We start from the raw sequence: 243,690 nt of genomic DNA, 5'->3' as shown, positions 1-243,690 counted from the left end.
TTCAGATTTGCTAGACCAAACAATGATTAAACAGGCCTCATGAGCACTGGAGCCATGTTTTTAATCTTACAAAGTCAAATATTCCAATTTTCATCAGCTAATCGCTTTTTTTTTCTTTCTTTTTTTTGCCCGGATAGCTCACAATGCTTTTAATCACTACGCTGTTTCATTTAGGATAGTGAATTAATTTATTTTTCAAAACAAGCTCTGGTAAAACTATTCAATGCGTGTAGGACACGTTGTGCCGACATCTGTTCACAGTGATTAGTTGTTCTTTAAAAAAATATAAATGCCTTTAAATCCCTATTGCAATAATCTGATCTGTATATCTCACTCAGTAAGCGGTTTGATGCTGCCTCAGTTGTGTGTGGAAATAATGTTGTTATCCATCTGCCCAAGGTTCAGTTTTGTCTGTTGTAAGATGAGCAGTTTTGACTGGGGAGATGACGTCCAGGTTCCAACTACATTTGCTGGAGTTATTGCAAGGTGCTACCGCCAGCAGTTACCGTCAGTATGAAAAAGTTATTTCGGGCTATTGTAATTTATGAACAAATTATTCGTCTTGTGCATTTGTTAACGTGGCAATATTTGCCACAGCAGCTTTATGCCTGTCTATCAGGAAAATTTAATGATCCCTAAACCCTGCGTCGTGATTAAAGTCCCTCATAAACTGAAACTTTCATTGGTCTCCTCTGCCACTCCTGGATTCATGTGCAGGTGTTTCATTTCCAGTTATCCCAGCAACTGCAGCACAATCTGGCAGCTACGGTTAAGATTCTCTTGGTGGCAGCGACATTCTCCAAAATGGAAACAGTTTTCCACATTAACCCAAGATGAGTCTTTGAGGGTGGAGGAAGTTGTCAGTGTCTTCCTAAAATACCACAAAGCTGTATTTAATTTTATTGAAGCCTAAATCAAAACTTTACCACAGAATTTTATAACATGGGCACTTGAAAGTGGCTTCCTGGAGGTTCAAGTATAAGCCTGTTATAGCCAAAGCAGACAGCATTTAAAGGACACTTTAATATCATCTAAACTGGGGGAGCTGCATCCTGTAAGTCTTCTTTCTCAGACTCTATCGTTTCATTCTTTTGCAACTATTTCTAAAGAAAATATGAAAGAAAAAATTGTCCACAAAGTGTGTAATATTACCCCCCGTTGGAACTATTTTTATATGTTGTTTACAAGAAACCATGGCTGTGTCCAATGGTAAAATTCAATTTTGTTCTTCACAGAAGAAAATTCACATAACAACACAGGGAGTCTCTCCTTAGATCAGCCTGAAGGTAGTTTATTTTAAGCATTTGGGGGAAAAACACGGCTAATGTTGCTCCTTTTCTGGTGAGGCTCTCAAAAGTTTCAAATCAATTTAGAGCTGTAGCTGGAGTCGAGAGAAGCCCAAACAGACGTACATCTCATTAGTGTGCCAGTCAAGTTTATTGTGATGCTTCTCACGCTCAGATCATTACTGCCGTGATTTGATTTCCCCCTCCTTTTTTTTTTTTAACTTAATCTGCCGGTGTTACAAAAGCCCCTGCATAATTAAAAAAGAAATAACACGCAATAGTTGATATCTATTTATGATTACGTCACCTGAAGCCACTTTATGTTTCAAATAATTTGACTGTAACTAAGACTTTTCATGAGATAGCCGTGCAGTAAAGGATGCCATTTGCTGTGGGACCTGATCGATCTTATCTCTGTGTGTCAGGGATAATTATGAATTCTAAATAATTAATGTAGTAATTGACATTTTTTACCAACTCTCTGACTGTGGAGACACTTACATCAATCCTCCTGCAGTGTGATGGCTAAACAATTTACTAAACTCTGTTATGATGTACAAAAACCCCAAACATTCATTGGCACAAATTATGAATCACTTTCTCTGGCAAGTAAGTATTGCATTACATTTGAGAAAAGTAACGAGTAATGTGTAATAATTACAAAGAAGAAGAAGAAGAAGAAGAAGACACAGATTGCACTGAGACAGAGAAAGGGTTTCCTGCAGAACCCACTGCAAAAGCAAACATGTCCCTACTCAATTTTAATTAGTTTGCCTTAATTAATCATGTACAGTAGTTTATAGAAGGACTTTTGCTTACATTGAGTTATCTGTTTTATCTGCCTTTGTGTTGATGTGTGCATATTTGTTATTGCTATTATGTGCTTAATTTTTCTGAAGGCAGAATAAGTGTGCAATGCAAGTATCTAATGGGACCTTTAATGTTTAACCTCAGTTCCTTAAATTAGCAGTGCTGTGATCAATGACTCCTGGTCAATGTTTGTGTTCAGGGATATTAAAATGTTAATTAAATCTGTGTTCCTGTAAGTGTGTAGTGTTTGGGGCACAAGAATGTGACAAAAATGTATCTGAGTCGCACAAAATCTCAATATTGTGTACGAATGTCTACTAATTTAGACCACTCACATTTTCTTAGCATATTTATCATAAAATGCTCTAAAATAAGAATGCAAGTGTGTAACTTGCGTGTATACGATGACATTTCCATGTGATTTTTCACATGTAATAACAAGTTAGTATATATAGTACTATGCACTTCCTAAGTTGTCATTCATTATTGTGATTGAATGAGATTGCATAATTTTAAATACCTGTAGTTAAGCGTACAGTTTTTTAACTGTTTTTGTTGGCGATTTCTTTTATAGTCTAAAACTGTGTGTTACGTATGTTTACGTATGTTTTTTCACTGTTGAAAAAGATGTGGTGAAGAGACACTCTTTGCCAAGTTGCTGAAGCAAAATGAGAAGAAAATGTTTCAACAAAATGAGTTATTAAGCCAATCAACCAGATTTCCCTGGTTGTCTTGCTGCTGAGAGTTTGACAATGAAGACCAAACAGAAACACAGCAGAAAGACAAGAGATGGCTGATTCAACAGCGAGACAATAAAGCAGCAACGGTGTGGAGTGATGTTTGGGATAATATTCTGTTTGAGGCTTCCTGTGTTACACGGTCAATGGGATGACACTTCCATTTTGGAGCGTACAAAGGCACCAGGGGAGCCAAAAAGATTCTCAACTGTGAGAGAGATGAAACCACAAAGACAGAATGCTGACACAGCATTTATGTTGATCATGGCAACATCATCAACCATTTGGATTTACAATTTCAAGACGCAAATCATTCATTACTATCAAATCTGGGGCCCATTTCAAAATAAAGGTGCATTAGGGAAGATAAAGTGCTTCTTGGATGTAATTCAACTTATCAACAGGCACTAGAAATGATCCAATAGCACGGCACCTTCAGGCTGCATATGGTGCCAATTTGTCTGCTTAATTTATCCCTGTCGGGTTCTTGAAGGCAATTTGTAGAAAGCGGCTGCAAAGCACTTTCTGAGAGGTATGTGTTGCTCTGTGGATATTTTGTACTCTGGTGATCGCTCCTGTTGTTGTGATGGCTGCGATGGGTGCATAAGTGCCAGATGAGTCTTATGAAAACATGTCTCACCATAGGTTGGGCAGCACTGGCATGCTGTCTGCAGTCACACTGAATTTTCTTTCTTACTCTGTCGCTTCAGAAAACAGGGAATACATTCAGACAGCCACCGTTACCGTTGCTGCTTTCATTGTTTTTTTGTTTTCTTTCTTAAATTACAAACAAGCAAACTGTTATTGGTTGTGGGTTTTATTACCCAGGGACTTTGAGGGGCTTTTGGACTTTGTGATTCTTGGTATAGCTTTGGGTAAATATTGATGTGTCTTTTTTCCCATGTGTATTAATTCTCTCCTTGGTCCTTGTTTTTTTTAAAAATATTATATTTAGTGTTTCCTACCTTTGTGTAAAGTTTCCACCAGTGATGGTCCCCACGTTTAGTTATTTCGTTTTATTTTGGTAAGCTGCATCTAGTGTGTTTGATGTTTAGTTTAATTCCTGTGTTCATTTTTGATTTTTTGCGTGATTAGGTTCAGCTGTCTTCCCCCACTGTTTCCCATATCCTTGTGTGTTTATTGTCTTTGTTTCCCCTCACCCATTATCAAGTCGTCCCACTAGCATTGCTGTATCCATTGGTTTCCCCCGTGCTTCCCATGCTTTATAGATTTGTTGTTACTTGTTTCTCTACCACCTGTACTTGTTCTTTTATTAATAAATCAACACTTAGCTTTACATATAAATAACTAGGCTTCCGTTTGTGCTTCAGACCTGGGGTTGTGTGTTTTGTGTTCAGGTCTCCATATCCCGGATATGTAAAATAAAGATCATTTTTAAAGTAAAAGACCACTTTGAGCCATGTTTTCTTGGCCCTGAAGAATCCAAAAGAACCGGAATTAATAACTGTCATCTACTGCATCCTGTATTTAGGTCATCAATCTTCCACCACACCTCGCACAGCATAAACTGGTACAAATTATTTTCTTTTTTTTCTTGGGGGCAGCAGACACAACCTGTGAGCACAAAACTGACATATGAAGTCTATGCAGCAAATAGTTGCTCATTTATGCAAACAGAAGATAAATATCAAGATCTGCAGTAATTTGTGATCATGTTTGTCTTTTTTTTTTGGTGGACATCAGTTTCACCAACAAAATGCTGTAATAGTGAGCCTATACCATCAAGTATGAGGCGAGTGAACATGCTGCCCAAATAGCTGATGGTAGCTGCACACAAAGTTGTCTTCCTCTAATTGGCTCCCCCAGCACATGCACATGTCGACTGCAATGCTAAAGCTAATTCACAAACAGTGTATATAAAACACGGATTTCGTTTCCAGGTCTAAAAGGTGAATTCAACACTAAAATGGATCTTTTTAATCTATATGTATATACAGTATGCATGTATTGCTATTAGCCTTTGAAAATCACCTTTGCCAGAGTACATCTGGTGAAGCTCCTCTGTTGAAAAGCGTAGCACTGTTTCCTTGACACGTGGCCTTGCCTCTTTCAAAAAAAAAGCCTGTGAAGATTTTACCATCAATATCGACTAACCTTGACTGCACAGTTACATTTACATTTTACTGTAATATGCCTTTCATCATCATGACTTTAGCCATTGGCCTTTGTGATTCTGTAATTTTACTGTATACAAATGCTAATTCCACTAACATTCAATACAATCATGCTCGAATGAATGAATTTATCTTATAAAGATAAATTGAACACCAACTTTTTCTACTGAAATACTGAAGTGTTGTGCTTGTAGTGCTGTGATTGAACGTTATTTTGTTTTGAGCACAGATAAAACACCTTGGAGAGGGAAAAAAAGAAAACAAAAACCAACATTTTATATCTTACACAACAGTATTACATGAGTTGTGAGAGGAAAATAATGAAACATAACTAATAGTACTTACACCCAATTCAGTTTTATCTTCATAGCACCAGCCAGAAAAATAGTCACCTCAAGGCACGTTATATTCTAAGGTAAAGATTTACAACATTAGAGTGAAAACTTCAATAAGAAAGGAGAATTCAATTTTAGCAGGAGGAGACCTCTGGCAGAGCCAGCCTCAGGCTCTCTCACAGTAGAGAACAGATGAGAAAACAACAAACACGGCATAACTAAAGGACAAATTGCAATACTGGCGTTAAAGACAGAGAGAGTGGAGAAGAGCTTAATTCCTTTATGGGATGTCCCTGAGCAGCTTGAGCAGCCTATAGTAGCATAACTACGATGAGATAACCCTGATCCACTATTAACTTTATCAAAAAAGGGAAAATTAAAGTCTAATCTTAAAGTTCAGATTCCAAGCTGGGACTGGTCCCAGTTTGGGGGGTCCAAAGACTCAGTGGGGTTAGCTGGTGATTCTAAATTGCCCGTTGGTGTGAATGTTTGTCTGTCTCTCTGTTAGCCCTGTGACTGCTGCGATAGGTTTCAGCCCAAACTAACTTTTGATTTTCCTCAATGAGTAGAGTTGACAGATTTAAATATATCACAATGAATGTATTATCCATTTGTACAAATGCAAACAAAAACCCTTTCAAAGTAAGATGCTAGCAGAGCTGTAATGGCAATGCCATAGAAGAAGCAAAGCAGGAGATAGTCCTGGGGGTGTATGGCCCAGGCTGAAGTGCAATTTTGGTTTGAAGACAGCTGCAGTCATTTCAGGACAATTTATTTTTCTGAATACTATGATACCACATGTATTTCCTGTGCAGCTTTTAAATAATTTCCTCACTTCTGGCATCAGATGGCTGCTATGTGCTTTTGACCAAGCTAGCATGGGGACCCTTTAGCTGCACATTCACAGATTTTGGTGGGATTATAAGATAAGATAAGATAAGATAAGATAAGATAAGATAAGATAAGATAAGATAAGAAGTACAAGAAAGTACAAGTTTATGAGCAGTAAAAGTTAAGAAATAGAATAGGATAAGATAAAATAGAATAACATACTATACAACAAGAATAAAATACTTTATACAATAGAATAAAGTACTATACTAAATAGAATAAAATATGTACAAAATAGAATAAAAATGCTCTGTTATAGTAGAAAAAATGGTATGCACTTGGTAATATTGCACATCAGGTAGACAGTTACATTTGTGTATGGGATGTGTGTGGGTGCTCCCCAGCAGAGATTCTGCCACCCCAGCAGACCGTAAAAGATGGCTGAGGCCATCACAGAGTCATAGAAGGTCTTCACTCCAAAAGACCTGAGTCTCCGCAGCAGCCTGCTCTGCCCTTTTCTGTAGAGAGCATCTGAATTGTGAGTCCAGTCCAGTTTATTGTTCAGATGAACACCAAGGTACCTGTAGCTATTAGGTACCTGTATTAATGGGTGTATAGATGGATTGCTATTACACAGTCAACGGAACATACTCACAGGATACAACATCACAACTTGTGGTCATCGTCAAACTTATATATACACTATAATATAAAAGAACTATTGGCTGCATAAATATAAAGACATTTGTATATCTACCCAAAAAAGCTGATTGTATAGCGTCACTACAAAGCATACATGCCAACCCTCCCGATTTTTCCGGGAGAATCCCGAATTTCAGTGCCCCTCCCGAAAATCTCCCAGAGCCACCATTCTCCCGAATTTCTCCAGATTTTTCACCCGGACAACAAAATTGAAAAACCATATCCCAGATTGATCCAGCCAATTCCAGTTTCGAACCATGGCTACTACTACTGCAGCTACTTAGTTTTAATATTACACTTGTTACTCTTTCTTGGTCGCAAAATAAACTTTTAACATATTTTCAGGCGAGAATGTAGCTGTGTAAACTTCGAATATCTGAGCCGACGAGAACAGCAAACTCCTGACACATCGTTTTCAAACCTTCAAATCTTTCGCTACTCAGGTTAAACATGATATATAAGTCACTTAGATGACGTAAAGATGTTATTGTTTGGCGTCTTTCAGTGTTTTTTCAGTGTTTTGTTCGTGAGTAAATCGGTTTGGCTGAGATTAAAGTTATTAGATTAGATTAGATTAAATAAAACTTTATTAATCCCTCGGGAGGGTTTCCACACAGCTGAATAAACGTCAAACAGAAACCTGATTAAACAGAAGTGTGGGATGGTCGAAAACTTACGCCAGCGTCCGGTTATAACGAGAGAGCTAGTGACATAATTCTGAAGGCTAGACCGTCCCATTTCACAGTTGCTTCACAGTTGCCCGAAAGCCGGGTGGACCGGAAGTATATGTATACCCCCCCCTTTTTTTTGAATGTCTCCCCCTAAGTATGCTACAAAGGCTAAACATTCCAAGTGCTCACAATCACCATTTCCTTCTTTTGTAAGCTGTTAACATTTAATTCAAACGTTGCCTGAGGAAAACCTCAAAAGCCACCAATGTTAACATTGCTGCTGTTTAGACCATGTCTCCAATGAATAGTGGCTTTAACAGATCAGGTAAGATTCAATAATGTCTATAAAAACACAAACACCCTCCTTTTGCTCTTTGCTTAGGGAGATCTCTGCTCTTCAACCCGGCTGATCTGATCTTTTATAGTGATATTTAAACATTTTTAACCTAAACTACAAATTTGCTTTAAATTGTGACATCTTTAGAAATTTGGAGGTACTCATCACAAATGCTGTCAGAGTTGTTCATTCTGCTCATGCAGACATGTAGGTGTCGAGCTATGGCTTAATTTGAATACACTCCCACACTCTGTTGCTTTGTGCCATTTATCTCCCCATTCCCATTTTAACAGATCACTAAGGATACCACATTCAACCTGAAAGGCTCATTTAATTCATTCAGCCAAACATTTACAGGTGGGCTGAAGCAAACCAAAATCAGATGAACTTGCAAAATCAACCTTTAATTGCCTAAGAGGATTTTATAATCAACTTTATAATCATTCACTGCACATAAAACATGGGCTAAGAATAAATACTGGATTTCATGATATTATTTATGTATTTCTGCAAGTTTGGGTTTGTGCGTGGCATGCATGTAGCCATTCTTAGTTGATCCTCAATGCTATGTAACTGTTCATGGTCATCCTGGTTGCTTGAATAAGGCTTATAACTGTAAACAAGCAAAAGCAGAACATAACTGTCCTTTTTTTAAGGTACTGTTAGGGAGCGACTGAGTGAACGAATGCCGCCTATTCTGACCGAGAACTCATTTCCAGAGGATGGGGTAAATGTTGCTCCATTTTACCTTCTCATTAAATAGAGACTGCATGCATGTGTTTGATCTGTGGAAGAACAAGGGCGGAAGAAGAGAGGTAAAGGGGGTTGGGAGGCAGTTCCGAGATCATCCCACCAGTAAGAAGCACTTAGTTGAAAGAGCAGCAAATGAGGTCGCTTGTCTGCAACCACATCATCACCGATGGGATTTAAACAAGCATCAGCTGTGCACACATGTGCACAGACGCACACATACTGTAATTGCTCAGGCATGCTAATGGCACCACTATGGATATCTATTATATTCTTCCTGTCACTGAACATTGAGTTACTAACTTGTTTGTGATCTCTGGGTGGAAACACATGCAGAAACTTGAGCTGATGCCCTCTTAGTGTGGAGTAACAGAAAGTGTTGCTAAAACATGAACCTGGCTACAATGAAAGATGTGCATTTCAGGGTACAATGTCAGCAATAAATTACTAGCTTCTTGGGGTAAAAGACAGAATTTCTTTTGCCCCAGTTAATCCTGAGATGCTGCTTGTGGCCAATACTGTAGGTTGCACATTAATTTAAATCAGAAGAAAATCACAGAGTGCATAAAAGTTCCAAACTTACTCATGTTTTTAATATGTTTCTCACATTTTGGATGACAATCTAATATAAAACCAAGAGAAAAAGCAAACTGACACATTTGCCACATCTCCCATTGAACTTGTTCGCCGGTTTGTGGGTCCAAATCAGAGGAACCTCAGAGCTGTGAGAATACAGTTTAACCAAACCCAAATCTTAAAACACAATTTTTTTTAATCAGCCTTTTCTTAAAATTTCACGGGTGACTTGAATGACTCATAGACAGGAAAGTTGGGTTACTACCACTGGGTGTTGTGTCTTTAGATGTGCTCTTTCCAGGTAACACCTGTGTTTCCTTGTTCACACGTGCTCTTCATGGCTGCTTTTACTTCCTGTCTGTGTCTGTTTCCTACACTTGTCCCTCCCTGCCCTCATTGGTTGCATCTGTGTCGTATTTGCTCCATGTGCGTCATGTGTGCCTTTCGTTGGTTTTCAGTCTGTCTGTTTACCTACCCTATCTGATCTCCAGCTGTGTCATGTCTTATTTGCAGTCCACTTCGCCTCGTCTTAGTTCACAACACAGTCGTATGCAGTCAAGTCCTCTTCCTGAATATTTGCATGCAAAACATTTCAGTTTTGTCCCTTTCTAGCGTCACTTTCAGTCCATGCCAATAACATATTCATTCGTCCATTTCTATTCAGCAGAAGGCATCACATAAATCTTTTTGAATGAATTTTCAAGCACATCAAAGGTGCAAAGAAGCATGTATGTTATTTTTAGAACCTGAAATGAAAAGCAGAGAGATTCGATTGACTTCTGTAGATGAGATCATGCATATTTCACATCTGCTGGCAAATCAGATCTCTAGACTTTGAGCTCCTGGTGTCTTTCAGTTGTCCGCCAATGCTAGTAAACTGGATAAAGCAGAGCCCAGAGGGACAGGCAGATTGATGACAGAAGGGGCCCTGAATAACACAGGGGTTTCAAGAAATGCTTTCTGAGGTTCAGGGAACCGCATACAGTATTTTTATGTATGTTCTTTCTTTGGAGATCATGATTATGACTTGCCCTCTATAGTGTTCTTACTAACTGATCATAAGCCTCAGCATCTGGCATCACAAAAATAAGTGGATTATCGTTGGGATTTTGTTTGTTTGTTTTGGGTTTTTGCTTGTTTATTTGTTTTAATTGGGTGGATTGCTGGGAGTTCATATCAGGCATCACCAGCAAGTGCATTTTATTCAGTGAAGTGGGATGCAGTTGCATCCTTGGTCCCAGGAGGGTCCCCTGCTCTGTCATTTCCTCTAGCACTACCACGAGGTTTACAATTATGTAATTCAATGAAATGAAAATGCGACAAAATATTTTTGTTATTAAATTTAGCACACACGTTTTCCTATAAAAATAAATTGTGGTCACTATCTTGGTATTTTACAATCTTTCACTGACTGTGAGTGGGTTGAACACGTCCACTGCTTACATAACAGGTAAACTCATGATAAAAATTTTACTCATTTTAATCATGAAATGTCAACAGTCTAACATTCCAAACCTAGGTGGTGAATATCATCATCCTAAGCACCTGCCCTATAGCTTAATTTGGGATTTTGCTTGATTGTCCTGTTCCTCTCCAGGTTTTTTAAATTTTATATCTTTAGATACAATCATGTAAAAAGAGCGTTTTCAACTTAGCACATATTTCCTCCATAGGAATCAAGAAGGTAAGTAGTAGCCAGGGACTGATATTCAAATGCACATGACATGAACATGGTAGCACATGTTAGGTTTGAAAGGTTGCTTCCATAGAAATGACAAGACTTCTGGAACAATATCCTTTGGAAGACGAGACCAAGGTGGAGATGTTTGGATGCTGCATACCATCTGACAAGCATGGTGGTGGAGGGGTGATTATCTGGGTTTGTTTTGCGAACACAGGACCTATGCACCTTGTGGTCATTGAGCCGACCACAAACTTCTCTGTTTACCAAATATCCTACAGTCAAATGTAAGGCCATCTCAGTGACAGATAAAGGTCGAACAATAATCTCAGTCAACAGAATGGCTGAAAAAGGAAAGAGCTTTCCGCCACACAAATCCCCCACAATGATGTGAACTGATAAAGTCATGCAGAAATTAATTTAGTCATGTTTTTACTGCTAATGTTGGCTCTACAAGCTACTAAATCATGGGATGTACTTATTTTTCCCAGGACTGGAAAGGCCTGTGATTGAAAATGATTTCAGGACTTTGCAAAACAGTGCCTACTTTTATTGAGTTTAAATGATTGCAGAAAGTTCTTTGTACTCATAGCTGCTGTGCAGTCTCTTAAATAAAGCATTACCCACGTGGCATATGGAAACAATGTATCTATTACTGGAACACCAAGTCATGAAAGTGCAGTCACTTTATATCTTACTGTTAGAATGTTGAGCAGCTTGACCTGAAATCTTGAATAGATGCTTAAAATTTGAGTGTTGAATAAGCAGCTTCAGTTTTCATAACCTCAGATGTTTATATTCTAGTTTGTGTTCTATTTTCTTCTTTGCTGTGTCATCTTACTGTTGATGCTGCTGTGTCCCAGTTTTTTTCTTTCTTGTGGAAACCACATCAGTTTCTGCTTGTCCTCTCAGTGAAAACAGTGAACCACACAGAAGCCAATGACACAGGACACAAAGCAAGCTCAGTTCGATTTATTCACATATTACCTGCTGCATGTCCGAGTGGCACTACGGTGATGGACACAGCAGATATGGAGCAAAAGTGGGACGAGAGTGGCAAAGAGATGGAAGCAAAAGTGCAAAATGGTGTGGGTATTTTAGTGAAAATGTTCTACAGTATGTGATGTTGCTGTGAGTATAGGTACTTTTATAAAGGATGAGTGTGAAGTCCATGAAAAAAATCAAATGTATGCATCTTTTATTTCATTAAAAATATTGTAGTTTATTGCTAGTTTGCCCCTTAATTGCAGGGTCAGTGATTAGAAGTGTCCTGCTTCCAAAGGATGGAGGTGCAGAAGGAATATTGCTTCCAATAAGGAATGAGTGTGGCCTGAAATAATGTGCACGTGACACCCAAACAGTAGAACAACAGTAGACTTCTTAACTCTGCAAGTTAGCAAAACTCTTAAGAAGTATCAGACACAGATACAAATAAGACTCTGTCCCTTTAAATCTGCCTTCAAGAATTAACCAGCACACGTTTAAACAAATATTTAATTGGATTGTTCTAACACTGTGTTCCCTCTCACGCCCCCTTCCCTTGAGAGATGCTGACATCCCAATGTCTCTTTTGAATGCTCCACAGCTGCTTTTGAAGGGTCTCCAGGAGAGGGGGGCACTGACATTTGGGAAGTGGCCGAGGGTGGAATGAAATCTGGGCCTCTGCAGTGACCTTGTGTCATACTGGTTGCTTATTTAACAAAGCCAGCTAAACTAGCATCCCTATTATTACATTTTTTCATGAATATCTGTATGCTTTATATTATGGCATATATAAATACACATTTTACATGTTTAAATTAGTCTTTCTTCCTTGCCCATACAGTTAATGGGCAAGGAAGAAAGACTCTTGTGAGACTCTTGTGAGACACACAGTGTTTGCTTGTGCTTTTTTTGCTCGTCTGCTTCAATATTTGACATGTTGTGTATTCAATTCAATTCAATTCAATTTTATTTATATAGCGCCAAATCACAACAAAAGTCGCCTCAAGGCGCTTCATAGATACAGAGAAAAACCCAACAATCATATGACCCCCTATGAGCAAGCACTTTGGCGACAGTGGGAAGGAAAAACTCCCTTTTAACAGAAAGAAACCTCCGGCAGAACCAGGCTCAGGGAGGGGCGGCCATCTGCTGCGACCGGTTGGGGTGAGAGAAGGAAGACAGGATAAAAGACATGCTGTGGAAGAGAGACAGAGGTTAATAACAGATATGATTCAATGCAGAGAGGTCTATTAATACATAGTGAGTGAGAAAGGTGACTGGAAAGGAAAAACTCAATGCATCTTGGGAATCCCCCGGCAGCCTACGTCTATTGCAGCATAACTAAGGGAGGATTCAGGGTCACCTGGTCCAGCCCTAACTATATGCTTTAGCAAAAAGGAAAGTTTTAAGCCTAATCTTAAAAGTAGAGATAGTTTCTGTCTCCCGAATCCAAACTGGAAGCTGGTTCCACAGAAGAGGGGCCTGAAAACTGAAGGCTCTGCCTCCCATTCTACTTTTAAATACTCTAGGAACAACAAGTAGGCCTGCAGAGCGAGAGCGAAGTGCTCTAATAGGGTGATATGGTACTACAAGGTCATTAAGATAAGATGGGGCCTGATTATTTAAGACCTTGTATGTGAGGAGCAGGATTTTGAATTCAATTCTGGATTTAACAGGAAGCCAATGAAGGGAAGCCAAAACAGGAGAAATATGCTCTCTCCTTCTAGTCCCTGTCAAGATTTGTATTTAGAGATGCTTATTCGCATTCCTTTATTCTAACAAATTTGAGTTATTATTGCTTTCCTACCAGCTTGAAGCAGTCTGGCATTGCCTTCTAACCTCCCACAATCACCGGATCTTTTCCCTTTTCCGATCATTCTCTCTAAACTCCAGAGATGCTGGTGTGGGAAAATCCTAGTAGATCAGCAGTTTTTGAAATACCCAGAACAAGCCTTCTGGCACCAAACTTAATTAAATCACCTTTCTTCCCCATTCTGATGCTCGTTTTGAACTTCAGCAGATGGTCTTGATCATGTCTACATGCTTAAATGGAATGAGTTTCAACCATTTGATTAGCTGATTAGATATTTGCATGAAAGTGCAGTGAACCTGTGTATCTAAGTGGCTGGTGAATGTATGTATTTATTATGAGGCTTCATTAGAGCCTCTATGTCTAATGAAGGAAAAAGGCAAACACACAAGCCTGAGTGAACAAATAAGTGATAGTGCAGGTAGACAGTATCTAGTGTAAGCCTATTTGATTTAGAATATATATTGCACCTATGTGAAGGACACCAGATTTTCTCAAGAATTGTACAGGAGGCATCATTTCAAATGTTTACCCTTGCCCAGCCAATGCCCCTCTGCTTGTTGCTAAGAATTCAAAATAACAACATGAGTTTTGGGAGTTAAATTATTAAATATTGCAACAATGTTATCACTGCATCAGGACACCTATCCTCAGATGAACTTTTCAGGGTCCAAGGTTTTAAAGGAAAGTGACTGCAGTCATTGTCATGGGAACTGTCATAAAGTGCTTGTGCCCTGTTCTGAGCTGAAAGCATGTCTAATTGTTGCTCTCACTGTTTGAGCTGAAACCCAGCAGCTTCAAAACATCATTCAATATTGATCTTTGGTGCATAAAAAGCTATATTGTACTTTCTCCAGCATCTCTTATTCATAAGAATATGATATGTGGGCTGACTTGATGACACTTAAAGTCTCATTGGATTGCACAGGTTTGTTAAACAAGCAGTCAAAGTTCAGAGTTGCAAGTTATGAGGCTTCAGGTTTTATGAGGTTATTATATTTTTAAGTTAAGTCAGTTTAAATATGTAGTTTTTGTGCCTTTTATCTTAATTAATAATAATAATAATAATAATTTTTACACATTTTTCTGGAATATTAGAAATAACGGATTGTATGACTGTGGTCTTCTTATTAGACAGAGAAAACCAACTCTGCTGAAGTCATAGTAATGTCATTCTAGGACATGTCAGGTTTGCCTGCTATCATTGTGAAAGTGTGGCGTTTTATAGAAACTGGTTTTCAATGCAGGTGCAGAAAAAGGAGCCATTATGGGAAATGTATAATTTCATGTGTTGGAACTTAAAAACAAATGACGCAGACTGCCCTACCTCAGCTTTTATTTTGGCCATGTTTTTAATGTCAGGTATAAGCATTTCAGTAGATGATAGACAGCAGATGCAGAGTAGGGTTATAGCCATTATGAAGCTGTTAATCTGAATATAAACCAACAATGTTAACAGACACTGAATAAGTCGGACTACATTTTTAGTCCACTCCTACAGAAGAACTGCCGTCCTCATGCCTGTATCTCCATCTAGTGGAATTAAATTGCAAGTACATCAGACACAAGAACTCTAAATACCACAAACCGACTGCAGAATAATTACCCTGTCACTGAAGTTCATCTGCTGGATTACTTGTATCTTCTTATCAAATAAGCCTGGCTGGATATAGACTAGGGCCCCAAACTCTGTGCAGTTATAACAGTCAGCTACAAGCCAAAATGACTTGTTTAAATCAGTTTGGCTATTATATCATCTATGAGTGTAGCTGATATACTACCACCCAAAAATGTAATTATATTAGAACTATGAGCTACTCAGCACTCATTCCTGTACTAATTACGAACTTTGGGGTGAGGAAAGAACCAGAAATCTTGATTACTGTGAAAAAGACTATTATTTATGCTAAGAATAAATAATAAATAAATGAAGATACATATTCTCACTGAACCTGGATTCCTCTTTGTGTCACATTTTTCAATCCATGCATACAGTCATATGAAAAAGCAAGTACACCCCGAAAACAAATCATCTTGTCGTAAAACGGTGCTAAAATTAGGCAAATACAACTTTTTTGAGCAACAACATGACATATTACACAGTCATGTTATTTCTCGAACAAAAACTGAGCCAAAAATGTAGATGCAGTGTGTGAAAGCAATGATTTTCAACCTTTTAGAACCATTTTTAGTAGCAATAACTTAATTGTTTTCTGTACGACTATCAAACGCTCACATTGTTGTGGAGGAATTCAGGCCCAGTCTTCTTTACAACATTGCGTCAGTTCATTGAGGTTTGTGAGGATCCATTTACCTTTATCTTGAGGTCCCACCACAGCACAAGTCCAGAGTTGCTGCTGTGCTTAGGATCGTTGTCCTTTCGCATCACACAATTTCAGCCCAGCCTTAGCTGATGGACCTCGCATCTGACTCCAGATTACATTACGATCACTGAAAGGTAAAGTGAGTAACACTGGTCATCTGTTCATCTGGTAGTCAGAACTGTTAGTCCGGCGGATATGTTAGCGAGCAAGTGAAAAGTGGGAAAAATGGACACAATTCAGTGATTTAAGCAAGTTTGACAAGGACCAAACTGTGATGACCAGTCACCAGGACTCCGGGCAGTGTTTTACTGGGAAACACTGAGTCCTGCCATCCATGTGGATGTTACTTTGGCACATACCACCAGTGCGTATAACCAAAGTATTTTTGTGCACATCCTTTCCTGGAAAAGGTATTCGTTGATGGCTGTGGGCTCTTTATAATGCGCCTTGCCACAAAGCAAAAGTGTATCAGGAAGAGGAGAACTACAACTTTGAGGTGTTGACAACATATTCTCCAGGCCAGTCAGTCCAATAGAGCATCTGTGGGATGTGCTGGAAAAAAACAAGTCAGATTCATAATGGCCCCAGCTCGCAACTAACACAACTTTGTTGGAAATATCTTGGTGCCAGATACCACAGCACACCTTCAGGGGTCTAAAGAAGTCCAGGGCTCCACAGGCTGGAAATGTTTTGGCAGCAAAAGAGGAATTAGCACAATATTAAGCAGATGGTAATAATGTTATGCCTCATGGATGCAATAACTACTGTTATTATTGCTATTTATTTATATAACTTTTAACATTATTTAACATTAAACAGCGGTATGATAACTAATATCCACTTACCAGTAGTATTGTTAAAATATGTCATTTTCTTATCATGAATTAAAAGAATAATAAATTGGTGTTTTGCAATGTTTCACTACTGATCAGCAAGTTTGTTCTCATCCTTAAGACATTTAAATACAGCAAATATAGTCTGACTAAGTTAGATCAATTTTGTAGTATTGTAGTCATCACTTAGCACTTTATACAAGACCTAATATTAGTTATCAAGGAACTATTTATTAGCGGTGGTTATTATAAAGTTGTATGTGTTTCTTTTTTATTTGAAGGACAATATTTCTTCTTCACTTGTCACCTTGCTGTCATTGTTGGTTCTTACACAACATGCTGAAGGAAGAGCTTCATTAGTGCAATGACACCATGACTCTCACATTTACCATTTTTTTATTGTAAAGGTGGTTTCTTACAAAAGAGTCACATGGTACAGACATAAAGAAACAAAAGAAAGAGCCCTGTAAATAAAAGAAAGTGACTTCAGAGAAAACACCTACAGAAAACACACCTTTGTGTTGACATTCTTATAAAAAAAATGCAACAAAATCTGCTAAGTAATGCAAAAAAAAAATAAAATACCCAAAAGATTTTACAGATCAGTTTTATCTTCTCAAAGCGCAGTAAAAACAATACATGGGAAAATGTGTTGTAACCAAGGTCCCAGTAACAGTCTGCTGTACATTGATCTATCCTACAGGTTTGAATACTGTAGAAACCTCTATATCATCTACAGTACATATGCCTTTTACTGCCAGCAGATGTGTAAGATGTCTAAGACACTTCTAAGGCTCCGTCTGAACAAAGCAGATATAGTCATTTCGCTAGTGTTTTACGACCGCAACTACAGCTGATAAAGCGTGATGTCCAAATAAAACATAATCATCTCTGAACATGCTAAAATAAACTCTTCTGACAGAATGAGAGCTATCGCAGGCTTGATGCTACATCAGCTGAAATGACAGATAAACAGCAGTACAGTATATAAAGACTCATTTTAACAGTATAAAACATCTCCACTGAAATGGTCTGTTCATAAGGAAAGTGGTTTTTAGTAATTACATAGCAGTGTCATTTATATGCGTTGGTTAGATAGTGAATGTACGTATATCCTCAGATTTTTAGAGACTTCTGTGTTACCATCTATGTCTTGCAAAAAAAAGAAGAAGAAGATTTTCACAGTTAGTTTGCAGTCAATTATTCAATCCTTGGGATTTTTTTCTCACCAGAACCGAAGCTCATTTTTAAAGCAGTGGGTAATACATCCTCAAAATGTTTCTGTTTCCATTATCTGACGTTAAGTTTATTTCATACAACAATAACACTGGAGTAGCACACTAACATTTTGAGAAACAGGCTTCTTTTACACTGATCCAATTGTGTTGGATGTATAAATTCATCCTCTGATGTTTGTGAGAACCAACTTAGTTTGTTTAGCCTGAAGTCTGAAAGCAAGGGGAAGAGTTATCCTGGCTCTGCAATGCAATTGCTGTTTCACTGTCACCCTTACAGTGACTGCACATGTCCAAAAAATAGCCCTTCACAGAGCCCCGTGGAAAATGGTGTGCACTAAACATTTTACATAATGAGTGATGTGTCATTGAACTAGACACACTAGAAGATGGATTTTGTGCTTTTTGAACAGAGCCACTCAGTGCGTTTTCTCATTGTCTTTTATGTAGTTTTCATTTTCCCTCAGCCAGCCAGGTAGAAGTTGCATCCTTTTACCACACAAACTAAGAGTAATAATTAAACATGGCATTAGTCCAGACAGATCACAACTTCACACTCGGTCACAATCCCGGCTGATTCATCCATCCAGCTTCTCCACTGTCACTACAAGCTGCTTTGCAACTGCCCTCCACCCTGCTCCTCCTGTTACCATGTGTCTGACCTTATAGTACAGATGTACATAATATTCTTTTGAGTATAATAGCTCTCACTGAACTAATATTTTTCCTGTGCAACAAATCTTAATATAACAGTAGCACTGGATGAAACACTAAATCAAAGTAAAGTAGTATCACAGTATTAATGGCATTTAATGGTCAGATTAAAGTTGTCTGGTAGTGTTATAGGAGGCATCTTAATAGGGACAAAGCAGGTTAACATATTTCCAATACAGAGCGTGTAATCCACTTAGCTAATGCTAATTTTGAATTCTCCCCAGTAGAGCCTTTACATAAACAGTACATTAAAAGTATCCAGCTTTCACTAAAAAGCTCAGCTCCTGATTTTTTAGTAGCTAAATCAATGTTTTGGAGGTGCTGCAGAGGACAGGGAGATATTGGTGACAATACACAGAAAATACTTTCCTACTAAGAGTAAACAAATCCTAACTAAAAAGTTAAAGTTTGTTGCAAAATGTGTATTAGGTTACTTTAGCGTCAGGTTTCCTTCTTCTTTTTTTTTGCAGGACACAGGCTTTCTCTCTAATACTTCCACTATGCTCTAAAAGGAAAATAAATCAACCCAGTTAACTAAATGTCCACAAAATCGTCACTAAAACAGCATGTCATTATGTCTTATTCTTCTTATTCCTTCCCTTTCTTAAATCCTTACTTAAATCCTCAGATTTTTCCAATAATAACCCATAATAATCCTGTACGTCTCCTCCCAGCTATATAAAAAAAAAAATCTATCTCTGTCACCACTGTTTTTAATGAATTCTGATTTTCATGTTTAATCCACTGCACACCTCCCTGCCTCTCTGTAGCTTAGCAGTGCCCCCTAGCATTCCCGAGTGTTACAGGCACGGATCTCCTTCCTGTCCTTACAGCCTTTGGACTTTGTTCTTTTCTTTGCCACCCTGAAACGCTCCTGGATCCCTCCCCCGCACGGTTTGGTACACTCTGTCCAGCTAGACCACGGCTGCATCCTGCAACCTGATGGAATAAAACAGACTCTTAGTTAATAGAAAAAATTACAAGGAAAAGCAAAATATCCTGAAATTGCATGAACTTAAACATTTGTTCATTATTTCTCTTATACAGAGGCTTCGATCTCGGAAGGAGAGACAAATCCCTTCGGTTGCGTCAGGAAGGGCATCTCGTGTTTTTTAAGAGCAAAAAGAATGATCGGCCAAATCAAAACATGTGGAGCTATCTACTTTAGCAGTCTCTTGTGAATAAGGGAGCAGCTGAAAGTAGCTTCACTGAACATCTCTGCTCTGTGTGTTCTCATGCTTGTCTGCACTCTTGCTCGACCCTTTGCATCGACTATCTTCTGTTGCGGACATGGATACTAAAGACTTAATGTCTGTGCATCACATTTGTTAATGTGGTATATTTCCACATTCTATATTTCTATCAGGAAACAACTTTAGTTTAAACAGGTCACAAAATCAAACTCAGGCGATGTCATCGCGAGCCAATGTAGCCTCATGGATCTGTTGATACGGTTACTCACATCTAACTAGCTAGGTCCCACATGGAGCCATGCCACTAAAAACAAACGGCTGCAGATGGACATATCAGGGTTTGTCTAGTATCTCAGTCCTGACTTAAATTGCTTTGCTGGAATAAAACCACTAACCATCTAAAACATCGGCTCGTTAAAATGTCTAAATGCTACATGAAGCAGTTTTAACAGACTACCATGACCAACCTGGCACCTCTTCCTCCTTAATCGGTTTTCGCCGACACTTCCGGAGCTTGCACTTCTTCCTCTGGATGGTCTCAGGACAATAGCTGCCTCCAAACTGTGGCTCCACTTTGATCATACGGGTCCGAATGGTGTGTCCTTTACCACAGGTCTTGTTGCACTCTGACCACTCTGACCACTCTGAGACCATGCAGTCGACAGCTAGATAGATGGAAGGAAAAAAGGAAGAGAGGGGGAAAAGGTAAACATGGAGGGAAAGACAGGAATAAAGGCACAAAATTTAAAAAGAGCTACTCCAGGATTGGTGAGCTCACTTGACCTTATTATCCTCTCCCTGGCGTTTACTTAGTGTGCTTTTGTCTTGACTTTTTCTATTTCTATATCCATTTCTTTCTTGGTTTTTGCTTGGATCCTGATTCAATGCTGTCACCAGCATGACACCATGAGTGCTGATGAACATTTACAGTTACAGCCCAGAATGCTGTAGAATTATTTATCAGTTGGTCTGGAACAAAGAGTGTTGCACACCATGCTAACTAAGACTTAACCTTTCTGTCTGTCTGGATGTACATGCAACTAGTGTATTCACATTATACAGATCAACTCCCAATGAGCACGGCAGCTGCTCACTTTTATACCAAAATTATAAAGTTTATGCAGATAAAAGATTTCTAAAAGCCAGCAGTGCATGCTATATCGTGATTGGAAATGACCAATCCAATATGGTGTTCAGTCATGTTTATGTCACACTATAGTGCTACTAGTCACATGTGGCATGTGGTCAATTTAGGTGAATGGGCTGAATTCATTTCATGCAAAGTTGCTACATCTTCAACACGACGAAACAGTTTATGGTTAATTTCTAACCCTGTACGTGACTAATTTATCATACAAAAAAACTTTGCTGTGCTCAAAGGCAAGTGATTACTATTGTCAATTCTCTGCCAGTCCCCTGCTCTGCAAGTTTCAGCTCTTAAGCAATGACATATGACTCCACATAGTCCCCAAGTCTGAGAAAAAGTGATGGGGGCATGTTAAATAATTACTGAAATACACTGTGGGCAAGGAGAATAAATCTTACTCTTTGGCTATGAAGATGGGAATGACTCTGCGCTGTGTGTGATTTATGTCTAGTAAGTGTGGCAGCGCCACTGTTATAGTCCTGGAGGAAATCACTGACACCCTGATTAACTAGCCCCTTCTATAGTCAAACAAGAAAAGAAAAGAAAAAAACACCTTTTAACACCTTTCTTAGTAATATCATTAAAGCCTGACCAAAATGTGACTTTTGAGGTCGATACCTCAGGGGGTAGGTTTTGTTTGAGCATTAGGAGGGGCACAGATGAAGTCCAGGGTCCTATCTGAGGAAATATGGAGGATGAGACTCTTATTTCCTGCATTCTTAGGGATCTTTGTAGAAAGGACACCATTATTACATATCAGCTGAAGTTGTAGTTGAAATGAAAACACACAAAAAAAATCAGGAATCAGTTCACAGTTTATCGTATTGGGATCTCTTTTGCCTTAACTCCTTCTGGCATAGATTCGGTGAGCTCATCAGAACATCCAGTCTTCTATTGTCCATTTTGGTGAGTCTGTGCAAAATAGCCTCAGTTTGTTAATATTAGCTGATAGGAGTGGCATTCGATGTGGTCTTTTGTAGCCTATTTGCTTGAAAGTTCAATGTGCTGCGAGTTTAGAGATGCTCTTCTGCATCCCATGGTTGTAACAAGTGGCTATTTTGAATTACTGTTGCTTAAAGCAACAAGGCATTTTCTCACAGAGAAATGCTGCTCATCGGATATTTGGATCTCTTTTTCTCACTATTATTTGCAAACCGTAGAGATAGTTATGTGGGAAAAACCTGGTAGATCAGCATTTTCTGAAATATAAAGTCACTTAAAGCAATGTTAGTCACCGTTTTAATGGTCAGTTTGAATTTCAGCAGGTTATCTTGACCACCTCCAAATTTCCAAATGCATTGATCTGGTGTGATCAGATATTAGCATTAATAGGTAACTAGTTACTATGTTAATATACTCTGGCTTTCTGTATTACTTTCAAATATTTAGTCTCCACTTTTCTCATGTAATCCTGTTCAGTTACAAACAGGGATCGTTTAATCTTCAGCGCTCTTTTGTGTTTGGCTGGTTTTAGATGTGATAGTGTGAGCTGTAACCCTAAGAAGAACAACAACAACAAAAGAGCACTTACGACACTCAGGCAGCATGCACTTCTCTGTCTGCTCCAGCTCTTCAGTGCATGCTGCAGGATCAGACTTCAGAATCCTCTGCCGTGTTCGGATCCCCCGTCCACATGTGACACTACACTCACTCCACTCCGACCAAGGCGACAGCATGCAGGGGATGGTATCTGGTTTAAGTGATACACACACGTAATTATAGTAGCTAACCATAATAACACTCCCCTGACGTTGCTCATTCATTACAGTCAGCTAAAATAAAATGCAAATGAAGTGTTAATATACCAACAAATGCTCATGCAAAAAAACAACATATGACAAAACAGCAACTGTTGACTCACGGCATTCTGGCATCATGCATTTCTCCACTTCAGCTACCTCGGTCTTACACATGGATCCATCTATAGGGGGCATCTTTACCATACGCTCCCTTCTTCTCATGCCAATCCCGCAGGTGACGCTGCAGGGGTCCCACTCCCCCCACTCAGTCACCACGCAGCTGCTGGGTGCTGTTGGAAGGACAGAATACAAAAACCATCTCCATCTATCAGTTTCAGCTTAAAATTGAACATTTACGGCAAAAATGTATCGTTAGCTCACTTTCAGTTAATATATGTTAGTATTTTAAGCACAGTGAAATAACTACTGTGCAAATTTGACCGACCGATCAATAATAGAGGACAAGTAGGAGAAAAAAACACTCCTTTTGCCTTAAAAAAAACCTAAAAAAAGCCATCACTGCGATGTAAATACGATGGTTTCTACTCTGTATTTTTATAAAGAGCTTATAGATCTGCCTCTCCTTCAGTTTCCACTTAATTCTGACCATTAATAAGAAAAACTCCTTGCTCCTTTAATATGCAAATGTACTCAAGAGATAAAACAGGCTACTCTCCAAATTTACAAATACAGAGCACATGTTTTATACAAGACAGATAACCTTCACCATCATTCACTTAGTGAATACCAGGAACAAAGCTAGAAGTCTGACGACCTTGAATAGCCATATCTGCTCAGCGTGTCTCTCATGAATTCAATAAAAACCTTACAAACAAAGATGATCACAAATAGTGCAATATCGACTCCTATCAAACTACAAAGAAGCAACAGACACTACGCCAATGAAGCCACTGGCATGGGCAGTGTAACAAGACTCAGGCACAAAAGGCATCCAAGTGGGTCAATTAGCTCATAACCTCTGTTGCTATTACTGTTTATCAAGTTACACACTCTTCAGCCACACTACGGGGGGAATTATAAAAACTTCCTCCGTCTGTTGATCTCAGAGATCTGAGCCAGTCAGACTCCTTCTAGACTACAAAACACATCATTTTTACTTTTTACTACTTCTAAAACCTGTTTTTATGTAAAAATGTAAGTGACTTTACTTATGTTATTATAGTTGTAACCCAAAGTGAGAGTTGGAGAACATTTCTTGGTGTATAAAGTAGGTGTAATGCAACCACTGACATCCCCCAGGTGATCTGGAGGTGTTGGTGAGGAGAGGGAGTCTGGCATCTCTGCTTAGAACGCTGCCCCATGACCTAGTCCTGGATTTGCAGTAGATAATGGATGGATAGATGGACAGATGGATGTTTGCAGAAAGTGCACTGCATTAAGAGAAGTCCAGTCCCCCCCACTCTGTTTCAAAATGGATATCAGAAATGGCTGCCTGAATGCCCTCAGAGAAAAATCACATATATCCTGCCCAACAGATACGATCTGGCAACCTTATATCGGCTCTATAGGAACAACTTCCTTATCAGCTACACACATTTTCTGGCACCAGTGCATGTTAATGCTAACATCCAGATAAAATGGCTGAAGTAACTTCGCTGCTTCTTTCATGTTTTTATTAGGAGCATAAATACATGTGTTCTAAACTATGTTACGGCCATGAAATACACCTTGTTCACCAATTAAATGTGCATTATTTATTTCATTTATGCCATTATTTTTTCCACTTTGTTCTTTTATGCTTCTTTGACAAAGTTTTTTCTTTTTTTGGTTGGACTATTTTGCATATTAAACACGGTGAAATTAGATGCTCTAATTTAAAGACGACAGGCTACATTAAACTCTATGCGAAAAAGAAATGTAGCAGCTGGCTCAAATTAAAGGCATTGTTAATTTGGTTGGTTGGGTCAATCTGTTCATACGGGAGAAAAAATAGACTCACAGCATTCATCGTTGACAACACACTTCTCAGTCTCCTCAGTGTTGAGCTGGCAGAGCGAGCCGTCCTCGGGATACTGTTTGACGTATCGCTCTCGAGACCTCATCCCCATCCCGCAGGACACGCTGCAAGCTGACCAGCTGATCCACTCTGACATCATGCATGTCGAGGGCTCTGTCCAGCAGGAAGAGAAAGCAGACAACCACCAACTTGTTTGTAAACACCTGCATTTGTACTTGAGCAAAATTCAATGTTGTAATTTGTGCGCAGTGTATGCAGTATAAAAGTAACACTCTGGAAGTCTGCTTCCACAAGACGTCATAAAACATACACTGTCGCCAAAATACTTTTCCTTGTGAACATTCCTTGTTTCAAAAGAGACATGGAGAGGTTAAAGGTCAGATTCTTGGAAATCAGTTTTTTAAATTTTAAAGAGAGTCCTTATTTAAATCTGCTAACTTACAAGTGGCAGCCATGAAAACAAAAAGCCACCATTCTGCCCTGTGTCTGTATGTCAGTGAGGTAGGTGATATCAGCCGCTCCAAAGCGCAGCTGGTTACTGGAATGAGATCAACGGAGCCTAAAAGCTAAATTATCTGTATATTAACACTAAAACAATAATAAGCAGCTCACCTAACCCACCTCTGGGAAAATGGAAAAACCTATTGATTGAAAACTTACAAACATACATGGAAATAATGTATATAAGGCAAAACCAGAGTTTGTATAATTTTAATAAGTTTAGTCAGTATCTGATATGAGTGCCTTTATTCTTTGTCACAGCCTGAATTCTCTTAGACAAGCTTTTGTGTAATTTCCTTGTAAGTTCAGGAATAGCTCTCCGGGCTTCTTAAGGGACCTTCCAAAGCTATTAATTGTGTATTTATTCATTATCAAATAAAAGAAAAACTTAAAAACACAGGTAGAACCAAAAGTGGCCTGAATAGTTTTACTCTGTTTCAAAAGCCCAAACATGTTATCAGATTCAGTTTTTGTTTTTATTGGATTTATGAAAGTGAATCCAAAGCCAGTGTTGAATTTCAGCTCTTTACTTATTAAATGTACCACAAACATGAGATTGATGTAATGCTGTGTAATATAATAATAATAATAATAATAATAATAACACCAGACACCAAATAATCATACAGTAAGTAACCCACTGCAGAGCAGTCACATGTGGCAAAAGATCTTAATTTACACCTTTTATGTTCAGACTAGTATATATGGATTCTTGCAGCTCCCTATAGATTTTCAGTGGCAGAAAATTGCCCTAAAGTGGCTCTTTTGAAGGTTACCAACCAATGCTGACTCTACAGTGGCCTTAGGATTACTGGACAATATCCTCATACCCTTTTTTGCAGCTCTATCAGACAGTAGATGGTGGGTTGACAATCCTCTTCTACGTTTAGAATCAGTGGAGGGTGCCTGACATCATGCCGCACTGAGCGGACTATTGAGATTAGTCTGAATAAGGAACACCCTGCATGAATACGCATTAGTGAGCCAATAGGATGAGCGGGATCATCAATAAGACATGAATCTTAGTGACATGCACATATAACTGAACACAAACACAATGGACAAAAACAAACAAATGGACAACATACACACAATAATAACATGGACTGAACCACCACTCACAAGCACTTTATATAGCCTCTGTAGACATTATCCACATACTTCACTTACCTTAACTCCACTACAGTAAATGCTGTATGGACAATCATTCTGTACAATACGATAATTATAATTCTACAACTGTTTATAACTTGCATAGTTCATATTTCTGTATAGTTTTCATAATTATATCCTCTTCATAGCCTGTACATACCTTGTACACTCACTACAGCCTGCACATACTTATACTTATAGCATATTCATAACCTACCTTCATACCATGTACATTGTAACATACCCATAATAGACCCATATTTTGTACCCTCATACATATAACAGACCCATTTCTGTAATATATCTATATTATGGCTAAAGAACTTTCTGGATGGATGCAAACTGCATTCCGTTGCCTGTACTTGTGACATGTGCAATGACAATAAAGTTGAATTCTATTCTATTCTATTCTATTCTATTCTATTCTATTCTATTCTATTCTATAACTTCAGAACCTTCCAGATTCAGAGCACAAATGAATAAGTATTAAAAACAAAATTGTTGATTTTACAGAATATTACAGACACAGCTTTTATATGTTGCATATTACTATTTTTTTTATAAGTCTAACTTTTAATATACTTACCTTATTTATATGGAAGTGCTGTTTTTAGCTCCTAAATTTTAAGCAAATCACTGCCTTTCATTTTTTCAGAAGATGCTTTTGAAATGTCAGCTTCTTTAGATGTTTTACATTTTATCCTAGAAGATTTAAACCATTGCGGAAAAAAGACTCAAAAATTCCCAACATTTCCATGCAAAGAAAAGTAATTTCAGCAGGAAACGTGTTTTATTGTCCCACCTGTGCCTTCTGCAGAAGCAGCCTTTCTGCTGCTAAAACCCAGTATTGGAATGGGACCTTCAGATCTTCAGTCTAGCACTCTCCCAAGTGAGCTATTTCAGCTTCACTATCTCAGTCAAGAGGTCCTCATCAAAAAGAATCCATACAGGAGCACTTGAGTTACAGGATTCTCTCTCTACACACCAAACCAGAATCCCCCCACAGCTGCTTAGGTTTCAGACTGTTCAGTCATCTCAGAGTTGAAAGTGCCACTTTTAAAAAAGCCTTCCTCGGACACTGCCTTAACTCTCTTTTAATAAGGCGAGTTGCCTGAGGGACAGTCTTATTCACAGCAGGGGCCTTCAGGGAGCGGAAGTCAATATGTATGACCTCGCTGTGTATCAGCTGAAAAGTGAACTGCAGCTTCTCGAACTTAACAAGGTTCCACTCTGGTATATTTTATCACTATCAGCCAGAATGGTACTTCGGGATCTCCCTGTTCTTCACTTACAGAGAGACGCTGTATGAGCCATCTTGTTCCAACACCTCTTCTGAGAATAGCGACTAAGACAGTGAATCAAAAGTGACAAAAGGGAGTCAGATACAAAGAGATCGTTTTGTAAGAATTTTTTTAAAAGAAGGAACGAATGAACTTCAAGCAACTTAGCATGGGTTTTTCTTTTTTTCTTCTTTTTGGAAATGTATAAGCCTCCTACCAAACTGAGAATAGTGTTACTTATCAGAGGTGGCCTAATAAAGAAGAGCTAAGTGAATCATTAATAAAAGATACAGGTATTTGAAGCTTGGATGAGGCCTCTAGAGAGACAAAATATTTCCTAGGAATATTAATCACCCTTGGAGGCGGCCTCTATCCAGCCCCAGCATGAACCCTGCAATTATCCATCTCCCACTGCACACTAACGGAGCACTAAATGAAAACAAAGGAGAGGCGCTCAGGAACAAAAAGCTATCCATGTTGCTGGCTGGTAATCAATAAGAGGAGTAGTGAGGGGTGGAAGTGTGTGCATGTGTGTGTTAGAGGCTTGTTGAGCCTTGAACAGCTGGAGCTTCACTAGTTTGAGGCCTTGTAGACATCCTGGGAGAAAAAGAAGAAGAGCGAGGAGGTGGGTGGGGAGCAGACAGGCGCTGACTTTACTGCCTCTCAGTATTTGTTCCAAACTGACAACTTCACCGAAAAACAGGCAAAAGCAAACTTCCAAAGTTTTCTGCTCGTTTGTGTGCTTGCTGTCATTTTTTTTAAGCAAAGGTCCATCAACTCTGACTGAAATCAGACAAAAAAGTTTCTCATTTGGCAAGAAGAAAGAGAAACTGAGAGGAGGAAAGTAATTTGATAACCTAGATTAGCGTGAACTGTCAGCTTAGTAAATATATTTGTGTGTGTGGGCCCTCACTTTGTGTCAGACTGATAATTGGCTTCCTGGACATACACAATCCTCCACTTGCTCTTATTAGCTTTAACATAAGATTGAAAGCACGGTGCTTTGATTTCTTTTAGAGATAAACACAATCAAATCCTGATTTAAGTATCCTGGATGCAGCAGGCCATCTGGCACCAAGACCTGATCCACATAATCTTTTATGTTTGAGTGAAGTAATTAGGGTATCCAATTACCAGTGTTTCTCTGTGTGATTAGGGATTTCCTGTATTTTGTCACATATTCCCTTGATGAAACTATATAAACATATCTTCAGATATGCGTGGCCTTTTTCTCAAATGGAGCTTTCATAGTAGCTAGCTGGAGATTCACTTTTTAATGACAAAGGTGCCACCTGTTTCCTTCCATAAGCGCACAGTAATCCCTCATAACAATAACCTAAACTGTCACAATGGAATTTAGGTAGAAAATAATTTCACCGGGCTGTGAAATATAACCAAGGGAACAAAATTCAATTGGTTTAAGCCACAATGAACCACCCAGAGTCACTGAGTGCGTTTTGTTTTTGGAATAAGATAAATAGCGAAGCTTTAATCTGCTTATTTCGAGGGCTCACTGATTGCCCCTCTTGTTGATCCGATTTTAATGTCTCAAAGTGTAAAAGGATTAGAACACAGGAAATGCAAACTTTTTTTAATGTAATATTACAAAATTGTATTTTGATTCATTTAGTACAATTTGTGACTGTTACATTCCACATGTCACTGCACTGTTAATTCTGTAATTATTGTTTGTGTATTATTATATTTTTAGCTTCGTCGCTATTAAGTTTAGGTTTAGGTCCACTTGAAACAAGCTGAACATTCCAGTGATGAGACTGAGAGCCAAAGGAGTCAATGTCGTAGCTGTGAAATGATGACTCGGCTTAATGGCAAGGAGAAAAAGCAATGAGCCCAGGTGGTGTAGTGTCCAGGTTTCCTGTAGTGAGGTCTCTGCCCTCTCTTCAGGGGAACACAAATGCATTTCACCTGTGTTTTTTAGGTCAGGACACCTTTACAGAATACAAAAACTTCCTGCTAAAGCTAAACTTTGAATAGTGTGATGAGCTTTTTTAACAGACTGGATTTGAAATTGTGAAGAGAAGAGACTCATTAGTTTGTTGACGCATTTTTAAAAATGGTTGTTGTCATGTTAGTTATACATTCAGTCACTTACATTACAATTTCTATTCCATGGGACATGAGATTTATTTTTCCGAACCAGCCACCAGAGACCAACTTATCTATTTGGCACTACCATTTTAAGGGGGCACTGATGTGTAGCCAACCCAACATACCGGTTTTGCTAAGGTTTTATGATGTGGAGCAGAGTGAGGTAAAAAAAAAGTTCAGCACTCCCCAGCTTTCGTCTGGGTGCAGAAGACAAGTGAGTGTTGGCTGCTTTGATTATTGTTGTCGTAGAGCACAGGTTGAAAATGCTTAACAATTTCACATCAATGAACACAACTCTGGTTATACAACCTGTGTAAAATGTCAAGAAAACACCTGCTAACTGTTTAACCACAGTTAGCAACAGTTCATTCTTTTCTGATACAGGATTCTAGCTTTTCAACAGCACTGAGTCTTCTTTGTTGTAGTTTTCGTTCTTGCTGAAATACACACAGACATCCATGTAAATGATGTCTGGATATATCCTCTAAAACCTGTATATACCTTTCAGCACTGATTGGCAGCTTGACCATCTGCAAAGGCACAATGTGGATGTGCATAAAGCAAAGAAGAAACTGCCTCTCTGAGATGCTCTTTTTACACCCAGTCATGTTACTGACCTGTTGCCAGTTAAGCTAATGAGTTGGTTTTCAGTACCACTTACATTTTCATTTACATTGTTTCCATATCCCAACTTTGGAGACATGTTGCAGTCATAAAATTCAAAATAAACCAATATATTTTATGACATAAGTAAATGTCTCAGTTTAAATATTTGTTCTTTTGTGAGTACAGTTTGGACTTTAATCGTTGAATTCTTTATAGTTACTTTTTACACAGTGTCCTAACATTTTTGGAATTTTAGTGATTAATCAGAATTCAAAAATTACACTTTAGTATCTTTAATAAATTTTAATAATTTTAACAACTGAATGAAATTTCAAAATTGTGGTTAACCTGAAATCTCTATTCAAACTTTTGGACCCAAGAAAGTTGCAAACTAAATACCATTTGGCCTTATAAATACACTATCAGCATTATTAGTGCCATTTTACATGCTGGGGATCTTAACACCTGACAAATTTATATTTATTTATTATTACAGATCGTAATTTATGTTGAGAAATTGGTTAAAAGATGCTTAAAGGATTTGTGAATGTGTTCACTGCAGTAGTACATTTAGTTGAAGATCAGATTGAAACTGAGATTTGAGCCGATTTATGTCACTCAAGGAATTAACAGCAACTTTTAATTTATTTTACACTAGGGGGCAGCAGGAAGACACAAACAATGCTGATTTGGCTTGCGGCAAACTTACTGGTCATAATAACGTACCTTTTTGAAATGAAACAAGGGTCGAGAATATAACTATAAACACAAAAATAAACAGACATTATATAACAGAAATGTTTTTTCATTTTTTAAAAACTTTTGTTTCTCTTGTACTGGCTTAAAGGACCAATAACAAGATCATACTGGAAGCCAGAAGTCCAAAACTCTAAAAGCACATTTTTAAGAGGGAGTTCATTTAGTTGTGTTGCACAGATACTTAAACAGTCCTCCAGTTGTTCTTATTAGCTTTAACAGAACAATTTAAGCTTGTTTTGACGCGTGCTGCATGTGTTTGGAAAGAATATAGACATTTAATTATTCTGCCGCCACAGCATGTGGGCAGACGTGTCCATAACAGATGGATGATGTTTAATTAAAATGTCTAATTTACTGTATAAGAAGGTATTTAATTAAAAGTAATGGTGTCACAATTTAAAGACATTAAAGAAATCTAAATTAGTGCCACTCAAGAGTTGCTCTTAACTTTTACAGTAGGAGAAAACAAATAAATGAAATAAATGTCTATTTTCCACACTGTGGAGGACATCTTTTTTTTACTTCTGAATTTGTATTTTAGATAATTTTTATAATGTTATTTGTAGAATTTTGTTTTCAGGGCTCTTTAGAAGGTAAAAACCTTGTCTTTTGGCCGTCCTCAGAAGGAATTCAAAAGCAGTTACTTTGAATCTAATAAGGAAGATGAAAAATGATGTGCATTTTATTTTGTCAGGGTTATTAGAGGTCCTTCTACACAACTGTATAAATATTATTTAAATGGACTGATTCTTATATAGCGCTTTTTTACTCTCCCGGAGTGCACAAAGCGCTGTATACAACATGCCTCATTCACCCAATCACACAAGTACTGTCTCTAAACTGAGTGCTTTTCTAACAACATTCGCACACATTCACACTCTGATGGATGCATCGGAGAGCAACTTGGGGTTAGTATCTTGCCCAAGGATACTTGACATGCAGACTGGAGGAGCCAGGGATCGAACCACCAACCTTCCCATCAGTATTTGACCTGCTCCTGAGCTACAGTCACCCGATATTTACTGAAATAAATCTGGCTGAGAAATCTTAATCTCTTCTAAAGCCTCCATTATTAATGCAGACAAAACTTAAATGAATTAAATTGCACTCACTGCAATCTACTGTTGGGGTCTAGAAGAACTTCACGTTCGACCTCTACCAGAATATATACGGAGGGGAAATAATTATTTGATCCCACTTACAAAGAAATAAATAGTCTCCAAATTTTAATATTTCATTTGAATGGAGAGAGACAGAATATCAACCAAAAATCAAGAACAAACATATAAAAGTTATAAATTGATTTGCATGTCATAACGTGAAATGTGTGTTTGATCCCCTACAACACAGCCAAGATTCAGAGTCTCAATTTAGAGTCTCAATCCACTGCGTGTGCATAAAGCACACCTCTCCACAGAAGGTTTCTTCCATTCCAGCCTCTCCACTATCATGAGCAAGACCAAAGAGCTGTTGAAAGATGTCAGGGACTAGATTGTAGAGGCCGGGCTGGGCGACAAGACCATCAGCAAGAAGCTTTCGGAGAAGGTGACAACTGTTGATGTGATTATTCAGAAATGGGAGAAACTGGAAATGACTATCAATCACCCTCAAATCAAGAAGGAACATGATCCCAAGAACACCATCCCCACAGTCAAGCACAGAGGTGGAAACATTATGCTTTGGACAAGTTCATCACATTGAGGGGCCAATGGATGGCGCTATGTGCTGCTAAATTCTGAATGAGAACCTCCTTCCGTCAGCCTGAACCCTGAAGATGGGTTTTCCAGCATGACATTTAACCAAAACATATCGCTAAGGCAACAAAAGAGTGGTTAAAGAAGCAGCACATTAAGGTGATGGAATGTCCTAGCCAGGTTCCAGGCCTCAATCCTCAATCCTATGGACAACCTGTAGAGAGAGCTGAAGCAACATAAAAGATTTAGAGACCTTCTATAAAGAGGAGTGGGCCAGAACCCCTCCTGATTTCTTGCCACCATGTACTAGTTATGCTTTGCTTGGGGATCTTATTTCACTTAATGACATGCAAATCAATTTAAAACTTTTACATAATCCATTCTGGGCCATAGAATGAAACTACCATACGAATTAGAGACTGTTCGCTTCTTTGTAAGTCAGCAAACTTACAAATTAAAACAGGAGTTTAAATAAATATTTCCCCCCAATATATGCAGCCATGTGAAAAAAACAGAAATCCGAGAAGTGCTGTGAAAATCTAAGCAAACCCTGACACTCTGTTTTCGTTGCAGTATTAAGTAGCAGCCAGGTGCTGCTAATCAAATGCGCCTGATTAACTGATCATCAGCAAGTGTGATGATCTCTATAAAAGCTTTTGCAGTTTGCTGGTGTGAAGAATTTAAGGGTGTGTTGACGCAATGCTACAATCTTCCCAGGTATTCATGTCCTTGCAAATTCACTCCAAGGTCGGAGCGGTGCTCAGAGAAACCACAAGACAACTTGAGCACTACATCTCAAACTTAAATATTCTCAGCTGTTTCTTTCGATTGTGGTTTTATGTGTTGCCTTTAGGGATTCTTTTTAACCTACTTTACTTTGTTAGATTCGGTTCAAGTGACAGTAATCAGTCTTAGGTGCAGCTAGTGAAACTAAGAAAAGAAAATGTGGTTAGTCACATTTAATTCATGAGTTAACAAATTACTTTTATCACACAGAGCCAGGTAGGCTTGAATAATGTTCTTCCCTTAATAAATGAAACTGCCATTTAAAAACTGCAGAGTGTATTTGCATGAGTTATCTGTCAAATAATACCTGTGTGTGTCTGTGTGTGTGTGTGTGTGTGTGTTTACCCTCTCTGCTGCATCCTGGGCCCATGCAGGGCTGGAAATCTTGAGTGTGGGGACACAGCACGCTGAGATCCAGCTGGGCCTTCAGCATCCTTTGTCTCATCCGGCGACCTTTGTCACATGTAGAGCTGCTACAAGCTGACCAGGGAGACCATCCTGAGTAGATGCACGTCTCAGGTGTGTCATCTACAAGAGAAAGATCGGAATGACTGGGAGAAGAATAATTTCATTTTTTTCAGCAAATAAATTTGCTTTTGCAAAACGTAATTTTCCTTTTCACTCCAGCAAAGTTGCTGAAGTCATTTGTCACATGCAGTGGGAGGGGTGAGGGATGAGGGACTGCACTGACATTGATTGTATAAAAACTGCATCCAAAGGTGATTACCACAGGTAGTCGACCACAAGAGGCCACAAAGTGACATCTGAGGGGGAGAGAAAGGAGCTGAAGGGAGAAGCTGGAGAGGAGTGTGATTTGTGAATGTCCTGTCCAATTATCAGTGATAGCAGAGCTATAAGAAGTAGCAGGGGTACTGGCTTCAATTAATAATGCTCCCTCAGGGCTTCAGAAAGGCAGAGAAAATGAGACGAGAGGCGAGAGAGAATATACTGCCAGGCCACAGAGACAAACGTGAGTGGGTCCAATTCTCTGGGATAAAGTGTAATGACAGGAGAATGAGGGAAGAAAGGAACTGCCAACACTAAGCGGAAGGTAAGAGGAGCGTTGAGCTGATGTGTAAGCGAAAGCGTCAAAGCTTCAGGTGGACCTGGGGGATCAGCCCAAATAGATACTCGTCTCTGTAGTGTCATCTCATGCAGAGATAAGGGAGAAAGCGAGGACAGGTAGCGGAACAGAGGGGAAAGAAGCAAATGGCTCATGACTGACTGACGAAGACATTCATTAGGTGGCAGGAGATCCTTGTTAAGAATTCTGCTGTGTGGGCAAAAACCTTCCCTCTTCTCAAAGCCACTTCTAGTAGAAATAGGCTAAAACATCTACGCGCAGCATAAACAATGTCATGCGACAACCCATATGGGCTAAAAACCATTAAAAAACACAGGATTTAAAAAACAGGTTACAGCAGGCAGTAACCTCTGGATCTGAAAAACTGCTTCAGTGTCTACAAACATGTGTCAGTCCTTACAGACTGCCATTTAAAACAGTGCTGAAAACATATTTACAGCCTCCTTTCTGTAATTTCCTCCTTAATAACTGTACACTGGGTGGAAAAAAGGAAACACCCTCCGTGCACCCACTTACATCCATCTAGACCTCACTTTGATTGACGGGCATCTTAAATTTGAAAGTGGAAGTCATTTTTTATACGACTTTATCAGTCTCTCACATCGTTGAGGAGAAATTTTGGCCCACTCTTCTTTACAAAGTTGAGTCAGTCCATTGATGTTTGCAGAGGTGGACTGGGGACAACCTCTCAGTTCTGGTCCCCACCCCTTACTGTAGTGGTCCGGTCAAGATTGACCAGGTTTTTTTTGGGGTTTTTTTGGTTTTTTTTTTGCCTGTCCCGTTTGGCTCTTTTGCCATCAGAATTATTGTCTAAAGGTGAAGAAAGATGCCCAACGGATTTACTTTACCAAATTGACCATCCCAGCCTTGCCGTAATGGTCCATTTGATTCACCTTTTATTGTTTATTTTATTTTCACTTGCTGAATACGGGACAGACTTGACTGGGGGAAAGAAGGGGAGAAAGAAAGAGGGAAAGAAAAACAGCTGAGAAGAGGGACGGGGGAGAAGGGCAAAAAACAAAAACCAACAGAATAAGCAGAAAAAAAAATATACATATATCGATCACCTGGATCACCTGTTGAGAAAGAAAAAAGAAAACAAGCAGAAGAAAACGAGAGTAATAGAATAAACAACATCACAATGATATATGGGAATATGACAGTAAATACTAAATATTAAACATTATTGTGCAGCACGTAAGATCAACAGCACACAGTGTGCTTTGAGGTAGGAGCCAAAAAGGGTGTAGTTTGTGTGTGTGAGGACCGTGTGTACACCTGTGAGCATGGACGCGCTTGTTTTTTTAAAAGGTTCCTTCATGTAATGATCTGCTAGAGGGTGTGGGGAGCCACTGCCCCGTCCTCCAGGGCATGAAGCAGGTATGGAGGAGATCAAAACTCCAGACATCCAGAGGCCCCCAGAACACAAGAGACCAAGGAAGACCAACAGAGGGGCAGCCGCGCCACTGTCCCAGAAAGAGCTGAGGAGAGCCCCAGATGAGGGGTCATTCAGCAGCCGTGGAGCAATAGCCAGGGGGGGTTGCAGTGACGTGCCCGTGAGCTCCGCCGGCAGCCAGCTGTGCCTGAGTGACCGAGCCCCAGGCCGAGAGGCCGGGGGCACCCCACCTCCGAAGTGGCCCGAGCGAGCCCCAGGCTCCAGGCCCCGATAAGCAGCCGCCAAGGAGTGAGCCGGTGTGTACCAGGACGCCCATCCCCGGACAGTTTGTTTTAATAGCTCTTAAATTAGCATAACAAACATTTTTCACCACCAAATTCAGTTCAGTGGGTCTTTCATTTGGTCGTTCAGTTCCCATTCATTTCCTATGGCGGTCACTTTTGATGCAACAAGGTTGATTAAAACACTCAAAATTCAACAAAAGGGGTGATCATCACTTTTACATGTTCAAGTGCAAAGTGTGCAGGATGTCATAAGGCAATCAGACGTAAAACACAATATTTATGAGTGTTTTAATTTGTAAATCTGTCAGATTTGACCCAAACATGACAGGTACCACAGGCATCTGTGTACCATCACAGCACTTCAATTTAGGTCTGGACTTCGATTGGGTAATTGAATTCTTTTCTTTATCAGCTATTGTGTTGTAAATTTGCTGCTGTGTCTGGGATCATTGTCTTGTTTGGAACAAGCTGTTGGACAGATGGCCTCATATTTGACTCTGGAATACTTTGGCGTCCAGAGGAATTTATGTTCAATGACTGCAAGCTGCCCAGGTCGTGTGGTTACAAAAGAAGCTCAAATCATCACCCCTCCACCACCGTGCTGACAGTTGATACTAGACATTTCTGCTGAAATGCTGTGTTTGGGTTGCTCCAAACGTGGTGCTGTGCATTCTGGCCAAATAGCTCTACTTTGGTCTCATCTGTCCAAAGGACATTGTTATAAAAGGCTTGTGGTTTGTCCAGATGCTGATGTTTCTTTTTCCTACTATCATGAACTTTAAGATTTAACATCCAGACTGAGTCCTGTAGAGTCTGAATTAAAACAAAAACCTGTGCTTTTATAGAGGAAGGCAAACCTCGTGATTAGGTTGATTTAAATAGCAACACCTTGCTTCTACTTATCATCTTAATTCTCCTTCTTAACAATTTGTAGAAGACGCAACAGAGTCCTGTGAAAACTTTTTCACATAACTTTACTGTCTTTTCTATAAAGTTTAACGGTTAAATAAAAATAGAACTACTGTCATAACCGTCATAATGAACGTCTTATGACTTTATGCCAAACAGTTAACTCTCACTAACAGCTTTCATGTGTAGAGCCTCAGCCATCAGTGTCCAGACTGAAAGCATCTCTGCTGCATCACAGAATATCAGGTATGTTTGATAAGGGCAGGGCTTGCTCCAGACGCAACTGTGGGGGTCTGGAGCAGTGGGGCGCCCACCTGCACACAGCAGGGTGGAGACAAAGCCCTGGCAGATGTGTGTTATGACTGTGTGACCTTCCATATGAGTCTCAGATGATACCAGTTGTGTCTGTAATGAGCTGTGCGTGCGTCCTTGATAATCTGAAGACACTGAATCCCTATTGTGGCTGCTCATTTTGCCAGGAACAAGGTTTAATAGTTAAAGTAAAAGTTTTGCGAACAAAGAGGCAAGTTCAAAGCACAGGAATGCAATATCTTATAATCATGGGGTTTGAATAATTAGTTAAACACTGAGGCTCTCCGGTAATCTACTATGTCTTGTTTGGGGTCTTTCCCTGAACAACTTTAATTAGGAAAGAATGTATGTGGTTGTGTGTTTACCTGTCTCCTTCTCCTCTTGTCCGATATCTGCTACTATGTCATCTATGGTGTCGGGGACCACATTACACTGCTCCCCCTGTGCACACGAGGAAAGATGTGACCACACACTTAAACACTATCAAAAGCATGTTGACAAAGCGTGACTTTGAGACTTTATTTCTGAAGTTAAAAATAGTAGTTTAACATAGGATGAATAACACTAATTTAAGGCAGACCGCTTATTCATTTACCTTTTTTTCTGCTATGTATGTATGTACTATATGAATTTTAAATAATAAATTACACTTGGCTCTCTATGATCTCAGTGAGATCTCACACTCACAGCTGCCCACCTACTCCTGAAATCTTTTGTTTATGAGGGCCAGCCAATCAGGAAAAAGGTTGGCCTAAAGGGAGGGAAAAGGAGCTAAAACAAGGTCCAGCAAAGGTCCCTGTAATTAAGGATAGTTTTTAATTGTCATGCATAGATACTTCAGTATCTTCACTGCAGTGAAGTATCTTTGCATGGCAATGCAAAGATGCTTTTTGATACTTCAAAAAGCAGTGGAAAAACTGCATGGGTCACATGAGGTGAGACTAGTACCTGTGCTGGTGAGCTAATTTGCAAGCAAGTTTGTCATCTGCTGACCTTCACTGGCTTTGCTAACCATTATTACAACACAATTCAAACAAATCCCACAATTAAGATAAAAAGGTCACTGATGGCTGTGTGTGTGTGTGACTGGCATTTTTATTAGTCAGATTCAAAACTTTTTCTATGTTAACTTTAAAGTTTAACCATCTACAGCAAAGGCATCGACCACAGTAGAATTTCACATAATTTCCTATGAATTAAACTGTGTGCCTTTATTTGTGGTTGGGATTCAAACTTCCCTTATTTCAACATGAAATAAGTTAGGCATGAAAGTACACATAAAATAGATAAGAGCCCAAGTCAAAATCGCTATTGGCCAAATTTTTATATTAAACATCAGTGTAAGAATCGGTCCCTTTAACGTCTCACCACAGTAAAAAGCTGCAATGTATAGTTGTGTTTATTTGAAGCCCTAAACACATTCACACAGATGAAATTTTTACCTTTCGAGCAATGCGTTCCACCACTACCCTGGCCACAGGGGTGATTGCTCCGCCCTCTGGGTCATAGAACGGGCTCTGGAGGTGGTCCAAACTGGTCAGAGGTCGGATCTTCTCCTGAGGAACGGTGGGCTTGTTTGGTGACTAAAAGAGGTAGAAGAAAGGGTGTCGATGAGCTTATAAGGTGTTTAACATGAACTATAAAAAAATAATAAAGCATTTATATTATAAGTGACTCAAATGACTGTTAGTGGAAGATAAAATACATGTACACGCTGACAAACCTAATGATATTAATTTCTATTATGTTTTAGATGTTTTATTGGTTTAAACATTATATAGATTGCTGCATCCCTCTTTTATGCTTTTAGTAATCTCTCTGGGCAAAAATATTCCACCATAGCAAAACTAGACAGATGCTATCGCCCAGCTAAAGGCAGACCTGCTATACTGAAATCCAAATCAAAGGGCTCTTACTTTTCACTTTTATCTCCCTAGGTAGATGTCACAGAGTTTCAACGTGAATCTAAAGGTGAATCAGCTCTGACGGCTCTTTAACAATCAGGGGAAAGCGGACGTGTCCAAATAATATGCAATGGCTAAAGATCGGGTCGTGAACTGAAAGAGAGCTATTCACACTCTCCCATATTAGGATTGAGCAAAGCACTTGGTCTAAGAAGAGATGGTGTCCTAGAGGAAAACATCTGCTCTCCTATATTGTGCATCCAAAATGCCTGAAAGAAGAGAGTCCCAGTCCTCCACTGAGGAATGGTTAGAGTAATTAAAGTTAAACAGCAAATATTTAGGGCATAGCAATTATTTGTGGGACAAGAATACTAATCCAATAGCGGCCTATTGTGAATGCATGTCTGTGAAACAGGCTTTTAAAATGGGAACAACAGAATTCTTCTTGAGTGAAGCAAACAATACAGAAGTGGCTTATTCATAGTAGAATAATTAAAAAAATGAATAGCAAAACAATAGCTTTTTGATTTTGATTTTCCATTCTGTTCCAAAATGGAGAGGTGGGGAAGTAAAAAAGGCGTGAAAGATCTTATCGAGTCACAGATTTTCCCATAAACCACCTGGTCTACAGCTTCATTTCTGTTTGATCTCACCATGCATCATTTATATCCATTCAAACAGACCCTTAATAGGAGATACTTTGTTTCCAGGTATGTGTGTGTCATAGCATGTGTTGCCATGTTCAGTGAGGAGATAAAAACATGTGACAATAATGAATTATTCTCTGTGTTCTCTCAAGTTAACACCGTCCTGTTTTGATGTATTTTAATATATTCAGCACCACTAAATAAGCCATTAGAGGAGGTACAAAGTTACACTCTCATCTCCACTCCAATAGTGTTAATGATTCTCTTCATAACTCTAGCATGGTGACACTTTGGTGCTGTGTTGGAGCTATGCAGAGCTTTGCAGGTGCACATCTACATGTTAGAGTTGTTTATTGCCACCACAGAAGATGTTAAAATTAACAGGAAATGATTTAAGCTTTACTTTTAATTCAAAAGTTTTCACAAGTATGTATAGGAATTAGAGCCATAAAAAAAATCTCCACTTTGATATAGTTATACATATATTGTATCCAGTACGGGTCCATACTGGCTTGGATGTCGCCCAGATTAACAAGGTCCGCGTCAGGTGTTGAGGAATCAGGACACCCTGATGAGAAGTGCGCTTCTGGAACAAGATGGCATAGGTGGGTAAGAGATGAAAATAGGGTGCTGTTGGAATTTTACTACACAAGTAATCCGAGAGGAAGGGGTTACATGAATAGCATGAGTGACCTATGGAATCTTAGATACCCAGGATCCAGATTGACGGCGAAACAACTAGTAGCTCAGTGTTCCAACATTAGGACGAAGGATCTGCTCTCACAGCTGGAGATTGATGAGGTACAACACAAATGCTACAGCAGGGGGGAGCCAGGACCATGGGTCAGGGGGCAGACCACAGCAACCTCCTTGAACAGGGACCAGTAACCATCACAGTGGCAGACATCCAAGAAAGGCAGGAAGAGTTGGAGAGCACCAGGCCCTGACATGGTTCAGCCAAAAACCTGCCTCAGTACCACATGGCAGCTCCTGTCAGGCATCATAGTGGCTAAAGGTTGTCAACAAAAGAATTGTGGTTACTGTAACTTATGCATGTTATGTATCTGCTTAACGCAAGAGGGGGTGTGATACCCTGACATATGAAACACTTTAAGTATGCTTTCTAGTGGGGATTTATGCTGAGGATTGTGATGGTGTATTTCTTCCCACACGTGTGTTTAATAAAATCATTGTTTTGACGCACTTGGACCACTGGTCGTTTGTCTCACACCTCAATCACGAATCGGGACAATGATCAGGCACATGGCTACAAAACATGAGCAGGGCACAGAAAGGAATTGGCAAGAATACCAGAGGAGCAAAACACCAGCTACTGGTAGACAGAACAGTCACCCAAGGCTGCAACACCAGACTGACCAATCTGTGCACTGCCTGGATTGATTACAAGAAGGCCTATGACTCAATGCCCCACACCTGGATCCTGGAATGCCTAGAACTGTACCAGATCAACAGGACCCTAAGAGCCTTCATCAGGAACTCAATGGGGATGTGGCGTACAACATTAGAGGCCAACTTCAAGCCCGTAGCACAAGTCAGCATCAAGTCCGGGATCTACCAAGGAGATGCTCAGCCCCCACTGCTGTTCTGCATAGGCCTGAACCCCTATGAGATCATTAACAAGACTGGCTACGGATACTGACTGTGGAATGATGCAATCGTAGGCCACCTCCTCTACATGGATGACATCAAGCTGTATGCCAGGAGTGAACGAGACATCGATTCAGTGAAGGTAACAGTCGTCCCAGTGGTAATCGGAGCGCTAGGTGAGCGACTGCCAAGCTAGGCAAGTGGCTCTACCAGATCTCAAGAACAACATCCGAGATATCTGTCCAGAAGAGCGCAGTCGTAGGAACAGCAAAGACACTGCGCAGGACCCTCAAGCTCCCAGGCCTGTGGTAGAGGACCCGAGCTTAAAGGATAGACTGCCTGCAGGAGCGAGAGGGGATTTTTGTTTTAAATATAATGTATCAAGTTCAAGCTTGGCAATGTTGGCTTGTTAAATGACCATGTACAAAAGACTCTGTTGCCTTGGTTACTGGTTGAATTCATATTATCCTCGCATTTGCTAAGCTGAATAGCTTTCTTCCATCTGCTTAACGTCATTTCCCTGCTTACTTTCTCCTACATGTCCACTGGATTATCTAACTAAGACCAAAATGTAAAAAAAACATTTTCTTCTTACATTTTGGTTGAAAAAATTGTATTTGTGGAAGAAACAAAAAACAATAAAAACAGCTTCACTAATGTCTGCAAACGCAAAAACTGCAAAATCATTTTTGTATAGTTTATGAGCAAGTGTCTGGAAGACTACGTTCCTCCATATGTCTGCATGTGGGTGGCAGGAATTCAATGTCTGATGTACAGGATGATGCATTCATTATCTCGTAGTAAAACTTTTACAACAATACATTGTTTTTACCCAGGTAAGAAGACATTATCTGCTTGGAATGTGTGCCATTTAAGGACGAAAGAAACAGCAAGGTCTAGGCAATGCATAGTTACATATATTACTTGTGTTATAGCCCACATTTTATACAAAGGCTGACTCATACACAGAATAAAAGAACATGGTTACAAAAATAGCTCACTACTGCTCAAAGTTACATTTTTTTAAATGAGTAAACTGTATACTTTGTGTAGTCTAAATTATACTTCCTTTTGAAAATGAGTAAATTGACGACACTTTAATTAATGTCCCTAATTTTATAACTTCGAATACACGTGCATATACAGAAAAAAACCTTAAATTATATGAATGTGAGTGTCAGTGTCAGTTAGAGCGCTTAGGTAGAGACTATGTGATAAAAGACTAAGAAGAAACACTTCCATGTTTACAAAGTAACAGACGTGAGTTGAAAGAGGACTGGTTTTATGTAAGTGAGGTTTTTGAAAGGTATTTACCACCTCCACTCTGCAGGGTAAGCTCCTTGCTTATTCATGAGCTTGTAAACTATAAATAAATCCCTTTAGTCTCCAAACGGTGGGTGAATATGGATGAGCACCTTTCATTCCAAAAATGAAGAAAACTAAAGAAGTCTCTCAGAGTAACAGACAGGTGAAAGTCAAGAGTGCTGTGATGTGATGAGGCAATTTGCTATAAATTCTGTTTAATGCCAGCACAGCCGCACAGCACTAAACCTTCTAATAACAGGAAATAAACAGTTTTATCTTTTAGAATTCACTTGTAGATATTATACTGCGTATTCCATCTGATCTGGTATTAAAAATATATGTAAATATTTGGTCTGGTCAGAACATCATGGAGTATTACACCATGTCTAGAGTTATGCCACAAGCTTGTCTGCTGGACGTGCAGTGTGCTAAGAGTGGAGCCTATATGTTGGACCCCATGTTGATTAAAGAAAAGTTAAAGATTGATCTGCCACATTTGCCCTCCTGCACGAGCTGATGTTGAGCATTTGATGCTACATAAAAAGGCATATTTCTTAAAGCTAATTGTCCCATAATTCCTTAATGATTCCTGTGGCAGTTTTGTTAAACTGTGACAAATCTCTGTGACAAATCGCCTCTTCTGCCTGTCGCACTTTACAGGTGTCTTCTAGTGGCAAAAACGTTTGAAATAAATAGAAAGGTTCTCCGAGAGTGTTTTCAACCAAGGCCAATGCCTTATTTCACAATTTTAGTGAAAATGATCCAGATACTCAGAAAATTTTCATGGGATGAAATCACCTCAATCGGGGGTGGATGTCGCTCAGGAGGTAGAGCAAATCACTTGCTTATCGTAACGTTGGCGGGTCGATCAAATATCCCTGGGAAACATACTATTCCCAAGTTGAATGTTTGCAAATGTGAGATACACTTACATAGAAAAAAGTGCTTGTCTGAATGGGAGAATGAGGCAAGTTGTATAAAGAGCTTTGAGTTTGCATTTGCATCAACAGTTATTAACTTTAGCCTGGCACTTTTTATGTGATCTTGCTAACCAACAGCAAAGATCACACTTGTAGAATCAGGATACACCACCTCATATGTGACGCCACTGTCAGTGCCTGCATCCCACGGGATGAGGTCTGTCTCCAGTCTCTGGACCCAGCCACACTCCTTGGTACAGAGGTCCTCTCCTGACAGCCCCACATTCCAGTCTGGGCTGGGCCCGAGCATGGTGAGGAAGGACATCAGGTGACGCGTCCGGTCTACGGAAAACTCTGCTGAGGGAGCTGCTCGCCTAGGAATGGTGGTGGAGAAAGAAATCACAGATGGTAAATAATTCAAAGCATATCCTAAGTATTACTGTAATGGCAGAGCATAATAATCTCATCATTATATCCAACATTCAGCTGTTGCAGTTTCAGTGAAAAACAGCCAGTTTTGATGTCACGACCTCTGATCTATGCTGCACTGCTAATTGCTCGATAATTGAGGCTCTAAAATATCCAATTAGCGACTGAAAATTGCTCATCATTACATATTCGCTTTGCAAGTCCAAACGGTAGTGAAAGCACTAAGCTACTCTGAATACAATAAAGTAAGCAATTTGAACTTTCTTTTAAAAAGACAAAACAAATCTTCTTAATTATCAAGTATTAGCAGAGACATATGTGCAAACACAAATATTTCAGAATCACCTGACAAGTCTGCAAACAAAATACAACAAAATGAGCCAATGCTTCAGACGCCCAGTGAGTGTGTGGAGGTATAGCTGTGCAAGCATGTGTGCGAATGTTCTCATTAGTAAATATAATAGTGGCACAATATATCGCAAATGACAGACAACGCTAGGAGGGGTAATTAAACAGATGTTTAGTGAAAGATACAGTACATTAGTGTGTGTATGTGTGTGCGTGTGTTCATGCTCATGCAGTGCTGAGGGCTACAACTGTGATAAGTTTCTAATTGCTCTTGAACTAATTCCAAAGAGAGCACAGGATGCCAGAGTGTGCAACTATTCAAGTGAGCCTGGCTTTTGAGAGGCGCATAAAGAAAACCGTCATAAAACAATTACGAGTACGTTTATTAAAATGTATGCATTACATTACAATAGTATCTGAATTTTAATTATAATACAAAGTTCACTGAGTGTGTCAGAAATGAAACTTTTAGCCAACGATTAGATACTTATCCTGCAAATTAAGAATTTAATACTGCTCATCAGGAAGATTAGCTTTAGTTTTTTTGCCATTTGTGGAGAGGTCACGATGTCTTGAAATTGCCACCTGGTAATCAGTAACAAAGACAGAAATATGAATCTCGTTCCGCTTTGTCTTTTGAAGACAAAGAAGTAAATCAATAAAAACTAATTCTTTGCCGCGTTGCTTCAAACCAGACAGATTATTTTATGCTTTACAAAACAGACACTTTAAAATAATTTTGGCCTGAAGGAACAATCTTTTCAATTGGACAGATTGATTTAGGGCCTAGAAAGTAACATATTTTTATAAATTTACAAAACCAGGCATTTCAACTACAGGAGATGCAAACGGTCCTGCAAAACAACGGTGCACCTACCAACAACAGTGGCCCGAGTTGGCCAAGGCTAGGATACATAAACATGGGGACAAAATTTTACATTCAGGAAAAAAAACATGCAAATGGCACTATTATGTCTGGTTAAATGTTCCCTAGTAAATACTGCATGTATAATGTATGAGGAAGTGAGATTAATGGGCTAGTGAGATTTGACTCCTAATGGAGACTCCCTTTAAACTTGGCTAACTCAACATGATAAATAACGGTAAACACATAACCCAGTCCCAATTTTGGTTTAATATCAGCTCCAAGCACCACATTTTCACTGCTTTCTTTCCTGGGAACATATTGTAAGATAAGTATACATTTCCTGGTGAAGGAATACACATGCTACCTGGTAAGCCACACATTAGTATTAACACAAATGGAACCTTGCAACAGGGCAAACTGTATGAGTCACAAACAGATGGTATAAAGGATGGACGTAGCTTCTGGTTCAAAGGTGAAGCCAACATGGAAGTGGCTAAAACCTGACAGCCTTTTATTGGCCACCAGGTGGCGATACCTGTGGCTGCAAAAAGACTTTCAGTTCTCTAGAGCAGCGGTCCCCAATCCCCGGGCCACGGACCGGTACCGGTCATTTGGTACCGGGCCGCGAGAGTGAGACTCGGGTGTGAAATGTATGGTTTTCAGGGTTTTTATCGGTTTTTAGCGTTATTTTGTTATCGTTTTTTTTCGTTAACTCAGTTTTCCTGGGTCTTTTTATGTGTGTTATGAATAAATCTTCTTTTTTTCGGTACCGGTACTAGTTTTATTTTGTTGTATTTATCCGTGACACCTTAAAGGCCGGTCTGTGAAAATATTGTCGGGCACAAACACGTCCGTGGCGGTCCCAATCGGTTTAATGTCAGACAACATTTTCACGGACCGGCCTTTAAGGTGTCGCAGATAAATACAACAAAATAAAATGATACGAGCAAGGCAAAAACTGTGGTATTTTGTAAATATAATAATAAACGCAAATTCACTGTGTAATTGTGTAACTTTATTAGCAGCGTCCTCCTGAAATCCGCCAACAACGTTGAGAGTAACATCCTCCTCTCTGCCCCTTAATCCTCTCTGGTCGCTATGGTAACGCGTAAATATTTCTTTCAAAATAAGACGCACAACTACAACACGGGAAAAGACCCAGGGAAACCGAGTTAATGATAAAAACCCTGAAAACCATAAATTTCCCACCCAAGCCTCAACTCTCGCGGCCCGGGGGTTGGGGACCGCTGCTCTACAAGTCTGTGGGCTCAACCCCTCATTTTGGATCATACTAAATAACGCATCAAGTATATTCTGTAAATGTTAGACATTCTAATTTTGAAAAAGGATGATTAATCAGGAATTGCGTTCAGTTTCACAATCAGATCCAAGCCTCGGTCAACACATCCGGTTTCAAAGCAACAAGACACTGTGAAACGCTCATCTCAAGGCTTCAAAATCAGACTTCACAAACCAGAGTCTGACATCACAGTAGCTACATCCATCTTTTATACAGCCTGTCGCATCACATTGTCACAGTAATTTACATTCATTTAGCTGGTCATGCATAAAATGTCCAAATGTGTGATTTGTTTTGTTTTTGCTTGGTCCAAAGTTGCTACTTTCATTCTACACTGCTATTAACTAAAGGTAGGCCATCTATCAGCAAGAAAAATAAATCAATAAATACAATTAATTTCACTTTGATCGAGTCAAGAACTAAATTGATTTCCACTGTTTTGAATTGAATGAATCAAATTGCCTATAATCAATGTTCAAGTTTCGATTTTTCCACTCGAACGTTCAGCTTTCACACAAACAGTAAAATAAATATGTTCACTTGTAAACTCAAAAGATTAAGAATTTTCTGCAACACTGTTCTCTTATTTGCAACCAGTGTTGCTTATTGTTTTTAAATTGTTTGACCTTCTTTATATCTCCTATTGAATTATAAAGTCTGTGTCTGAATCGCTCCATCTGTCTGTTTTGTAGAGAAGAAGAGTCAAACGTCATATTAACCCAGATTAACAAAAAAGGTTTAAAAGTCAATAACTATGTTCAGGATACCCATTGTCTCTGACTGGGGTTCTTTTTTTTTATCATTTTGTCAGCTAATACAATGTTAAGGTAAATAATAAATAATACACAAATAATTAGGTAATAATAAAGTAAAACAAAAACTTTAATCAAGAATTTAATTTTATGGCTGATGTTTCACAGCTTCAATTTAAATTTTGAATATTTCCAACCACGTCTTTCCAAGATGCACCTCACCCTTGAGCAAAACTGACACTGTAGATATACTTACAGGTTGAGAGGCTGCCACGCAGGCCACTGAGCCTTCGCTTTAATGACGGTCAGTACTTCATCTCCCTGCAGAGTGAAAGATAGAGAGACATTTACAAGAAGTCATTTGTCACTAAATGGATGACTGTAAAGGGACAAAAAAGAAACATTGAAAGAGAAAAGGACAAAATTGACATGACTGAGGGTGAGTACTCTCATCCAAGGACAGCAAAGCGTATTCCACTTTTCAAAGGCTTAAGAGCCTGGACAAAGTGTGTCTTATCAGGACAAAATGACTCGATGCTGTCTTATAATAGCTGTCTGTCATTCTAGCACAGAGCCACACTTTATACTCTGCGCAGCACCCACCACTCTCTATAGTCTCTCGGTAGCATTATGGCCACTTTATGGACCGCGCAACACATTATCTGTCATAATGCATCTCATCCAATTATTCAGCCAAAAGCAGGAAGACAAATGATGAATTTAGTGTGGCGCAGCACTTGATTAGAACTGAATTGGAAAGTCGAAATGTGCCCTTTCTGCTTTAATAAGAGTCTTTATTGTGTTTTCTCCACCTCCATCTTTTGTCTCTTTCTCCTTAAAAGACAAACACACACAGACACACCGACACACACACACACACACAACTGAATCAGTTTGGGATATGCCAAAACAAAAAAAATTCCCTTTTTCTGGTTGACTGAAGGTTCTACAGTCGCCTTGAAAGCCTCCTCTCTTCCTCTCTTCCCTGGGGCAGTGAGGAGAAAACAAGAGTGTGTGTGTTACTGCGTGCACGTGTGTGCGCGTGTGTGCGTGTGTGTGCATGTGTGTGTATCTTGGTTGGTTGGGTGTGCGGGTGTTTGCATGTGTATGTACATGGAGGAAAACTGGTGTAGAAGCAAGTGTCCATCTTCTCTTGAGAGTCGCCCGGGGCTCTGTGACTTCTTTGGCTTCAGACCCCACCAACCTCCTCTCCCTCACACACACACAAATACATGCACGCGCAGATATTTATATGACTACAAAGAGCCGGAGGAGCGGAAATGCAGTGCCATCTCCAAAAGCTGCCACGATGGACTCAAAAGAGACAGACTCATAAATAGAAGGACACATGAGCCATGAACGGATAACCACACAGGAAGGGTGTCATCCACAGAGACAGCAATAATATATGCGTTTTTTTCATATTTTCACTTGAAGCAAATCTGATTTTTCTGTTTCTTTCACGAATCCACAGTAGCTCCACAAAGTTCAATTAAAGGCAAAAGCTTAGGAGAAAAACTATTTTGTCATGATGACAAAAAAAGGATCTTGATTGTATAATAGACAACAGAATACTTTGATTTTATCATCCATCAGCATATTAATACACAAGCTCTCCTCGTTTATGTGGCGCTTTCTTCCAAAGTCATATAAGATAGGAAATGATCCATGCTACAGCAGCTTGGTGTGTCACTGAATACATTTTTTTCCCTGTGGCTTTAATGAGACACAGAGCAATGACTCATTTCACTTTTCAGTGTCATTTTAGTTTAACTTTAGCTACTGCTCTCACACTGACAGAGGATGGTTTAGGAAAATCCAACAAATCCTCATCACAGAGTCTAAAACAAAACCGCAGTGTCCCCATCAACTGGTAGCACAGAGATATGCAAAAAGGCTTCCATTAGAGCCTTGATACGATGGCAATGGCAAAACTGGACACAGATAACTCTTTTTTTAACAGCCTGATAAAGTCTGGATTTGGAAGCCGACTGGGTGGCAATAGAGAAAGCCACAGCGTTTGGGTGCTTTGAGTATTGCCCTTTAATTTGTGTTCCCTCTGTTTAGCTGTGTTTGGGTTTACACACCACAAGCCAAGGAGTACTTTACAAGGATCCACATTTGATGAGTTCAGGGTGACCAAGCCGTCTCACTATTGCCAAAAAAACATGGTGTGTTCGGGTGCCAAGTACAGAGAACTGGAAAAACATTAACACATTTAATTACCAACATTTAGGGCCATTTAGTTTTGGATGATTAGGGACAAGTTATAGACAAAAGTTAGTGTCAGTTTGCAAGCAGACCAACGTTTACAGAAGATTTGAAGGGAGAGAACAACTAAAACTTATTCTTACTGATAAAATGACAGTTTATTTGAGTTGCTGACTGGTTACCAATCAGTTTGTAGAAGATTATTATATCTCTTTTATTGTACAAGTTAATAAATACTGTGTAGAATATTTATAAATATGTAAGGTTATTTTAAAGGTAAACCAGACATTTATAAGACTTTTTACTAGTTATTTATCCATGCATACAAAAAGTCGTTGGTTAAGTTTTTCAAAAGATTAGGTTTTTGGTTCAAACATGATGTGTGTGGAGTGAGACTGGTCACACTTTTGCACCTCGTGTGCATCTCTGAGACATCAGCAGCTTGGACTAAATGGAAATGACACAGGGCTCGCTGACCTGGCAAGAGGGATTCTCGTGATCTTGTGAATCGCATAAAGAATCCAGCTGCCTCAGATGGTAATGGGTCAAAATTGTCCAGCAAAGAAGGAAAGAAAAATGCATGTGGCTCATTTTGAAAAGCAGTTTCAGCATCTTTTCATATAGTTTTGCAGACTTCTTATGCCCAACAAGTTGTCAAAATTCAGTATTTGATCAGGTAATTTCAACATTACATGTAATATAATGGTTCAGTCCAGGCTTTAGGAGACAACAAAGTCGTCTGTGGAAAGGTTGAGGTATTCAACACTGGTGCTGTTTTAATATTTAAGTCCAACTGAATCCCTCAAATAAAAGAAATTACATAGGTTTTCACACCAAGGAGAAAGTGGGTGAAAGATTCTGTACATTATGTACTTTTTTCCTGTTCAAATGACAGATAATAGGCTACTAGTTCCTAATATGAATAAACTAAACATGACTAAACATTTGTCTATGTTTCATCTTTCTTGTTTAAACATGAGAAACTCAGTAATTACACAATTTATATTTTCAAGAAACACATTCTCAGGATAAACATGATGAAGGCAATTTTCTCTGTCGTTCTTTCACCATCTGCCATTACCAGACACTCTGAATGTTTTGGTTCAATTTAGGCTAAAAGAAACAGCACCCTGTTGTTGTGAAACACTCCTGCACATTTTATGGCAGACCTCAGCCAATATCACATAATGCAAAATGCTTTGTGGAGGCTCATAGGAGATGCAAATCTTCCTGTAATGGTCTTGTTTGTTTATGGCAATTATCGTAATGGCACAAAATGACTGTGATTTAGTAATGTTTAAATGCACATTACATTTTCACGAATGTTTTCGAGGAGAAGAGAAACAGGAGAACAGAAGGACAAGGACACGGATTTAGAGACGCTTGTTGGGTAAGGACAGAAAACAGGAGGGAAAGATTCTGGAGGAAGAAGAAGAAAAACGACAAGCAATCGTGAAGTGAGACAAGGAGGATGAAAGGAGAGAGATTTTAAAAAGAGCAAGGCAGGAAATGAGAAGACTGAATTTAATGGTGGAAGAAAATGACAATCTGAGAGGCTTCAGACAGGATAGAGCTTAAAAAGAGATGCACACATACATTTAGTTTGATTAAAATGACCTTACCTTCATCACACTTCCCTAGCATAATAACTACTCCCTCCATGCTTGTTTTGTTCTATATTACATTTCCTCAGGTTTAGGAAGCCTTTTCAAAACAATAGCATAAGCTATTTGGGGGCAGGTTAAAGTAAAGACTGCTTTGTTTTATTTGAAATTTGTCACTAACCTAAATTTTTGGTAATCTTGACTGTGCCATCATCATAAAAGATGGATTTTGCTATTGTAAAACAGCATCTCAGGGAGTAGTTTATTGAGGACTTGAGACACAATGAATCAATTCTCTGCACAGTTAAACTAGGCTGATCGCCATCTGATTCTAGGTACATACCTATGTCATGTACAGATATGAGACTGGAATTTAGTTGTCATCTAATTTTTGGAAGGAGAAAATTCAAAAGCAGGCAGCAGGAACAAACAGGAATTAGGATAAGTGAGAAACAAGGAGCAAGGTGGCTGGTGATGAACCAAACAGCCAAAAGATTAGGCTGCTGACAGGTGAAGTGACAAACACTGATTATCTTGTTGCAATGGCATCTGTCAAGGGGTGAATTACATTAGACAGCAAGCGAAAAGTCAGTTCTTGAAGCTGATGTGACAGAAGCCCAAAAAAATGGACAAACATGAGGATCTGGGCAACTCTGACAAGGACCAAATTATGATGGAACACCCCCATATCTCAACATGTCAGCATGTAGCTGCTTTGGCTAAATGAGAGGGACCTCCGCAATAGAAGGAAGGTGGTTTTATGGTGATGATTGACTGGTGTACTACAGACCCAGTGGAAACTGTACTCCAACACACTGTATTCAAGTTTAGTTAAATTAAATATATTGACATGTTCACTGTAAGAAATCAATGTTTTTCTCTTTAATATTTAACTTGTCCGCCTTGGACGCCTACTTTGGGTAACCCTTGTTTCTGTTTTCTGAATTGAATGGTTCAGTCATATTTCTGGCCTGATTCCTGAACAAAATAACCGGGTGTTAGTGAGGTTGACTTCTGCTTATACAGCTTACAAGGGCTTCTCTTGGAATGAGGGGGTCATTAAATGGTCATCAAACCACGTCTTTATTAATATATACCGAGGTGTCAAAGCTCACCATTAAGACTACAGGGGAGGAGGTCAAAACGTATCTTTATGGGGAGAAAAGTTAAGAAAGATTCAATTTTAATCAAAGTTTAGTATCCTATTTTACTAACCCACTAATCCTAAAGTAAAGCGCAGGCTAATGAGTTATAATAGGTCTTACATATCAACTACAATACTGGAAATCGATTAATCCAGTCTCAGCTGGATTTCATGCATTTGAACCAACAATTCATCAGACATCTCAAAACTGTCAACCTCATGACATACCTAAGTCATCACTGGTGATAACCCCAATTCTCACCTTAGGCTACCAGAATATTTCATTTTTGTTTTTATTAAATTCTTCTTTCAAGTCTTAGCACTGCGGAACAAAGAAAATAATAATTCTAACTGAAATCCATCAAAAACTATTTTACTATTTTTTCTCTCCCCCCCAAAAAAAGAGTTTGGGTAAAAACAAATAGCGTTAGGATAGGGTAAGAGTTTGGTTTATTACCTACGATGACCTCAGAGTGTTCATGGCAATAGTTTTAAAAAATGTCACTGGTGTAAAAGTACAGGTCGGTTCTATCTCTGTGTGTCAGGGCTGAAGACAAAACCGCTTGCTGGTTTGTCTAGACTCTAACTTAATCTAACTTTAAGTTAAATTAAATTAAAGCTATCCAGAAACTAACTATTGTTACACTTTGGCTGATGAAAGCCCCCTCCTACAGTCTTTTCATTAGTAATGCAGGCAACAGAAAGGTAGAAGAGACGCCTTTGGGAAGTAAACAGTTAGCAGGTGAATGAATCTTCTCTGCCACAGCCTTTTGTAAATGAATTAGAGTCTTGCTCTGTTAAGCTGCTAGGGTGGCTAATTTTACCACTTAAAATGAGAGTTGAATGGGCTACTGTACTGAAGTGCCAGGGTAACGCAGTATTAGACGTCCACACAGACATACAGGTTGGCTAAAAACAAACATGCAGAGAACTATAATAGTTTTATTACAATACCTTTCTTCTTTTCGCCTAATCAACATCACAAGATTTTTTAATGTCTTCCACATAGATGCACATTTACTCATGTGTGCAAAGTGTTGAACTGAGAACACACTGTTGGGTGAGCGCTGCTCTGTCAGAGACTCGATGTCATTCGTGTTCTGTCAGACTCTACAGCAGCAGGTGTCACAGCAGTGAAGAAAAAGCTGAGGCCCAGGACACATATTACAGCAAAATTACAAAGATTAGTGAGTGACACTGCTGGCAAACTCTTGGGCACACGGAGGCAAAAGCTTGAGGAAAATAGTGCTGTGACTCACTGCTGTCCATGCGGCATCTGAGCTGTGACAGCAAATATAACGTCTATATCTGGACAATCAGACTGATGGATGGGAAAATGGTGACAGGGTAAAAGCAGGAGACAGCGACGGAGATCTAGAGTGATGCCGACAAAATGGATAAATATAAAAGCAGAGATGGAAGCGCACCCGACGAGCCAGTGTGTTGCATATTTTTACCAAATTAAAAACTGAATGATGAAGGCAGACGTCGAGAACTAATGTTTCCCATTAGGGCAAAAAAAGCTTTTAAAGTCAGTTCAGCCATCAATAAATAAAACAGGAAATAGCCAGGGGTTGAAATGTTTTTGCAGTATAATAATTAATAAAATCATCCCACGATTGTCCAGAATGGTTTCTGCAGCTTGCATCACAATAGCTTAATGGCCAAGGAGGTTCATAAATGTTCAAAGACTTGTTGACATAGCAGAACTTCAACCTTCAGCCTATACGCTGATGAAGGCTGTAAGGCCTTAATCAGTTATGCCAGTCATGTGTGAAGATTTGATCACTTACTAAAAAGCTGATGCACAGGGAGAGATGCCTCAATCTTTGCTCATCCAGTGTCGGGTGTGTTTATGACCTTTTAACCTTTTCTCAGAAAGGAGTTTCAAGTTTTGATTTTAAGCATTGGTCTGCCAATACTGTGTCTCAATGCATCGTTTTTACATTACATTTTACAGCCACATATAATCATCAGCATCAAAAGAAGACACAAACTTTTATAAGACTTTTTCAGTCTTTAACAAAGACTTAAATTCAGCCAGATTTTATAAATCAATACATATTGAACCAGCAAGCAATTTTGTTGTACTCCTATACTGTTGTACCAAAATGCAAATGCAACCTTTTTGTCTTTTTAATTTATTTTGGATTATGAAATGACTACGATCAGTGCATTCACTTCAGGTATACACACTACTCTCAGATAGCAAAAAGTCATTTTAATATTGCAGTGAAAAAGTGTTTGTCCTGTTTTTTGGCATATTTGTCACATTGTTCAGAAAGTAAGTAAATAAAAAATGCAGTTTTTAAAAAGACAATTTAATTTATTAAGAGAAAATGTTATACAATACAAGTATAGGAAAGAAATGAATCCAACCAGGAATTTCATCTCATTCTCCAACGTGAGAGAAGAAATGAGACGTATGTCAGACAAGTCTTCTGGGCTCGGAAGGAGTGGGAGGAGTCAATAAGATGGGTAGTGTTTGCTGAAGAAATGTCTCTGAGAAGGTTAGGGTGAAGTTAAAGCATGTATGTAAAGCATCTTAAACTATTCTCAGGTTAGGGTTGTATCTGCTTTCTGCAAGAAAACAGTTGCAGTACCGTAGCTATTATCTGGAGTCACGTTCCTGTCTACCTGTCCAAAGCTCCACCAAAACTAGTTGGGATTGCAAAATGCTCCACTACGTATATATGTAATGATCAGCTGCCTTTTACAGCTAAAAACAATGCTTGAACCAAAATACATTCCCAATCAACTCACAGACAGTTGGGCAGGAACTTGGGGTCATATTTTGATTATATTTTATTGATATTTAGTGTAATTTTCTCACAGACAGAGTAATCCTTCAGCACTGATTTCCAAGACAACAAAAAGCTACAAAAGTCCACATTCTGGGGCACGTGGGGCAGAAACAAAAGTCCATGTCCTTTAGGGGATTACTTTTTTTTTTTTTTTACACTTCGTTAGTCCTTTCCGAGTCTTGGCTACACAAATTTGCCTCTTTGGATACTGTGATTATGGGTCCATTGACAGTGACAACACCAGCTGAGTAAACTGGTGGAGAGCAGCTGTGCTTGAATTTTCATATTTGTGGTGCAATAAAAAGGTAGAACGTTCATCTTTTTCTTTTTGTCGTCTGCTTGTTTTCAGCCCAGCATCTGCTCTCATTTTGTTGTCAATATATGTTTATTTTTGTATTGTTCAGACAACATACAACTGGTACATCTACCAGGTGTTCAACTGAAATCAGGTCATGTAAATATTTGGATTATAATGCAGATTGAACCAGTTGGGTCTGAAAAAAAAACAGCCAGTGATATTAGTTGGTAATTTAAAAATGCCAAATCAATCCTACAAAAACAAAAACTAAACTAAAAAAAATTACCAAAGGTGAAGAAACAAAAATACAGAAGGATCCTAGACTTAAATAACACAATAACCAAACTGTTTTGAGTAGGATTTTTAAGACTGGAATCAATAAAGATACTCGGTGATTTAAAAATCCAATATAATTTTTATATTTTTTTTTCTTTAGACACATGAATTAGTCCAGGATATTGGCAAATGGCTAATATTGAGCGATATAGCCACCCTCCCCATATATAGGCTCTAGTTGCCATGGCGATATTACACATTGTTTGAGTGATAACGTAGTAACGTAAAACAATGATCCTTGGCGATATGTGTCCTGTCACTTATCAACCATCTTTGAAACACCTCCAGCGAGTTATCTGCAAGACAATCTCTCAACTGGGAGGGAATTATATATTCTGTTACACTATCCAATGGGACACAACTTCTTTTACAGGATCACCAGTCAAGCCTGGTAAAAATAACGTCAAAAGTCACAAAATAGCAGTTCTAAAGGTTTTATTCCCAGCACAACAACACGACTGGTTAACATCCTTCCTACTTTTAATAGTTTAATAACTTTTTAGGGACAGGTGGGACAACCCTCATCTCAGCAAATCAGTTAGTAGTTCAGTACGTAAGTGGCAATTATTGGGAAATGCGTTGATGGAGGAAGAGGGCGTACTCTAGAAAGAGTAGCTTGTAGCAGTTTATTTAAAATAAATACATAAATAAAAATAAGTTGCCTAATAAGAGCTCATTCATTTTAACCTGCACAAACTTAACTTAGAGTTATTCCCTGTGAACATCATCACTTTTAATTATCCGATCAAACGTTATCACTAAAACATCCATTTCCAAGGTGTAAAGTAAACTTTGATGCTCCTACATTTAAGCTGCCCAGCACCCAAAAATGGATCCAGTCAAGCGTAGTATTAAATATCCATCTTTTTTAACTTGATCAAAACACGAATTAGCAGAGGGGATTAACGTGCACGAGGGGAGCATTGCATTGTAACTAGAGCTGCAACGTTTCATTGAGCAATTCAAAGAATTCGATAATAAACAATTCTGGACACAAATTCTTTGCTGCGATGCTTCATTTAACACATGGCTCTGTACCGCGCTGATGTATTAAACGATGTAAACGTGAGCATTTCACCCACATTCACGACTAAAATCAGAGCTGCAGAAGTACAAACACTTCAGTACTGGACTTAAGTAGAATTTATTTTAGGTATCTGTACTTTACTTGAGTTTCATTGTACTTGAGATTATTTATATATTTTTGTATTTAAGAAAATGTTTTCTTAAAAACATTTATTTGAATGTAGCATGTAAAACCAATCAAAGGATTGAGTTATTTGCAGTTATTAAACTTTAAAACACTGTAATTTTTGTGTCTTTTCTCTTTTGAATATTTATTATTGCTCATTAATAACACAGTAATTATTAAGAATAAGAATTTCTTATGCGATTACTCGATTAATCGATGGGATAACCGATAGATTACTCAAGTATTATAATAATATATAGCAGCAGTCCTAAGTGTAACACTTACAGATTTTCGAGTACATTTTGTTTGTCAGCTAGATTGAAACATACTCGTGTGCACAGGACAGAGGCAGACACACAGGCAGCCTGCAGCATTCCTTCCCAAATCCCCTCAGTGATCTCAATTCTGCCCACTTATCACTCAGCTCACTTTGGAATGAAGTTTTGTCTGCAGGGACTCTGCGACAAGAGGCTCTGTATTGTCTTTCCAAACTTGGTCTAATAAAGGAAAATGAGCCTGGGGACTCTGGGAAAAGGTGTCTAATAAAAAATCAACACTGCACTAATGCAATTACAATTGCATAGGGGCAGTGGAACTGTAACTCAGTCGGATAAAATTCCCAGCTTAGGTCAAAGTGTGGGAACACACACACACACACACACACACACACACACACACACACACACACACACACACACACACACACACAACACACATCCTCTTCTCACATGCACATGCTGCACAAAACCGCACTCAGGAAACCCATTTTGGTTTTAGGTAAAGGTGAGTGCACGATGAAACAATCTAACCTTTTAGAAACAGCAATTCTCATCATCTTACAGGATATATCTTCAGTCATTTCTCAGATATTATCTTGCATACACACACAGTATCTCAGCTCGGGAGGTTATTTATCAACCATCTGCGACATCGATATAAAGCCATGGGGCATTTCACATCATCTGTCCAATTACATTGTAATTTACTTGTCCCTCAAGCTAGGTGCTGTAATTGTACTATACAATATAGCAACCAGTGTTCCCCTACAGCAAAACCAAGAACAGATTTCAAACAAACAAAGCCAATATCTCCTTTCCCCTGAAGACTCACTAGTTCCAAATCAATCATATAATGTGTTTTTTTTCCCAAGACAACTGATGGACTGTGACAGTGAAATGTTTTGTGCTTTAAATGTTTCTCATTTTAATTTTGCTTCTGGAAAGTTTGTTCATTTCCGTGTACATGTAAAACCCATCATAACTCATATTATAGGAATTTGTGTTAAATTTTAATACTTCACATAAAACACACATATTGGATGTCAGCGTTCAAAATCAAAGTAATGGAGCAATAGAAACCACATTAGAAGTGAGACTTTACGACTGTGTTTCTAATTGTAATGATGCTACTGGCAAATGTTGTAATGTCAGCACATTAAAACACACTGTTTTATTTGATGCTGCCAATTAAAATCCTGGTGTTAGTACAGAGAAAGAATTCCCCATGGTTTAGGATTTATAGGCGTTAGATCTGCTGTGACAGCAAAAACCACACCCACTGTTTTTAAAGCCACAAAATCTAAAATCTGAGGCAATAACCGATAACACTGAGTATCCACAAGAAAGGTTGAAGAAGAAGAGCAAGGGGAAGGGGGTGGTCAACCAGGCAAATTACAGCTTTGGCACAGCGTCCTAGCTGGTTTAGTGAAGCCTGGAAAAAAATCTCAGGGGACAGAGATTTGTCACATTGGAGAGGAAAAGTTAAAGTTGTTAGTTCCATCCTTGTTACTTGTTTTAATTTAAAAACACTAGTAGCTTACTTTGGGCATGTTTGGATCTCAGGAATAGCCTTCTCTGAGATGAATACAAAACTTCCTGTTAACTCAGAACAAAGATCATCTTTTGAAAACCCAACATCCTGTCAGAAGCTAGAACAGACTCAAGAACTCTTCCAGATACATCAGCATATAGGGTTGGCACAACAAACAGCAAAACAGCAACTATCTCAGTTCCCTCCACTTTGGTTTCCTTGTTTCGATCTCACAGCTCCACAGTTAATAACCATTTTGCAAATTATAACATCACCTCATGAGATCAGTGGGTCCCACATTGTAATCAAAGAGACGGCCCTGAAAGAGTTTTTTCCACTTACAGTCACAAGGTTTACCCAGAGAACCATATTAGAGACACGCTAGCTGCTTTTAGACCAAACATGTCTGGGTGCTACTTGGAGGAAAGTACTCAACTTGAGAAGTCACCTGGGAACTAAATATCTTTTAAGCCTTTTTCTGTTTGCAGACCCTCTACTAACAGGAACAGTGAAATTGTGCATTAGCTGACACCAGCTGCTGGTAAAGCAAAGTCACCTAAGATTGTCCCTTACTTTCTAATCCTTGTGTGGGTTCTCTCCGAATACTCCGGGTTCCTCAAAAAATATCCATACTCATGCATTAAATAGGTTAACTGATAGTTCTAAGTTAGCCCTCTCTGTCAGCCCTGTAATAGACTGGCGACCTGTTCAGGCTGTATGTCGCATTCGTACTATAAGAGCTGACATAGCAACTTATTTCAAAACTGGAAGGCAAGTACCACAGTAAAGAGTTGAAAGCACAGCTGAGTGAAGTAAAATGGCTCTGTATAATTTATCCATTTGCCATGCAAACTACTTAGAAACCAATTTTTTTATTTGTAAATTTGTGACAGTTTTAAGTATACTTTAGTTGCAGTGATGTGTGACCAGATCTAGAATTCACTCAGTGCAAATCACCTCTGGTTGGGCAGTGGTGAACCCTGACAGGGGCCCTAAGTCAGTGAGCATCTCCTTTATCTCTCTCAGAAAAGCATGACTTCCCATGTCTGTCTTCACGGCAGCCATAATGTGTAGTTTTACAGGCCTGTGTGCTCCATTACTATATCCTTCAAGTACTGATGTCAACCCAAGGGACTTTTTAAAAATAGAATTTTTCTAGAATAGGCAAATATTTAAAAACAATAATTGTTATGCTTTCCAGACCAAGTTCTTACTGGTCAGACAATCAAGTCCAGTCTCCATTATTCACCAGTACTGCCTTTGGAGCACTCTGGAGCATTTGTATTAGAAATACTTGAAAATTAACATGGTTTGTTATGAGGTACTGTCCTACAAATGAGTTTAAGCTCCAGATTCTATGAATGAAATTAAGGTATCTTGTTAGCTGGTGCAGTTTATGGATGTAGCTTGTTAATTTTAATCTGTTCTGACTTTTTTTTAATTACATAAAAGTGGCAAAAGCTACAGCACAGAGGCTTCAAAATGCTCGTCCACAAACCAGCATGAGACTCTAGCTGTGTCAGTCTTTTGTGCTGTCCAAGATGTCTTTTTACAATCTACTGAGGCTAAAAAGGCCGGCAGGTAGAGTCACTTCACACACTTTGGCAGACTAATTGATTGTTTTAGGAGCAGGTAGGATTGCAGCCAGGATTTTGTTGACTGCAGCCAAAGTGATTTCACATGGGCCTGCCCTCTCCAAACCATTAAGGGCACAGGAAAAAAGGCAATATTTTTTTAAAAAAATATTTGAAACTGTAGCTTTTCGTGACATTTAAACTGTGGTTGCTTCCTACTGGTGTAGCTTGGTATTTTAGAACAAAACCGGCATCACAACAGTGTGATGTTTCAGTGTTTCAGTGCCAAAAATGTTTTTATTTGTGTGTCTATGTTTGTTTGTGTGTTGGTGTGCACATTTCCTGTAACCCGGAGGCCTGGTAATCCATCAAACCCGTGTCAGGTGTAATATGTGACACGTTCACCTGAGGAAACATTGTCACATTAGTCAGTGTGGATCAGTGTTGAGTTTTGTCTTGGAAAATCTCTCTGTCGCAAACAACCAAACAGCTACAATTAATAACAGCTGAAGAGCGAGGTTTTTTACGCCGTGCGTGATTTACAGAGCTCCGTGATAAAGCATATGCACAAGCTTTTATATTTACATGAGCAAAATGCGAGCGAAAGCACACCCACAGATCATCCCACTTTAAAGTGCTAACACACCTAACGTGCCGTTTGTTTATGTGTTTGCCGTGCCATTAACTGTGAGGTAGTTTGGGAAAATGGATGACTACTGAATCAGAAAGGAATTTGTTTTTCATCACCGGATCCACGGAAAAAGAGGAAAACATCAAAACATGTTATGACAGATTAAGAGAAAAATACTTTGAAGCTCAGATGAGAAATTAGATGTTGTCATTACAATAAAAATAACTTGACTGACATGAAAGCACGTTTGAAAGTGAGTTCTTGCAGTAGCAGAAATGGGGGTGCTTTGGCACAAAGCCTTTTGAATTTGCATTTGAAGTGGATCTGGAAATTACGTTTTAAAGACTTCTATCCATACAAGGCTGCGAGCACTCATCCAAGACACCTCAAAGGCTTTTAGACTAGGCACTCAGGTTTAAATTTGAAACATCATTATCATCAAGATCTACTGGAGATGAGAAGAGAAGAGGAGGGGTAGCCAAGAAGAGGTAGAAAATTTCGTCTTATTAACCTGAGTAATTTAGTACCTTGTCTTGTGTAATGGGAGTCTCGTACCATTAGGGGGCTTCTCCTCTTCTCCTGCACACTGTCTGTCCATTTCCCTATTCCTCTTGGTCCCTGTGATGACTGCCAATTCTTGCCATATTGTTGCAATCACTCATTTCAAGTAAACCTCAACTGATTGGCTCTTTTGTTTCTGCATTTTGGGGAAAGAAAGGTTCTGACATTTTCCCAAGGTTACAAATGTTGCTTTTAGCATAGTGGGCTACAGATAATTGATCAAAACTGCAATCTTGAACCTTTCCTTAGCTGTAATTTAGGAAGAAGGCAAAGGTCATTATGTGCTCAGCTGAGAACTGGTTCTTTGCTTCTGGCAGCTAAGGTGATTATTTTGAAAGCGCCTCTGGCAGTTTCATTTTGTGCTGTATTATGGTAGACTGAAAGGAAAAAAAAGCCCTGACTGACCTGAAAGAAACCTTTTTATATAAAAGAAGGAAGATAACATGCTGCTATTCTTTTAACGCCTAGTTTTTGCTTAAGCGTTCAGGATTTAATATTTGTTCTCATGCATCGTTGCCTTGCTACGATTGGCTGGAGGGTGGGCAATATTTTCCAGTTACACCACAGCCCTGACGTAGGACTGGGAACCTTACTAAGGTTAACGTTAACATATTTTTTCGGACAAAGCCAGATGAGACAGGCCGGCGTTTTTAAACGCATTTGTTCCATTCGTTCTTTGGAGCCTGAATTGGGTTTTTGTAAACACCAGAGAAAAAAAGGAAAACCTGTTTGGTCTTCACAGTAAGTTGTTTGTGCCGGTGAGGGCAGATTTTAAGGTCTGCTAGTAGAAATGCACCAGCTACAATTTTCTTTCCAATTTCCTCCCAAGTCTGATCTAATTATCTAAATCTGATGATGATGATAACTCTGATTTTCAGCATCATCAAACATTTTCAAACGTTTTCTTTAACCCTTTCATGCATGAATTGTGACAGCCGCAATCAGGATTTTTTAAAGTATTTTTATTCATCTTTAGGCATGAAAAATTTTAAACATGTACTTTTCAAAGAGTTTTTTACATGTCCACTTAGGTGGACAACTGGCTGACCAGTGGGTGGCAGGGTATGGAGTGAGACATCAATGTCCAATATAGTGGTTTATGTGCAAGTATACCATCAACACTGACACAAACACAAGAAAACAGCCTTTGAATAGCTGTCCACTGTAGTGACCACCATGTGTAAAAGGGTTAATGTAAATTTCAATCCACGTACAGAATAAAACACTGACCATTTAAATAATTTTTATCCTTTTTCCAATTTTTTCCTACCAAACAATCTACAGGTTACAGGGGCAGGGCATCTTTCCACAAATAAAATCTGTATATCCAACTTTGATGATTTCTTCAGTGTGCTTCATGCCATGCAGATCGGGCAGAACATTTCACTACTTTTACTGAAATCAAACAAAAAAGCTTAATCTTTAGAGCTGAGAGTTACTTAGAGTCACAAAGCTGCGAAAACAAAGGAAACGTCAGACAGCCGGCTGCTGCATTGGCATTATGAGAAAGCTAGACACAATTAAATTTTTTGCAGTGGAAAAAAAAAATCTCTTTGCCCAAATCAAGCTGCCAAGTTTGTACTGATTTGCATATTTGCACAGCTCATTCTACCAAGTGGAACGATGCAAGTTGTTCCGGTTTGATTTTGTTATATTGCTCAACAGACGCATGGCTAATTTGATCAGCAGGCAATAAGATACACCTGAGGCTACACAGAAACTGACAGACACCAGTGACTTACTGATTGGTTGGTGCATCTATACGTAGAAGTTAAACTAATGTTTACTAAGGGACATCATTTGAGGCAATTTACACTTCACACAGCTCCCTCTAGAGCCACTAAAGACATTATACAACTGCTTTTACGTAGAAAGTAATCTCTCCCTGACAGTCAAAGTAGTGCTGGCAGGCTACCAAACTATTATCACATAAATCTGTGTCTGAGTGGTTAGTTCTCTGTCAAAAGTTACCTCTGAAAAATCTTTTACTTTGAACTGTAATGATAATGAAAAGCTGTGTGTGAAGATAATCAGACCTGCAGACTTCTTCTGAGGCTATCACTGAGTCTGTTTGGATGAAGTAGCTGGAAATCTTTTACCACAATCAAACCAATCTGCTGCGATCTGTCTGTTATATCTAATCAGGGACTGATTTACACTCCAGATACAAGGTCACTGCTGCTGGCCTGACTGTGGTATCAGCAGTAAAAGTCATGTGAACCAGAACTACAAAGTGTGATTTAAAAGAAACTGAATTTGTGTTACAGAGTACAATCAAAGCATCAATGTGACTGAAAAAAATACATTTTGAACACTTGTTAAGCAGAAAGACATGAGTGAGGAAGTAGAGGGGAGTAAGTTCACTAAGGTGCAAAAAGAAAAGCGCAAGGAAGAAAAACAAAGCACAAGTAAGAACAGACGATGGAGAGAAAGCCCACGCAGCGCGATGAGAGCGAAGGAAGTGAGGTCAGGGTGGGGAGTAAGAAAAGTAGAGTTTTGTGAAGAGGAGAGCAAAGAAAAGGAAGACGGGGGAGGTCAGAGAGGGAGTGAAAGTCCAGTAATTGCTTTGACCTTGAGCTGAGCTGAGGTGTAACTCAGTCAAAGCGAGTGATGAATTCCATGCCCTCGGCCCTGTCGCAGGGATAAAGCCACCGCTCGCAGGGATTTTTGTTTATGACCACTTGGAAAAAAATATGGAGGGAGGACAGAAGAGTCGGTGAAAGAGAGCCTTGCTGGGCAGCTTTCACAGCCGCAGAGGGAAACCGGTAAATGGAAACGGTGGGCTGGAGGGGTTGCTTAAAGGCCAGAGAAACAAGACGGAGTGCAGTAGAAATAATTGTAACACGTTTGGGGAAGATCTATTTTGGCTGTGTGACCTGTCAGACGAATGTTTATGACCACTGACAGACCGAGCTCTGGAGAAGGACTTGGAGAAAGTGGCACTCGCAGAGCTTCTCTTCACTTTCTTTCCGGGATTATAGCAGCTCCAGCACACATTAGCAGGTTTTTCCTGCTCATTAAACTTTCATAAGTCTTATAGCAGCTACAGGAAAATGTCATATTCTGAACGCCTTATACCATGTCACCCACTGTATGAAGAATGACCTTTTATACGACTTGCTTTTCATAGTGTTTCGAGCACATAAATGATGTCACATTGTTCTAGCGGTAAAAAGTCCTTGAAGTTCGAGACAATTTCATTCCTTCATTTTTTTCTAATAAACAAATACGCAAGAGTTTGATGATGACCAACACCAAAATGTGGACACATATTTTACTTGATACGAAAAACCCTTTAAAAAAAATGTGAAATATAGCGCATGTTTATTTTCTCAAACTCTGTACCTAAAAAATTAATTAAACAGAAAATGCTGATTCTTTGCTAATTTTGCTACCAGCAGATGTTAATACTGAAAAAGTATAACCCCATCACCCACCCGATTCTAATCACAGACAACTCACTCTATTATAGGTTGAACCCTCAATAGGAAATCCTCAACCGATGCCGTACCTGTTACATGAAAGGCTGCAAAGTTGGTCAGCTGGGAGGCGTCAGCACTGTTAGCAGAATGTGCTGATGGTGCAGACGCAACCATAACTGGGAGTTTGGGCAATTTCCCACCACACCTGCACCATCTTCCTCCCTGTTATTATGTGTCAAGACAGCACAGTGTTGCTAAAGTTAGTGAGCTAGGCTAACATGCTTCAATATTATACCAAATAAAAGATTTTGTTAATTAGAACTTAGAACTTGTTCAGCAAAGGATAGGACTACTTAGATTCCTAGGAGGCACATCTTTTGCATGGGGTGGAACACCAAACCTGCCATTAACACAGGTGTGCGACATACTTGACTAACTGGAAAAAATAAGCAAACTTTAGAGATACAGGTTACAGTTTGGTTAAATGCACATTTTTGACCTGCAAATTCACAACAACAAAAATATTTGAATGTCTCCGCAGGATTACTGCCCATTTCCGAGCACCTCTGTCAAAAGCTTTTTGGGAATATGGTTACGTTGTATATATTTTAAAATACTTAATTTATAACCAAACTTACTAGGGCTTCATTACTCTGGCCCCTTAACCCTATCAGATTAAATTAGGTCCCAAGTTACCCTAAATAAATAGTGGGGCCATATTTTTCTCTGAAATGAGGGCTACAAGTTTCTATAAAAGTAATTACTCCGTAAACTACATGTTAGTCTGATTATTTATAAGCACTCTTATGCATATTACGAACACTCTTGCAGATTGCCAAGCACTCTGCACTTTCTACACTGACCCCCACTGAAAACATTTCCACCTACGCATTCCTAAAAACAGCCACTAAAAATCCCTGATTAACTTGATGGAAATGACACTGCTCTCTAAAGATGCGACTGCTGCTACAACTTGTACTTGAGTTCCCGGGTCCTCCGTACTACCTGTCTCCCTGAGGAACCCATGGTAATTATCTTGTCATGGGGCTAGATTGGTGTGTTGAACACAACTGATTACACCGAGGCTGATTGGCGCAAAATATAAATGGCTCGAGCGTCACTAATGAAGAGGGATGTGAACTGGTGTCAAGCTGCTGTCACGCAGTAAATGCCAACCCGCATGACACAGCCACTGAGGTTGAGATGATGGCCCTGATTACACCTTATCATCCAATATCCGACTGATAACTGTTAAACAACGGTGGAATGACAGGAATAACATGGAAGAGAGAAATCTGTGGAAGAAATGGAGACAGAAAATGGGAGAGCACAGACAGTCGACAGCATAGAGGATGACATAATGTCTGCGTGTGACAAGGTATGAAAAGTGAACAAATTATTTAAGCCAACAAAAGTGAAATGATGACTATTTTTTAAGTTAAATTTCTCAAGATATAGGGGAAAAGTACTGTGAGGACAGATTTAGTGTATACTTTACACAAATGACTTTGGGCCAATCCATGACTGATGTGTGTTTTTCTATCGTTGTCATATTGAAAAATTAAGCTGTTGCCAATTAGATGCTTTCCAGATGGTACTGCATGATGGATCAATATATAAGAGCACATTTTTGCATTCATAGTTCCATTAAATCTGACAAAATCCCCAAACACAGTTCCAAACCACAGCAGAACTTTCACTGTTTTACAGTGTAGACACTTACTGTTGAACCTCTCTCCTCCTGACCCGACCTCCTCTGTACACACTGACAATGACTTGTGTTTCCCTTCGTTAGGAATGGCTTCTTGTATGCTACCCTTCCACTGAGACCACTCTCATGAAGCTTCAGCAAACAGTAGATGGATAAACTGAAGGGTCACATGCATTCTCAGGTCCTGTGTCAGGTCTTTGCTAGATTTTTTTCCCCTTTAGGACATGCCTTTCAGATACTGCTGCGGATATTTTTTGGCATCAACTTCTTTCGTCCAACAGCTTCGTTAAAATATTTACGGGAAAAAATTGTGTGTTGGCAACAACCTGCTAGTAAAAAAGTGCCTAAAGATATAATTTAAAATGGGTTTCGTTGCCAAGCTGCCCGTTATGTGTAGACGCAACATTGGTTCATCACTTGTGTTAGGTGTCTTTTTTATGCTTGAATAAGTAGCTTAAATAATACTAATCTGAAAATGATTAAAAAAAAAAAAAAAAGCAGCCAATGCCCAAAGAAAAACTTTAAAAGACCTCCAGCAGGAGACTACCAGAAGAGCTGGATATGCTTGGAAGCCAATAATAAAGTCTCAAGTGGCCTTTCAAGGACTACATGGCACCTGTGGACAGCAGGTGTTAATACTCATATAACTACTGGCATACACAGAATGTTAAATTGTTATCACAGGGAGAAAGAACAAGTAATCGCAGGCTAATTTCATTTACTCTGTTTTGAACCTGTGATATATATAGGTAATATTTAACCATTTAGCAATCGCAACAGCGCTGTCTACAACTTCTGTAAAGAAACCAAGTCATATGTTTAGGCCGAATACAAGAGCAACAAGCAAGGCTCTAAGGCAATGTTCTTCTGAGCAGCCCAAACACTCTAGCAGCAATCAAAGCCAATCACAATCTCAATTTTATCTGAAAACCAACAAAAGAATAAGAAAGAACAAGTTAAGGTAAGAAGTTTTTAGGTTGATAAAAACAGGGCAGGAAGGAAGAGGAAATGGTCAGGGGTAAAGATACAAAACAAAAGATAAGGAAGGAAAAGAGAGACAGTAAAATATCCAGAATAAAAAAGGAGTGAAAAGTATAATATGTAAGCAAAAAGTAAGGAAAGCAGAAGCTGATTTGAGAAGAAAGTGAGGAGAATAAGTGAAATGCATCAAAGAAAGAAGGTGACAAACTGTTTACCATATGTCATTCTGCTGATGTGTTGGGGATTAAAGCTTCGGTCCACATGAAAGAAGCAGCCTCATTATAAAACTCCCAACATATTGCTACCTGGTAGGCGTGTGAAGCTAACAAGCTACTGTACATCTCCCTATTTGTTGTTAGTCATCTGTGCATTCCTGTTACCAACTAGCTACAAGACAACTGATCATCTCACCTCTGTCTCTCTCATGCATGCAAAAAGCCACACGCCCAAACACACGTCTCCTGATCAAAACTTAATCTCTCTTCTCCAACCTAATCAGATACAATGGAAAAAAAATAATTAGGATGAAAATCTATGGTGGGACGCATGTTAATACGTTAAAAAAAAATCTGCTCATTATTTCAAGACTGGAAGACAGACTCGGATCTCGCCCCGGGGCACGCAGCTTGGGAGATAATTGGAGATTCATGATGTGATTGTGATTATTGATGATAGAGGAGAGGGGATGGTTGGCCACTGTTAATCTTGACCCGCCTCCAACAGAGACGCTGCTGACATAAACAACAGGTGTGGACTTGCATCTTAGTGTCCATTCACGGCTTTTAATGAATACAAATTCCCAATTAGGAGAGGACACACACGCACATGCACGAACACACAAACGCTGCAGATGCAAACAGAAAAGTGGCAGCTGTAAAAACGCAACGCCGCTCCCTGTGGAGTAGAAACAAAGGATTAACAAAGGGGAAGTGAAGGTATGTAATCATTTGTCCTCAGCCTCAAAAAGGTCGACGCTGACTTTGGATAGAAAGCTTAAAATTGAAGATGTGGCTACGAGTGAGTGCAGAGATTGAGGCGACCTTGGACGTGGTAGTTAGTAAAAAAAGATGTTCACCACAATGCGATTAAATTGAACAGAATAATCAAGAAAATGACACATTTTGGTGAACTTGTTAATCAGTGTTTATTGTCATTTTCTTACTTTTTGGATAAAAAGTTGCCAAAGTGGGCAGCTGCAATAAAGGGAGGCTGCAATAAACGCAAAGGTGGGGAATAAAGCGAAACATTTAATGCTGTAATGAGCTCATGTAGCACTACCTGCACGCATGAGGTGGGACATCGTATGTGCAGGAAGATAGAAGAGGGACATGGTGGCATTGTTTCTTATTTCCAGCATGTCCATCCCAGCAGGATAGCACACAATCACCCTTAACTTCATTTACATACAGCAATGACTCAACATGTAGACATGCGGTCAGCTAAACATCATTAAAATTGCCTGGTTCTTTACTTCTTTATAGCTTTTTTTCCCCACGTGATTTAAACAGAAGCGCAGCCCATTAAGGTACATTACCACTTACAGCTTGCCTAAAAAATAAATATAACTAAAAATCACAGGTGCAGACCCAGCTGGTTTGTAACAGACCGGTGCTAAGTGCAGATTGTTCTCACTGTATCATATGGAGAAAAAAAGAAACCAGTAAATATCGTTTGCTCCACTGGCCAAAAATAGTCCAGGTCTGATATCAAAAACTGCAGTTTGTTATGAGGCAGATGGCCAGAGGAAATGTTTCCACATGCAGTGGTGGTGTAGTCAGACACTCTCTTACAAACCAGGAGATACTGAACATATTACCACAACGACAAAAAACATAATACAAGAAAAACCCCAAACGTCTTTCTTTCATACACACAGATATTAGTGACGTTTATTTTTTATACTTATAAAATCGTATTTATGCAAATAATGTATATCTACTTACAAATGATAAAAACCTGCGGTGTTCGCTTTTAAAACATGTACACATCACAATATTTAAAATATGTAGCGTTAAGTGTTGACAGTGAAAGGCGGAGTGTGATTATACCTGGCACGTTTTCTTGCTTCCTCCTCTTCCCACGTTGCACTCGTTGTTTTTCTAAGTTCTAATTAACAAAAGGATATTGTGCACAACTTACGAGGCAGAGAGCCCAAGAAGGACATTCAGCTAATCTTCTTGAAGAGCAACTTTAATTTGAATTTCTTTCTGAAGACCAAAACAAATCTGCTTATTACTGCAAGAAAAAGCAACAATTTCCTGACATTGGTTATTATAGATTTTTATTTTTAGCTTCTCTTGAACAATTAATTAATTATAAAAAATGCTACTGCTTAGTGTTGTGTTTATGAACTCGATGATTAAATTATTGTTTGGTTCACGTCTATAATAAGAGCTGCTTTATCGTTGCAATTCTATTCCAGCTACAATTTTAATCAAATTTTCACATTCACAGTTAATTTACTTGACCTAACTGCTGAATGACATTTAATATTTTCTCTGTCCCTGTGTTATAATTGTAGTGTGTTTTTACAGCTCAATCTTCAGTCGAGCTGAATGTTGCAGATCTTAGTTTAAAGACATTTTCAGACTGAGTGCAAACTTCTGGCTGGGAGCAACTTCATACAAAATTAATGAGAAGATGTTAACTCACCCTGTGTAGCAGCAAATGAGGCAGCATTTATGCGTGTTAAAAATATTTAAACTAAAGCACAAAACCTAGGCTCGAAGTAGGACTTAATGATGAGCAGACACAGCTCTCACTTTGGCCATACTAAAAGGACATAATGGTTGTCTGCTGTTGTGAGACACTGCGGACAAAATGGTTTAAGTCCAATAATCAGATGCTTGGGGTCGGGTGGGTTGGGGAGTGCTGGGGTTTTACTTAGGGGGCTGGAGGGAAAACAGCTGCTCCACAGAATCAGCATTGCTCTTCCTGCGTCTGGTTCAACAGTCAGCCAGAGACTTCATTCCTGCACCCTGGGAGGCAATCTTCTGATAGCTTGATGAAACCGCAGATAAAATTCACTTCACAAAAAGTTTGAAACCACCTCGAGGCTGTGCTCAACCCCTAGAAGAAAGTCAGTCACTCACCCTCCACGGCTTGTAAAACGTATTGCTACTAGGACAGGGTAGCAATTAAAGTAGACTCAGACCTTTTTGCATCTGGTTTATGACAGCTGGAGGACAAGAGGACACATCAAGTAGAAACTGCAGGCAAATTAAAAACTACTGCAGCAAGGGATGTGGATTACTCCCATTATTAGAAGGTTTAAAAAAAAGTACTCAAAGTGAACGGTGACATCATTGAGGCTGATTTTTTTTTAAAGGGACTAGCCAATCAAATTAATCTACTTGTGTTAAGCAATTTGTTGTATTAAAGTCTGCAATCTACCAACAAGCAGCCAGTGCTACTTTGATAAGGTCAAGAAAACAATTAACAGGTTATGTGCATGTCAAAATGAAAGCCCAAACACAGAACACTGACGGCAGGGACACGGATCAAAAGGCAAGTTTTTCATAATTCACAAAAATGTCCAGAAATCCAGAAAAACAAAGTTTGGAGGGGACGAAGTACAAACGTATCAGGACTATAAATCCATATGGGAACAAGAGAACCAATGAGAATGGGGCATACAGTCAGAACGGAAGGACAAAAGGCAAAAGCAGGAAGGAAAAACACAATTTGCTTGTTAGGTGTCAACAAAGCGATCCTTTGCTTTTTGTCTTTTTGATAAGATTCAAGTCCCCAACATTTGTGCATTTGTCACTATAGGCCCAAACCTTTTTTAATGCTTCTAAGATTTCAGTCACATCAAAAAATTCAAACCATGCAACATAATCTTCATACTCCAGTTGTACATGGGGTCCTCTCAGACATTTACTGGAGAACTTAAGGGAGGTTTTATGTTTTGTTTTTTTTTTTGTTTTTGCACTATAATGTGATGTGTTCAGTGTGAACAGTTTTGCACTCTTAGAACTGCAATAAAAGACACAACATTAAAACACAGCTCTGCTTTTGGTTTTGTGGATTTATCATCATTTGAATGACAAATTTTGGAACACTCAATGCCCTTTGTTCTCCTCTCGCTCTCATTTTCAGCCTTTTCCGTTCCAGTGAGGCTTAGGTAAAATCCCTTTACCACCCTCCCTTTTCTTCTGAAAAAGGGAAAAGAAACCCTGACAGAGAAAAAAAATGACCAAACAAAATAAAACAAAGTAAGACATGCCAAGGACAAGACAGGCCCTGCGGTGCCAGCCAGCCTAACAAACTGTCTCGCCACAGCCTCAATCTCCCCCATTGATTTGCTGACAGAGGATCTTTAGCCCTGAGTAAAAACAATCCATCGGGGACACCGGTTTCTGTCAGTGCTGTGCATTTTGAAATACCTTATTAAACATGTATGACCAGGCACACGTTATTACAACCACAATTCTATTAATCTAATTCATCATTTATACATCACTGGATTATCCATTCGGCTGTGCTGTCACATTATCTTTACAGACTGAATTTCAAAGTGGCCTTTAAAAAGATCACTCATTTATAGGGATCACATACTGTATATTTAAAAAAAGAACACTGTGACATATCACATTTGATAGGAGGTAATTCAACAGACAGTTGAAGTGTTGCAAAAAACATTAAAGAATTAAAATGTGGGAAAACTGCAGAATAAAGGGCCCTTTAGAGCCAGCAGTCATCTCCACAGTAAAGAGGATATGTTACAGCAGAGACCTGTGAACACGAAAATTCCCCAAGTGCATCTGAGCATTGAGCTTAAATGAAGTCCCACTGCAAAGTCAAGCATTAAAGCCTTTCAACGTAAGATGAAAGACAGACAGAGGCATGAGATGTGCTATGAGCATCGTCGTCATCCTGCCTAACACTAGAATGTAATTGTAAACCTTCTTTGATGACTGCTGCTAATAACTATGCTATAAAATCCCATTTGGATTACATAGTTTGTCTAAACTTTATTTGTCTCAGGGAGTCTCTGGATTCTGCATTAAAGACTTTTGAAAGCCTGACTAACAGCTTTCATGTCGGAATCTCCATATGGCAGGAAGTGGAAAGTGAATTTTAATGCCTCAAATCGGGGTGCTGATGTCCATAAAATGGACATTTATGTTCACTGGGCTAGCTGATGTGTCCCACTTTATATCAAAAGGGGATGAAGGTGAGAAATATCTCATGTCAGAGAGTCCAGCTGTCTCTGGAGTTGTGCCCAGTGCTGTTAGTGAAAGTCTGCATTTGCCTTTTCAAGTTTGAATTGGTCTCTTCCTCTGGGGGGGTAGAACGATCTATACCTGACACCAGAATTCAATTTAGGCACAGAGCATGTTTCAGTCCAAGAGCTTAAAACTGCACTAGTAACTATGAGGGCGTACTTAGGCACAGCTGTAGCTTGAGCTAAATGCTAAAATCAGTATGCAAACACATTGATGTTTTCGCGTATTCAAAAACACATAATTACACCCCACCTACACAGATAAAACACGGCCAGTTTAAATCACAGTATTGTTGATAGCCCACGTGTTAAATATAACTGCAGCACATTTTGCTTGAGTAGCTGTAATTGAATTTTTTAAATTCTCTCAAGTTCGTACAAACATTTGTTTACTACACAGAACATTGTATCTAAATACTGGGAAGGATATAACAGAGCTTATGATTCAATTTCTTTTGTTACAATTTACACCCAACAGTGTTGCTGTGAACTCAGCAAGTTTCAACTGAGGTGCTATAACGTGCACACGCTGGGTGGAGGACAGTAAGCTGAATAAATGTGTTAGAGTTTTGATAAATGTCTGAAAGTGCTGCAACTACAGTAGAGCTAAATGAACTAAGATGTATTACTCACTGTGCAGCTCTGAAACTTTAAAAAACTTAAACACGGATGGTGCAGTTGGGTCTAACTTCAAAGATGTTGTAGGTGTACAAACTGTATTTTTACCATTGAGATAGACGAGTGACAGAAAAAAAGTAACGTTTGTGCTGAATGTAGACAATTTCAAGACAGGTGAGGGACTGCGTACAGCAAAGAGGGGCCCGTGTATACTTATAAATGAATAAAGTGTTGTCATTTCAAAACAACACACCAGCAGAGATGTGATGTAATGGGCAGGGAACAGTCTATAGACATAACTGAAAAGAGACAGGCAGCTACATTAAAAAGTATTCCTAATATTCCAACCTGAAAGTGATGAAGCTGTGATGGAGACACATTTTTCAAAGCAGACCGAATGGTACATCAGATTGCCTCAATCAGACAGGAAAGTATTTTAAAAAATGCTAATTATTTATTTGCATTTGTCTTTGATCGGCTTTTTAATGTTACAGTCCAGGTCAATGACTCAAATTAGTAGAAGTGAGGCCTAGTGGACATCTGGCAGGTTTGATAAGCACACAAGTTAATCGAATTGGCAGCGCGTGTAATTTTAAGCCTGAAAGGTCACACGCTACAGTCGTTGTGAAGGGGGAAATTAGCTCAAACTGACCAAAACTGTATTTTTGTCCTGGACTCTAGAAAGTCTTTTCTGCAGGGTTAACTTGAGCATTTTTATATTGCTGGAAATCTGCATCACAGGAAATCTCACAGTCTAAGAATGCTAGCCTGTCATTTTTCATATATCCTCCATGGTGAACTTGATGCGTCGGTCCACCATAGTGAGCCCGTATGTGTCAGGAGTATCGAAACAGCTGAGACACGTTTTCTCTAAACACTGCGTATCTGTGGCTTTCAAACCCCAAAACATGCTGCCCCAAAAATCAGCCCACCCCAAGGATCAGGTCCCCCAACACAAACAGAGTAAGATAGTGTACGCTGTTAAGTGCCAGGAGGATTGCCAGGATTTATACATCGGGGAAACCAAACAACCTCTGGCAAAGTAGATGACACAACATAGAAGAGCCACCTCGTCAGGCCAGTACGCTGCAGTCTATTTACACCCGCAGGCCAGTGGACACTCTTTCAATGACGAGGATGTACACATCCTGGACAGAGAGGACCGCTGGTTTGAGCAGAGAGTCAAGGAGACGACGTGAAAAGGGAAAAAACATCTGTGAACTGAGGATGGGGCCAATGGGTACATCTTTCACCACCTTACAATGCTGTGATTGCAGCCATTCCCCAACTCTCTGTGAATGGGACTCATGACCATTGATCAGTGATGACAATTTGCATATTAATGCATATTAATGATCACAGAACTGACCTTTCAGTCATTGTACAAATGTACTGTCTATAAGGTCAGGGAAACCTGCAACCAGCTGAGACTGAAGAAGTCACTTGGATGAGTGATGAAATGCTTCTCCCACTGAAAACGCTACGTCCAGATGAACAAAATCAACTTTTTGGGATTGCAGTCAATACCCATTTTCACTCCGATTTTTACACCTTGGCTCGTGCGATTAGGTAGAGGATCAATAGGGGGCCCATGACCCTCTTGGGGACACTCACATAGTGCTTAAAATCTGGGACTCTCCACCAGTTGCTCTTAGAACTGAAGAAGTTTCTCAGGTGAGAGGTGAAAGTCCAGATGCTTTTCTTTCCAAGCTCCTTAGACTACGATGACCTGGATGACAGAGAACCTTCAGACAGTCAATAGGTGTTGCTTTGCAGCCTCATGTTGCCATCAGTGGAAGTGCAGGTTTTGGCACTTTCATGTTGGCCTTATTGGTCAGTGTTTAGGGATTGCTGCTTAACATTTAAAGGTTGGTGTACAGTTATAATTATAGTTCTTTTAAAATGTAGTTTTTGTTACTGTTACCTGCCTTAACGTAATCTGTCAGAAAAAAGTCGGCACTGTCTGTTTAGCAAGCGTATAATATGTGCCGCACAAGGAAATCAAGTCTCTGCCAAACTAAAATATTGGATTTAAAATGAATCAGCTGATGCAAAAAGGAGGCTTTTAATAAACGACTTCCTCCAAACGTATGAACATTTTTATAATAAAAACAAATTGTCAGATTGTGCTTTCTGAGAGAAACACACTGAAAAAAGAAACACTGTTCTCATCCTCCCATTCACTTCACATGCCACGCCACCTTGAAGAAGCCAGCTCCTCACTATGAAGACAAGGATCTGTGTTTAATATTAACAAGATTATTCCACAGTCAGTATAAGGAGGAAACAAAAAGACGAGAGATGCCAGATGCAGTCATTAATTGGTATTACACACTGATGCATGAGTGAGATTGACATGAAATAATTTTTAAAACTAGGGAGGATGTGTCTTGCCTGTCACCGTCCTCCACTTCATTCGTCCAGTTGTCTCCCTCCTGCAACTCTCAGCCAATTAGAGCCAGTTGAGAGACGTTGTCTGTCTGTCAGCCACCAAAAGCTTTTCAAAAATCCCCCAGGACTGACTCTGTGAACACGATGTGTGCATCTGTGTGTGCGTCCTATTGTTATCAGCTGCTCTCTAACTTAACAAACCTAACGCAAGATCCATAATATTACTCCCACGAGTTCACAAATCAAGATACATGCAGAGGAAAAGTCACACACACACAGACACACATACAGCCAACACTGGGTTGAGCTGTCTCTCATTTTTCCAGCCTCCTCCTGCTCTCACAGACAAATGAAGTCCAAAGATAGTGCAGCTGACAATAGACTTGTAGTCAAGACCGCCTAATCCGAGACCAAGACAAGACCAAGACCAGAGGGTATCGAGACCAAGACAAGACCAAGACCAAGTTGAGACGAGACCAAGACCGAGACCGAGTCGAGACGAGACCAAGACCGAGACCGAGACAAAAAAAGTCTTTAAACTGCAGCCAGATGCTGCTTCGTTTACGGGTGTCAGGCATATTTATGTGTTTTTGCTTTCGCACAGCCCTCCTCACCGCTGTCTACTGTCTCACTCACTTACTGAGAGGACAAACACACGCTCCACTTGACTGTCGCGTCTCTCACCCTCTCTGTTTTTCACATAATGATATTATCCTATATCCTCGCATGTGATTGGCCACAATATGGAGTGATTGGAGCATAACTGAGCCACTTTGTGAGAGCTGAGCAGCGAAAGGAAATTAAGTGAGGGTAGAAATGATTGAAAGATTATTATGGTCTGTTTTGAGTTTTGTTCAAAAAAGAATGACTTCATATATATATATATATATATATATATATATATATATATATATACACACACATATATATATACATACACTGCTATATACATATAACTAGTTTTTTAATTAAGCAGCAAGGCAGAACAAAGTCGGGCCTGTATCAAGACACAGGGACTAAACCCCAATTCAACCAGACCCAGAACTGATCCGGAATCAAAACAGGACTACAACAGTAAACAAGACAGAACCAGAATCAGAACTAGATGTTAGTAGCACTAAAAATCATCATAGACCTGCACTACACTTATTTTTTAATTCTACCAAAGTACACTATTTAGATTGAGAAATGTTTATATAATTATTTAGCCTTGTTGTGCAAACAAGCCTGCATAACTTAATAAATATAGAATTTGAAAAGTAACAAATGGTATCTAAAAAGAAACACTAGGTACATACATGTTCTGATGAGTTTTGGCAAACAACCATTTGACTAACATGTGTGTCTCACCTGCTCTTGTTCCATCTCTGTTCTGTCCTCATTCTCTCTCTCTGTTCCTCTCTCTCCCTCTCTCTCTCTCTGTTCCTCTCTCTCCCTCTGTTCCTCTCTCTCCCTCTCTCTCTCTCTCCCTCTCTCTCTCTGCTCCTCTCTCTCCCTCTCTGTTCCTCTCTCCCTCTTTGTGCTGACAATCAAGCCAAACACCAACATCATCAAATATACAGTTGAAACCAGATATTTACAAACTCTTCAGATAAAAACACAAACACTTTTTTAATTGTAACATCAAATCAGACTAAATGTTTATTTTTTTAGATTGATAAATATAAAAACATATTTGTTAACTTTATTCTGAGCCACACTTATGGAGCTCCACAATTCTTTTCCAGGTGTTTTGGTTGATGTCTCTTGATTTTCCCATGTCACAGAAACAGACTCTGTGTTTTGCCTTATATGCATCCACAGGTGTGCCACCAATTTACTCACATGGACTCTACTAACCTATCAGAAGCTTCTTCAGCTCAGAATGGAATCGTCTGGAGTTTTCTTATTACAGTTTTTCTCAAATGTTAAAACACAAAAGCCAATCCTGTAACCCAAATGACCAGTAGTCTAAACACATTTACTAAATGTAGCCACCATATTCCAGTACCATAAACACATGTCACATGAAGACACAATTCACAAAACACAACCCTCTGTACTCATAAATCTAAACACATTTTTCCTTGCTAAAACACATGTTGCAAAACAACTCTGCTCATATTCTCAAATGAAAGCCCATGTGATGCAAAGTGCTTGCCACAGTCACCAATCTTTGAACACAGGGAACACACCTGGCGTCAGTCACTACACACAACGACTCAAAATTGAAGACACCTGTTGCTAATGATGTGACCCCACCTATAAAAGCATAGTTTGGTGAAGATGCCAAACAATCACAATGGATGAAGGCATTCGAGCGTGCGGAAGGAGAAGAGCTGCAGGCCAAAGAGGAAGAGGGGTTGAGATCAGAGGAGGAAGAGGTGAAGGCCTAAGAAGAAGAGGAGTTCGGAGTAGAGGAGGAAGAGAAGGAGGCCAACAAGAGAGAGGAGAAGGTCCAGGTGGGAGAAGAAGACAACCTCGCACCATCATAACAGATGATATGCGAGCAACAGTAATTGATCATGTCATTGGCCATGGCATGACAATGGCTGAAGCGGGACGAAGAGTACATCCAAACCTGAGTAGGTTCACCGTGGCCACCATTATCAAGGCATTTAGACAACACAACAGGTATAGTACGCTATTGCTTTCTTTGTCACACTACAGTTTTACAGGCCTGTGAAAGTGGTCTGTTACTTTACATGTAGTTTTACATATAAATCAGTCAATTGACAACACATGTTTCTTTCTTTAGAGCTGAAAGGATGCCACATAGAGGTGGGAGGGTTGCCATATTCACAGCGGCACAGGAAACCCTCATTGCAGATATGGTCCGTGAGAACAACTGCATTAGACTCCGAGAGATCAGAGACAAAGTCATTGCAGATAATGTAAACTTTGAGAACATTGATGCTGTCAGCGTGTCCACAATAGACCGAGTTCTCCGGCGCCAACAGATGAGGATGAAACAGGTCTACAGGGTTCCCTTTGAGCGCAACTCTGCGCGACACATAGAACAACGTTACGAGTATGTGCAAGTACGTATACATCCATGTCCACAGTACAGTTAGTGGACATACTGTGTTGCTTAGTGGCCTACATTACTTCTGGACAATACTGTGCTACCTGATTGACCGTTCTGAACACCTGTACGCTTTTCCATGTTCACAGAGGATAATGCAGTTGGACGCGATGGCCAGACCCCATGAGTACCTCTTCCTGGATGAGGCTGGCTTCAACCTCCAGAAATGAAGGCGAAGAGGCCGTAACATCATTGGCCAAAGAGCCATCACTGAGGTTCCTGGCCAACGGGGGGGTAATATTACTCTTTGTGCAGCTATGGGTACGGAGGGGCTTGTCCACCAGCATGCTGTCCTTGGGTCTTACAACACCCAACGTCTCCTCACCTTCCTAGAGGAGCTAAAAGAAATCCTCCTGGACCGTCAACAACACCATCCTAGGCTAGCACATCACATGTATGTGATCATTTGGGACAACGTCCGCTTCCACAAAACACACCAAATCAGAGAGTGGTTCACCACCAACAGTGACCACTTTTTAAACGTCTGTCTGCCACCCTACTCCCCTTTCCTGAACCCTATAGAGGAGTTCTTCTCATCATGGAGCTGGAAGGTGTATGACAGACAGCCATACACAAGAGAGAACCTCGTACGGGCAATGGAGCTGGCCTGTGCTGACATCCCAGTGGAGGCCTTCCAGGGATGGATTCGCCATTCCAGGGCGTTTTTCCCGCGGTGCCTAGCAAGGGACAATATAGCCTGTGATGTGGATGAGGTGATGTGGCCCAATGCAGCTCGGCGACATGATGCCGCACAGTGACTGTGTGTAATACTGTAAAAAGACCGTGTAGACAATAAAAAAGACTTCACACCCTGATCATGTTTCCGAGAGTACTGTTGTGTGCGATAGATTCTGTTTTTGCATTGAGTTGTGTTACAGTAGTGTACGTACATGCAGGATGTTTTTATAGATTTATAGTCTTCATGTGAAACTCACAAATCTAAATGCCTAATCCTCTGCAGGATTCTATGACGATCCGTTACTGTACAGTTTATAAAAATATGCATTGGCAGTTATGAACCAAAGAACCTTCTCACAAATTGAGCATTGTGTTTTCAATTGTTTTGCTGTAGTGTGTAATGCTGTGTATAGTGTTTACAGTTTTGACAGCTTCGAGCTGCTCTCTTGGTGTGGGAGTTTGAGTTTTGCAGTGGGAAGGTGTGGTTGTGTTTATGTAGCTTTAGAGAAGGGTGTTGTTTGGACATTGGGGGACCTGGTGGTAACGTTTGTGACATGTGTTTTAGCATTTGAGAAAAACTGTAATTAACAATAAACTTAGTGTATATGTGCTCCTAAATTTGATGAAAGTGATTAAAATAGACAGCTCCCTCTTTTTATTCTGACATTTAACTAATTCAAAAGATATTTCAACATTTATTTATCTAAAACAAAAGTTTACTCTAAATTGATGTCTAACAGTAAAAAAAAGTTTTTATGTTTTCTCCCTAAAGCAGCGGTCCCCAACCTTTTTTGCGCCACGGACCAGTTTATGCCTGGTTTATTTTCACGGACCGGCCTTTAAGGTGTCGTGGATAAATACAACAAAATAAAACTAGTACCGGTACCGCAAAAAAGAAGATTTATTCATAACACACGTGAAAAGACCCAGGAAAACCGAGTTAACGATCAAAACGATAACAAAATAACGCTGAAAACCGATAAAAACCCTGAAAACCATACATTTCACACCTGAGCCTCAACTCTTGCGGCCCAGTACCAAACGACTCACGGACCGGTACCGGTCCGAGGCCCGGGGGTTGGGGACCGCTGCCCTAAAGTGTATGTAAATATCTGGTTTCAACTGTGAATATACTGCTGTGTATTGAAATTCCTCTTGTTTTGCATAGATATACTGAACAACATCCAAAGCATAATATATAAAATAACATCTACCTGCGTTTTTTCTTTGAAAGAAGCTCCTTATGTCCATTGTTGTGTTCATCAGTACACAATTGAAACCGATTTAGTGAGTTTGTTTAGCCGTGGAGGGTAACAACTGAAAATATGAAATGTAAGCTAAGACTCTCTAAAAAAATCAGCATTCCTGTTCGGCTTTTTATTTATCCATTTGTTGATTCACTCGAAGAGCAAGTAACGCAACCAAGTGATCAGTTTGATATCAATCTTTTGTGATACACCGTCATATTTACATTATTAGTTCAGTACGAATGATTTGCTTTGGTACCTGGTCAAACTTAAGCTCTCCTCGGTCTGCAGCAAACTCGCAGGCAGCAGCTTCTCCCCCCTCGCTCACATGGGTGCTGTGCTCAGTCGCCTAGTGCCTGAGCTCGGATCATACCAAAATTAGGGGGAATTTACGACGGTGCGCTCTGTGCTTCGTGTGTTGTTTTTACCACGTAAAAGTGGTCTCGAGACATCCAACTCTAGCTGACAACACCCTTCACAGTAACCTGCTGTCAAATCACCCCAACACCCAGTAAAGAGCACATACAGCACAAACATACATGAGGTGATAAAGTGCGTGAAATAAAATGTCTAAACTATAAAAAATACACAAGCTAAGCATTGTTTTCTCTAGAGCAGCAGTACTGGGGATAAAAGGGGAATATATTCTAGTTGTATTTTACTGAGGATGATATGTATCTGACTAAAGAAAGAAGCTGCCTGGAGGCAGAGAAAATGTGTGAATTATCAGTGTGGTGTACAGCAGCAGCGCGAATTTGTCCAAGACACCAAGAGATATCAAGGTGAGAGTCCTACTACAATGAAAAACAATCTTGTAATAAAAACTGAATTATCCAACGTCTCCATCAAGAAACGCTGCACCTGGAAGGCTTGACCAGCTGCCTATCACCCGTTTCCCTGAAAGGACCACACAATGTGAAACAGATGCCGTGTATTCACAACAACTACTTACCCTCACATGTGAGTGTTTGCGTGGTACCCTCACAGGTGAGAGCTTTCACTTCCCCACTGAGGCCTTTTGAGCAGAGCCAAAAGACAGTTCTCTCAATGGAGTTTAGAGGCTGTGACGAGTTGACAAAACATTTTGTCAACGCGTCACGGTTTGTGAACATGCAGAGAAAGTACATCACTTAGCATTACTTCCTCGCCTCTAAATGTGACAGATGTCAGCAACGAGAAAGGAATGGAAGGAGAGCTTTGGAGCACTCTCCGAGCGCCTTGCGTTGTCTCTCTTTATTCAGCGGTGCGCTCCTGACTTCTATGGGAAGCAATAAAGATGTAGGGAGTGGTTTTGTGTGTGAGTGCATGCGTGCCTGCCTATCTGTCCTTCTGTCTAGTGGCACGTCTGTAGCAATTTCCTGTGAAGTGTTTTGCAGAGAGAGAGGAAAGTGAAGGATGGAGTTCTTGGTCCTCTTCTCCCTCTCTGTCTATTCATCTTCATCTTACCCTCCACCCTCTTTCTCTGACATTCTCTCTGAAATAAGGACCTTCAAAGCAGGGAGAGATAATGCAAACACTATGAGATTACAGAGAAAGGAAAAAGCAAGAAAAAAAAGGAACTGACATTAGGATGAGAATGTCAAGAAACTGGAAAACCGATATGACATTGGATGGGAATTGTATTTGTATTGCACATTTTATCGCACGTAAATGCTGTGTGCTTTACATAAAAGGAATGTAGCATATGCCTTTGATTGATTGATCATGCTCATAAGAGCATGAGAAAAAGGAAAACATTTCTGGGTGTTTGGGAGGGGATGCCAGTCAGTTAGGCAGTGAGGTGTTTGAAGAAAATGAACGGGCGAAAAGGAAGCAAAAACCCCAAGAAGAAACAGTAACATTATAAAAAAAGACAAGCTGAGAATATAGAATAAAAATAGGAAGCCACAAAGCCTTTTTGAGTTTATTCAATTAAAAGATGACATTCAAGGTCATGGCCTGTTCCAGGAACACTGAGATTACCCTTTGTAAATAAATACGCTACATGAAAAAAAAAAAAACAGATAATTAATGAACTTCTTTAGTTCCTCTAGAAATTCATTTGCTACACTGCTCATTATGTGACATCTTTTTCAGTTTGACGTTATGTATTGAATTCTACCACAGAGCCGGCAGCAACGTTGGTGAGAGGCAGCAGAAAGATAGCGGCAACAATTCTACTGCAGAAAAGGGCAACATTTCCTCTACAACATTCAAGCCTGTACAGCTCTGCTTCTCTTACCTGTTGAAAGTGAAGCTTTGGTTGTTACTATTATATTACACTGTTTGGCTGCTGGGTCATTTTCCTCTAGCTCTGCACTACCATTGTGGACTGGCTATAGAGCAGGTTAGCATATTACCTTCACTTTTATGGACGGATAGTTGTCCGTGGTCTGGAAATAGTTTGGACTTTACTGTCATGTTATAATGCATCTCCAACACATAAAATCTGTAGACTGCTAAACAGAGTTCCTAAACAGAGAAGCCCTCTCCCTCTCCCAGCCACCTCCTCCAGCTTGTCCGGGGCAACACCAAGGCGTTCCCAGGCCAGCCGAGAGATATAATCTCTCCAGCGTGTCCTGGGTCTTCCCCGGGGCCTCCTCCCGGTGGGACATGCCCGGAACACCTCACCCAGGAGGCGCCTAGGAGGCATACTTGTCAGATGCCCGAACCACTTCAACTGGTTCCTTTCGATGTGGAGGAGCAGCGGCTTTACTCTGAGCCCCTCCCAGATGGCTGAACTTCTCACCCTATCTCTAAGTGAGAGGCCAGCCACCCTTCGGAGAAAGCTCATTTCTTCTGCTTGTATCATGGGGGCCCATCCTCCTGCAGGCCACCCGCAGGAGGGGCCTTAGGGGTTGAGTGCATTGTGTGCCGGGCGGCGGCCAGGAGTGGAGGCCTGGTCACTGGTCACCAAGACTGGCAATTGGGACATGGAAAAGAAACTAACACATAAAAATGGCTTAAAACATGTTAATTTCCCAAAAATAAAAAATAAAAATTATTTAAATTATTTATTAGAACGGAGTCTATGACCCAATTATCAACAACAGCTTTTCCTCTTAAATTTCTTGAAAAATGGTCGTCAGTCTCTTGACAGATTTGGGCTCCCATGGTTGCTTTGTGAACAACATCTAATGGCCTTTGTTACCCTTTGTACAAACAACTTTTCTTAACTTAACTTTTCTTTCTTATTTTTTATTCTTATAAGCCTGCTAATTTTGATCAGCTAAGTTTTTTCTCACTCGATACACAACAGTAGTACTTGTGAGGTCGGGCTTTTAACATCAGAGCTGGAAAAGCTGAAATAGCAAAGGAAGAAAGTAACCTTTTACAGCGAGTCAGCATTCCCTTTCCCCCACTCCATCCCAACTTTTCACCCTCTCTGATACTGGTTTTGCCAGAGGTCTCTTCCTGTTAAAAGGGAGTTCTTCCTCGCAACAGAAAGACTTTTAACCTACAATATAAAGCACCATGAGATCACTGTTTTTGTAAACTGATACTAAAAACATTTAAATTGTATTTAAACTGAACTTTCAAAAAAAGTATAAAATTTCCAGACATGTTTTAAGGATGGATGAAAAAATTAAATAATTAAATTTTGAACGAAGTGGACGAAAAAGAAACTGCAAAGAGAAACAAAAAGCGAGACAGAAGATAAAAATATAAGATAAGTAACTTAAGGAACTAAAGTTTGTCCACTTTTAAGAGGGAATGGGAAAAAAAAAGAAAATAGATATTAATAAAGGTAATTCCTAAGGAAATGAAATAATGAAAATAGGCTCAGACTAGCAGCAGAAAGCCACAAACCTCTTGCCATGACCATCCTCTGTGGCACAGAGGTCACTGTGACACATTTCAAACTTTTTGTGAAAGTGAGATTTTAAAAGCGTCACTTTGGGCAGAGAAAATGTCAGAAGCAGATTTCCCCAGGGAGGTCTGATAGGTAGTAGCTCAGGGCAGTAAATGGTCAGATCTATGGCTCAGGGCAACGTTTGGAGCGAAAACCTGTGTCTGTGACCCCCTCTGTCCACCTCTCTTTATACCCCTGCCTCCTTTGTGTCCCTGTTTTAAAAGGAAAAAAAACATTGATTCTGACTGCTGCCTACAGTGCTAAAAGCTGAACAACTTTTTAAAGAAGATACAAAAAAATGGTTCCCACGACAACAGCTGTAGTCATAACACGCAGTGCCCTGAAGCGCTTGCTGAGCAATGCATGCGGAAAGAAGAAGATTGCGATTCACAAATCCTTTCAGAGGTAAGCTGGAGTGTACAAGTAAAATCACCATTAAGGCAAAGAACGAAATTAAGGTAATTAAAATGTGACCAACACTTATTCATTTTAAAGCTGATACAAATTTCTTGTTGGCCAGCAGCTCTTGACATTTCTCTGTCTGATCTTGACGTGATCACAGCTGGTTGAGAGTACGTGGCATTTCAGTGGAAGTAATAATCTGGTAGCTGCAGTTTTTTGTGTCCTCTATCGTGAGCTGTGGCATTAACAAGGATGAGAACGTAATCCATGGCCAGCAGCACTTCACATTTTACAACCTCCATTCATGTGATGGTTATAAACTCTCTGCCTCATGTGACATTTGAAACCAATCAATAATTAAATGCTCCGTGTAATTTTGTTTCTTGAGTTGCAGAGTGGTGACATTAAAACATACTTTTGGGTCCCAAAGGGACAAAAATCTTTCATACTTGTCTGCTCTTAACCTGCTGACATGAGTGATTTTCACTTTAGTTCACTAAAGTAAAAAACCAGACACTTAGCATTATTATCGCAGTGGTGGCACCAAAGGTTATTTAGGAATCATTTGTGGATGATCAAGAATTTGTAGCTAATTTTAATAAGCTGCCCCATACAACTTGCCAATAAGAGGATTCCACGTCTTTAAACAGGATTTAAACAGCCAAACCGTAAGCGAAACGTCAACATTAAAAACACACACTGATCAGATTAAAACTACCTGACATGGGATTACACTGTGCAGTGATTATCACTGTTGCCTGACAGTAAGGAGGTCCAAACCCAGTGGCTCAGTGGGGCCTGTGTGGAGTCTGTATATTTTCCTGGAGCCTGCACTGTGTTTGCCCATAATAAGGGTGAATCCCGCCTCTAGCCTCCGAGCTCAAGCCCTCCAGAAACCCCAAAATGGATATGCATTATCTCATTACAATGCCATGTTCTGCTGGGAAAACTTGGGCCCTTTGTCTGGATGTCACTTTCAAATGCATCACCCACCTAAAGTTTGCTGCAGACCTCATTCCTCAACTAATGTCTCTGTAGCCAGCATAAGCAGAGCATGTTGTCATTACAGTGGCAATTCCCCTTAGCAGTGAGATCTCCCATTAGGATAACATACCCCATCACAGTGGAAACTTGCTGGTTAATTTATGAATGAGAAAAATCAACAAAAAACACAAGGTGCTAATCTAGTCTCCAGATCTCAATCCCATCGAGCTTTAAACAAGCCCAAGCCCTCACAAAGCCCAGAGATTCCATGTTCCTATCATCACTCCAAAGCAAACACTGCATCTGTGCTTTACGGCTAAAAGGATACAACAGCTGACGGTAGCACAGCACCCCTGAATTTCAGGGATTTCACATTTTGCCAGGTGAATTGCATTTTGATAATCTTGATAACCATCTATCAACATATGAACATATGATTCTTTTATACTTCAACGTTTCTTATTTCGTGTTGTAGTCTAAGAAGCATTTTGTAAATCACCTTTGAGTATGTTGCATCCACATAAACAGTCTGTGTGAAGTGCAAAAGAGGGAATGGATGGACTTTTTAGCTTTAAAAAATGTTTCTGCATTCACTAACAGTGAGAGAGTGCCAGCAACGCGTGTGCTTGCCACACCAAAAGCCCTGAAATATTGTCCAGCGTCCCCAGAAGCAAAGTCAGCAGGTGACAGATAATGGGTTCCCAGATTGCATCGTTTGTAATGAAGGCAGCAGGTTTTGTGAAAGTGTTCTAATTCAATGCATTAATCACAACAAACATTTGCAACACAAGTAGTCAGACCAGGTAAAATGTAGTTATACACACATCTGTATTAAACACATTGTGCTGTGGAACTACCTTATGGTGATTTGCATGTTTTACCAATTAAATTCCTTCAACTTGCATTAAATATATCCTAATATTGCTAATTAGGGCTGCCACAAACGATTATTTTGATAGTCGACTAGTCACCGATTATTTTTGTGATTAGTCGACTAATCAAATCCATTGGACATAAAACATACAGTTTATTGCACCAGCACGCATCTGCTCTCATATAACTATCCTTAGCTTACAGCTTTAAGTGTTTAAGGTATGTGCTAACTAAAAATAAAGACAAAATGATAGTTTATTAAATTTTAATGAAATTTGCAGATTGTTTCGGTGAAGTTTAATAAACTCCTTGCTATCTAAAATATAACGGGACACCGGAGTATATTCTCGAGCATCTTACACTTCTGATCAGTTGTCTGCTTGACATTTATTCAGCTGTGTAAAAACTTTAACTTTAATCTCAGCCAAACCGATTTACTCAGGAACAAATAAAATACTAAAAAAAGCCAAACAATAACATTTTGAAGTTATCTAAGTGACTTATATATCATGTTTAACCTGAGTAGCGAAAGACGGCGGTGGGTTTGAAAACGATTAGCCAGGTGTCCGGTGTTCTCACCGGCTCTAGTGAGCCTTGCCCCCAGCTAGCTATCGAGCTAGTGGGTAACAGACGTCTCCGAAAACGTCGGAGCGCTTTTGAAAATATGTGGTGTCTTGATAAACTGAGCAGATATTTATAGTTAGTTATATTCTCGCCTGAAAATATGTTAAACGTTTATTTTGTGACCCAGAAAGAATAATAAGAGTAATATTAAAACTAACTAGCTGCCGCCATTGTTGACAACTGTGCTGGGCCGCGCTATGAATTCTGGGACACAGCTTCTTCTTCTTCGGGGTTTAACGGCAGCTGGCATACTTGTACATGCAGTGCTGCCATCTTCTGTTTCAGTCCGTTATTACACCCTTAAATCCTATTACTTATTCCTGCGTCTTTTGGGATCTTACAAAGCTTCAAACGAAGCGTCGACTATTAAAATCGTCGACTGATTTTAATAGTCGACGTAATCGTGACTAGTCGACTAATCGTGGCAGCCCTATTGCTAATGACACTGATTAAACAAACAATGGAATGGCAGTTTTAAAAAATTAGAATAAAATCCTTTAAACTCTACCTGAGTGTAGTCGTAGGATTACAGGTACTATAAAAGGTCTGCAGCTTATTAACTTCAGTAAACTGCCAACAGCACTTGAGGATACTGGCATGTTTAAATCTGCAATATAATGCTCTATGTGCACTGTGATATGAGCAGATCTGTGCCTGAAGCTTTACAAAGATTATCTCAAATTTTCCACAGGCTCATGCATGTTGGGCTGCGCCCGTTGGGCATTTGTGCAAACGGGAGTGGATGCCAGGTGCAGGAGGAGGACGGACGGCAAGATCGGCAAGTTCAGCTTGACCAAGCAGGAGAGGACTGTTGCAAGTCGTGTCTTTAATGAACGCAGAGGCCTTGTGGAAAAATGTCACAACTGTTCACTCTTTTGTAATGCGACACACGCGGCTCTGTCAACATCATATTTAGCATCTAAATATTTATGTACAGAAAACCCTGTGTTTAACTTTCAATAGGTTATTAAATCTCATGTCATTACTTTCTAATAGAGTATATGACGTCTTCTGCTGCAGCACCTTCCTGACAGAGATGTTCTGGCTTGTAGGTACATCATCACAGTGAGAGCTCTGAGGTCTCATCTCCCCTCCCCGGCCTGTCTGTGTCTCTGTCTGCCAGTCTGCTTGTCTTGTGCCGGGCTTAGGCGTTTGTTAGATGGGGAGCATTGGCTGGCGCTGCGATGGAGAGGTTGGTCTTAAGGCTTTGTCCACACATCACCACAGCTGATTGCTCCTCTGGATGGTTGGGATTCTCAGCTAAGACAGGGATTACTGACCCATGTCGGCTTCCCACCTTTACAGCAGCCACTTCGATGTTCACCCAGTCTGAACCTTAATGCCCCAGCGAATTGAAAGAAAAATGTGTATGTGTGTATCTGTGTTTTACTTTTCTTGTGCCTGAAACCTTGGAAAGTTAACTAATATATATTTTTGAAACAGATACCCAACTATACATAACCCAGCTTAATATAACAAAGCACAGGGCCCTGTGTGGTATTGGTATTTTGGTACCAAGCACATTTTTTGAAATTGCAGCTTCAAGCAGGATAATGTGCCATGTCGCAAAGCTCAAATCATCTCAGACTGGTTCTTTGGACAATGAGGTCACTGTATTCAAATGGCTCCCACAGTCACCAGATCTCTATTCAATAGAGCTCCTCATGGATGTGGTGATATGGAAGATTTACAGAAAATTTGCAGCAACTGTGTGATGGTGTCATGTCAATAAAGGCCAGGATTGTTGAGGGGCCAAGGATGCTGTATCTGGAACACAGCTCGTGCAACAAACACAAAATCATCAGTTTACTGTCCATAGCAATTTACTCTCTACCGTTCACCTTTAGGATATTACTAGGATATGAAATCATTCTTTCAAACTGAAAAGAAGGAAAAATGTCATTCATACTTATCTGCAGTTTAACATGTATAGTAAACGCCAGTATCACAAAATTTCGTTCCAAGCTGAGTAAAGCAGATGGTCTTTCTTTTCATCAACATCTCTAGCAGTGTAAAAATGGGCTGACTTGGCTTATGATCAAAAACTAGCGAATCGACAACCTCAAGCAAAGTACAACAACAAAAGAGCAACATGAAAGAGGTGCCATTCTCCCTCTTACACGTCAGTGTAACATCAAAACACATTTCAAGCTGCTATTTTGAGGCAGTCAGTAGGTGCATTTAAAACAACAGAAAAATTCATCTTAGTCAGTGCACATATAAATGAGAGTGTTAGAAGTTTTCCAAAAAAAAAAAAACTGTACCAGATCCTGATGATTTGCTGATAATTTGCTGTTTATAGCACTTCAGATTTAGGTTTGTGATGCTGACAAAACCAAAAACCAAAACCAGAAACAGACACTTGGCATTCAGCACATATTGTGGACTTTTCCTTTGGAATCAATTTTAAATACTGTGCAATACATAAATATCCGTTTCACTGCCACTTATTGAAGTAGTGTAGCCGCTCTGTCTCAGCTATCCAAGCTCACACTGGATGAGGAGCAGGATACGACTGACAGGCTGCCAGTCCAAAACAGTGCAAAAGTAGCTTTCCAACAGAATGATGATATGGACCATGGGCAGTCAACAAAGTGTAACACACTGCAACTTCAACCACTGCATGCTTGAAAGACCAGCTAACAAAAGCAAGTCATCATTTGGGGAAGGCAAAATAGAGAAAATGTTGATAATGTGTTCCTGAATTCACTGAATCATATAACACAAGTATGGAAACACTTTTAAATCCAAGTGGAAATGTCAGCTTTGTGTTAACACTGTAAATAAAGGCACCTTACATTTAGCATCTGTTCCTCCAAATAACTCTACAGATCTTTTAAACTCTTTAGAAATGAGAGACAAAGGTACAGAAACCAAATGACACAAAATTTCCATAAATTTATACCATATTATTAAATTTACTAGTATACATTACTAGTACAATTATAATATATTGGAAATCCTTTTATTCTTACTGTATATGACTATTTTCATTTTTTGTATTTTTGACCTACTGGGTTGATACTGTATTTACATATTTTTAACTTATATATGTTATAGGTTTAGTGTATCTTAACGGATATGAATATAAAAATATTAGATAAATAAAAATAAGCCAGCCTAGCATATTGAAAGACTGCACACTAGAAACACTGCAGGTCTACAGTACATTTTCACATGAACAGGACACACCGATAAAAAAAAAACAAAACCTTTTGAATCATGGGCGTATTAGAAAAAGTTTTTAAGACTTGGTACAAAGTCCAGCAACTCGATAGCTGACATTCCAGTGTACAATCGGGCTGTTTCATCCAACAGCTCAATAGCTAACATTCCAGTCTACAGTACACAATCAAGCCATCTCATTCTACCATGAGACAGGCTGAAGTTTTCATTGTCTCAGGGTGGTTATTAGCCCCAGAGACAGACAGAGCCAGCCAAGAGAGGAGTTAGGGCTGTCTGTCAGCTTATAATGTCTCCACACAACAGCCCAAACCTAAACTGACAGGCACACACCACACTGACAGCCCACCAGCACCACGCTATTGTTCCCTCGCAAATGGCCAGGACGCACCTATCAGTGCCCACAGAAACAGCGTGAGGCAGAAAGAAAACACACAGAGACATCCATATACTTTAGGTCAAAGCAGTTCACATGAGCAACATTAATGTAACATTTTAATCAGAAGACAGTGCATTTTAGTCTTCTATCACAGTAATCACAGTTTTATAACACACTAACATACTGAACGTTAATGTTAATGTGGTGGCAAAACTGAAACACTGTGTAAACTAAAATGACTGCCAGCTCATTTGAGAGATGGACAAGAGAGCTTATACTATTTATATTGAATATTTCTGTGTAAAATAAATGCACATTATAAAGTGTTAGTGGTATACAGCAAAATAGGCTCTTTTAATGCAGTCAAACGTTTTTGCCATGTGCAATCACTGACATCATTTTATTTTTCCCCAGTCTACCTGTTATGACATCTGTTTATTATAACCTTATTTTGTTTCCACAGTACATCGTGTGATTCTGTGCTTTAGACCTGAAAATTCAGTTTGACATTCCCTTAAAGTTTGGAAATATCCTATAATCAGGTCTTACAAATCAGCTCTTTGCTCCTTCTATATTTCTGGAAAGCAAACAGGGAGACAGGAATTAATAAAAGAAACGGCTGAAATAAACTAGAACTATATCATTGTATTATTTAAAAATTGTATTTATTAATTCGTTTTTTGCAAAGGGAAGCCTTCACAAAATTCCTAAACAGTCACACCTGCATTGCAGGCAAAGGGAAGAAAGGGCATTGTGTTTATAGTAGTGGTGCTGGACAGAGAACGACGGGCTCCAGCTATTCTCCTTAGAGCAGGATTGCTTATGTAACTTTAATGCACTTTAGTTATAATTACATGAAGTTATATTCTTAACTTTAATCCTATTTTCTCATCCTCTGTTACTGCATAATGATTATTGGCAAATGACGCTGCAACTGAGGCTATATTCCCCAACCAAAATAAAAAATAAAAAACAGAATGAACGAGATTTTTAGGCCCTTTCACCAGAGTCAGAATCAAATGTATCAGATTTCCACCACATGCAATCCACTTTAAATCTTTACATTCAGCAGCAGTTAGCTACCTGTGTAGCCAACACAACAGTTACTTGTACCAGGAGCTTAAATGAAATTTTATGGTAAGAAGAATTAATCTGGACTGGGGCTGCAGCGCTTGCAGGACCCTGCAAGGGAGCCTTTGGGCTTTGTTACCATTAGTGCCTTACAATGACCCAACCTGCTGCTGCACTCGTTTATCCAGGAGTGGTCGATGGACCGCTGCGGGGGATGCAGCGAGATGATGTAATTTTATTGACGTTATAAGATAAAAAGAACTCATCTTTTACTTTTCTCTTGCGCTTGAAAGCCTGTGACCAATAATACCCTTAATGTCCCAGCATGTAAGGCAGAAGGACTCATCAGACACTTTTGCATTTGCTTTTTAACCCTACATACAGAGAAGAACCCAACAATCACATGACCCCCTATCAGCATGCACTTTGGCAACAGTGGGAAGGAAAAACTCCCTTTTAACAGGAAGAAACCTCCAGCCATCTCTTGAGTAATTAAAGAGTCTAACTTCCAAATAACTACATTTTATTCACAAATTTTTTGCTTAATTTTGCTGCTGTAGCCACAGAGCCCCTGATTTCTGAGAAATTCAGTGATTTAAAAAGTCTTTTTTCTAAACACTACCCTTTTTCTACATTTCAGCTATACTTTACTAAATCAAAGCTAAATACTTGTTTTGACACAACAGAGCAGAAACACTGTGGACTGCAGAGACACAAGCACGAGTCATCAGAACGGAAACTAAAAAATCTAAAAACAAAAGTCTGAATATGATCTGGTCTGTATATGATGGGGTAAAGATTTTGTCTTTTATAGGCTGGTTTTCAGAACCTTTTATTCACAAATTCATCCATATAAGAGTTTACATGATGAATGGAAAAATTGAGGATAAAAATAAGGTCTTGTGCTGATTATAAATGTCTGAAAAATGCAGTTCTCAGTCACGTATTGCAGCAAGTAAACTCCAAGTGAATGAATGAATATCATTTATAGACGGCAGGTTGAATTCTAATTCACGATGAAGCTATGCAATTTGCAGTTGAATCCTTCCACGCCACCTTATAGTTGCTGGGACTAATCCCAAGATGTAAAAATCACTGTTCCTTTAAGAATTGCAGTACATAAATGTATGAAAAAATGCCTTTTGGTAGTCCAGCATATAGCTATAGGAAACTATATATTATATTGACAGACATCCAAGCATTTGGGTTACACACACACACACACACACACACGCTCAAGCAAACCTGTCAGCTGTGTCCTGTTATGCACTCTTCTCTATCTGCGCTATGTTTCAGTTTTACCACACACACACGCACACACGAAGAAGAAGAGCTGAGACAACAGCTCGTCCTCCCAGTGTGCTATCCAGTGAATGCCTTCCAAAAATATCCGATCCCCTAAAGGCATAGTTCAGTCAAACGAAGTTTGCTGATGGTTTCCAAAGGAATCTGATTTCATGCAGTGGCTAGCATTAAAAGCTGTCAATATGCATCTGGTTTAATAAGCAGAAAGATCATAGATAATAATGCCGAGACATGATGTGGAGATGGGAGTGTCACTGTGGTGCTGCACGTTCATCAGCTGCAGCTTTGAAAATGTGTGTTTGCTCGGCGTGCGTGTTGGTGTGTGTGAGCAATATTTCAGCTTGTTCTTCGAGCAACCTGTCATTAATCTCACAGTACGTTTTAATAGCCCTCGAACCTGAACGCCTCAAATGATGATTATACCATATACATATATACACTGTTATGGTTTTTATTTATACTTTTGATGTGTCGTGCCACTAGAACTTTTAATCCAACATGATGGGAAAGGATCATATGAAAAGATATGAAAATAACACTGACACTTCAAAAACCGAGTGGGTGAGAACCCACAGAGAATCTGTATGATGGTAATCCTACCTTCTGTCGAATCTCTTCTTCCATCTTGATGGGGGAGCCAAACTCAGCCACCTGACGGACTCCCTCACTGGCATAGCCTCCGTACTCCCACAGCACGTAACTTCTGGAGTGGGATGCACCAATCAGAGCTGACCAGTGGTTGGCGCGTCCTACAACACAGGAAGTCAGGAACACTCGTAACTCACTGAAGCTTATGACAACATGTTTATGATTTTTTTAAAAGAAAACTTTTGTTTCAGTTCTTTCATTCACTCATCCTGACTCTGTGCTCATGTTTAACATCTTTAATTTATTTCTACTAGCAGTTTCAGTTACCAGAAGTTACCACAATTGGTTAAGTTACAGTTGTACACGCGTTATGTGTTAGACTGTATACAGAGACTTAGTGAAATCTTGTCATTTACCATGAGGAAACCTTTATAAACCAAATAGTATATAGACATATGTCATCTAAACCTTCATAGAACACAGACTTGTTTGTTGTGTCTATACCAGCGTACTTACACTTGCCAAGTTGTGAGTGTATAAGACAAGCATATCCTAAAGCTGAGTTTGGAATGCTATACACTTCATATCCTCAATGGCTGCCATCTGGGCTACACATCAACCACATTTCAGACATCAAGATGAAGACAGTGCTAATTCTACCTACCTAGCTAAAAAGGGATTTTTATCAAGCAGAACATGTAAACTGGATTCAAACCCAGCACCTTCCACCTATTTATTCACTTATTTATTTACTGTGAGCTGTAGTGAACTTAAAAAAATGTCAATAGCCACAAATTATCAAACAGTTTTTTTTTACTGTTTCTGTCATCACGCTGCCATCTTACAATACTTTTATACATTTTTCATGCAGACCTACAGAGCATTTCCAGGTACCAGAGTGCACTGTGTACATGTATGCATCAGTCAGAAGAAGTTGAGAAGCTGAACTCACTTGGATAATCTTTAGGATGTACTTTCTCTGACCAGTTTCCATAAAAGGTGAGTCTGTACTTGGCGGTTCCACATGCACAGCACTCAATGGCAGGAGCTTGCGTAGCTTCACCCTCTACGAGGAGACAGAATGCGACGATGACAGCACAAACAAAATGACACTCGGGTGTAAAAATTTAAGGTTAATCGGGACGCAGGGCCCTGATTAATCCTAAAAAACACATTTCTGGAGTAAACAAACAGACACACCGACGTGCAAGGTTTGATATAAATGCACACCTGCATAAATTACCTGGCGACTGACAATTTGGAATCACCGAGAATGACACAAAATTACATCCCCGGAATAAACCGTAATTAAAATGACACATTAGCTTTAACTCAGACTTATAACTATTCATATTTTGCCCAGGACCAATGTTTTGCAAAGGTAGGTCAAGGGGATTTCTTGAATATTTATGAATCACCAAATTATTAAAAAAAGAAAGCCTCACTTGACATCTAAGATATAGCAGGATGACTCACAACACCTAACTTACGTCAGCAAATTGAAACAGGGCGGCTTGATTGGCTTGCATAATAGCCTGGAAAATTAGATTTCGGAGAGGTAAGGAGGATTTTATGAAAGTAAAATTCCCCTGAGATTAAGTTTGAGAAACCACTCGTCCAGGCTCTCTTTTTTTATTGTACAATAAATGTGTGCATCAGAGCTGAGAGAGTCCTGACGCCTTATTGTCTCGCAAGAGCGCAGTGTTTATCAGGCTGGCTGTGAGCTTTAGGAAGCTAGAGTGCCATTTTTCTCTGCAATGAAATCACAGGTAGCATGAAAGCAACGGCTGGGCTCTGCAGTGAAACAGAAAGCAATATTTAAATTCCCATGACATCCAGGATTTGTTGTCCTTACAATTTTCCCCAGCTGGCTTTGTTGGTTTGAGATTTTTTTAAATATGGTATGAAATAAAGGGAGGTAATGTGCTCCAAAGACGGAGGGGGGGTAAACTACACGTAGAGCACAGGACACTAGCAACATGATACGCAATCAAGGATGAAAAGAAAGACTGGATGGGCAGCTGTTATTACCTTTCTCGCACAGTTGAACGGTGAGAGAGCCTTCATCCTGGAAATAGATGACTCTCTTCTGGACAATACTCGCCCTGGAGACACAGAGAGACATGTAGTGAGAAAGGCAAAGAAGCAGAAGAAAAGTGAAAGAAAACGGAGAGAAAGTTTGATTGTAGGAGGAGTGCAATAAGAGTAGTAGATGGTTAATAGGTGACCGCAGTGTTTTTTCCACTACGTGATCCATTTAATCTTCAGCGGAAGGGGGAGGGTAATGGGCTCCACATCTTTTTAGAGGAGCAACGTCCTATTCTCCAAACCCCATGATACAGTCATCCTGCTGCAATATGAAATGTATCACAGCAATCATGCCCATGGACATGAAGAAGAGAGAGCAGGGATTACAGTCAGAGAAGGAATATAGATCTTTCCATGGATTTTAGATGAAGCCTGGTTCTAAGTTATGAGCTAATACTGGCTGAAAATGAAACTCCCCCAGTGAAAATAGGCTGTTTTACCGGTACTATTTACATTTCTCTTCAGGAGAAAGGAACTGCATCACTCACACTGCACAGATAAAACTCTGTGTGCTCTGGCACTGCTATTGAATCTCTGAGGAAAAGGACAGGAAAATAGGATGAAGAAATTGTTGGAAGAACACTAAGGCATGATGGTCTTACAACACTTTTGCAATAGATTTGCAACAGTTATATAGAGTTCGAAATCATTCCTATGCTCTTATATATTTAGTACAGCTTTTCATAGATGAAAAATTGACTATCACGAACACCAAGCTGATGCCATTACATTTGCAAACTAAGAGTTAAGACACGGTTTATCCTTGACAAACTTGTTCTTCCCAATAAAACTTGCTAAACTTACTTTTCCAATGTCTTGGTCTCTGGAAGGGCATCTATCTCACACTGGGTGTGTTTTCACACAGCTAAACTATTGGTCTGTGAAATGGTCCAGTGCAGCATAAAAGGACATCTTCATAGGCAGGAACAGGTCAGAACAGATCAACACATGGTTATGGTTAAAGAAGCTCTCACACAACCTGCAAGTGACATTTTAAAGAAACTGTTCTGACCAAGGTGATCATTAACTGGAATAATTCACAAGACAGTTTTAAAGAGCATAACTTGCCAGAAAAAGCCAAAAAAAGATATCAAAAAGTTAAGAAGCATAACTGCTTTATGTAGTTTATTATGAGAGGATAAGAAGGTTAATTATCTCTCTCCAGACAAACAGATAATTGAATAAACAATGTTTATGTATTATATAAATTTTATATATAATTAAATAAATCACTATAGTTTTGCTCATCAATGGCTTTACATACATATAATAAATGTACTCGAAGGAACCAGTTGCCAAAAAGAATGAGACACATCATTTAAGACACACTATTCTTGACTTGAGAGGCAAATAAATTAAAAAAATAGATATAATTAGGCATATTGTTGACAACAGGTCATTGTTAACAAGTACAGAGTAATGAATATCAATGTCAAATTTCAAATTGGATTTAAATATTTGACTGCAGTAACTCTGATTTTCTTCCTCTGCCAGAAAACCAGAAAATCTTTCTGGTCAAATTTTGAAGGACAGGAAAAAGAATGAAAACTGCCTTGATGATCTTGAGTCCTGTGACTTTGCAGTGCTTTTTCAGTAATTCATGTTTGTATTGCTTGCACATAAAAGAAATCACTGGATTAGTTATAAGTTATAAGCTTCGTATTTTTTCTCTGACTAAAAAACCCCAGAACGACCACATTTTAATGGAAATTGTGGAGGCTTTTAAATTATAAAAATGTAATTACTTGCATTAAGTTTGTGGGTCTTTTCTTTAATGTCTGATTTTAGTGTCTTGGTTTTAATATCTGCTCGTTAGGTAGGTATCAATTTGGGGATTTGGATTTTTTCCCTCTAAGCTTTCCACTCGATATCCATAACGTTAACAACGTCATTTAAATTTCTCACTAAATGCAGCCATTTTTCATACCTCTTTCATACATTAAAAAAAAGGTCTAGCAGAAAACGAATGGACGGTATGTTACTGCTTTGCATTAACCTCTTCCTAACCAGGATTAGTTTTGTACTCTCCAGCGAGGCTTCAACAGAGACGCAGAGAAGTGGTGCAGAATTTGAGAAAAACAAAAAAAGTTTTTGTTTTGTGTGTGTTCAAATCCCCCCACAGCCCCACAAATATGATTTTCAAAGGCCAAACATCACACACACGTCAAGAACCTCATAAAAGCAACACATGTTGATTGCATAGATTGTCCTGAGAAAATGAACCAACTTGATTGTGCATTATGGGACTGAAATTATACAAGCTTCCCCCTACACACGGAGGTAATCAAGCTTCAGTCATGAAGCCTAAGGTTCTGCAGATATTATGCAATTACACAGCATACACCCATTATTATCCTAAATAATGTCTCACAGTAGCAGGAATTTCACAGCGACTCCACCTCATATTGTAGAGAGACATAAACGGAAAGAAAGTGAGCTGAACAACAGTGACGGTGGAGACAGAGGAGGGACGGGCGATATTAAGTAGGAGTTATCGGTTATATTGCTCCTATAAATCTTACACAGACTGAATGGTGCAATATACCCTACAACACGGGTTGACTGCCTGGGCATGAAATTGAAAAACAAAAGTGAAATATGCTGACTATTATTTAGGCGCCCTTGACAGATTTAAAGTAAATGTGTTAATAATTTGACTGGCATTAATTATCAGTTGGTTAAATGTATAAACAACAATATATCTGATAATATGAAAAGATACATTTTAACTTGCCTCACTTTATAATATCCTCCCTCTACTAGACGTACATCTTCAGTGCAATCAAGTCTGCATGTGTATTCAATTTAGTTGCAAAATTTTATCAATTTCAGGCCAGTGCAAGCTCAGAAAAGAGCACTAGAGATGTGTGGGTGGAAACAAGTTGTAACACTGTTGCTGCTTTTCCCGCTGGTCCTAAAAAGGTCAAAGATTACCAAATACAACATTCCAGCAGTGTACAAATAGGGGCTATATGCTAGAAAACACACTATAGGCACCGGATGAGAACTGTTGCAACGTATCTGCTGGACAATTTATGCAAAACGCTAAAACTACTGTCGGTAGCTGAATGATGACATTTTTTCAACGTCAGCTGTTTAGTTAACACGTGTAGTTCTGCTGTTCTTTGCGTACCACAATTATTAACACGCCTTACATGCAGGTGGCACAATAGTGTCAGCCTTTGTCATACGTTTTATGTGAATAAAACATTTTTATTTTTTTTTTAATGGGAGTGACCTTTTAAGTCTGGACTCCTATGTTACGGCCTTTCTAATGATCAACAGTCTCTTTCTCCCTTTATGTTGCTGAAGGTTTTTCCCTTTTCTTATCTTCCATGTTGGGTCTTTGTTCATTCTTGGCTCCCTTTCAGGCTACTTCCAGTTTTATTTTGAAGTTTAGGGCATCCACCTCTTCTTTATTACCTTTCTCTTCCTAGTGCGTTTTTTGTCCGTTCCCTGCAGCCCCATAGGCTGTCTACTGAACTACCTCTTATTTTTGCATTCCCCATTGAGTTTAGTTCAGGCTTCCTATTTGTAATTTCTCTTGTTTTTCTTTGGTTTTGTTTTGTTCTCAGGTTTTTACGTCACCTCTGTGCAGGTTGTGTTTAACACCTTTTGAAATTAGGGGCAGTCTGCCTTCTTCCTTCCGTGTGGCTCATTGAAAGATGATTCTAACACCATACTGGCAGTTGTGAATACTGCAGAAGTGAGCATTTCTGTTAGTGAGAAAGTTTTACTTATGGGTTACACATCCGCTGACCTTTAAGCAAAAAAATGAAGAAAAAAAAATCACTGATGCACACAGTCTGCATTTTTGCTACAGTTTCCAGCCTTCTATACTCCTGTCTGGCATTTCCTTTTCCTTCATCTCTCTTCTCTTCAGGTTTCTTATTAATCATACTTCTAATGTCTGCTCACTCTTCTTCTGGGAGGCTTTCGTTGGTGCTCCCCGCTGAATCTTTGGTATGCTGTTTCGATTCATGTGGGGAGAGCCCCAGGTGGCAAAACCAATACATACAACTGTGCAACTGTTCATACAAAAATATCAATTTCACTGCATGACAAATGCTCAATAGAACAATAACAAACAACACAGAAGTAAGGAGAGGAAACTCAACTTAGATGAAAAGATCAAGAATCAATTATCCTGTTCAGTTCTACTCTGAGCATTTATTCAACTATAAGCAAAAACTGTGTATGTGGAGGAAACAATCCAATAAAATGTAAGGCATAAGTTACATAATGATGCAAATAGGAAGCTGTTAATTGATGGACAAGGATGAGAGTGAATCCATAAAAATATGAATTAACCATTCAGTGCTTGTTCTCTTTTATTAAACGTTTGACGAAATATCGTTTTGTAGAAGAGTAATTATGTTACAGTTTGCAGATAAGCGATTATGAATTGCATTGGGTGCACCAGGAATCAATTTTTAATTGTATAAGGCTGCATTTGTTGGTTTGTTTAAAGTGGAAGTGAAAGAAAAAAACATGTCTGTAAATTGAGTTCAACTTAGTAATTTAAAGGGTAAGAAAAACGCTGGAGGGCATGTCAAAGTGGGTAAGTTCATTTCATACACTTAACTCCACAACTCTAATGCCATCATTATGTTTTATGGGGACCTCTGGCCAATTTAAATGCTCATTGTATTAATGAGAAATTAAGTGTTGTTTTTGAGCTGTGTGTTACACGAAGCACATTACAGCGAGGATCGTAACTGAAGACGATCCTTGACTGCACTATGGTGGATCTGGTGAACTCAGGGAATAACCAAAAGGAAATATATAAACCATTTTTTACTATAAATTTCTGAATGGGAATTATTTGCAGTCCATCTAATTGCTGTAGCAAGTTGTTAATACGGGGAGTTATTGTGATGTCAGGATTCACCACTGCCTGCCTGTGGTGCTAGCTAAACACAGGGGGGTCCAAAACCCCATGTGAGGTCAAACAGTCCAGCAGGAATCAGGGACAAGTGTGAAGGTTGAATAAACCCACCAACATGTTTGGGCCTCACAGCAGTCAAAGCAAGAATCAATCTAGAAATAATCAATTTCTTTTTCTATGAATGTATTTGTTTTAGTATTCTGAGAACCCCAACGTTAACAAGAACTGTGTTTTTAAAGGCTGGCCATACTTTAAATAGTCTAGTTTTATAATCAGTGAAAAAGCATTTTCTCTCGTTTCTCAGAGAATCAGGACACAAGAGTTTAAACTCTGCTGTCAAACAGATTCAGTGCAGTCAGTCTCGTGCCATCACTGAGCAAGCAGATGAATTGTGGCCTCATCCCCTTCCTGGAGTCCTTCCACTAACGGCTTAGGAATACTGATGGAAAGATCAGGCAGGAGGTCAATGTGAGGTGACAATGTGATGAACAGATGGCTGAAGGGCAGAATTGGAGAGAGGAGGGAGATGTTTAAGTGTAAACCTGATCAACAAAGTGATCAACCCCCCATCTTCCCCCATGCACACTCACTTTCTCTCATTGCTATCCATCTCTCTGTCTAGCTCAGCTCTCGGGGGAAACGTTTCCCAACACTAAAAGATTTTTCAGGAGTTTGTAAAGATTAAAGAACAGATTCAGGCTGAGCTCATCAGAGCTACAGAAGGACCTTAGTGACCTGGTGTGGAAAACAGACAAACACACACATACACAAACACATATCCTATATCCACAGTTATTAGTATACAGGCTCCTCACTCTATAGAAAGCTAAAAGTCCTAACAAGGCAGAAATATGAAAACCTTTCTCCTCAGAGCTCTCTTCATAACATGCAGCAGTTGAGTCTGGATGATGCTTTGAAGATGCGGAAAAGGAGGGGAAATGTGGGTGGCTCACCATTATTAAAGTAATCTGATATGATTTGACAGTTTCCCTACAAAAAAAAAAATGCAATCAAGTCATGTTTACTACAGTCTCAAGATATAAACAAAACCCTGTAAAGCCAAGAGTTTTCATCTACTGAGGTTTGAAGATCATTTCGAAACGACGAGTGCTCTAGTGCAGTGAGTTTTCTTTTGATAGTTGATGATAGTTTATGTGGATAGATTAGGAGCTTTGCTTTTTGGTTCAAAAGATGGAAATATTACCACCAAAAGAAGAAAACGAAAACCTTAAAAGTTACAGAAACTACGGCTTGCGGCTCAAATAACTACATGTCATACATGAAAAGTTGTAGTGACAGCTTTTTGCTGTGTCGGCGGGGGAAATCACTAAAGCTCATCTCAAAAATCATTGCAACATAAAAATTTCAGGGCTGAGAAACAGTTAAAAAAAATAACCAAATCAACTTCAAAAGAAACTCAAACTATAATTAAAAATTCAAATTCTATGTAAACTTGGAGCAGTAAGCTTTTTTTGATTTGGGTGTGATGGGCTGTGGGTTCCTTGGACTGTCTCAGAGAGAGCGATGTCTTATTGTCAACAACATCACTGGCTGAAACACAGAACTGAGTAATTCCAGAGATGTGTGAATTAGACCATCAGAAGAGTTGCCGTGGTGACAGGATGTGATGCCTGTGGGTTTGTTGAAAACTCTGGCAATTGGAAGTTTTCTGGCACATCTCCTTTGTGAAAACAACAGTTGTTCAAGTTTCCAAATCAATGATATTTTGATTTTTGATTCGTGTTTTGCTCTAAGTTGGTGTTGGGAAAATCTTATTTTTATGACATCATGATTATCAGGACTGAGCATGTGGCTCATGTCATCAGCAAATGGTCAAAGTTGATCGGTACAAGCTACGTATATACATATAGCCCTGACTCACTCAGCAATATCATGGTTTTAATTCTTTGAGTAAATAGAATCTGATATTTTATATTTGCCAATTATTCGACCATGAAAGAAATGAAAGCTAGAGGAATAAGCCTGTTATCAAAATATAAGTAAAAGGCAGATCATTCAGTTGCTATAATCTCTTTTTTCCACTGAATTATCAGAAAACAGATAAGGCATGCAGCAAATCAATGCTCGTTTCTCTTCCACTGCATTTCAGACATTAAAGTGATGCATTTTTGCTTTTGAAATATTCTCTTATATTCAAGCTCAAAGTTGGCTATATAACAAAGTTGTTGGGAAAAAATGTTTCAAATTGATAAGGTTATTTTGGTTGTAGTGTTTAATGGATTTCAAATGTGTTTTTCATTCTTGAATGTAGTTTCCTCCTGTACTTATGAGCAAAAATGCATTATGAGCACAAAAAAGATGTGGGCTACACCGTTACCTTATTTTTTCCAGCATTTTTATATATAAAGCAGAGTCAAGAGCCAAGTCATAGCTTTTCTCAGATTTGACCAATTTATATATTGAGCCTGCACACAAAGTTAGAGAGACAAGTTTTAGATGGTTTTGGACGTGTGCAAAGGAGGGATAGTGAATATAGGCCTCCTAATAACAGCAGGATAAGAGGAAGACCAAAAAGAAGATCCATGAACTGAAGGAGGACATGCAGAGCGTTGGTGTGACAGAGGAGGATGCTACAGATAGGGTGAGATGGAGGCAGATGATCCACTGAGATGACCCCTAAAGGAAGCAGCTGAAAGTAGAAGATATTGATTGAATATGCTTTATTTTTAAAGGGCACGTATTATTCTCCTTCCTAGCGCCATATTTTCATTCGTGAACTCTATTTTTCGATGAATCACAGTTCAAAATAAATGATAATCTCAACAAATAAACTTTATTTTCTTATGTTAGACCTCAGCACAGCTCTTCAGTTCATTTTCTGTCTAAAAAAAGTATTTTAGTTTCCTTCCCCAGCTCCCTTCATGCCACATTGAAGGCTTGAAGGGAGGTTTCCCCTTCTAAACAACAGGTTTGAACAACAGATGGGTAAGGGTTCTGTCCCTGAGATGAGCACGTGAGGGATGTCCACTCTCACTGACATTATATAAGGTCCAGAGTAGTAAAACCTTACTAACTAGTGACGCTACTGTTCTCATTTATTGCCAATGGATCTTGATTTTTGACATTTCAGAAGATGTCACATGTTCAAAGAAGCAACTTGCTGTTAAACATAGTGGAACTTTAATAGTAGCTGCTAGGACATATTTTTTAATCGGTAGTGACCAAAATAAACTTAAACTACCCAAACTATAGGGATAAGCCGTTATACTTACATTCAAAGATTGTATATAGCGGATAGGGTATGCACTCATTTATATATTAATGTAAGGTACATATAAATATTACTTATTTATATTTAACAAAACATCCCTAAATTTAGGGAAATGATAAAAGGGATACCTTTTGGATTTGAATGTATGAAAGGGTCACGGCCTCTGTAACTGACCACTGACCATAAAGAGAAGTGAGACATTTTAAAGCACACATTGAGTGCAGATCATAGTATGAGCAAGCCTGTAGAAGCTGCTATGTAAAGCTTTTGTCCACCCATACATTTCTAACTATAGCTGCTTTCACACTTGCACAGCCACCCCATACTTTTCTTACATTTCCCAGCAGAGCTTCTCTGCGCTCTCTAACAAGGCAGCACCCTCGCCTAGACCAACAAGAGCATTTTCCATTTGTCAGAATGCATCTAATGGGAAGATGTCTACATGTAGGAAAGGGCAACTTTGGACGATGTCACAGCATAGTTCAGGATGTCCTCGGATTTTGAAATTCTGCACAGCTGTTCTCATATTGTCATCACAGATAAACATGAGTTAGTCCAACACTAAAAAAACAAAAACGCAGCGTTTCCACCAGAGCTAATTCTGCTCAGTGATAAAACAAACTTACTCAACAAACGTTGGCAAAATTAATATTCAAACATTTCCTCTTTTCAGGCGTTCAGACACTGACGATGGTAGACACAGTTTTGTGCTTTATATAACACTAAGTATATAGTGTATACAAATAGTTTATTTATAAAAGTGCTATACTTGTAGTATTAGAGCCAAAGCATTAAAAATAAATACAGTGAAGCTAAATATGCAGTAGAAAATAACGCATACAGTGCCTGTGAGGGTTTTTTTTACAGCTTGTTTCCCTCAGCCGGAGGCTACACATTGTTTCCAGACAGACAAAAAAGCCAGATGAATGACGACAACTTGACCAGTTGAGGGGGAGGAGGGCAGGCCTGACGGTACACTACCTGCCTCCAGGAGAGAAGTTACAGACAGTTGTTGTTAGTTCCAGTGCCAGCGAGAGCTGAGACGAGCAGGTATAGCACATGATAGAGAGCGCTATTTAAAAGCTGCAGACATGTCCTGCTTGCCAAGAAACCGATGAGCGTGTTTAACAGCCGGCTTCTTTCAGGTGTTCTCAGCTCACACATTCCTTCACTGTGTGAACTTTAGAAAATCGCTTCTTCCAAGTTTCACAAGCAGCAGCGATGTCAGGTATGGACATAGCAGTCGTGATAACATGAATATTTTCATCATTGCCTAATCAGTACAGTTTTTACTTATCATTTATTATGTAAACTCTCAAAATTTATTATTATATTATTGACTGAGTTTGCTATTACTATCCACGCCACTGTGGCTACTATTGTTTTTATCACGTGAGTCTGTGTGTGTAGTGTGTAATTCAATTCAATTCAATTCAATTCAATTTTATTTATATAGCGCCAAATCACAACAAAAGTTGCCTCAAGGCGCTTCATAGATACAGAGAAAAACCCAACAATCATATGACCCCCTATGAGCAAGCACTTTGGCGACAGTGGGAAGGAAAAACTCCCTTTTAACAGGAAGAAACCTCCGGCAGAACCAGGCTCAGGGAGGGGCGGCCATCTGCTGCGACCGGTTGGGGTGAGAGAAGGAAGACAGGATAAAAGACATGCTGTGGAAGAGAGACAGAGGTTAATAACAGATATGATTCAATGCAGAGAGGTCTATTAATACATAGTGAGTGAGAAAGGTGACTGGAAAGGAAAAACTCAATGCATCTTGGGAATCCCCCGGCAGCCTACGTCTATTGCAGCATAACTAAGGGAGGATTCAGGGTCACCTGGTCCAGCCCTAACTATATGCTTTAGCAAAAAGGAAAGTTTTAAGCCTAATCTTAAAAGTAGAGATAGTTTCTGTCTCCCGAATCCAAACTGGAAGCTGGTTCCACAGAAGAGGGGCCTGAAAACTGAAGGCTCTGCCTCCCATTCTACTTTTAAATACTCTAGGAACAACAAGTAGGCCTGCAGAGCGAGAGCGAAGTGCTCTAATAGGGTGATATGGTACTACAAGGTCATTAAGATAAGATGGGGCCTGATTATTTAAGACCTTGTATGTGAGGAGCAGGATTTTGAATTCAATTCTGGATTTAACAGGAAGCCAATGAAGGGAAGCCAAAACAGGAGAAATATGCTCTCTCCTTCTAGTCCCTGTCAGTACTCTTGCTGCAGCATTTTGGATTAGCTGAAGGCTTTTCAGTGAGTTTTTTGGACATCCTAATAATAATGAATTACAGTAGTCCAGCCTGGAAGTAATAAATGCATGAACTAGTTTTTCAGCGTCACTCTGAGACAGGATATTTCTAATTTTAGAGATGTTGCGCAAATGGAAGAAAGCAGTCTTACATATTTGTTTAATATGTGCGTTGAAGGACATGTCCTGGTCAAAAATGACTCCAAGGTTCCTCACAGCGTTACTGGAGGCCAAGGTAATGCCATCCAGAGTATGAATCTGGTTAGATACCATATTTCTAAGATTTTCAGGGCCGAGTACAATAACCTCAGTTTTATCTGAATTAAGAAGCAGAAAGTTAGCGGCCATCCAGGTCTTTATGTCTTTAAGACATTCCTGCAGTTTAACTCATTGGTGTGTGTTATCTGGCTTCATGGACAGATAGAGCTGGGTGTCATCTGCATAGCAGTGAAAATGTATGCTATGTCTTCTAATGATGCTGCCTAAGGGAAGCATGTATAATGTAAACAGAATTGGTCCTAGCACTGAACCCTGTGGAACTCCATAATTAACCTCAGTGTGTGAAGAGGACTCTCCATTTACATGCACAAATTGGAGTCTATTAGATAGATATGATACAAACCACTGCAGTGCAGTACCTGTAATACCTACAGCATGTTCTAATCGCTCTAATAGGATATTATGGTCGACAGTATCGAACGCTGCACTGAGGTCTAGCAGGACAAGCACAGAGATGAGTCCACTGTCAGAGGCCATAAGAAGATCATTTGTAACCTTCACTAAAGCTGTTTCTGTGCTGTGATGAGCTCTGAAACCTGACTGAAACTCTTCAAATAAACCATTCCTCTGCAGATGATCTGTTAGCTGTTTGACAACTACTCTTTCAAGGATTTTTGATATGAAAGGAAGGTTGGAGATTGGCCTATAATTAGCTAAGACTGCTGGGTCTAGAGATGGCTTTTTGAGTAAAGGTTTAACCACAGCCAGCTTGAAGCCCTGTGGTACATAGCCGACCATTAGAGATAGGTTGATCATATTTAAGATCGAAGAATTAATCAATGGCAGGACTTCTTTGAGCAGTTTTGTAGGAATGGGGTCTAAAAGACACGTTGATGGTTTGGAGGAAGTAATTATTGAAGTTAACTCAGAAAGATCAATTGGAGAAAAAGAGTCTAACTTAACATCAATGGTACTAAGAGTAGCTGTAGATAATATTACATCTGTGGGATGATTACTGGTAATTTTTTCTCTAATGATAAAAATTTTATTTGTGAAGAAGTTCATGAAGTCATTACTAGTTAACGTTAAAGGGATGGTTGGCTCAACAGAGCTCTGACTCTTTGTCAGCCTGGCTACAGTGCTGAAGAGAAACCTGGGGTTGTTCTTATTTTCTTCAATCAGTGATGAATAGTAAGATGTTCTGGCTTTGCGGAGGGCTTTCTTATAAAGCAGCAAACTATTTCTCCAGGCTAAATGATGATCCTCTAAATTTGTGACACGCCATTTCCTCTCCAGATTACGAGTCATCTGCTTTAGGGTACGTGTTTGAGAATTATACCACGGAGTCAGGTACTTCTGATTAGAGACCTTAGTTTTCACTGGAGCTACAGTATCCAGAGTCGTACGTAGTGAGGAGGTGAAATTATTAACAAGATAATCAACCTCTGTTGGGGTAGCGTTCAGATAGCTGCTCTGCTCTGTGTTGGTACAGGGCATTGAAGATGATAACAGTGGGTGGATTATATTCTTAAACTTAGTTACAGCGCTTTCAGAAAGACATCTACTTTGATAAAATCTACTCTCCACCGCTGTGTAATCAATTATTGTAAATATAAATGTTATCAGGAAATGATCAGACAGGAGAGGGTTTTCAGGAAACACTGTTAAATGTTCAGTTTCTATGCCATATGTTAAAACAAGATCTAGAGTGTGATTAAAGTGGTGGGTGGGTTCTTTTACATTTTGAGAGAAGCCAATTGAGTCTAATAACAGACTAAATGCCATGTTGAGGCTGTCATTTTTAGCATCTACATGGATGTTAAAATCACCCACAATAATTATTTTATTTGAGCTCAGAACTAAATTAGATATAAAGTCTGAGAAATCAGACAGAAACTCTGTGTAAGGCCCAGGTGGACGATAGATGATAACAAGTAAGACTGGTTTCTGAGTTTCACAGCTGGGGTGGACAATGTTAAGCATCAGGCTTTCAAATGAATTAAAAGTCTGTCTTGGTCTTTCATTAATTAATAGGCTGGTGTGAAAAATTGCTGCCACACCGCCCCCTCGGCCTGTGCTTCGAGGTTTCTGGTAGTTAGAATGACTCGGGGGTGTTGATTCATTTAAACTAACATAATCATCCTGCTGCAACCAGGTTTCTGTAAGGCAGAGTAAATCAATTTGTTGATCAATTATTAAGTCATGTACTAACAGAGACTTGGAGGAGAGAGACCTAATATTTAATAATCCACATTTCACTGTTTTACTCTTTGGTTCAGATGTGGATACTGTACTGTTCTTTCTTTTTGATTGTTTATGTTTAAGTTGTTTGTTGCTGGTTTTTAGTTTGTTTTTTGTCTTTTTGGAAGCTGACACAGTCTCTATGGAGATGGGTTTTTGGGGGGGTAGCAGGAGGAGAGAAGCTGCAGAGAGGCGTGTAAGACTGCAACTCTGCTTCCTGGTCCCAACTCTGGATAGTCATATTTTGGGGGGTTTAATAAATTTGTCCATATTTCTAGAAATGAGAGCTGCTCCATCCAAAGTGGGATGGATGCCGTCTCTCCTAACAAGACCAGGTGTCCTCCAGAAGGTTTGCCAATTATCTATGAAGCCCACATCGTTTCTGGGACACCACTCAGACAGCCAGCAATTTAAGGAGAACATGCGGCTAAACATGTCACTCCTGGTCTGATTGGGGAGGGGACCAGAGAAAACTACAGAGTCCGACATTGTTTTAGCAAAGTTGCACATCGATTCAATATTGATTTTAGTGACCTCCGATTGGCGTAACCGGGTGTCATTACTGCCGACGTGAATTATGATTTTACTGAATTTACGTTTACCCTTAGCCAGCAGTTTTAAATTTCCTTCAATGTCGCCTGTTCTGGCCCCTGGAAGACAATTGACTATGGTTGCCGGTGTCTCTAGCTTCACATGTCTGAGAACAGAATCACCAATTACCAGAGTTTGACCCCCGGCGGGTGTGTCACCGAGTGGGGAAAAACGGGTAACGGGTAAAACCAGTAAGGGGGCCCACTGACCCCGACACTTTGAGCCCCTGTTTTGTGATGGCACGACGTGCATCTGAGGTGTTTAGTCAACAGTGCAATAATATCATTTTAAATTTCCATCACTTATAATAAAACAAAACTAGATGCTGGAATCAGAAAAGTTATTAATTGTTTAGTTTAGTTATTAATTGATTATTCAAACTGTAATTCATCAATGTTGATTATTATAGGACTGTAGTTACCATAGAAACCGCTAAGATCTGGCAGTTGTTTCAAGGAAGCAAACCTACAGTTCAATCAGGTTAGCTACAGTAATCACACTCATAACCTCAGACATACTCCCTTACATGCACTACAGCTCGAAACTCTGATGGAGTTTTATAATTGACAGTTTGAGTAACAGACACGATTTTTATTCTCTTGGGAGTTTCTTTAAAATTAATCTGAAAGTCTGACAGACTTTAGAAAACAAAATAAAACAAATAAATAATATGTTGTTCAAAAAAATTAGAGGAACACTTTTTAGTCTGAGTATAGCGACAAATCAATTAAATTTCTGGGAATTTGATCGGCTCATTTAGGTAGCAGAGGCTGTTTTTAATCCGTTTCAGCTGTTTTTGTGTTAAATTAAAAACAGGTGCACAAGAGGGGCAACAACGAGACAACCTGCAAAACGGGAGTGGTTTTACAGGTGGAGGACACTGACATTTTTTCCCCTCCTCATCTTTTCTGGAAGGAGGCCGCAGGGAAGACCCAGGACACACTGGAGATCTTTCTAAACCTGTCAGTTTACTGGGTGTTCACTTTCCCAGCAACAAAGCACGCAAAATACAGAAGTAAATGTAATAACAATTAAGTACACTACAATAAGAACAAAAAAGGCTTCCCAAAAAGTGTTAAACCTAAAGTAACATAATGAGACAGAGCTAAAAAAAAAAAAAGAAGCTCACAGAGAAAGCCTTTTCTTTCTTGGTCTGTTTGCAGTTAAGACCAAAACAGACAAACAGAACTTGCTTTTGTAACAAACGATTAACATCTCCAAAGCACTGACCCCTGTGTGTTAGTTTCTTCCTTGCAATGCAAGTTTTTCTTCTAGCAACCTGTGCGCTGCTGCTCATGTTCGGTGTATAAAACACAAAGCAACTATTCTTATAAAGTTTGAAAGCAGCTCTTGCTTTTCACCACTATATTTTTTTTAATAAGAAGAAATAAATATATAAACCTGCAGCTGATTTTGCAATTTAAAAAAACAAAAAAACAAAACAAGCCCCTCTTTTTAAATGCTACAGCTGTCACTAACAGCTTTATCACCCCCCTTGCAAAAAATTATAATTGCAATGATTCCAAAATAGCAGGTGCTGAAGTTGGCATCGAATGAAATACACAATCCCAGAGGCTTTCTCCAGCACTGAAACGACCAGTGGACTCATAAGAAGCTGTATTTGAAAGTGCCTGGAATGAGCCGAGAGACATGTGTTTGACGTTGTGGACTGACAGCATATTTTTTTCTCCAAGCAAGTGAATGCTGATTGGGATGAAACAGATCGCAAGATAAAGAGAGGCGGAGAGAAGAAGAGCATTCCCACAGTGGGATGAAAATGTGTAGCTCTGCTGTGAAGATTGCTAGAAGAAGTGAAGTTGTGCGGGGTTTTTTTGCCACTCTCAGAATTGGCCAGGGTAAAGCTACATGATTTAAGACAGCTGCCTGTGTTGTCCACTAAAGCGGTGTTTTATAGCGCAAACCTACTGCAAAGTATCTCCTTCCTGGCTGATGTGAATCTGCTCCTCGACACTGTGAAAAGCATCACGGGAAAAACAGAATAGATCCGAACAAAGATAACATGACAGGCACGTACAACAGCAGAGAGCAGACCGTTAAGAAAGAAGGCGAAGTGAGACGAGGAAGGCGAAGATGTTAAATGAAGTAATACTAAATCTCTATCTCGCAGCTGACAGACAAAAGTGACAGAAAAACGAGGTGAATTTGCATAGCAGATGTTCCACTACATAGGGCTAGATTTATTGAACCGGCAGACACTGGGATGGCTATGTGCCATCTGTCATACAGCAAAAGCAGATAAATTAAAAGTAACAGCTGTGAGTATACGGTGGCGGTGAGGGCAAGTTATAGCAACTCGCTCAGTGGAGGAAGAGATGCATGTCAGGGAGGTTATTCCCTTTGGGAAGTCGGATTGAAGAGATGGAAACAAGCGAGAGAGAGAGAGAGAAAGCTAAGAAAAAGAAGGCATACCTGTGGAGAGAAGAGGAGAGAGGCAGACGCCTTCAGAGGTGTGCTCCCTCTGAGTTATCTCAGTTTATCATTTGTATTCTTAAGTTGTCAAAGAGTGGCTCACAGCTACATATTGCCATAAGTCACTGTAGCTGTCTGAGCTCACACATCATTTGTTTTTTCCTCGCACATGGCTTGAATTATACGTCACACTCCATCATGTATTAACGGGAAGAGCTATTTGTTTTCTGAGAATATTAAATTTGTAGAAGCATAAAGTGTAGCCATTGTGCATAACAATCATCCCCTTCTTTCACTAAAATCAGCTTTGTATGTTCCCGCTGTTTCTCTCCCATAATTTTCATTAAATTCTAGAAAAACAACTAGCCTTTAAAAAAATGGTCTAATAATAATAAATGCCTTTGATTAGTTTGAATCTCAGACAGAAACATTTTTTTTCCTTTTGTTTCTATAAATGTTTAAAGTATTTTCATGTATTTTTACGTAAAGCCTTAGTTTCACCTTTACATTTTGCTAATGCATTTGTAAAAATGGACATAAAAACAACATTTTACTGACTGATTGCGAACAATAAAAACATTACCCAAAGGCAACGGTCAACCCAGACGGCCAACACTCTCTGCTACACCTCAAAAACTGCTCAGGAATGACTCTAGGAACACAATGAAAAAACCAAAGTTCTTATTGTCGAGCATCAGCTGTGACTAAACTGGATCAGCCCTAAAAGCCCCAAGACTGAAAGAGCCAGACCACACTTCATCCTCTAAATGTTGTGGCTCATCTGCATATTACAGCCCAACCAATATATGCATATGTCGGGTATGCATATATCGATACATGTCCTTCCTATCATTAGAATTCACATACAGTGCATTTTCCCGCCTTTTTTTATTTATTTAAGGAAACACTGTGTAAAAAAAAGAGCTCTTATTTTATGGAGGCTTTAAAATGACTAATAAAAGGCACAACACTGAACAGTTATTGTTCTTCCAGTGCGTGTCTAGACAAAATAATACCTCCTGATACCGTGCACCTTCTTTAGAGTTTCACAGCATTTCTCCTCAGAGTCGCTGGCGCCATTTCACACATGCACATAAAGCTAAGGTCACACACACTCCTGAAATTACACAGAGGTTTAGAGCCCCACCTGCTTCAAACCACAAATTGCCCCCAGTAATCACCATCCATCTCTCCTTTGTAGAGCTGGTCCCTTTACAGAAGCTAATGCGTGCACCAACTAAAGAAACACCTGGCATCAGCTTACTTAATGTGCTGCCTATAACCGATTACGAGTATCTGTAAAAGCAACAATGACCACACCAGTGAACTATATTCACTAACAGGAGAGATTCTGCTTTGCGGTTGTTTTGTGAAGGAAAAGAAAAAGTAAAAAGGGAGTAAAGTGCTCCTGATGTTGTAGAATTATTTAAGATGACACATGGATGTTAATCTGACCTATTTTATCATTCCAAAGTATTCTTATATTCCTTTCTATTAGATACCCTTGATTTCCAGCAGCATGAAAACCAACTTGCTCAAACTTGCTTGAGTAAAGTTATCTGTCACTTTGACCTTTATGGTTTTGTCACCATGTACAAAAGAAAAAGAAAAAAAACCCACACACAGACAAAACACTCCTATCAGCTAGCAGTGACTGATTTAAAATCTGCCATCATGGCTTTTAAATCCAGACACCTGTGCCTATCACAGTTCAAATAATCTTTCACTATGTGTTATCTTTAAGGTTTGATTTTCCATAAACATGTACTATTCAAGCTTTAACTGGCGTTAGCAATCTGAACTTTTAAACCTGTTTTGACGCAAGAAGCAGCTGTTTTTTTTTCTTTTAACTTTACTAAACGTCTCTGTGATGAATAATCGTAAAAGCAAAAACTTACTTAAGTATAACACAGCCAGTCCCACTGGGTGGTGCTGTCCATAAGACCTGTATCCTGGTGCGTCTGCGAGGCGTGCTCTCTGTCACCGCGGGCGGACAGTTGGTCATGAACTGTGTCTCGTCTTCATCAATGATCTAGAAAGAAAAGGATGAGCATTCAGTATTAAATGGCTTTGCTTCTGAAAAGGTCACTTTGAACTTTATGGCATCAAATAATGTTGGTGTTCCTAAAAATTCCCTGGAAAAAGAGAACTTAGATCAATCCAGGCAAGGGAATTCAAAAACAATGTTACAAGCAAGCCTCACAATGCAATACTGCACCTCTATGCTCTGCCAAGTAGCATAGACAATATATCAAACACAGTACACACAATAGCTTATTAGACAATGTGATTACTTATATTATTTTAGAAGAGCGTGCATTAAAAACCAGAGGCAGGTAGAGTAGCAGCACAGAACAGAGTAGGCATCAGTGACAACAGATTACACTCTTCAAGTTTATTGAAACTGACGAACAATTACACAAAACATAAAATATTCTGTAGGTTTTCAGAATAAAAGAAATGTAGCAGAAATTGATGTTTCAACAAAATGTGAAATAGAAGCAAAACACTTTTGCGTGCTGTCCTTGTATTTAATGACTTTCTGCAGCACATAAGGAGTGATGGTGTGTGCTGGCTTTCCTATTATTATAATAAACTATACAGAGTTAACTATTTGCAACTTTACACAAATTTGGTTTTGGAAACTCTTTCGTAAGCTGGTTAAAAATATTATATAATTCCCAACAGCTTGTGTCAGAACAAATGACCAAACATCCTCCAGCTTCTCTCTCCTGAGGGGCACCAGGCAGGGATGCCCACTCTCCCCTTCACTGTTTGCAATTTTTATTGAGCCACTAGCAGCAGCAATTAGACAGGCTACAACAATTAAGGGCATAAAATGTAAGAATGTAGAACATAAAATCAGCCTTTATCCAGATGATGTGTTACTTTTTCTCCAAAACTCACAAACCAATCTCTCTGGGGTAATTGCATTGATAAACTCTTTCTCAAGAGTCTCAGATTATTCAATTAACTGGTCAAAATCTACAGTTCTTCCGATTAATTGCTCCTTCCATAATTCTTCATCTACCCGACTGCAATCTGGAAATATTAAATATTTAGGTATCTCTCCTAAGCTTGCAGAATTAACTAAATTAAACCACATCCCACTTTTAAAGACAGTAGAAGGCGATCTGGCTAGATGGAAATCTCTACCCATATGACTCATGGGAAGGGCTAGAAAAATGATGGTCTTACCAAAAATAAACTATTTATTTTCAATGATCCCATGTAAGCCATCACAAGATTGGTTCAGATCTCCAGACTCGTATATTTCTGAATTCCTTTGGCGTATCAGCTTAAAAACATTACAAAGGACCAAGGATAAAGGAGGACTAGATCTGCCAAACTTTAATCACTACTTTTTAGCCAACAGGCTTCAGTTCATCTCTAGATGGTTAAAACACACCTTCTTAGATGAACCCTGGATAGATGTTGAACAGGCACTATGTAATAATCTAGAGATTTCAGACCTACCATTTATCAGCTCAAACATCAAACGACATGAATGCTTTAAAAGCATCAACATCAGCTCTTCTCTGACAGCATGGTGGGAGTTTCTAAAAATAACAGTCTTCATTAATCCCATGCAAACGTACACCTATCGGGAACAATCCAGACATATTACAAAACAATAAAATGATCAACTTGCCAGATTGTAGTTATAAAGGAATTAAATACAGTGGAACCCCAACTTACGAAATAAATTCGTTCCAGAGAGTCTTTCGTAAGTCAAAATTTTTGTAAGTCGAAGCACCTTTTTCCATCGCCTTTTCAGTGAGGCGATGCTGGCTGAAGACTGGCTGAGTTCTTGGTGGAGGAGGACCTTGCTCATATTTATCAATAATTTCTCTCTTTCTTTCCATCGAGAGCACTTTAAGCTTCTTCTTTTCACTCGAATCACTTGCAGAAAGTTTTTTCGGCCCCATTATGAATGAACGATAGGCTAATTGCAAACGAAAAGCACACGCAACAACAATACGTCTTTCACGTGGAACAGCGAAACGCAAGTACAAAAGCCAAGGGGTTATCACATGATTCGGAAGGCATTGTGGGCATTAAGGCTCAGCCAGTGGATTTCGTTACGCGGGCATTTTGCCGTACCACGGGCAGAAATATTGCCGTTAAGTGCCTTCGTAACTTGAATTTTTCGTTAAATGGGTCTTCGTAAGCCGGGGTTCCACTGTACTTGGAACATATATTGGAAGGAACAGACTTTATTTCGTTTGACAGACTAGTTATACAATATGGGATCAACAAGAAAAGATTTTTGTAATATCAACAAATTAAATCCATAGTAAAAAACAAATGTAATCCCAGTGAAGCTGAATTACAAACACCACTAAGTGTGGTAAAAAAATTTTAATCCAAAAACTCCCAAATTATTGTCTAAAATATACAGAACACTTTCTAAAATAGATGAATCAATATCCCTTCCTATTGCAAAATGGGAAGTGGATTTATCGATCAGCTTAGACCAAAACCTTTGGTCTCAGATATGCTTAAAAACCTTTCAATGGATCAGAAATCCCAGTTTGCAATTAATACAATACAAAATATTACATAGAGTGCACTATCCTGGTCATAGGATGTTCAAGATGGGCTATACGCCTTCCAACAACTGCTCACACTGCACAGCAAATACACCGGACAATTACATCCACGCTCTTTGGTTCTGTCCACCAGTTCAGAAGTTTTGGCGCGAGATATGTGAAGACTTATCAAAGTGTCTGAAATGTAACATTCCAGCCTCCCCTTTAGTATGCTTGCTGGGCAACTTGGATGAGGTCACTGCAGAAATAAACACAGCCCACATTGGTTTTACAGCCCTATGCATTGCCAAGAAAATGGTCCTCATTAACTGGAAAAATAAAAATAATCTTAATTCGAACCAATATAAAAACCATCTAATAGATCACATTAGTCTTGATACAGCCTCTGCCATCACATTTGATCAATCCCTATGGGCTCCTTTGATCGGCTTCATCGCCTAGTGTGGGTGGGGGGTCATGGTTTGGTCCTGCCTTCGCTATTGTGGTTGATATGGGGGTAAGGACGGACTTAGGGCATCTGGGGATTCCCTAGGACATTTTCCCTGGAGGGCCTAACGCGGGGGTTGTGGCCATAACCTGGTTAGGGGCTCTGGTGGCTGTTAGATGGTGTTTTCCTTATGGCTCCGTACAGCGGAGATGGGGGAGGGTCTGTGCTGGCGGACGTTGGTTACTGGCCTGGTAGCCTGGCTGCCCCTGGGAGGGTCCAGGACGGGCGTGGAGGCTTGGGGGTCTGGGGGTGCTCCGCCCCCTGGCTGGGGCTCTGGCTGGGCCTTGGAGCCTTGGGTCTGGAGGCGGTCTGCTTTCCTCCACCACAGAGAGAAGGGTTACATCTCCTGGGTCCGGGTACCCCCATCCCCAGAGGGGCAAACCGTACCCGGACCTGGGATATAGAGTATGTTTGGGGAGTGTGAATGTGTGTACAGTGTCTATTTATGTCTGTCTCCACGTCGGGTGAGTGCCAAGTATTTGTTTGTGTATATACGGGTGGAAATGCACGTTTGTGTCTGCATGCGCCTGTTCGTCTGTGTCTATATGTCAGGTTGGGTCTTAGACTCCAACTCTCTGGGAACATCTCACGCTCTCCGAGGTATGGCCTCTGGGCCTGAGGCCCGGTCCTCTCTGGCACAGCTGGCTGCCGGCAGAGCCCACGGGCACGTCACTGCAACCCCCTCTGGCCTCTGCTCTGTGGCTGCTGGGTGACCTCTCGTTTGGGGCTCTCCTCAGCTCTTCCCAGGAGGGTGGCACGGTTGCCCCCCTGGTAGTCCTCCTTGGGTCCTCGTATTCTGGGGCCTCTGGATGTCTGGGGCCTGGATCTCCTCCATACCTGCTTCATGGCCTAGGGGACGGGGCTATGGCTCCCCACACTCCCTAGCAGATCGTTACATGGAGAAACCTTTTGAATACAAGCGTGCTGATCCACACAGGTGTACACACGGGTGTTCACAGACACAAACTACACCTTTCTTGGCTGCTACCTCAAAGCACATTGTGCGCTGTCAATATTGCGTACTGCACAATAACATGTAATATTTAGTATCTACTGTTATCTACTGTTAGCTAGTTTATTGTGATGGCTTTGTATTTATTATGTTGCTCTTTTTGTTTGTTTTCTCGTCTGTTCTTTCTTATCTCCATACAGGTGATCCAGGTGTTTTGCTTGTTTTTCTTTTTTTTTCTTCCCCACTTTCTCACCATCTCTTCTCCCCTCTATTTTTCTTTCTCTCCCTCTCTTTCTTTCATTCTTTCTCCCTGTCCTATCCCCCAGTCATGTCTGTCCCGTCTGTAACAACCGAAAATAAAATAAAATAAATACATAATTATAATAAAGGTCAATCAAATGGACCAATATGGCAAGGCCATGACGATCCAATTGTTAAATCCGCTTGGCATCTTTCTTGGCCTTCAGGCAACAATTCTGATGGCTAAAGAGCCATCAGAATTGGCTTTACAATTTTACAGAATTTTACAAACGGGACAGGCAAAAAAAAAAAAAATCCAATACTTACAGGACAGTCAGAACACAAGAATACGCTTATAGTATAAGTTGATGCACAGAATGAGAGGTCTCATCTTCATCACACGGCAAGAAAAATGAAATGTTTCATGTATTATATGATGGTGAAAACAGAGTGTAAATTTAGTTTTAATATGATTTGTTTTATCATTTATGCTTAATCTTAAGACAATATCAGAAGCAGTTTTGATGACATTGACAATTGCTGCTTTTTGCTACTTGGAATCACAGAAATGACACCAGTTTGGGCTGAAAGAAAAGTTGTGGGAAAGCGGACAATTTGAGAGTCCCTGAGAGAGGCTTTGGATAATAACAAACTTGTGTATTCATGACATGTCTAGCACAGTCCCTTCGGTACTTGGACCTTGTCAGACATTTTAATAGACTAAACACACACAAAAAACAAAAGCACACATCCACACATGACCTCTGACCTAGTAGCTAGCATTCTACAGCTGCTTCGCCTCAACAATAACAATGACCTAACACCCAGTCCCAAAGTCCTGAGGACAAAAAGAGGGAGACAAGAGTCACAGACTCTCTTCTTCATTGGGTTGAGAGAAAGGCAGAGTTTTTTGACAGAGGAATCTAAACATATATTAAGAATAACGAGGTGGATTCAAAACAGAACATGTACAAGGATGGCGCAAAGATGCAGTCTAGACATGAGGAAAACTCTGCTTAATTTCTGTAACAGTGCTGGTGAACATTTAACATTGAGAGAAAGAGCACAGCAGTGCTACAGAGTGTGTGATCCTCCTTATGTTATATCAGATTGTTTTGCCTATCGGACAGCACTCCAGTCTGTTTACAATAGAAGCACAATTCACTTTCCACAATGTTTAGTTATTGATGGGAATTTTTGTTCATTCGTTCAGAAGCTGCATAGACTTCCGAACAGAGGTCAGGATTCTGTGCAGGCCAGTAGAGTTCTTCTAGACTAAACTCACTCATCCATGTCTCTATGGACCTTGTTTTGTGCACTGGTGCGCCGTCATGTTGGAACAGGAAGGGTCCATCCCCAAACTGTTCACACAAAGTTGGGAGGAGGCAATTTTCCAAACTGTCTAAGTATGCTGAAGCGAGTTCTTAAGAGTTCCTTTCACTTGAACTAGGAGGCTGCTACTTCGTGGCTGAGTTGCTGTCTTTCCACTTTCTTATAATACCACTAACAGTTGAATGTGGAATATTTAGTAGTGAGGAAATTTCATAACTGGGTTATAAAAGGTATCATCCTATCTGCCGGAATTCACTGAGCTCCTGAGAGCGACCAATTCTTTTACAAATGTTTGTGGAAGCAGTCTGCATGCCTAATCACTTCCACTGGGACACCAGAATTCAATCATTTGGGTGGGTAAGTCAATACTTTTGGCATATAGTGTACATTATAGGTTAAAACATATCCCATGCATATTTAAGACAGTTACGTCTTAACCCGACCCAAAACAAGTCAAGATAGATATTTCAGATTGTCAAAGTGAACACAGCGAAGACCCAGTCCAAATTTAGCTAAGGAAAAAGCACCTGGGTCAAGAAAGTTAATTTCCATGTCAAGACACATAATTTTCAGGCCAAGGTCAAATGTAACTCATAATGGCAGTTCTCGTCTGCTCTCTGTCTGAAGAGTGAGTGAACTTGCTAACTCTGCAGAGTAACGTGAAGACTGCCTTCAGATACTTAATTTGCATGTAAATGCACATGCTCTAATTATAAGGGAAACTTGTCCCTGCTTGCCTTCTACTTTAGTGGTGTAAGTGCAACAAGATGCTAAAATCATAGTTGGACAAAGGATGGCTGTGGTGCTACCCGAGATCTATGTCAGAAAGACAAGAATACAGTTTTCTCATTTCTAAATGTGAATCTTCAAGTTGACTTTAAAGGTTGATCCACAGAAATGATATCATTCACTGTTTCTCAAGTTGGAAACTGTAGCACTTTAACCTCATTTTATCCAGGCTGAAATACAACTTTCAGAGCATTTAATATCCAGCAAGACTACCTTGCGAACTTTTCAAAACACTCATTCCACCATTGATCTATTCAGCGTTTACACTGCATAATGAGCCTTTTATTATGGCCTAAAGAACAGATCAAAAATTAATGCATCACAGCAGTGCTTATTTTCAGAACAGTGCTGTCATGTTGACCCAGCACTTTACTCAGCATCACGGTCATGTCTTGTTTTGTTTTTTTGTATTTAATACTTAAAAAAAAATTTTTTAATTCTAACCAGACACTTTGTTAAGTCGATGCTTTTAACTGTTTGTAAAACATATATATAATCAGCCAATCACATGGCAGCAACTCTGTACATTAAAGGGGAAGAAAGGTGATTTAAGTGACTTTGAACATTGTTGGTCTCAGACAGACTGCTCTGAGTATTTGAGTATTTCAGAAACTACTGACATACTGAGATTTTTACATGCTACCATTTCTAGAGTTTACAGAGAACAGTCTGAAAAGGAGAAAATGCCCAGTGACTGCAGGTCTTTAGGCTAAAATACTTTGATGATGTTAGAGGTCAGGAGAATGGTCAAACTGCTTTACGCTGATAGGAAGGCAACAGTAAGACAAATAAACCCTGGTTACAGATGAGTTATGCAGAAGACCATCTCTGCATGCACAACACATCAAATCTTGAAGCAGACGAACTACAGCGTTGGATGCCACGCCTGTCGGGTAAAAACAAGATACTGAGGCTACAGTTTGAAAAAGTTGACCAGATTTGGACAACAAAAAATTGGAAACATTTTGCCTGGTCTGATGTTCTGCTGCCGCATTTGGATTGTAAGGTCAAAAATTGACATAAATAACATAAAACCGTGGCTCCATCCTGCCCTGTATTAACAGTTCTGGCTGGAGGTGATGCTCAGTTGGTAACCCTAGTACCAGACGAGCATTGTTTAAAGATGACAGTGTACCTGAGTATTGTTGTTGACCATGTGCATCCTTTTATGATCACAGTGTGCCCATCACCTGATGGCTACGTGCAGCATGATAAAATGTAACATATGTAACAAAGTCCAAACCTGATGAAGAACAGCTGGGACTGGTGGAACAGCAGATTCACATCATGATAATGGAGTTGAAAAACATGCACCAACTGTAAGATACGATACTGTCAATATGAAGTGCTATGCTAAAAAAGGGCAAGTCCCAAGTCTGGAAAAGGACACAGTTAAGAGAGATAAATGAAATGCCACTTCAAGATAATCTAATGTTAGAAGTCAAGAAGGTTAAGGTCACAAGTAAAGACTCCAGTCTGAAACACTGGCTTTAAAGTCACTGCACGAAAAACAGTCTGAAGACAGGCGAGTCTTAAATTAAGACAAGTATGCAAATCTGCAACTGCACTAATCACAGTGAGGCTTTACGTCCAGAAAATAAAATCCCCAATACGGACAGCCTTGTAGAAGAACAACTACTTACACAGTGGTGATATTTCTGTCATGACTATTCTGTAAACAGTAAAGCTACTAACAAGTCAGACACATTGAATGTTCAACCCATATTGTTCAATCACCCAAAATGTGCAAGCAATGGAAAGACAGAACAAAAAACCCTGAAAGGACGAGTGAAGGCGTGTGAGAAGACTCGCAAAGCAGCGTTTATTTTCACTGCACACCCCGGTGTCTGCGAATGTCCACGCCACGGTTTGTCTGTCTCAATCTCGCTCTCTCAATCTCTTGCTCCATGTTGAGACAGTAAACACAGATGCTTCAGAGTCCCTGCACAAGCAAACGCAGAACTGTGCTTACACACACACACAAAACAAAGAGACAGAGAGCTCAAGACAGACAATGCAAACCCACGATCCCCAGAGAAATGTGACAATAAGAGTGATATTAGTGTGCAATGCTGTGCGTGTTGGGTTTTTTTTTTTTTGGTTTCGGTTAGTGTGTGCACAGACTTTGCAAGTTAGTAATTAAATGCAAAGCAGTTACAAAGGAGTGAATACAGTTAAAACCTTTGGGACTTGAGTGCAAAGATAAAACTTTTCAGAGGAAAAACATAAGCAGACAGAAAGATAGATTGAAATGTCACGTCAACACTTGAAGACGAGCTTATTTCAGAAAGTAACAAAGTTCTCTTGTCTTGATGAAGACCTCGGAGGCACCGACATTTTGCCTTGAGCTTTCCATCAATCAAAGCTGTGCCATTACTGCAGAACACCGCTGAGATCTTGGGGCTATCACCAATATTGCATCATATTACATTTTTTGTCTGAGCCACCCAACCAAGGGAGAAGTGTCACAAATCCAAACAGCTACTCTGTAAAAGAAAAAAAAAATCAGACATATGTGTGTGTGTGTGTGTGTGTGTGTGTGTGTGTGTGTGTGGCTCTATTTCCTAGCAAATGGAGCCAATTCTGTGGCTTTTGGCATTCAATTACACAAAATAACGCTGAAAAAGAGGGAGTGCATTGTTCATTGGGTCTATTTCTTATAAAAAAGAGCCCCAAAGCTCTTTTTAAAATCTCCTTCTTTTACAGTGATATCCACATTTATAGAGCACTAATGGTTTGCGGGGGTCATTTCAGAGAAACTCTTAAAACCGTTTTGCTGTCACAGTGATCAGACCAAAGAGTCTTCATCTCTTGTTTGTGTTCATGCACACTAGAAATGGTCTGCCAGGTTTTTTATGAAGTCTCAAATGATTTGCTTCCTGCCCTTCTTTCAGTTTGTTGCGTTCTCTTTTCTCACATTATTGACATGTGGCGATAAAAGCACTGAAAACATCCGACAAGTCTGTCACCTTGACAAAACAGCATATTTAGGGGGCACACTTAATGACTGACCCACAGTAAAACGACTTTGTATGACAGAAAACTGTTTTTAACCTGTTTCTCAAACCTCATTATATAGTCACTGACTTTTCGATCTCTACAAATAGACATTTGCATATCAATGTGCAGAATCTGTAGGCAGCAGGCAAAATCCCGGTTCTGCAAGCTTTCTGGGTACTCTCTATATGAAATCATGGGCCATAATGCAACCACAAAAACCCTTGACTTTAATATCACAGTATATTTTGAAGAATGTATTTGCATTGTTACAGTCAGGCTGTAAACAATGACCGGCACACAAACAGGAAGTCTTGGCCTGGATGCTTTGATGATGTTAGATATCAAATATCTGAATATGTGATGGTTACACAGGAAGACTCATTGCTTCTGGTGACAGCACCCAGTGACAAGTCATCAGATGATAACCAATGGGTTACCAGATTGCTGGCTTCGCTTCCATGGTAACCAGCTGTTTCATTCTGTGTATGCGTGAATCTGGAGAAGTTAAAACCAACAAAAATAACTAAATAAATACATTTAAAAACAGAACATTAGACTTTTTCAGTAAGTTACCTCTATCTATCAGTCAGTAAGCAGCTGACCTTGGTTTTAGTCAAAAAAAATCTCTGGTACAATGAACTTTAAGCATATACAAACAGTTCAAATGGGAGGAACATAAAAGGTGAATAACTGTATGAAAGGTTACTGGTTTATTCCAAATGGCAGAAAGCCTCGCCTAGAGTCCATGGTAGCAATTTAACTTGAATAATACCTTATCCAGTCATTTTTTAAACAGATAAACATGTTTAATATGCATATTCATTGAGTCCCTTTGTGCATGTATGTATGTGCCTGTCTTCTAGCCTCTTTTGGCCCACAGAGTTTGTTTAGGCTATTGCCAGCACGAAACAGCATGAATAAACTATACAGGCTCCTGCACAGACCCAAACTGAGTCACAGAGAGTGGAGATCACTGCAGTCACCCTCAATCACTTTTTCCTTCCAAACACTAAAAATGAAGTGGTGATATTTTCCGTGACAGCAAACAGTGGCAATTAGTTTTTCCTTTTGCAAGTAATTTTGCCTGAGCTATTATTCCAGTAATGTAGATTAAACCACAATTTCACACAATACTGTGTCATTAGGAATTTGTCAAGTGGGAGGAAATCTTTGGATCCTAATTTGGTCTTCATTTTTGGAGCTTCGTTGTGCTATTTTTTGCACGCAACTTCCCAGAGATCGACCGTCAGTCAAACAGTGTAATTAGTATAATGTCAGAGGGCGAAACTTTACTTCAAAAGAAGAAGAAGAGTTTAATTGCAGGACCCGGTAACTCCTGGTGTTCCATCAAACAAGCTATTCACTGGTTGTTTTGCAGTGGTGTTGCTGCATTAGTGTTTTCTATTATTGGTTTTGGGGTCCAATATGTTTTTCTGGTTTATCAGCAAATAAAATTTCAAAAACAACCAATGTATCAATAAGGAAATATTACCAGTTTGGTAATCACTTATAACAAAAATCTAAGCATGAGCACATAATATTTTGATTTAGGTAATAAAAATAAAAAATAGCGCTTTGGGTGTGCATATGTTAGAGGACAGTGATGTATGTTTTTTCTCTTTTAGGCTACTTTTCTCTTGTATTGTATCCTGAACATTGAAATATCCGTCACGAAGCTTCTAATATGAAGTGTTTTTAATGTTTGAACCTGTTTGAATAACATCGTTCACTGAATGTAATTTGGGAGTTTATAGAAACATTAGTGGATCTCCTGTTTGTTGCCCATAGCTGGCTGTGAATCAGATTATTGCCTTTGATTTTAATACATACCTGCAGCATTACACAGCATCCATAAACAAAGAGTGATATGTGCATTTGCAATAAAATCTTTTACGCCGGATGGATCAGAATCTGAAGGTAAATAATCCTGTGTTCTCTACGTTTTAAACATGTCAGCTGTTAAACAGACTCCAGATTTATTTGTCGGGAACGTTTGTAATAAAGCAGACACACTCTGGATGAATCCTATGTTCCATGTGAGCTGTCAGTATTCATCTTGAGAATAGCCGCAGGACCCAAACAGTCCCGTCAACGGCTGACTGTTAGCACTGTTGCCTCTCAGTAATGGCTCATTGGTCGTGGGTCCAAATCTAGGCTGGGTCCTTTCTGTATGTTCAGCTTCCTCCCAAAGACATGCATGAGGGTTTGGTTAGCTGGTGAGTCTAAATGGTTGTCTGCCAATATGAGCCCTGCAATATATAGCCCCTTTGCAGGGTATACCCCGCCTTCCTCTTAGTGCTTAAAATCTGATACTTTGTTACTTTTAATTTTACAAAATAATAATATGTGCCTGTGTTTTCAGTAGATTAGTTGCCCCCTCATCAGGGCTGCTTGTTGGCGACACATCAGATTTGTGCATTTCTTGATCGATGACATTAGTCATTGAAAAAAACTGACCCGTCTTGAAATTTTCAATTACCTGTTGTGCATTGTAAGTCTGACTCCTGGCAATGCCATCTCTAGCTGTTCTTATAAGAGTGATGGTTGTGAGGAACCAAGTATGAGATCAGTTCTTCTTTTTTTTGAAGATTAACCTACTGGGAACCAGTTTTTTTGTTGTTTAAGTTTAATCAGCGATGGAGCTGTAATTACTTATGCCTAGGGATGGGTATCGAAAACCGGTTCTTGTTGAGAACCGGTTCCCACTGCTTCAATTCCTTGGAATTGTTTGCCATTTTTGCAAACGATTCCCTTATCGATTCCAGTCGCCCCGAATGACATCACCACGTTGCGGAGCGTCATTTACCTGGCAGGAAACATGGCGGCTCAAAACTTTGGTTATACTTTACGAGAACGGATGACAACAGGGCAACTTGCAATACTTGCTAAGTAGATATTTCATTTAAGGGAGGAAACACTACGAATATGCAAAAGCATTTGCTCACAAAACACGCGATAACCTTAAATGAATGTCGTGTTTTTAATTCGCTCCGGCCAGGCCAGGATAGACGAATGTCACAGAGCAGTGACAAGTTTGTGGTAAAAGGCTTGCACCCATTTGCCACAGCAGATGCCCCCGATTTCCGGTAAGTGAATGTGTTTAATCGTAGGCAGGGACATTACTGGATATTCTTGTGTAATTTCTACAGAATAATTTATGTTATACTTTGTTATTGCTACAGAAGAATATTTATTTTATTATTTTACATTTACAATTTTTTTTCCTGGGGACCCTGTGACACCCCATTTGAGAGCCGTAGGCTGTGGATCTCTTAAGATCTCACTGTTGGGTTTGTAAGGCCATGTTACTCCTAAATTTCTATCTTGTTCAAAGAGAAGATATAGAACAAAGTTCTAAGCTAATCGACCTTAGTGTTCTCCTTTTTTAAAAAGAATCGATAAGAGAATCGATAAAGAATCGAATCGTTAAACAGAATTGAAAATGGAATCGGAATCGTGAAAATCTTATCAATACCCATCCCTACTTATGCCAAATAAATATTTCCTGCAGACAGATATTTAAAATTCACATTCATTGCAGCAGAATAAAGTTATCAGACACCAAAGTGCAGCAAATGCTCTTGCTCAGTATTTGGGTATTGCTTGAATAACCATAATGTTAGATTAATTGCGATGCAGATTTGCATAACGATCATTTATTTATATGGTTTGGATGGCTATAAAATGCCCTAAAATGATATGTCACCTACTTCTGAGAATTCGTTTTGTCAGACACTCGAAGAGCTAGAACTGAATCCCCAAAGAATCAAAGAGGCCTGTACTCATTGTCTTGATGCATAATGTATTTAATAAGTCTTAATCAGAGCAGCGCGCATTATTTATGCAAACCTCAAGCATCTGAAGCAACCAGCTTGCCAGGCATAATAAATAGAAGTTGTGTAAACTCTTGGAAGTTCCTTGAAGTCAATAAGCACACAGTTGTCCTTGTAATCTTCTGCCCATCAGAAAACAGAGACGGGGGGGGGGGGGGCGCTAGCGAGCCAGCAATGGAGTAGGACGTGTTTCTGAAGGCTCCCGCTAACCGAGTTTCAGAAATAGTTTTTTTTCCAACCTACAAAGTCTCATTTTATGTCACAGGGGAAGCTAACAGTTTTATATACTATATTAAAGCTTCATTCGAGACAAAATGGCATCTAACCTAAGGAAATACAAGTACACTGGAGGAACAGCGGCTAGGCCCGGCGCATCCTCGGGCGAGAATACCAATGGTGGCCCAAGGGCGGCGCCCGGCTCAGCGACCACTGAGGAACAGGCTCAGCAGAGCGATGGGCGCTTTGTGGACACTGATGCCCTGAAATTGGAGCTTCTTCAATCCATCAAAGACTCAGGAATGCACTGAAAGAAGATTTTGATAACATTAGGGCTGACGTGCAAGAAGTGAGAAATGAGATTGCTAACAATACGGCGGCAGCGCGCGCTGAAATGGATGGAGTTAAGGCCACGGTGAAAGAAGTAGAGGACGGGCTGTCAATGTGGAGAGATGAGGTGGTCACCTTGCAATCTACAGTGAAGACTTTGAGGAAGGAGCTATCTGACCTGAAAGATAAATGTGATGACATGGAAGGCAGGATGCGGAGATCTAATATCCGTATCATAGGGGTCCCGGAGGGCCCGGATTCGAGCTCCACCACGGCCGTATCCACGCTACTACGTGAAGCGCTGGGTATGGATAAAGATGTTATTGTCGACCGCTCACACAGGAGTCTGGCCCCGAGAAGGCCGGGTGGTAACCCGCGGGCCATCGTAGCCAAGCTTCATTACTACCAGGATTGTGTGGAAATTCTACGCCGTGCCAGGACCCAAGCTCCGCTGAGGTTCAATGGACAACCAATTGCAATATTCCCGGATTTTACGACCTCGGTGGCCCGAGCTCGGGCTGCTTTTACAGAAGTCCGGAAACTTCTCCGTGAGCAGGAAGGTATCCGTTTTGGGATCAGGTTCCCAGCGCGACTTTGTATCACGCACAACGGGGAGGAGAAAGAATTTCTGGATGCGGCGAAGGCAATGGAATATGTTAAAGAACATATTATCAACGTTTGAGGAGGCTGCGCCTGATGCTCTATGTGGGAGGGCCTAAGATCAGTGCTACGGTTGGTTGTCTCAGTTATGGATGAGTGTACATGACTCTGCTTATTGTAGCGTTCGCACTGTGATGAAAAGTTCAAAGAGACACTTCTTGTTCAGACATTTAAACTTATTTCATAAACACATTTTGGTTCATTTTATTTCATGACAATACCATTGGGTTTAGAAAAGTTCTATACTTTGTTTGGATGTCGATATATATATGTATGTATGTGTATATGTATATGTATATATATATATATGTATTTTTTTTTCTTTTTTTATTTATTGTCTTTTTTTTGTAGGATATGTTATGTCAAGCGGCCAGCGGGAGCCTAAGGGTCTGGCTTATAGTAACCCAAACAAGCACTAGGCTATATGTGTGGATCTGTTTGCAGGGGGTTTGGCAGTCACCATGTTCGATCTGGTGTAATTGCTCATTGTGTTCTTGGTTTGGGCTTCAGCCAGATATGTTTATTTTACTTATCACTGTGTTTTTTGTTTTGTTTTTTCCTTTTTTTTCTTCTTCCCCTCTCTTTCCTCTTTTCCCATGCGTGTCGTGCATCTGGAGCTTTCATATTTTACTATTTGAGCAGGGATGAGTACAGCGCGATCATTTAGTGATCGGGTGGTAAATTTTGTAAGCTGTAATGTAAAATCACTCAACCATCCGGTCAAGCGGAAAAAGGTTATTACTCATTTACAACGACTTAGAACGGATATAGCATTTCTCCAGGAAACGCATCTGCGTACCTCTGATCATCTTCGAATCAAGTCTGGATGGGTAGGCCAGATATATCACTCTAAATTTAATTCTAAAGCTCGGGGGACAGCAATATTGATAAGCAAAACTTTACCATTTATAGCCACAACTGTAGATGAAGACCCTGCAGGCCCTTTTGTTGTAGTTGTAGGACATTTATATAGTTTCCCCTTGATTTTAGCGAATGTCTATGCCCCTAACTGGGACGATCATAGTTTTTTCACTAACGTCTTTGCACGGCTTCCCAACATGGCAACACATAATATTATTCTTGGTGGGGACCTAAATTGCTCATTATCTGCTATGGACCGCAGCTCGCACAAAAGCACGCCTGTTTCAAAATCAGCACGTGTTATACTGCGTTTGCTTCATAACTACGGGTTAGCTGATGTATGGAGATTTCGTAACCCAAATTCAAGTCAATATTCTTTTTTTTCTAATGTCCATAAGACATATTCTCGTATAGATTATTTCTTTCTGGACAAAAAACTCCTCCCTTTAGTAACAGACTGTGATTACAAGGCCATGGTGATTTCAGATCATTCACCTGTTGTTCTTTCAATGCGTATTCCCAATGCCTACTCTAATTATCGGCCATGGAGGTTCAATCCAGTATTGTTAGCAGACGAAGAGTTTGTTAATTATATTAGGTCTCAAATAGATTTCTTTCTTGCTATCAATCAAACTCCAGAGATGTCACCATCAACTGTTTGGGAATCCCTAAAAGCATATCTGAGAGGCCAGATAATCTCATTTTGTGCGAACAAAAAGAAGAGGGATACTGAGCGACTCTCTCAATTAGCTGACGAAATTACTAAACTAGACGCTGTATATAGCCATTCCCCTGATCCGGTATTATATAAACGTAGGCTGAAATTACAAACTGAATATAATCTTATATCTACAAAACAGGCTGAGTATCTAATTTCGAAGTTGCGTAGCTACTCGTATGAACATGGAGAAAAAACAGGCAAGCTGCTAGCTCATCAGCTACGACAAAGAACAGCTAATCAAGCTATCCCTGAGATCCGGAATGACCAGGGAATAAGATGCACGGATAACCAAGGTATAAATAATAGTTTTTTTAAATACTATCAGACTTTATACAGCTCCCCCCCAGCTAAGGATGACCTGGCACTAGAAATTTTCTTTGAGAAACTAGATATCCCTTCCTTAGGAGACGATGCGGCCACCAGTTTGGAGGAGCCCATTTCTAATGCTGAAATTGAAATGGCCATACGGAGTATGCCATCTGGAAAATCACCTGGCCCCGACGGGTATCCTTCTGATTTTTTTAAGAAGTTTTCTAACCAATTGAATCCATTGTTAAAATCGACTTTTGAAGAATCTTTCCTCTCACAATCCTTGCCTCCAACAATGCGTCAAGCAGTGATCTCCCTAATTCTAAAAAAGGATAAGGATCATTTAGATTGTGGCTCATACCGTCCAATATCTTTGCTGAACACGGACACCAAAATCCTTGCTAAAGTGTTGGCCCGCCGTTTGGAGAAACATCTGCCCTCCATTATCTCACCCGATCAGACAGGCTTTATCAAAAACAGGTACTCGTTTTTTAATATTAGACGTTTATTAAATATAATCTATAGCCATGTCAAAGGTAATGTATTGGAAACTGTTATTTCGCTTGATGCTGAGAAAGCGTTTGATCGGGTGAGATGGGACTTTCTTTTCCATACGCTTGAAAAATTTGGCCTCGGGAGTAATTTTGTATCCTGGATAAAAGTATTGTACTGTGACCCTGTAGCGGCCATTCGGACCAACAATAGTCTGTCCCCCTTTTTTCAGCTTCAGCGTGGCACACGACAGGGGTGCCCTTTGTCACCTCTCCTTTTTGCCATCGCAATTGAACCGCTAGCCATTGCTCTGAGACACTGTGTTGAGGTTGAGGGAATACGTCGTGGGGATATCGAGCATAAAGTCTCTCTTTATGCCGACGACATGCTCTTGTTTATTTCCAACCCTTCAAATAGCCTCCCTAAACTTTTAGATGTACTTAAGGAATTCGGGACAATTTCCGGATATAAGGTGAATTTCGGGAAAAGCGAGGCAATGCCTTTAGGTACAATAACCGGGGAACTTTCATCTATTTTAGCACCTTTCAAACTCAGCTATAACAAGTTCAAATACTTGGGCATTTGGATTACGCAGAACCATAGAGACTTGTATAAAACTAATTATCTTCCTTTATTGTCTAAGCTAAAGGAAGATTTTGGAAAGTGGGAGTCCTTGCCTCTTTCGCTGGTTGGTAGATTAAATATCATTAAGATGACTATATTTCCTAAATTTCTATATCTTTTTCAGTGTCTTCCAATTTTTTTAACTAAGTCATTTTTTAATAATCTAAATAGTCAAATCTCCTCCTTCATTTGGAACAAAAAACCACCTAGGCTGAAACAGAGTGTATTACAAAGACCGCGGAGCGCAGGAGGCTTAGCACTCCCAAATTTTTTGTTTTATTACTGGGCAGCTAATATAAGGGCATTATTGTACTGGATAAAAAACCATGATAATTTATCATCATCATGGGTAACACTGGAGCAGCTGTCGGTGAGTCAATACTCCCTGATGTCTTTGCTGTGTGCCAGATTACCTCTGGCGGGACCGATCTCCAGCTTCACCACGAATCCTCTTGTTGTCCACTCACTAAAATTATGGTATCAGCTCAGCAGGCACTTTAAACAGACTGAACTCTCTCTTAATGCACCACCGCATAGACATTGCATGTTCTCCCCATCCTTAACGGACAAGGCATTTAACATATGGACAAAGCTTGGAATAACATCAATGACTGCTCTTTTCACGGACAATATCTTTTCCTCATTTGAACAGCTGGTGAACAAGTTCAAGATCCCTCAGTCACACTTTTTCAGGTATCTACAACTCAGGAATTTTGTTGCTTCTAATACTGACTGCTTTCCGTCCTGTCCACCTCCATCCCTTTTGGATGATATTTTTGATTTTAAACCAAATGCCAAGCGGGCTATAAGTGATGTTTATGAGCTGTTAAGTAATTTTAGGCTGTCCACATTGCAATCACTTAGGGAACGATGGGGAAGTGATCTTGGCCAACGGATTGCAGATGAGACTTGGCATAAGATAATCAATAGAATTTCTTCGTCATCTATTTGCCTTAAACATGTGGTGATTCAGTTCAAAGTGGTTCACCGTCTCCATTGGTCTAAAACTAGACTGAATAAAATCAAGGATGGGTTTGACCCCACATGTGACCGGTGCAAACGAGAGCCTGCTTCCCTATTTCACATGTTCTGGGCATGTCCAAAACTGGGTAGCTTTTGGAAAAGCATATTTGAAACCATGTCCAACATATTTGGTTTTCCAATTGCACTCTGCCCGTTTATAGCTATTTTGGGGGTGACGCCTTGTGATGCCAGTCTTTCCAAATCACACTCTGATCTTCTGGCCTTCTGCACTCTTTTGGCCCGTAGAATGATATTATTGAAATGGAAAGAGCCACTTCCACCTGTATATGGGCAATGGGTTAAGGATGTCATGTACTATACTCAGCTGGAAAAGATCCGCTACACTGTAAAAGGTTTGGTTCGGAGGTTTTATGACACATGGCAATCTTTTCTTACTTAATATGTACTTAAGTCCGGATACTATTGCTTAATGTGCGTGTGAGTGGGTTTTTTTTTGTTTTGTTTTGTTTTTTTTGTTGTTGTTGTTTTGGTTTTTTGGGGTTTTTTTCCCTTGCTGTTGTTCATTTATTTTATTATTTACTTTGTATCTGTAATTTTATTTTATTTTATCTCTTCTTTCCTCTCTGGCTGGGTTTTAGTTACACTGTTCTGGATGGGTGGGTGGGTGGGGGGGCACGACTGTTTGTTAATATTGCCGTAATTGTTGTTGGAAGCAATTCTTTGTTCAATAAAAAGACCTTGATCAAAAAAAAAGAAAACAGAGACGGGCTGTTAGAGGCGGTGCTTGGGCTTTGGGTGCTAACAGAAGCAATAATTACTGCAGGATTACTTTAGAGGGTGATTACACTACATATCAGGTCACCATCATTCCAACCCTGCACACATCCTTCACACCCTTTTCTTTATAGCTCTCCAAGTTCTACTTGGCTTGTGTAATTGCCTCTGTCTCAAGCCTATGGCTTTAAACGGATTGAGTTTGTTTATCCCCAGCTAAACTCAGAACCCCGGATAATCTGTGCAAGAAAAAAAGAAGAAGATAATATCTCCCGTCTGCTCAACGCTTCGCTTATCCAAACAAGCTCCGTTTGTCTCCCTGAGCAATAACACGTTGCTGGCCTAGATAAATATGACCCACGTCCCACAGTAACACAAGGAGGGCTGGGAAAAACACACACGCAGTCCCACTCTTATACCCGTATGCCCATTCAGCGCATGTATAAGCACAAAGGCACACATTTCAGAGCAGACAATGAGCGCCGGGTGAGTGCGATACCGAGTCTCCCTCACAGATGCACACTGGCAGCACATGTTCTCCAAGGTCTGACACATTAAGGCAGAAGTCTTTTAATGGTAGTAATGGGGACAAAGAGAAGTTTATTGCTTAAGCAAAAAAACTATGAGCAGCAGCTCTTAGTTGTGGTGTTTTAGTGAAGCAGCAGGCGGGCACATTCCAGGACAGCTGCCAGAGACAACAGAGCACCGGAGAGCAAGGAGAGAGAACAGCCGTACAGGGAAACACAACTGTGTTCATTTGGCTTCTCTTTCTATGCGCAATAACAATCATGACTTTGCAGAACTAGCAGCATAATTAACTTGAGGAAAATAAAATTTCAGGCATTGTTGTGCATAACTCATTTCAAGTATTATTATGTAAACCTCAATGATAAAGAGAAGCCTGGCTTGATGGATTTAGGTCATTTAGATAAAAAGCCAGACTCACTGTCATGCTGCATCTTCTCTTATCGACCCACTATTATAAAATGGGACACAAAGGACAGCGTATTTAATGAATGAAGTCATCGTAATAACTTGTTTCTGTTACCAAGTGAATCCAAAGTAAAGTTTGCATTTGGATAATCAAGTGAACTATGCTACGTGTCTGTTTTTCTACCCCCACATCAACTTTTCAGAACTTTTCCAAACCAAGCAGTCTTGACGAGGTTTTGACAAGAGCTTATCTCATTGGTCCTTAATCATTTCCCACATTTTTGGGAAAAGTGGAAATCACAACTGTCAATTAAAGAACAAAGAGAATCTGATGGATTCTACCAATATGTATCAAACAGATTGCAAAGGCAGATTGTCAACTTTAATTCAGTTCAAGCTCAGCCCACACTGTTCCAGTTTCTGCTCTCTGCCTACTCCCTGGTCTCAGCCTCACTCCAGACTCTGCTGGGACTCTGAGGTTGAGACAGGGAGGTGCAAGGAGCAAAAATCACACAGAAGTTTGAACTGTTTAAACCAAAAAGCTAGTTAGCTGAACTGCATGACTGCCCAGCTGACTTTCGGTGAATTGGATGTCACCGAATGTCCTTCATCTGAATTCAGACAAAACCAAGGTCCTATTGGGAGCGAACAAACAATGTGGGGTGTTTCTGGAATCTTTGTTTTCCTACAAGCTGGTTTGTGAGCTAGAAAGAAAAATCCACATTTATAAAGTTTACTTTTTCTGCCTTAAGATGTTTTCACAACACTTTCATCCTCAAGAACTCAATTTTTCAGACCAGCACACAGCTAGTTTCAACAGTTGGTGTTTTTCTCTTTCGTGTTCAATGTTTTTAATGGATGACTTTTTTTGGGGTGTGTGTTGTTGTTTATCCTCTGGCTGCTGTTTGTCATTTATCATTTGCAAAGAATGTTCATTAAAAATGTTCTTGTTAGATAAGTTGGAGAACAAACCTAGAGGCATCTCTGCTGCAGGAGGCAAAGACAGGCATGTGAGACTTCACACTATATAGAATTACCAGAGCAAAAGCAGCCCAGTAAATGAACCAATGAACCAGTAAACAAATATATTAAGTATCAGTTCAATCTCTCCCTCTCTTTTAGTCTCTGCGGGGCAGAACAAATGACTGTGAATGAACAATTCACCTGAAGAATGTTGGAAAAAAATGATATTTCAGCAAAGCCTGGACATTTTTATGCATTTCTTTAAAAAGATGCTTTAAAAGAAAATGAATGTCACAACATGGATTTATTTAAAAGTACATTTAAAGTTCATCTATAAAAAATATACAAAGAGGATTTTTCCCTGTATTAAATTTGTCATGTCCAAGACAAATGGAATAATGTTCAGAATCACCTGTGTTTGGGACCCACCACAGTGTGCAGTGTGCAACCAAGAACCCAGGTTGCATGTGGGGGATGAACTGATAAATGAAATTTTTATGTCTAGGTTTAATTATTTGTATTTTTTAGCACCTTGAAGTGCATCTGCAGTATAAGAAATAAAGGTGTGTTTTTTCTTCTCTTGAATCCTTTTGTCAGGGCCAGGTCCACTGATGGGGTGCAGAAACACCGCAGGTGAGGCTTGGACAAACAGGTGGAAAATATAAAGTGAAGGTAAGGTGAAGGATTTTTTTTTCTTAGAAAATAAACAGGCAAGGATTTCCTGACCGTTATTCAAGTAAAGTTCAACTTGAAACCGTCTTTTGTTGTTGTTTGATGTGAACTTTTTTGGGTGTTGAAGTGAGGCAAGCTGGAAAAAGTGAGTGTCTTTAAATGAAGAACGGCAAATACGGCTCGTTTTGGACAAAGAGTGAACTAAGGGGCTGCACCAAGATGCTAACCCCAACTCGTCGTGGCAGATGGCCCCGCCCCTCCCTGAGCCTGGTTCTGCCAAAGGTTTCTTCCCACTGTCGCCAAAGTGCTTGCTCATAGGGGGTCATATGATTGCTTTACAATATAAAGCGCCTTGAGGCGACTGTTGTTGTGATTTGACACTGTATAAATAAAATTGTATTTAATTTAATTATATCCCAATTCATAAGAATTATTTTGGATTGTGATTCATGCAAAGCTACTGAGATAGCAGACAGCATTAAGATTATTATAACAATCCTAAACACTGTATTTAGCTGAAGCATTATGTAGCCCTTAGTGATGTTTAGGAAGTTTAAAGACTGCCTCGCATACATCCATGTTTATTAGCACATTTGGTCGCCTGTGTCGCTGATTTGCTTATTCATTGCAATGACAAATGTTAATGTACAATAAAGCTGTCAGTAAATACTAGAAATTCAATCACAGAAACATAATTTTCCAAAAAAATGCATTTGAATGTGAAAGTTAAATACATTTTTAAAAAGAGCACAACCAACAGACCTCTGTTTTCCAAGTTCAACAGAATGAGAAGCTGGGATTCCACCAGAGAAGCTGTTAGACCCACCTCTGTAGGGGGGTTAACAACCGATAGCCCACCATAAGGCATACTGTGTGTGTCAAAACCAGAACAGCCCCCTCATAGGCATAGGTCAAGCTTTTGCTGACTCAGTTTTCATATACACCGCTGCCAGAGCAGAGAAAGCGGTGACTGATTCAGCGTGCCATAATTGGTAGTGGATGAATATCAGCAGAACAAGTTAAGGTAAACTGTGTCATAGCACTTGCCTGAAACTTACTGTTTTAATTTTACTTGTGAAAGTCTTTAGTTCTACTAACTTTCGAGGCTCTTTCAGCCTGTTAGGCTGCATAAATAACAGTTAAAGGCTGTAGTAATCTAATTACATACATGAGCTAGTTTGTCAGCTTGTGCCTAAAAAACAGAAAACTCTCTGATGATTAGGCCTGATGGGCAGATGGAGGCGGTGGTGGTGGAGTGGTCAGGAGTCACAATATTCTAATGGTTTGATTTTGTAGTGTGAAACCAGCAGCAGGAATAAGCATCGCACCACCCACATACTTGTTTTCATTTCAGTCACCGTCTGATACCAGCTCAAAAAAAAAGCCACTTTTAAAAACATTGCTCTCCTTGTGGTCAAACTCTCCTCGGGGTGTCTTTAATTAGTGTGTTTTGAAGTAAATAAGACAAATGCTGAAAAAAAGAGAGAGAAGTCGTTCCGCATAGTGTTACGGATTTAAGATAACTGCGTGGGAAAGTTCATATATGATTGGCTGTCCAGATTCCAACTTTCACTCTTTCTACTGGGATCATCGGGTTTCCACTAAGCTGTTTAACCAAACCCATGGAGGTCCAGCAAACACAGATGTTCCTAGCATGACTGAAATGGAAGCTTGTGGTTTATGGCAAAGAGACTGATAAATAACTGACACTCACTGGCTAAAATAAGTGGTTAAACCTTCTCAGTCCTCTCTTTAAACCCATGGTTACATGAAAGCGGCCTCTCGCTCATGTTTGGTAAGAGTCTGGTTAGGATCAGCGTGTGGAAACACAGCTACAGATGTGTGTTCCTGTTTACACTGAGCAGGAGGTAATTGAGGAAGTCTGGCCCTCTCTTCAGGAGCTCTCTGCCGCTCAGTGGGAGTTGTGTTACTACTGAACCAAACATTTCACATCTCGCTCTCTTAACTCTCCTTGTTTATCTCTTTCCTCTCCGTCCCTATATGCCTCTTTCTCTCCTCCTCTGCCTTCCCCTTCTTCTGCTGAAAGAAATATCTGCTATTTAGTGGGGAATGATGCCATGTCTGCCTCACCCTGAAAGAGCTGCACCAAAGCGGTTGCAAGAATTTCTTTCTTTTTCCACCACAACAGCTTTCTAGCTTCATCCAGGGAAGCTGTGTTGCATCTGTCAGCAATACCTCCTTTAACCTCCGTACCAGAAGACAGCAGGGAGCAGCTAAGTCGACTCCCATGTGCATTAAAGCATACAAATGAGTTCATCTTTTGGGAACTTTCCCAAGGAGCAAAGAGCACATTCGGTATGCAGCGATCCCACCTCCTTCCTCCTTCTCTCCACACCTGCTTAGCCTTACCTGGAACTGGCCGGTGTAGTCGTCATCTGTGGTGCCCTCTCTGCCCTCTTTCAGTGCGATGAGAGTGAAGCCTCTGAAATAAGCAGGGCTGGTTGCCAGGAGGACCACTGTAAAAGATGTGTGCATTGAAACTCAACAATAACACAAAAGAGGCATTTACATTGTTACATCAGGGTCTTGCTGTTACAGAGGGTCACCCAGGGAAACATGTGAAAGCAGCACTCCTTTGGGTATTGGACTGATGTGGAAGAGTGAGGGATATAAATACTAGTTTAGCATCTCACAGCAGAATAAAAAAAGACTATAAAACTATAAATCTTTTTGGAGTTTTGTGTGGGGAACAGGCCAGGAACAGGAGCCAGATAATGAAATGTGGGTGAAATTTTATTTGGCTCAGCCTTACCTTGACTTTCATACTATTTGTCTTAAATTTGTTGCTGGCGCTGAGGAGAAGTGTCAATATTATCAGCTTTATCTGTTTGGTTTTTTTAGTCAACTTATTTCCTACTTAAGCACCATGAAGGCTGGGGGATATTTCTTCTTTGGTGGTGTCCTTCATAGGACCCTGATAGCTGATTAAAATTTAGACATGGATTGCTGAAATGTGGTGTCACAGCCAAAAACATTGCATGATCAGGGGTATGATCACAGCAGGGAGATTTTAAAACAAGGTGACCTTTTTTTTTTTTTTTACAATCCATGTTTTAAATGCCTGCAGCAAAACTGCAGCACATCCGGTCACATCCAACACCCTTCCACTGGGAAAAAAAAAGAAGCTTTGGACTTAAAACATGTGAGTGAATTGTGAATTGTGATTACAATTGATTAGTGATTCTTCTAAACTTATCAACAATCTCTGTGCCACAGGCCAAAGAGGCCTTTTTTGAAACGTGCTCATATTCATCTGATAGGAGGAGTTTAAATTTGTAGGGGTCAGCTTAATTGGAGCCAGATCTGTGTGAGTCTTCCTGTGGATACTTGTATGTTAGTATGTGTTTGCGTCCATTTCCTGGCAACGAGAGAAGAGGAAGTGAATATAGGTCAGACATTATAACTCTAAGTATCCTTATCAAACCAGTACTCTCCCAGAAGGGGCCAGAGGAAGCAGACTGGGTTTGGAAAATTGCGTCCTTCAGGCTACAATTTTCTAATAAAATGTGATTGCTGTGGTTATTACCTTGATGCCAGCGAGAACATGTGATTACACATAGTTGTAGTTTTGGAAGTAAAACACAGCAGAAATTGCGAAGTACACGTGCCTCTGTTTCAACTTGACAAACAATCCACTTGCTAAATTTTCTGAGGTTTGCGCGCTAATTGCGCAAAGTGTCAAAACAAGCCAACTCTACCTCTGTAAGTGCTGCCAGGCCGGTAGGTATCCGGGTCTCCCTCCACTCTGAGCCTGAACTCATGGTGCCCATCCCTCCGGGTCCCCTGGGTCTGCGCCCGGAGGATCCGCCCGCAGTACCCGTCCGACCTCCCTCCGAAGGGCTCCTCCACGAACGCGATGGCGTTGCACACAAAACTCGAGACGAAATAGTACTGCAAAAGCAGCAGATGCAGATACATCCCCATCTCGGAACTGCAGCCCGGAGATGGAGCGTACGCTGGCAGTTCAATCAAAACAATACACAACCCAGTAGGGGAAAGGCGAAACAGCGGACAGAAGAACAGTTCCTGCCCCCTCCCCCGGGAACTCCCACTGGACTACGGCAGCGTCACAGTCAGTGGTAAAGGTGAAGAGAAGGAGACGAGTCCATCCTGAAGTGAGGAGAGCGCGCGTCTGGGGCGCACCACGGTAAAGCGGTCCTGAGAGGGGAGAGTGAATGAAGAGCTGCTGCCGCTGCTGCTGTTCCTAAATCAGTCAGTGGTGCTGATAGAGAGACTGAAAGCAGACTTGAAAGACTTGAGGGAAAGTCCAAACGGTAGCTTAATGAGGACCGTTTACCTCCCACCCTCCTTCCTCCGTTCGCCTGAAACACGCACAGTAACACTCAGTCTGTGTGGCTCTCGTGGAGGGAATTGCAAATGTTTTGCCTGGTGGTCTAATGTAAAAACAGGTTTTAAACACTCTTAAATACACCAGGAAGTCGTTACAACCGTAAAAGTCTAGTTACTTACAAAGTGAAGCAGGAACAGACCTGTGAGTCTTTTTCCTGAAATGCTATGCGCATTTTATCCACATTGGCCCAATGTGAGCGATATTATTTGCTTCTTTCATGTACTTTGTGTATTTGTCCATTTGGCTGTAGTTTAATATGAATGACACATGTGACACATAAACACAACATTAAAGTCTCTGAAGCTTGACCGTCAGACAACAATGAACCGCAAAAATGCGTAAGTGATCATTTCAATTGCGTCATTCTCATCATAATTTCACTGTTTTATTCCATCATTTTCTCTCACACGTCTAGTTCGTGTAAAGCACCAATTCATCTCCCCTCGCATCTACAAACACACTAACCACAACCGCTTTCTAATTATTTATGGAAGCCAGTCAGTTAAACCGGGAGGCAGCTTGTTCCGTCCAGCAGGTGACGCCAAAGTATCTTTGCGCCTTAAGCTACTTGGTAAACTTGTCACTCTTCTCATCACCGCACTCTTCTTCCATCTCGTCAAGTTTTTATTATAGTATGGAGAAAAGTATGAGGGATTATGGAAATGCGGCGGGGTGTGGGTTTTAGGGCTCATATTAAATGTGTAGTTTGGACTCAGCTGAAGCAATAAGTTTAAGTTAGATGATATTTTGATCCATTTCCCTTTTTTTAATTTATCTTGTTCCTTTATGACATTTTACAGCCCTCATTTTATTCTGTCTGACATATAAAGCAACTCTGAGTAACTTTAATTTCTGCTTTTATTTAACCGATATCATCAATGACAGCTTTTTGGGAGAACAAATGTACGCGTGGGTGTGTGTTTAAGTAATAGATGACACACAGAATTGAGCTGGACAAAATAAACTTGTACTGAACTTGCATGCAATTATAATTGACATGTTGTATCTGCATGCCAAATATGTGTGCATGTGTTTATACCTAGGGAGTATTACCTAACTCAGAGTAGAGCTGGAAATAGTTAAATTAAACGGTATTGCCTGTGATAGAGCCCATCTGGAGGTACTCTGCTTTATAAGCTATCTGACGGATGTCTGACGTCTGTAGCAAAGCTTTGACCAAGATGTGGAGTCCGAACAACTCATCAGCCACTCAGAATGAAAACAGCCTGCTTGTATGCTAGCCAGAAACATTCCTGCAGTGAAACAAAGCTTTTCAGGAGAGAGTATTGGTGTAAAATGTCCTAGTCTGGTCCTCTGGAACATGTTTTTCTTAATACTGTAGAATAGCAAGAAGCAGTTTAATCTCATTAAGTATTTACATTAAATGTGGTTATGCAAGTTTTACCAGTGAAGTCAGAAGAATTCAGCAGAGTAGTAGTATGAAATGAGTTCCTTTGTCTCCTGACTATAAGTTAATACGAGAGTGTAAAATATTTCCTTTGTGTAAAAAGTCCTGTAGCCACTGCATCTGTCTTGTCTAGTCAATCTGCCTGCCTAAATAAGACTTGCATGAAGGTAATAAGGTTCTAATGCAGGAAGTATAGGCCAAAAGGGTGTATTAAATATGAAAATTGCACTGATCTTAGAGTGTGGAAGTCATTTCCTCTAATGGACCATAAAGATTCTAAAAAAGCTCTTGATATCATGCTCAAGTGTGTAATAGAATTTCTAATCATTTTACGAAGCCCTTTTTTTCTGCACATAGAAAGCATTTGCTTTATTTAATTCAATTCATTTCAATTGTATTTATATAGCACTAAATCCCAACTGTTGCCTCAAGGCGCTTTATATTGTAAAGAAAAGGACCTACAATAATCCAAAAAAAAACAGAGAAAACCCCCCCAAATCATTTGACCCCCTGTGACAAAGCGTATTGGCGACAGTGGGAAGGAAAAACTCCCTTTAAACAGGAACAAACCTCCAGCAGGCCACACTCAGGGAGGGGCAGACATCTGCCAACACCGGTCAGGGGTGAGAGGATGAAGACAGGACAAAGACACGCTGTGAAAGAGAAACAAAGATTAATAATAGCAACTAATTAAATGCAGAGATGTGCTTTATTTAGGCTCTTGTTTCTAACAAAGATGAATTAAATGTATTTGTCATTTTGTCTAGTATTTCCAAACATTTTTCAGTATAAGTGCCACAACTACGTATATTTGTGAGGCATAAATTTCTGGTTGAACAATAAAGACCACGAGGGACACATTCTGCAGTTTAATCACTTGTGTAATAAGACAACTGATCCAAGTCTAATTCAGTTTCCATTCTAACTCTTCAGTGAGTCCAGTGTAAAGGTTAATAGTGTGGACAGCCACGCAGTTACAGCTTAAAATCCCAGTAATACGCCATTACTTGAGAAATGGTTACCATCCTATTTGGGATAGCAGAGGCTCACAAAAAAAGGCAGGTAATCCACCATTTAGACAGCCAGTAGTTCGATTCCTGGCTGCTCCATTCTGCAGGCTGAAATATCCTTGGACAAGAAACTGAACCTCAGATTGCAACTGATGCATTGACTGAAGTGAGATTATTAGATAGAAAGCACTTAGATATAGAAAAAAAGAACATATGTTGATAAAGTACTAAATAAGAACAAGTCCATTAACCATTTGGAGTTAAAGGGATGTTTTCAAATCTTTGCATTACCTTGAAACAGGAGTGTGAAGACTGCACCTAGCCATGCAGTCTGCTTTTACAAACAACCATGAAAGAATTGGTTGTTCTAAAGCGCTCACTAAATTCGAGCATCATCCTGTAGTATGATGCCAATACTACAACAAATCTGCTTGAGAAAGTAACCCAGCACTTCAATTCAATAATAGAGAGAAAACAGAGAAAACTCCAACAATCAAACACCTATCTATGAGCAAGTGCTTTGGCGACAATGGAAAGCAAAAACTCCCTTTTAACAGGAAGAAACCTCAGGCAGAACAGGCTCAGAGAGGGTCAGCCGTCTGCCGCGACTGGTTGGGGTGAAGGGAAGAAGATAGGACAAAGACACGCTGTGGAAGAGAGCCAGAGATAAATAATGACCAACGATTAAATGCAGATCGGTATGTAAACACACATTTCTCCCACTGAAAACACTATGTCCAGATGAACAGAATCAACCTTTTGGGATAAACACATAGTGAGTGAACAAAAAAGGTGAGTAAAAAAGAAACACTGATTGCATTATAGGAAGCCTCTTGCAGCCTATGCCCAATGCAGCGTAAGTAAGGGAAGAATCTCTAAATTTACAAATATCAATAAGGAAAGTTGTAAGCCTAATATTAAAAGTTGAGAAGGTGTCTCCTGAATCCAAACTGGAAGCTGGTCCCACAGAAAACGGGTCTGGAAGCTGAAGGCTCTGCCTCCCATGTAGGAACCACAAGTAAAACAACAGTCTGAGAGCAAAGTACTGGACTGGGGTGATACAGTACAATTTAGGATAAGATGGGGCCTGATTATTCAAGACTTTGTATGTGATGAAAAGAGTTTTAAAACTGCATTTAACAGGGAGTCAATGAAGAGGAACCTCTCTTTCTAGGCCCTGTCAGTACTCTTCCAGGAGGATTTTGAATCAACTGAAGGCTTTTCAGGGAGTTTTTAGGACATCCTGATAAAAAATGAATTACAGTAGTCCAGCCTAGAAGTAATAAATAGATGATGATTATCTAATTTTAGAGATGGTGCACAAATGGAAGAAAGCAGTCCTACATGTCTGATCAAAAACAACTCCAAGATTCCTCACAGTGCTGCTGACGGCCAACTCAATGCCATCCAGAGTAAGAATGTTGTTAAATACCTAATTTCTAAGATTTTTTGGGGCGAGTACAATAACCTCATTTTATCTGAATTTAGAAGCAGGTCCGTGTCTTTATGTCTTTCAGACATTCCTGTAGTTGAGCTAGTTGGTGTGTGTTATCTGGTTTCATGCATAGATAAAGTTGAGTGTCATCTGCATAGCAGTGAAAATGTATGCTATGTCTTCTGATGAAACATGTATAATGTAAACAGAATTGGTCCTAGCACTGAACCCTGTGGAACACCATAATTAACCTTATTGTGTGAAGAGGATTACTCATTTACATGAACAAACTGGAATTTATTAGATAGATATGATTCAGCGCACTGAATACCTACAGTATGCTCTCGCTGTGATAAAATATGGTCAGCAGAATCAAACGCTGCACTGAGGTTTTAGCAGGACGAGGAAAGAGATGAGTCCACTGTCAGAAGCCACAAGAAGATCATTTATAACCTTCACTAGTGCCATTTATGTCTGTGAGATGGTTATGAGTAATTTAAATTTTTTTTATTTGTGATGAAATTCATAAAGTCATTACTCGTTATGATTAAAGGAATTCTTGGCTCAACATAGCTCTGAGTTTTTGCAAGCCTGGTTACAGTGATGAAGAATAACCCAGGATTCTTATTTCCTTCAATCAGTGATGAATAACAAGAGGTTCTGGCTTCACAGAGGGTATTTTTGTAGAGCAACAAACTATGTTTCCAGTCTAAATGAAAATCTTCTAAATTTGTGAGATGCCATTTACTCTCCAGCTTATGAGTTATCTGCTTTAAGGTCCACATTTGAGAGTTATACCACGTCAAGTACTTCTGATTCAAGGCTTTCTTTTTCAGCAGACCCACAGTATCCAGAGTCGTAGAGAGTGAAGATGTACAACTATTACCAAGATAATTGACCTCTGTATGAGTAGGACTCAGGGAGCTGCTCTGCACTGCACATGCAGGTGCAGAAAGGACAGGTGAAGAGGCTATGCTGCTAGCGAGTCAGCTACAGTGAATCCCTAAATACTGTGAATATAATTAGTAGGTGATTCAACACAGAGTGTGCTTTGGATAAAGCGTGTGAAGATTACACCGCGAAATAAGACGGTATCTGAAAGTTTTAATTAAATGGGCTCCAGAGCTAAGCTGCACAAGCACAGCACTAGATTACTGTCATCGATTGACAGCAATTATTTAATTTATTTAATTTATGTGTGTCTAATTGAAATGTGATGCTTTTGTTTGACAGATACTTAATATTGAATAACCTGGGAAGGATGGAGACTATTTATCTAAATGTAAAAAAGTTTAAAAACCTTCTTTAATATTTTATACTGGAAAATGTCTAAAACAAACCTCACTAAAATCCTAAAAAGCATTGTGACATTATTTAATGATTGCTGTCATTAAGCAACAATTTAGGGTTAAAAGCTTTGCTTTTAAATTAAACTCTGATGCTATTTGATCTTTTCAGATTATATGATGACTTGCCCCACTGTAGGACACAGGCTTTCCACATTGAAACCGTGGATGGCTGGGATCCAGATAGGCATCAGAGACAAATGAGATCTATTTATCAAATTAAAATACTTGATGAAATCCAGTGTATCTACTACTGAAAGCAAATTGAGTAAAGTTGAATTAAGTTTAAAAAAAAAAACCCTCAAAGCTGAGGACTATGGGCTTCTCTTGTATAAAGTTAGTTGAAATGTCATTTGTAACCTCTTGGCCTCAAGGCCAAGCAGCAAAATCTGTTATCTCAGCTCTCTTGGAGAGGCATTCATCATTGTGTCATGATGTCTTTAATAAGGATAGAACACTGTAGAGTGCAGGCACACACACACACACACACACACACACACACACACACACACACACACACACACACACACACACACACACACACACACACACACACCACCAGCACCACCAAAGCACTGACAAGTGATCACTGATTGTATCACTGCACAGATAAAAGAAGATCAAACAGGTACGATCAGTCTCAATGAAACATAATTACGACAGACAGTGTGTTTGTGTGTTTTACCCAGTATGTATGGAACTATACATGTGTAGTGGAAATATACAGCACTGTACTTTCTGAGGCTGTTTCCCACTGCTGCTGCACTACAGAGAACATCACATTAAGAAAAATAATGATTTTGTGTAATGCTAAAGTGATTTCTGCATCTCCTTCATTATGGGACAGCGTCAGGCTTAAATGCTTTGATTGAATATCATGTATAAATGCATCAGTTTTGAAGTTTACAACCTTTACAAGCTTACAGATTTTGTAAGGCATTCTTCCCCAGCCTCATTTGTGGCACCAATGTTGCTTTTTGTTGGGATACCCATCCATTATCTGTTGTAACCCAGAATTTCCCAAATATGAGATAAAGCATTTCTCCTCTCACCATCTAATCTTGTTGCAGCAGGCAGTACCTGATACTGTTGCGGTTGTTACTGTTGTTTGTTTTTTTGTTTGTTTGTTGTTGTTGTTTTTTTTGGGGGGGGGGGGGGGGCATCAAATGATGCACCAAAACACCCTCTTTTATGAGGGCACCACTTAGGCTCAGGCAAAAAGCCTGGGTTAAAATAAAAACCTAATAACCAATCATGATACCTATTATCTCTGGTTTTGCCAGGTCTGCTAAAGAAAGCTGCAACGAACATGCTTTGTAGCAAAGGTTCTATATGGTGTTCACATGTTTGTGCCCAAAACACATTTGCTTTTTTATCTGTGCAAAATTGCTTTCATGTTAGTTGACATGTATTTGGTTCTTTTTTTATTGTGTTTTGTGTTTTTTGGACAACAATCAGATGGTCTATTTGCTGAATGTAGACATCGTGTGACACCCACCGTGTTTCCACTAGCATTCTTCATCGCCTTATCAGACACAATCTACTAAACAGTCTTGCCACCTCCAATTAAAACCCAAGTTCTTCAGCTTCCTTAGCATCATGTTAGCATTACCGAATGATGTATTTGGCAATGGAATAGTTGGCATCCCTGCTCCAGCTAAACCCATAAGAAGGGTCACTTTTGCAACACAAGTGGACTTACTGTATTTCATAAGTACTGGTCTAGCTAGCCAAGCTGACCAGGTTGAGGTGTATTATTTGTATTAATGTTCATCAAAGGAGGGGTCTTGATTGTAGACTTTGACTATTTACCTCTTTAAATGTATTCTTTACTTTTGTTTATTTTAGAGTTCTATCATTATGTGCTTTAGCTTTCTTTCATGGTCTTCCAGGCCATTAATCAGTTGTCCAAACTGCAGGTATATTTGCAAGAGAATCATTAAATATATCAGTCAGGGCATTGAAATCCCACCACAGCAAACTTTAAGGGGAACGTCAAAGAAAACCCTAAACCTGCAGCAGTGGATGTAGCTACAGTCTGTGGACATAAGCAAATGATCATTTGCATGTAGATTAATTCGACAAATATTTCAAGCAATGTCCACTGTTGAGATTAGTCGTATGCATAATACAAACTGCAGCGCAGGATTATGACTGATTGGTTTCATAAATAGGATTGAAAGAAAATAAAATGGAAATTGTTTGGAGATGACTGCCTGTCCAAAAGCAAACAAGTTTGAATTCATGATATTCATGTGGAATTGTGGAAGATGATGATAGGCCAGTGACATACCAGTCTTTTCTACCAGAAACAGGGACACACACAGTCCTATATTAGAGTCAGCTTCTTTTCTCTCACTTCTCACTGGATTGCAGCAGTTTGGGCCCAGTGAAAATCACTGCTCTGAAACGCCTGATGGCTATGCAACAGTGTGTCTGCCAACAAATTATAGGGGCTGAACATCTATTATGAGATGTCAATCAGCCACACTTATTCAAAAATATTTTAATGTCTGAAAAGTAATTTCCACGTGCTCATGTTAAATCATTCATGACAAATGGTGAAGATAAAACGGCGTGAAAGAACATATATGGAGATGACTTTCATGCGGACCCCATGCGTGGACATCTCTGTTCCGTTTCCAAACCCTCGGCGCCCTGACACTCACCACAAATATCTGGTTCTGTCAATCAAATTTAACAAGCTATAGATGGAGGAAGCAGTGATGGGGTGGAGGAAGGTGGGGGAGGAAATGTGCTGGTGACTGCCCTCAAAACGAGAGGAAAAAGGAAAAAGACCAAGAAACAGATTCAAAGGAGTAACTTAAAGTAACCACAGGTTAGAGAAGCACGTAATGACTCGGACTTATATTCATCCTGTGTTTACCCAGCCAAAGGCTTCACCTCAGGTTGCCCAAGCCTTCTGATGGCCAATTAATGACTGCTGTGAGAAAAATACAACATAGTTAAGTCTTTTAATTGTGTTGGAATAGATGTTGAGAGTGGGCATGAAAAAATAATAACTTAGTTCACAGATTTAATAAGAACAAAAATCTCTTTCAAATGTAGATTGAACTCATCAACTCTTGAACAGTATGAAAGCCACAACACTACTGCCAGATAGAATAATTGAGATGGCATTTGGAGACGGAGCAAGTGATCAACTTTCAGTTCTTTCTGCTGCACCTTTACCTCCAACCAGTTTATTTTTCTATCAAATTACTACTGACTGCATGTAATTATTTGTGTTTCTGTTCTGCCCCACCAGCCTGGTCCATTGATCTTGGGTTGAGCTGTTCATACATTTTGTCAAGACAAAACGAAGCTAGCAAACAGTCATGCGTTGCTGTGATCATTTGTATTCAGGGCCTCAGAGGTTCAGTCCATAATGGGTTTGCTTAGTCATCATTATCACTGCTAACTTTAAAAGTTTGGACCAATTGTTTTTTTTTTTTCTTGGATAAATTAATTTCCTACCAGCTGCAGATTTAGTGAATGGTGCTATTCATTAAATGTTAGCATGCTAACAATGTAACAATGTAACAATGTAAAAGGCTGAATTCAGTGAACATTATGGCTCCAGTTTCCTAGAATTTAGCCACACTCTAAGCCCTCCAAAACATATCCAGCCTCATCGCTTTTTTTAACACTTTAAAATCAAAACTTATTAAATCCATTAAATAGGGTTTGAATCTAGGTATTTAAACCAAAAAACTTACCATGGAAATGAGTTTATTGACCTTTAAAACCAGTGTAAAAATGGCTAGTTTTTTTTATACAACTGGAATCACAGTCAATACAAAAATACAAATTTATGCACATACAGTGCTGTGAAAAAGGATTTGCTGCCATACATTTTTTTAATAATAAAAATGATGATTATTATTGTATATTTGGGAAGCAATCCTACTTAGACTCCTCTGTGGTTATGCCAGGCCGTGTCTAAAGCCCTGTGATATTGTTCTCGAGGCTGACTGGCACTTGCAGTGTGTTTCTGCAAAAAGTGTATCACCTCATTGACAAATCTCATTCATCATTTCTTTCTGTGCTGGGTCACTTTCGTCAGGACTGTTTCACTGGCCTTAGTGATTGCTGAACTCTGAATACAGCACAGCCGTGTCTGGAACATTGCTTTGACTTTTTCATTCACTGCTTCTGGTGAGCTTTCACATCATAACAAAAAGTCAGACAGCTGAATCACAGGCCATGAAAATGTTCTTTTGCCCCCTTTGATAATTTTTTCTTCATCATTCTCCACTTCCCCTCTCATCCTCCTCCGTTTGACAGCCTCTCTTCCACCGTGTTCTTAATCTTTCTTTTCTTTAAAAATATTATATTGTTTTCAAGAGGCCATCTGCAGCCCCTTCAGCCAGACTAATGATCTTCTTTAGACGGCTCTTAGGCTGATTAGCAGCATGCCAAAAATACAATCAGGAGAAGAAAATACGCAGAATGCCATGAAACATCTTTTATCGAGTTGAGGTGAATTACTGAACTAATCATTTTATGATGATAACATTTAAGTTGAAATCACATTGTTTTATAAAATTAGTTAATATGATTTTCAGAAACTGTGTCATGGAACAACATGTAGACTGTCATTCAATGAATTCAACACAAATCAATTTAACTTTAATGTGAGGTCCAAATCCAGCTGCCGGCAACATCAGGAAAGAGCCAGTGAAGACTGAGAAGCACTGAGTGCATAAGGAACAACTGAAACAGATGAAGTGGTCCCTCATGTGTGTGTGTGTGTGTGTGTGTGTGTGTGTGCGTGTGTTGAATTACCTCATCCCAGGAGTCGGTGTGACCTTCTGAACTCTAGCTAATGCACCTGTTTGTCATTACACTTATCTGCTTTATGTAACCCCTGCTTTCTTCACCATTCATCACCAGATTGTTGAGTTGCTCAGCTGGTAGAATAGCCCAGACTACTTTTTGTTTTCTAAAATTACATACCCAGCCTATCCTTCTTGTCAAGCAAGTATTCTCGGTGGGTCAGCCAACCACTTCTGGAAACCTATCTATCTTCTACCTTCTGAAGAGACTTACCTGAGAGCACAGCTAAACAAAGAATGTGGTGAAAACGTACAGTACCTGTGAGGTCAGCTAATCAGAGAAGGGGATTTTTGAAACTTTGGATACACAATAGCAGGCCTCTGGAGAAACTCACCTGTGAACTAAAGCTATCAATGCAATATTTTTTATCATGTAGCGAGCAGGTAGTGGACCCAAATGCAGAATGCAGGACTTGGAAGTGGAACACATAATCAAGCCTTTATTGCTGGGTGATCAAATAAGTGCAAAATGATCCATTGGAAAAGCTGACTGGGGGATATAAACTCCTAGGGAACACAGGGAAACTTGGGAAGCACAAGCAAGAGAAAAGACAGCAAACAGTAACTACGGGAACCACGGAGCAGACAAGCACACAGTAATGAGGGAGAACATGACAATGAGCAGAAGGTGACACAGACAATAAACAAGATAACGAGGGCAGTGGAAACAGGTAGGAATACAGCTGAGACTCAGGGGAAAACAAGAAAGAAGGAAAACTAAACAGAAAGTACATAAGATGAAGGACTAACAAAATAAAACAGGAAGTAACTAAGCACGAACTCACAGACAGACGAAAACATGATAAGAAATGGAAACAGATGGGAAGCTAACAAAAACGAGGGATGGAATGGAAATACAACCTTAACTGAGAATAGAACCCAGATAAATAAAACTAGAAACACAAACACAGAAGAAAACTAAAGATATCAAGAACAAAGGGAAAAACAGAGAAATTACAGCAAACATGACACAAACGGAAACAAGACAAAACAAAGAGATGGGATCAGAACCGACACGGGAACACCAGGGAGGCAAAAATACATAAAAAATAAAATGAACCCCTGAATAGAAGCAGATGAGAAACAAAACCCAAGAATGCCAATATAAAGAGAAATCAGCAAATTCTGAAATTAGACAAATCTCTAAACACTGGGTTCTAAACTGCTAATTAAAGCTGTTAACCTTTTCCAGTACGTGAGTTTGAGTAACAGAACATAGTATACAGAGGACATGCTCTTTTTTTCTTAGTGTTGCCCAAACACCATTCATTTACTTTTCATTATTAAATTTCCTGTGTGTGTTTGATGATCAGTGAAAACGTGCTCAGTGAGGCTCACAGGCACTGTATATGCTAAAGAAGAGGGATCAGATTTTCATGGCTATATTAGGACTATATGTGGTCCAAAAGGATGCTTATCTTGGGTTTAATTTGGTTAAAATATGACAGACTAGTAACTATGAAAGCAGCAGGTGCAGTGGACATGTGATATCAAGGTCTGGAAACGAAATAAGACTCAATTGAAGCAGTTAAAGCTTTGTTGTGTTCATCTGACTGTTAATTGTTAAAATGTTTCCCACCTGGATCAAACACAGTCTGGATATTTCTTCTGTTACAACACTGAGATTGAAGTGCAGAAGAAGCTCAAACTGTGCTTTTTATCTACAGTAACCTCCTAACCATAGCACCAAATAAATGCACTGCAGTATTTTCACTGCTTGGTTTTTTGTTTTGTTTTTTTACCTTCCTGGATTTTCTTCAATTCACCCCAAACCAAAATCTCGGACAATGACAAAAAAGCAAATCCTTTTGATGTTAAAGAGGCCTGCTGTTGCAGCTCAGGACCACAATGACTATTTCAGACTGCATTTGTGGCCAACATACTCGAGCATATTGAATGAACTTTTGATCTCTCTGCCATGTGCAATAATAGAATGAGTATAGAATGATTGAAGGTAAAAAATTAAGCTTTTCATCATGTGGGTCATTGCCTCTGGTGGTCTTTTTACCATGGATTTGTCTACTGCAGGGTTCATCCAGAGGAATCTCACATGAATATATAACTGGAAAAGTTCATGACATCTTTTCTTGTTCCTGAAAACTGAAACCCTGAACAAACAGATCTCAGCTAAAAATAAAGTATACCTTACACACACACACACACACACACACACGCTAGAATTGCTGTCCTGCACACGTCTCACTTAAAATGAATGCCAGCTTGTAATTCTTTCTGCTCAGTCATGATTTTATTTTGTATATTTCCTGCAAGAATGCATATAAGGATTTTGCTACAAACAGCACATAATTGGTTTCAGGATTCAAGGTAATGTTTGTCGCAGTTCACTTAAAGGTTTCGCAATCCATTGTTGTGGGAATAGCAGAAATTTCCTCCACCTGGTTTGGATCATTGCATGATGAATGGGCAGGAAAATTACTTGCAAAAACTTGTTATAAGACAGAAAACAAAAAAAGGAGGGGGGGGGGGGGGGGACTGTTAGAATGTCTCTGATGAACTGCTGTACTCTTGTAAACTCCTAGCACAACAAACTTTGTTCACCAAGTAGTTTTTTTTCCATCAATAATAAGTATTTCATTTTGAAAAGAATTCAGGAAAAGGCATGATAGCGTCACACAGTTGTTCCCGATTTGTTGACTGCACACCCATGATGTGTTCCAGGACATCCCAAAGGTGCTCTGTTGGATTGAGATCTGGTTACTAATGATAAAAATTAAAAATTCACACTTTACTTTTGCTTTGTAAAGATGGTCACATTGTCCTTCTGGAAGCAGGACAACGTGCAGAAGATGCTCACTAGACTGGGTTTAAACCTAATTTTGTTTTGATAATTATTTTCCAAGTATTTAGACTCCTATTTAAGTATTTAATGGGGCAAATAAATGCAAAATATATATCTTTAAGTACCTAAAGTAAACTTTAAAGTCGCCAAAGAATAGCCAAACTATTCTTTAATAATAGTTTGTGTCTTCCATGAAATGCATGGAAATACTTCAGGTTAAACCTAGGGTTAACCTACTAGTCAGCTATGTGAATACATAAACATTTTCCAAATCAAGGACCAGATAAGGGTAATGGGCAGGGTTTTGGTTCTGAGTAAGATTCTGTAGCTCTTGCTGTGTGTGAAAAAATTTTTAATGCATACAATAAAATATAACATGTTTTATTTCCATTTTCATGTTTTTACCTCCAAATCTGAAGCCATGGTCCTCAGCCAGAAAAGGGTGGAGTCCCCACTCCGGGTCAGGGATGAGACCCTGCCCCAAGTGGAGGAGTTTAAGTATCTCCGGGTCTTGTTCACGAGTGATGGGAGAAGGGAGCGGGGGATCGACAGACGGATTGGTGCAGCAGCTGCAGTGATGCGGACGCTGTACCGTTCTGTTGTGGTGAAGATAGAGCTGAATGTAAAAGCGAAGCTCTCAATTTACCGGTCGATCTACGTCCCTACCCTCACCTATGGTCACGAGCTGTGGGTAGTGACCGACAGAACGAGATTGCGAATACAAGCGGCGGAAATGGGCTTCCTCCGAAGGGTGGCTGGCCTCTCCCTTAGAGATAGGGTGAGAAGTTCGGCAATTCAGGAGGGGCTCAGAGTAGAGCTGCTGCTCCTCCACATTGAAAGGAGCCAGTTGAGGTGGTTCGGGCATCTGACAAGGATTTGTTTTGGGGGTTTTTTCTGGTTTTTTTGCAATTTTATTTCTAATTTTATATGAAAAAGGTTATCACATTATTTTATTCCCTTTAACATCATGCTGTGGCTCATGACAGATTTTTGTCCATCAACATCTTGAATGTGGTGTGGCCATTCATAAAAATTAGAAAGCGCAGACTCAGTGAATGGTAACTCTGGTTATTGATTATCCCCAGTGGACAATTTTACCATGATTTCTAACACCTGCACCTTTTCTTTCATCGGGAGCCACATACAAACATGTAGATGATGTGATCTGTTTAGTGACCTTATGATTAGGGATGGGTATCGTTTAGGTTTTATCCGATATCTGTGCCAAACCGGTACTTTTGAAACGGTGCCGGTGCTTAAACGGTGCTCGAAACGGTGCTTAAAGAATGGAGAACACAAACTTTGTATCTTATGTTTTTATTTTTAGAAGTCTCTTTTTTCTGCAAAATGATAACCAAGTTAGCCTTTTCTGTTGATACAACATACCTCATTTGGTTGGAACCGGTGCTTAAACAATGGAAAACACAAACTTTGCCCTAAAACCTCTCATGTTTAGCTGTTTTTTTTGTAAAAAGACAACAATGTTAGCCTTTTCTGCAGCTCTATATGGCGTTATTTTTGTGCCACTATTCTGAGCGCACGTAAAAGAATCACAGACTTGGATGCAAAAATATTTGATTGGCTGTTCTGGTCTCCAATCAGCTCGAAATGACGAAATGCAATATCCCAGAATCCATTTCGACCAAAGCTCAAACGAGGCAGTGGCGGAGAAACACAGAGTGGCGGAGTTTGAAATATTACTCTTTCTGGGTCACAAAATAAACTTTTAAGATATTTTCATGCGAGAATGGTGCTGTGTAAACTTCTAATATCTGCTCGATTCATCAAGACATCACATATTTGCAAAAGTGCTCTAATGTTTTCGGAGATGCCTGTTACCCACCAGCTGACCAGGTGGTCACTCGGATTAAACAGGTGTTTTTCTTTTTGCAGCGCTTTTCTTTTTGCAGGTGTTTTTCTTTTTGCAGGTGTTTTTCTTTTTGCAGCGTTTTTCTTTTTGCAGGTATTTTCTTTTTGCAGCATTTTTCATTTTGCAAGTGTTTTCTGAAGTTGCAGTCCGTTTGGCCTCTCAGGGCCACCATATGTTTCACTTTAAATTTGTTCAAAAGGAAAAAACTGAAAATTTAAATAGTTAAAAGTTGAAATGTGAATAGTTGGTTTTTGTATTATATGATTTATTTATTAAATTTTATGTGGAGTGAATAAATAAAAGTATATTTACGGTGGCTCCTAGAGACAAAGCACGTACAAACTTCAAAACACGTACAAACCCTGAAGCACGTTAAAAACTCCAAAACACGTACAAAAGACAGCAGAAGTGCGCCAGGATGCTAGGGCGCAGTGTTGAGCTTTTGTTGCCTAGTGGCTAAACAAGCCAGCAAGTACCAACGACCGGATTTGGTGTGTGGTAGTAACAGGTAAATGAACTTTTTTTTTTTAATTATTTGAATATATATGAGTGCTTGTGTATAAATACACAAACAATACACATATGCTTTCAATTGTGTAATTTAAGTGATCTAGGTAGCTCTGCTTTGGAAGTTCAGTTAACGCTAGCAATGTGTTTTGGAGTTTGTACGTGCTTTGTCTCTAGTGGCCACTGCATATATTTATATATAAACATATATAAATAAAACCACTTTTTTTTTTTACATTAGTAATTCCTTTTGTGCATAATTTTATATTGTTGTTAATAATAAATTAATTAAAGCAACAAAACAACCTGAAGAGCCGGCTCTTTTTAGTGAGCCAAGCCGAAAGAGCCGGTTCTCTAAAAAGAGCCAGAAATCCCATCACTACTGTGAAGTACAGCAAGACTTCTGACCGCTTCGCCTTGGCCATTTTTAATCTGTAGTTCTGCTGTAAAAGAATGTATGTACCTGGGCCCGCCTACTATCCTTGGAAAGGTAAAATGATTGGCTAGAATCCAAAGTGTATTACATCTCAGGAAAAAAAAGCACCGAAATAAAGCACCGAAATGTGCGCTGATTTTCAGTCTGGTTACTACCGTTTATGTCAGAACCAGTGCCATAATGGCATCGGATACCGGTACCCATCCCTACTTATGATCCTTCCAATGGTACTCACCTTATTCGCCAAATACCAAATATTGATTTTGTGATCTCCCTCACCTTTTGGCCAAAATACCATTTTTGCACACAAAATCGCCACATAATATTTTCTTAAACAATCCTCGTGGATAAACAACCTTGTGACCTTTCTTCTAGTACCACCCTTCAGTCAAACGGTTTAACACCTCCACCCACATGAGTATGAGAAAGTGTTTGCATTCTTGTTCACACTCTTACTTCGCCTTATAACAGCTGCTAGCAGGGTTTTAGCCTGTTACAACAGGTGTTGTCTTTTGCTCAGTCTGTTCTCAGTCTGGATACAATTTGGTTTTACAGGTTCCCTTGAAACAAATTTTAATTGTTGTGGTGATCCCTTCCCATTTCATCTAGTGCTATTAAAAAGGAGTGTAATTACTCGCTCAGTGGAAAATGCTATTATGTTACACACTGCTAACTATTTTTTTAATAAATACATTTGGTAATCTAGTTGGAGTAAAGGAGGCATCATGCGTTCTAAATTAAATGTAAGGTTGGTGGTTTGATCCCAGCTCCTCCACTCGCCTTGTTGCTACAAATGCCAATAAATGCACTGGTTAAATTTGTCACTGTATCACAGATTTGTTTCTGCTAGTTAATTACAACCCATGCACTAAGGTTAAAGAAGAAAAAGCTGCAGCTGTTAAGTAAATGAGTTGGGTTCACATATGAAAATACAGAAGCGTTAATTTATTTTATTTAAACTTTATGTATCCAGGAAAAAAAATGAAAGTATTGAGATTAAAAATTTCTTTTAAAAGTGTGTCCTGACCAAAAAGGCAGCAGTGGTGTACAATCATTTGGACACACACATTTAAAAAAAAAGGAATTAAATAATGAAAAGAATATTATGACATAATGATGCTTTATGCAAATAATTAAGACCCAAATAAGAAAACCTTTTCAAACATCCAGAAAAGACACCCAACAAACTTCAGGTAGCAAATGGGAAATGCACAGGATATCAGACAAAGTGAAGACAGTGCTATAAATACACTTAGAACTGATGGGGATGACAAACAGCTGAAGAAGGAGATGCAAGTGGAAGTAACTAACAACAGGCAACAGTAATCACGGAATACCGGGAAGCAAAACTAAATAACAAATAACAAAGTAAACACTACCAACATGAACTAGTGTGTAACTGTCAGCTACTCATGCTTTTACGTATAGCAAAGAATCCATAACAATGTTCTTATTTGCTTTGTAAGCTACTTCTGCTGTGTTTCCCTTGCAAACACTAACCAAGTGAGGCTTGCCTGGCATCAACCTTAAATAGTTTGTATCCTTGAATTACTTTTTCATTTTTTTTAGCTAGATAATTTATCAGCATGTCCCAAAAACTTCAAAGAAAAACATAAATAAAGACTGCCGTTTATAAGATGAATATTTTCAACCCCTAGGTGTCTGTTTTATAGAAACATTAAATCCCATTTAAATTCCTACAAAACCTGCATGTATATGCATAGCGGTTAAGTATTTAAACACTCAACTCCTTGCTGCCTTTTATGCACAGACTGACCACCCTTTATTACTCTGTAAAGAGCCTAAGGCTTTGCAGTCTTATAGCAGCTACAATAGCTGTGAAGCACTAAATTGCCTAGCATCGTGCCTAAGCAAACTCGTCCACTTTGCTGCATGCATTAACATATTTTTAAATCCACCTGATACACTTTTGGAACTAATTGACCACTTTCTGTGGAAATAAAGCATCAAGGACAAATAGGGAACACGCTCTTTCACACACTTTCAGTATGACCTCAAGAGCACACACACAAACACACACACACACACACACACACACACACACACACACACACACGCCTGTCAAAGCCTTACACAGTTCAAAACTTAAATCTTCTAATTCTCCTGTGAGTACACTTCTCTCATATGTATGTTAATGAATCACTGTCTCAGCAAAACACACCCTCAGCAGCAAGGGAGTTTAAAGACCACCAGCGCTCAGTGAACCCTGGTGTCCCGAGAGATTTCCTGCCAAGACATGCCTCCTTTTTCTGTACCTGATATGTTTTTCTTCCTCAAGCCTGCATTAGCAAACGCCTTTGTCCACAGCTCTGGTGTTTGTAAATGGATATAGATAAACGCCTCCAATATGTCTCCAGTGTGAGTGACCCTGCATAATGCTAACTGAGCACATTGTCATGATTTTGTAAAGAAAAGTTTGGGGAAAAGTTGTTTCAGAATACAGCATCAATTTTGTCATTAAATACATTCAGATGGATGCGGTGAATAAAGCACAATATGATACTCTCAGACAGTGTACTCAGCTAATAGCTCCAACATTTACTATCTGCCCAAACTCTTCTTAGAATATTTTCCATGTCTGGAATTGAATTAAAAACAACTTTATAATAAAGTGGCTCAAACTTGCCCACTTCCTGGGACTGCAGATTGGGGATAAGATAGGTTGAATGTACCAATCGTGGTAGGGAGCATGTAGCATGTGACTTTTGTTATCTTGTCACATTTTTGTTCTAAGTGCATGTTGGGTATGAACAGTATTTAAAAAGAAGAAAAATGACATATTCTGAAAGGATAGTGTTAGAGTCATCACAGTGGTGATGTGAGGTCACAGAGGCAGCAGTCTAACCAGGGAAACCCAGATCTTCTACTCCCTCCAGCTCTTCTAGGTGGGCACAGCCAAGCTGGAGTTATCTTTAAGTCGGCCATGCCTGCAACAGCTCACTTAGAAGAAATCATGGAGGCAACCTGAGCAGATGCTGTAACACCTCATCTGGATCTCCCCTCTGCCGCTTGTAGTTATGAGCGCAGGAATGTACTTGACCCATAAATCGTCAGCCTCACCTTCTCACCCGGCTCTGCATCACTGCAGATGCTGAGCCAGTCCATCTTTCACTCCTCACTCATTCTTTGTGAACAGGATCCCAAGATACTTGAACTCCTCCTTTTGTAACTAGTGTCCAATCCAGCCTTTTGTGTACGAGGACCAGGACTTCAGACCTCACGCCACTTCAGACTTGGCTGCAAACCACCCATGCCAGCTGGAGGTCTTTGCTCAGCAAGTCTGATAAAGTCCAGTATTTTATTCACTTTGTCCACCTGTATGTGGCAAGCGTGTTTTTACTGAAAAAAGACCCTTCTGTGGCATGTGGCTTTGCAGGTGGTGGGTGTTTGTATGTCTGTGGGCTGACTTTGTCAACATGAAAGTGAAAAACATACAATGACATACAATCACCAAACTTTCTACATTTGTTGTTGAGGTGATCTTGAACCTTTACAGGCATTTTAGATGACAGTGAAACAGTGCGTATGAGCCCAACCTAATCCACAGAAAATAGTGACCTGACTGCAGCTTCTTTCGGGCTAGTAGAATGATTTTTCTTTTATGTATTTTATGGTTCAGTCTTACTTTTTCCAGCAGAAATGCTCTGATGAAGCCACCAATAGTATGATAGGCTGGTGAGCCAAGTGTAGTGTTTAACTGCTGAAGAGTTGGACATTTGCCTAAGGGAATGACTGCTGAGAATGAATGAAAAAAAAAAACTTTAACAAATGTCTAAAGAAACAAAGAAGGGTTGGTTGCAGCGAGGAATATACTGAGAGTAATGATTCAGATCTTTGTGTCTCTTAATGTTTCACAGTCATTTAGCTGACCCACCTACAACTGTTTCAGTTCATTCTCACAGTACTCATCTACAGAAATAGCTGCTGTCCATGAAGGAGCTCTCTGCAAATAGTCAATCTCATCTCAGAGGCCAATTTGATAAGATAAGATAAGATAAGATAACCTTTATTAGTCCCACACGTGGGAAATTTGTTTTGTCACAGCAGGAAGTGGACAGTGCAAAAGTTATGAGGCAAAAATTAGGATACAATAAGAATAAATACAGTACACAACTGTACAGAATAGAATAAAATAAAATACTATATACAGTAGAATAAAATAAAATAAATATACAATAAGATAAAAATAGAATACAAATGCTATATACAACTGAGTAAAAATACAACGATGACAGAAAGATTATTGCACTTAGTGTTATTGCACATGTGTGGATGTGTGTGATGCAAATCAGTTTCCCAAGGGGCCAAAAATGTGTTTACAGACAGTAATATTTCGGTTTTGTGTTCACTTGTTCTTTTACTCCTTAGATCAGGGGTCGGCAACCTGCAGCTCCGGAGCTGCATGCGGCTCTTTAGTCCTTTTAGTGCGGCTCCGCGTGGTTTGGGAAAATAAATTAGAAGTATTTAGCTGAAGTACATTTTATTTATGTTAGTTCTGTTTTTTTAACTTGTAGTTCTAAATTGGAAGATTATTGTGATATTGAAATATAAAAAGAAAATTATATTCTATTATTTTTTCATCGCTCAAAATAAGCGTCACACTTGCGGAAGCCGGTGTACCCGCCGAAATGCTGTGCATTTATCGAGACTTTCAACCCCAGGTAGGCCAATTATGGATCTTCGGATCCACGTTATGTCAGCAGCTGTTCTCCACCGTGAACTATGTGAAAAAACAAACACCGCTCACGCCTCACAGATGACAGCTTACAGTCCTGCGTGAAGATGAAAGTGACTTCGTACAGCCCCGATTTGCAGACGCTGTGTGCAGAGGTTCGGGACCATAAGTCTTATTGTAAACATATCACGGCAGACCCGACGATGTTTCCATGAGCATGCTTTTCAGCATCTCTTTATTGACCACTTTTCACACACGGTTGCTGTACGCATACAGCCGGCTGTAGCTTTTCAGCTCACAACCCGACACACACTGTGGACAAGAGATATTTTATTTTGTATTCTTATGGTGACAATTTATAATCAGAACTATCATTGGTCAATCATTCATCATTGTCGAACCAGTTGACAGAATAATCTCTGAATTATATCTATGGTAATCTGAGCAAATTATTGATGTATGTATATTATCATCACTTTAATTAGTCTATTGTTGTTCTCTATCATTCTTTCTATCTGCTTGAGCTGTTGCAAATGGTATCCATATCATCGTATTCACACCTCTCGAAGCTGTGGGTCCAGTAGGGCCTTCTACATTCACTTACACACATATTCAGGCCCACACCAACATGCACATAGAGAGTCATGGAAAGTACGCACGTTCACTCCTGCACGTACTAAGAACAGGGAGGTCGTCTCAGGACAATCTCTCGGTTGGACACACAGTCTCACAGAATTGCACAACATATCACAAACTTGTTTGTTTCGAAAGTAGTATCGGATGTCTATATAAGGAGAACTTTGGAACTGTTATCATTTCCAGTAAGATCTAGCTGTGATGTCATCAGGGTAATATAAGGATGGGGAGCGGTCTGCTCGAGAAAGATTGGAAGATTGTAGGGTGGCTGTTGCAAGTTTCTTCTCACACTGTACTGTGTGTTTTAATAAAATAATTTGTGTTGACCCACTATGGACTTCCAGTCGTATGTCTCTTCCTCAAGAAATCGAACCACGACAATCTTGGTGCCGAAAACCCGGTTTGAGGAGGGAAAAATGGAGTTTGGCTGAGGTATAGTGGTGTCAAACAGACGGACAGTCAGGAGGTCGACTGAGTGATGGGCCCCGAAATAGGAGGTAAGCACCACCTGTTGATCCAAGAAATATCCAAAGGTGCTAAATTGGAAATTAAGCTAAATTAAATGTTCACTCAGTAGAGCTTCTGGTCTGTGTCCGTGGTGATTTTGGGGTAATTAGTGATAAAAGTTTGGGGAATATTGGACTGACTAAATTTATTGCTGTTTATTTTGGGGGTGAATTTTGAGTTAAGAGGTTATGTGTTTAAGTCAATACGGTGTGTGTTTAAAGTGATGAGGGTTGACTGGGGAGGCCAGCCAGCCAACCAGTAGTTTAGGGTATTCGGTCTGATTGATCAGCAGAACGCGGTTCGGGCGTCGAAATAACCGCGGGCTAAGACCCCGCAGTGATGCTTATAATACACTTAAATAAATTGTCTTAGGACTGGGGCGCGGCCCCTAAGAGTGCAGTTGCTCAGCGTGTGGCGGCGACCCCTGATCGTGGACGCACGGTCAGGTTAAAAGCTCGGGTGGTACCCGGGGGATTTCGAGCCCCCCTTAAAAACTAAAGTGATCAAGGGGATCACTTTCCTTACTGCGCTGTTTGATTGACAGGGTGCGACCCGGCTGCGACTATTCAACGTCGGGGACTTGTGAACTTTAAGTAAAGCCAAAAGCGTGAACTGTGATATTTCACGTGGCTGGTGGAGGTCCTTGTTGCCTGGCGGGAAGCAGTTATAAATTAAGTAGGGCTTAGGAATCTGACCGCTTTCGGCGGGGGCGTCCTCGAAGCGGGTTTAATTGATTAGCAAGGCGTGGCCCTGGGCTGAAAGATGCTTTTAAATTAGTCGAAAAACTTAGGAACACCGGTAGAGAAATGAAGAAGATAAGTTGTTCTGGCATATGGTGTTTTCATACGTTTATACGGGCCCGTGTATGTAAATAGAATGTAAATTACCCGTGTATGTAAATTACCCGTGTATGTAAATAAAGTGTAAATTACATTGAGAGCGCTTATATTGTTTAAAAGCTTGCATGTACAGGCTTGCTTTTGTTTGTGGTAGAGAAAAAAGGAAAAGCGTCTCTCTCTCTCTGTCTCAAGAAGCTGCAGAGAGGGGGGCTTGGTGAAGTGCATGAGAGCCGCGTGGCTCTGTGTTCCTGAAAGAAAGAAAAGGTGGGGGCTGTGTGTGTGTGTGTGACAGGAAGTTTGCATGCCCATATAAGGAGTGAGCACCCAGAGAGGAAAACAGAAGAGGCAGACTCTGGCCACATGAAGCAATGGAGGCTTTAAGGAAAGAAATGAAAATGATATTAATGCTATGGTTTAGTGTGTCAATATATATAGGCCCCAAATAGATAAAGGTGGACTTTTCTCAACCTAGAATGTGAGCATAGCAGCAAAACCATAGATTAACATAATTGGGAGAAAACAAGCCAAAGTTTGGTTTAAAATTTTACAGCTTGACCTCCCACTTGTCCCCATCCTGAGAAGAAGCTCAAAGGACAGTTAATCTTCTGATGAAGACCAACAGAACATCGTGGATTTGGGAAGAATTAATAGCAGGCAAAAGATAGTGCAACTGAACCGTTAACACTGAAACCAAACTGATGGGACCAGCAGCATGGAAGGAACTACGAGATGGAAACGTGCACTGTGAATGACAGGCTGGACAGTTGAACGGTGGGAAAGCACTGGACACTGATTGTCAGATTTGCCATGCTTGGAGTAATCTTGAAATAGACGACTGAAAGGATCAACAGAGAAGAAGAAACCACGTGATGAAACATGGACGGCGAAAGTGCAGGCTGTTCTTACCCTCCTCGACTAAATTGGTTTCAGTTATGTACTGAAATATAAGAATGGACACTAGAGGCTTCTTTCAAAGAAAAACTCAGGCTGGGACTTAATCCAAAAGGAAAATACTGAAGAGAAACAGAGAAGAAACGGACTGTGTTTGCTGGAGACTTCAAGACAACAAAAGGACACTGAGAAAAGAGGACGGGGACCAGTGAGAGGTGAAGCCGGACGAGTTCGACTGCAAGAATACAGGGTATAATTGGATTGAAATGAAACCCTGAACTCATGATGGTGTTTAGAGATGTCCACCAGAAAAAAGGGAAAATGAAGAAAGAAAATAACTGACAACTACGTGAATGAATGGAAAACACACATACACAAAGTGTTACATGTGAAATTATTTCTGGAAAGAATCAGAAAGTGAGATAGTTTTGAATTAAGAAATCAGTGAGATGATGTATGAATTAAACCTGATTATAACATACAGAGGCAATGAAGAAAGCAGCTTACACTCACTGAACATTAACAAAATACATAGGAAAAGCAATGAAGACCTGCTTACACTTATACACATGACATAAGCTGGTATTTCTGACCAGAGAGAGGGAAACGGGTAGTTTAAGTACTCACGATAATAATAAAATGTCTCAGTTGTGTTTCTTCAGGGGCGAAACAGACCTGGATCAATTCTCCACGTGCAGCGGTCGGAAGAAACCTATAGGTTAACTTGACTGGATATGATAAGGCAAGTTTCTGGTTGAATTGTCCACAGCGCCATGTCTCCATAAACCTGACAAGTGGGCCCTAACTTCTGGCTGAGGACCAGGAATGCTGTTAATAAGGTGGGAACTTAAAATTTGGGTTAGCAAATTTGGGAAGGAAAACTGACGGCTTAAGTGGAGAAATGTGCAGGAGTCTGAAACACTGCGAAGGCAACATATGCAAATTCACATACACAAGCAGAAAATGCATTAGCCTTACAAGGACAAGCTCATAATGATTAATGCATAGACATTGATTAAACCTGGCTACGAACACAAACATACGCAATGAAGAACAGCTTGCTGTTTCTATGAGTGATAGAATGGTGTGAATGTTTAATAGAATACATTTGAGTTTGAAGTAGAGGAAATTCAAAGAAGCTATATGACAAAGGGAGTGAGTTATGAACAAAGAAAAAGTGATTAAAGTAGTTTTAACCATAGCAGACAGAAGAGGAGTGCAGATTTGCATCGGAAACTTATAGTTTAGTGATTACATGTTGTCGTAAGGGGGTGATTGTTGTGTGCAAATTGTGTGGTTTTAACAAGACTTTCGGTGTATTGAGGAGGTGTAATTATGTGAGTTGACCCGGGAGTGTCAGGACTGCGGGGTCAATATTTGTGTGTGTGAGGTTGTTGAGGTTGTGGTGATGGGTTGATTCGGTCAGTGAGGTTCGGGTTGTTGTTGTTTTTGTTTTTAATAGAGGGAGTTTTAGGAAACATGGACATGTCTGAGAGGGGCCCATTATTTTTGTAACAGTGCACTTAGAGAAAACCTGTCAGGTGATTTTGTTTTGTGTTTTCATGAGCTAATAATCAGCTCTTTTTATTCCTCATTTTTGTTCTAAGCAGGCCTGCAACAGTGAATAACAGCGCTGATAAAGTCTCGGGAAGAGCAAATATAAGGTGGGCTTTCCAGATTACAACTGGCCAAGGGGAAAGCTACCTGTGGGGATCTGATCAGGTCGTAAGTCCCTGTCGAAAAGGATTGTAGCGATTCAATCCAGTCCAAAACATAAGGAATTAGTTTCCTATCGAAAATAAAAAATGAATGAGCTAATTTTGCTGAGGGTGGAGAATCTGACGCGGGAGGCTCCACTATTAGCAAAATATGGTGTGATTACAGGTCAGTGAATGTGTGTCAAAATAAAGGGGGAATTTAGGGTTTAATAATTTAATTGTTAAAGAATTTAGGATCATTTTATGACTTTTTGGTCATTTGGATATGGTAAACAGAAACTGCTATTTTTATGTTAAGGTTAAAGGATTAAAGTGAACTGAATCCTGTTTAGAAGATACAATGCCAGTGTTTTAAAGCTGTGTACAAATTTTAGAGGGAAATTGTGGGACACGTTGACAAAAAGATATGCTTTGGGGAAAATTAGTGAGGGTGGTAGGAGTAGAACAGGTTTGATTTCTTTTTTGATTTCTAGGAAGTAGTGGTTATAATGTAGGCTTACACATACAGATATTACATAGATTTATTTTTAGGATAAAGGGGAGAGCTTATAAGTAGAAATGATTTTTTATACATATTGCATTCTGTGCCTTTAAAGGAGTTGTGGCTCAATTCGTCTCTTGAGGGTCACGAGCTTTTGGCTAGCGATATGATTGGCCAATCTACTGTGAGGAGGATATGAGTTATTGAGGGATTGCACACGCTTACAGACACAGAGTCCAGAAACACACATGAGAGTATTGATTCCAGGCAAAAGGCCTGAAATTCGTTTAGTTTTTAACTGAACTTAAAGACGGACCAAAGAGGAAGGAAAGCATATATTTTGGTTACGGCTGATAAATTAGAATTAGAAGGTATTTTTACATTAGAAGGAGCAAAATGAAATAAAAAGAGTTATATCAAAACAGGTTATAACATAGGAAATGTGAGGTTAAAGGGAAGTTAGTGTCAACACACAGGAGTTGTGTCTAGGCAGCATTTAGCTATGATCAAAGTTATGCAGGAGTAATTGCTTATATGCTTAAACTCAATTGATTAGAGGGGAAATGGGGTTTTGTTTCCTTTGCAGAAGATCTCTGGACCATGAGAGAGGGTCAGAGCGAGGACACAATGTATTGCGACCTCTGGTGTTCCAGAGGGCGAGAGAGGGAGTGTGGAGCAGGGAAATTATTTTACTGCTATTGCTAAATAATAATCATCATCACCATTGCATTAATAATATAATTTACAGCACAGATATTGCATTCGGAGATTTATACAGTGTGTGTCTTTCAGAAAGACTAAGTTGCATTCTTTTACTAAGCTTATAGTAGGGGTTCTTTTAAAGTTTTACTGTTGATTTTTGATTTATATTTTGAACAGTGCACTGATTTTTGTTTGAGAGTCTTTTCTTTAAGCAGATCTGCACATCGGAAATTACAAGCATTACACGTCGGCGAGAAAATTGTTGCAAGTGAGTTTCTCCACATTAAAATGGGCTCTGGAGAAAGCCACTTATTGGGACAATTAGAAATTAAGGGTCCCTGCCTAAAAAGGATTCAGCGAGGTAATCCGATCTAAAGTTCTTGTTTTTCTTTTTGAAATGACGTCATTTTGCTGAGGGCGGAAATCTAAATGCGGCGATGGTTTCCACTATCAGCAATGAATGAATGAATGAATGAATGACTGGAAATAAAACAAACTGACTGACTGACTGGTAAAAGCTGACAGGACTTGACCACGACTCAAGGTTAACCTCCACCTAGATAGGAAAAAGGGTGGATGAATTTAGGTGTGTTTCTTTTTACAGGAGCAGATAGATGACAGCGACATCTGAGGTTCCATGACGATTTAACTGTTAAATACTACTTTCGGTGTTCGTGAACCTACCAGGGTGGTTGTTCAGGGGTTTGTGTTGTGTTGCTCACAGAGATAACTGTGAGAAAGTGTGTACACACCTGCGCAGCGTTAACATTTGCATTTTCTTCTTTTGAAACAGGGTGATTCTTTTTATAGGAAATGTTTTACAGGACCTCTGGAATGTGGATGGCTGACGCCTAACCTGAGATGGTCAAATGTGGTTTGCTAATGTTTGTTTTGGCATGTGGAGGATTCAGTAGAAAACAGACAAGTGACATGAGAAAACAAATAAGGGATGCAGTTTCTATGGAACAGTTTAATATGGGGTTCGTAGGGATAAAGCAAGTGGAGTGACATTGCTTAAGGGAAGTCACTGATTAAATTGGGGATAAAATAAATTGCAGCAATAATAGTGATGTAATGATTTGGGAAATCCTGAACGTGATACTTGTCTGTTGTGCTGAATACTTTATCACTTTCGTGATCTATAGTTGGTTATAAATAAGATGTTTGATTTAGCAGATTTGTTTTCCAGGATACAGGTTCCAGGTGGAGCTGGGAGTTAAATGAGCTTAACCTGTAACTGCTGACTGATGTTTTTACACAAGCTTACAGGTTGGCAGGAGATTGTTTTAGAGAAAATGTGTAACGTTCGTGTACAGGCCTCAGTAGGGAGTCAACATGTGGGAGGAGGCCAGGAAGGCCCAAGAGGAGGTGGCCCCGGAAGAGAGCTTACTCGAGATAAGCTCCACCCTAAGTAACACGGGGGGGAACATAGAGGCAGAATAATCCTCTCCCCCTGTGCCGCGGTTCTCCCCAGCAGTCTACCTGGGGACACGAAGAAAGAAGAGGAGCGTGACATGCCAAGCATTAATTCATTCCAGGCTCCTAATAGGCTAGGGCTCTAGTCTAAAGTATTTGATAGTTTAAAGGAATCGTAATAGTTTTGTACGGTTTTTACTTTTATACTCATAACGTTATACTCTTATCACGAAGTGAAAGTAAAAGAGCCTGGGAACAGTGATCATGAAATTGTGGGAAAATTGGAAAATAACGGGGATGTTGGGGTTAATAAGTGATATAATGTGTTTGTTTGTTTATTGGCAGACAGGTGAATTGCCCAGACGCAGAGGTCTATCCGCTCCAGAGTCCAAACCGATCGAGTCGTCGAGAAAAATTCAAGCGCGAGGTTGGCTCAGGTGGGAACAATTAGGTCCGACGTCTTTAATGGGAGTCCAAAATCGAATGGCTCTGGACATGTTGTTGGCTGAGAGAGGTGGAGTATGTGCAATGTTTGGTGACAGGTGCTGCACCTTTATTCCCAACAATACTGCTCCGGACGGAACGGTCACTCGGGCGCTTGAGAATCTGAAAACGTTATTTAGAACCATGCATGAGCAATCAGGCGTGAACACGGGGCTGGGAGACTGGATCACGTCTGTTTTTGGGCAATGGAAGGGTGTGTTTATGTCTGCCATGTTTTCTCTTATAGTTTTTCTAGGTATATTGATGATCGGATGTTGTCTCATTCCTCTGGTAAGGCGAGTGTTGGTAAAACTGGTAAGCAGGGCCCTAGACTCTGGTTCAGCTGGTTCAGCTGGTCTGGGGTATATGATGCCGTTGCGAGAAGCCGCCTGGACGGAGGAGTGAAACAAATTCTGGTAAAGGTTGGCCGATGGCCAAAGAGGAGGAGTGTGGACAAGAGATATTTTATTTTGTATTCTTATGGTGACAATTTATAATCAGAACTATCATTGGTCAATCATTCATCATTGTCGAACCAGTTGACAGAATAATCTCTGAATTATATCTATGGTAATCTGAGCAAATTATTGATGTATGTATATTATCATCACTTTAATTAGTCTATTGTTGTTCTCTATCATTCTTTCTATCTGCTTGAGCTGTTGCAAATGGTATCCATATCATCGTATTCACACCTCTCGAAGCTGTGGGTCCAGTAGGGCCTTCTACATTCACTTACACACATATTCAGGCCCACACCAACATGCACATAGAGAGTCATGGAAAGTACGCACGTTCACTCCTGCACGTACTAAGAACAGGGAGGTCGTCTCAGGACAATCTCTCGGTTGGACACACAGTCTCACAGAATTGCACAACATATCACAAACTTGTTTGTTTCGAAAGTAGTATCGGATGTCTATATAAGGAGAACTTTGGAACTGTTATCATTTCCAGTAAGATCTAGCTGTGATGTCATCAGGGTAATATAAGGATGGGGAGCGGTCTGCTCGAGAAAGATTGGAAGATTGTAGGGTGGCTGTTGCAAGTTTCTTCTCACACTGTACTGTGTGTTTTAATAAAATAATTTGTGTTGACCCACTATGGACTTCCAGTCGTATGTCTCTTCCTCAAGAAATCGAACCACGACAACACCAACACAACAGCATAGATGGCACAGACGTTAAGGCGGCGAGGCGTGATTGCGGGTGCCGCTCAGGTGCGTCCGCCTCCCCTGCAGCGGCGCTGCAGACCACGCCCCGCCACACACATTAACCAGGTAAAATACATATTTAGGCTGAATGTTTTTTTCTTCAATTATTTTTTAAAAGTCAGGTCAAGGCTCCAAAAGCCCAAAGGCGATATAAGGGTGGCGGCTCACAGCAGTTTTTGTTTGCTACATGGATCATTTTAGTTCAGCTTTCCTTTTGTTATATTTCTTTAAGAATTCAAAATGTGTTAATTACATAAATAAAATGTAATTTTCTCTGTAGCACTTCATGGATTTCATAAGCAACACACTTTAGTTGTTCACAAAAAGCATAAAAGTGGAAACCGTGTCCAAATGGCTCTTTGGGTGTTAAAGGTTGCTGACCCCTGCCTTAGACTAATCAATAATTCTGAATTTTTGCTGTTAATTTTATCTTAGGCCTTATAAGTCAACAATAGTTCAGTTCAATAATTCAGCATGTTCCAGTACCAAAGTGGACGGTGTAGCTGATTGTGCCCACTCATCAAGGTTTTTGTAGTTCCTGACATAATCCATGTTGTTACCAGGACAAAAGCACAGCTGGAATTGTTTTATCTTTCTGAGTGTGTATGCATGTGCATAATTTTAAAACATGGTATTGTAGACAGCTGCAGCAGCAGATACTATTACAAAAGGTGTTTACATGTCTATGGGCAGATCAGATCTGTCTGTCTGTGCAATCAAGAAATTTTGCAGATATATAACTTAGAGCAAACTGAAGGCTGAATTTGAAGATGGGTAAGACATTAAGCTAGTTGCTGAGATTTGAAAATGCATTTAACTTTGCTGAGAAGTAGTTGAGTGTGAGAAAAAATCCATTTTCTAATGGTCACGTGGGTTTGAAACCAAGCCCCCTGTTTTTTCCTCCAATTTTGCCTCCTGTACCATCAACCAGTCTAATCTAAATAAAACAGTGGATTATTTACAAAATGCATTGCCGTTTGTCTGATCTCTTGGCCTTTGTTGGCCAAGAAAATTAATGTTAATGGATTATCAGTGATTGCACAGCAACCGCTTTAAAGAATGAGATAAAGGCTCTCGGTTTTAAATGCACAAGCTCCCTTTTACTAATTTCTTTTTAATTAGTAACAAACAGCAGGAAAAAAATGAGGAGACAACAAAGAAAAAGGGAAATTGATTCAGCATGATTAGGCTATTGCTTATGAGAAAACAGAACCATTCAATTTTGTTGGGGTTTTGTTTTTTGCCACTTTTAAGAAGCTCTCACTTCATCACGTGGTAACACAGCTGGTGCTATTTTAACTGTGTTTTTCATTTTTGTGTTTGTCTAACATCTAACATTTTTAAAAACTGTAGCAGAAAATACAGCAGTGGTATTTTGCGCCCTTTGGCAGATGTATGTCTTTGTCTGTGTATTTGTGGACAGACAGTCAGTGACATGTAAAAATGTAGTAATGTCTGTTGGGTGTAATTAAAGCAAACCTTGAATTATAGAGCCATCGTTTAACCTAACATGCATGTTTAGAGAATGTGGGAGAAAATCCAAGCAGCTGTGGAGAATATGCAAACTCTGCACAGAAATGTTCCATCCAGACGGGAGTAAAAGTAATTAGAAAATATTGTCCACAGAGACCATGAAGCACGGGGAGTCTGAAGAGTCACATCTTTTGGACAGGATTGTGTGTTGGTTCATGGATTTAAAAAAAAAGATCTTATGTTGTTACAAAATCTCTTCTCCCGCAGCCTCATCCTCCTCTGGAGTCCACCCTTTGCTAAAGTGCCCATTTCTCAAAGTGCTTGTCTTTTCTGTGAAGATGCTGCAGTCCATACAGATGCGCTGTCTTGCACATTCTTCCTTGCGCTTGTGTTTCTGCCTCTGGGCCCTTCTCTTTCATTTCGATCTCCTCAGCCACTTTTTAAACAGGTCCAGTTATGATAGCTGTTACGTCTGAAAGGTCAGCGGAGAGGCTGCTTTATCAACTCTACAGTTGAAGGGCTTTCTCTCTTTTGTCCCATGCATCTGCTCCATCTCTGACAATTACTGAGATGTCCTTCTTGACAGTGAAAGATGTCATCTTTGTCTCTTTTTCATTGATATCCGAGCTTGCATCTTATAACCTTTTACTATGTGCAGGACTGTCTCCTGTGCACCTCTGCATAGCCTGCAGGTTGGGTACTGTCAGCTGTTATAGAGTCCTGCCTCTATGAAGCTGGAGCTTAGGGCCTGTTTTTGTGTAGCCATAATCAGAGCGTTTGTGCTGTCTGTTAGGCCAACCTTTTCTTGCCACTGCTGTTCTTGATGTCAGGCACTTCCTTGGTCTGTCAGTGGCACATCCAGTGGAGGGGATTAGTTTCTCCTGTTCATTGTCACTGCCTGTCTTCAGCTGCCTAAGGCGCCCATCTAAGGGGAGGCCTTGTTCCTGATATATTAGACGTTATTTGTTTTTTCCTGGATCGTGGCTCTGACACTCACCAATCATCGCCCTCCCTCTTTTCATTGCTCGGAGAGCTTCAGGCTTCTGGACTTTGAGTGGAACTCCCGGTGCTTTGTTTTTCTGTCTTGACATTAGTGGCATCTATCTCTGCATTTGGCTTAACCAGCTTCTCAGCACCTGTGTTACTCACTAGAGCTGTTTGGCCGTGGCTAAGCTTTTAGTATCATTCATGTTGACATTTGTGGTATACGGGTACTTGGAGATGTCCTGTATATACTGGTTCACCATCCTTCTATCTGCCACCATTTGGCCACAGTCATGCAGTCCAAATGATTTCCCCAAATCCGTTCTGTAAAAAATCCTTTCTTCCCAAATGTTTATAGGTGAAGGTTAACAGGTGAAAAATGAAGCAGCTTCACAGTGTAGTGGTTTATACATTTTCTTGTCAAGTGAAAGATTCCTGGTTCAGTCTTAGCTGGATATATGCTTCCCTTTGCTGTTGTGTCAGGAAAGTTATCCAACTTAAAACAATGCCAAATCAAACAAGCAGTGTCGTTGCTGTGGTGACCTCTTGTCACATGGGAGCAGCTGAAAGTAGCATGGGAGCAGCTGAAAGTAGCATGTTTGTTCAAAAGTGTGTGTGACCGATGAGTACCCGATTTGATTCAGTCCTCATAAATTGGAACGCCGCCATGTTGATAACTGTAGACGCTGGTATTATATCATTTTACGGCATCATTCTCTACACTGCTTTATATTCTGCTGCACAGCTGTCGTCTTGTTACACTGATTCAAAAGCTTCAGATTAAGCAAGTGACTACAATTTGGATACCCACTGCCACAAATGCACATCTTTGGATATGCACGTCTGCCATCTGCACACAAAAGACTTGATTACAGTATTGCTTTGTGTTTGTCTTGGCTGTGTTGATAATGATTGCTCAAAACACCCATCATCTTGTAGAAGAGAACTGTATCAAGATTGCTTTGTTAATAGTCACAAAAGGACAAGATGATGAGGATTGAACTGTCTCTTGGTCTTCATCAGTTTCAACGATGCAATCTGGGCCGAGAATAATGAAAGCTTTCTATCAGGCACTGAAAGAATTTAATAAACAAAACTTTATTCTTGTAAGAAAGTTTCATCTGAATGTGTAAATAAGTTGCACATTTTTTCCCTAAATTGTCACGGTCCTGGGTCGTGACCCAGTGTTTTGTGTTGTTGATTATTAATAGTCTTTGTTTTTGTCTTATTTACAATCTCTTGTCTTTGGTTTCAGTGTTATTTAGAGTTCTTAGTCTTTTGGTTTCTGTCTCTCTGTTCCATGTTTGCTCTGTCGCCCCTATCATCCATATCCCCTGTCAAGTTTGTGTCTCTGTGTTATGTTTCCTGTTTTACTTTGACAGTCTGCATCTGTGTCAGTTTTACTTCCCCTTGGTCTCGTCATTCAAGGGGCCGCATTTGAAGACTGATTACTTCACAGCAACGCGACGTAGGCTGTCCCAATTCGAAGACTGCTCCAAATGCGGCTGACAAATTCGTTCTTCATTTCCCCGAATTTGAAGAATGGGTCGGGTGCATCCTTCATGGCCTAAACTATCCCAGAATTTGTACTGCAGCCCAGCCAATTCCGGTTTCCAACAATGGCGGCAGCTACTTAGTTGTAATATTACTCTTTTGAACACTCTTTAATTAAATTATTATTTATAATACTTTTATAATAATATAAAAATACTTTTTAAACACGGCAATGGCGGAGGAGCGCGTCTAAAGAGTTTGAAATATTACTCTTTCAAGATATTTTCAGGCGAGAATGTAGGTGTGTAAACTTCAAATATCTGCTCGATTTATCAAGACATCACATATTTGCAAAAGTGCTCTAATGTTTTCGGAGACGTTTGTTACCAAACGTTCGTTACCGGACGTTTGTTATCAAAAGCTGACTGGGAGGTCAAGACTCACTGGAGCCGGCGAGAACAGCGCACTCCTGGCACATCGTTTTCAAACACCCCTCGGTCTTTCGCTACTCAGGTTAAACATGATATATAAGTCACTTAGATAACTTAAAAATGTTATTGTTTGGCTTTTTTTGTGTGTTTTATTTTTTCGCAAGTAAATCGGTTTGGCTGAGATTAAAGTTATAGTTTTCACACAGCTGAATAAATGTCAAACAGAGAACTGATTAAACAGAAGTGTGAGATGGTAGAGAATTTACTCCAGTGTACTGTTATGTTTTAGATAGCAAGGAGCAGATGGCTGAGTTTATTAAACTCCACCGAGACAGTGGTGTCGCCAATCTGAAGGCTAGAGCACCCCATTTCACAGCCTCGCACTTCCGGCCGTCTTGGTCTTCGGAGGACCTTCGCGGTCTCCGTGGGCTGGGTCCTCCGAAGGATGCAGCCCCTGAATTTAGATACAGCCTTTGATTACTCCTAGCTGTGCTCTTCCCTCTTCTGTGTCTCATTCCCTCGTTATCCCTCTGTGTATTTAAGCCAAGGCCGTAGATTTGGCATGGACGGAAGGGACATCTCCTCGCCAATATTGAGCGATTATTAAATTGTCCCCACCAATAATTTGATCTCTTCCAGTAAAGAAAAACAAAACCGATAGCAAGAAAAAAACTATCTGTCAACGTCTCATTCACCTAGCGGTGCACAAAGAGTCAAATTACGTTCTCTACTGGAGTCCTACATCATGTGACAAATATGGCCAATGTGATTGGCTGTGCATTTCAGCGAGCTCTGTTTAGTTTTAGCAGCGGCAAGCCTGCGCTGCGAGGACCTGCAAGGAAGAGAGGAGGATGATAGCAAAAAGGAAGAACCTGGATATAAGAAAGTATTTTTCAAAGAAACCTGTAAGTCACTTAAAGTCAAGTTCCTCATAAAATGTGTCTGTCATAATAACGTTACAGGCTATGCTAGGCCATACATGCCAACACTCCCAAATTTTAGTGCCCCTCCTGAAAATCTCCCAGAGCCACCACCACTCAATTTCTCCCGATTTTCCACCCGGACAACAAAATTGAAAAACCATATCCCAGATTGGCCCAGCCAATTCCAGTTTCCAACAATGGCTACTATTACTGCAGCTACTTAGTTTTAATATTACTCTTATTACCCTTTCTTGGTCGCAAAATAAACTTTTAACATATTTTCAGGCAAGAATGTAGCTGTGTAAACTTCAAATATCTGAGCCGACGAGAACAGCAAACTCCGGGCACATCGTTTTCAAACCGCCGTGGTCTTTTGCTACTCAGGTTAAACATGATATATAAGTTACTTAAATAACTTAAATATGTTATTGTTTGGCCTTTTTCAGTGTTTTATTTGTTCCTGAGTAAATCGGTTTGGCTGAGATTAAAGTTATTAGATTAGGTTAGATTAAATAAAACTTTATTAATCCCGTTGGTGGGTTTCTCTGGGGTTTTCACACAGCTGAATAAACGTCAAACATTCTCCAAAGTTACTTTCCCTTATTTATTAGGGCACTGTTTCCAGAGAGGCTGAATGTAGCAGGGTCACTGTTTCTTGCTAGATATGGTACATGAAAGACTGAAATGTCTTTCCTTCAATGTCAATGGAATACTCAACCCTATCAAACGCTTTAAGATTTTATCTAAGATGAAAAAATAGAAGGCTGATATTGTATATTTACAAGAGACACATCTAGACAACACAGAACATAAAAAACTACAAAAGATGGGTTTCACTAAGGTGTTTTTCTCATCACATAAATCAAAGCACAAGAGGGGAGTTGCAATTTTGATATCTAACAGGGTTTCTTTTGAAAAAATGTATGAAGAGAAAAATGAGGAGGGTAGATATGTTTTGGTCAGGGGAATGATAGAAGGATCTTTTTCACTCTGATCAGTGTATATATTCCACCTGGTAGCACTTTTTCTTTTTACAAGAAGATAATAGAGTTGATGATTACTCAGTCTAAAGGATTCCTGGTCTGTGGAGGTGATCTGAATATACATTTAACCCCAAAACTTGATATATCAAAACAAACAGGGTCCAACAAAGCAATTGGTAAAAAAAAGTGAAAGAGCTGATGAAGGACATGGGTTTGATTGATGTATGGAGGGAAATGTTCCCCAATACAAGAAGATATACCTACTATTCCTCACATCACTCAACATACACTAGAATAGACCATTTCCTTGTTTATAGCAGAGACAGCTCAAGAATTATTGACTCAGACATTGGAACAATAGATCTTAGCGACCATGCTCCAATGCATATTGCAGTTGACTTGGAGGGAAACAAAAGAGATACAATATGGAGATTTAACCCCAGCCTACTCAATGATGCTAATTTAAGGAAAGAAATGAGCAATGGAATCCAACTGTACATGAAAGAAAATGATAATGGAGAGGTACCGATACTGTGGGATGCAGTAAAGGTGGTGATAAGAGGAAAAATCATTGCAGCTGCCTCAAGGAAAAAGAAACTTTACCAGGAAAAACTACAGGATTCCCAAAAACAACTGAAACAGCTAGAAAGCAGCCATGCACAAAACCAAAATCCAGCTACGCTAGAACGAATTAAAAAACTAAGAAACGAAATTAACTTAATGTACACTCGGGAAATTGAAAAGAAGATGCTATTTTCTAGACAAAGATATTACGAAAATGGCCCTAAATTCACAAAACTGTTGGCATGGAAACTCAAGAAACGCCGAGTGGACAATACAATATACAAAATAAGAGACCCCCAGAAAAACACATCGGAAAGTAAGCAGGACAAGATCCAGTCGGTCTTTGAAACTTTTTATAAACAACTCTTCTCTAAAACTATAGATGTCGGACTTGATCAAATGGACACATTTCTTGAAACGCTCAATTTACCTACCATGAGTGAAACCCAATATAAACAGCTAGCCTCTGAAATAACAGTAAAGGAATTAGAAAATGCTATAAGAAACTTGAAAGCTAACAAATCGCCAGGAAGTGATGGGTTCACCTCCGAATTTTATAAAGCATTCAAAGAGGATCTCATTCCTATATTGAGAAAAACATGCAATTGGGTACTTGAAAAGGCACAAATCTCACCCACCTGGAAAGAAGCAATTATATCTCTTATTCCGAAGGAGGCCAAGGACAAGAATGAGTGTGGGTCATACAGGCCGATTTCTATCCTTAACGTAGATTACCGTATCTATACATCCATAATGGCCAAACGAATGGAAAAAATACTCCCTAACCTCATACATAATGATCAGGCTGGCTTTATACATAAACGTCAAACCCAGGATAACACAAGACGCACTTTACACATAATGAACTATATACAGCAACATACAGAGCAGGCTGTGATCCTCAGTCTTGATGCTGAAAAGGCATTTGACTCTGTTTCTTGGTAATACCTATATAGAGTATTGCATAAATTTGGTTTTGATGATAATATATAACGTAGGGGCATTATATGATAATCCGTCTGCAAGGCTTAGGATTAATGGCCACCTAACTCAATCTCTAACATTGGAGAGGGGAGTGAGACAAGGCTGCGCCTGGTCTCCTCTTCTCTTTGCTATTTTTCTGGAGCCACTTGCCCAACATATTAGGCAAAACAGAAAGATCGTAGGTATTACAATAAATGATGTGGAACATAAAATAGCATGCTATGCCGATGATGTACTCTTATTCCTAAAAACACCTGAGGAGGCTCTGCCGGAGGTAATGAATTGTCTTAAAAACATTGGCCCAATGACAGGATACAAACTGAATCTAAATAAAACTGAAGCCCTTTCATACAATTATAGTCCATCTGAAAAGCTTAAACAAACACATCCATCGAAATGGAACACAGACTCAATTAAATACCTGGGAGTAACACTTACTAAAGATACAAGTAGACTATTTGACAAAAACTATAACCATTTATATCAAAGGGTCAAAGAGGACCTTACAAAATGGAATCATATCCCATGTTTGAGCATAAGCTCTAGAATAGAAACCATCAAAATTAATGTTTTACCAAGATTTTTATATCTGTTTCAGACCCTCCCACTCCAGATTAATCAAAAAGACTTTATTGAATGGGATAAAACAATTTCTAGATTCATATGGCAAGGGAGACGACCCAGAATACGATACAAAACATTGCAACTGCCTAAAGAGAACGGCGGCTGGGGCCTACCGTGTTTAAAAAGATACTATACTTCAGCAATGATTAGGGCTGTGCTGCACTGGTGCGATCCCTCATACAAAGCAGCATGGAAGGAAATTGAAAGCAAAACATTATCCAATATGCATATACAGGCAGTTCTAGCGGATGAAAATCTACAGGACTACATTTCTGAAATAAGAAATCCCTTGGTAAAGGCCACACTAGGGGTCTGGAAAATGGTGGTAAAAGAAAATAAGTTGGAGAAGGATATAAAAATCTTGAAATGGTGTGCATACGATTCGGAATTTACACCAAATCAAATGGACCCTAGTTTTATAAACTGGATAGATAAAGGAATCACATCGATATGTGGTATAGTAAAGGAGGATGAAATCATGAGTTTCCAAACTTTAAAGCAAATGTTTCATTTAGAAAACCAAGACCACTATAGATACCTGCAGTTAAGAAACTTCTACACCCGAAGCATCAAAAACCAAACACCCACTACAGCGAGGCCACTTATCCAACTCTTTGTAAATGCCTATAAGTCAGAAACTAAGAAAGGTGTAATCTCACAAATATATAAAAGTCTTCATGATCTCAGCAATTATTCAACAAAGTATATAAAAGAAAGATGGGAGAAAGAGGGAGGTCAGACAATCACAGAAGAGGAATGGCAGAACATCTGTTCTTTTCATTGGAAAAGTACAAAATCACATGTATGGAAGGAATTCTGCTGGAAAAGTTTCGCTCGTTTTTTTCATTACCCCAGCTATAAAGGCACATTATGATGAAGGAAGTTGTGAATGTTGGAGGAACTGCGAAACAGCACACCACTACCATATATTTTGGGATTGTAAGAATATTAAGAACTATTGGAGAGAAGTCCATAAAGTGCTGCAAGACATATTTGGTATATATTTACCCTTTGATTTTAAATCCATATTTTTGGGGTACATACCCTCAGACATAAAGGGTATAGATAAATACTTATTTGGTGTGCTGCTGGCTGTAAGTAAGAAGGCACTGACTAAAAGTTGGTTGACACAGGATCCACCAACATTAAACAGCTGGATTGATGTAACTTTTGAAATTTACAAGATGGAAAAGATTACTTTTTCAGTGAATTTTGAGTATGAGAAATTTGTAAAACACTTGGGGAAAATGGCTCCGCTATATGAGTCCTATAAGGCCAGATATCGCTGATATTCAGCATTGAAGGAATGGTTGGGTAAATCTTTGTTTGCTTATTTTGTTTTTAATAACATGTACTAATGCTATGTCACCATCTGCTGCTGAAAGTGTTGGCTTTTCAGTTGCCCTCTCTCTGGATGTATATAGTTATTTACTACACCTGTCTGTACGTATGTTTCTTTGTTTTGTGTGTTTTGCTTTGTCTTCTCTTCTTTTTCTTTCTTTTTTTTTTCTTTCATACTCATGTGTAGAAAAAGAACTTGATGTGATGGCGGTCATCCAGACTACTGTATATATGAGTCTAAGAACGAAGGAAGCCATCAAATATTGTACATTTCATTTTATTTTTTGCATAACTTCAATAAACACTTGATTTTTAAAAAAAAAACAAAAAAAACAGAAAACTGATTAAACAGAAGTGTGAGATGGTCGAGAATTTACGGCAGCGTCCGGTTATATTTTAGATAGCAAGGAGCAGACGGCAGAGTTTCACTCCACCGAGAGAGCTCGTGACGTCATTCTGAAGGCTAGATCATCACAGTCGCTCACTTCCGGCCTACCGGGCTTTCAGAGGACCCGGCCCACTTAGACCGTGAAGGCCGGGTCCTCAGGTGGACGCAGCCTCTGAGTTTGGACACACCCTGTTTCCGGCCGGACATATTTTATCCGATAAATAAACACTGTAAGTTTCAAGTTTTTTGTATATATATGTATACCACTCCCACCCCCCCACCCCCCAACAGCCCTTTTGAATGTCTCCCTAATTCTGAGGTCTCAAGGTTGGCAAGTATGTACGAGGCTTTGGCCCACATCAGTCTAAAAATGTATGTAACCGTGAATAACGTGTTGCCATGTCCACCAGGAGAGACTGGACAGTATAGATGTAAAACAAATATGCCAGCAGTTTATCTCAGTTAACGAGAGGAGCAGGCATGTGTTTGGCTGCTTCACGTAGTGGACATTGAGTTGTTGTGTGGGGCACCAGTAGTCCATGTCTGTTGCTGTAACAGTAGTTCATGTTTAGAATAGAAAATCTCAGCTCACTGATTTGATCGGGGCAACAGTGCCTAAAATGTTGCATAATTTTGCTGAGAGATCTGTTACTTTGTGGTAATCTTAGATGAGTCGTTTTATGGACAAAAACCACCAGGTCATTCAGTGTTTCCTTAGTGCTAATGTATAAGAGATGTTGGTGTACTATAACTGAAGTGATGTTGTTAATTCCTTAAAGTCATATTCTTTTATTGTCATGACTGTATTTGAAGCTATTTTTATTTTTGGATGATACCTGATTTATATGGAATATGGCTGAAATAAACTAAAGCCTAAAATACTTAGTCAGTCATTTGTTTAATAGTAATTTAACATTATATAATTCACATATAAAACTATGAATTTTAAATGGTTTAAAAGCATGTAGAATAGCATATGTAGGCAAGTATATTTCTCTTCTTTTTATTAAGAAGCAAAGCCAAAAAGAAAAAAAAAGAAACAGGGCAGGGTTCGGTGGTTGAATCATCCGTCCCCACCAATGCCAAAACCAAATCTACGCCCTTGATTTAAGCCCTGTGTTTTCCTCCATTGGTTGCTGGTTCGTCTCTGTATCACCCATCACTTTTCCCATGTTCCCGAATCCATGTTCTGTGGTCCCCATCTCAGGTTTTTTTATGTTTCAGCTGTTTCCTAGCAAACTGTGACATAAATATACATTTATGTTTTATAGTAACTTAATTACTAGGTTGTATGCTTGATAGAAATGGCTAATAAATAGTGTGACAGGGTGATATTCCTATTGTTTAATCGATTTACACTGTAACCTTTTCCTAAAATATGTTTTAAATTTCCTTTTTTTAAAAAACAATATACAAAGTTTAACAGAATTAGTAAAAATGAATAAATAAATAAAAACAGTAAAATAAAAGAACAGACACAAAAGAGAGAGTCGTCAGTTTTCACTGTTATTTGTAAGCATAAAGAAAATTTGTTTATCTTGTAAATAGCTAAAATGCCACATCAAACCATTTTTCCTTCTACCTGCTTACAACAAACAATAAAAATAAAACATTTCAGTGGAGGAAAACCTGGTAAAATTTGCAAGAAACAGAAATTAGAAATAGACTTACATTTTAGGTACACAGAATCATGTTTTTTTGTTTTATTTTGGGGTTTTTTGCTACCAGCCTTTTTAATGGCTATTATTATAGTGCATCATTTAATGGGGGTTGTACCATCTTGCTTAACAGAAAACTGCTGAATGTCACAATATTTTAACATTTTTTCCCAATAAGTGTCTTGGATATAATTTTTCTTTCTGTTGGGTTTGGGCTAGTGATGTGCGGATCGATACTGAAATATCACTTCCTCCGATACCAGTCATTTGTGTTTCTCACATGAAAATACATGATATTTTATTAATTTAGGGTAAATTTGTAGTTTATCATTAACAGGAACAGAGTGGAAAGAAACTATATCATTCGGATTGTCTACATTGGAAGGAACTACTTCCTCTTCCGCCTTTCATAGTCATGTGCGATATACGGCTGTATAAATGTGTCGCAGGCCCTGGGGTGCGCACTCACAACAATGGCTGAGCGTAAACGGAGTCATGCGTGGACGTATTTTACCTCCACAAATAGCCGAGACGCAGTTTGCGATACATGTGGCAAGACAGTGAGGTGTTGTGGCAACACCACAAACCTCGTCAAACACCTCACTGTAAATCATATCACAGAATATGACGAGCGTCTGTGATAAGAACAAGTAATCTGATGTCCTGTAATCATAATGAAGGTATAATGTGAGACACAATAAAAGATACAGTAAAAAAAATACGTTTTTGTACAAAGTATCGGTATCGGACTAGTATCGTCAATACCATCCTGAATTTTACTTGGTATCGGATTGGAAAGGAAATCAGTGGTATTGCACATCACTAGTTTGGGCACTGAACCTGACAGAAGCTCACTTTCATATATTCAGCAGAGTACTGTTTAAAACAAGGGCTTAGTGGGGTAACATATAGTTACCTCATTAACATTTGGGTTTAATTGTGTCAAAGATGATTTACTCCTTTCCAGTTACGATCTGGAACATAAGATGCTCCAAAGAGTCAGCATGTAAAAAACCAAAAAAAACCAAAACCTTAGTCTGCTGACCACTCAGTTTTCTGAAAAATATTGTCCCCACTCTTGGAAGTTCCCGGGAGCTCTGTGCATAAATACCGGGCCTAAAATACACTGTCTCATGTTCCTGACAATCAATAATAAATATAAATTCTTAAAAGCATTTTTTCCTATTAGTTGCATAAAATTTGACCACTGTTCTGTTTTGTTGCAAATAAGTCAGGTTGGTTTTTATCCCAGCTTTCCCTCCTGCCTTTAAACACTGCATTTTCCAGTCTTACTGGTTACTATGGCGAACAATAAAACCTTAACAAAAATAAATAAAAACTGCTTCTCCCATCACATACAGTAACTCACTCCTGCTTAGGCAGCAGCTGTATTGTGTTTGAAATGTTTGGATGTTTCTAATATTATAGTTATGTCTTCACTTGTCAAATATGATGCCAGACGGTTTCTTTGTGTTTCCGATTCATGCTGCCAGTATCATGAGTCGGAAAAAACCATCTATGTGTGACTCCAGGCTTACCAGTGTTGGGATAGGTGAAGCCAAAGACATCAAAGATATCTAGTGCTGAACTTATATTCCCTCGATTTTCACAAGGGTGACATTCCAGAATCCCCCATGATAGGTGAAAATTTGCAAAGTAGAAACCATATGTTTATTTTTATATATATCTCGACGAGGTGGTGCAGGGTGTTTCATATACAAAGTAGCTTAAATGTGTGACTAGCACCTTGATTTATAGGCTGGATCAGCGATTTTGTGTTTGGCGGTAAGAATTTAGAATTTGTAAGAATTTGTACACCTTCAAATGACAGGTCGTTTGTACTTTGATGGAATATTCTTTTAATTATTGTGCTATATTTTTTATTTATATTCCACTTAAATCTGTCTAGATTTTATGGACAAATCAACACAAGGGTAAGCTGGACAAGCTGAGATTGGGGATAAACCTCTGGTCTTTGACAAGAAGATGATGGAAAACTTGTGTGCCAGACAACCTGCTCTTGTTTCACCACTCTGAGGTCAGTTACCATCTGTATGTACATAGTAAACGAGCCAGAGGTGACCATGTTTAGATGAGAGAGTGGAGTCTTTATCAGCTAATGCTTGCAAGGTTGGTTAGCAACGTACTACATTACTAAAATACTAGAATTTTGCTCAGCAAAACTGAAGCACAAAGTGCCTGGGTGACCTGTGCCACACAGCAGGCCGTGTTTTTGTCAGATCATTCCATTAAAATGTTCCAAACACACAGCAGAGAGGTCCCCTGCAGGTGAGGCCTAGCACACGCAATACCCATTAACGCCAGTGCTGCATTTTTTAATATGGTTTCTACTGTCGTAAAGGTGCAGATTTTAACATAAGAGTGTGTGGTTTTGGAGCCAGAGTCCCTGTTAAATTTTGACAAATTATCTCAAATAATGACCGAAAAGGAATGCAACCATCAGCGTGTGTGCCACTCTGTCAAAGACGAGACAGATAAGTCATGTTGACTTGCTGAGAAGTATTTATCAAAAAGTACACAGAGCTGCAAGAAATACTGGAGGAAGTGGCTTCTACAGGACTTCTATGTCACCTTTTCCAGTTATTGTACCTGACATTATTTGAAAAGTAAAGTTTTTAATTAGTGTCATCTACATTCAGACAAGGAATAATGCCATATGGCTACATGTGTGAAAGTCACACAAGTTCACTCCAATTAGCACCTTATCAAATATTAAAAAAAGCTCCTGCAGTAATGAGGTGTTTGAATAACCTTAGCACCAGACTTTTGGGGGCAAAATGTGTTGGATTGTGCCTCAGGATGTGTTTGAGCAAGTAAATTAGGTAAGATGTGACGACAGTCACATTTTTTTCTTCACTGGAAAGCACTCTGTAGTACATTATTGTACCCATGGCAGATAACATCATCGAAATACAGTGAAACAAAGTTTACCTTCCAAACAACGCAGAACAGAAAAGAAAAAGGAGTTGCTTGGTATTGTTTCATATTTGACCTATAGTAACTGTTGATTCTAATGAAAGTGAACCAAAAACAATTAAAGCTGCACAACCACACGCACACAGACACACACACACACACACACACACACACAGGGGAAACTGCTATAAACCTGATATTAAATCAGAGCTCAGTCAGTCAGTAGAAAAACAAGACAATGTGACACACAGTAGCGTACACATGTCCATACCTCCCCTTGAAGTTATTTTTGTTATTCCATAATTGATCCAGAGGCTCCAAACAAAAAATTTCCACTAGCCTGTTAAGGAAGTATTATGATGTTAGGAAGATAGAGCATTTTATGGCTTTGCTAACAGTGTTTTTCTGTAGCTACAGTATGTGTGCTCCTGTTTTGCTTTTGTGTAAGAGAGTGGCTCTTTGTTAATGAAGCTGGTGATGCTAGAGCTAAATGGCTTGAATGTCTTTTTTAATTCATGATAATGCAAATGTCATCCAAGTGTTCTAAATTTCAGTGTTTGTGAAACTCTCTGTACGCTTCTGTAAAACTCCAACAGACGTGGCACTTTCAAAGCTGCCCACAGTTCTTTCCAAACATCATTAAACAAGAGAGGTGTTGCTAGGCTCTGGTGCTAAGATGCTGGGTGTTAAGTGCACATCCAGTGTCCTTTCTTGTAAAAGCTCTGTCATATAAAGTCTATTACCATGGAAATGGTAAGGACTTAAGACTACGTGGGATAAGTGGAGCAGTACATTCACATATCACTTCAGACACATTTTATTCATTTATTTATTTGTTTAGTTAAGTTTAGTCCCCCCCCCTTATAAACCTTTCTGTGAGACTGCAGTCAGGTGGCTGAGCTACAAACCAAACCAACTATTCGCCTTCTGTTCAGCTTTAATAACACATTCAAAGTTTTAATAAAATAAATCACAAAGTACATCTCACATTCCACTTCTAAGACATTTTAAATACAAATGTACAATGAATGAGTGAATAAATAAATAAATACACATTTAAAAGTTCTGAACGCTCATCCGAAAGTAAAAAACTGAAACCTTACCTGATATGAATTTGGCTGCAGTTCCTTTCAAGGTCGCATTCTTGTCTTCTTCTGCACCATTTCCAGCACTCTAGCTACTCTATATCTAGTGTTAGCTGTTATTGACTTTCATGTTCAAGCCAGCTGTTTTAAACAATTAGCTACACACAGGAACTTCACCCTCTTTGATCCCATAGCTCATGTTATAATAAGGTTTATTGGTTTTATTGCATTTAGTTTTGAAGATTTTGTCTAAAATTGCTTTTGTCATAGTTTTGACCTTCATCATGGGTCAGTTTTAGTTTCACTGAGAATGTTATACACTAATTGTTTCTGTTCATGTAATTTTTTCAACATGTCTAACACTGATGTGTTTTTCTATAGCTATAAGAGACAGGTTCAGCTGCAGGATATTGGACATATTTTTCCATAAATCATATGAGGGCCAACAGATGCATGAAATACACCAACAACACATAATACAAAATGAACCAGAAAATAATTCAGACAGAACAAATATGGACAGCATTAATAAATCACATATAATGGGCATGCAGGGATCATTTCCCATTTATCAATCAGGGTCTGTAAAAAGTAGCTCTGGACAAATTGAACACAATTATAGGAAATCTTGCACTAGTATCTTTGAGGGGGGTCCCAGACTGCAGTAGGAAAATGTATGGAGATTTATAGTTTGTTTGCTCGTGTTGCAACACTGCAAGAGTAGTAGGTAGGTGTAGTCGATGACCATCTCCACATTAATGCAGGTGCCCTATACTGAGAATGCCGCTCTGCTTGCTGCAAAAATATGTATTATGCAGAACCCAGAGAAAAACACTGCAAAATTTAAACTTCAACAACATGTACGAGGACAAGTGAGCGTACTGAAATTTGGCAAATGACATGAATCCAGCAGAAGGAAATTAAAGCCTGCCTCTAATATATATCTGCTTCATATAAACCCCGTTCAGCAGCTGAGAATAAAAAATGCCACTATTTGAGGACAACCCACGGTGACACAGGTGTCACCACACCTTTACGCACTGAGGAAAGTTCCTGTTCGAGTTTTAATATCAACCAAAACCTTAGTTTTCCCGAAAGTAAAAGTGGGTCTGGGTTCTTAAGGGTTAAATATCACACACAAACAACGCTGTTTTGAAAAGCAGAATACTTCATCTCAGGTCACTAAATTGCTTTTTCATGCCTAGTTACAGCCTCCATTAACAAGTCTTCTTGCCTTGTCTCCGTCTCCACATATTCTCGGGCCTCATGTAGTGTATCTGTCCCGCTTCATCCACATTAATGAGCTCCTCCTGCTGTAAGCTCTGATTTACACACCACGTTGCTTAGTGCTGAGGAAGCACAATTCTTGCCCATCTCCACCGTTTCTGCTCAATAAAACAAGAATAACACTACCAATATTCATCCTAACAATATTTTATCCATTATGGAGAAAGAAAGACAGAAGATGGGAACGGGACAGTGGCAGAGAGATAAATGGGAAGGTTCATTATCCATTATGAATGACTACCTCGATGCTTCCCTCTATTCAAAATGGTTTTTATAGCATCACAGAGTGCTGATGCAGTTAAAGTGTATTGTGTGCCTTGAATGATCAGGGTCTGTTTTTCGAGGTGGAGTGTCCTTTGTGTACGGGCTATAAACGCGCTGAGGAGGCGTTTCCATTAGGTGCTGCCGGAGCAAACAGCACCTTAAGAGTCCAAAACAAAAGAGCCATTCAAAAGCGCCCGCCGGATACAGGTTTGAATGCAAGATGCAATGAATCATTTTAATATAACAAGCTGGATTCTCACACATAGGCACATCAGCACTTTAACACAGGCGGATCCACTCATGTGCAGAGTAGCAGCATGTAAAGCAACCTACGGGGAAGGAATAATGATCCTTCAGTATAATGAACCATGTGAGACAGTAGCCAGTGGCCATACTGGGATCATTGCCACTATGTATGTGAGTGAGAGAGAGAACAAAAGGATGCCAGAGCAGAATTCGTCTGTAAAGTTAAACATAAGGTTAGATTTACTGTCTTTGTTCCAACTTCTGTCTGACATCATCGTTATGAGGCGGTATGTTTTTCTGATTCCTATCTTCCCATTTGTCAGTATTTCAGTCACTGCAATTACTTCTGTAATATATAATGTGTTTCAGGTGAAACGTGAAATGTTATAATTTGAAATATGAGTTTTCACACTTCTTTCACACCCCTCTTTTCTTTATATTTTGCTAGGAAAATAGAACTATAGGTATAGATATAGCATTTTTGAAAACACATGCTGACATGGAAATAGAGCATTTAAGTCAATAATTGGTGTAACAGCCTTAATTATACATCACTCCCTGAACTCTTTCTCTGAAGATTGGACTCAAAGAGCAGAACCCATCAATTTTATAGCTTCTATTGTAAAAATGAAACAACTATTCAGTGAACAGGTAGGTGGCCCTGCCAGTGTTTGTATTTATTTAATCCTTTATTATTTTTACATGACTGGAACTAGTGTTTCTGCTGAAGAGGAGTGCAAAGGTTAGAGGTGGATCTTGCAGTATTTGTGATTTGATTTTGATACCATCTTTGTTTGCATCTTGAGCAGGAGATTCATAGGAGCAGCTGTCAGGCAGAAGGATTTGGGGATGGCGAATGGGCAGGTAGATGACTTACAGGTAAGAATTTTCCCTTACAGGAGCAGTGTACAGCTGGAACTGTAAGCCTCCATTAAGCTCCCCAAAGTACCAAGAATCTGAGGAAACAGGACAGCTACTCTGGCTTCAAGTGGCTTACTGATGCCCTGGTCCAGATCTGGGAGGAGATCCCCAGGACACCATCTGTTATCTCATTCAGAGCATGCCCCGGTGTTGTAAGGCATGCATAGTACAATGTGGAAGCCATACAAACTACAGAGTAACATCCTGAGATAATGCAATGAAATTTCAGCAAAATGGACAAGCCTGCCACATCATTTTTTTCTCCAACTATTATTTTTTGGAGTGTCTTTGAATTCAGCCCTCTGGATGTTGATATTTTTCATTTCCATCAAATGATCTGGCATCCTTTCTTTCCTAACATAGTACCCAGTCCTTATTTAATGTCAAACATGAGGCCCAGGGGTCATAACTGTCCCGCTAAAGTCTCCAGTCCAGCCCACTTGGAAAATGTCAAGGAAGGCATACATTTTAGACTTCTAACTGTATTGTAATAAGTTTTACAGCTTTTTTCTATAAATGATACGACAGAAAGTCGCTGTTTTTTACCATCTGCTTTTATTTTACAGTGAGTTCACAGTAAAAAAAAAAAAAAGTCTGTATGATGAGCTAATGGAACTTTTTTTTCGTCTAATTTTACAATTTAGTACAATTTATGCCCAAAGAGCTGTGCTGACATACCTCGTTCTTTTTCTACAGCAAAGTTTCAGATTCTGATTTATTTTTGCCACTGCACTTTTTTTTCCTATATTTAAATATGTTAGGGTTCAAATGCATAGTTAACCTTCTTTGTCCTCATCTCTGCTGACATCTCCTGGACAGGAAACATCTCAGCGGTCATCAAGAAGGCCCAACAGCGGCTGCACTTCCTGAGAGTCCTCAGGAAGTACAAGCTGAACTCCAACTTGCTGCTGACCTTCTACCGCTCGTCCATTGAGAGCCTGCTAACCTACTGCATCACGGTATGGTACGGCAGCTGCACCAAAGCAGATAGAGTGAGGCTTCAGAGTGTGGTCAAGACAGCACAAAAGATCATCGGCTGCCCTCTCCCCTCCCTGATGGACATTTATTCCTCCCGCTGCCTCACCAGAGCAGCAAACATTATCAAGGACAGCTCCCACCCTGGCTTCAACATGTTCAGCCTGCTTCCCTCAGGGAAGCGCTACAGGTGCATCAACACAAAAACCCACAGACTAAAAAACAGTTTCTTCCCCAAAGCGATAACCACCCTGAACTCACACATGCACAGATAACACAGCCCCCCCACTTCCCACTTCCTCTATGGACCACCACTGTGCAATACCAATCCTATGTGCAACAACTCAACTGTATATACATAACACTATTTATACCAATTCTATGTGCAATAACTCAACTGTATATACATAACTATTTATACCAATTCCATGTGCAATAACTCAACTGTATATACATAACACTATTTATTACATATTACTTACGGCTTGTATATTGTACATTTTTTATATATATATATATATATATATATATATATATATATATATATATATATGTTTTTCCCTATGTTAATACTGTCCATATGTACATAGCGCTGCAGAACTGTACCCCCCCCCAGCATGTTTACACTGAGTAGGAGATGCTCTGTATCTCATTGTACAACTGTATAGTGACAATAAAGGCATTCTATTCTATTCTATTCTATTCTATTCTTTACAATGAAAGAAAAGGGAGTGTTACTCGCTCAGCCCACTTAAGATCAAAGTGGGATGGATTTTTTCCCCTGTTAAAATATGTGTTTTCAAAGTGCTATTTAGTTTATATTGGGCTGTGTATTTTTACTTGTTTTTACTATCAACTGATGGTATTTAATATGCTACTACTGCCAGAAGGCAATGATATTGGACCTAAAGCTGTTTGCATCTTGTTCATATCACCTCTACCAGAGCCTACCAGATTTAGAAGGGAGTATTCAAAGATGGGATAGTGAATATTGAAAATTTGAAAGCAACAATAAATCCTAAATGATGATAACAGTGCACTGACAACAGCAATATTGTAGTAGTATATTATTCACCCACAGAAGTATTAGATGAGTAAAAGAGCAATAGTTAATAGAGATTTTTTTTTTGGTCTTAATGGTGCTAAACACTGCATGATGTCACCAAGATATTGACGGGTGAGTTTGCCAATGTGTTAAGAGTTGAATTAACAGCCTTTCAGTACTCGTGGCCATAACCTCTGTACAGCAGCCAAATAAAATGTAAATGTAAATATTCTACAGATGGTGCCAAATTGCTTGGTTGTGTATTGTAGTGTCACAGAGGATTGACAAGAAGAAAGTCAGTATTAACTTTAAGCCTTTCAAGCAAAGAATTTTCCTGTAGCTGTGGGTCAACAAGCTCTACACTAATCAATCGACAGCCCTGCTCTGTGAAGACAATAAATCTGGTGGCAGCAGAGTTATCTGTGGTAGAAGTAACACCATCAAAGGAAGGAGCTGAAGCGATCAGAGGAGACAGATGGTGGGCAAGCCAAATGATAGAGATATAGAAAGTCGAGATGATGATCAAAATTTTCGAAGGTACCTGTGCTAATGGAATTGATAAGATCTTGCTAACAGAGACTCTTGCCAGATATAAATTACTGCAGGCGGAAATAATATTCTTTTAAGATGAAAATAATTAGCATTATGGTCATCTAACTGCCACCTTCTAATTCTCAAATGTAAAATATCAAGTTGAATTCATACTCCAAAGGTTCATGTCAAATTGAGCGCTATATTGAATTTTCTAATGTGTTCTGTGGCATGTAAACAAAACAGTTTGACCTTTTTGTTACCTGCAGCCAGTTAATCAGGAAGATGAGGCTCACTGCTGTGTTCCATCCCTGCACTGACGACACGATATTTCCAAAATGTAGATGTGAAAGTAAACATTTGACTTTAAACACAACGGGAGTCTGTTACACAGGAAGTAGTTATTTGCATTTCACTGAGGAAGTGCAATCTGATTACACGGCTGATGCCGGTGATGCATGCCAGTGCAAGGTGTTGGTGTAAATTATGGCTGATTGTTATGTGGAATAAATATGGACACAGGGCACATGTCAGTGCAACACATTCCTTGACAAACGCTTCACGTTTCAAATTGGAAACTTCAGCGATCCATATTTTACTTGCTAGTAGATTGTCGTAAGTTAGTAATGTGCTTTTCTAACTCAACAAGCTGCTATAGAAAAAGTTACCTTATTATTATCAAGGTTTTTTAAAGTGACTTGATTTTTCATTTCATCATGCAATCTTCTACCTTCACTAGTGCACTACAACACTGAAACGTGTCCTCGTGTTTCAGTCCAACAGTGGCTTATCTTTGCACCAGTGTAATCCTACATTCGTTTATTAAAATCAGATACAAAGGCTGCCTGAGAACGACCTTCATAACTCCCTAAATGAGATCTCTCATCCATTTTCCAGAAAATGCTGAATAATTACATGAACAGTTAGGTCCATATGAATGTTTGTAATTTTGCCTCTGTATACTAAAACTGTAGTTTTTAAGTCAAACAGTCAAGCTAAAATATATGTGCAGATCTTGAGCTTTAATTCAAGCAACAAAAGTTTCACATTAACTGTTAAGGAAGTACAGCCATGTTTATACAGACATAGGTTCCTATTTTCGGAGGCTCAAAGGCATTGTGAACAGTAACATAATCTTAAATATCAGGACAGCACTTGGATGAAAACCCTCTGAAGTCAAAGACTGTCTGAATCCTTGAACACATGGACAGCACCATCTTTCCTCCCTTAAGATGTCTTCCAGCTTTCAGTTTTGAAAAGCATGCTCCATTGAGGTAAGATCAAGTGACTGACTGAGCCAGTGAAGGACATCTCATTTCTTTGCAGTATGCTGTCTGAGGGTGGGTGGCTGTAGCTCAGGTGGCAGAGCAGATCAGCCACTAACCAGAAGGTCGGTGGTTCGATCCAAGGCTCCTCCAGTCTGCATGCCAAATATCCTTGGGCAAGATACTAACCCCATGTTGCTCTCTGATGCATCCATCGGAGTGTGAATGTGTATGAATGTTAGATACTTAAGCTTAGAAGTGCTTGTATGAATGGGTGTGAATGAATTAGTTGTATAAAGCGCTTTGAGTGCTCAGACAGAGTAGAAAAGCGCTATATAAGAACCAGTCCATTTACCATGATGAGTTTTGCATCATTTGGCTGAATCTGAGCAGAGAGAATAGTTCTGTACACTTCAGAATTCATCCTGCTATTTCTATCAGCAGTCACGTGATCAATAAACATTAGTGACCTGGTTCCACTGGAAACCATTCATACTTGTGCCATACCATTGTCTGCACCATGGTTGACAGAAAACGTGGTATGCTTTAGATAATGAGCAGCTCCTTTCAAAGAATTCTTCCACTAAGACAAGCACTCCATCTGAAAAAACCCCCAGAAACAACAAGGAGTAGGTTTGAGCTGCAAAGATGATCTGATAGGAAAGCACACATCTACTGATTGAATGGTATGTACTCCCTCTTGCGTTGCATCAGTGCGAAACTGAGAATGTAGGCAGTTATCAAAGTAATCTGCTACAGGTGTGGATTGTATTGTATTTAACACTAAAATAGTAATATCAATGCAATTTTGGACATCTGTCTCCAGGGTTATGCAAAAGTAAAACTTTAGCAGTTTTTGAGGATTTGTAATTCTTTCAGTTACTACCACATCCATCCATCCTTCATCCACTCATTTGTGGCAGTTGGCCGCCCCTCCCTGAATCTGGTTCTGCTGGAAGTTTCTTCCTGTTAAAAGGGAGTTTTTCCTTCCACCTATTGCCAAAACATTTGCTCAGAGAGGTCATATGATTGTTGGAGTTTCCGCTGTTTTCTTTGTATTATTGTAGGGTTCTTGCCTTACAATATAAAGCGCCTTGAGGCAACTGTTGTTGTGATTTTGCCCTATATAAATAAAATTGAATAAAACTGAAAATTGAGCCTCATGCTGATAAACTCCTATGGGCTAATTTTTTACGTCTGATCTAAAATAAAGTCTCCACAGATGAAAATGACTGGTTAGTTTTTTGACTGGTTAGTTCTCAGATGGAACTATATGTATTGGAATCTGTTCTTTCCTTGATTCATGCAAAGATTCTTGCTGCTAGCTGCAACAGAAGCTCATAGAAGACTATTTTCAGTCATATGTTTATTAACTGACAAGGTGCGTGGTGATTTTGGCCACAGAGCTCAATTTAAACTTCATAGCGCTTCTTTGTGAAATGACTACCGCTGATCCAGATGTTGCTTTGCATACTTAATGGGTTGACTTTTGTAATGCGGTTTCCTTCTGACAATTCTTTCAGGTTGTGAGCACCTACACCTTCCTGAATCTTTAGGGGTTACTTTGCCTTACTTGTAGGTGAGCACCAGACAGGCTTCCAGAGCTGTCCTTAAATACCATTTCTTAATAGCATTTCACTCGGTAGAAATTGCGAGCTGGAAGCACTTACACATCTTTTTATAGCCTTCCCCTGCCTTGTAAGCATCAATTAGCTTCATTTTCAGATCTTTGGTCTGCTGCATAGAAGAGACCATAGCTGAGTATTACCACAGACTTTGAAAAGTCAGAGAGTTTAGCAGCTCTAAAGATGCCTCGCAAGTTAGTTAAAATGTAAAAAATGTAGAAAGTTTACATTTTTCAACTTAACTGCCTGGGTATCATTAATTAAATAATTAATGATTGCCCAATTTATATCCCTTTTGAAGGTTTATATTAGCAGTACTGATATTAAATATTGGCTTGTATAGACCAATTAGAAATAATTCATGAGTCATTGCATTGTGTTCACCAAAGGTTGGTTGTGCGCCTGCTCTGAGTGCGGCTTCAGGGCTGCTTTTATGTCTTTCTCTGGTGAAAAGTATAATGAAAATACCAGCTGCCTCTAGCCTTACGTGGCATCTGTTTTAATCAGGGGCACATTAACAGCTGATTTAACACTAGCCGCCTGCAATCAAGGTGTTACAGTGGCAGTGATGTATGTTAGGGGAAAGTTTTCCCAAGAATTACCTCTTCATTAAAAAGATTTAAAACAGAAAGATTACTTTACTGAAACACCACACAGATGCAGACACAATATGTTCGTCAAGCCTCATAAGGGATAATTGTACCAGTGATTAATTGCATTCATTTAAATATAATTATTTTGTTTTTTAAGAGAAGTGACTAGAGAACATCAATTTATGTTTTTGCTGTGACAGGAAAAAAACAGAATAGAAGCTTTTGAGTCAGACTACAGCAAAAGATGGTGTTTGAAAAGAAAAGAAAAAAGCTTTTTCAGACAATGCGAGAGTGATTATAGTGATTAAAGTTCTCAGAGGCAGGAGTGGATACTTTCTCTACAATTACGAGAAAAAGCTGCCTCACTCTCCAAAGCCTGTAGCATGAATACAGATAAAAATAAATGCTGTGCGAATTCAATTTGTGTGCCAAAGATTTGTGTTCAGACAGAAAAAAAGGAATGTACATGGAGGTATTTGTGAACATAAAATTTGCTTTGTGTTTAACACTAATCCGAGACAGTGGGCTTCTTAAGCTCAGAAACCAATAGGCCAATTAAACTTTTTTTCTATATCAAAAGCCTTTCTCTAAGCCGAGGATCAATGGCATGAAAAATTCCCTTGCTTCAAAACAAGTCACATTCTAAATGTTAAACCAAATCCTTCTGGCTGCATTCATGCAGGAGGATTTGGTTAAACACAAACGCACACACACTCACTTTCTCTCTGTGGCTCCACACAAAAAAGGACTAAGCCTCAACAGATAATGAATATCAAGCTACTTGGATGCATTATGTCCCGGATTTGGAAGCAGGCTGTGACTAGTTGACAGAACATGTCTTGTTCCTAATCTATCAATCATTTGTCTCCTTCTGATTTCCCTGTGGAGCATATGCTGATTGATTTAAATCTCTTGCAACCCGCATCCAAAATGTCCTCTCCGAACAACTTTAACTCAATCACCTTCTCCTCTCCCCGTCTGCCTATGTTCCTTAAACATGCATGGAAATGCATTCAATCTATCTGCAAATTACTCCCATGCTTCAATATGATGCCAGGAATAGAGCAGCTATTCCTAATGTCAAGCAATGATCTCAGCTGATGTACAATGCTCCCCTAAAAGCCTCATAAGCTCTAGAAACTAGAAATGAACTGATTCATATGTATGATGCTACCTTTTCTGTAGCATCTATTCTTCATCTTTCTAGCTAGAGAAATAAAAAAGATGTCATTATAAATGTGATTTCCATACAAAAGAGGAATGTCATCCTGTAGATGTAATATCAGGATTATACGCCGTGTTCAGTTGGGTCCCGCAGATATTGGAATACCAAGCTAGTTGTTTTAATGTCTAGATGTTGGGTGTCGAAGAATCCACAGATCTCACACGCCCTTCACGTAAGCACTTTCATTTTCCTGTTCTCGCCTCTTGTCTGCTTACACCTCCTCAGTCCAGTAGCCCATTTCAAGTCAATATGTCCTGGTGCTTCAACACCTGAGACAGATGTTGTTAATCCAGGCAACATCCAAGCTTTGGTAGCAGGAGACAACCTTCTTATTCTTGCCGAGAAGCAGCAGTTCACCAAACGCTCACCTCTGTATGAGTGTGGTTTTTATCTGGAAGTAAATCAAGGCAAAATTCAAATCACTTCCAGAAATGGCAAGGCTTTAAAATGTCATCAGTGACATGCCCTACACCGTAAAAAAAAAAATCCTAAAAAACCAGTAATATTCCAGCAGCTGGGGCGCCAAAATAATACCAGAAAATAACAGAAAATAACTTTCTCATAAAAATACGGTTATTTTCAGTAATGACAATACAGTTTGTTGCCCTGATTTTACATGGTCAATGAATGCATGAATAATAATACTTAAATGTACAGAAATATACAGTTAACAGTTGGTTTAAATAATAATGGATTGCATTCATATAGCGCTTTTTGAGACCCTCAAAGCACTTTACAATTCCACTTTACAATTCCCCTCTGGCCATCACCAGTAGGTGGTAGGTGAAGTGTCTTGCCCAAGGACACAACGACCGAGACTGTCAGAGCCGGGGCTCGAACCGGCAACCTTCTGATTACAAGTTTATAAGAATCATTTTATATATTTTTCCATAGCATTACATTTGAATTTAACAGTTCAATCTTTCAAATAACGGACAAATATTTGTGAAATTATGATACATTTGTAAATGTATTTTAACAATCTAAATATGCATATGTACAGACAAATACATTTAAAAAACAAGAAAATTATGTTTTATTACATTTACAGTGATTTTACGTTAATTTACATTTGAAATGTAAAATCACAGTCTGTTTATGTAAATTTAATGATATTCTAGACCAGGGGTGGCCAACTCCAGGCCTCGAGAGCCGGTGTCCTTTAGGTTTTAGATGTGTCCTTGATCCAACACAGCTGATTCAAATGGCTAAATGATCTCCTCAACATGTCTTGAAGTTCTCCAGAGGCCTGGTAATGAACTAATCATTTGATTCAGGTGTGTTGACCCAAGGTGAGATCAAAAACCTGCAGGATGCCGGCTCTCGAGGCCTGGAGTTGGCCACCCCTGTTCTAGACGAACAGTACAAAACTGTAAAAATACACAGTAAAATACTTTTATATTACAATTTTTTTACAGTGTACACGATACAAGTCTCGATGCACACTCTGTCAAGCACTTCCGGGATTTCTTGACTCACACTCCGAAGCATGGGCACGGTGGGTCTAATTATAAGCAGTAACCTACCTGAGTTTCCTGTTGGAAATATGTTTGACTAAACCTCAGCTCACCTGTGAACTGGAGACTGCCGGCCTGACAGCAACTCTCTGCTCCACCCTGGAATCTGTGGATTTCCACCTGCCAGGCCTGCAACCCCTCCTAGCTCTTGCTTGCTCTTTCTCAACTAAGGCCACCCAAATAAACCAAGACTCAGTATCATGTTTTTATTCATCTTGAAGCCTTCTTCAATAATCTCTCTCGTCTGGCAGAACTGCCGCATGATCCCCTGACCTGAAGCTGCTCACTTGCTTCCCTCCTCAGTTGCCACATCACATTATCAACACTTTCAATAAACCATTTAAATATGCCAAATGCTATCTGAATCCAGTCTTTCAGTCCCGTTTAGTTCGTACTTTGACAAACCCAGCTATTATTGGGTGAGACAGTGAAAAGTCACATTGGAGCCCTGGATTCAAATGCACCACAGTTTAGGTTGTTTGTGCTGAATGTTTTCCCTCCCATTCATCAGGATGTTACAGCAGATTTTGAATGAATTTATAGCAAATGTCGGAGAATATCAAAGCCAGGTAATAAGCATGCCTCTGAATTTCTCTTTGTTTGGTTTGTGGATTATAGCCAGACATGATGGTCCTCAACATGAAGGCTAAAGTATCACATGTCACAAAAACACAGGTGAGCACTAGCAACACAGGTACTGTACACCATACAGAATGCCGATTCCTGGACCTGCTGCCACACATGACTTCTTTGCTCTTCATTCCTATGCAACAGGAAACCCTAATGATGTAGAAATGTTGGTCAGTCAGACGCCTAAAGGACAGTCTAACATCAACAAAGGAGATAAAGGTGCACAGCTTTCATGCTGCAAGACAAAATCTACTTTTTGTGTCTGAGAAGCTGATTTTCTGAAAATTAGCAACTCTGAAAGACTTTTTGTCAAGATCAGTTTCCATTGGCCTAAAATGCATAGAAGAAACTCCAGGTTTAAAATACCACTGTCACGGTTTGCCAGGGCAAGCCGTGTGGAATATTTAGGACCAGGACGCGGCAGCTCTGGTGCAGGTGAGTATTTATTAACAAAGGAAAAAACAAACAACAAAGGCACTGGGAACATGAAACTGGAACCTAAACTGGATAAAACTAACAAAACATTTCCCAGGAGATCCAGGGAAATACACATGGAGAGATGCAGGGAGACCGAGGGGAAACAACACAGACGAACCAGCAACTACTATGACAGAAGACACAACTTAAATACACTCAGAGAACACAGGGAGATTACACACAGGTGGGGAACACAGCTGGGAGTGATTAACGTGACGAGACTAGGGAGGCAAACTGAAAACACTCACATAAGACGCAGACCTTCACAATAACACAGGAACTACGCATGAAAGGACACAAACTCAGAAACGCGGACTAAATACAAGAACACATGGCAGAACAGAGTAAACACTAAACAGAGGAAGAACAGAAAACACCAAACGCTGGGTCAAAAGGACCCAGGATCATGACAACCACACAAAATATGTACGTGTGTGTGTAACTGAGTAAACCACTAATGTGGAGGGAAAAAATCTTTTTGGTAAAGCGTATATAAGCTCATTGTAGCCAATCGATACAAATTGTAGTGCAGACCGTTGACTTCAACTAGTTCTTACTTTAAGAACCTAATTAAATGGCCACGGTGCTGTGAGGAGTTTACAGGAAACAGTAAGCAAATTTTTACAGGACTGATTAGTTGCTCAGAATCCATTTTTGATATTAGTTTCCCAATTCAACTTTCTACGTATATCATTAGCAATCTGACTTAATGCTGGATGTATATCACACACACACACACACACACATGTGCAGTGCACATGGAAAGGCATCGGCACACACAGACTGAATGCACTTACACATTCACACACTCAGGGGTCGATTTATAATCTCCAAGATGACTTGCGTACAGTCCAGTGCTCTGGTTATTGCCCTTCCATGTAATTTAATTTCAGGGAAATTAAAAACTGATTGCACTGGGGTTTGATCCAGCCTACCAATGCTGCAGCACGCACAAGAAGTAGCGCACACACGCAAACGTGCTAACAGTGAAATGTAATCAGTTCAGAAGAAGATATGAATATTTCTGTTCCCATCTCATCACTTGACAGTGTCATGCTTTATATTAAAAGCTGCCATGTCAAAAAGAAGCACTTTAAGAAATCAGTATGTGACTTGAAGGGCCAATGAGTTACAAATTCTTACAAGCAGCAGATGTGCAGCAGTTGAAACTGAGTGATCACAGAAGGTAAAATTAAAATGTGAGAATTAGCTAATAGATGCTGATCCATTCCAGAATTAGAACATCTCACCTTCAAACACAAAGGGAAAATCAGTTGTTTACTGATGTTTGCTAGACTGTCAGTTTTTCCCTTCTTCTTTCTCCAAAGCGGATGTGCTGCAGACTTCAAAAGCCTTATCGTTCCAAACAAGGTGTGTGAATGTTTGTGTGTTCTGTTCCTGCATAACTGTGCATGGGATTTCAAACTTTTACAAAATCCACCCAGCAAATTGTTCATCTTGTAAAAAGGTGTTTATTTCTTCTACGACTTACATTTCCACACATTTCACACTTGGCCGTTATGTGGAGAAGAATCATTTCCCAATAATTCTTGGGTCATCTATTTAAATGATAAATGCAGTGCTTTTGGATATTTAATTGGTAATATGTTTCTTACGATACTAGTTAAAGTTATTCATTGCGATCGAACTGTGCTATAAAGGAAACTTATTATTTATCTCCAGCATAAACTAAAGCAAATTTAAAGCTGATGATTCTGACTCCTTCTCCCTCTAGTTAGCTGACAGAAAGATAAACATGTACTACACTGCGTATTTATTCAACAGACGACAACTTGTATTTATGATGTCATTATTTTCTTATTGTAGAATCGCACACACATATAGACTAGAGGTGAAATGTATTATTATCATCAATAAAAGATCATCTGCATTCTAACCGATGCCCACTGATGCCCACAGTTTTAAAGAACTGACAGAATTATACTCTCTGTAAATACCAACAGCTCAATCTGGTGATCAGTTTGATATTTACGTGCCACAATAACTGCTAGCTTCAGTCACTGCACGCAATATAACCATCCACAGATACAAATTATGTATAAATATATGGTCTTATGCTTGAATATGAAATATTTTATGTGTTGTTATGACCTGCATACCCGACTGTTTTTATGCGTGCTGCTAACACACACTTTAATACCCCCCATCACTGAATACGTAAAAGCCAGTCTAAGATTTACTATTATCAAGCAGATTTGTGTGTATGTAATATTTCATACACATAAATTTGCCAATAAACAGCTCCGCAGTCTTATTTTGAAAGTTCAAGTTAACATTCACTATTTCTTTCTCTTTTCTTCCTCTATACATATGGTGATCATATCCATGTTTAAAATTCATACCGTCTTGCACCGTACCTAGCGACGGTAGTCCTCTAGAGGTCCACTCTAAACAGAACATGCTGCAAGTAGAGGGCTGGTTCATGTGCCGCTACAAAGAACTCACCAAGATCTCATCACAAAGGACTTGAAAAGTACTTTGATTTGATTTTTCTTTGGGTGACAACTCTGGGAACGAACTACATATAAAATAGCAAAGGATATCAGTGTCTTGCTCTTCATGTTAGCTGTGAATAGATTCCATACACTCAGATAAAGTTCTTCTTCCTACACCGGCCTACGCTGCACAAAAGTCTATTTAATTGAATCTTCGTATTTCATTCTTTTCATATCCAAACTTTCGTTATTTCTGATTCAGCTTTTCTCTGACCTTTTTGGCAAGCTCTGTGATGAAAGCTGAGTTGTGGTATCTGCCTGAATGCTATTCTTAGATAAAATCAGTCTGATGGCCCAAAGAAAAGAGCGATAGCAGTAAAATGTCAGCTGTCTCTGATCTTCTTTTGTTGTTGTTTACTTCCCTTACCAAATGCAATAATGGTGAACCTTATCTTTCTGTTGCAGCCCAAGGAACAGGTTTATCACATAATGAAGAGATCACATTAGTTAGATAAGAGAAATACATCTTTTGTATCTATAATATTGTGTATCCCTGCACAATAATAAGTACATGAGCAGGTTGTTGTTTGGACTGACTTTTGGACAAGACTCCTGAGTGCAGGTGAGCACCTTGCCTCTTTATAGAGCCACTTTGGTTAAAAGATACAAACCATTTACACCACAGGGACCTGAGACCAAGGTACATCTGAAGATGGCCTGATGTATTGTATTGTATTTCATTGTATTTTAAGTGCCTATAACTAACCATGTTATTTATAATGCCTAAACTCGCTTATCCTCTGTGTATATAAGTCCTCTGTCTTTCTCTGCTTGGTGTCACGTTGTCCCGTGTAGCTGTGTCTCCCTGTGCTCCTCAGTTCTCAATTTTGCCCCTAGTTCCCAGTTTCTAGTGATGGCCAAATTAAACTTTCTGAAGCTTGTATTGAAAAGGGTTCATTACTCGAAGCTTTTCAGCACAGTCCTCCTTGGTGCCATCTTGTGGCGAAAAGCAGAAGCAGTGTGAAGAGCAGCTTGAATCTATAACTTGAAATGAACGGCTTCATTACGTTTCCCCAATCTACCGAGCGGAGTTGACAGCTTCTGTTTAATATCATGTGACATTTCTGTGTGATATCGGGCTACCACTGTGGGGCTTTCTTTTTCTTGTTTGTACTGTTTGGGTATTTTGTTCAGCAATATAAAGCACCTTCCTTAGTTAATCCCTTTGTGTTCAAGTCCTGTGTTTGGGTCCAACCTCTGCCTGCCTGACAGCCACCTGTGACAGTCCTCTCTTGTCTGTTTTTTGGTTATTTCCTGTGTTTATTTTGAAGATTGGCTTTCCTTGGGGTTTTGTTTCCTGTCTGTCTCCTTGTGTTTTTCTTGATTATTTTCACCTGCGTCTTGCTTTTTGTCTCTGGATATAAATAGTCTTGTCTTTTTTTCCCTTTTGCTTTTTTCCCCTTATATACACATGTATTTGTAAATACATGAGTTTGCACTGTAGGAAACACATGTGCATGCTTTTCTATTTGCCTCAACTCCTTCAACTCTTTAGAGAGAGAAAAGTGTGCTTCCACTTTCTACAAGTCTGCACTAAGATGGTGTGCAGCAGGCTGTCTGTTGGCTGCCCACTCAGTCAGACATTAAAAATGTTTTCTTGTATTTTTAGTGCTATTTTTTCTTAACAAATGCACAAAACCTTTCTTAACTTTTGATTGTCAATTTCATCCCCTCTTTGAAGATAAAAGTGATGCAGCTCTAAGCACTCAAATCTTATAAATTAAGCCTCATTGAGGACACACATTGTAACCATCACGATGGAAGGCAACATCATTAAATGCAAATAACAGGGCTAATTTGGGAAGATCCACTTTCAATGCTCTTCTCCTGGTGTTCATTTGTGTGAATTTCCCCACAAATTTACACTGTAATTAAATCTATTTTCTCAGCTTAGAAGGGTAAATCAAAACTAGTTTCCAAGGGTGCACCAAATCACACCCGTCAGTTTTTCCTATTTAGTTTTATTTCCACTAGTATGACGTCATATGAGGCTGAAATAGTTCTCCCTCCATTTTAAAGGCTTCTTTAAATATCATGATAGCAGTTTTATTTTTTTCTGAGAATATTGTTTGGAAAGTTTATTACATCTGTTTATTGGATCATGTTGTATTGGGCTGCAGCCGTGACCAGTTATCCTGACAATAATATAGCACAGGATCTACTTTACTGTCTTAGAAAACAAATAGCATCAACTAGTTTTGTTTATTATAAAACTATTTCTGATTTAATGTGTTACTTAATGATATAAACTTAATGTGATATTGACGAGCCCTCTATACACTAAAAACGCTGAATGAATAAATCTTCATTACATTACTGTAAATAGACAGTAGCACTGATATCATTAACACAAGATACACTACATTCACAAAGCTCTCATTACAAGCAGTGAGAAATAAATGTGAGAGCCTTAATTGGGTTTAATGCACAAACTCACGGTTAACGTAATCCCATAGAACTGCAATAAAAATACAACCGCATGAGCACAAAACATGTATATAAAACAAAGCTGATTGCCTTCCCATAAAATGGATTAGAATAAATTGTTTCACTCTTTTGCAATTGCAAGCAATATTTAGACTATTTTCAAGTTACTGAATTACAGTTTTAAACCCCCCCCCCAATTCAGCTTGACAATTTGTAACAAGCCCAACTTATCACATCCGCAGCTTGGAAATTACAATAGACTGTCCAGCTGGATTTAATTGGTTTCACATTGCACAAACAGACACGAGCATAACAGACCTTTCTCACGGCAGATATTGACATGTCATGGCAGGGAAACGCACATCTGTAAGCACTCATGGTGAACGTGGCTCTGCTCCACTTAGGTGTGCCAGTAAGTTATGCCATCATGGACCATGGCCCACAGCACCTGAATGGAATTCAGTCATAATTAACACGATTATTCATACCGATGTCTGTCTGAAAACTACAATGAGTTAAGCAGGAAGTTGTGAAACTTACACATGCTCAGTTACATGCCCACAAACAATATGAATGTACTGTAGATAAAACCCACAGTGTAACTCAGCTGTTGCAACATCTGGGACATAAGACCGAAATTATGAACACATGTGATCATTCTGTGGGAAAGACAGTTTTGAGGGGACAGATTCATGTTTGCACCCTCAAATACTGTATATAGGACAGCAATGCCTGTGGACACAGACAATTTAGAGCAGGGGTGGGCAATCTCAGTCCACGAGGGCCGGTGTCCCTGCAGGTTTTATATGTGTCCTCGAACCAACACAGCTGATCAAATGGCTAAATGATCTCCTCAACATGTCTTGAAGTTCTCCAGAGGCCTGGTAATGAACTAATCATGTGATTCAGGTGTGTTGACCCAAGGTGAGATCTAAAACCTGCAGGGACACCGGCCCTCGTGGACTGAGATTGCCCACCCCTGATTTAGAGGCTCAGATTTTGCTAAATTGCAGTGTTGCCTTAAATCTTTGTGTGAACTGCAGAGGAGAGCATTAGATCTTAAACCCAGCCAGGCTATGCCCTATATCGCCTTTTTACTGTCACAAGTACTAAATCATTTAAGTTCAGCTGTGTTCAGATGTTTTCTCTGGGTTGCTTTGTTAGTAAGTGAACAAGTAAAGCATTGGTATAGGTTTACACTTTTTCTGCTGCCTCTTCTGCCCTGTTTTCCTCTCATCACATCAATAAAGTATCAGGGGAAATGATTTGTTACATAAAGTTGCTTACAAGAGGGAAAAACTTTCTGGATGCAATCTAAGAGGCAAAAAAATGCTTCCCAAGGCCTTTTGGGAAAACGGCAGAACATCTCCAAAAAGGTAGTCAGCTACAGTGTGAATCATTACGCATAAATATAACCCACTCGTGTGAAAGTTTGAGACTGTCATAGTGGTGCATTTCATGGCCTTTTGGGAGATGTTGGAACTTCTCCAAACGCAGTCAGGGTGCAGAATCGTGAGGTATAAAATATAACTTGTGAGCATATATATCCTGCAAATAGAAGGAAGATGGGGGCAGGCATTTAAGAGAGAATGGAGGGATACAGGAGCAAGGATTTGTGAGATGAGAATAAGCATTTCATACTACAGTCTCTGACTTACAGTGTAATCTCTAAGATTTCTTTCTGAATTTAGAATGTAACTTTCAGTCCCTAAAAATACTTACCCCTCTGTTCTACTGTATACCCTCTGGTGATTTTGGAGGTTTTACAGGAAAGAAGAGAAGTTTTCATAATTTTAAGGAGAGAGTAGCTCAGGGTATTTTAGAGCAGCGGTCCCCAACCTTTTTTGCGACACGGACTGGTTTATGCTCGACAATATTTTCACGGACCGGCCTTTAAGGTGTCGTGGATAAATACAACAAAATAAAACTAGTACCGGTACCGAAAAAAAGAAGATTTATTCATAACACACGTGAAAAGACCCAGGAAAACCGAGTTAACGATAAAAACGATAACAAAATAACGCTGAAAACCGATAAAAACCCTCAAAACCATACATTTCACACCTTAGCCTCAACTCTCGCGGCCCGGTACCAAACGACTCACGGACCGGTACCGGTCCGTGGCCCGGGGGTTGGGGACCGCTGTTTTAGAGGACAGAACAATGTTTCTCTCTTCTTACATTACAAAATGTTAGGTTGTGTTGTGCTGCTGTTTGTCATCTAAAATAATTTAAAATACATCAAAACACTACTTATATACTCAGAGTATACTTTATATACAATTTCTTTAAAGAAAACTTAATTAGTATTGAGTTGTTGTATTTTTAGGTACTGGAAATTAGGCTCCAAATTTAGAAAAATTAGTCAAGTCAAGTCAAGTGCCTTTCTTGTCATTCCAAACATGTGCAGTGGTAAAGGACACAGTGAAATGAGACAGCGTTCCTCCGAGTCCATGGTGCTACATATGACATATAACAGACAATCAACACGGGACTACATAATGTGCATAAAGTGCAATGTGCGAAAAAACCCAAAGCAGAGGCAGCGCGACAGAAGACAGAACGATATAGACACAAGACAGTGCAGACACAACAGTGCAATAAAAATGTGCAAAAGGCTGAGTATTGTGCAAAAAGTCACTTGGTGTATGAAGGTGTGCATATCTGTGTGTGTGTATGAGACAGATGCAGGTAAGTGCTTGATTACACAGTCTGTTTGGGGAAAATACACTTTTTGTTATCTCATGAAAGGAAAGTAGATCACTACAGGAACAAGCACCCATGACATGTGTGATTTGGAAGCTATCAAGCTCTGCGTGTTGGATTTATTTAGCGTTCTGCCTGGGCTGCCTTTCTCATAACAGCAAGGCTGGTTTCTTCTCAGCAGGGGTTCACATGTCAGAGAGTAATGGTTCTTTAATTTCATTCCTTCAGTTTCAGCTCAAGTATTTCAGCAGCTATTATTAATTTCAAATGCTGGCATCCTGACAGAGAATGCACTCTTTATAGAAAGTAGCACCTGTTCTTTTATTAATTACAACTATGTGGATGTTTTTGACTATAGAGCAATTGGTTGTGTTGTTTTGTTTCACAATCTTTAGGGAATTTATCATTCTAATCTGGTTCATGGAAAATTATTTTCACACAGAGTCTTGCTTCACTCAAAGAAGGTCATCACTTGCATCACATCACAGCGCTGACTGTAAGTACTGCTTGTGATTCAGTTCCACCTCTAAAGAGAAGTTTGACACAAAAATAGCCCAAAGGGGAAATTAAAAAAGGGTTTAAACTACATGAGATGCAGCCAGATGGACACACAAAGATGTTAAATGCACACAGCCGAGTAAAAATCCATGAAAATTGTTGTTAAACTGCAGGGATGCATAGAGCGATGAAGCAACATTTGAAGTCATAAAAGCTCTCTTTAGTCTATTTTGACTAATATTGTACAGATTTAAACCCTGGGGTTTAAAGTGACTGTTTTCCTTTTTAACTTCATGTTTTATTTTGAAAATTAGATCCTCGTGTATTTTCTGTTTTTACACACCTGCCCCCCTCTTTTTTCCCAACCCATGTCAGTGTCAGATGAAGTTCAGCTGTTACCTAATACCCTTCTTCCTGGCATTTAGTTTGGCCCTCTTTCACATTTCCCACATTGCACATCCTCGATTTCTATCCTTTCAGTCCCTCCCACCAAATATGTGAGCAAAACATGTGAGAAAGAGACTCAAGGAATTGGGGCACAGGTTTAAGAAAATAAAATCCTGTCTGCATGTTCAATGCAAAGGCTTAAGTTAATTTGTTTTAATCTGTTTTAATTCAAGTTTTGAATCTTTTTTAATTGGGCAAATGGTATAAAAAATGGCATTCATTAAGGAAGCCACTGTGGGGTTTTCAAATGAAATCAAAAATGATTCCTGCACAATCTGTAATGCTTCATTAACTTAATCTCATTTACAGTTTAGATTTCTCATCTTAACTTAAAGTCTTTGCTCCTATTTTTGGTGTAGCTTTTCAATATAGCAGCTCTCTGAAAAGCTGTTCTGATTTTTTGCAAGAACCTTGACACTGTTGTGTCAATAAAATTAAATTGAACTGGGTGACTGGTGATTCTAAATTGGTCACAGGTGTCTCTGTGTTGGTCGTGCGACACACTGGCAACCTGTCCAGGGTGTACCCCGCCTTACGACCCTTAATCGGAATAGTGGAAGAAGATGGATGGATTTAAGGAGTGATTCTTAGAAAAGTTTTTCTCTTTTTAAGTAGCCAGACTTATATAAAACATCAATTTTTCCTGTCACATTATTGTAATTCTATTTCATAATTTACATTTTATTATTAAGTGGGTGGCATTGTGTGTCTAGAGAGACAATTTGTTCTTCTTTCAGAGAGAGGAGACGGCAGCATGGACAGAAAGAGATGATAAGCTCACAGTCTGAGAGCCGGAGGATTTAACCAGCTGACTATCTCAGAACATAAAAACAAATCGGTTTCTAATCAGTATGTCGGGGCAGCTCTACACCAAGTTTGAATATCTCATCTCAGATCTTAATCTTATCTCTGATAGGGAAAGAAATTGATTGTCTTTCTCATGCAGGGGGGGGTTGCCCTTTTTAAACTTTTGAACTGTAGTGATTCAGATAAGGCCCACTCAGTGGGAGAGTGTTATCATCTGCTGACATATTGGATGCTAGAAAAAGCAGACTGATCAAACATGCTCTGAATCAACATTGGCAGCTTGGGACAAACAGACCGATTAAAATGCCAGGGCACTGACACATAAAGGCACGCATATGATTCTACATAATCACTGAAGGTTTTTCTTTTTTTTTGGCTTCATCTGTGTCTCTGTACAACTGATTAAAACTTTGAAAGTCTAGAGGTGCCGGAGGTTCACATTTGCTTTTAAGTGATGGTTTTATTAATAATTTGCTGATTTACAACCCTGTTTTGATACTTATTGTAAGCCTTCTTGTCTCCATCTTTAGTGTCTTTTGGTTATAAAGGGGTATTATTATGTGTTTTTAATGTGTATATTTTTTGTTATGTTTTATGTGTTGTTATATCTCCTCCTTGTCATTGAACTCATTATTCTCGCCTTTATTAAACAAGTTCAGCTATATCTAACTCCCCACCTGTCTGCAATTCCCTATCAGCCTGCAGTGTGTGCATATAATATACATCCTCTTAAATCATCTTACTGTCAGTTCATGTTCTTCTTTTGGTTTCCTCTATTATTTTCAGCCATGCCTAGATGGCTCCTGTGATTTTTTTGTGTGACATGCTGTGGTGCACTTACAGAAGGGTGGCTCGGACAGTTGGAAAAAGCATCTGGTGTGATTGTTAACCATGCTCATTCACAGACCTCAAATTTGCCACAACAGTTGCCTCTGAAAATCACAAATGACTGATAAATCTACACGGTGCGAGGACAATGAGTCACCATGGATGTGAAAAAAAGAAAAATTGATCTAAATAAGGAATAAATTACACAGAATGATGAATTCACCTGCAGAGCACTTTCGTGTACACAAACTGTCACATCTTAATGAGGTGGTTGAGATGAGTCTTTCAGTTTGGGGTAAATGAAAGGTGGAGAAAAAAAGATGTGGGATGAAATATTTTGAGCAAAAGAGAACAAGTGAAACATGCTTCAGGGCTTGGGATGCAACTGTGGTGTGAGTGTGGGCTAGCAAGGAAATGGGGAGAGGGAACAATCATGCCTCCCACATAGCAACATCGGTATGGCCCGATCTGGCCCACAGAATGTGCTTACACATGGCCCACATACTGCAAAGAATGACGGCCCTTTGGTGGCCCAGATCTGGTTTGCCAGAGGCCAGTTGCAGACACACTGGTGGTCCTGTGCTGGCCCATGTGTGGATTACCTCTGGCAAACCTGATCTGGGCCACCAAAGGGCCGTCGTTCTTTGCAGTATGTGGGCCATGTGTAAGTTGTGTGCAGCCACGGGCCAGTTGCAGACACGCTGCTGGCCCTGTGCTGGCCCAGATGTCAGCCTAATGTGTACCTTAATCAAGCCATGTAATAACAACATGTGCTGGAACATAATAGTGCAAAAGTAACATGAGGAAACTCTGTTCAGTGAGTGAATGGACTGATTCTTATATAGCACTTTTCTACTCCTCCGGATTTCTCAAAGTACGCTACACAACATGCCACATTTACACACTTTATCTAGACTGAGTGTGTCCTAACTACATTCATGCTCTTGCAGACTGGAGGAACCAGGGATCGAACTACTAACCTTCCGATCAGTAGGTGACCTCCTCTACCTCCTGAGATACAGCCACCCGGTAGCAACGATGAGTAAATCATCACTAGGTTTTGGATATAGTGTACACTCACAAACCTGTTACACCTGCATTTGGAACGTTGGCTACTATAGCAGTATAGTATTGCAACATGGCATTTAGGTCTTCTAACTAAAATAGGAAAATAGGAACATAAATAGTGCCATCATTGCCAAACCTGGCCCACATCTGGTTGATATACACCCTGCCATGACACCGGTCGGTCAGAAGTGCCAGCTTGATGCAAGATCCAGGCCAGACCTGTTTTCTACGAGCCTGAGCCACATAACCCAAACCACAATCGGGCCAGATGTGGCATGCCATCACATAGACAGTGCCATCTATGTCATGCCTGGCCCATATCTGGATGACATACGTCTTATCATGTCAGAAATCAACCAGCAGTGCCGGCTTGATAGCAGATCCGGGCCAGACCTGCTTGCTATGTGGGCCTAGTGTGAAAGCAACCCAGTGTTTAAACATATTTTAAAAAGAGAACCATTAAGACAGCCTCTCTTGACACTTTGTGTCTCATGGTTTTAAGTGTAGTATGCACTTCTGCTAAAGTCTCACCTCAGGTATTAACTCTCTTTCACAGTGGTTACAATTGTAATTTTTTCCCTGACACCTTGAGATGAAAATGATTCATCTGAACTTTTATTTGCCTTTAAATCTTTGGGGATTTACTTGGTCAATGGAACCCTTATTATGTGCAGAATATTATACGTATCCAAAATTCACTTACTTCTACCCGTCACAAAGGAAAAGCATTTTATTATGAAGATTTAACAATGTCTTTTATTCACTTATGCAAATGTAGTTAGAGCAAAAGTATTTTCAGGCACTCTTTGCACTGCAAATTCCTGTCATCCTGTTATCCGATCTACAAACGGAGACAACTCAGTTAAATCATTTCTTGCTTTCGGCAAAACTCTTCTTTGAGTCGGAGCTGCAAAAAAAAAAAAGAGAGAGAGAGAGAGAGAGAGAGCGACAGCAAATAGACTCCCAGTTCTGATGAAAGGCACACAGGCACTGCATTTATCAGCACGCAGCAGACAGGAGTTCTACATTGACATGTTCATACAGATATACACACATACATCTATTCCAACTCGGTCCACATTCAAAATGCATAAAACACACACACATATAGACACGCTGCCATGTTTCCATAATTCCAGAGGATGCCGAGGATGCCGAGGATGCTGGCACTTTACTCTAACCTGAAAAGGAGGATATTACTTTTACTCTTGGACTATACCAGCTCCTCAGTTTATCCAGTATCTGAACATAGGTGTTTAGTCCGTTTCTGTCATTCTGTAAAATCCTGTGTTTGAAAAAATGGTTTAATGCCATCCATTAACTGAACCTATTGGCCGAATTTGAAGAATGAAAAAATGTTTCTGACTGCATGTCAAAGACTTATTGTGCTAAAAAGTTATTGACCAAAGTTGAGCTAGGGCCTGGCTGTAAAAGCCTACACATGTGGATACATTTTGCAAATGTATTATGGTCTCCTTGTCCTCTCAGGTTCTGATCTTCCTTCTTTGTGTTCTCCTCTACTTGCTCTATCTCTCCTTTCTCTATCATGCACATGTGGATGTGAGTATTAACTCTGCTTACCCCTCCCAGAAGGAGACACGTCTACCCCAGTTTCCACCAACCCACCCAAATGTCATCAACTATCTACATATATCCCATCCATTTCTATGATTGTTATTCTGGCAGTAGAGTAATTTAGGCTTCTTTGCTTGCTTCTTTCGTATATACCGATCCTCCGTTGTTGCAGATTCTGTCCTGGTGTGTCTGGTTGACACACTCACACTCTCAACGAAATATTCCCCTGTGGATTTGGAGAGACCTTACCTGCACCAGAGCCTGTGGAAGGGAATCATTCCCACCAAATACAGCAGTTTTAACTGAAATTCACCTGAGAAAGTACCCACAACCAACTTGGGAGAAAGGTGAACATTTACTTCCATCTGCCTCTCCTGAAGATGTTAAATAATCTATTAACTACAGCACTTCTTTTTAACTTAAAGAGTCCTTAGGTGTTGTTATTTTGGGTTATTAACATAAAAGTTTAAATAAATAATGAAGTGGCAAGCTAATAAAACTTTTACATTCAATATAGTCCCAGCTGTGACAATTTTCAGTTTTATGGTTAGTTCTTTACAAAACCCAAACAGAAATAAAAACAGAAAACCACGTCAGTCCACTTTAATTTTTTATTTAAAAACAACATGGATGTAACACTTTACTAAGCATTTGGCTCATTTTTTCTTGATAACTAGCTAGCAGTAAAGCTTTTAAGCATTGTTTTCTGTAGATTAGATGGCAGAAAATTGATAATCCCACTGTTATTCTTTACATTAATACACTTTGTATAAAGGACATCATTTAAGTGATATGGTGGATGCAGCTCCAAAATCCAATTTGGTTTTGATTCTGGGTTGGTTCATCCTGCCTCCTAGGCTTGCTAAATTTTATTTTTACCATTCCCATGTGTTTTTTCTTTTGTTTATTGTAATATTGCAGGGTAAGGAACCTCAAATGTAAACTACCTTGAGACTACAGTTGTTGTGATTTGGATTAAATAAATAAACCTGTACTAAATTGGATTGGACTGAATTAGATTCAATTCAATTCAATTCAATCATTTTTATTTATACAGCGCCAAATCACAACATCAGTCGCCTCAAGGCGCTTTATATTGTAAGGTAGATCCTACCATAATACATACAGAGACAAACCCAACAATCATATGACCTTCTATGAGCAAGCACTTTGGGGAGAGTGGGAAGGAAAATCTCCCTTTTAACAGGAAGAAACCTCCAGCAGAACCAGGGTCAGGGAGGGGCGGCCATCTGCTGCGACCAGTTTGGGTGAGAGAAGGAAGACAGGATAAGCGACATGCTGTGGAAAAGAGCCAGAGATTAATAACACGTACGATTCAGTGCAGAGAGGTCTATTAACACGTACTGAGTGAACAAAGTGACTGAAGAAGAAACACCCAGTGCATCATGGGAATCCTCCAGCAGCCTACACCTATTGCAGCATAACTAAGGGAGGATTTGGGGTCACCTGATCCAGCCCTAACTATATGCTTTAGCAAAAAGGAAAGTTTGAAGCCTAATCTTAAAAGTGGAGATAGTATCTGTCTCCTGAATCCAAACTGGAAGCTGGTTCCATAGAAGAGGACCCTGAAAACTGAAGGCTCTGCCTCCCATGCTCTAATGGAAATCTGTACATAATGTGCACCATATTATGTCCTATATGATTTTGCAACTATAAGAACTGAGCCTGTAAAGAGTTTAAGGCACTTGTTGTATATAAAACCTATTCATCTTTTATACGCAGCCTGTGTGATGGGCAGAGACACATGGTGGAAAACCAAATGGAAAGGTTACCTAATCTTGGGTTGTTATGTGTATTGTTACTGTTGCGTTGTAAATGGACAAAACTGAATTTGACAGAGTTACAGATCATATGATTTTCAAAGAAGACACAAACACATTTATACTTATTTGTAGCATCTGCTGGACAAGAAGACTGTTTGGGTTTAATAGTGGTTACTTGTACTTCCAAAGAGTAACTCTGGGTTTTAAAAATACATTGACTTAGTATATACTAAAATTGCACTGCCACCTTAATCAGCACTATTTGCCATGGCTTGCTTTGTAGGAATCATCTGGATATGCTATAATTTTGGCTGCCAGTCATTTCCACCCCTCCAGACGCCCCCAAGAAAATGTCTGTCTTGCTATTTTGCAAGAAAAGTGTCATTGTGATCCACAACTCAACCCCAAGCAAAACTCTAACTGACAAGACTAAATAAATTTGTATTGAACCAGCCCTGTGGGTAGTGAGGACTGGCTAAAAAGCTGCTTATTTCTTAGCTAATACAAAGCCCACACAGCAAAAAGTAATAGTCAGACTCACACAGTGAGGTAAATGAGTAAACACATCAGCACCTGCCCCAGGGGTTAGAAGATTGGTCCCTTTGCAGTCTCCAAGTTTTGTCTTTTGCTTTTAAAGAAAATTATACAGATTGCAACTGTTCACATACACAAAACCTATTTTAGTCCAAAACTCCCCAATACAAAGAAAGTCTCTTTTAAAAAATATAATTTTATTGGGTCAAACTGTATCTTTTAATTTTTCCTTTGCTTAATAGCACTAAATCTCTGAATTCCCAGAATAACAAATACTATAAATTATTCACAATTGCTCCGCTGGGATGTGGTTATGACCGTTTTTCAAAATTCCACTGCCTGCAGCCATTAACGCCTGGCTCTCTATTATTATGTAAAGTATGAACACTTTGCCGCAGTCACTGAACAATTCAAATAATTATTGTGGTTATTATGGAGGCCTCAGCTGCTTGCCAGGTCCCTTTTCATTTGAAACTGCTGAAACACTACTACAGAGACCAAGAGCTCATACCAGCCACCATTACTAATAGTGCTTAGTTCCTGTGTGAGCGTGAGCCCACTGAGATAAGGCTGTGCTGACAAAAAAGAATGGATGCTCTGAACACTCAAAGCTTCCTTGATAAGACTGAAACATAACTGATATCATAGCTGTTAAATTGCATTGATGAGAAAAAGCAATGGGGAAACCTTTTGACGTGATGCTGGCAAAAGACACTGATGTCACCCATTCATTTCAAGTCTGGTTATACTGGCCTAAGCTGAGCATTTTCACCTGCAAGCTCTCATTATTTTGAGACGTTTTTCTCTCCCTGGGAAATGCACCAAGTGTACATTTAGCTCACAATTACATTTTGTGGAAAAATGTGCAGAAACAGCTTGTGTTTGATGATTTTTGTTGAGCTGTAGCTAGCTACATGCTTAAGTTTCAGCAAGCAATCCTAGGTGACAGCAAATAAAACATTTCTCAATTGTAATATGCATTAATCTGATTGCCAGATTCAATTACACATTAACTGATGGTGGTAAAATGCCCTTCCAGGTCCTTCAGGTCAGCTAGTAAGACTGACTGTCTCTTCTTCCCTCTATTTACCTTATACTTGTCTCCTTGTTTCATGTCCCTGATTACCTGCGTTTTCCTGCTAGTTATTAGAATGCAGAGCTTGGGATTAGGTCTATGGAGTCACACGTCCTTGCCCACCCTCCACCATTTCACCTGGAGAAACCTAATGCTAGATTACCCTACCTTACAACTCACCAGCTGCTTCCTCTGCTAGTTGCATACATCATTACCTCACTTTTTTGTGAGGGACATTGTCTGTATTTGAGTCCACCACCACCTAATCTCTGTTAAACGTCAGCTTTTTGGGGGGCTATTTAATTTTTAGAAAATGAATATTTTACTCATAAGTATCCATTGATTAGTGTGTAATTACATCTTCCTCCAATTCATGCATTCTCAGAAACTTTGAATGAATCCACTAAAAATAAATCGATGTGGACTCTTGCTCATAAAAGCTCTCTGATAAACAGTTTGACACTCTCAAATTCTTTGAGAGTGTCAACTTTTAACTACGTTTCACTGATTCCCGCTAACAGCCTCTAACAGAGGCTACCAGTAGCAAAAATAGCAACCTGTACCAACAGAAAAGTTTGGGATTTTCTCAACAACTAACCTCAGTATTTGTCATCGGAAAGAAGTGAGCTTTACTGACTCATCAACTTGTATTGGACTCCTTTCACAAAGTTTTACAGCCTCTTTTCAGAGTAAATAGACACAAGCACCTGGTTTGACAGCTGAGGTAAACAGTATGTTGACAGCCTACACTCACTACAGATGAATGGCAGCCAGAGCTGTTTGTCCTACAGTGGCCACCGTAGCCAGGGTTATGAACTTGAATTGGGATGTGTAAGAACACAGAACTCAGTTGACTCCAATTTGCAGTCTAGTGGTGATATTTTATACACTTTACCTTTAAAGTATGTTATTGGTGTTATGCTATTAGCCATTACATGATCTTTAGGCTTTGATGTTGTTCAAGTCTATATATAGTCATTTCATTTTGGAAATATATTATATTGGCGCTAATAGTTTCTAATGCACTTCGAAGGACAAAACTTGAATTTTTAGCCACGGTGCTAGCTGAGCAGGATGAAATGTTTCAGCGACTATTGGCGGGCTTTAATGGCTTTATGAACATTTCACAAATCATCATTCTTTGAACAGAAACAGTGCCATTTTCAGGGGCATTATGGGTAAGGGGAAACTCATTGCCGTCGATAATCTGTTCTGAGACGTCCACAACAGAGAACATGTCTCTGCCCATCATCATCTGTATGCATATATGAAAAGGCAGCGGTAGGAAAGGCAGCAGCAAGAGCCTAGACTTGAGTTTTATTTAAGTCAGAAACTACACAATAGGTAGAACTGGAGTCGAGGTGGGCTGCAAAGCAGCTTGCAGATTTGTAGCAACTTTACGCAGCGTAAAGCAGCTAAACACTCTACCTGACATTTGCCAGTTGAATGTATAGAAATGTATCGGATGAGCCATTAGGTGAGGTAAGCTTGGAACTAAATTCAGCTGATGTCCTTGGATGAACTGAGACTGAGTTTGTAGCCCATCTGAACTAATGCTGTGCTTATCTGGCAAAATGGTTAACATGGAAAACAAACCCTCAAGTCCAGCCTAAAGAGTTGATAGTTGCCTTCCATCATATTTGACATACTTGACATACTGTTTGATGGTTACTCACAGTATGAGTACTGCATTGTTGAGTATATTATTTTTTTCAGACATTTTTAAGTCCTTGAGCTTTATTAAAAACCACTTCCATCTTTATGCTTGTGTTATTTTCAAAGTTAAATAAAAGTGGGAGTTATAAAATCACTCATATGCAGAAAAGATAATGAAATATATCAAACTACTTGTCATAAAGTAAAATGGGCAAGTTCCTCAATATGTGCCAGCATGACTGTTTGTATTACCTTGCTGAATGAAGTAACGCTAATGCAAGTTATTACCTGCATCCCAGCACTGGAGACTATCTGCCGTCATCCATCATCGTCCCTGACAACCACAATTATAACCTGGACTATGCAGAGAGCAGGTTCTTACAGAAACATGACAGCAGGCTACTGATATAATTGCATCCTTGCTCATAGTCATGTCTAGCTCTGCTTTGTTAATGGTCTTCATTTCCCCTCTCTTCCACAATACTCCAGGTGGTATCTGATATGCACAGTCACTGCAGGTGGAGGCTGAAACTCATCACCAAGAGCCATGTTAACTCTGTCAATTATTTAGATTTGACTTTGGCAATACATGCTTTATAATACAAAGAACATTTTAGGACTGTTTCAACAACAAATTATGTATGATGTGCTACAAAATCATTTGGGAGAAGAATGGCTTGCTGCACTGTACAAAAACATGACACACATGTTCTTACACATTACTAATGCTGTCAGGACCTAATTTGATTGTTTCCCCATTAAACTGAAAATTCTTTACAATAAAAAAAAAATAAAAAAATTTTTGTTTAATTTCATGCATGAGGTTGAAAAGTTGCAGATCAGAAAATGAAAAGCTGCACTAAAAGTATTCGGATGAAGTGGTTTCTTCTTCTACTTCATTTGCTTTTTCTCCTTCTTTAATTCTTCTACTTCTTCTTCTACTTCGCCTTTTTCTGCTGCTGCTGCTGCTTCTGCAAAAACAGAGCAGTTTCTTTCATACTGCCATACAGTGACTATTTCTACAGAGAGTCAAAAAAAGGAAAGTGAAGCTTGGTTTTACAGCTACTTTCCAGGAATCTTTTAAATTAAAGTGTGCTATTTAGCACTAATAACAGTAATAGTCATCCAAATCTAGTCCAATGAGGACCAAGATAATCAAAAGAAGATATTTCCGCCTTCAGTAATTTATACTGCTGCACCAAACTGACATTTATGTCAAGATGTCCAGTCTAGCTGGGTTGCAAAAAAAAATTGCAGGTCTTCAGCACCTGTGGGCAGGCTAAAACATTAATTTAGCCTGCCCACATTACTTTGAACTTGGAACCTATTTAATTAATGCCAAATTATGTACTGTACTATGTAAAATTCGGATTCTCCAGAGTCCAGACCCTCATTTCTTCATATTTGGCTACCAAAAAGCTTCACCAGAAGTGAAAGGGCTCAATGAAAGTGTGGCCATTAAGATACCATTCTTAAGGAAAGCGAGCGTAGAAAAGCTCGAGCTTCTCATCAAGATGTATGGAGGCTGTAAGGAGAGAGCTAAAACAGTGAGCGTTCGTAAAATATGGTAGAGACTTTCTCATGGTTTGGGGTTAAATCCCCAACTAGTGCCATTGGGGATTTTTGAAAACTGATAGACTTGTGAAAACACAAAAGTACAGTCAGATTTTCATCTACCATGCAATACCATCATGTCAGTGATCCCAAACACACTTGTCAATGCAATATAAGCATACCTGGATAGAGAAATACACACAGGAACATCATTAGTCATGGACTGGTCTTCCCAGAACCTGGAACTCAGCTTGTAATGGTCATAAAAAGAAGTAAAGAATTGAAAAGTGTTTGTTTATTTTTAGCAATTCTCATATTTATTCACATCTCTATTATGAGCAGTGATGGGAATAACGGCGTTACTAACAGCGTTACTATCTAACTAATTACTATTCCTATCGTTACAACGCCATTACAGTTACTAACAAGAAAACGTGGTACGTTACTATTTTTCAACAAACAGACGGTTGAAGCTGTGTTCAGCTCACCGCATCTTATATCAGTTGCACGGAAGTAGGTGTAAGTAATCTGGGCGCTACAGCTTTAAGCAGCTGTGCACGCTCCCGCGGGCGGTAATCACGATCACTGTCTAGCACAGGGGTGGGCAATCTCAGTCCATGAGGGCCAGTGTCCCTGCAGGTTTTAGATCTCACCTTGGGTCAACACACCTGAATCACATGATTAGTTCGTTACCAGGCCTCTGGAGAACTTCAGGACATGTTGAGGAGTTAATTTAGCCATTTAAATCAGCTGTGTTGGTTTGAGGACACATCTAAAACCTGCAGGGACACCGGCCCTTGTGGACTGAGATTGCCCACCCCTGGTCTAGCACAACACCTGGAGCTAAGGAGGCGAAACAATCGCATGAGTCAAAGCTGTTATGATGACGTTTCACCCCAATTTAACATCGCCGCTGTAGGAATTAGAATCAAACTTATAAGAAAGGAGACCCCTTGGACATCAATCAGCGTGATGAGAACTATTGAAAACAAAAGAAAGAATCTTTGGAAAAAAATTATCTGAGGAGAATAAATTTATTTTAGTCTGAGGCGGGGTTTATGACCTATACTGCAGCCAGACACACCAGGGGACGATAGAGACGTTTTGGCTTCATTTTTGGGGAGCTGTCGCGTCGTCCATGTTTTCTACAGTCATTGGTCAGAACAATGAGGTGACTGCTGTCTCCAGGTAGAAAAAGGAGTGATACACCTGCTGCTGTCAGACCTGCAGGTATCAGGCTGTGATGTTCTCCTTTATAGTGGACAGAATTTTTTTTTTTTGAGTGGCACAAATAATTTGTGTTGCATCTTATTGAATGCAGAACAGCTGATTGTTATGTAAATAGTTTAAAATGGTTATTGGTAAAAGGTTAATGGATGCAAATAACTTTGTTGTTTGTAAAACTTGTGCATAGGATTTTAAAATTGACAATTTATATTTGCATTCAAAGTTATGAAATATGATTCATTAAACATGTTTGTGGTTGTTACAGTAAAAAATATAACTTTTTCTACTCTGATTTTATGTTTTTTGTCTGATTGTAGATCAATTGTGTTAATACAGTATGTCAAAATGAAAACATAACTGTAAATTCAGACACGTGAGGTTGTGCTGAAAAGGATGATACCAAACAAGGTAAAGTAAATAGTTTTTAAAGGTAAAATGTGTAAATGTAAATTTAAATACTGGGTCTATTTTAAATAAATCAATTACTGAACCCAGCTAAATGAAGCCCACCAGCCCTTCATTTAGCTGTCTGAAAAGCTATTTAGCCTAGCCCAAGCAGATTTTGAACATGGATAGTGGTGATCTTAAAAAATCCAATATATTGATCAATATTGAGTTGATGTGAAATCATTTATGACAGTAACTTATTATCACTGGCTCTCCTGTCTCCCTCCCCTCAGCCCTAACTGTCACATCAGATGGTGCTCCTCCCTGAGCCTGGTTCTGCCAGAGGTTTCTTGCTGTTAAAAAGGAGTTTTTCCTTCCCACTGTTTCCAAGTGCTTGCTCATAGGGGGTCGTTTAATTTTTGGGGTTCTCTCTGTATTATTGTAGGGTCTTTACCTTACAATACAGAAAGAGCTGTTGTTTTGATTTGCACTATATAAATACAATTATATTGAACTGAACGATGCATGTTAAAAAAAAAATGTTTTATTGTAAGAAGTTGTGGATTACTGATTTACACCCTGCCTGACTCTGCACAGATTTGTCATATACTGATGGAAATACAAAAATGGGACCCAAGAGCAGACTCAATACCCAAGTTGAATGATTTGCAAGTTTTTTGGGTTTTTTTGTTTTGTTTTTTTAACAAAATGTGACTTTAAACAAGAACATGGCTAGAAACTGAAACTGGGGAACTAGAGCTGAGGAAGGTTGAGGGCAGAGAAATGCTTAAACACAGGGAGCATAGGGAGAGCCAAGAGGTGAGTGTGTATGGCCTTGGGGTGTGCTTACCTGCAGACTGGGGGAGGTGTCCATAAAAGTGTCCAGTGCGGTGAGCAAGGTGAAGGAGGATATCTAGTCCCAGAGGAGTGACGACAGGCAGGAGGGCAGCCGGGTGAACAAGGTGACTATGGAAGTCCTTAGTCTGAGATCTGACTGTAGTAGCTGAAGCAGTTCAGACCAACACTGAAGCATGAACATGGCAGTAGGCAAATCTGGTAGGAACTGAGGACAGAGAGCAGCATTAGATACAGGACAGAAGGACCATGGAACTGACCACTAGGAAGTCAAGTTACCACCAGAGGTCTGGACACCTCTTGCACACCCTGAAAAATCCCCAGACACTCCCACGGAACAAGACAGGATTAGTCGGTGCCTTTGTGTTAGTTAGTGGACTAACTATGCAACATCAACACTCATGAAATGGTTGAAGGGTTTTTATCAACAGATAAATGAAAATTACTCAGCCATATCAATAACAGATAAATAGCTAATATAAGCTGATAAGATCAGCTGGCCAATATATCAGCTGGGGTCTACTATTTACACAGAATTTACATTACTCACAATATCTAATCTGATTTAAAGTGTACCTCCCCAGTTCAAGCTATTCAGGATATTATCAGAATTCATGCTTGTCAGACTTGCTAATAAGAATGGGAAGATCGTCTCCAAAGAAACTCAGCCATTCTGGATATACATTTCCATCTCCTGGAAGACTTTGGAAGCACATTTCATCAGCTGAACAGCCAACAATAGCACGCCTCCAATATTCTACTCCATATCATGTGGGTGTTATGGGTTCATGCTAAAGCTTCACAGTGCATTTCATCTGGAGTAATGGCTGAAAACCACATGCTCAAAATTTCAAAACCCTGAATATGTTTGAGATGCAGGAGACAGACTGTAGTACTTTTTATAGTTGCCACACAAGGGAAATGTTAAGTTACTCCATTGTTTGGAGCTTGGCAGGTTTGGGTGTCAGGAACACACATTAAGGAATTTGAGTCACTGAACTGGACCTTTCTGACATATTTTGGTGCTGAATTATGCTCACCTGATAGAGTTAGTTACTGCAATTCTTCAAGTTAATTTTCATGTTTGCACTTCTGTATGTGGCAGTTGTCTAGATCTGTCCGGATACAATTTATGGATGATTATTGCAAAGCATGTCAGCTATGGCACTCAACCCCTGCAAATATTGTCACTTTTTTTTGTCAAAGAATAAAAATGCCCAAAATTCCGAACTCAAAGAAGTTATGGCCATCTTTTATAAACAGTTTATGGTACAACCTTGCCTATTTTTCAAACCACAGTATGTCTGAGAGCTGCATTGCGCTCTGAGTAACGAGGCTGCTGGTGGAAAAAATAGTTTTTCTTTCTTCTATGATGGATTTGACTCCACTGAGACATTAAACAAGCTGTTACTCTTTGAATCTGAGCAACTGACACCAAAACCTGGCATTTACATCAGTATCTGTTGCTTTTCCTCGACTGCCTTTCTGCTATTTAATGTTGTTAAAATGTTTAAGAGCATTCTACCTTTAAAAATTGTCAACAACAGATAACCCCCCGAGCAAGAAAACACAACGCTCACATCAACACAGAGAAGCCTTTATTTCATCTTTATTTCATCTTTTGACATGAAGAGCTAAAGGCATCCTCTATGAAGTTGTTTATTGACTCACTCACACAGACTCACACAGACACACACACACACACACACCTAAAAAAGGACTCAAGCATGTGGAAAAATCCAAGGCATTACTTGTGATTTATTCATTTAATAACCACAATCATTTTTTCTCCATTTGGGTGCATTAGCCCAAAGAGAAAAACTGTTACAAATGCAAGTAAACAAGAAATGGTGAACAGAGGGTAAAAAAAAGAGAAGGACATTGTAGAACTACATTTGTGGGTCTGACCTTCTACCAGCCGATGACATGATTGCCAGGATGGTAAAATCTGCAGTACACATAAATCATGGCAGGTGAGAAGATGTACTGGGTTATGAGCATGATGTAGCTGAGTACATGTCACCTTTCTGTGTCCATTTCCTTTTTTCTGGAATTGAACGTGAGCAAAAGACAGATATTTTGTCTGGCTTCTGTTCATTTGTTTGTTCCTTTTTCCCTTCTAGCCACTTCTGTCCCAGCCTTATATTCAAGCTATCTTCAGTACTTCACTTATTCACAGCTGTTAGTAGAAAAAAAATTACTCCTCCTTCTCTTGCCCAGAAGCAGCTCCATGCTCTGACTTGCATGCACTAGTGAAATACATATCATTTCTGTCTCCAAGTCATAACACTGTAAGACACTAAGTGTAATGGTCCATGTGTCACTGATGCAGGGTTTTGAAGGAGATGTGTTTTCTAGTTTCGTATTTATTATGATAATTTTCTGTTTTGGTTTCAAATTCTTTATTTATTAGTCTTCTGGTGTTATTTTTACATTCCTGGGGCTTATGATGGTCGTGTTTTCTGTGACTTTAGTTTATTTATCCCCTTTTGTGTTCCCATTCTTCATCTTCTGTCTCTGTGTCAAGTATGTATATCCATATATCAGTTATTTCCTGTTTTATCTTGATAGCCTCTTGTCACATGTCCTTTGCATGTGGCCCTACTTCCCTGTCTCATAATTATATTCAGCTGTCCTCACACTTGTTGCCTGTTCCCTCATTAACCTTTGCATTTATATATTTTCTCAATGATCCCTTGTCCTTTCTTATGTTCTCCATCATGACCGTGTCCTTCCTTCTGTGTTTACAGGGGAATTGCAGATCATTTGTTCCTGACGAGTCTGGCAATAAAGCAGCTGTTGAGATTTATATTCTTCATTTCTGATTCCTACATCTGGGTCCCAACTCCTGTTTGCTACACAGCCCATGTTGACTATAATTTTCATGCTTTCCTGAAAATGTTTAAGTCCAAAAACTAGCAAGGGGATGAGGAATGAATCAAGAACTATATTAAATGAATTATTCAGAAGGTCACAGTTAACGGTTCATGTAATGAAAATTAGAAAATTAATCCAAAATTTGAGCTAGAGCTGCTAAATGTCCCTATGCATAGGAGTGGAAAGAGTCACAACGTGTTACAGTACTGGGTCTGCAACTCAGTGTTTTGTGTATTTTAGTTTTATTCTTTAAATATTGCATGTTCTCAGTGTTTCCTGTTTTATTTTGAAAGAGTCTTGTGTCTTTATCATTGTGTTTAGGTTCACTTCACCTGTACCATAGTTCAGGTTCTTTTGTGTCAGCTGTTTCCTTATGTGTTTCCACTTCCACTGATTACCCCAAGTGTGTATTTAGTCTGTGTTTCCGTTCACTCATTCTCAGGTCATCTGTTATTTCACTCTGTAATCGTCATAGTGTTCACAGTTTTTCAGTTTCATACTTGTTCATTGCCTGTACTAAGTTTAGTTGTCGTTTTCTGTTTTTCTCCTTAGCGTTCTTGTTGTCTTTATTCATCCCTAATAAACCTCGCTTTTGTTTTGCAAACCAGCTCCATCTCCTGTAGTGTCTGCTCTTGCGTCCGTTTAAAATACATCGGCACTCCCCGCCACGACACACCGTCAACGGTTTGGTTTGTACTGGTTTGGTTTTTGGTTTGGTCCAGTGTACTTTTTTTTAAAATATTTTGTATTTTATGCTATGAATTGATAATCCATCATTCACAGTTTTTAAAATATCAAGAACATGCCATTACTCTCAAGGATGTGTCATGTAGTCACACAAAACCTGAACGAATGAGGCACTTTGGTGTAAAGCGCATCATTCTGACAGGGTTAGGTCAAAGCTAGGTGAGACCTTTGCGCAGTAAACGTGGAGATATTACTAATTTTAGAATGTTTTAAAACTGTTTGCCTTAAATTCACTTTGACAGTGAATGATCAATTATTCACCCTCCAATCCTAACGAAAGAATATGTTTCCTTGATGCTAAACTACACTGTGACTGCTGTCTTTGAGATGTTTTGTGCAAGTTCAGCACAGAAAGACTGAACTGACTGATATTTCAATAAACTTTGAACTTGAACTTGATATAGTTATCAAAAGGAAATGGCTCTCAATGTTGTGATTAGTGCAAACAAAAGACCTTTATTGCTATTTTCAGGCCATCAGTATAAGGTAAACAATAAGATCAAGCAGCACTATACTTTCCTTTCTTTAAAATAAACTTTTTTTTTTCAGTTTTCTTTCTCTGAGAGAATAGTGTACTCATAAATATTATATATACAATAATAATAATGTGTTTTATTAGATCTTGCAGCAAATTGATGCATTCTCATAAATTATAAGATTCTCAAATTCAACAACGACAGAAACGCAGCCTATAACTTCCTCCTGAGTGACGGTGGAAAAAGGCTTTGGGGCTCTAGTCTCTGTTGCATGGAGCTCTCCACATGACTCTGCCTTGACAGATCTGCTTTGAGAAGGAACAGATCTGCCTCTACAGCTGAGAATGAACTGGCCACCTAGGCTTCACTGGGATTATGCTGTGGAATAAAGACAAATAGTAATTTTGAAATTATTATGTTTTTCAATTAATTAATTAATTTATTATTATTATTGTTATTATTATTATTATAACAAAAATAAGTTTATGGCAGATGAGATAATACAGTTGTTCTCTGTTGCATAGAATGAAAAGGTAAATGTTGCAGAAGTATTCTGTTTAGTTTAAAAAAAATAGACGGTATGGCAGAGACTTGTATCTTGTATCCAGGACACTAAATCTGTGCAGATAGTCCTGAACATCTTTGTATCTGCTGTCCAGGTCGTTAGTGATGACTTTCTTAGCATTTATGATGGTGGAACTGTACTCTTTATAGTTTCCATGTCATCTTTTGAAAATCATCACTGAAAATTAGGGGTATGTTTCTGTGCTCATGAGATTCATCAGTCTTCAGAGGATGGTTGGTTTTCTAAATGATATTCCCAAAAGGAACATAAATAGCAGCTGTAAATGAGACTAATGAGAACTGCAACAGTGAAGAAGTGAAGCATTGCAGACCATAAAACCAAATATCATGAAAGATAATAAAATGGTCCACTGAGCTTTGTAACTACAAGGAACACCTTTGAAATTATAACATATTAGGTAACCCACTGTCGATTTAAAAATTGTACAGCTGTCAGTCTAATCAGCCAAACAAATCTAAGCACAGTTAATAATTCAAATTTTTTTTTATTTATTATTTAAATGTGAAATCTAACATTAGTGTTAATAGATTATTCACTTAATAGAATATTTTAAAAAGTGAGTCAATTCAATCCAATTCAGTTTTATTTGTACAGCGCCAAATCACAACATCAGTCGCCACAAGGCGCTTTATATTGTAAGGTAGAGCCTACAATAATACATACAGAGAAAAACAATCATGTGACCCCCTATGAGCAAGCACTTTGGCGACAGTGGGAAGGAAAAACTCCCTTTTAACAGGAAGAAACCTCCAGCAGAACCAGACTTAGGGAGGAGAGGCCATCTGCCAAGACTGGTTGAGGAGAGAGAGGAAGACAGGAAAGCCAGAGATTAATAACAAGGATGATTCAATGCGGAGAGGTCTATTAACACGTAGAGAGTGAGAAAGGTGACTGAAGAAGAAATACTCAATGCATCATGGGACATGGTCATCGCTCTGTTTATAAATGATGTGCACCTATAAGCAGAAGTTTGGAGCATGAGTATTCCCTTCATGAATACGTATATCAACACATGAGTTCATATATAATAAACTGTAGCACATCATGCTCACTTTCAACATATATGTGAAGTTTACATTTTCTCCTTGTGCCTGCATCAGTTCCCTCCAGTTATCCCAGCTTCCTCCCATAGTCCATGTGCATGCCATGTGCGTGTTGAGTTATTTTGTGATCAAGTGAGGTATATAAAGTACTTCCAGTGTAAAGAATAAAGTAAAACTATGATTAAATATAACATGCAGTATAAAGTACTTTGAGTACAGTGCAAATAGAAAAGTTCTATACAAATGTGAGTCTATTGTAAGCTGCAGAGCTCAGCCTAGGAGACATAGATGAATATAATTGGACAGATGCTGAGTAAATGTGAAATGCATGCTGTAATTGTAAACTGTTGCTACTGTGTAACCAAACTGCCGATGGTCTAAGGAGCTTGGAAAGAAAAGTGTCTGGACTTCTTTAAGTTGCTTTCAGCTCCTTAGACTATGATGACCTGGATGACTGAGAACCTTCACAGACAAACTGCCCATGGCACACTAGGAGGCCCTGGACTAAGGCTTGCATGGCTTCTGCTTCTAGCAAACAACAGAAGGAACAGGAGATAATCTGCAGAGGTAGGTAGACTAGAAGAAGATATACTGCAGACTAAAACCTTAATACCATGTATGTGGTGACATTACACCTGCTAATGAGGGAATTCAATAAATATTGATTGAATAAAAAAAAGAGCTGATTTCTTTCCATTCTACCCACTGGATTTACAAATCATACATTTCAATGTTAGCAGAAAATATGACGGTAAAAGGAGCCTATGTATATTAGTACTGGAATAATGTTGTTTTTGAAGAGACCACATGCTTAGCTGCAGAGAAAGAGTGTGCACATTGCTCTTAGCACATGGTGTACCGCATCATATTCATAAAGAGATTCTTTTGAAAAGCAGAACACAAAACAATTCTTAGACCCTTAAAAAATAAAAAAGAAGATTTCTGCTGTGTTTTCTTTTTTTGTATCCTCTCATCTTTTACTTTTCTGTTCTGTTTTTCTCCTTTGTAAGTCGTGGCTGTGTTGTGATAGAAATGGAGCCATACTGAAAGTTAATTAGATGACTACCTGTCTAACCACTGCCACCCTTTCATTTTTCACCAGCTCTTTTATTCTATTAAGGTTCTACTATCCTGTGAACATTTTCATGCTTTTCTTAGAAATAATTACCTGCTCACAGCTTTTATTCAGTGCAGTCATCTTGTCACCTAATTTCTGTGTTTCTTTGCCCCACTTCCAGCTGACCTACAGCAGCGGCAAGGTCCCTGCATACAAATGAAAGGCAGGGGCCTGTATTCCCACCCATTATAAACCTAAACAATAGTGAGGTAATGTTCTGTACCTGTTTTCTTAAAAAAAAAAAGAAATGTCACTCAAGCTTTTAATTACATTTAAATGAGTGCGAAAACTAGATATTTAGAAAGTAGAGCAAGAAGTTTGCAAAGAAATTAATTAGAATAAGCAATTACTACATTAATTATGGAATGAACTGCAGGGTCATTCTGTAAGAAATAAGCAGATCAATAAGTTAATGTTAATGTTGACCCATTAGACTGGTACTTGTTATGGTCTTAGTTGTTGTTGCTGCTGCTGTTGTTATTCTTCTCAAACGCCTCTTACAGTTTCTCTTTGTTTTTGAATACTAATTCTTGGATTTTTATTTGAATTCTCAGTTACTGTTTCTGTAGATGTTCTCTTTCATGTATCCCATGTTCGCCTGGGTAGTGCAAAGCCAGTCCTCAGGCAGTCATGGTCAGCTCGACTATCTGCAGTATCTCATGTGATTTCATGCCATTAGTGTTCCCTCAGTCTCGTCTCTGTTTTTGTCTTTTGTCTCTGTCAGGTCTACATGTTGTGAGTGTGTCTTTTGTGACTTCCTGTTTTACTTTGGTGGTCTTTAAATCTCTTGTGCTTTGTCTAGTACTACTTCTTCTCTCACCATCTGTAGTTAGTTTCAGCTGTGATGAGGGAACAGGCAACAGGTGGGAATTCCCACCTGTTGCCTGTTCCCTCATCATCCTGTAAGGATCAGTTGTCTTAGCCTCCATCAGCTCTGTGTTTTCTCTCACTTATAGCTGTGTTCCTCCCTGAGGTATAGTTTTGGTTTCCTTCTTTCTGTTCTGCTGTCATTTTGTGCTTTTGTAAAAGCTCAGCAATAAGGCTGCTTTTTAGTTTGTTTACCCCTCATTTCCAAATCCCGCATTTTTGGTCTAACTGCCTGCTACGCAGTCATTTGACAGTTTGTTTTTTTCTTTTAAATTTTGTCATTGTTTTGGGACAGAGGGATTGTAAACCTAGAATATTTATAGAGACAAGTGTTCTATCTGCCAGGGTCACAGAACACAGTCAGAACATTGTGTACAAACAAGAACTCATATATCAACATGTGGTACAGCTGGCAGTTACATGGAAACAGATTAATATGATGCAGAGCCTTTTATTCTGTAAGGTCAGCTTGATACAGGAAAGTAGCAGAGTCTCTAAAACTTTCATTACATTCCTTCCTTTTGATGGTTCATTGATCACACAAGTATTTGCAATTATGACATAAACATCAAACCCAACAGTCCAGCCAGGTTAAAAGTAGGTTATCGTCGTGTTTTACAGAAAGCTTGATGTTGTTTTTGCATGCTTTCGGCACTCTTGGGCTACGTCCACACGTACACGGATATTTTTGAAAACGGAGACTTTCCGTTTTCGTTTTAAAAAATGATCCCGTCCACACGTAAACGCAAAAATGAAGGAAAACGCTGCTAGGAACATGCCAAAGCAACAGGTGGTGATATATTCCTAACCGTGTAGAAATGTTGGCCAATCAAAAGTCTAGAAGCCTCGTGGGAAATAGTAAACAAAGATGGCGCATAGAAGCAGAACCGAGTCCTATGTGTGGAGGAACAGTAACTGTGTGTGTAAGTGTAAGCATTTAAACACTGCAGAGAGTACAATTAACAGTATTTTGTCTAAGTCCCCCATTGTAGAAATTCATTTCACCGAAACAATAACGTGGCGCACAGTGTGACGTCAAAAAAGGCGCACACCTTTGACACTGTGTTTTCTCGGTTTTCCTCGTCCACACGTAAATGCAAAACGTAGCCTTGGTGTGTAGCAATGACTACGAGAAACAAAAGAGAGACAGAGTCCATCTTACACTGAAACATCATTTTCCCAAAGGGCCAAATTAGAAAATGGGACTGCTGTCAAGAGACAAACCAGTAAACTGGATTTAGTTCTGCTCAGTATGAATTTTATCCTTTCAGGAAACTGCTACTGGTAAAAGTAGATGTTAGAGTGACTGTAGGTAATCTTTTATTCTTTTGGCTGCTAACTTTGGGATTCACCACAACCACAACAATCTGCTTCCATTTCACACCAATCCTCTCCATGTCCTCCTTCAGTATATCGATGAATCGTCTCTCTGGTCTTTTTCCTCCTGCCTAACAGCTCCGTTTTCAGCTCCATCCCTCCTCTGCACATGCCCAAACCATTTCAGCCTTGCCTCTCTTTGTCTCCAAACCATTCAAACTGAGCTGTCCTCCTAATATATTAATTTCTAATCGTGTTTACTTTCTCCAACCTATAAATCATACCAGGTCTCACTACCAACTTGCAAATCTTTACTTACAAAATTGAATTATAGCACTAAAAAAGTGAAATGGGTGGAGTAAAAATGCTAACATTTTATCACTATTTAATCAGCTTTCCCAAAAACTGTTGTGAACAAAAAACTTCAAACATACAAAATACAAAAGTCTTATTACTATCTATTATTATTTTGCTTGTAGTTTAATTACTTCATCTACAGATTTTCAGTTCTTACTTTCTTGTTGAGTCAGAGAAATCGAGTCTATTTTGGTCTTGAGCAAGTGCGTTAAAGTAAGGTTCAGTGTTAAGGACAGCTGACTATCACTGAGACAGTATCTGTATCTGTATTTGTTAAACTGAAAATGTTCACATGTGAAGGTAGATCCAAAGAGAAACTTCTGAGCATGTTTCCTTATGTGTACAAAGTTCTCCTCTTTCAGAGAATAAAGAAAATCTGGCAGTGATACTGACTCCGCCTGTAGTGAATCAGACTCCAGGTCAATGAGTTCAAGCAGAACATGACTGGATGCATTAACCACATTGCAAGTGGAGGGAGGTGAATCATGTGCATTTCACTCTCAGCTGTTTTGAAGTCTTCAGACTAATGATGCAGGGCTCCTGACATGGATCAGTACCAGCTGAGGCATTCAGCTGATTATTTGGCTTTTTTCACTGTTGGCCAGTGAGTACGAATGTTACTGAAATACTGAAATAAGCTTTCTCATCAAAACCTTCACTATGCTGTACATTTCAGATTTAAAGATGAACTACTACGTCATAGACTTTAAAGTTACCATCTGATGGATGAGAAAGTTTAAACATTTCTACAACTTTAGGAGATACTGTTTTTAGTTTAAACTTCATTGTTATTGTAACATACCTAGCAAATGGTGTTATGAAGAGTACCCTACACACAACATATTCATCAGTAACTATCAAACCTTGGGTTTCCATGACTACAGAAAGTTTTCACGTTACAGTAACAATCTTCCCAAACTTCTTTCTGGAGATATCATTGGCTGTGCTTGGTGACATGTGCCACATTAGGTATCTCTCTAGACTACACCCACATTGCATATTTTGACTTTTAGATTACAATGTTTCTGCTCTGTGTACTGTAGCTGATCTTTGGGACCGAGCTAACACGAGATGTAAATTGGCTGAGAAACGTGACAGGTTTCAGGATCAAGTGGGTGTAAATTAGAATGTAGATTCCTGAGACAGTCACACAGTTTCTGTGGTAATCAAGGATAACCTATTTGCAGTATGTGAAAGTGGCAAGTGCTGAATCCTGGAAATGGACCCCAAAATTGATCATTTTTACCTTACCTGTCAGGGGCCCCCAAAATGGAAAAGTGTATGTAAAATATAAACATGGCGCTGCACTCATCCTTAGTGAACTCTGGATCAGTCCTTCCCATTCCTCACCTCACTGTACATGACTGTGACTTCTGACCAGATTAAGAGAGAGTTGGATAAAACTACACCAGGGAAAAGGCTTCTTCAAGTTTCCGAGGATCTGTAATAACTAGCTGTGTGTGATCATGAGGCACATTTATAACCCAAGTAAGAAACAGGAGAAGATACCGGTGTTACAGAATATCTGGTCTAGTTCCTGTACTGAAGAAGATGAAAAACATACTACAGAGACAACAAGTGAAAACATTTGCAGCCTCTCTTAGGCCTGGTCCTAACAGAGGCTGCAAAAATACAGACTTTCTGTGCTTAAGTAGAAGTACATATAGTAGTGTTAAAAATACTCCAGTATAAGTACTGATTCAACTTGTTCCTACATCAGCCCACACCCAATTTGTTCCTGGGTTTGTCAATAGGCAGGGTCACTCAGATCTTGCTGGGCCATTCCTATTCTTGATCCTTAAGTCCAGGTAAGCCAACAGGACTTCTATGGCTCTCCTTCAGGAACCTTAGCCAGTGCTTCCTAATTCCGCCTTTCAAACTGTATTTTCCATTTACAACATTACATCCTCTAATTACTCTTGACTTGACATTTCACATTATCTACCTCTCTCTCACTGTGTGGTGCTGTCCAGCATTTTATTCTGCCTCCTGAAACAACCAAGACCCAATGCGATAATGTCACTGATATTGATGTGCTGTCACCAGGAAAGCTGCAGAGATGAGAGGAACAGAGAGGAAGAGGAAAAGACATAGAAGGAGGTGGTGAAGGAGGCATAAAGTAAATTACCAACAGCCATCCAGACTGAGAACCACATAAAGGAAAAAAACAAACAAACAAACCCCAGAGGGGACAGAAAAGGAAAGGGAGGGACAGAGATAGAGTTCATGTGGTTTAGAAGGGAGCTGTGGCACTTGGATGTAATTCACTTTACTCTCTCCAGAGGAATCCATTTACCCCCTTCCTGCAATTATGGGGTCTTGTTTCCTCTGTTAGTCCATCTGAATGTTTGTTTGAGTTTGTTTCTGGTGACTATTAGGGTACACTCGTATAGATGTACACACACCACAAAGCCACCCTCTGTAATAAATCCCTCATTACTGGCAGAAGTTGTTTTTCTTTCTCTTCTCTGCTGTGTTCTGGCAGTTGGAGCTGTTTTCTCTTGCTCTGCATTATTAGCTTTGTGATGTGGAAACGCACTGCGGAGCCTCCTTCAATCCACAACTCTGGGACACAGAGAGACAGAAGGGAATAGAGACTCTAATTAGACTCTAATTCTACAATCCTCCTACTATTGCCACTCATTATTCAAATAAAGTAATCCCGACTGCTGATGTGTTTTCCTGTTGTGTGTCACAGGATAAGATGAAGATAGCATTGAGGCTAAAAAAAAAAATAAGCTAGGAAAGCTGCAACCACCAAGTACCTGCAGAGGGTCAGGCAAGTCCTGAGGAGTCAGCTGAACGGTAAGAACAAGATCCGGGCTATCAACACTTACACCCTGCCCGTGATCAGGTACCCTGCTGGGATAATAAACTGACCAAAGGAGGAGATAGAAGCCACTGACATCAAGACAAGCAAGCTCCTTACCATGCATGGAGGGTTTTACTCCAAGTCCAGCACCTTGAGACTGTACACTATGCAGAAGGAAGGAGGCCGGGGACCAATGTTGTCTGTCCAGGATGAGACAACGAACATTCACTAATACATCAGGAAGATGGCCACGACCGACAGTGAATACCTCAGGCAGCAGAAACCTGAGCAAGAGGAGGACCCTTGTAATCTAACAAGAGGAGGCAGGGCATACATGGAACGCCATAACCAAGTGGTCGGCATAGTATAGAGAAACATCTGTGCCAAGTATGGCAAGTCAAAATGGGAGATGCCCCCAAGGGTGGTTGAGAATTACCTAGCTAATATCCTGTGGGACTTCCAGATACAGACGGACAAACTTGTAATGGCTAACCAACCGGATATAGTAGGGGTGGACAAGCAGAGGAAGACAGCCGTAATGATAGACGTAGCGATACCGAATTGCCAGCAACATCAGGAAGAAGGAACACAAGAAGTTGGAGAAGTACCAAGGGCTTAGAGAATAGCTCGAGAAGATGTGGAGTGTGAAGGTAACAGTGGTCCCAGTGGTAATCAGAGCACTCCGATCAGTGACTCCCAAGCTAGGCGATCCAAGGAACAACATCCGAGATCTCTGTCCAGAAGAGCGCAGTCCTAGTGGACCAGAAGCTGCCGCTGGCCTTCTACCTCTCCTCAGTGGAGAGCATGCTCTCCTCCTGCCTTGGTGTTTGGTACGCAAGAGCTACAACTGAGAACAGAAAGGCTGCACAGAGGATAATTAATACTGCAAATAATTGTCTGCCCTCTTCCACCCCTGGAGGCCATCGCCAGATCCTCCTTAGTCGGAAATACCAGGGCCAGCATAGGTGACTCCTCACACCCCACCCATCACCTGTTTGACTCACTGCCGTCTGGTTGGTGCCTCAGGTCAATCCGGTTCCACACCTGTAGACTCACAAACAGCTTCTTCCCCTGGGTCATTCCGACTGTTAATGAACACCCCACCCCTGCCCACCCACCTCACCAATCTGAACCATGTAACCCTCATCACTCAGCCAATCACACATGGACTTTAAACTCATACCAAGTCTTTTCTTTGCACTACTTTCAGGCACTTTGCAACTATTTTGCTGTCTAACGTGTGCTTTTCCCCTTTTTGTATATATTTTTCCTGTTTGCTACTTACTCCTGCTGTCTACTATTTATACTTTATTCAGCACAGTTGATGTGGAGCACCTACAATTTTGTTGTACATGTACAATGACAATGTCTTGTTTTCTTTGTTTTATTGTAGGGTCTTTACCTTTCAATATTAAGCCTCTTGAGGCAACTGTTGTTGTGATTTGGAACTATATAAATAAAACTGAACTGGTGTATTTGTCACTTAATTTTTAGCTTTAGCTATGATAGATCGCACCGCTGTCTTTCACTACACATGCAAATTAGCAGCGATTCTTCTGCTGTTCACTCCAGGCTAACTGCTGCTGTTCGCCTTCGATCAGCTGTAAGTTTACTGAATTGACTTTGTTTGATGTTGCACAGATGCTTCCTGCATTTCCTTCTGATAAGATAATCCAGATGTTTCTTGTGATGTGTACTCAGTGCATTTCTTTCTTTCCACAATGCCAACACGTGCAGCACACATGGATTGTATCAGTGGATGTGCGTGTATGTGTGTGTTAGCTCTATGGTGACCTTCTGAACATTTCCTCAAGACAATGCCTTCTGGAATATATTATATAACCTGGAAAATGATTAAGTGGGTAATGAACATCAATGCTTGCTTTTAAAATATATTCAATTGTTTCATAATTAGCCTTTTAATTGACCATATGGCAAATGTTATACACGGTTACAGCCACTGATCTACAGCTAATTCAACACTCTCTTTTACGTGTGTGTGTGTCAGTGTGTGTGCGTGTGAAGTCATGTCCAGTCAAGCAGGTAATGATTTGACACCAATTAACACGATCACACCTCCATCTTGTTGTCAGAACACCAGCTGTGGAAACAGATACAAAAATAGAGGAGAGGAAAATGAAGTGTAATGCTGATAGACTGATAAATGGAGAAAGGTGAAAGTGTAGAGGAGTGCCAAATGAAAAGATAATATGTGTGCGTGGTTAGAAGAGAGAGGTGGTGATGTGAGATGGAGTGGAGGGAACCCCTCAGGGAGATCATGGGAAAATTGGGCTGCTTTATATGGTGCTGTCACAGGAATGGAAAGACTGGCCGTAGCACATTGTCAGTCAGGGTGTGCTGTATGATGTCAGGAAAGTAAATCGTCCTTCATTGCTTCTGTCCTGCTGTCCTTCATAGTTTCCACAGAATTCGGTGCTCTAAAGGGCTTAAAGTTCACAATTTTAGCTTAAGAGTGCCACCCCTCTTATGCCTTTTATAAAGTCACGGCTTGCATTATGCCACTGTCTGCAGCCGCTAATCTGGTTCTGGAGAATTTTACACCCACTCAGAATAACTAGAAAAACATGATAACCTATTTCCTGAGAATTAGAACTTTAAGAGCTGCACGTCTCCAGTGTTATGTAACAGGTGGACCGTATATTCCTCTTTTTAACAAAACATTGATGTGAAAAATGAAAAAATGTGACAGAATCTAATCTTCTGTAAACCCCTACATGTGTTATATAAGATTGTAAACAAAAGTTTTGAGAACATTTCTGAATGTTTTTGATGGTACTGAGATCTGTCATCTCTCCAAGTGTATCACACAGTGCCATCTTCTGGTAATCTCCTGTATCTTGTTATTTCCCCACTGTTGAGCCTATTACCACATACTCTGGTTAGGAATTTCAAGCACCACCCCTGACTTAGAGGGTTAATGGAGCAGGTGCCCTGGGAGCCTAAAAGTCACAGCTTGTATGCAGGTTTAATTATAATCGAAAATTAGCAATCAAAATGAAAAAGGGCCTCCAGGCCAAAATCCACCAGGGCACTGGTTAAAGTAATATTGGTCCTGTTGTATTACCCAGTACAGCGTGTTTAATTATATCTATATATGAATAGAGTGGGGTTAGAGGGGTTCACAGTTCCTTTGTAAAGAAGTTACCTAAAGCTTTTTTTGTTTTTAATGCTTTTAATTTTAGGTGAGTTCTTAAAGGGCAGCTCCAGTTTTTAGTGCTAAATAAGTTTTTTAAACACAGTAAAAAGTGCTTCACAGTTTGGGTGTTACTTTAGCTCAGTGGGTGAGCAGGTGACCACGTGCAACAGGAGAGCAACGCCTCAGGTTTGAGTCCATCTTCCCCCATCAACAGACACTCTTCGAACCACGTAAACAGATTAAAAACTATGACCCAAACAATGGGAGAAATATTAAGGGGAAGCTCACCTATAAAGATGACTATAGAGCAAATTCCAGGTTGAGCTTACCTGATAGGCTAAGGATGACTGTTCCAAAGATTTGGGCACTACAGCCTCAAAAGTTTGATCATCTCTGGTTTTAAAGTAAGAGCATTGAAAAGTTAGATCATAATCAGATGATCTGAGAAGTCAGTTGTGGTGATAAGGTCTCAGTAGCTCTGATATGTAATTAGGGGCCTGTCCATGTAGAGCTTTATATGTTGACAATAGGATTTTGAATTTCACTGTGAGCCAGTAAAGGGCTCTCTGATTTGTTCCTTTCTTTTACAGACGAGCTACAGAGACCGTGACTCTGAGTCTGCATGACTAAAGTTAGGTAGAAAATAACAAAAGAGAAATCACTTCCTTAAATTTAGTTTCAGCAATTGGAGACATATCTGCTGTAATGACATTTATTTCTCAATGCAATCCATTATTGTAAATTTAAAAGTTATCAGGACATGGTCAGATAAAATAAAGGTTTTCGGGAAAAACTATGTAATGTTCAGTTTCTGCTCGATAACTCAGGACAAAACCGAGAGTGTGGTTAAGATGCTGAGTCTGCTCATTTTCATTTTAAGAGAAGTCTAACAATGAATTAAAGCAGCATTCAGGATGCTATTTTCTTATAGTTGCGCCTATTTAATATTTTATCTAAACTAGGCACTAAAAACTCAGGAAGGAACTCTGAGTAAGGGCCAGGTGAGTGATAAAGAACAACAAATAAAACTGTGGGTGTACAAGGCAAAGATTAAGGCTTTTAAATAAATCATAAGGTCTTTGGTTAACTGATGAACTCGAGTCAATGATTACTGGCACTCCTCCTCCTCCTTCAGGGATTCTGACAGTGTAACTCAAGGGCACTGATTCACTTAAACTAACATGTTCATCTTGTTGCAACTCAGTTTCTCTGAGGTAAAAGAAATCAATATTTTGATCAATTACATAATTTACTAACGGGGACCTGAAAGAAAGAGACCTAATGTTTAATAAACCAACATATACTATTATGTAACCATGTTTCCCTTTTGGTGCCGTTGAAACTGTTACATTATTCTTTTTTGTGAGTATTTACTACTATTTTTGTGAGTATTACTACTTTTTGTAGTTATTTGTAATTTAAAATAGCTACTGGAATCTAGATAACTAAGCTGAAGAGAATAGGTGGATACAGGAATCTAGTGGTGTAACCCAAAGCAAAATAAAGCCGAATAAATGCCACGGCTGTGGTGGCAGACGTGTGAAGTGGTGAGAGAAGGACCCGAGTGTAGGCACTGATTTTACTGTGAGTGAGCTTTATTTACAAGTGATGACAAAATTAACAAAAGTACAGATGGCAGGGACCAAAACTTAAGAAAAACCTAAACTGGGAAAACAAACTAACAAACCTGAAACCATGAAATGCAGATGGAACACAGGGGATGACAGGCAGAATGATACGCAAACAGACCGACAAGGAGCAAAGGAGAACACACACTATATATACAGGAAGGGAAACGAGGAATGGCAAACATGAGAGAGACACAGCTGAACCTAATTAAATATGATGAGACAGGGAGGAAGCAAAACAGAATACACTGAGATAAGACCCGGACCGTCAAAGTAAAACAGGAAACAGAAACACAGAGGCAAGAGTGACAAGGAAGACACAGAGAACAGAGACCTGAAATGTGAGGCAGGAAGGCACATAACCAAACCTGAACACCAGAAATCAGGAAATACTAAAGAACTATGGAGCTAGAAATCAAAGAGCAATGAAATCAAAGTTCAATAACAGAACAAAACTCAAAACACTGGCTCAACGACCCAGAACTGTGACAATAAATACACATTTGTCAACCACAATCTCCATCCTCACAGCAACCATCATGCTAAAACTGAGGCACAATTTAATGGTACGTGACTAAATTGACTACACATCAAGTATTAGTTATTTTTGGGTAACTGTATTAATAAAACTTTGATTTTAGGACCTTTCTTCCCCCTTTGTTTACTACTTTGTCTACAATATCTTTTCGTCAGACCTCCGGTTGTGGGTAAAATGCACATCCCTAGGCTGTGATGCAGATGGGATACATAACATTACTTGTCATATAGTGCATAGAGTAAAACGTCATGTGAATATGTCAAAAGGCATAAAGTGCTTTGAGTGTCCAGTAATAGCAAAAAATGTCAATCTACACAATTATAAATATCCATCTGTCCATTCTGTTGCGCTTATTCTTATGAGGGTCATGGGGAGGCTGGAGGCTATCCCAGCTACCATACGGCGAGGGGCAGTGTATACCCTGGACAGGATGCCAATCAGACACAGGCCATTCTTTTAAAATACAGCTTCCCCATGCACAAGGTCAGCTCCAAATAGGTTTTCTGAGGTGGTGTAGAAGAATGTGACCAAGCCTGCACAGAACTCCGACCTCACTTCAACCAACACCTTTGGGATGAATTGCAACACTGACTGCAAGCCAGATTTCTTGTTGACAGCCTTCCCAGGAAGATTGGAGGCAATCTCCCCTTGGACTGTCTTGGTGCAAAACCAAGACATAAATCATGTCTCCTAGAAGAGGGAGGACGTATCACAGGCAGGGCACAGCGAGCTGAAATCTCTGAAACCGACTGGCCTTCACTTCCTACGAGACAGAGAAGCTCTTCTACCCCTGTATACGAGAGGAAACAGGACTGGACAACCGTGAATAGGAAGGTTAACAACAAACCTTCAAAACAACTGAATGTGAAACTGCACAACAGATTTGCTCCACTATCAAAGGACCCTGGATCTATATCGGACAACCATCCATCTAAAAGTAGCGAAGTAAGGTCCGAAAATCTTTTGAAAAGTAAAAGGCCACAGGGAAAGCTAAAGGCTAGGCCTGAAACTCTGATTGTGGGTGACTCTGCCGTAAAGGATGTACAAAGGATGTGCGGTAAGAACACTAAAGTCCTCTGCTTTCCTAACGATATGGTCAACAACCTGAAGGAGAGAATTCTTCAAATTGCAGATAAATATCCAACTGTGACAAACATTGTTCTGCATACAGGGTCAAACGATGTGTCCAAACAACAGTCGGAGGTTCTGAAACGGGACTTTACTGGATTATTAAATACTGTAAACTCTCTGAATGCAGCTGTATTCATCAGTGGACCTGTACCGCCGGTCAGAGGAGGAGACGAGAGATTCAGCAGGTTGTTTACACTGAATAAATGGCTTATATCAGCATGTGCTGACCACTCAGTGCATTTTATCAACAACTTTAATATTTTTTGGGAACGCAGGCATCTGTTTAAAGCAAATGGATTTAATTTTAACAAGTCAGGGGTGAAACTGTTCACCTCCAACTTGTTTTATTCCATACGTCATCCATCTGTGCTTGGTGCCAAGGCTGAGATAAACGAGGAGTTATCTCATAAAGAGGAACAAACAGTACTCCAAGAACAGACAAAGCCCAGCAGAAACCTTGAGGAGGAGCTCCATCTGCCCCCACCTGGGAAGAGCCTCAGAAAGGAGAGACATCTGAGGCAAGAAGAGGGGTCCCTATTTGCCTCTAACTCTCTCAACAACACCAACGACCAGGACCAGGACCAGGGACCACGATCTTCCCCAGTCCCCCAAACCCCTGACAGGCCATCACCCCCATCACCCTCCTCCCCCTCCCTTTCTCCCTCCTCCCCACACCTGAAATTCACTGAGGAGATGATGGAGCGGGTCAATGCTGGGCTCAGATCTACCCCCCGGCCCAATCCATTTTTGTCCCCCATAAACCCCCCACCAGAGCAGCCAAAGGTTCGCCATCGAGCCCCACCCTCAACAGAGCAATCGAGGTCACATTGCCCAGCCTCGCCCCCCTTAGTTCCTCCTTACCACCTTTATGCTCTGTCTCCGCAGTCTGATGTGTGATGTGTGGAGGGTCCGGGCTGCGAGGATTATGGCAGTGGTGACTTTTCCCAGGAGAAGCTGGGACCCTGTTTACTAGAAGATTTTAAAATCTCTGTACTTTCAGGTGACAGAAGGAGACATGTGGCCTGGTCAAAACACAGAGAACTGCACTCTAAAAGATCTTTAAACATAGTAAACATACCTTGTGTGCCACAGACTGCTCCCAAACACGAGGGGACAAGTAATACCTCTAAAACATTTAAGTTGGCTTTATTAAATGTTAGATCTTTAGCTGGGAAAACATTTTTAATTAATGATTTAATCACTGAGCACAGCCTTGATTTTATGTTTTTAACTGAAACTTGGTTGGACCAAAGTAACAGTGGAGCTGTTCTCATCGAGACGACCCCTCCTAACTACAGTTTTATCAGTGAGGCCAGGGTGAGCAGGAGAGGAGGAGGGGTTGCTGTCTTATTTAATGAATCATTTCAATGTAAGCAGCTATCTCCTGGAAGTTTTCAGTCTTTTGAATATGTGGCTTTACAGCTGAAGGCCCCATCCAAAGTTGTGTTTCTTAATGTTTACAGGCCTCCCAAATACTGCACAGACTTTTTTAATGACCTCAGTGAACTGCTGTCTGTGATCTGTGTTGATTTCGACTGTGTAATTATTGTTGGGGATTTTAACATCCATGTGGACAACCCTCAGGACAAAGGGACTAAAGACCTGAGTAACATTCTGGGCAACTTTGGGCTGACTCAGCATGTAACAGAGGCCACACATAATAGAGGACACACTCTTGACCTACTGATCTCCAAGGGCCTGAGCATTTCAAACATTACTGTGTCTGATGTGGGCCTGTCTGATCATTACTGTGTTTTCTTTGAAAGTAAAATCTCAGCCCACACAAATATATCAACAGCAGTGATCACAAAACGGTGTATAACTGAAGACAGTAGTGAGATCTTTAACCAGGTCTTCCCATTAACACCTGACCTGTCCAGAGGTTCAGTCAATGAGCTCGTCAATAGCTTCAATGCAAAAATGTTAAATGTAATGGATACAATTGCTCCCATTAAGGTGAAGGTTATCTCTGGAAGGAAAAAGTCTCCATGGAGAAACACCACACTAGTGAAAAATGAAAAAAGAGAGTGTAGGAAAGCTGAGCGCAGATGGAGAAAAACAAACCTCAAGAGAAACCTGACATCTATAAAGAGAAACTTCACAATTATAATTTACAACTGAGGAGTGCAAGAAGGTCCTACTTCTCTGACATCATCACTAAAAACAGTCATAATGCTCGGGTCTTATTTTCTACAGTTGACAGGCTAACAAACCCTCCTGTGCCAGTGGCAGCTGAACTTCATTCAACCATGGCCTGCAATGACTTCCAATCCAAAAGATTAGACAAGAAATTGGTACATCAACAGCAGATCCAGACTATGTACTGTGTCCACTGAAAAACTGTTTAAACACCATAAAACAGTTTCACCCCATTAACAGCAAAGACCTGGAGGACATCTTAGGTCAACTGAACTCCTCCTCCTGCTGTTTAGATGTCCTGCCAACAAGTTTCTTCAAAAAGGTCTCAAAGACTTTAGAGTCAGACCTGTTACAGATCGTCAACTTTTCTTTAATGTCAGGTGTGTTTCCGGAACCACTAAAAACTGCTGTAATAAAACCTATACTGAAAAAGGACAATCTTGACAAGACACAAATGAACAACTACAGGCCGATCTCAAATCTCCCATTTTTAAGTAAGATCATTGAAAAAGCAGTTTCTCAACAGCTCAATTACTTCTTAAAACAGAATAACTGCTATGATGCCTTCCAGTCAGGTTTTAGACAGAACCACAGCACTGAAACCGCTCTGACCAAAGTGTTTAATGACATATGTCTGAACACAGACAGTGGAAAAATGTCAGTCTTAGTTTTACTGGATCTCAGTGCAGCATTTGATACAGTTGACTACAACATATTACTTAAACGACTGGAGAACTGGGCAGGTCTTTCAGGAACTGTACTAAACTGGTTTAAAACATACTTAGAAAACAGGAAATACTTTGTATCAATAGGTAACTTCACATCTGAGCAGACAAGTATCACATGTGGAGTTCCCCAAGGTTCCATCTTGGGACCCCCTCTGTTTAACATTTACATGCTCCCACTGGCACAGATTATAAAGAACAACAAAATAAACTATCATAGCTATGCAGATGACACACAAATATATATCACAATGTCACCAGGAGACCGAGGCCCTGTACAGGCTCTTGGTAAAAGCATTGAGGAAATTAATGACTGGTTGTGCCACAATTTTCTCCAGCTAAACAAAAACAAAACTGAAGTAATAGTCTTTGGCGCCAAAGAAAAACGATTACAGGTCACCAGAGAACTTCAATCTTTACACCTAAAAACCACAAACCAGGCGAGAAATTTGGGTGTAGTGATGGATGCAGACCTAAACTTAGAAAAACACATTAAGACAATAACAAAATCAGCTTACTATCACCTCAAGAATATATCAAGGATAAAAGATCTGATGTCTCAACAGGACCTGGAAAAACTAGTCCATGCATTCATCTTTAGCAGGCTTGATTACTGTAACAGCATCTTTACAGGTCTACCTAAAAAATCAGTCAGACAACTACAGCTCATTCAGAACTCTGCTGCTCGAGTCCTCACTAAGACCAAAAAAGTGGACCACATCAGTCCAGCTCTGAGGTCTTTACACTGGCTGCCTGTCCGTCAGAGGATAGACTTTAAAGTTCTGATGCTGGTCTATAAAGCTCTGAATGGTTTAGGACCAAAATACATCAGTGACCTCCTGACCCAGTATGAACCTTCCAGATCCCTCAGGTCATCTGGATCCGGTCTTTTATCAGTTCCCAGAGTCAGAACCAGACACGGAGAAGCTGCATTCAGCTTTTATGCTCCATATATCTGGAACAAACTCCCAGAAAGCCTCAGATCAGCTGAAACACTCAGTTTATTTAAATCCAGGCTGAAGACTCACCTGTTCTCAGCTGCATTTGAATAAAGCACCAAATCCACACTTTTAAGCTTAAATTTCAAAACTAACATTTTAACTACTGATTTTATCTATTGTTCTGATTTTATCTGTTTTGATTTTATATACTGTTTTGTTTGTTTGTTAATTAGTTAGTTTGTTTGTCTGCTTGTTTTAATCAATTTTAAATCATGCTTTTTATTTGTTTTTGTTTCTAATGTCTCTGTAAAGCACTTTGAATCACCTTGTTGTTGAATTGTGCTATACAAATAAACTTGCCTTGCCTTGCCTTGCCTTACAGCAGCAGATTGATACCCATTGTTTTTGGAATCACCAGAATGTCATTATGAAGACTGTAGCTTGTGTCCTCTGTGGGAATTTTGCTTTGCAATTTTAGTTTTAATTAGCTGTTTAATTTAGTCTTTATCTCTTATTTTCTTTCACTTTCACTCACTGTTTGGTTAGATTAAGAACCAAAGAAAAGACCATAAGTCAGCTTAAAACTGGCCTGTTCATAACTGAAAACAGGTGCTCACTATGTTCAATGTGATGCCATAGGGGTCTTCAACAAGCTGGCATAGGCACTGAAGAAAAAAGACGACTCGTGTTACATTCACTAACAAACTGAAGAAGCGATTCTGTACAGACTAGCAGTACAGAGCCACGATGTCAGTCATAAAAAGAGAGGAGCCTCTAGATCTACAGAAAAACTGTGGCGAGTTCACCAAGATTTTCCTGACAAGTACCTTGAAAAGGGAAGTTAAGTGATAACAACCAGTGAATAGAGCAGTTTCACCTCACTGTGTCTGTGCCACTCATAGATAACTGAAGAGAAAACCTCCTTCCAACCAGCCATGCTACACACACTGAGGGGTAGCAGGCTGGAACCTGCCTCTAAGGATAACAGCAGGTATGTTCTCTTTGTTACGACATCAGGTTTATTGATGAGGGATGTGGAACA

At 39.6% G+C, this 243,690-nt stretch overlaps 2 protein-coding genes across 2 annotated transcripts; one reads left to right on the top strand and one right to left on the bottom strand.

Annotated features, from left to right (window-relative positions):
• Nucleotides 1–17,181: 17,181 nt before the first annotated feature.
• spon1b (spondin 1b) lies at nucleotides 17,182–140,503 on the bottom strand. The gene is made up of 16 exons (XM_084936286.1): nucleotides 139,893–140,503; nucleotides 138,544–138,650; nucleotides 114,347–114,480; nucleotides 96,540–96,613; nucleotides 95,461–95,574; nucleotides 94,521–94,669; nucleotides 48,018–48,082; nucleotides 44,237–44,438; nucleotides 39,123–39,263; nucleotides 38,046–38,121; nucleotides 34,041–34,223; nucleotides 24,791–24,961; nucleotides 22,953–23,120; nucleotides 22,623–22,781; nucleotides 20,412–20,609; nucleotides 17,182–19,690 (listed from the first exon to the last, which is right to left on the bottom strand). The coding sequence occupies exons 1-16, from the start codon at nucleotides 140,116–140,118 to the stop codon at nucleotides 19,536–19,538; spliced, it is 2,322 nt and encodes a 773-aa protein (XP_084792412.1). The 5' UTR covers nucleotides 140,119–140,503; the 3' UTR covers nucleotides 17,182–19,535.
• Nucleotides 140,504–238,364: 97,861 nt separating this feature from the next.
• Nucleotides 238,365–240,447, top strand: LOC146384341 (uncharacterized). Its single transcript, XM_084936285.1, has one exon. It carries the CDS (start codon nucleotides 238,763–238,765, stop codon nucleotides 239,738–239,740), a length of 978 nt encoding a protein of 325 aa, XP_084792411.1. The 5' UTR covers nucleotides 238,365–238,762; the 3' UTR covers nucleotides 239,741–240,447.
• Nucleotides 240,448–243,690: the final 3,243 nt, after the last annotated feature.

The sequence above is a fragment of the Perissodus microlepis genome, chromosome 7 (assembly GCF_051167445.1).
Source record: "Perissodus microlepis isolate ML-2025 ecotype Zambia chromosome 7, ASM5116744v1, whole genome shotgun sequence".
Lineage (NCBI taxonomy): Eukaryota > Metazoa > Chordata > Actinopteri > Cichliformes > Cichlidae > Perissodus > Perissodus microlepis.
The sequence above is the reverse complement of the archived record's forward strand: the minus strand, read 5'-3'. Positions and strand labels throughout refer to the sequence as shown.

Excerpts from the sequence above, each read along its gene's own strand:
- spon1b (XM_084936286.1), bottom strand. The coding sequence starts at position 140,118 with ATGGGGATGTATCTGCATCTGCTGCTTTTGCAGTACTATTTCGTCTCG. Across the intron at positions 95,575-96,539 it reads CGTTCAACTGTGCGAGAAAG|AGGGTGAAGCTACGCAAGCT; the intron begins GTAATAACAGCT and ends GTCTCCTCGTAG. Across the intron at positions 44,439-48,017 it reads GCGTGGCAGCCTCTCAACCT|GCGAGCAGCTCCCTCAGCAG; the intron begins GTAAGTATATCT and ends CACCATTCCTAG.
- LOC146384341 (XM_084936285.1), top strand. The coding sequence starts at position 238,763 with ATGTGCGGTAAGAACACTAAAGTCCTCTGCTTTCCTAACGATATGGTC.